The sequence below is a fragment of the Lissotriton helveticus genome, chromosome 12, assembly GCF_964261635.1.
Source record: "Lissotriton helveticus chromosome 12, aLisHel1.1, whole genome shotgun sequence".
Classification (NCBI taxonomy): domain Eukaryota; kingdom Metazoa; phylum Chordata; class Amphibia; order Caudata; family Salamandridae; genus Lissotriton; species Lissotriton helveticus.
The window spans coordinates 825,963,123-826,251,480 of NC_136073.1; the positions used below are offsets into that span (position 1 = coordinate 825,963,123).

A 288,358-nucleotide genomic window follows, 5' to 3' on the forward strand; every position below is an offset into this window, starting at 1 on the left:
TGGTTACACCCACTTCCTTGGCGGGCTTTTCCCCAGCACAGGGTCTGGAGTGACCCTGGAACTGGTTCAAGCCGGCCTATGCATAGTGAGCACCGGGGTGCTACTTGCAGTCACCTTCCTCTAAAGCCCTGCCTACCTACAATACACAAAACCCTGTCTGGGACGGTGCTGGCACCGCCCCTGGCAGGAAACCCTTTGTCCTTATCTCCTGCTCTGGGAGGACTCCCAGCAGCAGGAGGGCAGACTTGTGTCTCGGTGGCAGCATCCATTTTGTGGATGCTAAGGCTCTGTCTGACTTTTAACCGGGTTATAGGTTACAGGCATGTCGTGTCCCTCTAGAAGGGTGGAATGCTAACCCCGTCGCCAGAATTGGCGAGGGGTTAGTATTCCAATTCGTATGACACCTTACTCGACATGTTTTGATAAAGCGATACCAGAGTTGGCACATAACCGCGAGGATTATAATGCACTTAAGAGTATATGGTATGCGATATCATGGAAACGGCTAAGGGATGGATCCCGAAAGCCGCAGACAGGCTCAGCTCATGCCAGAGCACCATCTCACACGATTCCAAGCACTCTGCCTTCAGGATTGTCAAGGCCTGCCATAGGAGTGACTGATAGGAGATCTGTGTGTCCATTTTAGGGTTAGATATAGGTATACTATATCTAAAGCAAAGGGTGTGTACACCACCTTGCCCCAGCTGTCGTGCAGCCAGTTGTGTCAGTTTTAGTTAGTCAATCCAGGGGTGGCATAATACATGCTTCAGCCCCTGGGAGACTTCTGGGTGCACCTCAGCCCTGAGTACAGGGACTTGGAGAGGGCCCAGTGCCAATTCAGTACCTGGGTACAATTTGGATAGAGAGAACAGCTAGGCTGTGGGTCTGATTAGCAGGCCCACAGCCAGGGAAAGTCGTAAACCAGTGCAGCAAAAAGCAAAAATCTGGGTGATCATAGGATTGCAGACCCTACTCTCCTACATGACCCCCCCCCAAACTTTGGGACAATAAGCTAACCTTGACCAGGTGAGTCTTCTTGCTCTAAGTGGAAATACCTGGAGAGCCCATCAGCATTGCTGTGATCAGTCCCAGGTCTATGCTCCACTGTAAAATCCATCCCCTGTAGGGAAATGGACCACCTAAGCAGTTTGGGGTTTTCACCCTTCATCTGATTTAGCCACAAGAGGGGCTTATGGTCTGTCTGAATGGTGAAGTGAGTGCCAAACAAGTAGGCCCTCAGCTTCTTCAGGGCCCAGACCACAGCAAAGGCCTCCCTCTCAATAGCTGACCAATTTTTCTCTCTGGGTGTCAACCTTCTACTAATGAAAGCAATAGGCTGATCATTACCATCAAAATTCAGTTGAGACAGAACAGCTCCCACACCCAACTCAGAAGCATCTGTTTGGACAATGAATGGCTTGGAGTAATCTGGACTCTTGAGGATAGGTGCTGTGCACATGGCCTGCTTTAGGTCATTGAATGCTTTCTGACAGCTTGCTGTCCACTGAACTTTCTTTGGCATCTTTTTGCTTGTCAGGTCATTAAGGGGGGTCACTATGGACCCATAATTTCTGACAAACTTCCTATAGTACCCAGTCAGGCCCAAGAAAGCTCGAACCTGAGTCTGGGTGATTGGAGGAGTCCAGTCCTTGATGGCCTGTATCTTACTCTCCAGTGGCTGAACCTGGCCTCCACCTACAAGGTGGCCCAGGTATACAACCTGTGTCTGCCCTATCTGGCACTTTGTGGCCTTGATAGTGAGGCCTGCCTTTTGCAGGGCCTCTAACACTTTCCTCAGGTGGACCAGGTGATCCTCCCAGGTGGAGCTAAAGACAGCAATATCGTCAAGATAAGCTGCACAGAAGTCATCCAGCCCAGTGAGGACTTGATTCACCAACCTTTGGAAGGTGGCAGGTGCATTTTTCAGTCCAAAGGGCATTACCACAAATTGATAATGCCCTCCAGGGGTAGAAAATGCTGTCTTAGGTTTGGCTTCCTCAGCTAACCTGATTTGCCAATACCCAGCTGTCAAATCAAATGTGCTTAAGAAGTTGGCAGAAGCCAATCTATCTATAAGCTCATCTGCTCTTGGTATTGGGTGGGCATCAGTCTTAGTGACTGCATTGAGGCCTCTGTAGTCTACGCAAAACCTCATCTCTCTCTTACCACCCTGGGTGTGAGGCTTTGGCACTAGAACTACTGGGCTAGCCCAAGGGCTATCTGAGGGCTCAATGACTCCCAGTTCCAACATTTTCTGCACTTCAGTTTTGATGCAGTCTCTAACATGATCAGGCTGCCTGTAGATTTTACTCTTGACAGGCAGACTGTCTCCAGTGTCAACATCATGGGTGCACCAATCAGTTTGGCTGGGGGTCAGAGAGAACATATGTCGAAAGGATTGCAGAACTTGCCTGCAATCCTGTTGCTGATGTTCAGTGAGGCTGCCACAAAAGACAACACCATCAACTGACCCATCATCAGGATTCTGAGTGAGCAGGTCTGGGAGAGGGTCACTCTCTTCCTCCTGTCCCTCATCTGTGGCCATGAGCAAGCTCATGTCCTTCCTGTCAACATATGCTTTGAGCCTGTTAACATGGAGCACTCTAAGAGGGCTCCTGGGAGTTCCAAGGTCCACCAAGTAGGTAACCTCTCCCTTTTGCTCAATGATGGTGTGGGGCCCAGACCATTTGTCTTTCAGAGCTGCTGGGGCCACTGGCTCCAGCACCCACACCTTCTGTCCTGGCTGGTACACAGTCAGTACAGCCTTTTGGTCATGCCAAGCTTTTTGAAGTTCCTGGCTGGCCTCAAGGTTTTTAGATGCCTTCTCCATATACTCAGCCATCCTGGAGCGGAGACCAAGTACATAGTCCACTATGTTGGTTGCAGGCTTTTTGAGAGGTCTCTCCCATCCTTCCTTCACCAAACACAGGGGTCCTCTTACAGGATGCCCATACAGAAGCTCAAAAGGGCTGTAGCCAACCCCCTTCTGTGGGACCTCTCTGTAAGCAAACAGGAGGCAGGGGATCAGGACATCCCATCTCCTCCTAAGAGGTTCAGGTAGTCCATGAATCATCCCTTTCAGGGTCCTGTTGAATCTCTCAACAAGCCCATTGCATTGTGGATGATAGGGTGTGGTGAACTTGTAGTTCACACCACACTCTTTCCACATGGCAGTCAGATATCCTGACATGAAGTTTGTACCTCTGTCAGAAACGACCTCCTTAGGGAAACCCACTCTGGAGAACACTCCAACTAGGGCTCTTGCCACTACAGGGGCTGTAGTGGTCCTAAGGGGAATAGCCTCAGGATACCTGGTGGCATGGTCCACCACCACCAGTATAAACTTGTGTCCTGATGCTGTCTGGGGTTCCATTGGACCAACAATGTCAATCCCCACTCTTTCAAAGGGAACCCCCACCACAGGTAGTGGTATGAGGGGGGCCTTTGTTGTGCCACCTGACTTGCCACTGGCTTGGCAAGTGACACATGAGCGACAAAACTCCTTGGTATTCTCATTCATATGGGGCCAGTGAAAGTGTGAGACAAGCCTGTCCCAAGTCTTTGTCTGACCTAAATGACCTGCAAGGGGAATCTCATGGGCCAAGGTGAGAAGGAAACCTCTCAGAGACAAGGGGATGACCAGCCTCCTGGTTGCACCAGGCTTGGGGTCTCTTGACTCAGAGTACAGGAGTCCATCTTCCCAGTATACCCTGTGGGCACCTGTGGCATTCCCTGCAGCCTCAGCAGCAGCCTGCTGTCTGAGGGGTTCAAGGGAAGGGCAGCTCAACTGTTCCTTCCCCAGGTCTGCTCTGGAGGGTCCCCCTGAGCCCAGAAACTCAACTTGATCAAGTTCAAGCTCTTTAGGCTCAGTTTCCCTCAGCTCTGCTAGATCAGCCTCCTCAGAGACTTGATCCTCAACCTGGGGCAAGGGGGAAGGCAAAGCCTTACCCTTACTGCTCTTCTTCTTGGGAGGTGTCTGGTCCATAATTTCAGGATCCAGCACCTGTTCAGTGGGGCATCTTCTGGCCTGTGACCTAGTCACAGCAAGCACATGTGCTGGCAAGCCTAACATCTCCATGTGAGTCCTCTGCTCCACTTCTGACCATTGTGATGACTCCAAATCATTGCCCAACAAACAATCAACTGGGAGGTCTGAACTGACTACAACTTTCTTTTGTCCCTTCACTCCACCCCAGGAGAAAGCTACAATTGCCACACTATGACTAGTAGTGACATTGCTGGCATTGGTCACCAGGAAATCAGTACCTGGCATGATCTGTCCAGGGTCCACAAAGTTAGGTGTCACCATGGTGACACTGGCACAAGTGTCCCTATAGGCCTGAGCCATTTTGCCATTAATCAAAGGTGTCTGCCTGTATTTGCCCAAAGTATTGGGACTTATTTCAGGGGACATATCCATATCCCCTGTACAGACAAGGACAGCCTGAGTGAGTGTGCCAACTAAGTTGTCAGACCCCTCAGTACCCAAGGTTAACCCAACTAATGCCTTGGGAGTGACACTACCACTACTGACTGTACTAGGGGGTGCAGTTGCTTTAGGAGCTGTAGTGGCAGGAGTTTGTCCTCCTCCTCTTTTGGTGCACTCACTAAACCAGTGAGATTTACTTTTGCAGTACTGGCACCACCTTTTGGACTGGCCTTCTTGAGTCTTCTTCTTCTGGGAAGCCTGACCCCCACCCTCTTTGGTTTGTTGGGGACCTGGTGAAGACTTCTGGTCATTTTGCTCATTCTTAACATTACCCTTCTGGTCTGCTTTCTTCTGACCACCCTGGTTCTGGTTCTGGTTCTGCTTGATCCTTGTCCTGACCCATTTGTCTGCCTTCTTTCCCAATTCTTGGGGAGAGGTCAGATCTGAATCAACAAGGTGCTGGTGCAGCAACTGGTTCTGACAATTGTTCAAAATTTGTTCTCTCATCATTAGATTATACAATCCTGTGTAATCTGTAACCTTGCTACCCAGCAACCAGCCCTCCAAAGCCTTAGTGGCACAATCCACAAAATCAGACCAGTCCTGAGACTGAGTTTTCTGGGTGTCTCTGAACAGCAACCTGTACTGCTCAGTGGTTAAACCAAACCCATCAACCAGTGTATTCTTCAGGACCTGGTAATTGTTAGCATCCTCCACTCTTGTAGTGAGGAGCTTATCTCTACCTTTACCATCAAAGGAGAGCCACAGTATAGCTGCCCACTGACTCTGGGGAATGTTCTGCACAGTGCAGGCCCTCTCCAGAGCAGCCATCCATTTCTGGATGTCATCCCCTTGCTTAAAGGGGGGCACTATTTTAGTCAGGTGTTTAGTATCTAAACCCTTCTCTCTATCTCTTGGGAGATTGCTGCCACCAGTGGGAGCTAGCCCACTCATCTGCTGCTCTCTTGCCAGGGCAAGCTTCTCTTTGGCCAGGGCAATTTCTTCCCTTTCAATCCTCAGTTCAGCTTGTCTCATCCTAGCTTCATGCTCCTTTCTCTGAGGGGAAGTAAATCTCCTCTGTGGAGGATTCCTTCTCCCCTGAGAAGAGGCATTAGAGTGCAGAGATCTATTGGAGTCCCTAGAAAGAGATCTATCTCTCCTAACTCCAAGGTTAGGCCCACTTCGGGTTAGTACTGGGGGGCCCCCAGATCCTAGCCCAAGTAAGTCTAAGTTGGTCCTAGTTAGCCTTCTGACTACCTCAAGACCCTTGTCTACCTCATCCCCAGAGAGTACCTCCTCATCCTCCTCCTCAACTGCTGAATCAGTGTTGGGGAGGTCTGGATCCCCAGAGGTTCCCTCTAAGGCTGGCATGCTCTCATGTAACTGAGAGAGCTTTCTGGCATCATATGTCTCTAAGAGACCTATCAGAAAGGGTAGGGTGGGGTTAGACCCCTGTTTCAGTTTTCTGGAGACACAGAGTTGCCTCATCTCCTGAAAATTGAGAGCTGCATATCTTGAAGTGACCTGTGGAGGGTCAACACTGACCAGGGGAGTCTCAGCAGAGTCCCCCTGAGTCGACATGCTTTTCTAGTGAGGTGTAAGTGGTGCACTTACCTACACTATATGTTTGCCTACTGATCCCTTGCTAGAGTTGTAGTTTAGGGTGTGCTAGGCCCTAGGAGCTACAACAGCTGGTTCAGTAGAACTCAGAGTATTCTAAGCTAAGTTATATGTACCTTTAGTACTTATGTGATCTTTCACAAGATATTCTTAGGGCATGTGTGGTAAAACAACAGCAAGCTCAAATCCCAACCGCTGCTCACCAATGTGAGAAGTTGGCCTGATGTGCAGTGTTCACTATTCTAGTGATCACTATATATCAGTCCAAACAACCCTTATTGATGATTGGTTGTAAGTCAACCTTATAGACCAGCTATCCTAGTAGCATGGATACGAGCAGTCTAAGGCTAAGACTCTAGAGGGCGTGTTAAGCCAGCTGTTTTACCATCACATTACCCCTTGAACACCCAGTGAAAGGACACCACACAAGTGTTATGAAAATAAACAATGTATTTATTAGAATCACAACAACCCTGTACTCTTTATGAGGACAGGGTGCTAAGCACACAACAAAACTCTTACGAAAATACTTTTAAGTTAGCACGTTACACAAATGCCCGAGGGGCACGAAAAACCATATACGCTAAAAGTGGAATGCGAATTACTAGCAGGTAAGTAACGATTCTCAGAGGCTTTGGGATCGCTAGGACTGGACTACTGAACCTTTAGATTACTAGCAGGAGGCCTAGGGAACTCGGGTGCAGAGTGTGCACTCTCACGCGGGATGCGGGACAAAGTCTATGGAAGCTAGAATTCACAAAGTTAGTGTTCACGGGCGAACCCGACCTGGTGGGAAGAAAACGACAGTGGATCCTGACCCTAGGGTAGTGAGGCTATGCTGGGACACCGAAGTGCCGAAGTTACCTAGCCCAGGGGCTGCAGCTGCATAGGTCTGAAAAGACGTCGGGGATCTCGTTGCCGGACCAGGAGCCTGGAAGAAAGAAGTTGCTGGCAGGCGACCAGTGAAGGAAAGTTCGATGGATCCAAGCCTGGATCAAGGAAGAAGAAAACCTGAAAGCAGAGGGGACCAAGTTCTTGAATCACTAGCCAGTGATTAAGTGGGCACCAGGATGGCACCGGGCGAAGTCACCGCAGTCAGGTGAGTGGGCGCTGCTGGGCTCTGCAGTCTCTCGGACCAGGAGGCGTTGTCGGCGACCAGGATGGAGGTGCGAGCTGTCCCACGAAGGATGAAGTCTTTGGCGTCGAAGTTACCCAGGATTGGGCAACAAGCCTTGGCTAATTCAAGCCCACGCGGTGGACTCAAAATGGCGTCTTGAGTGGACCAGGAGGGTCCGGGGTGCTCCTCTTCTGGAAGGGAGCAAGGGCCAGTCTGGAGCAACCAGACCAGCAGCAGAAATGTCGTCGGGCGTCGTCAGGAAGGCCACAAGCCAACGGGCTAGTAGCCAAACAACGCGGTGAGCAGCGGAAAGCAGAAGGGCCCCACGCAGATCGTGGAGATGCTGGGGGGCTGCACTTCGGAGCTGGAGCTGCTCAGAGTCGGGGCTTCTCGGACCCCAAAGCACTCACCAGTGGAATACTCGGCGGGCTTGCTGTGCAGAAGTCGTGCAGTCTTGGCGATGGCCGGTCCCTCGAGGTCTCGTCGCACCCACGGTTCTCAGCTGTGCTGTAGAGGTGGGTAGAGGTCAGAGGTGCCAGGGAAGCCGGGTCTCGTCGAGCTGGGCAGTCGGATTCCGGAGGAAGGACGTGCAGCAGACCGCAGTGTTCTGTAGATGGTGCCTGCGGGTGCAGGGTGACTACTCCTTAGTCACAAGGGAGAAATCTTAGGAAGAAGTCTTGAGTTCCTTTCGCAGAAAGTAGTTTCAGGATTCAAAGATGATCTGATTTGGAAGGGGGCCAGTCTCTACCTTTATCCTGTAAAAAGGGGCTGGCACGCGACTAAGTCCTGCCCTATGGGTGGGACTAGGAGGGGGGTGGTTACACCCACTTCCTTGGCGGGCTTTTCCCCAGCACAGGGTCTGGAGTGACCCTGGAACTGGTTCAAGCCGGCCTATGCATAGTGAGCACCGGGGTGCTACTTGCAGTCACCTTCCTCTAAAGCCCTGCCTACCTACAATACACAAAACCCTGTCTGGGACGGTGCTGGCACCGCCCCTGGCAGGAAACCCTTTGTCCTTATCTCCTGCTCTGGGAGGACTCCCAGCAGCAGGAGGGCAGACTTGTGTCTCGGTGGCAGCATCCATTTTGTGGATGCTAAGGCTCTGTCTGACTTTTAACCGGGTTATAGGTTACAGGCATGTCGTGTCCCTCTAGAAGGGTGGAATGCTAACCCCGTCGCCAGAATTGGCGAGGGGTTAGTATTCCAATTCGTATGACACCTTACTCGACATGTTTTGATAAAGCGATACCAGAGTTGGCACATAACCGCGAGGATTATAATGCACTTAAGAGTATATGGTATGCGATATCATGGAAACGGCTAAGGGATGGATCCCGAAAGCCGCAGACAGGCTCAGCTCATGCCAGAGCACCATCTCACACGATTCCAAGCACTCTGCCTTCAGGATTGTCAAGGCCTGCCATAGGAGTGACTGATAGGAGATCTGTGTGTCCATTTTAGGGTTAGATATAGGTATACTATATCTAAAGCAAAGGGTGTGTACACCACCTTGCCCCAGCTGTCGTGCAGCCAGTTGTGTCAGTTTTAGTTAGTCAATCCAGGGGTGGCATAATACATGCTTCAGCCCCTGGGAGACTTCTGGGTGCACCTCAGCCCTGAGTACAGGGACTTGGAGAGGGCCCAGTGCCAATTCAGTACCTGGGTACAATTTGGATAGAGAGAACAGCTAGGCTGTGGGTCTGATTAGCAGGCCCACAGCCAGGGAAAGTCGTAAACCAGTGCAGCAAAAAGCAAAAATCTGGGTGATCATAGGATTGCAGACCCTACTCTCCTACACCAACTCTGGTATCGCTTTATCAAAACATGTCGAGTAAGGTGTCATACGAATTGGAATACTAACCCCTCGCCAATTCTGGCGACGGGGTTAGTATTCCACCCTTCTAGAGGGACACGACATGTATGTAACCCCTAACCCAGGTTAAAGTCAGACATAGCCTCAGCTCCACAAAATGGATGCTGCCACCGAGACACAAGTCTGCCCTCCCGCTGCTGGGAGTCCTCCCAGAGCAGGAGGCAAGGACAAAGGGTTTCCTGCCAGGGGCGGTGCCAGCACCGTCCCAGACAGGGTTTTGTGTATTCCAGGTAGGCAGGGCTACAGAGGAAGGTGACTGCAAGTGGCACCCCGGTGCTCACTGTGCATAGGCCGGCTGAAACCAGTTCCAGGGGCACTCCAGCCCCTGGCCTGGGGAAAGCCCGCCAAAGGAGAGGGGTGTAACCACCCCCCTCCTGGTCCCACCCATAGGGCAGGACTTAGTCGCGTGCCAGCCCCCTTTTCCCAGATAAAGGTAGGGACTGGCCCCCTTCCAAATCAGATCATCTTTGGAATCAAGATACCACTTTCCACGAAAGGACTTCACGATTTCTTCCTCAAGATTCTCCCTTGTGGCTAAGGAGTAGTCACCCTGCATCCGCAGGCACCATCCAAGAACACTGCGGTCTGCTGCACGTCCTTCCTCCGGAATCCGACTGCCCAGCTCGACGAGACCCGGCTTCCCTGGCACCTCTGACCTCTACCCACCTCTACAGCACAGCTGAGAACCGTGGGTGCGACGAGACCTCGAGGGACCGGCCATCGCCAAGACTGCACGACTTCTGCACAGCAAGCCCACCGAGTAAATTCCTGGTGAGTGCTTTGGGGTCCGAGAAGCCCCCACCCTGAGCAGCTCCAGCACCGAAGAGCAGCCCCCCAGCATCTCCACGATCGGCGTGGGGCCCTTCTGCTTTTTGCTGCTCACCGCGTTGTTTGGCTACTAGCCCGCTGGCTTGTGGCCTTCCGAACGACGCCCGACGACAACACTGCTGCTAGTCTGGTTGCTCCAGACTGGCCCTTGCTTCCCTCCATCGGAGAAGTACCCTGGACCCTCCTGGTCCGGCTAAGACGCCATTTTAGGTCCACCGCGTGGGCCTTGCATTTGCCAAGACTTGTTGCCCAATCCTGGGTCCAGCGACGTCGACAGCAAGAACCTTCGTGGGACAGCTCGCACCTCCATCCTGGTCGCCGACAACGCCTCCTGGTCCGAGAGACTGCAGAGCCCAGCAGCGCCCACTCACCTGACTGCGGTGACTTCGCCCGGTGCCATCCTGGTGCCCACTTAATCACTGGCTAGTGATTCAAGAACTTGGTCCCCTCTGCTTTCAGGTTTTCTTCTTCCTTGATCCAGGCTTGGATCCATCGAACTTTTCTTCACTGGTCGCCTGCCAGCAACTTCCTTCTTCCAGGCTCCTGGTCCGGCACGAGGATTCCCGACGTCTTTTCAGACCTATGCAGCTGCAGCCCCTGGGCTAGGTAACTTCGGCATTTCGGTGCCCCAGCATAGCCTCACTATCCAAGGGTCAGGATCCACTGTCGTTTTCTCCCTATCAGGTCGGGTTCGCCCGTGAACACTAACTTTGTGAATTCTAGCTTCCATAGACTTTGTCCCGCATCCCGCGTGAGAGTGCACACTCTGCACCCGAGTTCCCTAGGCCTCCTGCTAGTAATCTAAAGGTTCAGTAGTCCAGCCCTAGCGATCCCAAAGCCTCTGAGAATCGTTACTTACCTGCTAGTAATTCGCATTCCACTTTTAGAGTATATGGTTTTTCGTGCCCCTCGGGCATTTGTGTATAACGTGCTAACTTAAGTATTTTCATAAGAGTTTTGTTGTGTGCTTAGCACCCTGTCCTCATAAAGAGTACAGGGTTGTTGTGATTCTAATAAATACATTGTTTATTTTCATAACACTTGTGTGGTGTCCTTTCACTGGGTGTTCAAGGGGTAATGTGATGGTAAAACAGCTGGCTTAACACGCCCTCTAGAGTCTTAGCCTTAGACTGCTCGTATCCATGCTACTAGGATAGCTGGTCTATAAGGTTGACTTACAACCAATCATCAATAAGGGTTGTTTGGACTGATATATAGTGATCACTAGAATAGTGAACACTGCACATCAGGCCAACTTCTCACATTGGTGAGCAGCGGTTGGGATTTGAGCTTGCTGTTGTTTTACCACACATGCCCTAAGAATATCTTGTGAAAGATCACATAAGTACTAAAGGTACATATAACTTAGCTTAGAATACTCTGAGTTCTACTGAACCAGCTGTTGTAGCTCCTAGGGCCTAGCACACCCTAAACTACAACTCTAGCAAGGGATCAGTAGGCAAACATATAGTGTAGGTAAGTGCACCACTTACACCTCACTAGAAAAGCATGTCTACCCAGGGAGAATCTACTGAGACTCCCCTGGTCAGTGTTGACCCTCCACAGGTCACTTCAAGATATGCAGCTCTCAGTTTTCAGGAGATGAGACAAATCTGTGTCTCCAGGAAACTGAAGCAGGGGTCTAACCCCACCACTCCCTTTCTGATAGGTCTCTTAGAGACATATGATGCCAGAAAGCTTTCTCAGTTACATGAGAACATGCCAGCCTTAGAAGGAACCTCTGAGGATCCAGATCTCCCCAACATTGCTACTGCAGTTGAGGAGGAGGATCAAGGGGAACTCTCTGGGGACGAGGTAGACAAAGGTCTTGAGGTAGTCAGAAGGCTAACTAGGGCCAACTTAGACTTGCTTGGGCTAGGATCTGGGGGACCCCCAGTACTGACCCTAAGTAGGCCTAACCTTGGAGTTAGGAGAGATAGATCTCTTTCTAGGGACTCCAATAGATCTCTGCACTCTAATGCCTCTTCTCAGAGGAGAAGGAACTCTCCCCAGAGGAGATTGACTTCCCCTCAGAGAATGGAGCATGAAGCTAGGATGAGACAGGCTACTCTGAGGATTGAAAGGGAAGAAATTGCCCTGGCCAAAGAGAAGCTTGCCCTGGCAAGAGAGCAGCAGATGAGTGGGTTAGCTCCCACTGGTGGCAGCAATCTCCCAAGAGATAGAGAGAAGGGTTTAGATACTAAACACCTGACTAAGATAGTGCCCCCCTTTAAGCAAGGGGATGATATCCAGAAATGGATGGCTGCTTTGGAGAGGGCCTGCGCCTGTGCAGTGCATTCCCCGAAGTCAGTGGGCAGCTATACTGTGGCTCTCCTTTGATGGCAAAGGTAGAGATAAGCTCCTCACTACAAGAGTGGAGGATGCTAATGATTACCAGGTCCTGAAAAATGCACTGATTGATGGGTTTGGTTTAACCACTGAGCAGTACAGGTTGCTGTTCAGAGACACCCAGAAAACTCAGTCTCAGGACTGGTCTGACTTTGTGGATAGTGCCACTAAGGCTTTGGAGGGCTGGTTGCTGGGTAGCAAGGTTACAGATTACACAGGATTGTATAATCTTATGATGAGAGAACAAATGTTAAACAATTGTCAGAACCAGTTGTTGCACCAGCACCTTGTTGATTCAGATCTGACCTCTCCCCAAGAATTGGGAAAGAAGGCAGACAAATGGGTCAGGACAAGGATCAAGCAGAACCAGAACCAGAACCAGGGTGGTCAGAAGAAAGCAGACCAGAAGGGTAATGCAAAGAGTGAACAAAATGACCAGAAGTCTTCACCAGGTCCCCAACAAACCAAAGAGGGTGGGGGTCAGGCTTCCCAGAAGAAGAAGACTCAAGAAGGCCAGTCAAAAAGGTGGTGCCAGTACTGCAAAAGTAAATCTCACTGGTTTAGTGAGTGCACCAAAAGAGGAGGACAAACTCCTGCCACTACAGCCCCTAAGGCAACTGCACCCCCTAGTACAGTCAGTAGTGGTAGTGTACCTCCCAAGGCATTAGTTGGGTTAACCTTGGGAACTGAGGGGTCTGACAACTTAGTTGGCACACTCACTCAGGCTGTCCTTGTCTGTACAGGGGATATGGATATAACCCCTGAGATAAGTCCCAATACTTTGGGCAAATACAGGCAGACGCCTTTGATTAATGGCAAAATGGCTCAGGCCTATAGGGACACTTGTGCCAGTGTCACCATGGTGACACCTAACTTTGTGGACCCTGGACAGATCATGCCAGGTACTGATTTCCTGGTGACCAATGCCAGCAATGTCACTACTAGTCATAGTGTGGCAATTGTGGCTTTCTCCTGGGGTGGAGTGAAGGGACAAAAGAAAGTTGTAGTCAGTTCAGACCTCCCAGTTGATTGTTTGTTGGGCAATGATTTGGAGTCATCACAATGGTCAGAAGTGGAGCAGAGGACTCACATGGAGATGTTAGGCTTGCCAGCACATGTGCTTGCTGTGACTAGGTCACAGGCCAGAAGATGCCCCACTGAACAGGTGCTGGATCCTGAAATTATGGACCAGACCCCTTCCAAGAAGAAGAGCAGAAAGGGTAAGGCTTTGCCTTCCCCCTTGCCCCAGGTTGAGGATCAAGTCTCTGAGGAGGCTGATCTGGAAGAGCTGAGGGAAACTGAGCCTAAAGAGCTTGAACTTGATCAAGTTGAGTTTCTGGGCTCAGGGGGACCCTCCAGAGCAGACCTGGGGAAGGAACAGTTGAGCTGCCCTTCCCTTGAACCCCTCAGACAGCAGGCTGCTGCTGAGGCTGCAGGGAATGCCACAGGTGCCCACAGGGTATACTGGGAAGATGGACTCCTGTACTCTGAGTCAAGAGACCCCAAGCCTGGTGCAACCAGGAGGCTGGTCATCCCCTTGTCTCTGAGAGGTTTCCTTCTCACCTTGGCCCATGAGATTCCCCTTGCAGGTCATTTAGGTCAGACAAAGACTTGGGACAGGCTTGTCTCACACTTTCACTGGCCCCATATGAATGAGAATACCAAGGAGTTTTGTCGCTCCTGTGTCACTTGCCAAGCCAGTGGTAAGTCAGGTGGCACAACAAAGGCCCCCCTCATACCACTACCTGTGGTGGGGGTTCCCTTTGAAAGGGTGGGGATTGACATTGTTGGTCCAATGGAACCCCAGACAGCATCAGGGCACAAGTTTATACTGGTGGTAGTGGATCATGCCACCAGGTATCCTGAAGCTATTCCACTTAGGACCACTACAGCACCTGTAGTGGCAAGGGCCCTAGTTGGAGTGTTCTCCAGAGTGGGCTTCCCTAAGGAGGTTGTTTCTGACAGAGGTACAAACTTCATGTCAGGATATCTGACTGCAATGTGGAAGGAGTGTGGTGTGAACTACAAGTTCACCACACCCTACCACCCACAATGCAATGGGCTTGTTGAGAGATTCAACAGGACCCTCAAAGGGATGATTCATGGGCTACCTGAAACTCTTAGGAGAAGATGGGATGTCCTGATCCCCTGCCTCTTGTTTGCTTACAGAGAGGTCCCACAGAAGGGGGTTGGCTACAGCCCTTTTGAGCTTCTGTATGGGCATCCTGTAAGAGGACCCCTGTGTTTGGTGAAGGAAGGATGGGAGAGACCTCTCAAAAAGCCTGCAACCAACATAGTGGACTATGTACTTGGTCTCCGCTCCAGGATGGCTGAGTATATGGAAAAGGCATCTAAAAACCTGGAGGCCAGCCAAGAACTTCAAAAAGCTTGGCATGACCAAAAGGCTGTTCTGACTGTGTACCAGCCAGGACAGAAGGTGTGGGTGCTGGAGCCAGTGGCCCCAGCAGCTCTGAAAGACAAATGGTCTGGGCCCCACACCATCATTGAGCAAAAGGGAGAGGTTACCTACTTGGTGGACCTTGGAACTCCCAGGAGCCCTCTCAGAGTGCTCCATGTTAACAGGCTCAAGGCATATGTTGACAGGAAGGACATGAGCTTGCTCATGGCCACAGATGAGGGACAGGAGGAAGAGAGTGACCCTCTCCCAGACCTGCTCACTCAGAATCCTGATGATGGATCAGTTGATGGTGTTGTCTTTTGTGGCAGCCTCACTGAACATCAACAACAGGATTGCAGGCAAGTCCTGCAATCCTTCAGACATATGTTCTCTTTGACACCCAGCCAAACTGATTGGTGTACCCATGATGTTGACACTGGGGACAGTCTGCCTGTCAAGAGTAAAATCTACAGACAGCCTGATCATGCTAGAGACTGCATCAAAACTGAAGTGCAGAAAATGTTGGAGCTGGGAGTCATTGAGCCCTCAGATAGCCCTTGGGCTAGCCCAGTAGTTCTAGTGCCAAAGCCTCACACCCAGGGTGGTAAGAAAGAGATGAGGTTTTGCGTAGACTACAGAGGCCTCAATGCAGTCACTAAGACTGATGCCCACCCAATACCAAGAGCAGATGAACTTATAGATAAATTGGCTTCTGCCAACTTCTTAAGTACATTTGATTTGACAGCTGGGTATTGGCAAATCAGGTTAGCTGAGGAGGCCAAGCCCAAGACAGCATTTTCTACCCCTGGAGGGCATTATCAATTTGTGGTAATGCCCTTTGGACTGAAAAATGCACCTGCCACCTTCCAAAGGTTGGTGAATCAAGTCCTCACTGGGCTGGATGACTTCTGTGCAGCATATCTAGACGATATTGCTGTCTTTAGCTCCACCTGGGAGGATCACCTGGTCCACCTGAGGAAAGTGTTAGAGGCCCTGCAAAAGGCAGGCCTAACTATCAAGGCCACAAAGTGCCAGATAGGGCAGACACAGGTTGTATACCTGGCCCACCTTGTAGGTGGAGGCCAGGTTCAGCCACTGGAGAGTAAGATACAGGCCATCAAGGACTGGACTCCTCCAATCACCCAGACTCAGGTTCAAGCTTTCTTGGGCCTGACTGGGTACTATAGGAAGTTTGTCAGAAATTATGGGTCCATAGTGACCCCTCTTAATGACCTGACAAGCAAAAAGATGCCAAAGAAAGTTCAGTGGACAGCAAGCTGTCAGAAAGCATTCAATGACCTAAAGCAGGCCATGTGCACAGCACCTATCCTAAAGAGTCCAGATTACTCCAAGTGTAGGAAGGTAGATCCCTGACTATGGTTGCCCCCAACTTTTTGCCTGGTGTTTTGCTGGTTTTCTGACTTAGTTGACCTGGGGCCCTGCTATTCAGGACCCCAGGCCTACTGCTCTCTCTGTAAAATGGATTCCATGTACCTTAGGTACATATCTAAATTGGATACTGAGTCACCTTATCAGTCCCTGTACAGTGTACCTTAGGTACCCAGGGCATAGGTGTACCCAGGGCCTACCAGGGGCTGCAGCATGTATTATGCCACCCCTGGCTGGCCATCCAAATCTGACACAACTGGCTGCTTGACAGCTGGGGCAAGGTGGTGTAATCACCCTTTGCTTTAGATATAGTATACCTATATCTAACCCTAAAATGGACACACAGATCTCCTATCAGTCACTCCTATGGCAGGCCTTAACAATCCTGAAGGCAGAGTGCTTGGAATCGTGTGAGATGGTGCTCTGGCATGAGCTGAGCCTGTCTGCGGCTTTCGGGATCTATCCCTTAGCCGTTTCCATGATATCGCATACCATATACTCTTAAGTGCATTATAATCCTCGCGGTTATATGCCAACTCTGGTATCGCTTTATCAAAACATGTCGAGTAAGGTGTCATACGAATTGGAATACTAACCCCTCGCCAATTCTGGCGACGGGGTTAGCATTCCACCCTTCTAGAGGGACACGACATGTATGTAACCCCTAACCCCGGTTAAAGTCAGACAGAGCCTTAGCATCCACAAAATGGATGCTGCCACCGAGACACAAGTCTGCCCTCCTGCTGCTGGGAGTCCTCCCAGAGCAGGAGATAAGGACAAAGGGTTTCCTGCCAGGGGCGGTGCCAGCACCGTCCCAGACAGGGTTTTGTGTATTGTAGGTAGGCAGGGCTTTAGAGGAAGGTGACTGCACGTGGCACCCCGGTGCTCACTGTGCATAGGCTGGCTGGAACCAGTTCCAGGGTCACTCCAGACCCTGTGCTGGGGAAAAGCCCGCCAAGGAAGTGGGTGTAACCAGCCCCCTCCTAGTCCCACCCATAGGGCAGGACTTAGTCGCGTGCCAGCCCCTTTTTACAGGATAAAGGTAGGAACTGGCCCCCTTCCAAATCAGATCATCTTTGAATCCTGAAACTACTTTCCACGAAAGGAACTCAAGACTTCTTCCTAAGATTTCTCCCTTGTGACTAAGGAGTAGTCACCCTGCATCCACAGGCACCACCTTAAGAACACTGCGGTCTGCTGCAAGTCTCTCCTCCGGATCAAGACTGCCCAGCTCGACGAGAACCGGCTTCCCTGGCACCTCTGACCTCTACCTGCATCATCAGTCACGCTGAGATTCGTGGGTGTGACGAGACCTCGAGGGACCGGCCATCTTCAAGACTGCACGACTTCTTTCCAGCAAGCCCGCCGAGTAATTTCCTGGTGAGTGCTTTGGGGTCCGAGAAGCCCCGACCCTGAGCAGCTCCAGCACCGAAGTGCAGCCTCCCAGCATCTCCACGATCTGCGTGGGGCCCTTCTGCTTTTTGCTGCTCACCGCGTTGTTTGGCTACTAGCCCGCTGGCTTGTGGCCTTCTGAACGACGCCCGACGACATTTCTGCTGCTGGTCTGGTTGCTCCAGGCTGGCCCTTGCTCCCTTCCAAAAGAGGAGCCCCCCGGACCCTCCTGGTCCACTCAAGACGCCATTTTGAGTCCACCGCTTGGGCTTGAATTAGCCAAGGCTTGTTGCCCAATCCGGGGTAACTTCGACGCCGACAGCTTCATCCATCGTGGGACAGCTCGCCTCTCCATCCTGGTCGCCGACAACGCCTCCTGGTCCGTGAGATCTGCAGAGCCAGCGTCGCCCACTCACCTAGTCGAGGTGACTTCGCCCGGTGCCATCCTGGTGCCCACTTAATCACTGGCTAGTGATTCAAGAACTTGGTCCCCTCTGCTTTCAGGTTTTCTTCTTCCTTGATCCAGGCTTGGATCCATCGAACTTTTCTTCACTGGTCGCCTGCCAGCAACTTCCTTCTTCCAGGCTCCTGGTCCGGCAACGAGATTCCCGACGTCTTTTCAGACCTATGCAGCTGCAGCCCCTGGGCTAGGTAACTTCGGCACTTCGGTGTCCCAGCATAGCCTCACTATCCTAGGGTCAGGATCCACTGTCGTTTTCTTCCTACCAGGTCGGGTTCGCCCGTGAACACTAACTTTGCCTTTACTAGCTCCCATAGACTTTGTCCCGCATCCCGCGTGAGAGTGCACACTCTGCACCCGAGTCCCCTAGGTCTCCTAGAAGTAATCTAACGATTCTATAGTCAAGTCCTAGCGATTCCAAAGCCTATTAGTACTGTACTTACCTGCTAGTAATTTCGCATTCCACTTTTAGAGTATATGGTTTTTCGTGCCCCTCGGGCATTTGTGTATAACGTGCTAACTTAAGTATTTTCGTAAGAGTTTTTGTTGTGTGCCTAGCACCCTGTCCTCATAAAGAGTACAGGGTTGTTGTGATTCTAATAAATACACTGTTTATTTTCATAACACTTGTGTGGTGTCCTTTCACTGGGTGTTCAAGGGGTAATGTGATGGTAAAACAGCTGGCTTAACACGCCCTCTAGAGTCTTAGCCTTAGACTGCTCGTATCCATGCTACTAGGATAGCTGGTCTATAAGGTTGACTTACAACCAATCATCAATAAGGGTTGTTTGGACTGATATATAGTGATCACTAGAATAGTGAACACTGCACATCAGGCCAACTTCTCACATTGGTGAGCAGCGGTTGGGATTTGAGCTTGCTGTTGTTTTACCACACATGCCCTAAGAATATCTTGTGAAAGATCACATAAGTACTAAAGGTACATATAACTTAGCTTAGAATACTCTGAGTTCTACTGAACCAGCTGTTGTAGCTCCTAGGGCCTAGCACACCCTAAACTACAACTCTAGCAAGGGATCAGTAGGCAAACATATAGTGTAGGTAAGTGCACCACTTACACCTCACTAGAAAAGCATGTCTACCCAGGGAGAATCTACTGAGACTCCCCTGGTCAGTGTTGACCCTCCACAGGTCACTTCAAGATATGCAGCTCTCAGTTTCCAGGAGATGAGACAGATCTGTGTCTCCAGGAAACTGAAGCAGGGGTCTAACCCCACCATTCCCTTTCTGATAGGTCTCTTAGAGACATATGATGCCAGAAAGCTTTCTCAGTTACATGAGAACATGCCAGCCTTAGAGGGAACCTCTGAGGATCCAGATCTCCCCAACATTGCTACTGCAGTTGAGGAGGAGGATCAAGAGGAACTCTCTGGGGATGAGGTAGACAAAGGTCTTGAGGTGGTCAGAAGGCTAACCAGGGCCAACTTAGACTTACTTGGGCTAGGATCTGGGGGACCCCCAGTACTAACCCGAAGTGGGCCTAACCTTGGAGTTAGGAGAGATAGATCTCTTTCTAGGGACTCCAATAGATCTCTGCACTCTAATGCCTCTTCTCAGGGGAGAAGGAATCCTCCACAGAGGAGATTTACTTCCCCTCAGAGAAGGGAGCATGAAGCTAGGATGAGACAAGCTGAACTGAGGATTGAAAGGGAAGAACTTGCCCTGGCCAAAGAGAAGCTTGCCTTTGCTAGAGAGCAGCAGATGAGTGGGCTAGCTCCCACTGGTGGCAGCAATCTCCCAAGAGATAGAGAGAAGGGTTTAGATACTAAACACCTGACAAAGATAGTGCCCCCCTTTAAACAAGGGGATGACATCCAGAAATGGATGGCTGCTTTGGAGAGGGCCTGCACTGTGCAGTGCATTCCCCAGAGTCAGTGGGCAGCTATACTGTGGCTCTCCTTTGATGGCAAAGGTAGAGATAAGCTCCTCACTACAAGAGTGGAGGATGCTAATGATTACCAGGTCCTGAAAATGCACTGGTTGATGGGTTTGGCTTAACCACTGAGCAGTACAGGTTGCTGTTCAGAGACACCCAGAAAACTCAGTCTCAGGACTGGTCTGACTTTGTTGATTGTGCCACTAAGGCTTTGGAAGGCTGGCTACTGGGTAGTAAGGTTACTGATTTCAAGGGATTGTATAATCTAATTATGAGAGAGCAAGTCTTAAATAATTGTCAGAACCAGTTATTACACCAGCACCTGGTAGACTCTGATCTGACCTCTCCACAAGAATTGGGTAAGAGGGCAGACAAATGGGTCAGAACCAGGATTAGGCCCAAGAACCAAGGTGGTGACCAGAAAAAGGAATCAACCAAGCCTCAAGAGAAGGGTGGGAATAAATCTCCAGATCAAACCACATCAGGGCCCCAAAAATCCTCTGAGGGGGGTGGGTCCCAGAATCCTTCCAACAACCAGAAGACACCTTATTGTTATCCCTGTAAACAGGTGGGTCATTTAAAAACTGACAGCAGTTGCCCAACGAATAACAATAAGGAAAACATACCCCCAAGTAACATTCCCAAACCTCCTGTTACTACTAGTAGTAATCCCCCAGGTGGTGGGAGTGCCCCCAAGAATTTGGGTGCATTTACTTTGGGAGTTCCTGGGGATTCTGGCCTAACCAGGTCCCCAAACTTAGATACTCTTGTCTGTGAGACTGGCATGGGGTTTGCCAACTTCACAACTTGTCCCAACACTTTGGGCAAGTACAGACAGGAGCCCCTCATCAATGGTATAAAAGTTGAGGCCTATAGAGATACAGGGGCTAGCATCACTATGGTGACTGAGAGTCTAGTCCCCTCAAGGCAACTTTTACCTGGTGCCACATACCAGGTGACCAATATTGATGGAGTACAGAGAGATCATCCCATGGCAGTGGTCAATCTCAGCTGGGGAGGTGTCACTGGCCACAAGAGAGTGGCAGTGTCACCAAACTTGCCTGTAGATTGCCTACTGGGGAATGATTTAGAGCTCTCAGCCTGGGCTGAAGTAGAGCAAGAACCCCATTCTAAAATGGTAAACATCCATGGTAAGGTTAGTGGGGCAGTGATAGCCACAGCCCCAGTCCAAGATGTCCTCCCTGAACAGGTCAGGAGGGTTGTGCCAGTCACAACCCAATCTCAGACAACTTCCTTCCCAGAACAGGTTGTCAAGGCTGTCATGGTAACAGCCCACACCCAAACTGAGCCCCCTCCTGAAAAGGTTGGGAGAGTTGTGATGGCCACAGCTCAAACTCAGAGAGATGATAGTGTTGTGAAGCCTGAAACTATGGATCACTCCACTCAGACAGAGAGCATTGAGGAGGAAGAGAAATCTCCCTCCCACCAGACTTTAGGAAAAGATCAGCCTCCTCAGGGAACTGATCTGACCCCTTGTGAAGAAACTGCCACAGAGGTAGTCAGGCCTAGCCTGGCAGAACCCCTGATGTCAGTGGACCCTTCCAAGGTGGGACCCAGTCTGGAGCAGGTAACCTGCCCCTCTCTACCCTGCCTCAGTCAGCCCAGGGCTGTAGAGGTCAGGGAGGCTAGTGGTGGACCCCAAGGGGCCCCCTGTCCAAAAGAATTTCCCAATCAGCAGATTAAGGGCACTGAAGCTAGTAGTCCTAGCCCAGTGAAAATAAAACATACTCCTGAGGGATCCCCCTTAAAATTAGTTAGGGACCTCCCACAGATGGACACTGTTGGGCACAGCCAAACTTGGGACCTGAGGGCCCCAGACCTGACCTGTCCCTCCAGTAAGCCAAACAGAGGGACCCAACCTCCAGCTGTAGGTAGCCAGAGGTTGACCCTGAGAGCCCAAAACCACTCAGTCTTGGAAAGAAAGGCCTCTATGGTGGAAAATGATTGGAGGAAGCTGAGCCCAAAATTAGTGGAGCCTCACTTCAGTACTCCATTTCAGCACCAGCCTTTTCCTTTGCCAAAACACACCACAGGTAGAGATTCCCTATGGTGGAGACCCTCAGATACCCTTAGGGTGAGGGATTGCTTAGTGGACCATGAGATAGGGGGTAACCATGCCAGTGCTGGTACTTCCTTATATGGCCACTCAGGCAATATAGGCTTACCTGGCAAGGCTAGCCTTATCTCCTTTCGTTTGGGGGGGGGGTTATGTAGGAAGGTAGATCCCTGACTATGGTTGCCCCCAACTTTTTTGCCTGGTGTTTTGCTGGTTTTCTGACTTAGTTGACCTGGGGCCCTGCTATTCAGGACCCCAGGCCTACTGCTCTCTCTGTAAAATGGATTCCATGTACCTTAGGTACATATCTAAATTGGATACTGAGTCACCTTATCAGTCCCTGTACAGTGTACCTTAGGTACCCAGGGCATAGGTGTACCCAGGGCCTACCAGGGGCTGCAGCATGTATTATGCCACCCCTGGCTGGCCATCCAAATCTGACACAACTGGCTGCTTGACAGCTGGGGCAAGGTGGTGTAATCACCCTTTGCTTTAGATATAGTATACCTATATCTAACCCTAAAATGGACACACAGATCTCCTATCAGTCACTCCTATGGCAGGCCTTAACAATCCTGAAGGCAGAGTGCTTGGAATCGTGTGAGATGGTGCTCTGGCATGAGCTGAGCCTGTCTGCGGCTTTCGGGATCTATCCCTTAGCCGTTTCCATGATATCGCATACCATATACTCTTAAGTGCATTATAATCCTCACGGTTATATGCCAACTCTGGTATCGCTTTATCAAAACATGTCGAGTAAGGTGTCATACGAATTGGAATACTAACCCCTCGCCAATTCTGGCGACGGGGTTAGCATTCCACCCTTCTAGAGGGACACGACATGTATGTAACCCCTAACCCCGGTTAAAGTCAGACAGAGCCTTAGCATCCACAAAATGGATGCTGCCACCGAGACACAAGTCTGCCCTCCTGCTGCTGGGAGTCCTCCCAGAGCAGGAGATAAGGACAAAGGGTTTCCTGCCAGGGGCGGTGCCAGCACCGTCCCAGACAGGGTTTTGTGTATTGTAGGTAGGCAGGGCTTTAGAGGAAGGTGACTGCACGTGGCACCCCGGTGCTCACTGTGCATAGGCTGGCTGGAACCAGTTCCAGGGTCACTCCAGACCCTGTGCTGGGGAAAAGCCCGCCAAGGAAGTGGGTGTAACCACCCCCCTCCTAGTCCCACCCATAGGGCAGGACTTAGTCGCGTGCCAGCCCCTTTTTACAGGATAAAGGTAGGAACTGGCCCCCTTCCAAATCAGATCATCTTTGAATCCTGAAACTACTTTCCACGAAAGGAACTCAAGACTTCTTCCTAAGATTTCTCCCTTGTGACTAAGGAGTAGTCACCCTGCATCCGCAGGCACCACCTTAAGAACACTGCGGTCTGCTGCAAGTCTCTCCTCCGGATCAAGACTGCCCAGCTCGACGAGAACCGGCTTCCCTGGCACCTCTGACCTCTACCTGCATCATCAGTCACGCTGAGATTCGTGGGTGTGACGAGACCTCGAGGGACCGGCCATCTTCAAGACTGCACGACTTCTTTCCAGCAAGCCCGCCGAGTAATTTCCTGGTGAGTGCTTTGGGGTCCGAGAAGCCCCGACCCTGAGCAGCTCCAGCACCGAAGTGCAGCCTCCCAGCATCTCCACGATCTGCGTGGGGCCCTTCTGCTTTTTGCTGCTCACCGCGTTGTTTGGCTACTAGCCCGCTGGCTTGTGGCCTTCTGAACGACGCCCGACGACATTTCTGCTGCTGGTCTGGTTGCTCCAGGCTGGCCCTTGCTCCCTTCCAAAAGAGGAGCCCCCCGGACCCTCCTGGTCCACTCAAGACGCCATTTTGAGTCCACCGCGTGGGCTTGAATTAGCCAAGGCTTGTTGCCCAATCCGGGGTAACTTCGACGCCGACAGCTTCATCCATCGTGGGACAGCTCGCCTCTCCATCCTGGTCGCCGACAACGCCTCCTGGTCCGTGAGATCTGCAGAGCCAGCGTCGCCCACTCACCTAGTCGAGGTGACTTCGCCCGGTGCCATCCTGGTGCCCACTTAATCACTGGCTAGTGATTCAAGAACTTGGTCCCCTCTGCTTTCAGGTTTTCTTCTTCCTTGATCCAGGCTTGGATCCATCGAACTTTTCTTCACTGGTCGCCTGCCAGCAACTTCCTTCTTCCAGGCTCCTGGTCCGGCAACGAGATTCCCGACGTCTTTTCAGACCTATGCAGCTGCAGCCCCTGGGCTAGGTAACTTCGGCACTTCGGTGTCCCAGCATAGCCTCACTATCCTAGGGCCAGGATCCACTGTCGTTTTCTTCCTACCAGGTCGGGTTCGCCCGTGAACACTAACTTTGCCTTTACTAGCTCCCATAGACTTTGTCCCGCATCCCGCGTGAGAGTGCACACTCTGCACCCGAGTCCCCTAGGTCTCCTAGAAGTAATCTAACGATTCTATAGTCAAGTCCTAGCGATTCCAAAGCCTATTAGTACTGTACTTACCTGCTAGTAATTTCGCATTCCACTTTTAGAGTATATGGTTTTTCGTGCCCCTCGGGCATTTGTGTATAACGTGCTAACTTAAGTATTTTCGTAAGAGTTTTTGTTGTGTGCCTAGCACCCTGTCCTCATAAAGAGTACAGGGTTGTTGTGATTCTAATAAATACACTGTTTATTTTCATAACACTTGTGTGGTGTCCTTTCACTGGGTGTTCAAGGGGTAATGTGATGGTAAAACAGCTGGCTTAACACGCCCTCTAGAGTCTTAGCCTTAGACTGCTCGTATCCATGCTACTAGGATAGCTGGTCTATAAGGTTGACTTACAACCAATCATCAATAAGGGTTGTTTGGACTGATATATAGTGATCACTAGAATAGTGAACACTGCACATCAGGCCAACTTCTCACACCAAGCCATTCATTGTCCAAACAGATGCTTCTGAGTTGGGTGTGGGGGCTGTTCTGTCTCAACTGAATTTTGATGGTAATGATCAGCCTATTGCTTTCATTAGTAGGAGGTTGACACCCCGAGAGAAAAATTGGTCAGCTATTGAGAGGGAGGCCTTTGCTGTGGTCTGGGCCCTGAAGAAGCTGAGGGCCTACTTGTTTGGCACTCACTTCACCATTCAGACAGACCATAAGCCCCTCTTGTGGCTAAATCAGATGAAGGGTGAAAACCCCAAACTGCTTAGGTGGTCCATTTCCCTACAGGGGATGGATTTTACAGTGGAGCATAGACCTGGTACTGATCACAGCAATGCTGATGGGCTCTCCAGGTATTTCCACTTAGAGCAAGAAGACTCACCTGGTCAAGGTTAGTTTATTGTCCCAAAGTTTGGGGGGGGGTCATGTAGGAGAATAGGGTCTGCAATCCTATGATCACCCAGATTTTTGCTTTTTGCTGCACTGGTTTACGACTTTCCCTGGCTGTGGGCCTGCTAATCAGACCCACAGCCTAGCTGTTCTCTCTATCCAAATTGTACTCAAGTACTGAATTGGCACTGGGCCCTCTCCAAGTCCCTGTACCCAGGGCTGAGGTGTACCCAGAAGTCTCCCAGGGGCTGAAGCATGTATTATGCCACCCCTGGGCTGACTAACTAAACTGACACAACTGGCTGCACGACAGCTGGGGCAAGGTGGTGTACTCACCCTTTGCTTTAGATATAGTATACCTATATCTAACCCTAAAATGGACACACAGATCTCCTATCAGTCACTCCTATGGCAGGCCTTAACAATCCTGAAGGCAGAGTGCTTGGAATCGTGTGAGATGGTGCTCTGGCATGAGCTGAGCCTGTCTGCGGCTTTCGGGATCCATCCCTTAGCCGTTTCCACGATATCGCATACCATATACTCTTAAGTGCATTATAATCCTCGCGGTTATATGCCAACTCTGGTATCGCTTTATCAAAACATGTCGAGTAAGGTGTCATACGAATTGGAATACTAACCCCTCGCCAATTCTGGCGACGGGGTTAGCATTCCACCCTTCTAGAGGGACACGACATGTATGTAACCCCTAACCCCGGTTAAAGTCAGACATAGCCTCAGCTCCACAAAATGGATGCTGCCACCGAGACACAAGTCTGCCCTCCCGCTGCTGGGAGTCCTCCCAGAGCAGGAGGCAAGGACAAAGGGTTTCCTGCCAGGGGCGGTGCCAGCACCGTCCCAGACAGGGTTTTGTGTATTCCAGGTAGGCAGGGCTACAGAGGAAGGTGACTGCAAGTGGCACCCCGGTGCTCACTGTGCATAGGCCGGCTGAAACCAGTTCCAGGGGCACTCCAGCCCCTGGCCTGGGGAAAGCCCGCCAAAGGAGAGGGGTGTAACCACCCCCCTCCTGGTCCCACCCATAGGGCAGGACTTAGTCGCGTGCCAGCCCCCTTTTCCCAGATAAAGGTAGGGACTGGCCCCCTTCCAAATCAGATCATCTTTGGAATCAAGATACCACTTTCCACGAAAGGACTTCACGATTTCTTCCTCAAGATTCTCCCTTGTGGCTAAGGAGTAGTCACCCTGCATCCGCAGGCACCATCCAAGAACACTGCGGTCTGCTGCACGTCCTTCCTCCGGAATCCGACTGCCCAGCTCGACGAGACCCGGCTTCCCTGGCACCTCTGACCTCTACCCACCTCTACAGCACAGCTGAGAACCGTGGGTGCGACGAGACCTCGAGGGACCGGCCATCGCCAAGACTGCACGACTTCTGCACAGCAAGCCCACCGAGTAAATTCCTGGTGAGTGCTTTGGGGTCCGAGAAGCCCCCACCCTGAGCAGCTCCAGCACCGAAGAGCAGCCCCCCAGCATCTCCACGATCGGCGTGGGGCCCTTCTGCTTTTTGCTGCTCACCGCGTTGTTTGGCTACTAGCCCGCTGGCTTGTGGCCTTCCGAACGACGCCCGACGACAACACTGCTGCTAGTCTGGTTGCTCCAGACTGGCCCTTGCTTCCCTCCATCGGAGAAGTACCCTGGACCCTCCTGGTCCGGCTAAGACGCCATTTTAGGTCCACCGCGTGGGCCTTGCATTTGCCAAGACTTGTTGCCCAATCCTGGGTCCAGCGACGTCGACAGCAAGAACCTTCGTGGGACAGCTCGCACCTCCATCCTGGTCGCCGACAACGCCTCCTGGTCCGAGAGACTGCAGAGCCCAGCAGCGCCCACTCACCTGACTGCGGTGACTTCGCCCGGTGCCATCCTGGTGCCCACTTAATCACTGGCTAGTGATTCAAGAACTTGGTCCCCTCTGCTTTCAGGTTTTCTTCTTCCTTGATCCAGGCTTGGATCCATCGAACTTTTCTTCACTGGTCGCCTGCCAGCAACTTCCTTCTTCCAGGCTCCTGGTCCGGCACGAGGATTCCCGACGTCTTTTCAGACCTATGCAGCTGCAGCCCCTGGGCTAGGTAACTTCGGCATTTCGGTGCCCCAGCATAGCCTCACTATCCAAGGGTCAGGATCCACTGTCGTTTTCTCCCTATCAGGTCGGGTTCGCCCGTGAACACTAACTTTGTGAATTCTAGCTTCCATAGACTTTGTCCCGCATCCCGCGTGAGAGTGCACACTCTGCACCCGAGTTCCCTAGGCCTCCTGCTAGTAATCTAAAGGTTCAGTAGTCCAGCCCTAGCGATCCCAAAGCCTCTGAGAATCGTTACTTACCTGCTAGTAATTCGCATTCCACTTTTAGAGTATATGGTTTTTCGTGCCCCTCGGGCATTTGTGTATAACGTGCTAACTTAAGTATTTTCATAAGAGTTTTGTTGTGTGCTTAGCACCCTGTCCTCATAAAGAGTACAGGGTTGTTGTGATTCTAATAAATACATTGTTTATTTTCATAACACTTGTGTGGTGTCCTTTCACTGGGTGTTCAAGGGGTAATGTGATGGTAAAACAGCTGGCTTAACACGCCCTCTAGAGTCTTAGCCTTAGACTGCTCGTATCCATGCTACTAGGATAGCTGGTCTATAAGGTTGACTTACAACCAATCATCAATAAGGGTTGTTTGGACTGATATATAGTGATCACTAGAATAGTGAACACTGCACATCAGGCCAACTTCTCACACTCTGGAACGAGAATCTTGTTACCTACAATCTTGTCACAGTTGGAGCACAATAATTTCTGGTTACAATAGATCTCTTACTATCAATAGTTAGCTGTCCCTACAGGAATACGCCATAAAAGGTTTTTCAATTAGCAGTCCAAAAAGTGTCAAATCAATTTAAGACATCATTTTATATGAACCAATGAAATCAATTGGTCATTAGGCCGCAGTGTATCCTATTTCTAAAAAAGAAATAAACCACCATCCACAAACCTTTCATCACAGAAAAAATGTGAAAAGGAAAGAAGGCACCTCACGGTAGCAACACCAAGGGGGAAAACTGACTGGTACTTGCCAGTGGCCCGCTTCTCATCATCGGTTACCTTCTTTCCAGTGGAAAAATGTGCATGTATAGTGCAACAGATCCACAACCCAGTGAAAACAAAAACAGAAATAAGAAATAAAGAAATAAGAAGCAACAACCTAAATGTGAAGTGAGGGCATTACCTTGGATGCCTGCATCGCTAAGGTGATGGAGTAGATTTAATGTAAGACAGTACTGAACAGTGCCGAAAGGTCCAAGAGAACTGGGGCAGCACAGCCCCTCTGATTCACCTGGGGCCTATGATCGTCCTATATGGACAGAAATAAGTCTCTGTGCTGCGCACTGGCCCAAAACCAAATGGCAGTTGTCAACAATGTGATTTTCCTCAAGATGGAAAGAGCTCCGAAAATAGAGCTCCTCCTCTAAAGTCTTTCCACGGAGTAGTAATAATTAAATCAGGTGAGAGGTGTTCAGGATATTACGGTCAGGGGAGGGTTTATTAAGCCCTAGAGACACAATGTCCTTCCTGCAGGCAGGCAGAAAGTAAAACACTGTAAAGTTCCATCATCGCCGGCAAAACTGTTTGCGGAACTTGATGAAACCATGAGACTGGTCACAAAAGGATCGAGATTTAATAGCTAAAAGATGCTTCTGAATAGCATTTAGGGAAAGGGGGCTGAAATCGGTGAAAGAAGGGTGTTTAGCAACGGCCAGAGGGTGTTAGGGGGCCAGTGAAGTTGAAGTCAACACTTTATTGCATACGAAAAATAACACTTGAACCAAAATTTCTGTTTTAGATTTGTTATTTTTATCTTTTTAATATGGAAACACTCCTAATTCAATTGGTAAAAATGGTCAAGTGAAGGTTAGTGAGCCCACCTGTGAGATCTGTCTGTTCAGGACAGGTGGTGCCCAGTGGAGTACCTGTGCCATATCAATATGACAGAAATGAGGGCAGTTCCCATAGATCTGAAGGTCTTCTATCTGTCAATGTCAGTGACAAATATACTGTTACAATTGGAGAACCCAACAGCCAGTGCCTCACCAGGTCCATACCGGTTCACCAGTACAAATGTATGCCCTTAGGTGACAACTGACTTGCATAGAGCAGACAAGAAAAACAAAAGTACCAGAGAGAAGAGGAGGACCCCATGTATGGGATACCAGCAGATCTTGCTCAACTCTGAATACCATTGAGACTATCCACATCCGGCCACATATCATGAGCAAATCCACTACAGATCACTGCACATGCGCCATAGTGAAGAGCTTTGCTGCCCTTGAGTCTTCAGCGAAGGTGCCAGTTAGAGCTCAAGGATGAAGACTTGCAATCCAACCTGAATGTCTGTCACTTCAAACCTGGAATTTGTTGAGGAAGAACTAGAACTATTGAACCTGTAGTCAGGAGCACAGAATGGAAGACCAGGAGTTTTAAGGGTACCAGGTTTCATTTTGGTTGCGTTCAGCATTCAAATCCAGTCTGCTGAAGCAGATAATAAAAAAAACAATAAAGTGATGTCTTGGATTAATGAAGAGAAGGTGGTAGCCCTCTAGTTTGTGAATTGCATGATGTGAAATCAGAAAAACTTGGTACAGTTCTGGATTCATGTAGTAAGTTGATTTCAAGTTAATAGGTTTAACAGAAGTAGTTTATTGGGAGAAAGAACAGCAGTCAACCCAACGCTTGCTGGCCAGGAACAAACTGACTCTCACAGAGTTCTACATGAGTCAGAGGCCACAGCGTTCTGGAACATAAGTAAAAGACATAGAGAAACAGAACCATAGAGTTGTAGAAACATATAATATACAACAATTCACCCTTGACCAAAGTGTGTGATCCTAGGCAAATATTTTACTCTACATACCCGTGTTTTTCTTCATTACCACATATAAGAGAACCTTTCAATACGTGTGCTCAGAGTGTGCACTGTGCCAAAATAATCTAGTGTTAATGTGGAACGCTTCTACATGTTAAATAAATATATATTTTGTAATCATTAATAGGTTATCATACTTTTATATGATGATTGTTGCATAATTTAATTGCCAACTATTTCCAGGGCTCGGCTCACGCACGGGCCCCATAAGATGCATACTTCTCCAACCTAAGTTTACTTTAAACAAGACTCACAGGCTTCGGGGACACTTCTGGAACAGCTAAAACACTCCTTTAATCTACAAGCCGTCCCTTCTCTGAAACCAAAGTCCTGCCTGACTCTTAGAACGGTTGAGGGCGATTTCCGCGTCGTGCGCACGCGCGAGCCGGCGAATTGTCACGTGACCTGTTATCGTTTCCTGGCTAACGAGCAGTGTGACTGCGCGCCGAAGGTCACTTCTGCCTTTACCAAGATGGCGGCGGCCGTGTGCCAGTGCTACCGGGTAAGAGATGGAAACGGGGGCCTCCTTACCCATGAGTGAGGGTCGCTGGGGTTTGGCAGATGACAGGACTGGAGCACAGGGCTTGGGAGATGACAGCAGCAACCCAGTGGCAGTGAGGACGGCAGCAGCAGAAACCGGTGGAACGTTGGTCCCAAAACATAGGGGTGAAAAGGGAATAGTAGATGACAGGGGACTGGAGGAAAGACATGAGGACGGAGTAGACAGATGACAGACACTGGGGGTAGCATTACGACCTGAAGGGGGGCAGTCGTAAATAAGGGTAAGACCTGGATCTATTATGGCAGACTTGTGAGGAAGACAAGGTTTTGGGTGGGAGGGAGAGCTGTTTGAGTGTGGGGTATAGGCATACGGATGACCAACCGGTGGGGTGTGGCGGTGGAAGATATGGTGTTATAATATCACCTTTATATGGCTCTTACCACTCCTGATTTGGGTGGTGAAGTACTTGCCCACACGCATAGCTGCTAGATTGGCTATATGTGACATCATCATAGCTGCTAGATTGGCTATATATGACATCATCATGGTTTAAGTGTGCTCATGTGTGACATTCTGCGCCTTATGTGTGACACTGTGAGAAAAATCTAATTGCTATTTAGCTGATCAGAAAGAGTCTCCTGTGGACCAACATAAAGCACTTTAAGTACTGCTTACTTTTTGATAAACGTACTTGCACTGAGGTGATGCTGCTCACTGTGCCAGTGAATTTAAACTTACCTGCTTCTGCTCGTAGCAGAGACCACCCACCATCAGCCTCGTAAAACAGTGCACACCATGACAGCTGTCAACCTTTCCCCCTTATCCTGTAGCCGAGATGCAGACACGGGTGGCATCTAAATGCTGGTTGTCCACTTGTCCTATTCTTCTTCTTGACCCCTTTTTTTTAAGCTTGATGACTTACAAAGAACAACTGCTACTGAGTTTACAGCTGCTCTCAAAATGGGGTGAAATTGTTGCAAAGTGGGAATATGCGGAAAGACGAATGATTTGTGTTAATCTGAACTGGTATGTGTGGCGCTTGGCAGGGCTGTTACAATGTATAAGGCGCTGAATAACCTCTTGGTGCAAGTTTATGCCATGCATGCAGTTTATTCAAGACACCAGAGCATTTTCAAGGCTCTCCATTCTAGTGGTACTTTAATTAAAAATATATATATATATATTTATTTATGAAATGTGTATGTAATCTATAACTTTGCGGGAGATATATTCATACACACATACCTACATACCTACATAATTACATATATATATATATATATATATATATATATATATATATATATATATATATATATATATGTACACCCACTGGTAGGCACATTAGTGTAACTCCATCATTCATTTTGCTACAGAATTTAATTCGAGGTTACATGTTAGGCTTTTAAGTTTGTTTATATATATATCTATATGACAACAGACTTAATGACCTACTATGTAACCTCGAATCTATACTTGACCCCTTTAATGCTGCGCACGTTCAGCGGACGTCGCGTGCACTACCTCGGTAGTGCTGCGCACGTCACGGCCCCGCCCGCGCAATAGAATGTTCCGCACCAGCGCGGAACGTTCAGCGCAGCGGAGGGGTTAAAAGAAAAATGACGTAGCAAAATGAATGATGGCAATTTGCTACAAAATGTTTGACAAGTACAAATTTGAGGTTACATGGTAGGCCTTTAATTTGTACTTTTTAAAAAATTCTGTGGCAAAATGAATGATTCAGTCAATATGAAGCAATGTGGTAACCCGGTTATGTGCAGAACCTGGGGATTCGTACATTAAGTGAACAGTGGTTCTGCCACCTATTAGCTTTAGAAAGCGTCAAACCTATTTTTACACTTGGTCCCTCTACTAACATGAGACTATCATTTAATGAAAAAAGTCCAAATTTAAGTCCAAACAAAAGAAACTCATGTAATTCTGAGTCAGTATATGATTTTATACCAAATTGGTGAAGGGTATGTACTCAAAAATGAGTACAAAACATATATATGCACACACAGATATATACTGTACAATTACACTTATTAGCAAATTTGTGACGTGAAGTGAAAGCAAAGAAATATATTTACATATCACAGCACAATATATATATATCACAAATTAACATATATATTCAAGACACATTTAAATACAGTGTGAGGTAAGTGAAATTATGTTTCAACCCTACTAGCAATTGGTCTAGTTATTCCTGATTGTTCTGGGTGGACATTAACACTCAATAGTTATGCGTCGACGTTTCGACCCCTGGACATTAACGCGATTGTGTGATCGTCAGGGGGGGTCTTCTTCAGGACTATATAAAGAGTCTGTTTGTGGCCTTCAATCCTTCAATAAGGTTCCACCTTGATACCAGATTTAATGGTATTGACAGCATGGCAGCTTGTACAAAATAAGCAGTTGACCTGAAACAAAAGCAGCTCTCCTTGTCAGCTAGTGGTTTAAAGGTCTGTGGCACAACGTGCCTTCAACTCTCCCGCGTTTGACGCTCGGGGTGTTCTAGTTATTATTTCAACTTCTCTTTGGGGCAGTGGTTTGTCGGGCCGGCCACCTCTAGACTAAACGTCCTCGTCAGATTCAGGGCTAACTAATGCCTCAGAATTCACTTGGGCATTGAATGTCCTCAAGTGATTATCTCGGAGCTGCCTTTGTGAACGATGGCAATCGTTTCATGTCTGAAAGGTTTTGATGGCGTTATGATATTTATGAACTAGGAGAAGGGAAATTGAGTTACACTAATGTGTCTTTAACAGTTTACAACATGGGCTCCTTTAGTTATAAACCAGTATGTAGATTTAAGAGCATATAGTCCACAAGCTCTCTCTGGAGACTTGAGTACACAGGGCTGTACTGTTGACACTGGTACGTCCTGTGCTGTGATTAGAACTCTGCTGTTCTGTGTGTCAATATCTGCAAGACATGGAGAAATCCCAAGCTCTTGGCAAATGGTCATGAAGTTTGATTAAAAGTGGACTTTTGGTCTTTCTATTCTGGGAAGTATCTGTGTGTTTTATTTTACTCTTATGGCTCCCTTCAGCTGTCTTGGTGTCTAGCTTTGTTGACTTTGTATTATCTTCAGTCTGGTCCTTAGGAGGAAGTTGTTGTGATGCTCACTGCTAGCGGTGTCGTTCTCACATAGGCAGTCAGAGTTGTCTCAGGGCTCAGTGTACAACTGCTGTAAGTCCGTCGACCTGGACAAGAGTGGATGTAAAACAAAGTTGCTGCCTGAGCTGCTCTGGGGGCCAGTCAGACCCTGCGTGGTCACAGTGGCTAGGCGACTTGCTGGAAAACAACAACATGCAAGGCTCTACACCCTGATCCATCTCAGGGCACTGCTGGGTTCAAATTGTATAATGTTTATGTTCATGACCTCGCTGTGCTGACAAGAAAACATGGTTTGTTCAGAGCCGGACTTGGCTTGATTGTGAGTGATGATGATCCCCCGTGCCCCTAACAGAGTTTGATTGATGTGGGAAGACACAGCAGTATGCTCAGTGTCAGCGTAGCTCATTGTACCTCCTTGTAGAGCACTTGCACGCCTCGTGGGGTTAGTCCAAGTGCACTATAATATGCTCGACTAATGCATTTTAGTATAGTGATGCGGACACCATTAGTAAAATGCATTGGTCTCACCCCTAATGCTTGGTACCTGGCAGGACAGCTCACGTATATCTTACTGTAATAATCGTGTTGGGAGACGCAGATTTTACAAGTGTGGCGCATTGAAGGCGTTGTGAGGGATATATCCCGATTTACATTTAAGATATGGTGGCAGAATGAGCTGTTCATGAACCTTTGTGGTAGTTATAGTTATTATAAAAGATATTCCAGCCTTGTTTCAGTATTGGTTCCACCGTTAAGGTGGACCACTTACAATATTATGAGGCTGGACAGGAATGTGTCATAAATGTCCCTGGATTTACTGTCAGACCGTCGTCCTACTATGTGTGACCAGCATGGTAGGCTGATAATTGAAGGTCAAACTATATAGGTAATGCGACCTGCAGTCTCTGGTTAAGTTGGAATCATCCGTTGTCTTGCATTGTTTGTTAGACTTTCTATAGTATGCCTCTTTTAGTACTGTTTCTCCATTTGCTGTATGGAGGTCAGTTGAAGTTGACTGAGGTAGCACACTGCTTGTAGCTCTATTCTGATGTCATTCAATCTTGTATCTATTAATCTGTACAAAAACAGAAGGGAGTATTTGTCATGTAGCTTTTTTGGGTTATAGGTGGATCTGAGCCAATGATGACCATTGAGAACAATGTACTAGGGGAGGAAGTGGTCTGTGGAGAACACCATGATGGCGTCAACGCCTAGAGGACCATTGTTGGTTATTGGAGATCAAGGATTAAAGTGCTTGGATTTAATTTGTATACAAGTGGCAATCCTACCAAAGCATCACTCCTGCCAGTTAGGGAAAGGCGCAGTCAGTTGGCCTTATCCTGGTTTAAGAATTTATGTGGTGTAGCTCTAAATTTTACTGATCTTACTGTTATACTGCAACTTTTTAATACGAGAGAGTTGACAGGGAGAGTGTTCCATGAATTAGACGAGGCGGTAGTTTCGCAGTGTATTTGTGTTTAGGCCTATTGTAAGTAATTATGAGAGCATAGTCCCCATTCATAACACATCATGCAGAAGCAGTTGTCTGCCCATCAGATTTTTCAGGAAATAAATGGTATGAGAGGATAATATTTTAAAGCACAGAAGGCATTTTGCTATGTCCTGTACCAAGAAATGTTTGAGAAATTAGAGAGATTAGTAGAAAATGTAGCTATTAATGTGCATTTAACAGGGAATTTGGTTAATACTGCATAGAATTTCACACAGTGTTGCAGGGATTTCTATCTCTGAATTTATGAGAAAAAGTGTGGCAAATAGTCAATGTTAAAGCACACTTGGCAAAAGTATTTGAGATTTACTAGACACTTCTATTCGCAGTTGTTGTATGGGGCATTTGAACTCCCTCTATCTGATTTTACTGAAGACACCACCTTACAGATGCAATATTTGCACCCATCTTTCTGTGAATTACACCCAGAGACACTTTGTTAACCCTCGTTTGCTAAACCATTTGATATTAAGATGTAAGACTAGTAAGATTGTTCAGACATTTAAGTACTCTCTTCTAGGATTTCTCCCTGATCTGAAGGTTGCATCTTCATCCTTTAAATGCCTATCCCGTCTTTTATCCTTCTCCAGTTGACAGAAAGAATATTAATTTCGGTGGGTGATGAAAATTGTGAATACATATATCCTGTGTGAAGCACAACAGCGCAATGGCAATCTTACTGATGATATTTGCATCATACTCTGTGGATGGGGGCATTTTTTATGTTGTGGAAATGTTTGTTTACCTGTGCTGGTTTTTCCGTTTAGCTCCAAGATGAATGCCATATACTTAAATCCAGTTTTTACATGTCAGCTGTGTGTTGAGAATGATGCACATATGGTCGGGTTAATCGGTTGTGCCAAATTTAGTGTCTGCTGGTAAGGTTAACACACACTCCATGTCACCAAGGAAGCAGTGCTACAATACTGGGTATTTGTTTAACATCTTAAAGCATTCTTGGAGGTTTAGTCCTTTTTCACTTCAGGTGATACAATTTAATTAACACACCTGAAATCAATTGTTAAATAACAGCCTAGTAGTCTAGCATTGCTTGCTTGTTGATTTGGATCCATCAAATACTCTACCTACAATTAGCTTGGAGGCATACTTCTTCCTGGATTGAAGTAAAAGATTACAGAATAGACACAATAGACAAGTGAGTTAAACAATTTGTGTAGAGGCGTAGGTGGGTCTTGCCGTTGTTTTACTGGAAGGTTTGTCTTTAGGCCACATTTGATTATTTTGTTTGTTTGATGTATTGCTGTCCTTTTTAGGTCGAGCCTAGCGGCAGCGCACATACGCTGCTCACTCTGTGAGACTGCTGTAGTAATTCAGTAGTAATGTATGGGAGAGAAGGCGTACCCACTCTTATCTCATATTTTTCATTGGCTTTTGTCCTTGTCTTTCGTAAATGCTGCCTTCGGATTCATTAATAGTCTTGTTAGTCTTCCTTAGTACGCCTTGTCTTCGTTTGCACTTCCCATGGCGACTGGCCCTTTTACTTCAGTTGTTACATGGGACCTGTTATTTAGTCTGTAAGCACTATTTACTTTATTGAGTTTCTCTTACTGCAGGCCGGACATGCACTGCTTCAGCTGAAACCGCTTGTGTTTTTTAAAGCAGCACTGCTGCCCCTGTTATACGGGTGCCTGCGTTCAATCACTTTAACCCAGCATTATCGCGTGTCTGTTTAAACCCCCCCCCCATCCCCAAGGAAAATGGATTTAGAAATAATTAGCGAATCAAGTCATGAGAACTCCAGGTAGCACATCATCTTGTGCTAATGGGCTGAAGCTATCAACAGCACACCTGTGTTGCATGTCACCTGACGGGTTGTTTTCAAAAGCCTGTTTTATTAACAATACCACCACCACCAATACCACCACCACCTCCAATACCACCACCACCACCACCAATACCACCACCATCAATATCATCACCTCCGCCAATACCAATATCAACACCACCAATACCACCACCACCACCAATACCACTAACACCACCATCAATACCACAACCAATACCAGTACCACCACCACCACCACCAATACCACCACCAATACCACCACAGATACCACCACAACCAATACCACCACCACCACCACCACCTCCAGTACTACCACCAATACCACCACCAATACTAATACCACCACCACCAATACCAGTACCACCACCAATACCACCACTAACAGTACCACCAACACCAATACCACCACCAATATCAATACTGCCACCACCAATTCCACCACTACCACCAATACCATCACCAATACCACCACCACCACAAATATTAATACCACCATCTCAGCGCCTCTTGCTCACTAGTAATAGCAGGGGCACTGTACGAGGCCGGAACTGCAGCCGATACCATCCCTCCCTCTATGCCTGCCATAAAGCACTGCCCACCCTGCACCAGGAGGTGAAGCAAGGGCCCTACCACACCTGGAGTGTTTTTTATTAGGCCAAATATAGCAATGACATTACACAACGCCACACTGCACACTTAAATCACGGAGAGGGCAGGAAATAGCCCACCCCGCACTTCCTCCTGAGCCGCAACAGTGTAATCACTGAGCGAAAGGTGCTGGAGCACTTTGTTAGTGTTTATAGCTCGGATCATATGTAACTCTCACTTCACTCTTTGTGTCTGTAATTTACAACACTTACACATCTTCACTGCACTATTTATCACTACTTTGAAGACGTCGCAGGCCGGTCTTTTCCTCTGTTGTTTACAATCTAACAAGCGGTTGAGAAGGCCCTTTATTGCAATGCAATAGGTCTCGCATTTGCGAGAGATTAAGCTATTAGAATTGTAAATGACAATGCCTTTTATTGATGTTTTAAAACCTAAAACATAAATAAAAGGCATTGTCATTTACAATGCCAATAGCTCAAACTCGTGTGAATGCTAGACCTATTGCATTGCAAATGCTTGTTATGTTTGTAATCAACACCGCATTAAAAAACATTCATAAATAAAAACATGTAGTGGCGTGGCCAATAGGTCTCACCTATGAAAGCTATTAGCTTTGCCAATGTTTTGTAGCCATGTTGGACAGGAGAGCCGATACTTTGCAGTGTGGCTAAAACTCATAAAAAAAAGCACTATGATGCAGCCATGGTTATTGTACTTTTTTTGTAAGTGCATTAGCCCTATATGCATCGTAGTCCTTTTGTAGGTCTCGCCTATGCAGCGCGCATGGGTTGCTCTAGGAGATGACCTTTAGAAATTGGTCAGCTCTTTTGCACACACTCGTGCATGTGTCGGCATCCACCTTCCGGGAGCAAGCAGCGGTGCGGGCAGGGGCCATCTGTTTTTTTCTAATGAGCTTTCACGCGTGGTTTTTTACATTTCCTGCTTGCGGCCACTTTCACTTTCTAGCTGGCTCTGGCGTTTGGAAGCAGCGGCGCGCGCAGGGCCCATTTTCACACACGTGTTTGTTTAAATTTCCCTGCTTGCGGTCATTTTCACTTTCCAGCCGGCTCGGGCATTTGGAAGCAGCAGCGTGCGCAGGGGCCATCTGTTTTACTATTGTTTTGACTCTCACCCATCTGTCTGAGGGTCAGGGGTCTCTGGCAAGGCCCTGTTTTCTCACTCTCTTTGGGCTAGATGTCGTTTTCTTTCTCTCCACTTAATTCTATCTGAGGAACACATTTATAATCCCTGACTCAAAAATCTTAAAAAACATTTGCATATCTTGTGTGATCCTGAGCGAATCATAGCCAAATAGTGACAGGATTCATGCTGGTCCGATTAACTTCATGGGCTTGGCGCCTTCAGGTTATTTGCTCGGAACGGATCTGGCTTCCTTGTAGTATGTCTGATGTATGAATCGACCCCTCAAGAGCAAGAGGCCGGTTTTGTAACTGCTCAACAGACACATGCACCTCACGCAGGCAGTCCTTTAGTGAGCCGTGTGTCGAACAAGCGCGTTAAGATAAGATACCTTGTGACTTACGCATTTGGCTCCCCGAGTCCGTTCAGTCACAAGCTCCTACGAGGAATGCAGCTCATTTAAGGCTGCAGAGGAACTTGCATAAGTGAATTCAGAAATAAACGAGCTCCGAGGTCGCAGGAAGGTTGCCACAAAGTTTGTTTTAGGGAGCACCAGATCTCCCTTACATGTTACTGGTTACTGCCTTTGTTTCCTTCCTAATAAAGTTGTAACCGACTAGAGAAATTGACTATAACACACCCAGCAGGTTCGCACGTCATTGCACTCACATCCTGATCCATTCAGTGGAGCTTCCCAGATGAAGTAGCTGTGTTAAGTGAAGAGTGTCGGCTCTTGTTCTGTGCCCCTGAACAGGTGCGCAACACCCATTGGGCTCACCGGAATTCAGCCCCCCGTTGTGTGTGTCAGCCCGGGCTGAGACCGATTCGCGGGCTGGCAGCCGCACCCGAGTACCTCACAGGTTTTTAAAAAACCATTTACTTGTTAACGAGGCTTTTGTTGTGTTTTCACCCCTTCTTGGAGCTACTCTGCCTATTGCTGGAAAAATTACCCCCCCCCCCCGAAATTTGGCTCTAGTTGCCCGCCTGCCCCTGACTATAAGGCCGGATCACAAAACATTTCTGCTAGATCTATTACATAGTGTGGCGGTGGATAATATAAGGCAATGCTTGGCACAAATATATTTTTTTATAATGAAAGCAGATTTGTTATGGTGGCTATGTGAGGCTAGCAAGAACATTTGTGATGCATTTTGTTGTGGTTATTTTGTAGTGCGATTTGTGTGGCATTAATTTTTGACTATTATTTGTGTTTTGCACTGTTGGGTTTTTGTTGTGATTTTTAGGTCTCGGCTAGCGTAGGCTGCGCACATGCGCAGTCTCGCTGGCGAGATTTTATGTTTCTTAGTAGTGAGGCTTAAACCCGCCCCTCTTCTCCATTGGCTGGCTTCCTAAACGGCGGCCAGCCATTGGAGAAGAGGTTTTAGTGATGTCATTTTTTCCAGCTAAGCCCTGTCTTTTTCGGATTGATGGGTGTGTTTTTTCGTTTTTCTCATTCTTCTCCATTGGCTGAAATGTAACAGTCAAAAACACACCCGTTGTTTACATTTCAGCCAATGGAGAAGAGGGGAGAAAGAAAAAACACGCCCCCCAGTCTGAAAAGGACGTGGCGTTTCTCAGTCTCTTTTGTGCTTGACCTCGGAGAAACATGGTGTGTTGCCTCCTCTCCCCCACTCCTCTTCTCACCTCTCTTCTCGGCTCTCCCGGGCTCTCCCATCCCGGCCAATGTGCTCCCTGGCTGCCGCTGCTGCTGGGCTCTGTGTGTGCCCGCCTTCTGCCGGCTCCCCCCCCTTCCCCGGCCGAGACAGAGAAGGCTTCACCCAGTGAACGAGTGTCGGTCCATGTCTAGGCGGCTGTGAGCGCGGGCTTCCTCAGGTTGTAGTATGAGAGAGCTCAAGTCGGTATCAGTGGCGGTGGGCTGCCTAGCACTGCAGTACTGGAGAAAGTTCTGCCTGTAAAAAAAATTTGGGACTGCAGTACTGGGGTGAGCAGAGCCTGGTGTCAGTGGAGGTAGGTTGGATGCTGGACTGGGGAGGGCTCAGGTTGTGCGATCAGCGTGAGGCCCAATGATATATTACGCTAGGGAATGCCCGCCTTGTGTGTCTGTGAACGTGGAGCTCACTATTCTGCACCACCGGAAGTGCTCACACCGGAAGCGCTCACTCTGGTGTCAGACAGTGAATGTGGGACCAGTCAGCATGCCATAGTGGGCAGAGGGCTCAGCCTGACGTCAACCTGTGTGATTCCAAGACTGTAGTGATGGTGATATCCCTCTCGGGTTTCAGGCGAAGTCCAAATGTGTTACCTTTGCTGGATTGTGTAGAAAAGAAGGAAACGTGGGGGGTGTGTGTTTTTTAAACAGATGCGTAATCATAGCGCTCCTCCGCTGTCAATATCACCCCCCCCAGGAGATGCGCTGAGGTAGCTTCCCTTCCTCCCTCACTCGCCTCGGATGGGACGTCATCAACTCCAGCTTCAGATCACTAGACAGGCTAGGGCTATACACACTGTCTGTGTGCGTGGCTCTGTGTGCGTGGCTCTGTGTGCGTCTGTGTGTGTGGGGCTCGGAGTGTGGCTCTGTATGTGTGTGTGTGTGTGGGTGCAAATGCAATAGGTCTCACATTTGCAAGAGATTAAGCTATTTGCATTGTAAATGACAATGCCATTTGTTTATATGTTTTAAAACATAAATTAATGTCATGAGCAATGCCAATAGCTCTAACTTTAACAAAGACGAGACCATTGCATTGTAAATGCTTGTTTTGTTATGTTATTGTGTGGTGTTTTTTAATTACATTAGAAAGGTCGACAAATACTGCTAAGTTTTCTCCAAAAAGCAGCGTATTAAACAAAAAAGTCAGTCAGCTAAAAAATGCGACAGGCAGTATGTCTTAGTACCTCAATACAGAAGTACTGGCACTCACCATATAGAGTACCCGTTTGCTCCTGAGAATTGCCAGTACTGTCCCGTTAGATGAATTGCTGTAGGGCAGGTGTGAGAAGTTGGCCTGATATATGATGCTCACTAGTTCTAGTGATCACCTTGTATCAGTCCAAACAACCCTTATGGTGATTGGTTATAAGTCAACCTTATAGACCAGCTATCCTAATGGTAGCATGGACAAAGCAGTCTTAGGCTAAACTCTTTTGGCATGTGAAGCCAGCTGTTTTACCACAATATAACCCCTTGAATACCAGATGAAAGGACACCACACAGGTTGTTATGAAAATAAACAGTCTATTTATTAATAACAACACCTCTGAACTCTTTATGAGGTCAGAGGGCTAAGCACATGACAATCTCTTACGAAAAATACGACAAGTTGCACAAAATTACAATGGTGCCCTAGGGGCACGACAAACTATATACTAAGTAAGTGGAATGTGAAAGTCGATAAAAGGAATGGAGCTGTCCAGAGGCTGTAGGATCGATGGGATCACGCTACACTAACTCAAGGTAAGTAATAGGAGGCCCACGGAACGCGTGTGCAGAGTGTGAACTCACACGCGAGATGCGTAACAACGTCTATGGACAGTACAGTTCAAGTAAAAGGTAAGTACGGACAATCCTGACTAGTTAGGACTAAAACGACTGTGGAACTGGACCCTAGGACAGTTAAACTACCCTTGAGCACCGAAATGCTCTTGTTACCTCACCCACGGACTGCGGGTGCACAGGTGTCAAAGTGCGTCGGGTTCTCGCGTTGAAGTCTATGGAGCCTGAAAGAAAAGATGCTGCAGGCGACCAGGAGGAAGATGTCCGGTGCGATCCAAGGGTGGACCGGTGAAGAAGAGGACCTGAAAGCAGAGGGGACAGTGTTCAAAGTCACCAGCCAGTGACCGGTGTGGAACCAGGAAGGAACCAGGTGCTGTTGTCGCGATCAGGTGAAGAGTGGACGCTTGACTCTGCAGCCACGTGGACCAGGAGGTGTCTTCGACCAGGATGGAGGCAAGAGCTGTCCCACGCAGGCTCTCGCTGTCGGCGGTGTCGGATCCGGGATTGGACTCAACAGGCCTTGGCAAAGGCAACCCACGCGGTGAGTGGAAAAGACGTCTGGTGCGGACTAGGAGAGTCCAGGGTGCCCCTCTTTTGGAAGGGAGCAAGGGCCAGTCTGGAGCAACCAGACCAGCAGCAAAGATTCAAAGGTTCGTCGTCTAGGAGGCCACTAGCCAGCCGGCAAGTGACCAGACAACGCGTCGAGCAGCAGACAAGCAGAAGGGCCCCACGCAGATCTCGTGGAGGCTGGAGGGCTGATCTTCGGTGCAAGGGCTGCTCGGGGTTGGGGCTTCTCAGTCCCCAAAGCACTTGGTCGAGTTTACCTCAGGAGTCGTGCTGGAAGCGAAGTGCAGGTTCTTCCAAGATGGCCGGTCCCACGTGTCTCGTCGCACCCACGGGTCTCAGCTTTGCTGAAGATGTGAGTTGAGGTCGGAGAGGTCTGGGAATCCGGGCCTCGTCGGGCTCTGAAGTCTGGATCCTCGAGGGAAGACGACAAAGTGAAGCCGCTGGACGCTTGATGGTGCCTGCAGTTGCAGGGTGGACACTCCTTGCCCACAAGGGAGATTCTTCAGTCTTCTGTGGAGCAGAACGTCGAAGGTCAGAGTTTCTTCTTGTTGAATAGTTCAGGATAATCCTATTTGGAATGGGACCAGCTCCTACCTTTATTCTCCTAAAGGGGGCTGCACTACTGACTAGGTCCCTCCCCTGGGTGGGACCAGGAAAGGGGTGGCTACACCCCCTATCCTTTGTCCGGTTTCGCGCCAGAGCTGGGGCAGGGATGCCCCAGCAACTGGTTTGAACCGGTATATGCACAGGACACCTTGTGTGCCCCAGGCATGTCTCATTCCTTTCAGGCCTCCCTACCTCAATACACAAAACCCTGTCTGGGGTGGTGCTAGCACCTCACAAGGCAGGAAACCCTTTGTCCAAGCCCCCCTCGCTGGAAGGACTCCCAGCAGCAGGAGGTCAGACTTGTGTCTGTGGTGGCAGCATCCATTTTGTGATGCTGAGGCTCGAGTTAACTTTAACCGGGGTTCACAGTTACATACATGTTGTGTCCCTCTAGAAGGGTGGAATGCTACCCCCGTCGCCAGAATTGGCGAGGGGGTAGTATTCCAAATCGTATGACACCTTACTCGACATGTTTTGATAATGTTATACCAGAGGTAGCATTTAACCGCGAGGTTGATAAGGCACTTAAGAGTATATGGTATAGCGTTATCATGGAACAGCTATTAGGACTTGGTTCCGCAAGCTGCAAACGGGCTCAGCTCATGCCAGAGCACCATCTCACATAATTCCAAGCACTCTGCCTTCAGGATTGATAAGGCCTTCCATAGGAGTGACTGATAGGAATGTATGTGTCCATTTTAGGGTTAGATATAGGTATACTATATCTATAGCAAAGGGTGATTACACCACCTTGCCCCAGCTGTCATGCAGTCAGTTGTGTCAGTTTTAGATGGCCAGCCAGGGGTGGCATAATACATGCTTCAGCCCCTGGTAGGCCCTGGGTACACCTATGCCCTGGATACCTAAGGTATACTGTGCAGGGACTGATAAGGTGGCCCAGTACCAATTGGTAAATGCACCTAAAGTACATGGTTGTCAATTAAGAGAGAGAACAGCTAGGCTGTGGGTCTGATTAGCAGGCCCACAGCCAGGGAAAGTCGTAAACCAGTGAAGCAAAAAGCAAAAATCTGGGGTGACCATAGGATTGCAGACCCCACTCTCCTACATAACCCCCCCCCCCAAACTTAGGGACATTAAACTAACCTTGACCAGGTGAGTCTTCCTGTTCTAAGTGGAAATACCTGGAGAGACCATCTGCATTGCCATGGTCAGTCCCTAGTCTGTGCTCCACTGTAAAGTCCATCCCCTGTAGGGAAATGGACCACCTAAGAAGTTTGGAATTTTCACCCTTCATCTGATTTAGCCATAAGAGGGGCTTATGGTCGGTCTGAATCTTGAAGTGAGTTCCAAACAAGTATGTCCTCAACTTCTTCAGGGCCCAAACCACAGCAAAGGCCTCCCTCTCAATAGCTGACCAACGTTTCTCTCTAGGGGTCAGCCTTCTGCTTATAAAAGCAATGGGCTGGTCATGACCATCAATATTCAGTTGAGAAAGAACAGCTCCCACACCCAACTCAGATGCATCTGTTTGGACAATTAAGATTTTGGAGTAGTCAGGACTCTTGAGAATAGGTGCAGTACACGTGGCCTGCTTTAGGTCATCAAATGCCTTCTGACAACTAACTGTCCACTGAACTTTCTTTGGCATTTTCTTGCTTGTCAAGTCATTAAGTGGTGTCACAATGGACCCATAATTTTTGACAAACTTCCTATAGTAACCAGAGAGGCCCAAGAAAGCTCTGACCTGTGTCTGGGTGGTTGGAGGAGCCCAGTCCTTTATGGCCTGTATCTTGCTCTCCAGTGGTTGAACCTGGCCTCCACCCACAAGGTGGCCCAGGTACACAACCTGACTCTGCCCTATCTGGCACTTAGTAGCCTTGATAGTGAGGCCTGCCTTTTGCAGGGCCTCCAAAACTTTCCTCAGGTGGATCAGGTGATCCTCCCAGGTGGAGCTAAAGACAGCAATATCATCTAGATATGCTGCACAGAAGTCATCCAACCCAGTGAGAACTTGGTTCACCAACCTTTGAAAAGTGGCAGGTGCATTTTTCAAACCAAAGGGCATCACCACAAATTGGTAATGACCTCCTGGGGTAGAAAATGCTGTCTTGGCCTTGGCATCCTCAGCTAACCTGATCTGCCAATAACCAGCTGTTAGGTCAAATGTACTTAAGAACGTTGCAGAAGCCAACTTGTCTATCAGTTCATCTGCCCTAGGTATTGGATGGGCATCTGTCTTAGTGACAGCATTGAGACCCCTGTAGTCTACACAAAACCTCATCTCTCTCTTACCATAATGGGTGTGAGGTTTAGGCACTAGAACTACAGGACTAGCCCAAGGGCTCTCTGAGGGTTCAATGACTCCCAATTCCAACATCTTTTGTACTTCTTTCTTTATGCAGTCCCTGACGTGGTCATGTTGCCTGTAGATTTTACTCTTTATAGGCAGACTGTCTCCAGTGTCCACCTCATGTGTGCACCAGTTTGTCTGACTGGGGGTCAGAGAAAACATTTGTCTGAAGGATTGAAGAACCTGTTTACAATCCTCTTGGTGATGCTCAGAGAGGCTGTCAGAAAAGACTACACCATCTACTGACCCATAATCAGGGTTCTGAGCGAGCAGGTCTGGGAGAGGGTCACTCTCTTCCTCCTGCCCCTCATCTGTGGCCATGAGCAAGCCCATGTCCTCCCTGTCAACAAATGCTTTGAGCCTATTCACATGAAGTACTCTGTGAGGGCTCCTGGGAGTTCCCATGTCCACCAAGTAGGTGACTTCTCCCTTTTGCTCGATGATGGTATGGGGTCCAGACCATTTGTCTTGGAGAGCTGCTGGGGCCACTGGCTCCAACACCCACACCTTCTGTCCTGCATGGTAAACAGTTAGGACAGCCTTTTGGTCATGCCAAGCTTTTTGAAGTTCTTGGCTGGCCTCAAGGTTTTTAGATGCCTTCTCCATGTACTCTGCCATCCTGGAGCAGAGACCAAGTACATAGTCCACCATGTCAAGCTTAGGCTTTTTGAGAGGTAACTCCCATCCTTCCTTCACAAGACATAGGGGTCCTCTTACAGGATGCCCAAACAGAAGCTCAAAAGGACTGTAGCCAACCCCCTTCTGTGGGACCTCTCTGTAAGCAAACAGGAGGCAGGGTAAAAGGATGTCCCATCTTCGCCTAAGCTTTTCAGGTAACCCTTTTATCATCCCTTTGAGGGTCTTGTTGAATCTTTCAACAAGCCCATTGCATTGTGGGTGATAGGGTGTGGTACATTTGTAATTTACTCCACACTCCTTCCACATAGCAGTCAAGTATCCTGACATGAAGTTTGCACTTCTGTCAGAGACAACCTCCTTAGGAAACCCCACTCTGGAGAAAACTCCAAGTAGGGCCCTGGCCACAACCGGAGCTGTAGTGGTCCTAAGGGGAATAGCTTCTGGATACCTGGTGGCATGATCCACTACCACCAGTATAAATCTGTGCCCAGATGCTGTTGGGGGGTCCATTGGTCCAACAATGTCAATCCCCACTCTTTCAAAGGGAACCCCCACCACAGGTAGTGGTATAAGGGGGGCCTTTGTTGTGCCACCTGATTTGCCACTGGCTTGGCAGGTGACACATGAGCGTCAAAACTCTTTAGTGTCTTCAGACATATGAGGGCAGTGAAAGTGTGGGGCAAGCCTGTCCCAAGTCTTGTTCTGGCCTAAGTGACCTGCAAGGGGAATCTCATGGGCTAAGGTGAGAAGGAAACCTCTAAGAGACAAGGGGATGACCAGCCTCCTGGTAACACCAGGCTTGGGGTCTCTTGCCTCAGAGTATAGGAGTCCATCTTCCCAATAAACCTTATGGGCACCTGTAGCATTCCCGGCAGCCTCAGCAGCAGCCTGCTGTCTGAGGGGTTCAAGGGAGGAACAGTCTAATTGGGCCTGTCTCAAGTCTGCCCTGGAAGGTCCCCCTGTCCCAAGAAACTCAACCTGTTCAGGCTCAAGCTCTTCTAGGACAGTACCTTCTGGGGTCTTGGGGTCAGCCTCCTGTGTGGGCTGATCCTCAACCTGAGACAGGGGGGGGAAGGCTCAGCCTTACCCCTACTGCTCTTCCTCTTGGGTAGTGTCTGGTCCATTCTTCCAGGATCCAGCACTAGTTCAGCTGGTCATTTCTTGGCCTGTGACCTAGTCACAGCAAGGACATGTGAGGAGAGACCTAGCATTTCTACATGAGTCCTGTACTCCACATCTGACCACAGTGAGGATTCCAAATCATTGCCCAAAAGACAATCTACTGGGGGGTCTGAACTAACTACAACCCTTTTGAGGCCAGTTACCCCTCCCCAGGAGAAATTAACAACTGCCATACTATGATTGGTAGTGACATTGCTAGCATTGGTCACTAGGTAATCTGAACCTAGCATGATCTGGTCAGGGTCCACAAATGTTGGTGTCACCATAGTGACACTGGCACATGTGTCCCTGTAGGCCTGAGCCATTTTTCCATTGATTAAAGGCGTTTGCCTGTATTTGCCCAGAGTACTAGGTCATATCCATGTCCCCAGTACAAACAAGAACTGCCTGAGTAGGAATTCTGACTAAGTCAGAACCCACCTCAGTTCCCAGGGTTAACCCAACTATAGCCTTGGGAGGTACACTACCACTACTAACTGTACTAGGGGGTGCAGGTGTCTTAGGGACAGTAGTGGTAGGAGTTTGGCCTTTCTTGGTGCACTCACTAAACCAGTGAGTCTTACTTTTACAGTATTGGCACCATGGTTTCTTAGGACCATCATTCTTCTTCTTTTGGGAAGTTTGGGACCCACCCTCCTTAGGTTGTTGGGGCCCTGTTGAAGACATCTGGTCATTTTGCTTATTCTCATTACCCTTCTGGTCTGCTTTCTTCTGGCCATCACCCTGGTTCTGGTTCTGCTGCTTGACCCTTGTCCTGACCCATCTGTCTGCCTTCTTTCCCAATCAAGTGCTGATGCAACAACTGGTTCGGACAATTATTTAAGATTTGCTCTCTCATAATTAGATTATACAATCCTGTGTAATCAGTAACTTTACTTCCCAGTAACCAGCCTTCCAAAGCCTTAGTGGCACAATCAACAAAGTCAGTCCAATCTTGAGCCTGAGTTTTCTGGGTATCCCTGAACATCAACCTGTACTGTTCAGTGGTTAAGCCAAACCCATCAATCAGTGCAGTTTTCAAGACTTGGTAATCATTAGCATCCTCATCTCTAACAGTGAGGAGCTTGTCTCTGCCTTTACCTTCAAAGGAGAGCCACAATATAGCTGCCCACTGACTCTGGGGTACCTGCTGTACTTTGCAGGCTCTCTCCAAAGCAGTTATCCACTTGTGGATATCATCTCCTGTCTTATAGGAGGGCACTATTTTACTCAGGTGTCTATTATCAAAACTCCTGTCTCTATCCCTAGGGATATTGCTGCCACCAGTGGGGACTACCCCACTCAACTGTTGCTCCCTAGCAAAGGCGAGCTTTTCTTTGGCAAGGGCAAGTTCTTCCCTCTGGATCCTCAGATTAGCCTGCTTCATCCTTGCTTCATGCTCTCTCCCCTGAGGGGAACTCATTCTCCTTTGAGCAGAAGCATGAGAGTGCACAGATCTATTGGAGTCCCTAGAATGAGATCTATCTCTCCTAGCCCCAAAGTTAGGCCTGCTTAGGGTCAGTACTGGGGGTCCCCCAGATCCTTCCCTATGTAGGTCTAAGTTGGCCCTTGTGAGTCTGCTGACTATCACAGAACCATTGTCTGCCTCATCCCCAGATTGTTCTTCTTTTTCCTCCTCCTCTTCTACATTCTCTGTTTCAGGGAGGTCTGGATCTCCAAGACTACCTTCTAAGGGGGGCATGCTCCTATCTGGATTAGAGGGGTCTGTGTTGGCAGCCCTTCTGGCATCATATGTCTCTAAGAGACCTAACAGAAAATGAGTGGTAGGGTTAGAACCCTGTTTCAATTTCCTGGAGGTACACAATTGTCTCATCTCCTGGAAACTGAGAGCTGCATATCTGGAAAGGACCTGTGGAGGGTCACTAACCACTAGGGGAGTCTCTGAAGACTCTCCATGGGTAGTTGATTAATACAGTATCCAGGCAAAAGACAGTGTAGATATCTGGCACAAAAATAGTATAACAATAAAAACACAAGTAAAAAAGATGATCTAAACAATAATCATGATGACATATGAAATTTAATAACATTGATAAAAATTGATATAAACATGTTCAATCATATACAAGAAATGTAAAAAGACAATATAAAAGAGAGTACACTATTCAATTATGGTAGTCTCTGGAATTTGAGGGAAAATTGAGAATTATGATGATTCCCAGAGCTGATTGTCGAAATTGGTATCTGTCTGTCAACGCGTTTCGACACAGCTATGTGTCTTCATCAGGACAATATCAGCATGTTTCTAAAATTAAAAAGATATCATTTTTAGAGTTGCTTTTACTTGTGTTTAATCAAATACAACTTTTTTTCTTTTATACTTTGATGGTAATACTTTAACAAATTGCCAGATAATTCTTACAACAACAACCGATAGTACCGCAAAGAGAAGACATACAGATAGGAGCTCATATATAATTGTGACATAGTTCAATACATATCGGAATCTCTATTAAACAGAAACATTCTATATAAACAGTTATTTTGAGAATCAAGACAAAGGAAAATTTCTAAATCATATACAGAAGTTATTCAAAACAAGAATGGCGCTTTTGTTTCCCAAAATGCAGACTTCTAATGGTTCAAAATATGGGCATGAAAGAAGTTAAAGATAGAGATAGAAAGCAAAAAAGTTTTTTTGGTGCTGGTATCCAGCCTAATTTCGAATATGGAGAACTAAATAATGCTGCATTTTCAGGCCTAATTAATACCTGAGTGGAGAAAATTATTCTTGAAAAAGATTGATTGTTTTTAATATCAAGAAAATCCCCATTGTTTTTGAGATCCTGCAACTCTATAGTTATCAGTGCTGTCACCTGCTCTATCTAACATATTAGTATCCACCCTTAGTGGGGGAATACTTTCCTTAAAGAAGTTGGAGCATCAAAATTATTTGTTCTTTCAGAGCAACAAGGTTAGATGTTATTTATAGGGATCAAAGTATTTACAAGATGATAAATAAACTATATTCTACTATTGTCAGAACATCTTTTTAATTTCGCTAATTCAGATCGGAAAATTCCTGTGGGTAACGTTTTTCACTGAGGCAGCTATAATTGCCTGTATTTATTATGCAATAAGTATTATTTTGGCCAACAAAGAGTGCCCAATCCAGTCGGGAACATACCATTGATCGATTTTTCGTACGTTTTTCATACGTTTTTCTAGAATTCGTTGATTCCAAATGTAGGATGTTTGATGCACAGTATTTTCAAAGCTTCCCTGTCTGTGGAAAAAATAGCCACAAAAGATAATCCTATAACACGTTTATATGGCTTATTCGTCTCTCAGGCTCTTTCTAGAGCATTATCAGAATTACCTTTAATTGGTCATAAAGACGATCATTTGAGAGACGATAATGTGTAGCTTCACCGTTCTTAGGCACTCTTCATGATAGATAGCATTCTAAAATAAGTTCTAAAAAGAACGAGATATTGAGGGTGGATATCGATTTTATCCTTACAAAGGCTAAATCATTCCAGAGGGAACGGTCTTACCTTTAAAAATTGTAACGTTCTAAATGACGATGGAATCCCAGATACTCGACACAGGTGGCGCAACCGTATTTCAAACAAGCTTGATCAAAGATATATTCGGCTGCAAATAATAGTCAAGAAGAAGGAAATGTTAACGAGTGGATATATATTTTTATATGGTCGATAAATTCTAAAGTCAAAAAATATGATAGCTAAATTCTACCTGACATATACATGATAATAACGGATGTATAAGCGCTGCTCATAAGAGGAATTGTAAGGTTGAGACCGATTGGAAAATATATAGCGATTTCCAATAGGCACCGCCTTGATATTAAAAACAATCAATCTTTTTCAAGAATAATTTTCTCCACTCAGGTATTAATTAGGCCTGAAAATGCAGCATTATTTAGTTCTCCATATTCGAAATTAGGCAGGATACCAGCACCCAAAAACGTTTTTGCTTTCTATCTCTATCTTTAACTTCTTTCATGCCCATATTTTGAACCATTAGAAGTCTGCATTTTGGGAAACAAAAGCGCCATTCTTGTTTTGAATAACTTCTGTATATGATTTAGAAATTTTCCTTTGTCTTGATTCTCAAAATAACTGTTTATATAGAATGTTTCTGTTAAATAGAGATTCCGATATGTATTTAACTATGTCACAATTATATATGAGCTCCTATCTGTATGTCTTCTCTTTGCGGTACTATCTGTTGTTGTTGTAAGAATTATCTGGCAATTTGTTAAAGTATTACCATCAAAGTATAAAAGAAAAAAGTTGTATTTGATTAAACACAAGTAAAAGCAACTCTAAAAATGATATCTTTTTAATTTTAGAAACATGCTGATATTGTCCTGATGAAGACACATAGTTGTGTCGAAACGCGTTGACAGACAGGTACCAATTTCGACAATCAGCTCTGGGAATCATCATAATTCTCAATTTTCCCTCAAATTCCAGAGACTACCATAATTGAATAGTGTACTCTCTTTTATATTGTCTTTTTACATTTCTTGTATATGATTGAACATGTTTATATCAATTTTTATCAATGTTATTAAATTTCATATGTCATCATGATTATTGTTTAGATCATCTTTTTCACTTGTGTTTTTATTGTTATACTATTTTTGTGCCAGATATCTACACTGTCTTTTGCCTGGATACTGTATTAATCAACTGTTTTGCCCTGATCCTGGATTCTGATCTCATTCAGGGGGTCCTTGTTTAACGCGACTCTCCATGGGTAGACATGCTTTCTAGTGAGGTGTAAGTGATGCACCTACCTACACTATGGGTTTTCCTACTGATCCCTTGCTAAGATTTGTAGTTAGGGTGTGCTAGGCCCTTTCTACTACAACAGCTGGTTCAGAGAGTATTTCTAAGCTTGTTATATGTACCTAGAGTACCTTATGTGATCTTTCAAATGATATTTCAAGATTATATTTGGTAAAAACAACAGCAAGCTCAAATCCCAACCGCTGCACACCAATGTGAGAAGTTGGCCTGATATATGATGCTCACTAGTTCTAGTGATCACCTTGTATCAGTCCAAACAACCCTTATGGTGATTGGTTGTAAGCCAACCTTATAGACCAGCTATCCTAATGGTAGCATGGACAAAGTAGTCTTAGGCTAAACTCTTTTGGCATGTGAAGCCAGCTGTTTTACCACAATATAACCCCTTGAATACCAAATGAAAGGACACCACACAGGTTGGTATGAAAATAAACAGTCTATTTATTAATAACAACACCTCTGAACTCTTTATGAGGTCAGAGGGCTAAGCACATGATAATCTCTTACGAAAAATACGACAATTTGCACAAAATTACAATGGTGCCCTAGGGGCACGACAAACCATATACTAAGTAAGTGGAATTTGAAAGTCGATAAAAGGAATGGAGCTGTCCAGAGGCTGTAGGATCGATGGGACCACGCTACACTAACTCAAGGTAAGTAATAGGAGGCCCACGGAACGCGTGTGCAGAGTGTGAACTCACACGCGAGATGCGTAACAACGTCTATGGACAGTACAGTTCAAGTAAAAGGTAAGTACGGACAATCCTGACTAGTTAGGACTAAAACGACTGTGGAACTGGACACTAGGACAGTTAAACTACCCTTGAGCACCGAAATGCTCTTGTTACCTCACCCATGGACTGCGGGTGCACAGGTGTCAAAGTGCATCGGGTTCTCGCGTTGAAGTCTATGGAGCCTGAAAGAAAAGATGCTGCAGGCGACCAGGAGGAAGATGTCCGGAGCGATCCAAGGGTGGATCGGTGAAGAAGAGAACCTGAAAGCAGAGGGGACAGTGTTCAAAGTCACTAGCCAGTGACCGGTGTGGAACCAGGAAGGAACCAGGTGCTGTTGTCGCGATCAGGTGAACAGTGGAAGCTTGACTCTGCAGCCACGTGGACCAGGAGGTGTCTTCGACGACCAGGATGGAGGCACAAGCTGTCCCACGCAGGCTCTCGCTGTCGGCGGTGTCGGATCCGGGATTGGACTCAACAGGCCTTGGCAAAGGCAACCCACGCGGTGAGTGGAAAAGACGTCTGGTGCGGACTAGGAGAGTCCGGGGTGCCCCTCTTTTGGAAGGGAGCAAGGGCCAGTCTGGAGCAACCAGACCAGCAGCAAAGATTCAAAGGTTCGTCGTCTAGGAGGCCACTAGCCAGCCGGCAAGTGACCAGACAACGCGTCGAGCAGCAGACAAGCAGAAGGGCCCCACGCAGATCTCGTGGAGGCTGGAGGGCTGATCTTCGGTGCAGGGGCTGCTCGGGGTTGGGGCTTCTCAGTCCCCAAAGCCCTTGGTCGAGTTTACCTCGGGAGTCGTGCTGGAAGCGAAGTGCAGGTTCTTCCAAGATGCCGGTCCCACGTGTCTCGTCGCACCCACGGGTCTCAGCTTTGCTGAAGAGGTGAGTTGAGGTCGGAGAGGTCTGGGAATCCGGGTCTCGTCGGGCTCTGAAGTCTGGATCCTCGAGGGAAGACGACAAAGTGAAGCCGCTGGACGCTTGATGGTGCCTGCAGTTGCAGGGTGGACACTCCTTGCCCACAAGGGAGATTCTTCAGTCTTCTATGGAGCAGAATGTCGAAGGCCAGAGTTTCTTCTTGTTGAATAGTTCAGGATAATCCAATTTGGAATGGGACCAGCTCCTACCTTTGTTCTCCTAAAGGGGGCTGCACTACTGACTAGGTCCCTCCCCTGGGTGGGACCAGGAAGGGGGGTGGCTACACCCCCTATCCTTTGTCCGGTTTCGCGCCAGAGCTGGGGCAGGGATGCCCCAGCAACTGGTTTAAACCGGTGTATGCACAGGACAACTTGTGTGCCCCAGGCATGTCTCATTCCTTTCAGGCCTCCCTACCTCAATACACAAAACCCTGTCTGGGGTGGTGCTAGCACCTCCCAAGGCAGGAAACCCTTTGTCCAAGCCCCCCTCGCTGGAAGGACTCCCAGCAGCAGGAGGTCAGACTTGTGTCTGTGGTGGCAGCATCCATTTTGTGATGCTGAGGCTCGAGTTAACTTTAACCGGGGTTCACAGTTACATACATGTCGTGTCCCTCTAGAAGGGTGGAATGCTACCCCCGTCGCCAGAATTGGCGAGGGGGTAGTATTCCAAATCGTATGACACCTTACTCGACATGTTTTGATAATGTTATACCAGAGTTAGCATTTAACCGCGAGGTTGATCAGGCACTTAAGAGTATATGGTATAGCGTTATCATGGAACAGCTATTAGGACTTGGTTTCGCAAGCTGCAAACGGGCTCAGCTCATGCCAGAGCACCATCTCACATAATTCCAAGCACTCTGCCTTCAGGATTGATAAAGCCTTCCATAGGAGTGACTGATAGGAATGTATGTGTCCATTTTAGGGTTAGATATAGGTATACTATATCTATAGTAAAGGGTGATTACACCACCTTGCCCCAGCTGTCATGCAGCCAGTTTTGTCAGTTTTAGATGGCCAGCCAGGGGTGGCATAATACATGCTTCAGCCCCTGGTAGGCCCTGGGTACACCTATGCCCTGGATAGCTAAGGTATACTGTACAGGGACTGATAAGGTGGCCCTGTACCAATTGGTAAATGCACCTAAAGTACATGGTTGTCAATTTAGAGAGAGAACAGCTAGGCTGTGGGTATGATTAGCAGGCCCACAGCCAGGGAAAGTCGTAAACCAGTGAAGCAAAAAGCAAAAATCTGGGGTGACCATAGGATTGCAGACCCCACTCTCCTACAGCAGGTACTCACCCTTTCACAGTAAACAATAATTGGCATAGCCAATAGGTCTCGCCTTTGGGACCTTATAAGTATTTAGCTATGCAGCACAATTTCCTTTATGCAACAACATCTACTGTTGCATGGGTAAACACATATAAGGTCCCAAAGGCGAGACCTATTGGCTATGCCAATGCTTGTTTAATTTTTTTTTTAGCCTTGCTGCTATCCAGCATGCTCACAAATCATTGCCAATGTCCATGCTGCGCATCATGAGCAATAGGCAATGGCACAGCCACTAGTCTCAAAGGCAAGACCTATTCGCCCTGCCAATGCTTGTTAGGTCTCAGCACAGCACCCTTATGATTTTGATTAATATTTCAGTTAATCTCCTCGTATGAAAAAGAAAAAAATATGACCTGTGGCAAAAATCCTATCACATAAAGAAAGCAATTGCTCTCTTTTCCATGTTTTAGTGAAAATTCATTTAGAAGCAGATAACATATAGTCACAATAAAAGCAGATAACATCTGTTGTAACAATAAACATCCATTTCAAAGAAGATGAGGGCTTCTTTGAAGTGCATGTGGCATAGTAAAACATAGCTACAAATGACAAGAGGTTTAACAAGGACGACAAGGAAGAAGTAAAAGTAGTTTCTCAATCACAGCGTGATTGGCAGAAGGACAGCAATCAAGCTGAAGCAATCAGTACTTGGTAAAAGCTCCAGTTGAAAGAAGAGGAAGGGAAGGCAGCAGGCGCTAGGTCAATTAGAAGGCAGCAAATAAGAGTGACAATGAAGCCAACCAATGGTAAGCAATGGGCAGGCTGCAATCCACTTGTATACAATATCTCTCACAAGCTGTCACTGTTTCATGGAAGACCTAAATGCATACTTACATGTATGGAGGGGCTTTTATTCACCCCTCTTCATCCGTTGGCTATTCAGCGTTCATTCATCTTTACTCTTGTCGACGGCAGTATGCAGCAAGTGGCAGTGGTCCAGGCCAGTCAAGTCATTGGCTCTCTTGCACTGTGAATGATGTAATTTTGCCTAGTCACATGGACATCGGTCTAAAAAGAAATTCACTTCAGTGCATGTATGTCAATAACTTTGCCAGTGTTTTTTTGTTTTTATTCTTTAGCCTTTTATTTTTTTCAGTTTCTATTTTATCTTTATACTATGTCTTTAGCTTACTGTACTTTAACACTGTTAGTACCTTTTTTCTTTGTGCCAATATCAAATCTTTCTGTGATGTGCATTTAACTAAAAGAGATTTCCTTAGTTTTTTTAAACACATAACCCTGCTAGGAAATATCGCTTCTATTCTATTAAAATCATATGGCAGTATTATTTTTGAACTTTAAATATGTATTGCAGGTTTATGGCCATCATGTTTAGGCAGCATTTGTTCATTTTTTTTTTTTTGCATTATACTAGTCAGACCATTTGACTTAGCACATGATTGTTTGTATTACTTTTAGGCTTGATTCGTTTTGCTTTTAAAACTCTTAATGCTTTTGATTTGGAGCTTAAACCCGGCTTTGCTGCCCTTGTGTCACTTGACTTCAGCGTTGGGCAGAGGCCCCATGTCATTTCCCCTGTGGCATTGAAACTAGGAGATGTGTGTTAGTCCCTCCTCGTCATGTCTTTCAGGCTCTTGCATCACCCTGGTGGCTGTGAGTAGTAATTCATTTATCTCAGACACTGGAAATATGAATTGCCTCAAGTCACTGTATGCTGCCTTTCTCGTGGTTACATCACGTTAGCACAGTTCAGTTCGAAGATCACACTTGCTTTTCAGATGAAGAAAGTTGTCGGGTAATCGGTGCCACAGTTCACCTGTGCGTCACTATATCAGTGCATCGTGGCAGTTCACTCGTATCTTGTGTTTGGAAGATTGCGAGTGCCTAACTCAAAATGATTTCAGAGAACGACCTGATTTCAATTGGTGCATGTCCAAAACACGCATCAGACTCACGATTTTTTTTTTTTCACAACTGTCAGACTCACGATTTTTAAACTGCAAATTATGCTTTTTCCCCCCAAATCCCACACCAGGTGTTTTAAATTGTTTCCATGTAGGTCATGAACTCTTTGTTAAATCTAAAAGATGTAACCTTCAGTGTCTGTCTGCAGTCCCTGATTCATATAGGTTGATGTTCCGTAAGTGCTGTAAATATGTACAAGCTCAATTATTGCCCTCTTTTTCTCTCCATTATGTCCTAATTTTTGCTAAACTGTATCAGCCTGACCCCAGCCCTCGCCCAACCCATCTTTGAAGTATATATATTTAGTACTTGAAATCCTTACTGCAAATAAATGTTGTACATGACATTTCATTTTGTAGTAAAACACAATAAGTAGAAAGAGCTGTGTGCTTAAGATGTTAATTAAAAAAAATAAGTTATATTTGTTTTCATAATAGCTCAATCTGAAAAATAAGACATTTAAAAAAGTTGTGGCACGAAAAAAAATATTATAATAATCTGACACCATGACCAGGTCAAGTAGGCCAATTCATACTCAGGCTGTGCTTACCTATCTAGGGTATTGAACACGTCATGGAAAGGTATGTTGCACATGGCCATGATCACTGCAACAGATATGCAAGCAAAGGGGCTTCTACTGTTGGTTTCATTGTGATGATGACTCTGAAAATATATCACGCGGCTCAGTGACACCCTGGGACTTAAAAGGAAATTAGGCAGAATTTTGGGGTTAGTTTGAAACATAAAACAAAATACTCTGCACTGGTTACAACATTCCTATAACTTTAATACACCCCTTGTTTCATGCAAACTCAAATTAAGGTAAATGCAAGAGCCCAAGGATTTCCTATTTTAAATCTAATTTTTAATCTACAATATTTTTTCCAGTACTGTTTTCTCTAGTGTTTTAGGCTGGTTCATTTCTGCCCTGTTTTTTAGCTAATTTTTGCTGTCGCAACCTCGCAATGCCTGAAATCCTCACCTTGTGTCTTTTTGAGAGCAGCGTTTGAACACAGACATGGATGTGTCCAACTGGTCGCCACTTTCCATCTGTCATACTTCGGTATAGACCTCTAAGCTGGGCCACTTGACAGTAGCAAGCGTGTATCTTCTGCACCTTCTCTCTTTACTAGTATGTGCAGCTGAAGTTTTATTTATTTAATTTATTTTTGGGGCTTTAGACAGCACAAACTGGACCAGCTGGGTGTCCGAGCACTACAATCCAAAAACAATGTAGTTCTATTACATTAGATTTTGTTACCATAGATTACAAATTGGAAGTTCCAAACGGGAAGAGTCATTATTTAATTAAGGCACTTGCTGTGCTGGGTGCCATGTCTTCCCTTCCATTCTTGTGACTCTCATTGTTGGACCAGGCCCTGAGCCAGATTATAAAGGGGCCTAAGAATAATAGAACAAAAACTGTAGGAGTTATTTCTACTGTATTCCCAGAAATTAGAACCCAGAATTGTTAAAGAGCAGCATATCAGCAATGTCACACGACTGTGGAGCCCATTGTTGGCCACCTTGATTCATCTCTTGGAAGCACACATTTGAAAAAGAGCCTTTTCCTTCACTCCCCCCCCCCCCCGCCTAAAGAGCCTTTCAGTGATGAAAGCGTTATCCACATCCTAAGACTCTCCTGGAGTGGGTAAGTCTAGTGGACAGGCGATCTCTCCTCCTGACTCCATCCCGTTGGTCAATACAAAACTTTGCCATGCACCAGAAGTTTTTGGCTAAGTAGACAATCTAGACTGAAAACAGTGAAGGGGAAGTTGTTGGGTGGACGATAGTTAAGGAAGGGATTGTGGGAAGCGAATGATGGTAGAGTTTCATAATTAAAGGTCTGTTGTAAATAGTGTCACATGGTGGACAGATAAAGAGTGAGAGGTTTTTGGTCTTGCGTTAGGCAAGCTTCACAAGTTGAGTGTATGCTCAATGATGCCTGTGCCACCGAGATGGACCTATCAAGCATTTTCAACAGGCACATCTGAAGTGGGAGGATGTGTGGGCAATTTTCATCTTTGACTGGTGCGGCGTCAGCGGTCACCAGATGGTTGAAATATGGGTTGCTGGGTAGTACTGAGTATCCTTAGGATATAGCTGGCAGGTTTACAAGTAGTGATGAGAGTGAGGCCCTATATGTCGATCTTGCAAAAGAGATAGAGACGTGCCTTTGGGGAAGGTGCTCGCCTGTTATGAAATAGCAGCCAACCAGGCTGGCTTCACGTGTTGTTTTGGGGCTCGTTTACGCAACTGTGCACACAAGAACCTCTTACACTGACGTGGTACTATATTCAAAATTAGGCAGTAGAACATGTATGTAGGCCAGGGTTGTCCACACATACTCTTCTTCAATCTCAAAACGTTCTTCTTCTCATCTCCCCCAACCCAGAAGGAAGACTTCTGTAGAAGGTATTTCATATTAAGTAAATAATATTGTCATGAGATGTCAGCCCCTAAAAGGAGAGCGACATGTCTATGACTGCTGAGCATCTTTAATAGATGTTGACCTGTAGCTGTAAAGTGAGTTGTTGATTGATGCAGTCTTGGTCTTTTAATATCCGCAGCCTTTGTTTGGAGTCTCTGAAGCTAAAGAAACCTACTGTGGGGCAATTTGCACGTAAATACTTATTAGGGTGGAAGCACATTCTATGCTTGCATTAATATACGTTTTGCAAATTCGTTTTTTATTTAGATTTCTTGCTGCAGAATGTTTTGTACCACTTTGTTCGCCATAAGTTGCGAGGGTATGCTCAGACGTGAGTCCCTTGCTCACTTTGCCACTGGATTCAAGCAAGCCGGGCTGAAGACGGCTCAAATGCCAGAAACCGGTCCTCGGAAGCTTGTTTCCGGTCCAGGGAAGGCATGGCTTGGCAGTTCGGGCTGGACTGTTCCCATGAGGCACAGGGTCAGACTGATTTGCATATGACCATGTCTGAACTGGGGTGGCAAAGTGGGCTAAAGAACGGTGATGGATTAAACCCAGATCTGTTGACTGGGTGTGAGTGTTTGATTGGTTCAGATGCTCCGTCCATCACCACCCCCTTTTGTACCACTTTGTTCGCCATAAGTTGGGAGGGTATGCTCAGACGTGAGTCCCTTGCTCACTTTGCCACTGGATTCAAGCAAGTCGGGCTGAAGACAGCTGAAATGCCAGAAACCGGTCCTCGGAAGTTTGTTTCCGGTCCAGGGAAGGCATTGCTTGGCAGTTCGGGCTGGACTGTTCCCATGAGGCACAGGGTCAGACTGATTTGCATATGGCCATATCTGAACTTGGGTGGCAGAGTGGGCTAAAGAATGGTGATGGATTAAACCCAGATCTGTTGACTGGGTGTGAGTGTTTGATTGGTTCAGATGCTCTGTCCATCACCACCACCCCCTTTTGTACCGCAGAATGTTTCCCAGCATCATAGTGCTGTATATGTCACGTTTTTCTCTCTGTACAACTCATTGATACTCAGTTATCAACCTAAGAGGCATGAAAAATGGGGATGACACTGCATGGTTGAATTTGTAACCTGCAAGTAACACATAAATACCTCAGCAATAAGGCTTTTCTCACTGTGAAAGACATTGTAGTTTTTTTCCCTAAATGTATTTATTACATTTTGTACATGTAAACATGTGGTCACATCATAGCAACTATAATGGCATGGTTATAAAAGAGTTCCACTTTCAATGGATGACTGAGTCGTCAGTGTCCACAGGATGACAATATCTATATGGTACTCGGGGCTCTGTAGGATGGCCCGCCAATCATCGTCCTGTTGTGTATAGTATAATATTAACACAACTGGTGTTAAACCGTTAAAAGAAAACAATGAACCGATCTGGCCCGTGAATGAGTAATGGCTGAATGTCTCTGGCGTCAATGTCCTCTCACACGGGTGCACTATTATTGCATAGGAGTCTCAGTGGGTGGCGTTTCAGCATCCACGCCATCATTTCAATACCTCAGTAGTCTCCCTAAGGTATTATGCATCTGGGGGAAGGGGGTGGGGTAGAGTCGAAAAGCGGGCCATCCCCATCCTGTGTCTCAAGAAAGGCTGAAAGCACCTCAAGCCCATGCCCAGATGTTGGAGTTTATATAGCTTGATGGGCATTTCATTAATGTCCGACATATACAGTGCCAATCCAGGTGGATTAGTACAGGTGTATTTTTTGGTATTATACAAAATAAACCTCATCTGAATTGAATAAGCAGAGTGAACCAGTGGCTTGAGCAGATGTGAACCAAGGTTCGACTAATTAGTTCAGGTTTCATCTTTTACTCATGTAAATTCAGATAATTGGGTCAAGAGGAATTTTCCATTTGCAAAGTAATACAAATTTTCACAATTAAGTTGTAGCACTGGCTGGATTATGAGTACTTCTGGATGAATGGACATTTTTTGTGAACACTAATTAACTCAGATTTTTGTGGCAATTTGTAAGCAGTTTATCAAGACATGCATATTTAGTTTTGTCAAAGGAAGGAAGGACTGAGTATGTATGAAGGACTGGTAAGGAGGTTAGTGAACATCCTCATATTCTAATTGTGGAAAAAAGATTCTTATTCTCGATTAATATTTTTAGTCAGTCAGTCAAAAAGCTTTTATTGGTTAATAACCATAAAAAGACATATTTACATATATACAAGTAAAATAAGAGTATTTACAATGCTAAAAATCCTCAAGGGATACTAAGTCATACAAATGTTAAAAGGATTAAAATAGAACAGACATAAATGGCTCAATATGCAATACAATGAGACTCACAGTGGGGCACCCCAAACAGTTTGTTAATGTGAAGCCTCCCAACAACAGTCAACATACAATCCCAGGGGCAGTAGTCAATGGTTTTACATTTTTTAATATTGCACACCTAGAATACCACATATTTTCTTCGTGTGTAGAAACTAAAAGAAAAAGTATAGGTGCTAATGGGCTTTGTGTTGTTTTTCAATTTATGGATATCTTCTACAAGGGGGACTGCACATGTGGAAATGTTACAAATGTGGCTACTCCTGGAACTCCTTTGAAAATTCAAAAGAAGTTGGAAATCTGCGGCAATCATACGAGTTTTTCTGTGGCCCCATATTTCACATTTTTTCTTCTGATGTTGCAATGCTGGCCCAGTGATGGAGGAAAGCCACATTTAATGGAAGGTTTCTGCTACATTTGGGGGCTCTGTAGTATTGTCAAGGTTCAGTTGCATGCTGAAAGTCCAGTGATTTCTTTTGGAACAACCTCCACCACTGGTAGAAGAATTCAATATGTTGGCTCATGTACTCCGTGCTGGTGAATTGTTAATCTAAGTTAGTCAGATAGAGGCCTGTTTGTGATAGTGTGTAATTTCAAAATCTTTGTTTTTTCCTAGAAATGCCTGGCGAATAATATCCGACTTTTTGCCGCAAGATATGCTGTATCCAATGTTAACATCAACCGTGTTTATCGAATATGTAGGCCGCCAGTAGAATTACACCAGGTAACATTACCAAGAGTATTGTGGTTTTGCTATTCGAGGAAATCTACACTTAGGTTACTGTATGATCGATCATTCATTCAAGCTACAAGTGGTTTGCATTTACTTTTCTGTTTCCTATATGTGCACTTCTGCTACTATCGCAAAGGTAGATTATTTGTGTCCAGTTGCTGCACTGCATGGAGGTCCTTTAATTGTTATATGTTGTTTTATGGGCTATCATCAGATGGGTCTGCTTCTTCTTCCATCATTAACTAGTCCTTGCTATTTGTTAGATTCTTTTTTTCCCTTAATTGATTTACCTACTCATTTCAACTCACTTTGACATCGGGGTGTTTTCTTCCATTTTAAAATATTTTTGGAAGACTTTTTATAGTATATCCTCCTGAGTCCACTTTAGCAGTAAATGCTCCTGCTCTTGTTATTGTTTTTCCTTGAGCAGGTGTAGGAAGGTAGATCCCTGACTATGGTTGCCCCCAACTTTTTGCCTGGTGTTTTGCTGGTTTTCTGACTTAGTTGACCTGAGGCCCTGCTATTCAGGACCTCAGGCCCACTGCTCTCTCTGTAAAATGGATTCCATGTACCTTAGGTACATATCTAAATTGGATACTGAGCCACCTTATCAGTCCCTGTACAGTGTACCTTAGGTACCCAGGGCATAGGTGTACCCAGGGCCTACCAGGGGCTGCAGCATGTATTATGCCACCCCTGGCTGGCCATCCAAATCTGACACAACTGGCTGCACGACAGCTGGGGCAAGGTGGTGTAATCACCCTTTGCTTTAGATATAGTATACCTATATCTAACCCTAAAATGGACACACAGATCTCCTATCAGTCACTCCTATGGCAGGCCTTAACAATCCTGAAGGCAGAGTGCTTGGAATCGTGTGAGATGGTGCTCTGGCATGAGCTGAGCCTGTCTGCGGCTTTCGGGATCCATCCCTTAGCCGTTTCCATGATATCGCATACCATATACTCTTAAGTGCATTATAATCCTCGCGGTTATGTGCCAACTCTGGTATCGCTTTATCAAAACATGTCGAGTAAGGTGTCATACGAATTGGAATACTAACCCCTCGCCAATTCTGGCGACGGGGTTAGCATTCCACCCTTCTAGAGGGACACGACATGTATGTAACCCCTAACCCCGGTTAAAGTCAGACAGAGCCTTAGCATCCACAAAATGGATGCTGCCACCGAGACACAAGTCTGCCCTCCTGCTGCTGGGAGTCCTCCCAGAGCAGGAGATAAGGACAAAGGGTTTCCTGCCAGGGGCGGTGCCAGCACCGTCCCAGACAGGGTTTTGTGTATTGTAGATAGGCAGGGCTTTAGAGGAAGGTGACTGCACGTGGCACCCCGGTGCTCACTGTGCATAGGCTGGCTGGAACCAGTTCCAGGGTCACTCCAGACCCTGTGCTGGGGAAAAGCCCGCCAAGGAAGTGGGTGTAACCACCCCCCTCCCAGTCCCACCCATAGGGCAGGACTTAGTCGCGTGCCAGCCCCTTTTTACAGGATAAAGGTAGGAACTGGCCCCCTTCCAAATCAGATCATCTTTGAATCCTGAAACTACTTTCCACGAAAGGAACTCAAGACTTCTTCCTAAGATTTCTCCCTTGTGACTAAGGAGTAGTCACCCTGCATCCGCAGGCACCATCTACAGAACACTGCGGTCTGCTGCAAGTCCTTCCTCCGGAATCCGACTGCCCAGCTCGACGAGAACCGGCTTCCCTGGCACCTCTGACCTCTACCTACATCATCAGTCACGCTGAGATTCGTGGGTGTGACGAGACCTCGAGGGACCGGCCATCTTCAAGACTACACGACTTCTGAACAACAAGCCCGCCGAGTGAATTCCTGGTGAGTGCTTTGGGGTCCGAGAAGCCCCCACCCTGAGCAGCTCCAGCACCGAAGAGCAGCCCCCCAGCACCTCCACGAACTGCGTGGGGCCCTTCTGCTTTTTACTGCTCACCGCGTTGTTTGGCTACTAGCCCGCTGGCTTGTGGCCTTCCTGACGACGCCCGACGACATTTCTGCTGCTGGTCTGGTTGCTCCAGACTGGCCCTTGCTTCCCTCCATCGGAGAAGTACCCTGGACCCTCCTGGTCCACCCAAGACGCCATTTTAGGTCCACCGCGTGGGCCTTGCATTTGCCAAGACTTGTTGCCCAATCCTGGGTCCAGCGACGTCGACAGCAAGAACCTTCGTGGGACAGCTCGCACCTCCATCCTGGTCGCCGACAACGCCTCCTGGTCCGAGAGACTGCAGAGCCCAGCAGCGCCCACTCACCTGACTGCGGTGACTTCGCCCGGTGCCATCCTGGTGCCCACTTAATCACTGGCTAGTGATTCAAGAACTTGGTCCCCTCTGCTTTCAGGTTTCCTTCTTCCTTGATCCAGGCTTGGATCCATCGAACTTTTCTTCACTGGTCGCCTGCCAGCAACTTCTTCCTTCCAGGCTCCTGGTCCGGCAACGAGATCCCCGACGTCTTTTCAGACCTATGCAGCTGCAGCCCCTGGGCTAGGTAACTTCGGCACTTCGGTGTCCCAGCATAGCCTCACTATCCTAGGGTCAGGATCCACTGTCGTTTTCTTCCTACCAGGTCGGGTTCGCCCGTGAACACTAACTTTGCCTTTACTAGCCTCCATAGACTTTGTCCCGCATCCCGCGTGAGAGTGCACACTCTGCACCCGAGCCCCCTAGGTCTCCTAGTAGTAATCTAACGATTCCCTAGTCAAGTCCTAGCGATTCCAAAGCCTATTAGAACTGTTACTTACCTGCTAGTAATTCGCATTCCACTTTTTAAGTATATGGTTTTTCGTGCCCCTCGGGCATTTGTGTATAACGTGCTAACTTAAGTATTTTCGTAAGAGTTTTGTTGTGTGCCTAGCACCCTGTCCTCATAAAGAGTACAGGGTTGTTGTGATTCTAATAAATACATTGTTTATTTTCATAACACTTGTGTGGTGTCCTTTCACTGGGTGTTCAAGGGGTAATGTGATGGTAAAACAGCTGGCTTAACACGCCCTCTAGAGTCTTAGCCTTAGACTGCTCGTATCCATGCTACTAGGATAGCTGGTCTATAAGGTTGACTTACAACCAATCATCAATAAGGGTTGTTTGGACTGATATATAGTGATCACTAGAATAGTGAACACTGCACATCAGGCCAACTTCTCACATTGGTGAGCAGCGGTTGGGATTTGAGCTTGCTGTTGTTTTACCACACATGCCCTAAGAATATCTTGTGAAAGATCACATAAGTACTAAAGGTACATATAACTTAGCTTAGAATACTCTGAGTTCTACTGAACCAGCTGTTGTAGCTCCTAGGGCCTAGCACACCCTAAACTACAACTCTAGCAAGGGATCAGTAGGCAAACATATAGTGTAGGTAAGTGCACCACTTACACCTCACTAGAAAAGCATGTCTACCCAGGGAGAATCTACTGAGACTCCCCTGGTCAGTGTTGACCCTCCACAGGTCACTTCAAGATATGCAGCTCTCAGTTTTCAGGAGATGAGACAAATCTGTGTCTCCAGGAAACTGAAGCAGGGGTCTAACCCCACCATTCCCTTTCTGATAGGTCTCTTAGAGACATATGATGCCAGAAAGCTTTCTCAGTTACATGAGAACATGCCAGCCTTAGAGGGAACCTCTGGGGATCCAGATCTCCCCAACACTGATTCAGCAGTTGAGGAGGAGGATCAAGAGGAACTCTCTGGGGATGAGGTAGACAAAGGTCTTGAGGTAGTCAGAAGGCTAACCAGGGCCAACTTAGACTTACTTGGGCTAGGATCTGGGGGACCCCCAGTACTAACCCGAAGTGGGCCTAACCTTGGAGTTAGGAGAGATAGATCTCTTTCTAGGGACTCCAATAGATCTCTGCACTCTAATGCCTCTTCTCAGGGGAGAAGGAATCCTCCACAGAGGAGATTTACTTCCCCTCAGAGAAGGGAGCATGAAGCTAGGATGAGACAAGCTGAACTGAGGATTGAAAGGGAAGAAATTGCCCTGGCCAAAGAGAAGCTTGCCCTGGCAAGAGAGCAGCAGATGAGTGGGTTAGCTCCCACTGGTGGCAGCAATCTCCCAAGAGATAGAGAGAAGGGTTTAGATACTAAACACCTGACTAAAATAGTGCCCCCCTTTAAGCAAGGGGATGACATCCAGAAATGGATGGCTGCTCTGGAGAGGGCCTGCACTGTGCAGTGCATTCCCCAGAGTCAGTGGGCAGCTATACTGTGGCTCTCCTTTGATGGTAAAGGTAGAGATAAGCTCCTCACTACTAGAGTTGAGGATGCTAACAATTACCAGGTCCTGAAAAATGCACTGGTTGATGGGTTTGGTTTAACCACTGAGCAGTACAGGTTGCTGTTCAGAGACACCCAGAAAACTCAGTCTCAGGACTGGTCTGACTTTGTTGATTGTGCCACTAAGGCTTTGGAAGGCTGGCTACTGGGTAGTAAGGTTACTGATTTCAAGGGATTGTATAATCTAATTATGAGAGAACAAGTCTTAAATAATTGTCAGAACCAGTTATTACACCAGCACCTGGTAGACTCTGATCTGACCTCTCCACAAGAATTGGGTAAGAGGGCAGACAAATGGGTCAGAACCAGGATTAGGCCCAAGAACCAAGGTGGTGACCAGAAAAAGGAATCAACCAAGCCTCAAGAGAAGGGTGGGAATAAATCTACAGATCAAACCACATCAGGGCCCCAAAAATCCTCTGAGGGGGGTGGGTCCCAGAATCCTTCCAATAACCAGAAGAAACCGTATTGTTATCCCTGTAAACAGGTGGGTCATTTAAAAACTGACAGCAGTTGCCCAAAGAATAACAATAAGGAAAACATACCCCCAAGTAACATTCCCAAACCTCCTGTTACTACTAGTAGTAATCCCCCAGGTGGTGGGAATGCCCCCAAGAATTTGGGTGCATTTACTTTGGGAGTTCCTGGGGACTCTGGCCTAACCAGGTCCCCTGACTTAGATACTCTTGTCTGTGAGACTGGCATGGGGTTTGCCAACTTCACAACTTGTCCCAACACTTTGAGCAAGTACAGACAGGAGCCCCTCATCAATGGTATAAAAGTTGAGGCCTATAGAGATACAGGGGCTAGCATCACTATGGTGACTGAGAGTCTAGTCCCCTCCAGGCAACTTTTACCTGGTGCCACATACCAGGTGACCAATATTGATGGAGTACAGAGAGATCATCCCATGGCAGTGGTCAATCTCAGCTGGGGAGGTGTCACTGGCCACAAGAGAGTGGCAGTGTCACCAAACTTGCCTGTAGATTGCCTACTGGGGAATGATTTAGAGCTCTCAGCCTGGGCTGAAGTAGAGCAAGAAACCCATTCTAGAATGGTGAACATCCATGGTAAGGGTAGTGGGGCAGTGGTAGCCACAGCTCCAGTCCAAGATATCCTCCCTGAACAGGTCAGGAGGGTTGTGCCAGTCACAACCCAATCTCAGACAACTTCCTTCCCAGAACAGGTTGTCAAGGCTGTGATGGTCACAGCCCACACCCAAACTGAGCCCCCTCCTGAAAAGGTTGGGAGAGTTGTGATGGCCACAGCTCAAACTCAGACAGATGACAGTGTTGTGAAGCCTGAAACTATGGATCACTCCACTCAGACAGAGAGTATTGAGGAGGAAGAGAAATCTCCCTCCCACCAGACTTTAGGAAAGGATCAGCCTCCTCAGGGAACTGATCTGACCCCTTGTGAAGAAACTGCCACAGAGGTAGTCAGGCCTAGCCTGGCAGAACCCCTGATGTCAGTGGACCCTTCCAAGGTGGGACCCAGTCTGGAGCAGGTAACCTGCCCCTCTCTACCCTGCCTCAGTCAGCCCCGGGCTGTAGAGGTCAGGGAGGCCAGTGTTGGACCCCAAAGGGCCCCCTGTCCAAAAGAATTCCCCAATCAGCAGATTAAGGGCACTGAAGCTAGTAGACCTAGCCAAGTGAAAATAAGACAAACTCCTGAGGGATCCCCCTTAAAATTAGTTAGGGACCTCCCACAGATGGACACTGTTGGGCACAGCCAAACTTGGGACCTGAGGGCCCCAGACCTGAACTGTCCCTCCAGTAAGCCAAACAGAGGGACCCAACCTCCAGCTGTAGGTAGCCAGAGGTTGACCCTGAGAGCCCAAAACAACTCAGTCTTGGAAAGAAAGGCCTCTATGGTGGATAATGATTGGAGGAAGCTGAGCCCAAAGTTAGTGGAGCCTCACTTCAGTACTCCATTTCAGCACCAGCCTTTTTCTTTGACAAAACACACCACAGGTAGAGATTCCCTATGGTGGAGACCCTCAGACACCCTTAGGGTGAGGGATTGCTTAGTGGACCATGACATAGGGGGTAACCATGCCAGTGCTGGTACTTCCTTAAATGGCCACTTAGGCAATATTGGCTTACCTGGACAAGGATAGCCTTATCTCCTTTCGTTTGGGGGGGGGTTATGTAGGAAGGTAGATCCCTGACTATGGTTGCCCCCAACTTTTTGCCTGGTGTTTTGCTGGTTTTCTGACTTAGTTGACCTGAGGCCCTGCTATTCAGGACCTCAGGCCCACTGCTCTCTCTGTAAAATGGATTCCATGTACCTTAGGTACATATCTAAATTGGATACTGAGCCACCTTATCAGTCCCTGTACAGTGTACCTTAGGTACCCAGGGCATAGGTGTACCCAGGGCCTACCAGGGGCTGCAGCATGTATTATGCCACCCCAGGCTGGCCATCCAAATCTGACACAACTGGCTGCACGACAGCTGGGGCAAGGTGGTGTAATCACCCTTTGCTTTAGATATAGTATACCTATATCTAACCCTAAAATGGACACACAGATCTCCTATCAGTCACTCCTATGGCAGGCCTTAACAATCCTGAAGGCAGAGTGCTTGGAATCGTGTGAGATGGTGCTCTGGCATGAGCTGAGCCTGTCTGCGGCTTTCGGGATCCATCCCTTAGCCGTTTCCATGATATCGCATACCATATACTCTTAAATGCATTATAATCCTCGCGGTTATGTGCCAACTCTGGTATCGCTTTATCAAAACATGTCGAGTAAGGTGTCATACGAATTGGAATACTAACCCCTCGCCAATTCTGGCGACGGGGTTAGCATTCCACCCTTCTAGAGGGACACGACATGTATGTAACCCCTAACCCCGGTTAAAGTCAGACAGAGCCTTAGCATCCACAAAATGGATGCTGCCACCGAGACACAAGTCTGCCCTCCTGCTGCTGGGAGTCCTCCCAGAGCAGGAGATAAGGACAAAGGGTTTCCTGCCAGGGGCGGTGCCAGCACCGTCCCAGACAGGGTTTTGTGTATTGTAGATAGGCAGGGCTTTAGATGAAGGTGACTGCACGTGGCACCCCGGTGCTCACTGTGCATAGGCTGGCTGGAACCAGTTCCAGGGTCACTCCAGACCCTGTGCTGGGGAAAAGCCCGCCAAGGAAGTGGGTGTAACCACCCCCCTCCCAGTCCCACCCATAGGGCAGGACATAGTCGCGTGCCAGCCCCTTTTTACAGGATAAAGGTAGGAACTGGCCCCCTTCCAAATCAGATCATCTTTGAATCCTGAAACTACTTTCCACGAAAGGAACTCAAGACTTCTTCCTAAGATTTCTCCCTTGTGACTAAGGAGTAGTCACCCTGCATCCGCAGGCACCATCTACAGAACACTGCGGTCTGCTGCAAGTCCTTCCTCCGGAATCCGACTGCCCAGCTCGACGAGAACCGGCTTCCCTGGCACCTCTGACCTCTACCTACATCATCAGTCACGCTGAGATTCGTGGGTGTGACGAGACCTCGAGGGACCGGCCATCTTCAAGACTACACGACTTCTGAACAACAAGCCCGCCGAGTGAATTCCTGGTGAGTGCTTTGGGGTCCGAGAAGCCCCCACCCTGAGCAGCTCCAGCACCGAAGAGCAGCCCCCCAGCACCTCCACGAACTGCGTGGGGCCCTTCTGCTTTTTACTGCTCACCGCGTTGTTTGGCTACTAGCCCGCTGGCTTGTGGCCTTCCTGACGACGCCCGACGACATTTCTGCTGCTGGTCTGGTTGCTCCAGACTGGCCCTTGCTTCCCTCCATCGGAGAAGTACCCTGGACCCTCCTGGTCCACCCAAGACGCCATTTTAGGTCCACCGCGTGGGCCTTGCATTTGCCAAGACTTGTTGCCCAATCCTGGGTCCAGCGACGTCGACAGCAAGAACCTTCGTGGGACAGCTCGCACCTCCATCCTGGTCGCCGACAACGCCTCCTGGTCCGAGAGACTGCAGAGCCCAGCAGCGCCCACTCACCTGACTGCGGTGACTTCGCCCGGTGCCATCCTGGTGCCCACTTAATCACTGGCTAGTGATTCAAGAACTTGGTCCCCTCTGCTTTCAGGTTTCCTTCTTCCTTGATCCAGGCTTGGATCCATCGAACTTTTCTTCACTGGTCGCCTGCCAGCAACTTCTTCCTTCCAGGCTCCTGGTCCGGCAACGAGATTCCCGACGTCTTTTCAGACCTATGCAGCTGCAGCCCCTGGGCTAGGTAACTTCGGCACTTCGGTGTCCCAGCATAGCCTCACTATCCTAGGGTCAGGATCCACTGTCGTTTTCTTCCTACCAGGTCGGGTTCGCCCGTGAACACTAACTTTGCCTTTACTAGCCTCCATAGACTTTGTCCCGCATCCCGCGTGAGAGTGCACACTCTGCACCCGAGCCCCCTAGGTCTCCTAGTAGTAATCTAACGATTCCCTAGTCAAGTCCTAGCGATTCCAAAGCCTATTAGAACTGTTACTTACCTGCTAGTAATTCGCATTCCACTTTTTAAGTATATGGTTTTTCGTGCCCCTCGGGCATTTGTGTATAACGTGCTAACTTAAGTATTTTCGTAAGAGTTTTGTTGTGTGCCTAGCACCCTGTCCTCATAAAGAGTACAGGGTTGTTGTGATTCTAATAAATACATTGTTTATTTTCATAACACTTGTGTGGTGTCCTTTCACTGGGTGTTCAAGGGGTAATGTGATGGTAAAACAGCTGGCTTAACACGCCCTCTAGAGTCTTAGCCTTAGACTGCTCGTATCCATGCTACTAGGATAGCTGGTCTATAAGGTTGACTTACAACCAATCATCAATAAGGGTTGTTTGGACTGATATATAGTGATCACTAGAATAGTGAACACTGCACATCAGGCCAACTTCTCACAGCAGGTCTTCTGTTTACTCCATCAGGGAACTGCATTTGCTGTTTTTGGTGTTTTTTTTAAGTCAAGCCTTTCTAATCATGCATGTTTCTTATGTGAGTTATCAACATTTCTTGCAGTGTGACTTCAATATCTATGTGGACATTTTTGGACCACTGATAGAAAATTTCACTTTTTTAAATGTTAAGACAAACAGTATCTTCAGTCCAACCTACCCATTTAGTTTGCAGGCCTACTCACAGTGCCAATCAAAGTATGCCTACTCAAATGTACCCTTGCTTGTCGTATAGTAAAATGGTCAATGGAATAAAACGTATTCTCGATTTACATTGTTTTCAGTAGGTATACACCAACCCCTTACTCCCCCACACACGGACGCCTTTTCGCCATATTGTTTGAATAGTCATTTTGCATCATCAGTTTTTCATGCGAATTCTCTAATCTCATTTTTCTTATTTTGAAGGTTGTAGCTGTTTGGTATGAGATCTCGTGCCACAAACGAGAAATTGAAACACACCAATAACCTTTGAACTCCTGCATCATCTTTGATATCTATTCACGCTCTCGGTACCTCTCTTTAAATTTCCTTGCAGGTCAGGTACTATGCATCTGATGGCAGGAAAGGTTTCTTATCAGGACTCCTTGAAAACATCCAACAGGAGCTAGCAAAAAATAAAGACATGAAAGAAAGCATAAAGAAATTCAGAGAAGAAGCCAAAAAGTTGGAAGAATCCGATGCTCTGCAGCAAGCAAGGCAAAAATATGTAAGTTTCCTATTCTATTTTCGTAGCATCTCTGTTTTGTTTGCACTAAATGCTGTCCAATTCTGTGAAAATAGCTGCTAAAATAAGCAGAGCACTGTCACGGAGTATAGGTAAGATGTGTGATAAGACTACTAACTATAGTTTAGCAGTGTGTGTCCTGGGTTCACATAGGCGCCGTCTTTAAAACCTGGTTTATTAGGGCTCGCCTGGCGTTGGAGCGCGAAGCGCTCCCGCCTGCGAGTTCTATAGCCGCCTTCCTCCCTGTCAAGGGAGTAGCAGCTGTGAACGAGCCCGACACAGAGCTGGGAACGAGCCGACTCAGGTCCGTGAACGCGCGGGAACGTCAACGTGCACGTTCACGCGCGTCACGCTCCTGTCCTCCCGCTTCTCTGCCGAGGCGCGCTCCAGGCCGACTTGCGGTTGCGGTGTGCGTCACAGCGGCCGGAGGTAGGTAAGTGAGGGACGGGGGGTGGCGGGATTTGTTTGCTTTGTTGCTTTGTTGCTAGCTTGTTTAATGTTGCTCTTAGCAGGCCGAGAGTGATCGCGGCTTATTTATGTCAGGGCCCCCAGCCGGTGTTAAAGCTGTGTGTCTCACCGCCCGTTAGCCGCGTCTCCCGATCTGTTGTTTTCTGCCCGTTGTCAATTCTGGGCCCCCGGGGGGTGATCAGCTCGCCGTATGTCGCGCTGCTGCTTTGGCCGCGTCTCAGCCCGCCTGATCACTTTTGCCACGGTCCGCCACTTTCCTGCCGCAGGAGCCGGTCTCTATTTACGCGAGGCCCTGGTCTCTGGAGAGTCAGCAGGCCTCCGTGGACTGCGCACGTTTACCGCTGCTTCCCGATATCAAACCGGAGTTTCGCCGATCTGTGCCGCCCGGCCCCAGACCGCAGCTCAGGCCCCCGAAGTGACTTGGAATGACGGATTATGATTATGGATTAGTGTGAAGGGCCACACCGACCCTGGAGCTCTTCAACTAGTCAGCCATCACGATCGGCTGTTAGCCATGCCCCCGTTGCTGCATTTTTAGTACATTTTGAAATGTAAGCGCCAGAAGCATTTTTTGGTAAAATCAGAAAATGATGTAGCAGATGATAAATTATGTGGCAAATGCGGCAAATCCTTAATTATGCAAAGAAAAGTGGCAGCATCACGTAATCCCAGTAGCCTTGGTTGTACGAGTCCTGCTCCACATGCCGTGCTTGATATACTGTCACTGTGCACATATTTTTAGTCACCATGTATAACATAACTGCATGTTATGTTGATAGTACTACTACAATTGTGTGGTGCATGCAAGTGCATTGTGTTAAAAGAGATGGTAGGTTGTGCATTGTGCTGGGCTCCTGTCAGTATGTGCTCATCTCATGTTTGCCCCTTTTCAGTAACAGGACTTCTTCATGTGGCAGAAGGGCTGCCACTTTGCACGTAAATGAAAAGGAGCTTTAAAGCAGCGGGTCACAGCTCCGTGTGTGTTATCTTCCTTCTCCATCCAGTGTCTGCTACACTACAAATTGGCAACTCCACCCGAACTTTTGTCCGAACCTAAACCTCCAACTGATTGACTCAGGCATACATCTAAACATGCATTATTTTGATATTTGGCTGCTGGACGACCTGGGAAACACTAGAAGCAATTAGTCACATTAAGAACTTTCTGATGGCTTATTTACACTACTGCAGAGAACCATTGTAGAAAACAACTCTTCTCCATTCTGCCCGACGAAACGTTGTATTTGTTTTGTGTCAGGCTACTTGGAGGTACACAAATCCAATGAAAATATTTTTAAAATGTCTGTACTGGACTGGGGTGCTAACCAATACTCTTCCATGCATTGAACTTGACTCATTTTGGGCTGGAGTGGTAAATTGAACCAAAGTAAACTCTAGTCATTTTTCTACTTGCTATGATTTTATTGGTGGTTTTCCCAGCCCTGCACGTTTATAATATAATGGTTCCTACTCTTGTAGCTGTCAAGGATCAGACGTTCACACCTCAAACAATCACTTGCAGTGCCATAGGTCTCGCATTTGCCAGTTAGATCTATTGACATTGTAAATGATAATGCCTTTTATTTATTTTTTTTACAAAACCTGTAAGCGGTGCTCAACCGCCGCTTGCAGGTTTTATAAACACATAAATAAAAGGCATTATCCGTAACAATGCCAATAGCTCAAACTCTCGCAAATGCGAGACCTATGGCACTGCAAGTGCTTGTTTAACTTTTCGTGACGATTTCCATTAACTCCCCAGTTTTTGTTTCATGTCTACAAGCCCCATTTCCTCACATTTACCCTTCCTTCTTCCCATCATATTCCATGAAAGCTATTTTCACTGCTCTCACTCTGGCATTCAGTCCTGTTTTCTTGCTTTTTCATGTCCTTGTCCCATACGTTGTATTGAGCTTCCTTGTGTGCACCTTCTATACTCCACTCTCCTAATCTCACTTTTACTTCTCACTTTGGTGTCTCTCTCTTTTCTATTTTATTTTTGTTCTGCCCCCTGAAGTTTCCCTTTATTCTTACCTTCTTACCTTTTATTTTCATTTTACTATCTCTGCTTTTCCTTGACTTCTCTTCATCTATTTTATCAGACCTAATGACCCTATCTTATTTTTGTTCCGTTTGAACTCTTCAGTTTTTCTCTGTCATTTGGCACACACTTTTAAATTCTGTTTTTTGATAATTCTTGGAAGTTAATACCCTGTCCTTTGGCAATTATTATTCCATTTAAATTGATACTGCTGCTGTGACCTTTGGGATTTTTTGCATTAATTTGGATGTTCCAGCTTTTTTCTCAGAACTGACTTTGGCTGTCTGCATTTAACCTGGTTTCTTTTAGTTGTAATGTTGTATACACAGCTGTCCAACTCGGTTACTTACATGGCTATTTAAACATTGCAGTTACCTACTGCAGTTGTTAAACGTGCATTATTTAATGACTAATTTAGCTTTTATAGGTATCACTGTGTATTTTAGCATGATAGTATATGGGTGCTAATCTCTGCCATCTGAAAAGAGAAGCATTACAGTGTGAAACTCTTCAGGTCACTGTTGATGGTGTAAAAATAGATCTGTAGTATCTGCACTCCACCCCTGCCTAGGCCAAGGTTCTACATTATCCTGCACAGGGGCATTCTAGTGATTGATAATGTATATAAGACCCAGTATATCACTATTTCCAGAAGAATTTGTCAGTGATGGCCTGCTATTTCAGAATTTCTAATTAGACTAAAATGTTGACTTTGGAAGAAGTCTAATGTGATCAGAAGTTTGTTTCATTCTTATTGTTTAAGATCGATCGGACTAATGGTGAAAATGTTGTTAGTACTTAACACAACCAAAGCATTCTCTAAACCAGGACATTTTAAGTTACAAGTAATGTACCAGCCTCACTTACAAAGTCCTGGTGAAAATCCTCACTTTGATGGAAGTTTTCGTAGACCTCATACATGATTAGGATTCCAACTTAGTTTTTTTATAACACACTCCCTTACGACATTGCTTATTATGTTAAACACTACGATTGTTGAAATAAGGATATATATTTTTATAACATAATCTTTTACATCTTTGCAGAAAAATATTGAGTCTGAAACAGTGAAGACGTCCGAAGTATTTAGGAAGAAGTTTGGTGAAATAACAGATACAGTGAAAGAGGTACATTTTATTCCTGGTCTATTATTGGTCCCAGGTGTTCGCACTGGAGTGGCGAATCTCTGAATTCTTTACATTGATTACGTCACAGTTTGCATGTTCTTTGTCCTTTATCTATTCTCAATGGTGTACACATGCCACAGTTTCTGTAATGTATTCCGCTTTAGTCTATTTTTCTTTCAAAGTTTTCCATCAGAGGGAAAATGGAAAGGCCGCTACTGGAAAGCCTCAGTGCTCAGGAGCAATATCTTTTCAAATTGCTCTAGAATATCGGGGACTAACAGTAGCCGGATTTAGAGAAACAGTAGCCTAATTGTGTGAATAGAAGTCAAGCTTACCATGAACTCAGAACTTTTCTTTGACACACAGATTGTGGATACTTCTTGTGTGATTGCAGGATTGGAATGTGAAAGAAGGCATCCTTCAAGTCAGAATATACTATCCAGTCTTTTGCATTCAGTTCTAGAAGGACTTGAGCTAGAGGCAGCATCTTTAATTCCTCCTTGCATAAGAAGAGATTCAAGAGCCTGAGGTCTAGGATTAGACAAATACTTTTTGGGGGGATCAGAAGTACTGGGAGTAGCACCCCTGACCTTTTTCGTGTTCTGGCACCAGCTTCATTGTTCCGTTCCGCAGCAGGGCTTCCACTTTCTGCTGCAGGGCTCTCAGATGTTCTTCTGATTGAAGAGTTTGTTGGGGAGGAATTCTGTGGGCTGCTGGTAGAAGAGTTGATATACCCTTTTTGTATCATTTGTAAGACCCAGTTGTCTGGTTTGTTGTCTGTTCCCTTATACTGTGCTTGGGCGACATGTCCTGCCTTGTCCAAGAACTTGAAAGCTTGCTTGTTACTCGGTGGGCGTATTTCGCCTTTCTTTGAGAGTACTTATCTAAAGCCAGCTTCACGTACCTATTTACTCCCATCATCTCCCTCCTGCCCTCTCACTCATTGGGGGCCCTGTAATCTTTCCCCTATTTAGTGCAGGTGGGAGCATGTGATTCAGCTCATATTACTTTGAGACTGGCAATAGAGACACATTCAAATCTTGAATTCATGCAGGAGATCCCTTTTCCCTGGGGCCATAGCAGGAATTTCCCTTCTCACCTTGAACTTCTACCTGTCTGTTCTTATCAACCAAGAGAATTCTCCCTCACCACCATCATCTATGTACGATTGGCAGTGGTGTAACACAGGCGCCCGCAGCACCCGCGGTGCGGTGGCCCAAGCTGCAGGGGGCCCCTTCAGCACAGTACTCTGGCCTGAGAGCTCCTGATTAAGTTCAGAGCGGGGGCCTCTCTATGTACCTTGCAGGGGGCCCCCCTCAAGTTTCATTATGCCACTGCCCATTGGTATAGGTTGTACAAAGTATTGCAGGTCAGTTATAGACCAACTTCATGTTCATCATGTTTGTTGGACTTCTACCACCCTAACCCCCCTCTTCGAAGCAAAAGGGAAGGCCCAAGCCAAAAAAACTATTTTGACACCCTCTGCTGTCAACTGTTAGGTCATTTTAGGGGATGTCAGGCTAGGAACAAGTTCTAGACATGGCGTGGATCATTTGTTATTTATAAATTGCCTCTCCATTTGGAGAGGTGGAGCTTTGAAGTGGCATCCTATTTGGTCGCACTAGTACAGGGACCCATAGAATTGTAGGATGAGCTGTCAGGGGATTTCTTTTGAGAGTTGAGTTTGCTCGAGTGGGATGCAGTAAGCAGATGGAAGAGAAGGAGCTAACCCCGCAAAACATTCTACGTCTTCCGAAGTCCCCTCATGATGCATACAGGGTTATTTAAGGTGTGATACAATCGACAGTATATCTAACTGTCAAGGTTTGGTCATTTTTCCTCTTCACCAAGTCATCAATCAAGCCTCTGTTACATTTTTTTAATTCCTTCCTGTGATCTTTTAACTATTCCTGTGAATCTTTATTACTCTGCACTCAGGACCCATGGAGTCACTTAGACGTCTCTACGTACCAATCAAGATATGCTCATTAATAATCTTTGGGGCCCTCTTTCTTTGCCCCCAATGCCCCCCTCAGGTACACCATTTTATCTGAATCAAGCTTTTCTTCTATCATTAGTCGTTCAGAGGAGGATCATCTGCTCTGCAGACCTCGAAAATGTCTTAGTCTGGTCCTCCAAGTTTCCAGCACCAAATTTTGGAGAAAAAACCCACTGTTTTTGATGTTCTTCAGGTAAACCACGAGGCACGTTTATTTAGGCATGCACAGTGCTGTGTTTACCCACATGGGGATTCCCATCACCTAACAGACCCCCGCTGAGGGCGAAAAACAGCCAATCTTTATTCAAATATCCTGAGATCATCTGGTTCCCTGTAAGTTAAGAACAGCTAAATTGTAGCAATACTTCCTGCAATTACAGACCGCTTCGGCTTCCATAAAGTACAGTAATTCGTAAAATGCTTCGCTGTAGTCTTGTACAATGACATACAGCAAGCAATGTGCAGGAACAACAGATGTCACATGGAAGGAGAAAAAGTCTGGCATGCAGTTTCCAGCACACGAGGAAGGTGATGTGCACAGATATTCTTGGAGTTGGGAACTGGGTCAGGAGGTTACAGTGCCCCAGTTTAGACAGACAGACACACTCTTGTGTTTTTTGTTTTAACTTCTACCAGAATCCACAGTGGAGCCTCAGATCTCTCTTTAATAAAGACCTGTCTTCGCTCTGCCTCAGTGGACCTGCCTCGGTCCTCCATCACTAATGGCATCCTGGTTTCTAGGAGACCGTTTGCTACTTGAATTACTGGTCAAATTTGATCAACATTAAGTCAACCATCCATCATTTGAGCGGTTTGGCGCGGTCTGTGTCTGACAGTTGATCAGGAGGCACCAGAGGTATTGGAAAAATTGTCCTTGACTAGTTTGAGGTTTGAAAATTTTGACCAGATAAACTGGGGTTTGTTCTTTATGTCTCCTAATTACACGTAGCTCCTTACGTGGATGTGGACTGTCAAGATCGTCAACAGGGACTGTACCACGAAGAGCTTGTCTGGCTCAGAGTAGAGCTGCATACCTGTGCTTTGCATTTGAGATGTCTAAAATATATACATATACTTTAATAAAAAAAATTATTACATGAAATGAAGATAAGTGAAAAACAGCAAGCAGTAATTCCCTCTCTCTGTTTCCCACTTTTACTGTCTAAAGTTGATGCATTAACTCGCAAAATTCAAGAGTGATTTGTGCTAACTTTCAAAACATTTAAACCAAAAAAAGGCGCTCATCAGGATAAGGCCCAACATTGCCTACATATGCTAAGGACACAAGCACATTTTGGGGGTTGAGCTGGCTTAACTCTAATTCATCTAAAACAGAGGTCATGGTGTGGCTGCTCATGCAAACCTTTGGCCTCACGTTGTGGGAAGAATGTATGTGTATTTATTTGGTCTTTAGATCTGAAAGTCTACCTTATTCCCTTTTAGGCACTAGAGAACTTTTTTTGTGGAGTTTTTTACAGCACTAACTCGATCTAAAAGTATCCGAGCGCTTTACATGAGCACCTGTTGCATTACAGACGGACACGTTCATTTTTTTAGGCACGGGGAGATTAAGGACCCGGTTACGATGACATTGGAACCGCCACTGACAGTTCATCAATGTCGGTCCAACCGCAACCATGTTTTCCGCACGCCACATTTTGATGGCGGGCGGATGTGTGGTGGTCAGAAAGACTGACTGCCACAGGTCCGACAGTTGGAATGATTGACTGCCCATCGGATCTCACGCATACCACAGAATGGCGGGGGTGCCTGCCAGGCACTGTCGTAGGGATAATGATATCCCTTTCTACCTGTCTGTCAGTGGTGGGTAACCCGCTTTGTGTCCAGGCAGGCGGAAACAGATTTGGCGGCCTGTTGCGGGCTCCTCTTGCCCCCTGGGCCTCGGAAATGGGCCCTGGGTGCCCCCTACATATCCTAGCACCATGTGGCAGGCACCGCATGGTTCCTGCAACATAGTGCATGTTATGTTGTGCAACATAGTGCAACAGTGCAGGGATATGTAACACTTCATACTGTGGCGGGTGCTGCAGACCGCAGCACTCGCCGCAATACAATAAATAGACATTGCAACTCCTATTGTGGCGGTCGCATCGTAATTTGATGTGTGAGACCGCTGCCTTGTAGGTGGGCGGTCCCTATTCCGAATGGATGGCAGCCGGACGGAAGTTTGTCCGCCATCCTAATTAGGCCCATAGTGATTTTCCCACAATCACAGGTTGTTAAGCGTCCCTGACGAAAATCGTAGCCTGTTCCCCAGCTTCGAGGTCGACCACTCTATCTGTTGAGTTTAAAGTTTTGTTCAGAGCTCTCTGGTACCTCGGGTGGCAACTGTAGGAGAGTAGGGTCTGCAATCCTATGATCACCCAGATTTTTGCTTTTTGCTGCACTGGTTTACGACTTTCCCTGGCTGTGGGCCTGCTAATCAGACCCACAGCCTAGCTGTTCTCTCTATCCAAATTGTACTTAGGTACTGAATTGGCACTGGGCCCTCTCCAAGTCCATGTACCCAGGGCTGAGGTGCACCCAGAAGTCTCCCAGGGGCTGAAGCATGTATTGTGCCACCCCTGGATTGACTAACTAAAACTGACACAACTGGCTGCACGACAGCTGGGGCAAGGTGGTGTACTCACCCTTTGCTTTAGATATAGTATACCTATATCTAACCCTAAAATGGACACACAGATCTCCTATCAGTCACTCCTATAGCAGGCCTTAACAATCCTGAAGGCAGAGTGCTTGGAATCGTGTGAGATGGTGCTCTAGCATGAGCTGAGCCTGTCTGCGGCGTTCGGGATCCATCCCTTAGCCGTTTCCATGATATCGCATACCATATACTCTTAAGTGCATTATAATCCTCGCGGTTAGGTGCCAACTCTGGTATCGCTTTATCAAAACATGTCGAGTAAGGTGTCATACGAATTGGAATACTAACCCCTCGCCAATTCTGGCGACGGGGTTAGCATTCCACCCTTCTAGAGGGACACGACATGCATGTAACCTATAACCCGGTTAAAAGTCAGACAGAGCCTTAGCATTCACAAAATGGATGCTGCCACCGAGACACAAGTCTGCCCTCCTGCTGCTGGGAGTCCTCCCAGAGCAGGAGATAAGGACAAAGGGTTTCCTGCCAGGGGCGGTGCCAGCACCGTCCCAGACAGGGTTTTGTGTATTGTAGGTAGGCAGGGCTTTAGAGGAAGGTGACTGCAAGTAGCACCCCGGTGCTCACTGTGCATAGGCCGGCTGGAACCAGTTCCAGGGTCACTCCAGACCCTGTGCTGGGGAAAAGCCCGCCAAGGAAGTGGGTGTAACCACCCCCCTCCTAGTCCCACCCATAGGGCAGGACTTAGTCGCGTGCCAGCCCCTTTTTACAGGATAAAGGTAGAGACTGGCCCCCTTCCAAATCAGATCATCTTTGAATCCTGAAACTACTTTCTGCGAAAGGAACTCAGGACTTCTTCCCAAGATTTCTCCCTTGTGACTAAGGAGTAGTCACCCTGCATCCGCAGGCACCATCTAAGAACACTGCGGTCTGCTGTAAGTCCTTCCTCCGGAATCCGACTGCCCAGCTCGACGAGAACCGGCTTCCCTGGCACCTCTGACCTCTACCCACCTCTACAGCCCAGCTGAGAACCGTGGGTGCGACGAGACCTCAAGGGACCGGCCATCTTCAAGACTGCACGACTTCTTTCCAGCAAGCCCGCCGAGTAATTTCCTGGTGAGTGCTTTGGGGTCCGAGAAGCCCCCACCCTGAGCAGCTCCAGCTCCGAAGTGCAGCCCCCCAGCATCTCCACGATCTGCGTGGGGCCCTTCTGCTTTCCGCTGCTCACCGCGTTGTTTGGCTACTAGCCCGTTGGCTTGTGGCCTTCCTGACGACGCCCGACGACATTTCTGCTGCTGGTCTGGTTGCTCCAGACTGGCCCTTGCTCCCTTCCCGAAGAGGAGCACCCTGGACCCTCCTGGTCCACTCAAGACGCCATTTTGAGTCCACCGCGTGGGCTTGAATTAGCCAAGGCTTGTTGCCCAATCCTGGGTAACTTCGACGCCAACGACTTCATCCTTCGTGGGACAGCTCGCACCTCCATCCTGGTCGCCGACAACGCCTCCTGGTCCGAGAGACTGCAGAGCCCAGCAGCGCCCACTCACCTGACTGCGGTGACTTCGCCCGGTGCCATCCTGGTGCCCACTTAATCACTGGCTAGTGATTCAAGAACTTGGTCCCCTCTGCTTTCAGGTTTTCTTCTTCCTTGATCCAGGCTTGGATCCATCGAACTTTTCTTCACTGGTCGCCTGCCAGCAACTTCTTCCTTCCAGGCTCCTGGTCCGGCAACGAGATCCCCGACGTCTTTTCAGACCTATGCAGCTGCAGCCCCTGGGCTAGGTAACTTCGGCACTCCGGTGTCCCAGCATAGCCTCACTATCCAAGGGTCAGGATCCACTGTCATTTTCTCCCTACCAGGTCGGGTTCGCCCGTGAACACTAACTTTGTGAATTCTAGCTTCCATAGACTTTGTCCCGCATCCCGCGTGAGAGTGCACACTCTGCACCCGAGTCCCCTAGGCCTCCTAGTAGTAATCTAACGATTCCCTAGTCCAGTCCTAGCGATTCCAAAGCCTATTAGAACTGTTACTTACCTGCTAGTAATTCGCATTCCACTTTTAGCGTATATGGTTTTTCGTGCCCCTCGGGCATTTGTGTAACGTGCTAACTTAAAAGTATTTTCGTAAGAGTTTTGTTGTGTGCTTAGCACCCTGTCCTCATAAAGAGTACAGGGTTGTTGTGATTCGAATAAATACATTGTTTATTTTCATAACACTTGTGTGGTGTCCTTTCACTGGGTGTTCAAGGGGTAATGTGATGGTAAAACAGCTGGCTTAACACGCCCTCTAGAGTCTTAGCCTTAGACTGCTCGTATCCATGCTACTAGGATAGCTGGTCTATAAGGTTGACTTACAACCAATCATCAATAAGGGTTGTTTGGACTGATATATAGTGATCACTAGAATAGTGAGCACTGCACATCAGGCCAACTTCTCACAGCAACCCTATCTATAATCTTCATGCTTCCATCAGCTTAGACTATTGAAATTAATAGTATAACTCCTAAAGGTGCTGCACTTCAGTGATGGCTCTAATGAGCTTCCCTATCGATTACGACACAGTACACTGTCTTGAACTCGCCAAGAGCCGACTGGGCTCGATCTATATCAGGGATACTCAAAGTACGGCTCAGGGGCCTCATGCGGCCCTCCAGACCTTTAAATGTGGATCCCTGGTGAACATCAGCACTGAGCTGCTGTTTACTTGGCAGAGCGCGAAACATTCATAAAGCTGTGAAGCGGACAAGCATTTATTTATACGTTAACTAAAGTAGCAGTAAATAATAAAAAGTTGTCCTGCACATCTTATCATTGGAACACCTTCATTTTTAAAGACATCTAGGGCACTAAACATAAAAGTATGAGAAACTCTCCAAAATTAAAAATGTATATTTCATTAACAAGCCGAAGTATTTCGCCCTAGTACATCAGATTATATCAGTGCATTGAAAGGCGTTTATTTGACATGCTAATTACTAAACATGAATTTAGAACCATTCATGCGCCCCTGTCCTGTCCTACAATGGCATTGGTAAACCAAAAGGCAAGTCTTTTGTGAGGCGCATAAGTGGAACAACATTATTGTTTATTAAATCAAACACTAGAGAAGGTTTTGTACAGCATGCATCCTGAACTCGTATTTCAAGGTTCTGTTGTATGTGGTAATGAAGAAAAAAGAGGCAAACAAAGTGAAATAAAACAATTGCCTAGAGTCAACCCATTTGGTCAAGTGAGGGATGCCTTGATAGATCTTTCATTCTTGGAGCATAAGGTTAGAGCGTAGGTGGCAGACAGAAGCCACATGAATGACCGGTTTGTTGTCCGCCTACAATACATACTTTGCTTCTCCCTACGCCCCATCTTACACCACTCGACCCTCACCTCCTGGCATCAGTGCAGCTCTTTGGCATGACTTGGACCGTACTTTTTGGGGGAAATGTTTGCAATTACCCATGATCTATATAATTCAAAACAGAATTGCGTTGCTGATCCCACAAAATATCAAAATTCTTGGTTACTCTTCGCCCGAAGGTGTCTCATTCACCCTTAGGTGCTGTGCATTACCCAACGGGCAGTTCATGGGGTGCCTCAAATATTCTGTAAATGCAAAATCAGCAGATGTATCCTTCATCATCCATTTTGTTCATCCATCCTGTACTTGCTTTCTGAAATTAAAGGAAGCCTGAGCTCTTGATTTGCCTGATTGGTGAAAGAAATGCATGGCAAAGAAAGAATCATTGTTTCAATCTGTGTAAATTATATTTATATATTATGGGATTATGTTTCCCGATTGAGGTAAAAGCTCTCCCAGGTCCATCAATTGAGAATGTTTATATTCTAGACAAATTTGTCTTCTCTGTAAGTTGCTGAGTACAGCTTTCAATAGCTGAAATCTGAAGATGTAGGTGTGTACTTGTTTAAACAACTTAAAACACTTTTCAACAGCTTGCCCTAACATTTTTCAAATCTGCAAAGTATGCATCGGCATGTGGATTACTTGACAGGTGTGGTAGTTTCAGATTGGTGCAGGATTTTGTGTGGCAACACTTCCAGTGGCTGGTATTATGAGAATTGTTTACATACGAAAGTTTACCTAGCGAGCCAGTATCTGATGGCGAAGTGCAGTTTTGCTGTCAATAAATGCCTTTTCGGTCTGAAGAAATGAAGAGCATTATTCATTGTAATAGAGCAGCATTCTTCTGCTTCTATGCCAATGTTGTAGTGTTTTCAAAATGTGCAAATATTGAGTGAAAAATCATTTTTAATAATAAGTGTTTTTATTGATGCACATAGTTGTAACAGGTAAACTAATGATTTGCACCTGAAACAAGTTACCTAGGTCAATTAGAAGTGTGAATAATGATTGAATAGTTATGCCACATTTTCATGTGATACACCAATATTTTTCAAATGGATGCAGTTTCTGGTGTTTTGTTGAGCTTGCTCTTGCTCTTGCTCTTCCCGCTTCCCAATCAGTGGCCTGCGGCAAAGCCATCTCTCCTTTGTTTCTGCAGAGCATCAAGTGAATGACGTAAATGTATTCGCGATATACAGCATTGTTAGATAGTATCTATTGTGGATGGAACTTCCATCGTGTGCTCAAAGCATCCTTTTCAAGAACTTCAAATGGAATCTTTAGGACAGTAGTGTTTATTATATGAGCTACTGTTTAAGAAACGTTTCATTTGTATTATACATCACCAGAGGGCAGTTGCTGAGGAAGCAAGCGGAGGATTTCTTTAACCTTAAGAAATGGGTTAGTGTTAAATATTTGAGTAGCTTTTAAGAATTACGTTGTTGTTTCTGATTTGCTAATGCGACCTTAACCACGACCATACCATGCTGATTTTGCAGAATATGTTAATGGCGTGTGATTTGTCTATAAAACCTTTGGGGTTACATTTTCTTTTTTCCTTCATAATTTCTGGGGGTCGATGCTGTCAGTCCTTTTTATGTATTTGACACTCAGAATGTTTATCTAGATTCTGCCTAACTAGGGATTGCAGTAGTTTTATGAATTTTGCACTTAACTGTACTTCAGTAATTGGGCCTTCATGGCAATTTGTGTATTTTTCTCTGTACCGCATTTTGATTTTTCTGTAAAAACTCTGTTCTTTAAGCTTCCAATATATTATTTCTGTTTACCTCTGCAACATCATGAGGTTTTCCTGATGCATGTAGTCTCTAACCACTAGATCAACTGCAGACAAATTATTTTGCTAAAAACTGTGATGATCAAATATTGGGGTTCAGGTGATTAATGGGGTTCGGCTCCCACTCCAGTGACCAGATGGAATAATTCAATAGGTTAATCAAGGAGTCTAATAATAGACAATTAAGAGCCTAATTTAGATCTTGGCTGTTGGGCTACTCCATCACAACGTTGATGAATAGCCCATCCGAAATATAAATCCCATTATATCCAATGAGATTTATATTTCGGCGGACGGGATATCTGTCACTGTTGTGACGGAGAAACCCATCCACTAAAATCTAAATCCGGCCCTAAGTAAAGTATGCCTTAGAATCAGGCATGCCATTCCTTGATCATGCAAAGAACTGCGGCACATCTGGTGATGGGAAGGGCTTTTTGTGAGTTAATAAGGGGACATGCTCTAATGACTGTTATGTCCTGACTGGTTGTGGAAAATGTCAGCTTATGTGAGAAAATGGAGCTTGGTGGAATGAGTCAGGGGTTAAAATAATAGCATAAAAACATTAAAGCTGATGCTTCTTCAAAGACCCATGGCAGCAGGAATTATAGCTTGCATGTTAATAATCTGATTGCTGTGGAAATGCAAGTGGTAATACTGTGCGCTTGAGGATGGGAGGATTGGAATGAGGAGCGAGCATGGTTGCTTGAATTTAGTATATAGTTTTGTAGAATTTATATAGTGCCTGCCAATGACGATGTTGCAAATGCTACGATAGTCCTGCGGTTCCATGGAGGCTCTTTCGGCATCCTTGAAAGGGTGTAGAGTAGTGGTCTGGTATATATTAGAAAGGTCGCTTGTGGTGGGTAAAGATTGGAGACTTACTCCGGTCTTACAGCTGCTCTTTAGTGGATGTGTTGCAGAAATTAGTCATTATAGACTCAATCGCACGTTTGAGTACTATAGTTTTTTGGCAGTGATCATAGAATCATGCGTTTGGTAATAGATTTTTATGGCTTTAAGAAATGCAAGATGTTGCCGTATTATTCTTATTTTGGTAAGAATCTGTTTCCGGAACTCGGCTTGGCTGGCTTTCCAATTTGAGCCTTTTGAAAGGTGATGGTCAAGAGTGGGGTGAACTTAGAATATAGCGGTCCAGTTAGTCCATACCTGTAGAGTGTCTTCTGAAGGGAAAGTGGGCATTTACTATGAATGGTTCAGTGTGATTTGCTATTTTTGGTATGTCTTGTCACTTTTCTCTTCTGTAGAGACTGGAGAGCTGGTTTAGGGTTTTTTGAGACTTTTCCCAAACATCGATATTAGAGTCCTGATGGGTCGTTAAAATATCCCCAGCGCTACCTGTGACACATGTATCGAATGGTTCCTTAAGTGCCATTTACATATTTTCTCCTATGGAAAAGCTCTGATATGCTATTTCATGATTGTATTCTTGTCTATTCTCTTTCTAGAGTTTGGATGAAGTAAGTAAGAGTGACATCGGGAGGAAATTTAAAGAAGGGGTTGAAGAAGCGGCAAAAACAGCTAAGCATTCAGCAGAATCTGTGACCAAAGGAGGCGAAAAACTAGGAAAGACTGCTGCCTTTAAGGCCATCTCCCAGGTACAGTGTTAATGCTTGTAGGCCCCTTTTCTATTCACTGTAAGTGTCCTGCAGCATCAATCCACATGGTATTTCATACACAAATATATTTTTAGCAATCACACTTGTCTTTGATAAGCACCAAATAATCCTTTACCAGTCAAGTATATCAAGTATATCATTGTAACTTATGTTAAAGAACCCTTTCAGCAATCTTACATTTCTTCCTTTTCTCCAAGAGACACCTCTTCTTCGATCTTATGAAAATGTCCTTGTTAGTTCTCTTCCCTCAGATATTGCTATGTGGAGCTGTAGGTTGCCTCTTCCTTTTTTTTGTCACTGTATGAGGTCCTGGTGTTTGCATGTGCAAATAGGGTACAAATCTTGTGCTTTGTAGGTTACTTTGTGAGGCAGTTGTATGTGTGCCTCAACATTTAGAAGGCACAGTGTGATGCAAAAAGATGCAAGCCCATTCTGTTCCTCAATCTTTATTTTGGGAGGCAGTAATCAAGGTGCAGAAAGAAAACGGTCTAAAACCCAGTTTTATCCTAAAAAAAAGTCCTTTGCCTAGGGACGGCCTTGTTCAAAGTTGTCACCATATGAATGACCAGATTCCTATGTTTTGGAAGAAGTTGACTGTATATGTTCACAACTCACCATGCTGGGACACCGTACCACAGCACGCAAGGTTCAAAGTAGAAGATTCTGCGGAGGATTAAACTCGCCTCTTCCATGCTGCCTGTGTGTTTCAGGTAGTTTAATGTTAATGCAGTGTTAATCCTCTAGTTTACATATTGAGAACATCCAGCTGTCCACTGGCTGTTAAGAAGCATAAGACAGTCTGCTACCGATTGCACACAAACCAGGCATTTGCACTGCTCAAGTGCAACTTTCTATTTCCAGCAAAATGTTTCCAAGCTGTCAGTGTAAAGTGAACCTCCAGGACATAGGGCAGACCGGCCTTACAGGTGCTTTATAAAATATCTTGATTACCTGGAACTGCATGAATCCGTATCTGTCCACTTATCACTCCCTGCACTTACTAAGGTCCTTGGATTCACCTTAAAAAAATATTACGAATAATTACAGAAGTGCACACAACCGGTTTAAGTTACTGTGGGTGCCTATAGTATATATTAATAACTCCTGTTTCTTCACTTATAAGTAGGTAAGGGTGTTTGGGAACAGTGGGAGATTTGTTCTTTGTGGGTTGAAGGCCAATTTGGGCAATCCTCTGGTACGTTTACTCCTACAATAGTTTGTTCCTGGTGCCAATTCAAATGTGTCTGTGGTTTACGGACACCTCCAAGGGAAGGCCGTTTGTGGTTCATGGAAGCGTTTATGATAGTTAACCAGCACTTTCACTGCCTTCCCCGGATGCCCTCTAAGATTGGTGGAAGCCAAATATTGTTTCCCCCCTTTGACACGGATACATTTGAGTGACACATTGCGTGGCTTCAGTTTTGTGTTCTTCAATTATAGGGTGTAGAATCTGTGAAAAAGGAGATTGATGAAAGCGTCCTTGGACAGGCAGGAGCGTATCGTCCCCCTGCAAGACTGAGGAAAAGAACCGACTACTCCGGGGATGGAGCAAGAGAAGACAAAATATTTGAAGCAAATGAGTAGGTGACCAAGGAATTTACTATTACATGTTTGTTGCTGCTACTGTCTTGTGTAAATGAGCTTGAATTTCCAAATGAAAAAGATTTGTATTTATAAAATATATTCCCAGTAAATACTCATCCTGCATGGCATCATGGGCGGAGCTCCACTGAAGGAGACGTTTTTTTGTTACTTTTTTACCCTGCTCATAGTTACAGCCTGACAGAGAGATATTGTATTGCAAAGCAGTACGCAGACAGTGCTTGAAAGAGCAATGGGCACCTTGACTTTTTGCCACAACTCAAATGCTCACAGTTTGTCTCTTAGGGTGAGAGCTTGAGGCACTGAAAAAAACAGCAGATTTGCCTGCTTTTTGGAGCAATTAAATGTCTTGTTTCAACTGCTGAAAAAGTCCCAACCCCAGTTCCTGTTTCATCCCACACATTGAAAATAGCCGTGGCCCTGCAAGTGAAGTAATGGAGCAGAGACCTAGAACAATTGAGACCAGGGCAGGGTGGGTCTGACCTTTCTCTAGCAACCTCCTCAGTGACCTCACAATTTGTGTTCTTGCTGCTTAGTAGCTTTTAGTCCCCATTTGTGCTTGAGATGGTGATGCTAAGGTTTTCCACACGTGCGTACGATACCATGCAGGATTATTCCTGATAGCTAATATGATCCACAATAATAAAGGATGTAGACTTGGGGAGGCTTCACATGCAAAAGCCACATGACATCATTCTCACGCCGCAGTGAATTACGGCTTGCCTCTAGGCGATAAAGTTATAAGTGCATTTTTATTGCCGGCACTAAGTGTTCTTCCTTTCCTCTGCTGCAGGGATGCAATGGGAGTTGTGCTTCACAAAGACTCCAAGTGGTACCAGCAGTGGAAAGATTTCAAGGACAACAACGTGGTTTTTAACAGTAAGTCATTTGATTGAGCAGCTCTGGAACAATCAACCATTTCTGTTACCTCTCTGTTCTAACCACGAAATATAGAAGCCCTTCCTGGTGCTCTAGTCCACTTGATCCCTAAGACAAAACACAGTTCGATCAGGCCGGGTTGTCGTGATTCCTAAGTAGCTCAGGTGGTTAACCACCCCAGCTTGGATCTTTTCCTTGTTTCAGCGCTTATACTGATATCAATTTATTTTTAATGATATCTCTTTATCAAATTAACAAGTTCTGACAGTAGGCGGCTGATGGCCAATGCCATGATTCTCTCAAAAGTTAACAAATCATCCATAATGAAGTTAATTTTATGATTCTCACATCCTACAGATAGCCCCATTGCGCTCTTGTTCTCCTGCATCCTGGTCGCTAGCGATTCTGTTGCCAACACAAAGAAGAACAGTATTACATAGGGCACATCAGCCTTGTTACCCTCTGTTGTTGAAATGAGTCTGTAAGGTCTAGGTCTCAATTGACAAGCATCCTAGCACTGGATGCTACCTAGTTGGCTTCACCCTTGTGGACATATTTACGCCGTACCAACACTTTCTCAAAACCTTTGCATATAGTTTGTTTATTCTATCAAATGTGTTTTCTGCATGGAAGCAAACCAGCACTGCCTACTTTCTTCCACTTCATCTGATAGAGGAGATGCACTATTTTTCTGGTGTTGCTACATGCCTATTGCGTATACATGAACACTTCATTTTCACGTAAATGTTTAGCGCAGAATAGGACTTAGAATTAGTCTAAATTCAGTAACTCATACCCCATATTTATTAGTAATCTGCACTGCTACATGTAATTCTGTATAGCATGGCGGTTAAACATCAGACATTACATTCATTGCTTTCACACAACACATTTTGTTCCAATGGGAAAATTCTTTGCTGAGCCAGACACGCGTGGCTTCTCTTTCTTTTTAAGTGCAAAGAAAATTTTATTTGATATTAAAAAGGAAAGAACAAGGTGTCAGCACAGGATACAGTAAAAGTATAAAGCAGTAAAAACTGTGATAAATAAAGCAAGCATAAAATTGTAAGTAATAGCAAACGGAAAATCTGGACAATAAGATAAACATTAACCATGAAAGCATGAAAATACCTGAAAGAAATTTAAAATTAATACAATGAGGAAAAGAAAAAGAAAAATGGAATGCATTGAGCAATTAAGGAGGTTTAAGGACTTCTTGTTGTGAAGGCAGTAGAGCAGATTTGCGAGCAGCACAAGTATCCAAGTAAAGCGTAATGGGAAGCCATAAGTCCATACGTTTTGTAGCCATGTTAGCCGGGAAAACAAAGGCAGTGTCGAGTCTGTGGTTGTGGCAAACATTAAACCACCACGCCTTAAAGGAAATGTTGGAAAAATCTTTCCAGTTTACCGTTATCTGCTGGAATGCAGCGGTCAACAGCAGATCAATAATTTGAGGTTTCAGTTCAACATTGTCCCAACAGGGGAGAGGCTTCCTAAGAAAATGTTAACATTAGAAAAAGGAATACATGTGTGATAAATTACATTAATTTGAGCCCAAACCTTTAACCAAAAGTCATGAACAGATGTACATGAGAATAACATGTGAAACAATGTTGCCTGCGGGGATGAGCAAGACCAGCATGTATGAGAAGTATTCGGAAAGCGTTTATGAAGGTCAAAGGGTGTATAAAGAAGTCTGTTATAAATAAAGAACAAAGACTGTGTCAAAGAGGCTGCCCTCGATGATTTGCGAACTTTGTTCCATATCTTATCCCATACGGAGATGGGCCAGGAGGCGGAGAGATCGCGTTCCCAGCATTCCTTCACTTTGGATTTAGGCCTAATAGAATCAGTGGTATGAAGATATTTATAAATGGAAGACGCCTTAGGAGTAGTACGTAACAAAGAATGAAACAAGGTGGTGGGATTAGGAGTAGTGGGGGAGGAGGGTAGCTGAGACAGTCGTGTGTAGACTGTCATAACAGCCTCTCTAAGTAGGTGGTAGTTACGGGAAAAGGAGGCAGGTAAATCATAAAGGGAACGGAGATTAGCAAAAGGTAAGAAAGAGGATTGAGAAAAGAGTTGAGAGACCCATAGCAACCCTTTGTGGTGCCACGTTTTCCAAAAGAAGGGTTTATTGCGGATAAGGAGGGTGGTGTTATGCCAAATAGTAGAGGAGAGAAAGTCAGCAAGCGCTAAGGGGGGAGGGTGAGAGGAAGAAAGGAGCAGTTTAGTAGTAAATTTGTGAATGGGGTAGATATGGAGGAGGGTTTGCGTGAGAAAGAGAGATATTCAGCAAAAGAAAAGGGAGAAAGGAGAAGGCGTTCGAATTTAGTCCAAAGAGGGCAGGGATCACTGGGATCTTGCAACCAGAAGGAAGCTTGCCTTAACAAAAACGCCTTATGGTAAGCAGGAAAATCTGGGAAATTAACTCCACCCTCCACCTTAGGACGGATCAGCCGAGCAAGGGACATTCTGGATTTTTTCTTATTCCAAAGAAAAGATGTCAAAATAGGGTTGATTTTTAAAAAACATTTAGAGGGAATGGACACTGGGATATTAGAAATGGTATAGAGAACTATGGGAGATAACATCATTTTAATAGTATCAAGACCTCCCCACCAGGATAAGTAAAGGGGGTGCCACTTGGAGGATAAATCCACCAATTTTTGAGTGCATTTAGCCAAACAAAGGGAGACAGTACCTGGTATAGAAGAAGTAATGTGGAGGCCAAGGTATTTAATATGGGAGGATTTCCATGTAAAGGGTGAGGCGGCAAAGTCAGGTTTAAATGTGAATTTCGTCAAGGGTAGGATCTCACATTTATCATTGTTAAGTTTATAACCCGATATTGGGGAATAATCATGTACTTCGGCAAGGAAAGCGGGGATCGAATCAGTGGGATAAGAAATAAAAAGAAGAATGTCGTCCGCATAAGCAGCCAATTTAACCTGGGAATCTGAATTTTGAAATCCCTGAATATTAGGATTCTGACGAAGCTTGGAAAGGAAGGGTTCTAAAGCTAAATTAAATAGAAAAGGAGATAAGGGGCAACCTTGACGGACACCTCTTTTCAGATCAAAAAAGGAGGAGATTTGACCATTGGCACAGACTGCTGCACACGGATTAGAATAAAGTAGGGAAATCAAGGAGATACATTTAGGACCAAAGCCAAACCATTGAAGTGTATGGAATAAATAAGTCCATTCAACCCTGTCAAACGCCTTCTCAGCGTCCAGGGCTATGGCTGCGAGTGAATGAGGCGAATGACGGGACTGAGTTAAAACATTAAATAATAGTCTGGTGTTGTCAGTGATGAAACGACCCTTGACGAAGCCTGACTGTTCCTCACCCAAAAGATCCGGGAGAAGAAGGTCAAGACGTGCCGCGAGAGACTTCGCAAATATTTTATAATCAATGTTAACCAAAGAAATTGATCTATAATTTTTACAGTATTGAATATCCTTCCCCTCCTTGGGTATCAGACAGATATGTGCGTCAGAAAAGGAACCAGAGGAGGCACCCAAAGTGAGGAAAGTATCAATAAGGGAGTGCAATTTTGGAATAAGGAGTTTCGAAAAGTGCAGGAAAAATTCAACAGTAAAGCCATCCGGACCAGGGGCCTTATCCTTTTGGAGATTCTGAAGTGCTGTGAGTAACTCCTGTTGGGAGATACTAATCTCCAAGTGAGAGAGATCAAGGGGAAAGTGAGATGGCTTCTGTATGGTGGAGAAAAAACGGTCTAAAGATAGAGAAGAGGGTTGAGTTTCGGAGGTATATAAAGTTTTGTAAAAGGCAGAAAATTCAGCAAGAATATCTGCATCGTTATGTTTGAGAACAGAGTGTGTGTCATAAATTGATTCAATGTTTAATTTGTTATGCTTTACTTTCAAATAATTAGCTATAATTTTCCCAGCCTTATTTTTGCCTCCATAAAACTTTGCACTTGATTTCAGTAGATATAAAGACGCGTCTTCCGTAGATTTCTTATTAAATTTCATTTTAGCATTGACCAGGGCTGTCAAACTGTCTTGCGAACGAGAGGTGAAATAAGAATGCTCCAGTTTCTTAATGTCCAGAAGGAGATCGGTTGTGAATCTACGGGCAATTCTCCGCTTCTTTGCCACAAAGCCAATTATAAAATCTCTTGCCGCAGCCTTAAAGGCATCCCAGATGGTGTGCTTGGGAATGGATGGAGTGTCATTAAGCGAGAACAATTCGTCTGAGAATGCAGTAAAAGAAGCAGTGAACTTGGGGTCCAAAAGAAGAGCATTATTAAAGCGCCATTGTTTGGGTCCAGCTGATTTAGGAATAATGTCAAGCTGAACTGAAGTGAGGGCATGATCCGAAAGTAGAATCGGACCGATCTCTGCATGAGTGAGGGTTTGGGCAATGTTGTGGGTAACAAAAATGTAATCAATTCGGGATTGGGAATGGTGGCAGGGAGAATAAAAGGTGAATTCCCGTGTCTCTGGATTGCATAGCCGCCAGGCATCAGTGAGCTTGTGTTGAGAAATAGCCTGGGAGAAAAATTTATGGGATTTATTAGGAATAAAGTGGGCCTTAGAGTGTCTGTCCAGAAAGGGGTCAAGAGGCTGATTGCAATCTCCCGCTAGGATAAAATTATCGTCAATAAATCTGGTGATATGATGAGAAAAAGTATGCCAGAAGGCAGGATCACCAGCAGTAGGGGCATAAATATTCAAAAGTGAAACTGGAACATTCTTAATAGACAGTTTAACATATGCCCAGCGACCAATATCATCTGACTCCTGAGCAAGCAATGAATGTGATACGTTTTTGTGACATAAAATAGCTACTCCATTGCGTTTACCATCCCCCTGAGAATAATAAACATCACCCACCCAACCTCTTTTTAGTTTAACAGATTCTTCAGCAGACAAATGGGTTTCTTGCAAAAAAGCAACATCAACATTTAAACGAGCCAGATGCGATAAAATTCTCTGCCGTTTGATGGGAGAATTTATGCCCTTAACATTCCAAGTTACTATTTTTAACGACATGTTAGAAGAGATAAAGAGAAAATATCAATAGAGAAAAAAACAGAATAATAGTCCAGAAAAGAAAAGAAGCAAGAAAAACATAAAAAAGTTGGAGAAACAGAATGAAGGAATAAAATATGAGATCTAGAGCAAATAAAAAGAGAGTACAAGAAAATCTGCAAAAAGAGTAGTAGAGATGCAAAAAAGAATAAATAAGAAGGAGTTAGGAGAACAAAAAACCAAGTCAAGAATGAGTGAAAAGTGGTAATCAGAAGAACAAGGGAGAAAAGGAAAGAAAAGAAGAAAAGGAATGAGTATAAATAGAGAGTACAAATAAAGAAGAAAAAAGTGATGATGAAAGCCAGTTGAGTAAGGAAATAAAGTAGAAGAATACAAGTGATCAAAAAATAGGTATGATAAAGACAAAAACAAGAAAATTGATGATAATAAGAGAAAAAAGACACCTTTGAACAAGGGAGAACCAGGAAAAAAACCAAGAGTAAGGATATGAGGAAAGTATCAAACAACAAGGGGAGGAAGGAAAACATACTTACAAAGGATGGGACTGGGGAAGGGTGGTCAAACGGGAGAGGAGACGAGGAGAAAAAACTGAGGGGGGAGCGCCAACTGGAGGAGGCAGGACAACCGATGCAAACGAACCGTCCAACCGAGGGGGAGACCTACAATGAACTGTAAAACCTGTAGGGGAGAAGAGAGAATAATAAAAATAACATGAAGAGAACAGGAAATGTCATAATAACGAAACGTGGAACAATAACGTAAAACATATGAACAGAATATGGAACTATGTGGGAGCAAATAGAAGCAGAAAGGATTACATGAGGAAGGGGTATATCAACAGAACAAACACGAGTAAAGGTAAGATCAGCACTGGACGTGCTGACACATTAATGCATCACATCAAGTTGTGAGAGTCATGGAGGGAAAGCTGATGAGGAGCTGGAGAGGTCCATATCCGGCGCTTGACATGAGTTTAGAAAGCTCCGGAGACGAACAGGATCATCGTAGGTCGTTGTTTTGTTATTATAGGTGACTCTGAAAAGACAAGGATGGAAGAGGCCATATCTAGCACCAATGGAGCGAAGCTCCGGTCGCATGTCCAGGAAAGCTTTGCGACGACTGGCTGTAGCTTTGGCGTAATCCTGCGCAAAGAAGAGGGTAGATCCAGACCACGTGAGGCGAGGGGAGGCACGGGCTGCTGCGAGGACTTTTAGAAGATCAGTGTATTCCAGGAAGTACATGATGACCCCTCTCGGTTTTGGTGAAGCAGAAGTAGAGGAAGATATGCGACCAAGCCTGTGCGCTCGCTGAATGTTGAGCGTAGTACCTTCAGGTAGATATAGAAGCTTGGGCAGGAAAGATTTAAAGAAAGCAACAGGATCATTCCCCTCACAATTCTCCGCCAAGCCGTAGATTCGCAGGTTATTACGTCGATTACGATTTTCAAGCTCCTCAACTTGCTTCTGGAGAGAGGAAATCTGTGATTGCATGTGCGTCACCTTGGAGGATGATTCTTGGAGGGAAGAAATAGTGCGCTCCACAGTCGTCACTCTTGTATCCATCTGCAACCAATTATCAGTTAGGACCTGTAACTTGGAATTAGTTTCCTCCATGAAAGGTCGTAGATCGCGTATCTCCTCCAACAATAGCTCCATGGATACAGCTGAGGTGGAGCCCGTCGGTGATGGAGGGTCCTTTTTAAGACGTTTTGTTGTGATTTTCCCTGAAGGTTGAGCAGGGCGTTCCGCACTGGACTGCGACATTTGAATAGCAACTTTCGGGGAAGCTTCCAAGCGCGCCAATGCAGAGAAGACTTTCGAGTTTTTGATGAAAATGTGCCGTGGAGTTTTAGAGACACGACCAATTGTACCTCCTTCCATGTGATGGGGACCACCACTGAATAAAAAGCAGAGGAAAGTCCAGCAGCCTGGGTATTGTGTGCTTAAAATGTAAATAGTAGTGTCCCTGAGCCACATACAGTCACAAATGAAAGGCCATACACCTATATCAAAAAGCCATCATGTCAGAAAACAAAGCGCAGGATGACCATAATGGCGAAAGGTAAAAAAGGGACATATTTCAGAAAATTGGAAGTCCAGTAGGAGAAGCACAACATTCAGGTAGGTGAAGAATTACTGAGACGAATGTCCATTGAAGCAAATGCGCAATTGGCGCAAAAAAAAAAAAAAAAATAAAGAAGCGAATTAATCCCCAAACCAGGGAGGTACAGAAGAGGTAAGTGAGGCCTGATAGTGGAGAAACACAGATTCCTTCCGTAGGTGAGCAGTGTGAGGGGAAAGCTCACGAAATACAAAATGGCCGCCAAATTTGCATTATTTATAAATAAGGCTCATAGAAGCAAAAACAGGCAGATTAAGGGCAGTCAAAGCGGAAGGAGAACGAAATTAGCTCACCATGAGCGAATTCGGAGGTGCAAGACATCCCATAAAGTCAACAGGCTCGAGAGGAAACAGCGCGTCAGACGCGCGAAGAGTAAACAAAATGGCGGTCGCGGCCGTCAGGGAGCCGCGTCCGCACTGCAGCTTACTGGAAATGCGGGGAAAATGCCAAAATGCACCTTGAAACAGCGCTAGCACACGTCCCTCATGCTCCGGTCCAAGAATCTTCTCCCGTAGAACGGCTACATGAAGAAATGACGGACGAATCTCCCGCTCGGCACGGAGCGCTCACATCAGAGCTGCCGTCTGCGCCGGGCGCTAAGCCACGCCCACGTGGCTTCTTTCTTCACATTCTTCCTTTACATTATTGTCTTAAAGTAAATTAGGCACCTTGGGGTGGCCTGGATCCAGGGAGATCTGACAGCCTTTGATTCATCATTGCCCAATCTACAAATTCTCTGTGAGCTTGTCATCCATTCTTGTGCATTTAAATTCCTTGGTTACGGTTCACTCTGGCATATCTTTCATATAGCTGTTCAATTGCGACTCGCTTGTTTTTACCCAATACCGTGCTCGACACTCCTTTGTGAATACAGTGCCCAAAGCAGCAAATTTGTACCTTGTTTTTTCTTTTGTTTTGGTTTTGGACCAAGGAAGTCATGTTTAGGTGTTAGTGCTCGCATCCAACCCTTGGGTGTAGCATGGCTAGAAATCAAGACCATATCATGGGAGGAAGCCGGCATAAATGTTTTTCCTAACAGGCAGTACTTTTGGAATTTAGGATCACAGAATTATTCACTCTACATTTAGGGCATTGAGGGGGTTTCTCTGGATATAACCTTTGCAATTCCACCTGTGTCCATTAAGTTCTACTAAACTGAGCTTACTTAAATGTAGCATTGCTTGAGATATGCTTAATCCGCGACAGGCCCTCTCACGCTCTATATTTGAAGTTGGATCCAGACTCTTAGCCTCCCACTAATCCCAAACAGGGAAAATAGTCTTTGCTCCTGTCCTTACTTAGTGAACCATACAGGTTGTCAACCAGCTGAGTTCTGATGTCAAAGTTCGCATTGACATCAGGTCTCTGTTACCCATCGATCCTTTGGGAAACCCATCCATAATTCTTTAGCAGATTTCCATAGTTTTTCCTATTGTGCAATTATTCCTGCTTGGCACGAATGGTGTCCAGAGCTTCCTCAAAGGTTATTAACACATTGCTAGGATGGAAATCTCCTGCCTCACAGCTACCTTCTTTACACTGTTCCAGTTCTATGTCATGATTGATCCTCTTACAACGTAGTAAACGCCACATAGGTCTAACAAGTGTACTTGGTGATTTCTTTAAAAACATTTGCACCGCACTTTCCCATGCCTTGCTCATCTGTCTTACTGCGTAAACATATTTCTTGGGGAAAAGTTTCCTGATCACCAGTAGCTCTTGCCACTCAATCCGGTCTTGTTAGGCTGGCTTGCAATCTTTTCTCTCTCACTTAACTTCATCATATAACCACCCAGTAGTATCAACAGTATGTTGAAACCGGTTTCAGACATGGCTGTCCTAAACCACCCTTCTTCCCGGTCAACTTCATTGTTTCCAGGTTAACCCTAAGACACTCCCCACACTAGCAATATCAGTAGTGGCTCCGTTGCCCTCCATCCAAATAATTTGGAGTCCGTATTCGGGCTGCTTCAGTCCTAAATGATAAAACCACTTCTCCTTCTCCCTCAAAAGACAACCAGTCATATTTTTTGGATGCTTTGCTTAGTCACTCTGGAACTATGAAAGTTATCTTGTGCTTATCAACTTTCAGTTTGACTTGCCTACTCCTTTGGGACATTATGAGCTGGTTTGGGAGCCTGCAAAGCCTTGGAACTTAAGAACTGCTTACCTAACAACATCCGCTGCTTCTAGGTGACTATTGAGATCTTCCATAAATACTGATAAGTGCAAGTGAAAAGGCATAGCAAGGGCTGGGGTGAACCCCAGCTAAAATGGTGAAATGTCCAATTTTTGTGACCTTTTAGGTAGTGGAAACCCAGTCTTTCATTTTGGATTTTATACTTACTGAGATGGATCTGGCATAAAACGTCTCACAGTTGATTCAGCAGAGAGACGTCAATCTGTTCACTTCCCTTCTTGTTCCAATGGACCCTTGCCACCATAACTCTTCACACCTAGAGAACACTTTATTTATACTCCCACCCACAATCCCAAAGTGAGAAACAGTCATTCAGCAGTCATTCTATCAAAGTACAGGATGTATATGATATATTTTAACTGCTGATTCTCTCCCTCGTCACCCTTTGATTTGCACTATAAGTAGTTATCGAGTGGTAAGGAGAGTACTTTACGAAGCTTAAACATTGCCAATAACTCAGGATGGCTAGTTTAGATCCAAGGCGGGTTGCTCTCGACTCAAGTTACTGATCAGCTTAAACCGCTCAAGCGTAACTCATGCGCTACTACACTAAACACCCCAGTTCTGCTCCTATGAGAACATTTTCTCTTTGTTTCCTTTTCAGGATTCTTTGAAATTAAAATGAAGTACGATGAAAGTGATAATGCACTTGTCCGGGCATCGAGGACTGTTACAGATAAAGTCTCTGACTTGATAGGTAAGCTCTTGTGCCTTGTTACACTACTACACTACTCTGCTCTTTGTTTGGGGGGTGTACTGGAAAGCAGCTCCAAATCATAAATTATATATATATATATATATATATATATATATATATATATATATATCTATCTATCTATATATATATATATCTATCTATCTATATATATATATATCTATATATATATATATATATATCCTGCTCCTCGCCCTCCTGTCCTTTCAAGAAGACACAGCACTCGCGGGGGGGAAGTCAATAGTTTTTATTTAAACTTCCAAACGCAAACGCACCAGACGCGTTTCGGCTATCGCCTTCCTCTGTGGTACAGGGGTATCGCGGCCATTGCAATTTTTTATACACATGTGCTCATTTACAAATAATAAACATAGAAAGAGGACAAATCACTTTTCTTTCCACATATTGTGTAGGCGCCATCTTGTAGTGGTGTAAATTCATATGCACTACATCACAGTCTTTGTCGCTGTCATTTACTCTCATACTCTTGCCCTGTATGGGCTTAAGCCTATACTCAATCATGCCCTGTATGGGCCTATTATTGCATGTGTCCTCCGTTACTTAAACAACCAAACGTGCTACCCAAAACATAAATCAAAATTACAAATATTATCCTTTCGTTTAAAATACAATTACATTGTGTGTTCCTTATTCAGCAAACATGATATTAGCAATTAAGTTACTCTTACATCTTGGAATGCAACCCAACCTCTTTCATTCAAGATTATTGATCCCAGGTCAAAGAGCCCTTTAACCTAGGTGTACTGCTAGCTCCTCATGGCTATTCAACCCATTTGGCGCCTTAGTGCAGAGATCTACTATGTACCTGGATTCCAGCCTACGCAATTTCTGTAGCCTGTCACCCCCTCTTACGCTCATGGGTACTTGGTCCAGTGCAAAATAAGAAATCAATTCATTGTTGCTACCATGATATTTCTGATAATGTCGCGCTACTGGATAATTCGCATCCCCCTTATTGATGGCTCTTAAATGCTCTAAGATGCGAATTTTCGCTTGGTGAATGGTGCTGCCTATGTATCTAAGTCCGCAGGGACAGGTTAAACAGTAAACTGCATATGGTGTCGTGCACGTAAGGAATTTTTTTATTTTCATTTCCCTGTCTCCTACTCTATATGTTAATGTCTTTCTGCTGTTCCTGCACGCTTTGCACCTCCCACATGGGAAAAAGCCTGGGGGATGGTCTCCAAAAGGTTTGACTACTGGTTTTACAAAATGACTGCTGGTCAATGTGTCTTTCAATGCCCTAGCCCTCCTGTATGTTATCATGGGTCGTGATGGTAGGTCTGCTCCTATAACTGGATCCGTTTTTAAAAGGTTCCAGTTCTTTCTCATGATCCCACGTAATCTATCTGCCCCCTTAGAGTAAGTTGTTATCATTCTTAGTGCCATTCCATTATTCTCCTTGTCTCCATCCTTCTCCTTAAGCAGATCTTTTCTGTCGATCTTTTGTACTTTATGTAAGGCCTCTTCAAGAATCTTTTTACTATAGCCCCTGGCCTTGAATCTGGCTATGCTGGCATCCGCACTAACAAGAAAATCTTCCTCTTTGGAGCAGTTCCTTTTAATCCTCAGTAATTCCCCGTAGGGAATACTGTGGATTAACCTAGGGGGATGGCTGCTTGTAAAGTGTAGAACTGAGTTCCCTGCCGTGCTTTTGCGGTACAGTCTCGTGGCAATTCTCCCATCCCTTACCATTACTTCCAAGTCCAAGTAGTTTACTTTAGTGCAACTGATTTCTGCTGTGAATTTAAGATTATACTCATTTGCATTCAACCTTTCTACATAGTCGGTTGCTGTGTCCATTGGTCCCCTCCAAATAAGGAAGAGATCATCAATATACCTATACCAGGCTACGATATTCTCTGTCCATTTCCCATTCTCTTGCGCCCAGGCTACATGCTCCTCCCACCATCCCACAAAGAGATTTGCAAAACTCGGGGAGTAACATGTGCCCATGGCTACTCCAGTTATCTGCTGGTAATGCTGTTCTTCATAAAGGAAAATGTTATTTTTTAGACTGAATGATAACAATTCTAGTAGCATTCTGTTGTGTTCTGTGAACTTCGCTGATCTCATTCCTAAGAAACTTTCTATGGCCACTAGGCCATCTGTGTGGACAATACTTGTGTACAGACTAGCTATATCCATAACTACCATACAATCTCCCTCCTTCCACACTACATTTTCTATATGTTTTAGGAAGTCCTTGGTGTCTTTTATATAGCTACGTAGATTTTTTACATAATCAGTGAGAAAATAGTCAATATAAACTGACAAATGTTCCAAAAGACTTCCTTGTGCACTCACGATTGGACGTCCTGGCGGTGTCTCGCTGTTCTTATGAACTTTTGGTAAGTGGTAGAAACTCGGCGTCACCGGATTCATGCACCGCAGATATAAATATTCCTCAGTTACCAATTGTCCTTTGTCATACCATTCACGTAGCAGTTGATGACAATCTGTGATACTTTTCAGGTAGATTTCCTTCCCGATCTTTTTATAGCTGGTATTATATTTGTAAATGAGCACATGTGTATAAAAAATTGCAATGGCCGCGATACCCCTGTACCACAGAGGAAGGCGATAGCCGAAACGCGTCTGGTGCGTTTGCGTTTGGAAGTCTAAATAAAAACTATTGACTTCCCCCCGCGAGTGCTGTGTCTTCTTGAAAGGACAGGAGGGCGAGGAGCAGGATATTTTGCGGCGGCACTTTCCGCATTAACAGCACCCGTGTAGGAAAGAGTGCGTGAACGAAGTGTACCAGGAGCTAACATATATATATATATATATATATATATATAAATCTCTCTCTCTCCCTCTCTACACACACACACACACCACATACATGTGTGTGCGTGTGTATATATATATATATATATGCACACAGATCACACACACACATATATATATATATATATATATATATATATATATATATATATATATATATATATAGTGGGTACAGTGTGTTTAAGTAATATCTTGCACAGAAATTATGCATTGTGTTTAGTTCTTACTCTCTTCTCAAAGAGCTTTCAAATGCCTGTGGTTGCTTAAGTATTCATTTATTAATCGCATGGTTATTTTTTACAACCAATTCAGATTTACAGAATTATGGTACGATTTCAAGCTACCTGTTTGAAGTTGAAGGCTACTATCTTTGGGGTATGCAACTGCAAGGCTTGTATGCTTCACTGGAACAGTATACAAAGATTAAGCTCATGTGACGCACAGGATCCTGTTCAAACACTCCAATGTTGCAATACACATGGAACATCACAAAACACACAGACTAAAATCCAGTGTCCCCTTTCCCAGCACTGCATTTCAACAGAAGAATGGAAGAATGTATATACTAGCAGAACTACTTATGTCTGTAAGGAAACGTTAATAAAAGGGTTTTTTATGTTCTTTTTTCAGTAATCGATAATCTCTAGATACAGTGCCCTTCACTGTTAAGTCTTGTCTGTCATAACCGTGTTTGTTTTGTGACTCTATGCGTGACGACTCATACCTTTGTAGTCTGAGAGTGACGTAAATGTTGTACCTTCCCTCTTTGAATGACTTGAGTCCTTTTAGACAAAGGTCTTCTCCGGCTTCTAATGACCTCCTCCTACCTGGAGCTTCCACAGAACACCTGAGCTTTCTCAGCCTTCCATTTAATGCTGAGAAATTCTTTTATCTGATGGGCAAAATATTTAATTCTACAATATTCTTCCACTGCCAAAGGTGTGTAGGCACTTCTTATTGTGCGGAAAACGTGAGCACCCATGTTTTCCACCGTATACTCATTTATTTAGCCCCGCATTCCAGAAAATGTTACTAGAACTCCTACCGAAGTTGCAGAGACATCTACTCCAGAAAAGTATATGTATCCTCCTAGAGGCTCTTTGAGAAGGTATTTAAAACCTACTCTTTCACTTAGACAAAGACACTATTGCTATGTCCTTTTGAAGACTTGTAAATTGTTCACCATGGAGAACTACTCCAGCTTCTGGCCCAGTCCCAGTGGCAGGCCAGCGGGTAGGTTGCTCTTCTCCAAGAACCGTCAGTACCTTTAAGTCCCATCCCTTTTGTTAGAATGTAGGACTTTTGCTTTTAGGCTGTGCAGTGGTTGGCAGCCAAACCCCAGCACGGGCGCCATGCCTTCGGCTTGAAGGCAGTGACAAAAGATTTTGTGAAATTTGTGAAACTCCTTATTTCAGGTTCATATTTTCTTTGCTCTAAAGGGTTGGGTGTCTGTGTCCACCCTCACGGTGTCTGTATTTGTGCATTCTGGTGGATGGTATAGAAGAAGCTAGCTTTGAGGAATGGAATGTCAATAGAATTGATTTACAAATGTCCAAGAGCAACAGTAAGAGGATCTCTGCTAGACACTGGCAGATGTTCTGTCCTTCTACCCTGTGGAGTCTCAGAGTGCAAGGCATATCGGGTTTTCTAAAGGCCGAGCCACACACCCCTCTACCATTAGGAAACCCTCCAGGGGAGGTGCCCCAGTCCTACAAGGGGCCACCCTTGTTTGGAAGCAGATCCAACCAGACTCAATGCACATAAGTATTCTCATCTCCACATTGGAAGCTCTGAGGACCCCTATCCTGCTTGGAAGTTGGGAATTGTTTGCTTGTGTTGAACTGGAAGTTCAGCATGCAAATGTAACCTTAGTTCAGTCGATGAAGAAAGAGCATTACTGAAGTTTGCTGTGTTAGTATAATGGTGTGCTTGCGTTCATCTTTTTCGGTTCTCTATACCCTGCGGCATGATGCTCGCTTTCTTCACAAAGTAAAATTAGCATTGTGTTGGCTTCTCTATGAAATTGCACAAAGCAGCTGCAAGCTAGTTTTATAGGTAAGTAACATTTCCAGTCTTGGGTGGAGGAACATTTGCCTTCCTAACCACTTGTAATTGCCATTTTGTTTTTTTCCTACAGGTGGTTTATTTTCCAAGACCGAAATGTCAGAGGTTTTGACTGAAATTCTGAAAGCGGATCCAAATTTTGACAAGGACACTTTTCTGAAGCAATGTGAGAGGGATATCATTCCAAACATTCTGGAGGTATGCAAACTCACTGTGCAGACATCTGTCTTTGTTGGTGTGCTAGCCGCAGCTCTATGCATTTAATGTTGTCCTCCACCTTTGTTCCGTTCACGTAGAGGTGGGCGAGCCAACTAATTAACAAGCAGAGCCGTGTTAACGGTCTGGCTTGGATCTTAGAAGTGTGAGCACGCGCCAAGCTGTGAAAATATTGCTACGTAAATCATACAACAAAGATCAAATAAAATATGATGAACCTTATTCCCAAAAATTGTTTCTTTAACATGTGGAAGCTTTGACATTAATGGGGCACATTATAGCACTGCACTAAGAAGTACTTTTAAAAATTGATAGTTTTGTAGAACTGGTTGTCTGAGCTTGCATATTTGAAAGTACTTTCGTTCAATAATGAAATAAAAATTGTTGGGGAAATAAAATATTTGCCTAAGGCCACACAGTTTAAGCGGGGAAGCCGCGATTTATCCAGGCTTTCTGGTTTCATTTTGTACAAATCAGCCAGTAAATGGGTATCCATTTGTCTTTCCTTATTTCAAGGCTTTGTTTTGACCTCTTAGTGAATTTTTCTGCAGTTTTTAAAAATGCAGGGTGAACCCCACTCTCTTTACACCAATTGTACGCTATCACTCTCCACTATTGTTCTTTCTAATCTTCTCTCCGTGTCTTTCTCTCCATCTCTTACTCTTTCCTTAGCCAGCTTGATCTCTTCCCCATTCATGTCCAGGCCTCTCTGTCCAGCTCTGTCCTGTCTCTCTATTGCTTCTCCTTTAGATTCTCCTCTAGTCCATCTATCTCTACCCCCTCACTCTTCACCTTCTCTCACCACATTCTGGCACCTTCTCTCCTTGCCAAGAGGCTCCAGGAATGGAGAGCTCGCAGTGGCAGAGAATGAGCACTGTAGGGCCTGAGTATGTGCAGAGTATACAGCAGGGTGGAGGTCAGAGGAAGAGCACTGCTGGGCTCTAATGGAGATGTGAGGGGGTGAAATTGGCCAATCTCACCTGGGATGAAGGGAGGCCACTCAGGCCATCTCCCTTGCTTTTCCCCACCCATCACCAGCTCAGTGTCCCAGTCTGGTGAGGGGAGGACTAAGGGAAAAGACACTATCAGACAGCGGCGGCCGGTAAGGTTCTTAGGGTGGCGGGGAGGGAGGGGCGGTTTTGAATAAACCTCCCAAAAAATCATTTACCTGATCCCGCCTCCGTCTCTCCATCTTTGCATCTCTCCCACGTCGAGTGAGTCTCTTCTGGGGACTGAGAAGTGCATTGCAGCTTTGTGATTGGTAATCACCTAGGCTCCCCAGAGCCAATCACACCGCTGCAATGCAGTGTTATGATTGGTCCGAGCGCCGTGGTTCGGCGCCCAGCCAGGGAAGGGGGACCTGGACATGTTCTCCTTGCAGGCTGTAATGCAGCCTGCATGGAGACCATGCGAAGTGCGCATGAATGACTGGATGGCCTGGCCACTCCTCCCCCCTGACGTCAGGGGAGCCAAGCCCCGCCCCTCCCTACCCTGACCATACAAAAAATAAAATAATAACTTCACTTATCATTTTATTTTTTCATTTACACTGCTTCTTGAGCAGTGGGGCAATGCTTCTCCGCTTTAGCGGGAGAGCCGCCACTGCTATTAGACCACAATGGGGGTGTCTAAAAGTAAAAATGGCCGTTCTCAGCTAAGCTCCAGCGAGGCCGCTCCTGCTCAGGCCCACAAACCCACCTTGAATCTGAATGACCCTCAGGGGCCACTGTCTCATAACCTAACCAGCTGGCCTGGGGCGGGGGAAGGACCGTGAGAGCCCACATCTGGGTGAGGAAGCGGGGCAGCAAAGGCCCACTTGCCCCTGCTGCAGGCTCCAGTGAGGCCGCTCAAGCCCCATTGGGCCGCCCGCGACAGCCGAATGAGAGCGACAGACACCCACAGAGCCAAGAGACATGCCCAAAAACCAGCCCAAAGGTGGCCAGGATACCGGCCGTTCCCACTTTATCAATCTGACCCTGATGCTGTTTTCACAGCCTTTGAAAAGCAACATTTTGTTAACTATATGACATACCAACATAGACACATTTTCTTTTGGTCGGACGTGCCAGAAGGCAATGTGTTAGCATTTTTTAAAGTTTTAAAGCACTGCTGATTTTCCCAGCCAGTGTAAGAACTATGAAACATAAGCAAGATCGCATTGTCTACTGGTGAGAGATGGTAAGAGACAACGCGTCCGTTTAACCAGAATGTTGGGTCTTTCACAGCCTCTGACAGCGGACCCCCTCTGAGAAGGAGTGACTGGGCTCGGCTCGTGTTAGGCTCGGGGGTCCGAAATGAGCCAGAGCTGGGCATCTGTCTCGAGCCAGTCTCTAGCTTTCAAGGGCTCGCCCACCTCTAAGTTCATGTTGTAATTGACTTGAGATGACGATTTCCACGCCTGTTTAATACAGCTGAATTTGGGTGATTCCTGGGGCTACAAAAAGTTAAATGAAACATGTTTTATTGTTAAATACCTGATTTATTTCTTGATGTGGATCTTTATCAACCTCCTATATATTACATCGTATTGACCTTTTTAAATCTTTCTCAATACCATGAAATTAAAGTAAAGTAAAGAAAAAAGAGGTTTCGGTCACTACCTCCCTGTTCATTCTTGTGTCTCTGAGGCTCAGTATCTGTTTCAGAGATATTACCCCCCTTCTTTGGTCTCTGTCAGGATCCAAGTACAACAGGGTGTTTGTGCAATGTGTCTTCTTTATGTGGACTATGTGAATTTGTGCTTCTTCAGACCCAGCTTCATAGAATGCATTCTGCTTTCATTTTGTTTAGTGTTTTTTTCTTACTATCTTTTTCTAGTTTTTTTTAGTTTTGCTGGAGATTGTTCCTGAATTAAAACACCAAGGAACGCAAAATAATGAATGAAAAGTGGTTATGTTTCAACTATTATTTCTCATACCCAAGGAAGTTCAAAGGGGCTCTTTTCCACTTTTGAATACGTATTTTGTGAAACAAGAGACGCTAATAGTGGAGAGTTAGGGTAAACTCATTTTTTTAGAAATATACTGAGAGGAGAATTGGTCGAGCCATTATAACATTGTGACTCCTGCCTCGTTGTCAGAGGGCAACCAATGGGATACAAATCCAGTCACTTTTCAACTACTGCGTGTGTTTTTTCCAGTAGCATGGCTCGTCCTTGCATGCATAGGCGCGCATCTCCTGCCATCTAGTGGTCCGGTGAAGAATTGTCATTGTAAAATAAAAATAAAAAATTCTTCAACATTGCCCTGGCGTTGACTACGGTAACCAGTTTAAAGGCCCTGTTTACTGGCCACTCGTAATAAAAACTTGATATCCAAATGTTTTCATCAACGGTGCTAATAATGTTCTTCTGTGACATGTTTTGGGCAGTTTGCTCATGAATTCGTTTACTTTGCATTTAGAGGGGTCCGAGCTGGAAATAGAAAAAAAAATATTCCGAAATCCTTTAAATGTGATGACGTCAAAATGTGGTGCAGAAAACGGGTGGTGTCACGAGCATTACTTTATTGGCCACAGTCGGCATTTTAAAATGTCTTAAAGTGTCAAGGACCCCTCCCCCCACGACGTCTTAGTGTATCCAGTATTGTTAAGGGTATAACAAGAGTAAAATATTCCTGGTGGTTAGTTCACTTGCTGGATAATTCTGTGTGTAATCTATTCAATAATTTGACTCGTAATAAAACAGCATAGTGGATTAATGTGCCTGCTGCTCATGTAAAATGCAGGTCACTGAAATATATTGCACTCAGATAGCTCAGTGGGTGACTGTTTTTGCCACAAATATCTGTTACTTTCCGATCATATGTATATGGGGTATAATACCTGTAATATAGCACGGTGAGTTCGACACCCGCATCAAGAAGCCTTTTGCAATCTGCAAGAACCTTATCAAGTTTTTTCAATCTTTTTTTATTCCTAGATTGATAGAAACATTTCCCTGGGTAGTAATAAAGATTTCTTTGTTCAGACAGCCTCGACCACTGCATTCTGTAGGCTCCAAACACGTTTGAAACCTGCCTTTCAGTTTGTGCTGAGATGTGATAGTGACATATCACTATGATCATATGGAAGGCTCTCTGTTTTCCGTTTTTACTGATTTTTTTTACAGACAAATACAGACAGAAAACATTTATTTTCTCCTCTGTATTTATTTTTAAATGTGGATAAAAATGAAATTGGGTTACTTTTTGAGCAATTCTGAATACTGTCTGCCATGACTGCCAGGCAATTGCTGTGTGGATTGATAGGTAAGGGGGCTAAAAAAGTAAGGAATTTTAGTAAAGAGGGTTTAACAGCAGTAGATATGCACAAAATTGATACGGAAAAATATGCATAGTTTCTTATCAGTGCATTGATTTATCTTCTGTGGGGATTCACAACATTTAAACCCAGTAGGCAATCAAGCATGAGTGCATATTTACCCGTTAAATAAATGTTGAAACGTACTAATTTCAGCTTCATTTTTCCACAAAACGCAAAATAAATATGGATAAATACAGATAATATTGGCAAAAAGAAATATAGATAAATACAATTGGAAATATCCCAAAAATAAATACCATAAAACCGGGATTCATATGCAACTCCCACACCATGTAACCTTAATTAACTTATTTAACATAACCGGTATAGTGATTTACACACTTGAAAGATGCATTGCTTAGGTATAGCATGAGTTTATTTATTTATTAAGCGCACAAATCATCCAAGGGGATCTCTCGGCGCCTGAGCAGCACACACAGGTCGCACTTCAAGGAGGTGTTCGAGATCAAATAGCCAGGTTTTCTGGAGTTTCTTAAGAGGATAGGTCTGAACAGGAACATAACTGAGGGGAAGTTGATTGCAATATTTGGGGGCAAAAAAAAAAGAGTGGCCCCTGTACCTAACTGTACGAATATGCTTTGGACAAAAATGTAGTAGCTCACTAGATCTAAGAGTGCGAGCCGGAATGTTTAGCTGCAAAGTATTTCTGAGATACTATGGTCCATTTCCATGCAAAGATTTAAAACCAGACTAAGAAGTTTAAAGTGTGATGTAAAGTGCTCTGACACAATACATTGGGCTGTATAAAAGAAACTAAATAAAGAAAAATAAATTAGTAAGGGCTGTATAAATGATTATTGGGGTAATTACTTGTGCAGACACACACACAACTGACATTCTTACATTGCATGTATATCATTTACACCTTAGGCTGGAAAAGTTAAAAACCTGCCTCCCAATCAAATAGTTTATCGCTTGAGTTCTTGTAGGTGTTTAGCCGCGGGTCTGTGGCAGCAGGTTGTTAAGCTCCTAATAGCCTCCACCCTGGACTGAACAAAAGGAGCCACTCATAAATATTTCAGGGAGGCATTTGTTTTGAGCTAGGGCTGGAGCTAAAAAAGTAAGAGGCTGTTATTACCCTGTAGGTTGCTGCTCTCAAGGTAAGTATACAAACTGCAGGCGCATCTGAATGTGTCCCGGTGTCCGCAAATTAAACATGAATAAATTGAGCACATTTCACTGGGTCCAGACAAGATCCAAGATCCAGTTTCTATAGTAGCTGCCAGATCTGTGCAATTCAAGTTTGCAGTGGCATGCCTTCACATGCAGTGACTGTGCATTACCTGCCATGAATGAGAACACTTACATAGCTCACTCCAAGACAAGCCTCTCTTGGTGCTGAAGTTGCAGTAGCATGCCAGAGAAAGAGTGAAAGCAAAGGGCGAACAATTAACAGTTAAGAAGCAACAAGAGAAGACGAAATGTAAGCCCGGAGGATGCCCATTTTGAATGTGGGAGCAAAAATGTCAGAAGACTCATTTTAGCACGTGCTAATGCGATGTATATTCCAAGTGATCCGAGAAGTGAGTCCCATTTCTTAGCTGCTAGATTGAGAAATCATTTATCCCCAGGGTTGGGTGATAAAAGGGCAAAAGTCTAGGGAAACCCTGAGATTGGAAGGGAGACCGCTTTTTAAGCTCTTTGTCATTCGTTGTTGATTTTGAACACCTCCCTGGGACTTTCCTTTTTTTTTTTCTCAATTTTTTATTCAGATTTTTACAACATATTATTTATAGCCCCTGGTTCCCACCCCCCACCCCCCATGAGGACAGGTATTTCTATTATTACATACATAGATATTTACATTACACAAATGCAAATTCCTTAAGGAGGGAATAAATGAGAGCAGAAAGAAAACAAATTAGCATCAAAACTCAATACACTCTTAATCATACATTTCCTTCTGTGATGATTTAATGAGACAAAATTTAGTATTATCAATACGGTTGAGTTGCGTTATTTGGTGATTAGAAAATTTAGCATTTATCCAAGGCTTTTTCAATTCCTATATTCCATGCGCCTGTATCCAATCTAGCAAAGGTGCCCAAATTTTCATGCCTCTCTGCCGAATATTACGCCCCTTTTGTTTATAAATGGCTACCTCGAGACTACATGTCGCAAGTAATCTACCCTTCCATTCGGAGAAGGATGGTGGAGTGGGATCGAGCCAGGCTGATGCGACACATAGTCGAAAGATTGCCATTGTCACGAAGATTACCCCTTGAACCTGTCTAGGACGTTCTTTATTAGTGATGCCCAGCTTAATCTCTTCAGTTGTTATGTTAATCCCAGCACAGGTAATGTCCGAAAGAAACCTATATATTTCATTTATAACGTTTGTTAGGGTATTACATGTGGCGAACATATGCACACTGTCTGCAGCGGGAAGTGCACATCGCGGGCAAGTAGTGCCCTTACCTGTCCCCCATTTAGCAATTTTATACGGTGTATAATACAGCGAAAAATATGTTTTATAGAACTGTGCCTGTAGTTTAATGGACATTAAGTAAGTAAGTGACAAATCATATGCAATAAGGGGAATGCTGGGTGGAACTTCTAGTTTAATTTGCCATGCCGCCCCATGTTTGTCCATATCATCTGGGAGTAAGGTGTTAAAGCTTTCATAGATCTCGCCAATTCTTGGGGGCGTATTGTTGCATATATTTTCTATGATTTGGCATTTTTGAAATTTAATACGGCCACCCCCCTTTTTTAGTAGGAAGTCTCTCACTTGAAGGTATTTAAAAAAATCCCTGTTGGGGATGGTATAGTCTTTTTTTAATTCATCAAATGATTTCATTCCCTGAGTAGAGAAAAAACAACCGAGTTGCTCTATCCCTAATGTGCACCAGCTCCGTACATAGGAGTCATGAAATATTTCTGGGAGATCTGAATTCTGAAAAACCGGTGTGTAATGTGAAAATCGCCCAAGACCAAGTAGTTTTTTAACCTACTTGGTCTTGGGCGATTTTCACATCCCTGGGACTTTCCAAAGGAAAATATGTAGGTGGCGTATCGACAAGGTATATACTATTTTTTGTGCATTGTGGAGTCAAAGATATCAGTGGTTCATGCTTTCAGCCTAAATGTCAGTGATCACATGTGTTTCCCACTTGTCTTTTTTGGGTCTGTTTTTATATAGCTGGTTTTATTATTGTGTTTTTCTTCTCTGGTTGCAGGCGATGATCCGAGGTGAGACGGAGATCCTCAAAGACTGGTGTTACGAAGCAGTAAGTACAGAGAGCAGCTTTGTAATGACTTTCCGCAGCCTTTTTATATCGGCTGCAGGTTCAAGTGACATGAGGTTCCTTTTTATCGAAGCCTTTGGATGTTTGGGGTCTCAGTGGATTGGTATCCAAGTGTTTTCATCCTCGTTTGCAGTACAGTTGCAGAGACCAATGTGTCAATGAGCGAAGAGAGTGCATGTTTGATAATCGCCTGGCCATCAGCCAGACTCAAAACAGGACTCAGAATAAGGGTAATATAAACCTATCCCCACCATTCATGTTCCTTTTATAAGAACATGATGGGCGATGTAGAACACATTCACCTCCAGCAGGGTACCATCATAAAATCATACACCGGTGGAAGAACTTCCTTTTGGAACCCAATGCCTTATGAATACACTTACGTCTTGAAAAATAGCAATAGCAAACGAGATGCGTAAAAATGCAAAACAATGGCTAAAAGGCAACATTTTCTGTATATTAGTGATTATGATTGAGCAAATGGACCTTTTGGGAGATCCATTAAGGACAAAGCAATATCAACCATTAAGAAGATCCCAAACTCGGCTCCTAATGCAAACATTCAGATTAAGACCGGGTCTGATGGCTCAGTGGACTAATGCGCCCACTGTAGGGGTCTGTGTTTGACCTCATGGTCACAGGTTCAAATCCGAGCCGGTCTGCTCAGCCTTTCCTTCTTCTGAGGTCGATAACATGAGTACCATTTGAGTTGGGTAACAATAATCATCTGTAATTCATCGCCTAGATACCCTTCTGGATGAACGTGATCTTTACAAATACACATATTATGTTATTAACTATGGAGGGCTACTGTGCGGTGGACATGCCTCTAATCATCCTTATTTCGAGTTTGTTTCCGTGCCTATGAAGTGGTTAAAACGTGAGCACAATATAGGTCAAAGTAATGTTCTGTACAGTAAAAAGATTATTTACTGAAGGCTCAGAGATAAGGCATTGTGGACCTTTGTAATTCACAGTAACACAAGGGCTTCGTTTTGAGGAAAATTAAATACAAAATAAACTCTGGCTGGCTGATTCTATTTAAACACACTGAATCTACAACATATGCATAAACACATCCGTCTACAGCATTACGCACATCCAGTACACTTTGGGGAGCATTTCTCCTTCCAATTAGATATGCATTTTCTTTCCTAAACTGTAATGATTCCTGCAAGTTGCAGGATCTTATATGCCCTCAGTCAGTCAGTAAAAGGCCGCACGGAATAACATAGTTTTCCATTCCATTTCTTTTTTTCCCCACCATTAGCTTTTTAAAAACAGAGGAGTGATTCTTTGATCTTTTTAGCATTTTGATTCTTGGGATCTTGGGGGGAATTTGTTTCTAACACAGGCTATTTCGAAGATTGACTATAGCTTTAATAGTTAAAAAAATATGTATAAAGGAAGTCAAAAGTGTGAAATTGTTGTCAAGGTACCAGATTTACAGAAATCTCTGATGTGTTTTGGCTTTGTTAGATCTAGTTGTTAAAGTCACTCTCTGTAGTATGCAGGATTCAGACCGGGCAAGGTAGGTCATGCTACGTGGAGGAATTGCAGACCCCAAATCTCAGATTTTTAGTAGCTTTTGAAGTTTTTTGTTTCCATCTCAAGCTGGCAGCTGTTCCCAATAAAGACAGGTTTGTGATTAAGAGCCGCCAATTACTTTGTGGCTAATAGTTGCCAACATAATCCTGTCATTCTTTTGCTTTATGTATGTGGGTGTTTTGCCAGTGTAACCCATTGAGTTCAGAATAATAGGTAAGAGGTACAGTGCCTACGCAGCACAATGTAAAAAAAAAAACGCAAACTCCAAAAGAGGGTACAGACATGTTTAAGTAAATCGTAAGTAAATTTAAAAAGTACGTTTTTCAATTCTTTACTGTAACATATTACTGAAGAAGCGAGACGTAGGCCTAAAGGAGGGATCACTCATTCAGTCAATACATTCATCTGAGCTTCCACAGCATCCACTTGCATCTAGTGTACGAAAAACAAATCTGTCAAGGCACTCCACATGTGATCCGCGGCAGCAGCAATACTAACCCCATATGCCATATCGCAAGGTATATATGTTGCAGAGGTGATGACGACAGTAACAATACGCCATATATCTGGTAGTTGTGCTATAAAGCTCAGTTCTGCATGGAAAGACAACAGAGAATATATCTACCTTGGATTGCCAACCAAACGTATAAAAAATAATACAATTGGTGCAAAATGCAGCAGATCAACTTGCTTCTTGCTGTAGATGTTGTGACTGTGGCCACATAACCCCATCCTCAGAGCCTCCATTGGTATTCCTTCAAGAAAAGAGTGCTATTCAAGGCTTCTGTTATAGTGTACAGGGTGACCTATGACTCCTCACCTTCCTTTTTGGCTAATACATTTCAATTGCACCTCCCAGGGTGTACATTAATCTCTTCTGGCCAACACATGTTGGACATTTACAAGTCCAAATAGGTTTTCTTTGGTGAAGGCCTTCTCCATATCAGTCCCGAAAGAGTGGAGCAAACACCATTTGGAGAGCTGCTTTCTGTCTTTTATTATAGCCTTTTGAAAAACGAAAAACTTGTTTCAAATGAGGAAAGTTGTTTAAGAGAAATTAGGTTGGCTGAGAGCAGGCTCTTATTGGTCTCTATAGCGGCATTAAGCTTCGGTATACAGGCCGTTTACAAATACCAGTAACGTAAGATGCCTCGCTTTCATTATTGAGATCCTGAATATAAACTTGCATTTGATGACCCAGTGGTTGTATGTGGGACTCCAGATGAGTTTTCTAGACCCTGTACGAACCAGCTTTCATCACTAGAATGCAAAAGGAATTTGCCTGAAATGTAATCTTTGGATCACAGGTTGTCAAACACATGAACCATATTGGCCATGGAGAGAATTGTCATGACTGTGGGTAAAACCAACCTACCTGGAATACACAAATGTTTTAACTCATTTTATTGATTAACCTGATTCCTCCATTAGTGTAGACAATTTAGGCTCAAGAAATGTTTGCTGACTTTGACCCCTAACCAGGAAAGTGGTGCAGTCTTGTATATCTAACACAAGCAATCGAGATGGATGGGTTTGACGCATGTCCACAGTATCCCCAGTGGAAATATTTTGTTACATATGTGTGTGTGTGTGAGACTCTGAATTTATGCAGAAGTCTTCCGTTTCCAGTCACTGACCCTCATTCATTTATTTTAGTCTGTGACCAAGTTCAAGAAATGGCTGCTGGCCTTTAGGTTCATGCTCAAGGTTCTTTTGATCATTTTAACCTTTAAATTGAGTATGTCATTCTTTTTTTACATGGATAACAATTCGAATACATTTACTCACTTGCCTAAGTGCATGTAGTTTAATATTCTCTCTTAATAAACAGACTTGTTAAAAGGATTTTTCATTCCACCTACCAATAGATACATTGTACTGCCATCACTTTCATTGTTTACAGTCTTCATTGCCCTGAAAACTATGACTCACAACACTGTGAATTTCTGTGCTGGGATTGCAAACATTAGCTGGCAATGTTGACAAGTGATTTCGGCAGTCATTGTTGTCAATGTATTTATCTTTTAATTTTAATGTGTGATTATATGATCGATAGCATACTTTTGCCTTTTTATTGGGTCAACTGTTTCTCTCCACACATTCCAGTAGACATTTGTTTGCCTTTTTACTTTCAGTAAAATTGATCAACACTGTTGGGGTTCTCATATTTGAGGAAAACTGAGTGAAGGGAACATTTTAAAATTAGCAAAGGTTTTCCTTATCATCAGTCTACAATTTTAGTTTGTCTGTTGAGGTTGTCAATAATGACTTCTTATTGTTTCAGACATATAGTCAACTTGCTCATCCAATCCAACAAGCCAAAGCGATGGCCTTGCAGTTCCATTCCAAGATTCTTGACATCGACAACCTTGATGTAAGTTAACCATTTATACTTCTTACTACTGGGATGTGTTTCTATATATTTTAAAATGAGCAGTAAACTCCATGTACAACTATTAATCTCGGAGCATGTTCAATCTCCAATGTTTATGTGTCTAATATATAAGTAATGCCCAAAGAGTGGTTCTCCATAGCAGCTGAATTAAGTAGTGTAGGAGATTTTGAAGTGACACGGTCTTAAAAACTACTTTTAGATGCTCTTCAATACTTTTTTAAGGAGGCCTTTGTGATTGCAGCCCAGCCTCAAGGCCACAGCTTGGTAAGATCTACTGACTGTCCCTACTTTTAACCTGTGAAAGAGCAGGGGCTCTTGGGTAATGCTGGGTTAATCACGTAAGGCTTCAACTTGAGAGAACATTACTTAGCGACAACCACAGGCTGCATCAATTATCAAAGATCCTTTTATTTGGAAAGGTCTTAATAATCACAGTCCTGCTATACAAACCCATGCCCATATCTGATTTCAGGGAGTTAAGATTTTGAAATCCAGTGAAGGAAAAGATTTACTTTCAATGTTACTGTCACACAAAGATGTCCAGCTTCCACGTTTTGCCCCTCAAGCCCACTTGCTGTCCTCTCACATTAGGGAGCAGTTGGCTCTTTATACATTCCTGATGCTGTCATACCCTATGGCTGTGGTGTGCACACCATTGCATACCATCTCCTTCATTGAAGTACCCTCCATTCTCCTAAAGGGAGTTATAGAGGAGCACTTTGGGCCTGTTTGGTGAATGGGTTGCTCCATCACAATCTTTACGGATAGCCCGTCCATTGTATTATGAGTTCCATTATATCCCATTGGAACTTGTAATATGGGGGATGGGATATCCATCAAGTTTGTGATGGAGTATGCCGACCGCCAAACTCGTAATCAGGTCCTTTGTGTCTAAGAATGGGATCAGATGCTGTCAACTTTTATTGTGTGATAAATATATTCTAATATTTGAAATTGAATATTTTTAAGTTGGGAAAGAAGTGTTTTAATTACTGTATTTCCACCTCCGTGCTCCATTTCAAATTAGGCAGCAAAATGTTATGACTCCTTGTGGCATGTCACAGGTTTGTACAAATCAATAGGACATTGTCGGTCGGAACTTATTTAGACTCCTGTGCTTCTATACACCGTATTTTGTCTGTTTGGCGAACACAAGGGATCCACCACATCACGATCAGAGTCTTGGCTATCCCTTCAAAAATGCCACCTGCCGGCCAACCAGGAAGAGCAGTGGAGGGCTAATGGTGAGGTTTGTTAATGAAAAGCATAAAAAATAGCTACACAGCCATCACCAGTAAGTAAATAAAATGGAGAAGAACAGTGTGCAGACCCAGGCAGAGCAGTGTTGCAGAGCTCTTTAGTGTAGCACTGCCTTGATTCAAAGTGTCACACTCATTACTGTGCCAAGGTTACAGGCAAGTAACCTTCCGAGAGCGCGCAGTCTCATTTTGCACACTTTCGTTTTTAATTGTAAAATGTAGTGCTGCACTAGATTACTCAATAGTAGATTTACAGCTTTTAAGAATTCAGTGCGTTATCAGTTCTAGACTCAGCCGATGGCAGCGTCTACTGCGGTATTGATGTTGGTAGTGGCCATTTACCTAGAGATTTTATATGGTACTTAGTAGTATACTTTACTCTTACTCAACTCAGTGGGCCTCCTTTTAATGGCTAGAAAGGATGGTATCCGGAGTTGGTCCTGCAGATGAGTTACGAGGGACGTGTATGCATTCCGAACTGGGCTCTCTACCCACTGCGATGTGATTACAGGCTTGAGATAGAGCTGCCTAAGAGGTTACAATATGCATAAATAGGAGTGAAGGAGCCATCTTGCCTTTGAGCCCTCTGTATGTTTTGTACAGTCTGTCCTCTGGCAGGAACATTTGGCTTCACACCAGTGTCACCTGAAAAGCCTCTCCCTGAAAGTCGCAGAGAGGACACCGGCATTTACAACTCTGCATTCTGATTTACCAGGGCTGTCTAGAACAACTGGGAGGATATCATATTGCTGCCAGCAATCAGACAGCTCCTGACCTTTGTTTCAATATTATTAATTACTTTCTGGCATCAAATAACAAGGACGTACTTCAAAGGTGGTTTACTGTGGGATTAAACCTGCTCCCAGTATTTCTTTTAATCTCCACTGTAGTATAGTCAAGAATTTACTTCAACTACACCATCCCACATATAAAACTAGCTTCTCGGCTAACCTGCTGACCAGTTCTGAACAAATAAGATAGTCTTTGTGATAGTAATTCCATCTGTCTGTATCTTCCAAGGCTCAAAACCTCCTATGCCCTACAAAAGTCACACAAAGATGCTTTAGTAAACTTAAATAGCTCTTGCCTATGCACCCATACAACGTATCCTCAATTCACTTTATTGGCGACTGTTTCATCTTTGATAGTCCCTCGTCTTTTGTTTCTTTGCTTCTGCAGAGCTGGAAATCTTACTACTTCTGTTCACGACTGCATCCTTTCTTTATTTTCTCTAGGTTTCTGTCTAGCCATCTCAAAACATCTTGGCATACATGCTGAAGTAATTTTAGGTCTACAACACTTGTTGCTGCTCTGTGGTTTCACATTGATTCCATATGTGTTGTTTAGAGGTACGCGCAAGGTGTAGAATTTTACTAATCAAGTGCTGCTGGGGATATACTCTCTAAAAAACATGTGAACCATTTGTGCCTAGGCGATGCTTGAAACTTTAAATCTCTTTTGTTAATTGTCCTGCTTCCAGGGTTTTTCAGTAACCCTACTTCTGCTATTGACCTTAAACCAACAGCTTGTGACAGACATATTTTGGGCCTTTTGTAAGTTTAAGTGGAGACAGGGGAACATTTAAATTTCTAACAAACATTTGCATCATTCCAAAAGTTAACTTCTGTGTAACAGGCATAGCAGGAAAGAATTTTGAAGTTGTTCAAAAAAAATTATTGGCTCATTCAGTTGACTGTAGGTGTATATTCTGTCGAGTACATAATGCAGAAGAAACCTTTACATTTCCTTATGAAAAATGTTCGTTTTGATGTCCTGCTCTCTGCACCGTTACTGAGTTATGTTAAAATGAGAAGTATTTGGACTCAGATGGGCTATAGAAGAGGTTCTGGAATAATAAAGGGCTTGGCGCGCCATCCTCACATTTAGGGAATTCTGCCAAGCCGATCCTTTTACAAGCATTTGTTTACTTGAAAGTTGACTGTGGCCTTGCATCTTCTAGTGCTACCCACTTTTTAATGTATTCTTAGTCGTTGAAGAAAAATAGACGAAATAGAAGCAAGGACTAATTAAATCCCTGATAACTCCAATGTTCCTTCCCAATTGGTGCTCTACTTTTTACTGCCTCAAAGCTTAGTTTGAGTCTCATAACAGGGTAGCCATGTGCACAGCTGAAATGCAGTGACTAACTATGGTGACGCCATGATGCAGGATTCAGATGTTGATACTCTAAGGAAATAATTAAGAGGGTCAGTGTGCAAAATCAGGACTCTGAGTATTTGTAAGTCCCCTTGTGAGTTTTTGGAAAACCAACACTAGGCTAACAAACCTGTGCGACACAAGGATTCTAGTTTAAAGCCTAATGCGTTTATTCAAATTGTTATCTTTACAGAATGCAAAAAGCAATTTGTTAGTCATTGGGCATTAACTTCAATCCAAATAGTCAAAACATTGTTCTGCAAGAGGATTAGCATAGATCATTCTCTGGAATAAAAACAAGGAAAGAATTGGTATTAAAGCAACTGGACAGACTGACCTAGTCTGCTCTCAAAGAAGTAAGCTAAAGACTGAGTAGTAAATCAATAACCACACCAGTGCTGGGTCTGCCCAGTTAGGAAGCCCAAAAAGAACTTGCTCTTCTCCAAAATAACAGTTTTATAAGGTTTCTTGGTCCAGAAGCCACACACTTGACATGGCATGTCATGACCTCACTAGCAATGTTGCAAATATATAACCAATCACAACTAAACACAATACTCATTCACTACTGACTGTACTGTATTGTATTGTATTGCAGCATTTATATAGCACTTACCTCTATGTGGGGGGCTGAAGGGCTTGCCTGCATGAGTAGCACACTACACCATGTAAGGTGTGGGGCTAGAAAAATGTTGTCTTTGATTTGAGCCTGTGTGGGAAGTGTTTCCATGTCATGCGTGATGACCACTGAGGTGCAGTTATTGTGTTATAGGACACAGCACATTTGACGATAAACTGTAAGAGACCGATGAACAGTTTTAGGGTTTTAAGCATGCTCGTAGCTTTTAACAGCTCTGCAGGTCCCTTTATGGTATTTCATGTGACATAATCTGCTTATCTGATTACTGCACTGTGTTGTCCAGTCCGAGATGTTGTGTATCGTTGTGGTGGAGAGATTTATTGAGATGGACATTTTTTTATTATCAATCCATATCTGAGTGTCTATGTGAGATGTATAGAAGTGGTCAGATTGTATAGATATTTGGGAGCTGCAGTGAATGGACAGATCACTTCAGTTACTCCATGCCTGTTCGTTTTGGGATGTTTGGCTGTATGTCTTCTGTGAATGTAAAAGTAACAATTTGTTGCTGACCGCTGCGTATTATGCTTCTAGTATTATTGTGGGCCACAACTCTTATATATGTAAGTGCATAACTATATAGAATGCCTAAACGTAACTAGCCCTTTTTTGCTTACCTTTATAATAAAAGCTGTTTCCTGGTTGAGTTGTTTGCAGTTTGTCGGTTACGAGCGGAGTATTGCACTTAAGGGTGTGACTGTTTTCTTGGCTGTGTTCTCTAGATGCTGGCATCGAGGAAATAGCTATGTTTTCAATTGTCTTCAAAAGTGTACATTCTCCTGGGTGATTCTAATACTGGCTGGTATGAGTTCCAGAGCTTGGTTGCTTGTACTGAGAAAGCAGTGCTTCCTACGGATTTCTTATGGTAAGGTGGAATGATACGTTGTGCAAGTCTGGAGCGGTGTGTTCTGTTTGGTTTATATTGTTTGAATTTAACTTGTAGGTATACCGGCCCTTTTCCTTGGGAGGTTCTATCGACATTGCATAGTGCCCTGAACATTGCCGTTCTAACCGTTGCTATCCCGTGGAGTGATTGCAGGACTGGAGTCATTAGTTCCCTTGGGTGAGGGTGGAGAAAGAAGCCTTGCGGCAGTATTTTGGATGAGTTATCATTTGCGTATATTGGATGTGGGTGCTCCAAGACATTGGATGTTGACATAGCCAAGCTTGGAGATTACGCGAGTGAGGATGGCTTACAGTTTATATTGATATGCAAGGTATGGGAATATGCAACCTAGTGTTTTCATTGTGTAGAAAGTACTTTGTGACATTGTTAGCATTGGGGTATCGAGGCTAAGCCTGAATCCATGGTCAGTCTTAGGTTTCTAACTTCCCTCGATGTTGTCGGAGGGTTCAACACTTAAGCAAAATTCTTTGTTATAATCAAATTGTGAAAAACGTTGTGTCAAGAATGAAACATACACCATTCTCTTCTGCTGACAACAATATAAAATTTTGAAAACATCACAACAAGCTTTTGCTCTGTTAGAGAGCAGAGCGAAACATTAGTCTGCATTTGCTGTGACTCCATCAAATAGTACGTCCACGGAAACAAGGGCAGTACATTAAAATGACAAGGCAACTATTTAGATCCTGGTGGAACTTGTTGCAACAAAGCATTACCACTGCTCACAAAGGCAAACACAATGGATGCTTCAAAGTGTCCATAATTAACTCAGATACTGAAGTTGGTATAGGAATGTGCCAGCTTAGCCAACCGCACATACTTGTATTCAAGGAGTGCCCCGCTGGTGGTTCCACAGTTGTGAACATAAAGACCGTCAAACAACATGATACACAGTCTGATTAAAGACTGTTACACAAAACATGTTCTGGAACTTGTAATGCTCAGCTGTCCCATAACCAGGGCCACTAGAATTATGTGATTGTTCTGCCACAGTAATTTTCTCATAATTATACATTTGCGGCATTTGCCACATAAGCCATCATCTGCTGCATATTCTGCACATTAAAAAAAAAAAAAATTGTTTCTAGCTCAAACAGTTCAAAAGTTACTAAAACCGCAGCAACATGTTGCCGTTTAGTGGAAGGCCATTTGCAAAAGTTGACTGGTCACTTTTCTGTTGCTTATTGCTATATTTGGGTATTAAACTGGTACTAATGTGGTGGAGCCAAAGCCCAGGCTGTGTTAACAAGTGTAAAAAGTACAAAATATTGAAGTAATGCTATAAAAGAAAGTGCCGCAATATGCTGCATATTTGGCCTTTTCTTGCTGAATAATTTAACCCTCTCTTGCCGCATAATTTCAGTGGCCCTGCCTATAACATATCCACTGTTGATTAAAATTCACGATTAGCAGGTTTTACATGCAGAAGAAAAACAATAGCTAGAAACACACTAAAGGGGGGAAACGTTCAAAAAACACTCCAATCAAAGTTGAGAAGTCAAAGAAGCCTTTGCTAAATTGCTAGTCTTTGCACAAACCAACTCAAGCAAACACAAATATTACATTCTAGCAATCTTAGTTTGCTATTCTTGCAATCACAATTTGGCATTATGTGGCATATGTACAAAAAGTGTACATATATACAGGCTGCTTGACTCTTCGCCACAGCTCTTTTCATTTGTATGAAATGTCAAGCTCTGCGGGACCTTTTCATTCCTGTGCAGATCACACTACTTTAACACTGGAGTGTTCAGCACTTGTCACCATCTTTGGCATCCTTCTTTTTATTTTCCATAGTTTGAGTCTTCATCTGAGGTCCTATGAGGACAGATTGCCTTTGATTACTTCCAACAGTATTTTCTTGGGAATTTCAGTTGCATTCGGTTGTTTAAACTATGCATCACTAATTAAGGAAAGAAACTAACATTTTATATAACTCAGGGATACAATGATGTGTTCTGCTAATGAATGACATATGCAGAGTCACAGCAGGATATTTTCAGAAGTTACAAAAGTGAAATAACGTTCTGAACATTGCTTCCCCGACAGAGCACACACATTACATTTATGGACCGCAGAGAATGAGGCGTCTTCTCAGTGATTTTCCTGAAATTAATATATATAGATATAGATATAGATATAGATAGAGAGAGAGAGAGAATATGAATTTCTCTCATTAGATAAAACGTGCACCATTATTTTTGCAAATGTCTAGATTAGGCATTATTTCTAATTAGTAAAATCTCGTCTACCTATCTGTGCGAGTATAGATGCTTGTGAAGCAGTTTCTAGTCCAGCCTCATGGTGGCATTGGTTACTAAAGTTTGGTTTTAAAAAGTAGCCTGTTGGTGGAGTACCAAGAAAGGACACTCCATCTGTGTGAAGTCAAGCTGACATTCTCCTTAAGTGGAAATGCGCATTATGTATTAATATCTGCTATTAGTTTTTTCTGCTGTTCGTGCACTTCCAAAAGAAAGCTTTTATCGAGCTATGTTCTTGGTTGATGTTACGATTTAAGGCTCAGTTATGATGTATGGTATGGTATCTTTATCACCAGATTTTATTTTTTGTTTGCTTTTGGCTTTTTTTTTCTAGACTCAAATATGTTGTTGCCACCTGCATGGTCTTCTATTCTGTTGGCTGTATCGGTTTCATACATCACTATTATGAAGTGCTAATAATAAAGAATTGCTGTTATCTCTTGTTTTCTGATGCATGTGGTGTAAGGGACAAAAATATGTAGGAGTGAGGCAGGCGCTAAAAATGAGAATGTTCTTCACATTTTGCTGAAATATTGTGGATCGCAGACACTAAAGACAAGCACATGCTTGACAAAGAAAACTGACTGAGAGTAGGCTTATCAACACCATTTACACCAACTCCAGTACATCCAGTGACCCTGATGACGTTAACTACTTTTTGCACGTTTTTGGCCCTCCTTTCTGCGCTACTGCTACAAAAGTCTTAATTCTTACGAAAATCGTTTGAACAAATTCTCATTAGATCCAGACTGCAATAGACCTGAAAGAGCCATTCGGCAAATTTTTGATGTTTTACTCCTTGGTAATGGCGATTCGTACCTTCTGATTCTACTGGTTATGTTGGCGGCATTTAATAGAGGCGACAACTGGATTCTTGTGCGAACATTGTAAGAGATCATGGTGATACAAGACTAGATCTGAAGGGGTTTGTATCCAACCACACAAACCCCTTACGGCAGATCGGGATAGCCTGCTAGTTCTCAAACCTGTTTTTTCTTCTAATAAGAGGCTCTGAAGGCTCCATTCTCCCACCCTAAAGCCACAACCTATATCGCAAACCCTCTGGTGTCGTGGTAGAGGATTATGGCATTTTGTTTCCTCACAAGCATGCAGTTGGTACTTGGCTGTGGATATTACTCACTTAGCTAGTTCTGAACATCTAATCAATCCTGTTGGCCTCTTAAAGATGTCACTTAAGATTCAATTGTAGCAGAATTGGAATTTTTCTCAGAACAGCCTACCGCGCCGATTCGAAAGGCCTGGTATCTACGAACATCTTGGAACTCTGAACCGACCATTATGGATGGCTCAATATGTCCTGGTTGTATTCTACTTAATCTCCTTAAAATTGCCAGTTGCCTGGGCAAATTTACTTGTGACGTTAAACACTCAGTTCCTGAACAATACAGGGTTCTTCTCTCTCGATTATGGCAAAACTATTCTTTCTGGAATTCCAGCATCCACCATTCTTCCATCAAAGTTACTCTTCCCGAAGGGGCCTGTCACATCACCCAAATACGCTTTTCTCAGAAGTTGCTTTTTTTTAATGAGCAGCTGCCCATTCAGATTAATTTTTCTTGGGGGCGTGACCTAAAAGGCAGTGGTGGCGGCTGTGCTCCTGCCGTCTGAAAGACCCGTATAACCTGAAGCCCACATTGAGATACCTGCAGCGCCAGAGGAAGTGGCAAACATTGCCTAAATTGCCGCAGCCATGCTGAGGGCTATTTGTTGCCCCACAAAGCAAAATTGCCTTTGGATAGAGGTCCGGACGATGTGGCCCGGGACCCGCGCAAGATGTCGCCCGGACTGCCGACTTAAGGGAGTCGCCACCTCAGCGGCAGTGTAGGCCGTTTGAGACTCTGCCATCATGGGGAAAGGCACCCTGGAGCCCGTGGACCCTTTTGGACAGATTAACTTGTCTTATTTTCAAAATTGTATGCTCAGACTTCTCTCATTACCTGGCATTTAAACTTAATATTTCAGGGTGGTGTCTAACTTCGTAGAGGTGACGCACTTCTTCTGGTGATCTCGTTTTTCTACATTTTTTGATTTGAAAAAGACACTTCAGAAGAAGCGTGTGAAATGCTAAATCATTCTTTTTCACGAAAGGCACCCAAATTCTGAAACTCCATTTTCCCACTTTATGTCGCCATAGTCCGTCCTTTTCCTCCTTAGAAAGAGTTATAAAGTGACACTTTAGTTAAATTACAATAAAGCTTTAATGTCAGTGTCTCCGGCCAGACAGACAGTGTAAAAATCAAGTCACAGAACATAATTAAAAAATACTGTTTACCGTATTTTCCGGCGTATAAGACGACTTTTTAACCCCTTAAAATGTTCTGGAAAGTCGGGGGTCGTCTTATACGCCGGGTACAAAATTTAAAGGTATGTTTTCAGGCGTTTTTTACATAGCGCGGACTTTACCCGAAGGTGTCAGAGCGCTTTACAGTAGGAACAGTATTGATACAAGAGGAACAACTACAAATGAACAAATTACAAAAGCAAACGTTAAGTTACATGGATCAAAAGTGACAATAGTGAGCAACCAAAATACATGACGTAGCAATCAGTACATTCCTGGAGAAAAAAGTGATAAGTGTGCAGGTTACAAAAGCGTACAAAGTACGAGCCAACTATGCAGGACTGCGTTGGACTGCGCTGGAAGTGGGGGTAGTCTTATACGGCGGGTATAGCACGAAACCTACATTTTATCAAGCAAAGTAGGGGGTCGTCTTATACGCCGGGTCGTCTTATACGCCGGAAAATACGGTAACAATGAAATTGGTAGGTAGGTTTTTAGATCTTTCTTAATAACTGCTTTGTCCCAAATGTATCATCTTTAGCTGGTATGGAGACATTTATGGCACACGCGTGTTTGTTCAAGTGCCGGAATCCTTACAGGAACTTGGGAATCTAGGCAGGTTATAAGCAGTCTGTACTACAGCAGCTTTTGGAAGTGGCATTTTAAACTATTTAAAATTATTTTGAAAAGACTTACAAGGTTCACTATGGTATTTTTATTTTTATAGTACATATTCCACAATGTCTTTATACTTGCAACAATAGTGTCGTTCATAAAAAAAGACAGTGAAATGTAGGTTTCAAATTAGGGTTGTGGAGGAATGATTGTTTCACTCCATCTTAAAAAGACAAAGATACTCTTACTGCGGAGTATAAGAATATCAAAGCCGCCTCGGAATTCCATGACTTAATAAAGGAATTCCTCGGTTACTTGCAATATCCGCATTTTGTGTGGTAGGCAGTACCTTATTTCCAGTTTGTAGGTTGGTAGGCCTTAGTATGGATATACTTGTTGTATAGGGTGACTGGACTTGTTAGGCTCCTTAACAGGAGGAATTGTCCTAATTGTTTGGCATACAGTATACCCTCCTAGCTGTACATACATTTAGTTTGACACTAACAACAAGGTACCCCCTATGACTTCTTTTAGGTCTATGAGTGGGGGGGGGGACCATATATAACTAAAGTAACTCCCACACGACCTGGATTGCTTCTATGTGGGCCTACGAGGGCTCCATGGGCTAACCAGAAATAACTAGATCATAGACATGTACATTTTTATATGTCTTTTATTTATATATAAACATATTAGCATGCTTATTCAAAAATGATTTATTTTTTCATATTTCATTTGATATAAAATTTCATAACATGTTTTCAATCATGTAATTTTGTATGTACCAAGGATACTATCATGTAATGTCTTCACCTAGTGACATATATAGTAATACAAATATGTCAGCTTAACAAAGAAACATTTAACAAAAAAACTGAAAATAAAAAGACGTGTCTGTTAATAAAGACAAAGACCTAACCCTATATACTCAACCACCCATGACCATTCTCACCTTGTGCACACTAAACTACTGTCATGCTCTTATCTCCTATATAACCTTCCCAATAAACCACATACACTGGTGGTATGAACGGTGACAATATGACTAGAAACTCTTTGTTGTCTTGTTGTGGGTTGGGAAAAGTTCAATCAACGCACGTCTCTGCAGGATTTTTAATTTGTATCCACCTTCATCAGGACCACCCCTTTATTTGTTTTGAGGTGAGTGTGGGGGGTATCATCAAGCTTCCCAAGCTACATAATACTAGCCGTGTGGAATGTAAATGTATCCACCACACAGTCGAGAATCCGTCTCAGTATTTCTAAATATATACGTATGGTAAGTGGCACTGGATTCCAATGTTGTAATGGTGGAAAAATACTCCAATATGTATGCATTCAAAGCAGCATATACTGCAATCCCCAAAACGTCAACTTCAAAATATTAAATGGAAGAGGCTGGCATACCGCGAACACCTGTTCACAGATGATGCCGTAATCCAACTATGTCGCAACCGCTGCTGGGCGCGTGTGAGGAAAGATGTGACTTGTTAGGCTCCTTAACAGGAGGAATTATATTAATTATTTGACATACAATATACACTCCTATCTGTACATACTTTTAGTTTGGTAATCTGCTGAATTGCATCCCATGTGGGGTCCATATTACTGCACTAATTCATATCCTCCAGTTCCCGCTGGATGCTGCTCTGCCATCTGGCCTCTTACGGACTATCTAAAACTAATGAGAAAAATAAATGAAATGACTCTTGTTGTGAGAACTGACGGTGTTGTCCCTAGGGTGGAAGGTGTAACTGGATGCATCATTTCTATTGCTTCCCTGTCTAGTTGGCGATGGGGAAGATGATGGAGCAGGGCCCTGTGCTGATCATCACCTTCCAGGCCCAGGTCGTGATGGTGATTAGGAATCAGAAAGGCGAAGTGGTGGAAGGGGATCCGGTAAGTGAACCTCTTGTGTCATTGATACACTGTGCCGCGTGAAAACAGCTGAAATAAATCCTGGAGCTTGCTTGGCATTAAGAGCATTATTGGCATTTTTTAAATTAATAGTTTGAAATTTGATTTGTGTAATGTAATCATTCAGTGCTCAATAAATGTATGTATCATTTTGTTTACTAATAAAGAAAACAGTCTTCTGGATGTTGCTTTTTTCCTCTTTGGATTCAAAGGCACAATAATCAACTTTACCTTAAGGAATTGTTCCAACCGGTCATATAACTTTTGGGAAGTCCGCTTATGATTTCATAGTGGTCAGGGGTGCAGTGCTATCACCTGTTCAGTGTGTATGTGTGCATGCTTTTGGAGTAATGTGTGGCCACCTGTTTTTTGTGTTGCTGGGGGATGCCATCCATTCTGGTTGGAGTGTCGCCTATTCCGCGAGGTATGCATTGTTTCCACTGGGGCTGACGTCTCTTCTGCTAACAGAGGTGGGCGGTTGTCCTCGGAGAATGATCTCACAATATTAGTAGAGGTTCTCTGGGTTGAGAACTGTCATCCAAGGGAGTAGGAGGTTGCCACTTGGGCTGCTTGGTCCTTTTTCGGTGACGGTGAAATCTGGCGCTGGTGTCACAAGAAGTACTGTCTGTTTTCTGAGGCACTCCCCATTTTCCTGAGGACGGACTGTCCTTTTGTGGTCCTTTGTTCTGCAGGTAGCTGTGGCTACTGTTCCTGCCGGGTCTGACCCATACTTCACTGGGCGTGAAGCCTTCTCTCACGGGTATCAGTTGGTGCTGGACCGTGGATAGACATAACAGGTATCTTTAGGGTGAGAACCCCTTTCCTATTGGGCCGGTAGCTGACCTTTGCGCACAGAAACATAACCTGCATCAGGTGCTTTCCTCTAGTGGGCGTCAAACCCATTCTTTACACGTGGTTTGGCAGCTTCTTCGACCAATCAAAGTTCTTCCCCATCTGATCTGTAGCCGCTCGCCAGTATCATACACCTAACTCTGGTATTTGTAAGACAACCAACGTTAGCTTGTCAATAAATCTTTTAGCATTTGAGGGTGTTTCAATTTTTACTGTAGTCATAATACTTCTTCCTTCTTGGTGTTACGTGCCACCTAGCCTGAAATTCAGCATGGTTACCTGGATTTGGAGCATGGAGTGTGTTTTGTTCACTGCATTGCGACCGCGCGGACATTCAGATTTATGCTTCTTCCATTTAGGGCTACAACTTTTGTTGGCTCCCTTATAGAGGAGGCCCAAGATCCCTTTTAATTCAGATTTTATTTACAGCAGCATTTTAAAATAATTCTCTAAAGCGGGAGGGTGGCTTTCATTTTGATTTCTCTGCAGTGCTACGAAGGATAAACGCGGATAAATCAAATAGCGTTTCTGTCTCCATATGGTTCTTTCTAGCAGAAGTGTTTTCACTGCCAAGTGTTGTTTTCAGTTGTTTGCAGTCCCTGGGTGTTTGCTTCTGCTGTTACTTGCCAACCTGATGTCTACTTGCAGTAGCCAGCTAATGCATCTGTCTCTGCCGGCATTTAAATCCTGAGTCACTAGTAGATCATTGGAAACTCGTCCCACCCTTAGCACCTCAATAGATTCGATTTGCTGATGAGTGGCTAATAGACAAGAAATGGAATCTCCTAAGCCTGTTTTCTATTCACATCAGGACAGATGGCAATAGACAGAGCTGGTGCACCAAAGAACAAAGCAGGAATAGCCTTTACAACCCCTGATTGACACAACGGATGCTGTCATATTGGGCGAGCGGGCCACTTCAGTCTTTGTGTCTCTTTGTGTCTGGTTCTGTACCCAAGCCTGGCATTCTGGTTTACCATTTCAGGATTATGATATGGGTGGGTGGGAATATATGGGAGCCCTTTCAGTGGGTTTGTAGATTTATTCAGTGTGGCTCTGCATCAGTGAGGGTATCCAGTACATGGGTAGATTAAGTGATTTTCCCAGAGTCACAGGATGTTAAGCAGAGATTCGAACCCGGATCCCCAACTCCTGAGTCAGTGGCTCTGGCCACTGCACCACATCCTCTCCCTAGGGTGGGAGTTTTGGGAACCCGCTTGGCACCTATTGTCTTTCCCATTGGAATACACATACAAGAGATGTTCTGTCATTTCATATCCTACATGATTTTGGAGTGGCGATCTGTGAATTATTTCAGGCAAAAGAGAACCGGCTGTCTCTCCTGGTCGGATGCCTCTATACCTTAGGTGTCCCGTCACTTGTGTTACAGGCCTGCAACAGCAAAGTCAGCCTCATGCTCACATTTTGAAGGTACCACAATGTGAAAAACAACTTTTAAAAATACTTGTCAACTAGCTTTGAGCACCTTTTAACAAGTCCAGCTTTAGAGGGATACTGCGGTAACATTTCCTGTTGTTCCTATACTCACATCAGTGGGGACCGGTACTCGCACAGCTACCCCCAGACATAGGCTTCACTTGATGCTGTGCTGGCTTTGATGGTGCAGACATTCTCCAGTTGTGAGCGACAGACAACATTGTCTGTTCATTCTCTGTGTGATCTTGGGCTGACTTGGCGGTGACTGTAGTCCAACCCCAGATCTGAGACAACACTTTCTATACCTACCTTGGTATGTTAAATCTGAAATCCTGTTTTGGTGCTAATATAAAAGGGTTTACCTCCAGGCTGGCAGACCTAGGATTTGAAGCTGCCATTTATGTAGGTGATGTATCAATGACACTGGCAAAGAAACAAATATGTAGTATAACTCTTTTGATACTGAATGTTTATATATATATATATATATATATATATATATATATATATATATATATATATATATATATATATATAATGTGTAGTTTCTGTGACCTGTACTAGTTGCAGAAGCACTTTTCCAAACAATGTAACTGTAAATGAGGAAGTGAAATATAGAATTGAAACAAAATAGAGAAACCCAAATGACCTCGCTGCGGGTGCAGAAAAGCGATGAATTAAACCGCAACATGGATTCAAAAGCTTCTTGCTTCCAATGCTTGCCCTTATTGCTTTGGTTTGAATCCTCATTTCTAGAGCAGATTATGACTTTGTCTTTTGATCAGACCCCTTTTCTGAAGGACACTGGATAGTGCATAGCTGGTGTTTTTCTTCTGGTTCTCTCACTGGATTTAACTCTTACATGAAGATAGCTACAGTTTAATCTCATAAAAGCCACTTCAGGGAATAGGTACGGCAGTGGGTTATTCACAAGAAAGATGCTCCTTGCTGCTCTTAACCCCAAACGCTTTTAACCTTGAAAATCATAGAATAAACATTTTTTTAAAGCAGCTTTTGCCTGCAGTATAGGTATTTATTTTAGAGTCACCTTTGGCCTCTTTTTAAGTTTTCTATTTTACTTTGTGTGAAACATATTTATCCACATTTGGCATTTTATTTTTACATTTGTTACGCTTGACTAAAACATGCAGATCGTTCAGTTATCCTTAAAAGAACAAATAGCCAAACAGAAAGGGCTGTGAATCTGATTTAATCAGAAATGCCTTAAGAAATGAGAGCCTTGATTGTTTTGCATAATGCATTTGCATTTTGTGCAGTTAGGAAGAATATGTGGCCAAATATGTATTCAGAAAAACAGATGACTATAAGCTTAATTCTTCGTGTGGTTGATTGCACGACTAGCACTCAACAACCCTCAATAGGATTGATAAAAGCAGCGTCAAGCTTTTAGCGCTGACGCTCACTTAGTGGAAGCCATAACTGTCAATTCCTCGGAGGACCGGCTCAAGAGTGACACTTGGCACTTCTTTACTTTCAGCTCATATAGATTAATTTCCTAAAACAACTCGTCATTGCGCTTTGAATCGACACTTGATCACCCACTTATTGACAGCCCTAGCTGCATTTTGAAAGTTGGGATGTCCTTGATCATCTTCCTTTGTGTTAATTTCATCAATTTTGGCGTGGATTCACTTGCTTGTCTGGTCCATTTTCACTGGTGTAATAAGAGTTCCAATTCCCACAATCATTACTATACCCTGAGTTGACGTGAAAAGGCAAAAATCAAGTGGTGACTATGACATGTCTTGACCAGCACAGTTCTAGCATAGTTTTGCTGCTAGACGTAGATAGGGTTCTCGCCGTGACTGCTTTAGAGAAGATGTTCCCGCAAACAATGATTAGGCAATTGCTGCTGTTCTCTAAGAAGGATTTTTCCCTAGATTTGACACCACCTGTCGTTAGTAGGGGTCCTGATACTTAAAAATGAGCTCTTTTATTAATTTTTATTTTTAACATTTTTTTATAACTCAAACATGACCCTGGCGGGTATCGGAGCGCTTTTCACACATACAGAGAGCAGAGCCGAGAAGTAATAACAATGATAACCTATTTCAGAAGAAATACAGGGTAAAGTAGTACCAAAAAAAGGGAGGGTAAGCTTACAATGCGCAGACAGCAGCGGAGATAAACAAATGAAAAACGAAAATATCATAGTGTAGAAAACGCTTGATCAGGCAATACTGATAAGTCAAAAGCACAAAAGTGGCCGGTGAGAAGTAGTCATAAGTGTGATTGAGGAATCTGGATGGGTATCTTAGGGTCTGGGGAAGAAATTTGTTCATAACGAGTACTTTGACTTTTTTCTTGATAGTTGAAGGAATTATTATGACTTTCAGGGAGCAACGAGTTCCAAATTCTCGGGGCAGTCCCAGAGAAAGATCGGTTGTCAGTTTTCTTCTCATGGAATTGCTGTGGCTTCAGAAGTAAGGAGTTGGCGCTTCTGGATGATCTGGAGCCACCAAGTCAAGAGAACAATAAATTAACAGGATCCATGCGTTGTCATACTCTTTATTTTGTTTTCACACAAACACCCCTCTTATTGACTTTGAAGTCACCGCGTGGACTGCTTGACCGTTTCCTACTGTCATTTCATATAGTTAGATTGCCACTGCAGTGCTTCCAAGGATCATTGCTAAAAGGCGATCAAAGCATTTTTCTGAGAATGTCTTCTTCAGTGTCACTAAAGGTTAATTTGCATCCATTCAGACTAGAGAGCATCCAACATCCTAGTGATCATCTAGCCCCTTCATCTCTAACATGAAGGCATACCATCAGTCACTTTTATTCCCTTAAGATAATCAGGACACAAAAAGACAAGCCTGCTAAGCTCGGAGGCCCTGGCGAAAGTATTATTGTTCGCAGGCAAAAATTATTTTCTAGTGCTCCATCGGTTAGATAGAATGAGGCCATATTTATGGTAGGAGAGCCCTTGGGGCACCGAACAGCCTTTAATGGCAAATCCCATTGCTGAAAATAATTCTGTGGTGGGCAGGACTCCACTAATCCCCTGTGATGCAAGAATACTTCAGTTTCTTCTCTAGTGCTGCGGCGAAATCGTGACTTTTTCACTTAACTGGAATCAGCCAAGACCAATGCTTATGACAGGCACAATTTTCCCTTTTATTAAGGTTCTCATTTTTTCATGTATGTAAAGGATGGGAGAAACATTAGCCTTTTCCTACTTTGTCGACGAGCTTCCTTCAGGGATCATGCAACTTTGCCCACAGACCTGTGTTGTATACAGCCTACCCCACACCAGAAAGCTCGCTTGTGCAAGCATCCGCTTTGAAACGGAGACATAGCAACTTCGTTCCGCTCTCACCAGAGAGGGATATAAAGTGGCTTAAATCTTCGTGCCCAGATCTGTACAGCAAGCGGCCACTAACACCATATGTATCCTAGAGAGCTACAGATATGCCTTATGGATAGGAGTAGTAGTATGAATTTATTTGTTGATTACTTAAAATCATTACAAGCAGCAAAGTACATATCCAAAACAAAATCTGATTAAAAATATACAGATACAGTGGTTTTTTTGTATCCAAGATGAGATCCACAGCTAGACCCTAACATGATTTGTTGAACTGCAAATAATCAATTTACTAATAAACCATTAGCAGCAATAATTAAAGTTCCTTGTGCTAGCAGAAAAAGCTGCAAGTAAACTTTTTAAATTAATAAGGGTACATAAGGTACAACACACCAATTAGCAGCAAAAATTAAAGTGCCTTGTGCTAGCAGCAAAAATTGCAGGTAAACTTTTTAAATTGGTACGGGTACATAATATACAACAAACCAACAATAACTAAAGTGCCTTGTGCTAGCAGCTTAGAATCATCAGGTAACCTTTTGACTTATAAAAGTGTACATAATATACCATCCCCCATTATGGAATTACATTTAAAACAGTACGATACATGGAGTACACCCCAACGAATAGCAGCAGAAAATAAAGTGCGTAGTGCTAGCAGCTAAAGTTATTAAGAACATTTTCAATAAAATGTATACAGTGGCCCACACTTCCCTAGGAACATTTAAAATCTCATTATCAATTTTTAGGTCTTCGCTTAAAATATCTATGTTACAGAGTTTCTTTTCAGCTATAAAAATACAATAATTGCAGTCCTGCAAGTTCTTACTCCCAATTCATTAAAAATAGGCTTTAAGATGGCCTTCCGCTCTTCTAGCAATTTTGGGCATAGGGTTACTATGTGCAGTAGGGTTTCATCGCGCAGCCCACATAACCTACAAAGGTTGGACGGCCACTTTTTCTCCCAGTTTGGAGTTCCGTCTTTGGTTGGATATTTCCCAAACCTAAATAACATGAATTTATTCTTAATCAAAGGTTTTAAATGAAATAACAAATAAGGTTGGGGAGCCAGTTTGCCGAAAGAGTTAACTATTGACCATAGATGTTTTTTTTCCTTAATTCTTCTTTATCCATTATAGTAGACAATTGTTGGACAGGCCCCACGAAGGGCTCGCTCCCTCCCCGCATGACAGGGCCCAGACACCGGCTCTCCGGGGGCTACCCGCAGAAGCAACCCGCAACCCGTCCCCTCCGGGACGCCTGCTCCCGGATATCTCTGTCTCACGGGCCCGGGCCCCCGGCAGCCCCATTGCCCGGCCCAGCCGCCATCTTGGACACTGCACCACGCGGCCGCGTGGCCTCAGCTCGACCCCAACCCTGGGCCCGGCCAGGCCCCGCCATCCCGGCACCACCATCCATCCAGGAGGTGAACGGACCACTTGGCAGGCTAATGGGAGAAAGAAGTGTCGATGGCTCTCCCCCGCCAGGTGCCGATCGCCCCCAGCCTCCCCGGGTGCTGGCTCCACCCCCCTGCTGGGTGTCTGGACTCCCTCATCCCGGACCTCCCGACCTCCCAGTGCGAGGGTCCGGACATCAAAGGGCGCCAGACCTATAACCGAGGAGCCCCAGAGCAGGAAGGCAGTTGTATCCTGGAGTCGAGAGACACCGAGAAGAACTCATCCTTGACGGACTGCTGGCGCTGCCGCAGCCCTGCCTTGTGAACTATCGTCCTGCCTGCTGGCGCTGCCGCGGCCTTCTGCAACCTTCATCCTCGTGGGACCTGCTGGCGCTGCCGCGGCCCGTTGTAACTTCCATCTTCGTTGGGACCTGCTGGCGCTGCCGCGGCCCGTTGCCACCTACGATCTCTTCGGGACTTGCTGGCGCTGCCGCGGTCCGACCCGTCCGACCGCCGAGCTCGAGGATTGTGAGCTACCGCCGTTTCACCTCAGTACCCGTAGGTACCAAGACTGTCCCGCTACCCCCTTTCCCTACTAGAGACTAGAATTGAGAGGATCATCGTGTCCTGATCTCCTTGTATCGTACTACCTTACTTCAAGAACTGCCTATAAAAGGTGTTACTCTGACCTTCGTGTGGTGTCCATCTGTGGGGGGGGGGGAAGTTACTTGTCTGTACGATCGCTGGAGACGGCCCTCACCGGAGGCCTCTCCCCTTGTGCTCGGCCGACCGTCCAGGTCCCCGTCTAACATTGGTGGCAGCGGTGGGATCCGAACCAATGCGTAACCGTACAGAGAGTAACTCACCCTACGACTAATCCACAATGACGACCAGAGAGAGCGGATCTGCAGAGAAATTCCAGATGGAAAAACTGGAAGAGTACAACCACCGAGAGCTAAAACAATTTTGCATAGAACTAGGCATTGCCACCACCGGTCTGAGCACGAAAGAGGACTTCAAACACGCCCTAGAATCCTGGGCAGAGACAAATATCGCCGGACCCCGGGACCCCGAAGCCCCGGAGACAAACACCACTCTGACGGAAGAAAGGAGAACGGATCTCTCCCGGGAAGAGATCCGAGAACGAGAGAAAAATAGACTACACGAGTTAGAGTTGGCACGGCTCAAATTAGACGGAGAATTGAAACTGGCAGAACAAAAGATGAACTTAGAACACTTACGGCTCCAAGAAGAGCGAGAGGAAAAGCAGAGACAGAGAGAACTCGAAGAAAAAAGACTGGCATACGAACACGAGTGCAAGCTAGCGGAGATAGAAATGCGCAAACAGAACAAAGACCTAGGGGTGCCCGAGCAACCGCGCCCCCCAGGTACTACCGAACAGAAGGTCCACATCCCCAAGGATGTGGTCCGTGAATACTATCGGAACGACGACATACAGCAGTGGTTCAAGGCCTACGAGATCGCCATGACTGCCCACCGGATCGCTCGAAGTGACTGGGGAGCCGGTCTATGGGGGAGATTCGTCAATGAAGGCCGGGATGCCCTGCTGCAGCTTCCGGACCATCAAATGACGTCCTATGACCACATGAAGGCCGCCCTCCTCAGTCGATATGGTCTGACGCCCGAGATGTACCGCCAGAGGTTCCGCAACTGCACCCGGATCCCGGGTACAACCTGGATAGAATATGTGAACTATTTCAGCCGAGCCTTCGAGGGATGGATCAAGGGTAGCAACGTAACAACCTACGAACAGCTCTTCAACCTCATTGTGTGGGAGCACCTCTCCAACAACTGCTTCGTCGAGCTCAGGCAGCACCTCCTCGACAGTAAATTGACTGACCCACGGCAGCTCGCCGCCGAGGCTGACCGATGGGAGAGCACCCGAGTGACCCGGAGTGGGCCAAACGAGCAGAACAGAACCAACCAAGGTCATCATCGTCCCCGAGGAGGAGGAGGAGGAGGACAGGGCCGGGGCAGAGACGCCGTCCCGGCCGCTCCCGCCAACAACACCCCGCCCCCGGCCGGCCGGGGCAACCCCCCGATGCGCCCAGGGTTCCGAGCCAACGTTACGTGTCATCGATGCCAGCGAGTCGGCCACTATGCCAGTGACCCGACCTGCCCAAAGAACCAGACCCCCGGACCCCGCCAGGTGGCTGCCGCCGCCCTAGGAGAAGAGCAAGTCTCCGAAGAGCCTGAAGAGTATGAGCAGGAGCAGCCCGAGTGGGAACCTGCCGCCATGACCCTGGCCTGCCTAGGGGGAAGAGACCTGATCCCGCGGGCTCCCCTACCAGCCAACACCAGGAAATACAGCCAGTGGGTGAACATAAATGGGCGTAAGGCCGAAGCCCTGCGTGACACAGGGGCCAGTGTGACGGCCGTCCGTTGTCACCTGGTGACCCCAGAACAAATTCTGCCAAGCGTTCCTTGCCCCGTCCGATCGGCCGACAATTCGGAGAGCCTGTGTCGGATGGCCTGCGTCCCCTTCGAATGGGGAGCAGTCTCCGGTATGTTAAAAGTGACTGTCCGCGACGATGCCCCCGTGGACTGCCTCCTGGGGAACGATCTCGAGAGTTCCCCGTGGGCAGCCGTTGAAAGAAGAGAGCACCTGGGGATGTTAGGCCTCCCGGGCTGGGCGTGCGTAACAACCCGGTCCATGGCCGCCGACACCATCCCTAGATCTGAAGAACCCGAATGGCCAGCACCTCCTCCCCCGATCGCTCCAGAGGGAGACTCCATCCCTACCGACACCCCGGAACAAACCCACGAAGAGCCCGCTCAGCCCCAAGACCTTCCGGACCTGGCTCAGTGGCGTCAGGAAGGGGGGCCCACCCAAGAACAATTCCGGCAAGAGCAAAAGACATGTCCCTCCCTCGAGGGACTGCGACAGCAAACGCTCGCCCAGGGCGCAGGAGACACCGCAGGGGCCCACTGGATCTATTGGGACAATGACCTACTGTACAGCGAACAAAGAATAGCGGAGCTGGGGGCCAGTCGAGTGCTGGTGGTGCCCCTCCGTTTCAGAGACTTCCTTCTGAACTTGGCCCATGATGTCCCCCTGGCTGGACACTTGGGGCAAGACAAAACATACAACCGCCTGGTGACTCACTTTTACTGGCCGAAAATGAGAAATGACGTCTCCACCCACTGCCGGTCCTGCCCGACCTGCCAGGCAAGCGGGAAGAGCGGCCGCAAACTCAAGGCACCTCTGCAACCATTCCCCGTTGTGACCACCCCGTTCGAAAGGGTGGGAATAGACATTGTGGGGCCCCTGGACCCCCGAACAGCACAAGGGCATCGATTCATCCTGGTCCTGGTGGACCATGCCACCCGCTATCCTGAGGCGGTTCCCCTTCGAACTGTAACAGCACCAGTGTTAGGTCGAGCCTTAATGGGGGTCTTCTCTCGAGTGGGATTCCCCAGGGAAGTCGTCAGCGACAGGGGCACGAACTTTATTTCAAAATATATGAAATCCCTATGGCAACAGTGCGGAGTCACCTACCAATTCACAACCCCCTATCACCCGCAAGGAAACGGACTGGTCGAGCGATTCAACCGCACTCTCAAGGGGATGATCATGGGGCTGGAAGAACCCCTACGCCGCCAGTGGGACGTGCTACTACCGTGCCTCCTCTTCGCCTACCGAGAAGTCCCCCAGAAGTCCCTCGGCTTCAGCCCTTTCGAACTCCTGTACGGACACCCTGTTCGCGGGCCTCTCAGCCTAGTTAAAGAAGAGTGGGAAATGGCCCCCCTGAAGACCCCTCCAGACGTCTACAAGTACCTCCTGACCCTCCGTAATCAGACCCGGCGATTCAGAGAGCTCGCCAAAGCCAATCTTGAAGCCAGTCAGGAGGACATGAAGAAGTGGTACGATCAACATGCCTCCTCCATCGAATTCGAGCCTGGCCAGCAGGTATGGGTGATGTCCCCCATCGAACCTTGTGCCTTACAGGACAAATGGACGGGGCCCTTCAAGGTGATCGAGCGTAAGAGCCCCGTCACCTACCTCATCGACATGGAATCCCCCCGGAACCCCCTCCGGGTCCTCCACGCCAACAGACTCAAACCCCACTTCGTGCGCTCGGAGCTCAGCCTGCTGATGGCTACAGACAGTGGGGCGGAAGAGGACTCCGAGCCCCTCCCTGACCTACTGGGGGCCGGGGAAAAAGATGGTTCAGTGGACGGGGTCCAACTCTCCGAGGCTCTGACCCCGGAGCATCGCCAAGACTGTCGGGCCCTCCTGCTGCAATTTGCAAACCTATTCTCCCTCACACCCGGGGTCACCCCCTGGTGTCTGCACGACGTGGCCACTGGCGACAGTCCTCCTATCCGACACCGGCCGTACCGAGTACCAGATCGGGTACGCACCTGCATCCAAGAAGAAGTCTCCAAGATGCTCGCACTCGGAGTCATCGAACCCTCGGACAGCCCCTGGGCCAGCCCGGTTGTACTGGTCCCCAAAGCTGCGGCCCCGGGCACCACACCCGAGCTCCGGTTCTGCGTCGACTATCGGGGTCTGAACGCTGTCACCCGAACCGACGCTCACCCCATCCCCCGAGCCGACGAACTAGTTGACCGCATGGGGGTGGCCCGCTACCTAAGCATCTTCGACCTGACGGCGGGCTACTGGCAGATCGGCCTCACCCCCAGGGCACAAGAACGATCCGCTTTCTCCACCCCGGATGGACACTACCATTTCAGAGTGATGCCATTCGGCATGAAAAACGCTCCAGCCACGTTTCAACGACTTGTGAACCAGGTATTGGCGGGCCTCGAAGAGTTCAGCACCGCATACCTGGACGACATCGCGGTGTATAGCCGCCACTGGTCAGACCACCTCCGCCACCTCCGAGGGGTCCTGCAGGCCCTCCAACGGGCCGGCCTCACAATCAAGGCCAGCAAGTGCCAAATCGGCCAGGGGTCCGTGACCTACCTCGGACACCAAGTGGGGAGCGGTCTGGTGGCCCCCCTCCAGCTCAAGATCGCTGCCATCCAGTCCTGGCACCCCCCCCGTAACCCAAACCGAGGTCCGAGCCTTCTTGGGGCTCACCGGATACTATCGGCGGTTCGTAAAGGTCTATGGCAGCATTGTGGGGCCCCTCACGGAACTCACATCCAAGACCAACCCAAAAACAGTCAACTGGACTCCCAACTGTCAAGCGGCCTTCGAGAGGCTGAAGGCCGCCATGTGCACCGCTCCTGTGCTCCAGGCCCCCGACTACAGCCGTGAGTTCATCGTCCAGACTGATGCCTCAGACCATGGCATCGGGGCCGTCCTCTCCCAACTGAACCCCGAGGGAGTCGACCAACCAGTGGCCTTCATCAGCAGACGCCTCCTGCCCCGAGAACAGCGCTGGAGCACCATTGAGCGAGAGGCCTTCGCAGTAGTATGGGCCCTCAAGAAGCTCCGGCCTTACCTCTTCGGAACCCACTTCCGGGTACAAACAGATCATCGGCCCCTGCAATGGCTAATGCAAATGCGGGGGGAGAACCCCAAACTATTGCGATGGTCCATCTCCCTGCAGGGGATGGACTTCACTGTGGAGCATCGCCCTGGCCAAGACCACGCCAACGCGGATGGCCTGTCCCGCTTTTTCCGCCTCGACGAGGAGAGTCCCCAAGAGGATGGGTGACTCTCCCCGCCTTCAGCTGGGGGGGACGCATGTTGGACAGGCCCCACGAAGGGCTCGCTCCCTCCCTGCATGACAGGGCCCAGACACCGGCTCTCCGGGGGCTACCCGCAGAAGCAACCCGCAACCCGTCCCCTCCGGGACGCCTGCTCCCGGATATCTCTGTGTCACGGGCCCGGGCCCCCGGCAGCCCCATTGCCCGGCCCAGCCGCCATCTTGGACACTGCACCACGCGGCCGCGTGGCCTCAGCTCGACCCCAACCCTGGGCCCGGCCAGGCCCCGCCATCCCGGCACCACCATCCATCCAGGAGGTGAACGGACCACTTGGCAGGCTAATGGGAGAAAGAAGTGTCGATGGCTCTCCCCCGCCAGGTGCCGATCGCCCCCAGCCTCCCCGGGTGCTGGCTCCACCCCCCTGCTGGGTGTCTGGACTCCCTCATCCCGGACCTCCCGACCTCCCAGTGCGAGGGTCCGGACATCAAAGGGCGCCAGACCTATAACCGAGGAGCCCCAGAGCAGGAAGGCAGTTGTATCCTGGAGTCGAGAGACACCGAGAAGAACTCATCCTTGACGGACTGCTGGCGCTGCCGCAGCCCTGCCTTGTGAACTATCGTCCTGCCTGCTGGCGCTGCCGTGGCCTTCTGCAACCTTCATCCTCGTGGGACCTGCTGGCGCTGCCGCGGCCCGTTGTAACTTCCATCTTCGTTGGGACCTGCTGGCGCTGCCGCGGCCCGTTGCCACCTACGATCTCTTCGGGACCTGCTGGCGCTGCCGCGGTCCGACCCGTCCGACCGCCGAGCTCGAGGATTGTGAGCTACCGCCGTTTCACCTCAGTACCCGTAGGTACCAAGACTGTCCCGCTACCCCCTTTCCCTACTAGAGACTAGAATTGAGAGGATCATCGTGTCCTGATCTCCTTGTATCGTACTACCTTACTTCAAGAACTGCCTATAAAAGGTGTTACTCTGACCTTCGTGTGGTGTCCATCTGTGGGGGGGGGGGAAGTTACTTGTCTGTACGATCGCTGGAGACGGCCTTCACCGGAGGCCTCTCCCCTTGTGCTCGGCCGACCCTCCAGGTCCCCGTCTAACAACAATGAAGCAGCTAATTGATTAATTGATTTTTTGAAAACCATTTTACTCCTCACTTCATCTGCTAAGTTTGGACATTCGAAATCACATAAGCACTCATTTAAATAAGTTTGCCAACTGCTCGCTTATTCACTTTTTGTTATCTCAAGCCAACACAGATTTGCTAGAGAACCCTCCTCAGCTCGAGACAGTGTCAATAAGGATCTTTAAAAATGTAGATTGTCGGGCCAAAATCTGCTTCTTCCGACCAAATTCCAGTCTTATATTGGCACGACTAATGTATCTGGGAATCCTAACAACTGATTTATATGTCCTTAATTCAATATCATCAAGTATTTTCGCATCTTTGCCACGGAAGATCAAAGAACCATAATCCAAAGATGGAATTAACTTCGCTTTCATAACCTTCAGCAAGTGATCGTAGTTTGGGCATAATTATGAATATGATATGGATTCTGTGGGATTTTCAAGGCTCCCAAACAGCGGTAAAGTCCTTGTTAAGTGTATTGTTCTCTTCAATTAGCACTGGCGAAATAAGCCAAACAAGTGGACGTGGACATAGTGGGTGTAGATGTGGTTCACTCAAGACATGCATGATTGAGAACAGATGGACTCATAGTGTGATGCCCTGGCCTAGTTGTTGGTTATGCCACTTGATGGCAAAGTCTTCAAATGGCCGAGGCAGATCACTCTCTGGGAGGTTTAGTGAGGGATGTGCTACCTACCACCAGTGGACTGGGTTTGATATTCTCCCAAAAAAATCTTCCACAATCAATATCGCAAATTCAAAGGGTGTAGTCACCAATTCAGCAGTCAGTGATTGAATAACAATCTTTTTTTCCCCAGGTGTAGAAGAGCACCAGGCTTCTCCAGCCATCCGAACCACTGCCATACGTTTCTGAAACATTGGACTGTGTGCAGAAATCCCATCGGGCACTGGTGTTGGCCTTCCTTCAAAGACAGTGGGAGATAACTTCAGACCATTGGTCCTCCTGATCATAGCTTGAGGCTGTTCGCTCTGTCTTTAAAGAGGTCTCCCCCTGTCGCCTCATAAACATCCTTTCCACACAAATATCTTGACGATTGAGAGTGGCTCCTTCCAGGTTGAAGAAACATTAAAACTAGCCTTCTGTTAAAAATGGGGACCACATGTTATTTTGGATTTTCAAACCATTGTCCTTTGTCTGCTTCAATGAGCCCAGCTCACAGGAATCACCCTTTTGTGAGAGGTTGGATTCTCAGTGTACGAGGAGAAGTCTTTTCTTACTCTGCTTCAGTGGATTCAGTTTATTTGCGTAATTCTAGAAGCGTGCCAGCATTGGGCTTTTTTTGCCTAGGACAGACTAGTCTGCATCCAAACAATGTAATGTAAGGTGGATTTGTAGTGCGCTGCCTGTCACCCCTGCCGGTGTCCAGGTGCAGGCATTGAAGCTTTCACATAACCCATATCAGCCTTAAAAATAAATCTTGAGACTCCTGGGACTTTTGCCATCCTACATAGCTGCAATCCTACATTCGCGGTTGTGAATGAGATATCTTGAACGGGCACGCATCCTCAGTGAAATGCGTTGAAGGATGGAAAATTTGCTAACATTCGTGCCAAGAATTTTCAATTCTATTAAGGACAGGAGGCGAGGATTATGCTTACTCAATTTCTTTACTGACAAACAGCAGCCAATCAAAATGCAGTAAAGAAACAACTACAATACCCAGAAACACAGGGTAACCATAGAGTATGATAAGGTATAAATAGGGTCATAGAGGTGAACACTTCCTCTTTCTTTGTCCATAGTCAATAATAAGTATAGCAACATAAAGGTAAACAATCCATCAAAGGGATCCCCCGGAGAGGTCTTCATCCTGCTGACGTGGAGAAGGAACTTCAAAGAACCAGAGGAACAGCAAGAGACCAATCAGGAGAAGAAAATCCCGGCACACCTCATTTAAGGTCGGAGCCTGAAGGAAGAGACAAAGGCCGTAAAACTGTTCCCCAAAAATTGAACATAGTAATCATTACAGGGAGGGAAAACATTTCATAAAGAAGAACCAGAGGTATACAGTATAAAAGCAATATGCATATATAAAGACAATCATGAAATAAGGGTGGGATAATCCTCGCCTCCTGTCCTTAATAGAAATGAAAATTCTTGGCACGAATGTTAGCAAATTTTCCATTCTATGGCAGGACGGAGGCTCCGATTATGCTTGTTTAAAGCTTCGCCACCACAACAGATGCAACATCAAGAATAGGCTTAAAGTAATAAGTTTTAAACACAGTTTCAGATGACCAATCCGCAGCCTTCATGATGTCCTGAAGGCTGGCACCCATGGAAAAAGCTTTAGAAGCCATGGCTCCTCTAGCAGAATGAGCACCAAACAGAGAAATGTCAATGCCCGCTTCATGCATGAGCCAACGTAAACAACGTGCCAAAGTAGCCGGAGTTACCGGTTTGAAAGGTTTCTGCAATGCAATAAGCAATTGGCCCTGTAAATCATGCCGAAAAGGCGCCGTACTTACCTCATAATCTTTAATACACTGAACCACACACAACTGAGGATTGTGGGGAAAAGAAGTGTAAGAGACTGAGGGCGTATTACACTTAGTCCTCTTTGAAATAATAAAGGTAACACCTTCAGGAGAGAAAGACCAACCAGCGAGATCCAAGGCCCGCACATCAGAAACTCGTTTGCAAGAGACCAAGCACAAAAGCATAGTGAGCTTGGCTGACAGTTGTTTGCGTGTAAAAAGAGAATTAGAAGGCCAGGCCGACAAGAAACGCAAAACAACTGAGACATCCCAAAGGGCTACATACTTGGGACAAGGAGGTTTTACCATCCGGATGCCCCTCAACAATTTAGAGATCAGGGGATGTTCTCCCGCTGGTTTACCATCAAGAGGCACATGGCCTGCAGAAATTGCAGAACAAAAGTTATTAACTGTTCTGTAGGCTAGCCCCGAGGATGCGAGGGACGCCAGAAAATTAAGAATTAAAGAAAGATCCGCTGAAACGGGATCCACCGACCGCTGTGAGCACCAATCACACCAGCGCTTCCAGCTTGATGCATAACGCTTGTGTGTGTTGGGTGCCCAAGCCTCGTTGATAAATCTGGTAGCGTCGCCCGATAAGCCCTGGATTTGCCAGCGTCCCCCGAAATTCTCCATGCTACCAGAAGGAGTTGACCGGACAGTACCAGTGGGTGAGGCTCGCAGAGCGGATCTAACAGGAGGTTCCACATGTGAGGAAGTAGAAGGGGCGTCGAGCAGCTCATCTCCAGAAGAACTGGAAACCACGCTTGAGCCCTCCAAAGAGGGGAGATTAGAATCAATTCCGACAATAAAAGACGTTCTCGGGCCAGCACCCGGGGAATCATGAGGAACGGCGGGAATGCATAGCACAGATGGCGAGGCCACGTCTGGAGAAATGCGTACGTGGCCAGCGCCTCCGGATCCGGACGCCAGCTGTAGAATTGGGGAAGCTGGGTGTTGAGCCGGGAGGCAAAAAGATCCAGATGACAAGTCCCCCAAATGCGGGACAGCTTGCGGAACACACGAGGATGGAGCCTCCAAACGCTGAAATCTCTCAGGTGACGAGAGTTCCAGTCCGCGATCAGATTGCGAGAACCCGGCAGGTATTCCGCAATAATCGTGATCTTGCGCTCCAGACAAAGGTGCCAAAAATCCTTCGCAATCTCCGAGAGAAGCTTGGATCTGGTACCCCCCAGTTTGTTCACATAACGAACCGCCGATACATTGTCCATTCGGAGAAGAATGCAACAATTCGTTTTCTGAGGGGTGAGACACCGAATCGCGAAGGAGCCCGTCCGTTCCAGGAATCCATGTGGTCTAACCACCATCTCATTTCCGTCCTGGCATCCTCCGAGAGGAGGATGTGATCTGAATAACGAAGACCCTTCTGCAAATGACGAATTTTGAGGCGCTGAAGAGCCCGATAGTGCAGAGGTCCTGGAAAGATCGCTTGGATGGAAGACGATAAGAGACCTACAATCCTGGCTATTGACCGGAGCGAGACAGTCTGTTGAGCAAGAAACGATCTCAAGTCCCTCTTGATGGATCTCATCTTCTGACCTGGAAGAAGAAGCTGACAAGAGACCGAGTCTATCTGAAAACCCAGGAAAGATATCGATTGGGATGGAGAAAAATCTGACTTCAGGGGATTGATAAGAAAACCCAAGGATTGCAAAAGGTCTATGGACCAGTGCAAGTGAGACTGTAGAAGAACAGGGCATTGAGCCAAAAGGAGAATGTCGTCTAGATAGACTATAAGACGCACTCCGCGTGACCGCAAAGACTCCATCACTGGACGGAGGAGCTTCGTGAAGCACCACGGAGCGGAGGACAGGCCGAAAGGAAGAACCTTGTACTCGTACCACCTGCCCAACCATTGGAACTGAAGGAATCTGCGATGAGGAGCATAAATCGGTACTGACAGATAAGCATCCTTTAGGTCGAGACGAACCATCCAATCCCCTTCTTGAAGAAGGTCTCGTAGAAGATGAATGCCCTCCATCTTGAAATGGCGATAAACCACATTGCCGTTGAAGTCCTTTAAATTGAGGACTAAACGAGATCCTCCCCCTTTTTTCTCCACGAGAAAAACATTGCTGACGAACCCTTGTGGATGAGGAGAAGTAAGAATGATGGCTCCCTTTGTCAAAAGAGAGGAGACTTCCTCGGTTATGAAGTTCTGATCTTGTTGGGAAAAAACAAGGGGGCGAGGCCGAAGATCTTGGTGAGGGCGAGAGTAAAATTCTATCTTGTACCCTTTCACCGTCTCCAGAATCCAGGCATCGTTTGAGATCAAACGCCAATTGTCGTGAAAAAATTGAATCCTGCCCCCCAGAATTACATTTGAAGCTGAAAACAAGCTCACCTGATGGGGAAGAGTCTTGACGTCCTCCATGACCTCCGGAATATCCACCTTTGCCAGGCTGTCCTCTATTCCTTTTAGAGGGGTAGAAGGAAGATTTGTTTGAAGAATATTGCTGTTGACCACCACGTTGGGACTTGTTCCCTCGCTGGGGAGCATTGTCGGAACCACGGCCGAACGAACGCCCCCTTCGTCCGGCCCTGCCAAAAACCGGACAGAAAGCCCGCTTCAAATTAGACTGGGCCTTGTCAAGGCCACTAAAGGTGGAAACAAAGTTTGACAGTTCTTTCAGGAAGGGGGTACCAAAAAGTAAACCTTGGGCCATAGGGCCCGACTCCAAAGAGGCCAAATCCGTCAGACGTGGACGTGGATCTAGTTTCATCAGGATGGAGCGCCGGCGCTCAGTGGACAAGGCACAGTTAGCGTTGCCCAGCATACAGATAGCCCGCTGAGACCAACCGACCAGGTCATCCGGGTCAATTATGGAACCAGATTCTTTGGCTTGGTATCCCAAATTCAGTATTTTTGTAAGTGGGCCCAAGAGATCCAAAAGTTTGTCTTGGCACAAACGCCACGATCTATCCAAGCCTTTGGTAGGGTCTTTTGAATATTTCCTCATGTAAGTGATCATCGTAGGATCTACATCAGGAGTAGCGGCCAACTTATTTGGTAAATCAGGACGTGGGCACTCGGAGCGCAAACGCGCCCTCACATCCTTGTCAAAGGATTGACGGATGTGGGATTGAATGTATTGAGCCACCTCGGGGGCAGGCAACCAAGAAGAAGAATGTGGGTGGATAATATCAGAGGGATTGAAGGTTAACAATTGAGGTGAAGAAGGCGCGTCAACAAAATGCTCCTTACGCGATTTTTTGGAGGGAGGAGGCTTAGAAGGCTCGGAGGAAGAAGACGAGGACGTGTCGTCATCCGTGTCAGATGGAGGATCAGAACGAGAGGACTTCTTGCGCTTCTTTGCAGAAGGAGCAGACAGGGTCTTTGCAAGTTTTTCAAAATGGCTGGAATGTGGATTTTTTGGGGACTTTTTGGAACGCCCAGAGGAAGGAGGCACCCAGCCATGTTGCGCAGCATAATCTGCCAGATGTTTCTTCAAAGGCGCAATTGCTTGACAAAGCGCCTGGCCCATAAAATCATCAAATGAAGTAGAGGATTCCTCCTCCTCATAATATCCATAACCTTCTTCATCACAGTAGTCTGCCATGGCTATAATGACAGCCGATAATGCCCAGTGAAGGTTAGCACTTAAAGAGGCAAAGCCTGATAATTTGGGGGAGTGGTACCCCTTGCGCAAGTCTGATAACACAGAGAAAATGTGTAGAAACTACTGAATTAAATGTGGAGGGAGCAGACCTGCACAAACAAAATACGAAAAAATAGTAATTTTTCCCACTCTAGGCAAAGCCTAATCCAAATTTTACAACCCACAAACTGTAATTGTTTGTGGGCGTCAAGGAGCTCAAACGGCAGCAAGCAGGGCGCTGTGGAGAAAGTCCTCCGTTTCTGACAGGCTGAGGCACAGGCGGCGTGTAAAGAAGAACACGCTCGAAGAGACGTGTAAATAAACCGTCGCGCATGCGCGAACTGCCGCTGCCGCCGAGAAAGGGTGCGCGAGGGACGCGCGTCCTTTCAGCTCCGCTCCCGCTCCACAAATGAAGACCGGGTTAAGAAAACCCTGGTAGGAGGTGTCGCACACGCTCCTAAGGCACCGGCACAGAAGCCGGTTCCGTGACAAAGACGCGTCATACAACGTTCAAGCACTCTGACAAAGCGGCAATGCAAGCGCTGAAACGCGCACACAGCGTTAGCAATAAGGTACAAGGCATAAAAGCGGTAAGGCTACGCAGTTATAATAAAAGCGAGTAATGTAAAAGCACTTAACTGGCTGCGAAGCAGCAAAGAAAGAGGAAGTGTTCACCTCTATGACCCTATTTATACCTTATCATACTCTATGGTTACCCTGTGTTTCTGGGTATTGTAGTTGTTTCTTTACTGCATTTTGATTGGCTGCTGTTTGTCAGTAAAGAAATTGAGTAAGCATAATCGGAGCCTCCGTCCTGCCATAGAATTTAATCTCCCCTCACTAAGATCTCCTTTCTTCCCTGCAGCGGTCGGCTTCACCTCAGATTCTTCTAACGGAGGTCTTCAGACTAAGGAGACCCCGGCTAAAGGTTGGGAACAGATGCTTCTTCCTGTAGCTAGGCAGCCCATCTTGAAGATCCAACATTCAAGACTTTATACCCTTCTTCAGAAAGGGCTTTTCACATCAGGTTCTGGGCATTGTTTTTCTATGAAGATAATCCCACCTTCCTGGAGAGGAAACAGTTGTGCTTCTGACAGACAACAACACAGCCATGTTTTATGTGAATAAGCAGGGAGGAGTAGGACCCAAACTACTTTGCGAAGATATGTTGATTAACTAACCTTCTTTCAGATGAATATTCCCTAACTTATGCAGATCCCTAAGCCTTCCCACTTGAGGGTGAATGAGTTATTTTTGTTATCATTTGACTCCGCCCTCTGCTTTTCTATTCTCTGTGGCTCTTGTTACAATTTGGGTGATAATTCAAGTTAAAAAATTTGTATAGCGCACTACTCACCCAGTGGGTCTCAAGGCGCTTGTGGGAGGGAGACGAATTTACTTATCGAATATCCAGGTTTTAAGTAGCTTCCTGAAAGCGAGGTGGTTCTGAGTGAGGCGGAGGTGGGAGGGGAGAGAGTTCCAGGTCTTAGCCGCTAAGTAGGAGAAGGATCTCCCCCCATAGTGGATCTGTGGATTCGCGGAATTGCGGCGAGGGCTTGATTGGACGATCGTAGTTGGCGGGAGGGGGTGTAGAAGGATAGACGCGTGTTGAGGCATTCGGGTCCAAGGTCGTAGAGGGCTTTGTGTGCGTGGGTGAGGAGACGGAACGTAATTCTCTTGTTGACAGGGAGCCAATGGAGGTCTTTCAGGTGGTCGGAAATGTGGGCTTGCCGAGGGATGTCCAAGATGAGTCTGTGTTGGCGCGCGATGGGTGCGAGGGGACTCATGTATACGTTGAAGAGGGTGGGACTGAGTGATGATCCTTGTGGAACGCCACAGATGACTTCGGTGGCCTCTGATTTGAAAGGGGGGAGGCGGACTCTCTGTGTTCTTCCGTTGAGGAACGATATGATCCAGTCCAATGCCTTTCCTTGTACTCCGATGTTGCTGAGGCGTTGTATGAGGGTGCTGTGGCAGACTGTGTCGAAGGCTGCTGAGAAGTCAAGTAAGATGAGAGCAACTGTTTCTCCGTTGTCCAGTAGTGTTCGGATGTCATCTGTTGCTGCGATGAGGGAGGTTTCGGTGCTGTGTTTGGCTGAGGGATTTGTTGGATTCGAGAAAGGCGGCAAGCTGACTGTTGATGGCTTTCTCGATGACTTTGGCGGGGAATGGGAGGAGCGAGATGGGGCGGTAGTTCTTAAGTTCGGTTGGGTCAGCTGTGGGTTTCTTCAGAGGGGCGCTGAGTTCGGCATGTTTCCAGTTTTCCGGGAAGGTGGCGGAGTTGAGGGAGCAGTTGATGACGTCTCGAAGCTGGGGTGCAATGATGGAGTTTGCTTTGTTGAAGATGTGGTGGGGACAAGGGTCGGTTGGTGATCCTGAGTGGATGGAATTCATCAGGCGGGTGGTGTCTTCAGTGGTGATTGGGTTCCATGCATAAAGGTTGTTAGAGGGGGGTTTAGGTTCGGAGGTGGGTGGAGAATGCTGGTCATCGGAATGGTTTTGAAAGCTATGTATTTCGGCGATTTTGTTGTGGAAGAAAGATGATAGAGAGCCGCAGAGGTCTTGGGAGGGGGTGATGTCGTTAGTGCCTGCGGAGGGGTTAGTGAATTCTTTGACGATGTTGAATAATTCCTTGCTGTTTTGGGCATTGTTGTTAAGTCGATCCTTAAATGTTGATTTCTTGGTGGATCGGATGAGTTGGTGGTGTTTGCGGATGGCGTTCTTGAAGGAGGCCAGGTTGTCAGTGGTAGGGTTTTTTCTCCAGGTTTTCTCGAGAGTCCGACAGAACTTCTTGGATTTCTTAAGGTCATCGTTGAACCAGGGGGCTTTTTTGTTACCTTGCTTGATTAGATGGTTTTTCAAGGGTGCTAGTTCGTTTGCGCTGTGGGTGATCCATTGTGTGAGGTTGGTGGCTGCTTGGTTTGGGTCCGATGAATAGGCAGGGGGGTTTTGTTGAAGAGAAGAGTTGGTTAGTGGTGATTTTGTTCCAATTTCTTCGGGGGATAGGTTGTGGGGCGTTATGGGTTGAGGGTTTTCTGTAGTGGAAGTGAACGCAGCTGTGGTCCGTCCAATGGAGAGCTGTAGTGTGGTCGAAGGTGATGTGCTTGCTGGAGGTGAAGATAGGGTCGAGCGTGTGTCCGGCAGCGTGGGTGGGGGTGTCAACGAGTTGTTTGAGTCCGAGATTGGCCATGTTGTCCAAGAGGGTGGTGGTATTGTTGTCGTTTTTATTGTCCAGGTGGAAGTTGAGGTCTCCCAGTAGAATGTAGTTCACGAATGGGATGGCATGTGGGCTGATGAAGTCAGTGATGTCTTCTCTGAATTGTGAGCTGGGTCCTGGGGGTCTGTAGATGAGGGTGCCTCTGAGTGTGGTTTTGGGGTTGGTTTGAATCTGGAAGTGAAGGTGTTCGGCGGTAGCGAGGTTATTGTCGGAACTGGTCGTGATGCGGATGTTGTTCTTATGGACGATGGCGATGCCTCCTCCTGTTTGGTCGATGCGGTCCTTACGGATGATCTTGTATCCGTCCGGGATGGCAATGGCGATGTCGGGGGCTGATGAGGCGTTCTTCCAGGTTTCTGTAAGGAAGGTGACGTCCGGCGATGTGGTGTCGAGTAGGTTCCAGAGTTCGATGGAGTGTCTGTGGACTGAGCGGGTGTTTAGCAGTAAGCACTTTAGGTGGTTAGTGTCCGAGATTTGTTTGGAATTTGTGGATTTGGTGTGGGTCTTGATGCAGTCGAACTTGCAGGAGTGGCAGGTGAAGGGTCCATGGGTGTGTCCTGGAGCGGCTCGGTAGCAGTTTAGGAGTGGGCCGGGGTTAAGTGCTGAGAGCGTAGCGGCGTCGTATATAATGCGGGAGGAGAGGGTTTTGCGAGGACCAGAGGGACTGGCGCTGGGCGCGGTCCAGGCGCGGACGGGCTTACCTTTGGCGCACTTTCGGCGCGCATGGGGCGCGACCGCTGCGCGCGTAGGCATCTGTCATATGTGGATAGTGGAAAGGGAGGGGCGAGGGAGGATCAGCTGGGAGGCGGGTGCGGGGTGGAGATCCGGTGAGTGGGTCACCACAACAACAACAAAATGGCAGCGAGCCAAAAGCGCTACAGTATTGGGGCACAAACAGCGTGAGCGTGAAGCAAATGGCAGTGGCACCGGCACAATCAGGCAGAAATCAATATTACAGGCAGCGCAGCAATATTTAAAATAAAAATCAATCAATCAATCAATCATGCCATTTGTATAGCGCACTACTCACCCGGGAGGGTCTCAAGGCGCTTGGGGGGAGGGGTATGCTACTGCTCGAACAGCCAGGTCTTGAGTTGTTTCCTGAAGGCGAGATGGTCCTGGGTCAGCCGAAGGTGGATGGGGAGGGAGTTCCAAGTCTTGGCAGCCAGGTAAGAGAAGGATCTTCCTCCGGCGGTGGCTCTTCGGATGCGTGGTACGGCTGCGAGGGCGAGGCTGGTGGACCTTAGCTGGCGGGTGGGCGTGTAGAAGGTCAGGCGGTCGTTGAGGTACTTGGGGCCCAGGTCGTGGAGAGACTTGTGTGCGTGGGTGAGGAGCCGGAACGTGATCCTCTTGTCGACGGGGAGCCAGTGCAGGTTCCTCAGGAGTCTTTTCAGTAGCTTGGCTGTGGTTCCGGCGTAAAGGGCGTTTCCGTAGTCCAGTCGGCTGGTGACGAGTGCCTGGGTGACAGTCTTCCTGGTCTCGGTCGGGATCCAGCGGAAGATCTTGCGAAGCATACGCAGGGTGTTGAAGCACGATGAGGAGACGGCGTTGACTTGTCTGGTCATCGAGAGGGAGGGGTCCAGGATGAAGCCCAGGTTGCGTGCGTGGTCGGTTGGCTTGGGTGCGGTGCCCAGGGCTGGGGGCCACCAGGAGTCGTCCCAGGCGGAGGGCGAAGATCCCAGGATGAGGACTTCCGTCTTGTCCGAGTTCAGTTTCAGGCGGCTGTCCTTCATCCACTCGGCGACGTCTTTCATCCCTTCGTGTAGGCGGGTTCTGGCGGTGTCGGGGTCTCTGATGAGGGAGAGGATCAGCTGGGTGTCGTCGGCGTAAGAGATGATGTTGAGGTTGTGCTGGCATGCGATGGCTGCGAGAGGTTTCATGTAGATGTTGAAGAGGGTGGGGCTGAGTGAAGATCCTTGCGGGACGCCGCAGATGACTTCGGTGGCCTCGGAGCGAAACGGGGGGAGGCGGACTCTGTGTTCTTCCGGCGAGGAACGAGATGATCCACTCCAGTGCCTTCTCTTGGATACCGATGTTGCTGAGGCGCTGGACTAGGGTGCGGTGGCAGACCGTGTCGAACGCAGGGGAGAGTTCCAGGAGGATGAGGGCCACTGTTTCCCCCTTGTCGAGCAGGGTCCGGATGTCGTCGGTGGCTGCGATGAGGGCGGTCTCGGTGCTGTGGTTGGCTCTGAAGCCGGACTGCGAGGGGTCGAGGGATCCGTTCGTCTCGAGGAAGGCGGTCAGCTGTCTGTTGACGATCTTCTCGATGACTTTAGCAGGAAAAGGGAGGAGCGAGATGGGGCGGAAGTTTTTGAGATCGGTGGGGTCCGCTGTAGGTTTCTTCAGGAGGGCGCTGATCTCGGCGTGCTTCCAGCTCTCCGGGAAGGTGGCGGTGTTGAAGGAGGCGTTGATGATGTTCCGGAGTTGGGGTGCGATGGTGGAGTCGGCCTTGTTGAAGACGTGGTGTGGGCAGGGGTCGGTCGGTGATCCGGAGTGGATGGTGTTCATCGTGCGGGCTGTGTCTTCGGTGGTCACCGTGGTCCAGGTGCGAAGGGTGGCGGTGGGGGGCATTGGTTCGACGGTTGGGTGCGTGGGTGGGGCGCCGAAGCTGTTGTGGATGTCGGCGATATTGCGGTGGAAGAACGAGGCGAGGGAGTCGCAGAGGTCTTGTGACGGAGTGATGTCATTGGTGCCGGTGCTGGGGTTGGAGAACTCCTTGACGATAGTGAAGAGCTCTTTGCTGTCGTGGGCGTTGTTGTCCAGTCGTTACTTCAGGGATTTCTTCTTGGTGGTGCGGATGAGCTGGTGGTGCTTGCGGGTAGCGTGTTTGAGGGCGGTCATGTTGTCGGTGGTCCGGTCGAGGAGCCAGGCTTTCTCGAGGGTGCGGCAGGTCTTCTTGGAGTCCTTGAGGTCGTCGGTGAACCAGGATGCCTTCTTGCTTCTGGGTCTGCTGGGAGGGTTCTTTAGTGGTGCGAGGTCGTCGGCGCAGGCGGTCAGCCACTGTGTGAAGTTGCGGGCTGCTTCGTTGGGGTCCGTTGTGTTGGCGGGTGGGCTCTGGCTGAGGGAGGTGGTGAGCTGGTCTGCGGTGATCTTGCTCCAATTCCTGTGAGGTACCTGATGCGGGTGGTGGTGGTTCGTGGATCTTTTGAAGCTGAAGTGGACGCAGCTGTGGTCGGTCCAGTGGAGTCCGGTGGCGTGGCTGAAGGTGATGTACTTGCTGGAAGAGAAGACGGGATCAAGCGTGTGGCGGGCGTAGTGGGTGGGGGTGTTGACCAGTTGCTTGAGTCCGAGGTTGGCGAGGTTTTCCAGCAGGGCGGTGGTGTTGTGGTCCTTGTTGTTCTCCAGGTGGAAGTTGAGGTCCCCGAGGAGGATGTAGTCGGTGGAGGGGAGGGCGTGCGGGCTGATGAAGTCTGTGATGTCTTCGCTGAATTGTGTGCGTGGTCCCGGGGGTCTGTAGACGAGGGTGCCTCTGAGGGTCGTCTTAGGGTCGGTGTGAATCTGGAAGTGGAGATGTTCGGCTGCGGCGAAGGAGTCGTTGGCGTCGGTCGTGATGCGGATGGTGTTCCTGTGGACGATGGCGATGCCACCTCCGGTCTGGTTGATGCGGTCCCTCCTGATGATCTTGTACCCGTCCGGGATGGCGATGTCGGGTGCAGAGGAGGAGTTCATCCAGGTTTCCGTGAGGAAGGCGACGTCCGGTGATGTAGCGTCGAGGGGCGACGTCCGGTGATGTAGCGTCGAGGAGGCTCCAGAGTTCCACGGCGTGTCTGTGGACGGAGCGGGTGTTGATCAGGATGCACTTGAGGTGGTTGCTGCTGGTGTTTGTCTTGGCGGGTGCGGGGCAGGTTCGGAGGCAGGTGAACTTGCAGGTGCAGCAGGTGAAGGGTCCGTGGGTGCGTCTCGGGGTGGCTCGGCAGCAGGCGTGGGTCCGGCCGGCATTGAGTGCGTTGAGAGTGGCGGCGTCGTAGGTCAGTCGGGTCGTCTTGCCTCGGCGGGGAGGGCCAGGAGTCCTGGCGCTGGGCGCGGGCCAAGCGCGGACGGGCGCAGACGGGCTTACCTTTGGCGCACCTTCGGCGCTCAATCGGTGCTCCCGCTGCGCGCGTCCGCTGCGCGGTCGCTCTGTGGGCGTCATAAGTAAGGAGCCGGGAGGGAGGAGCAGCTGGGTGGCGGGAGCGGGGCGGCGAATGGAATCACAGGGGGGCGGGGCCGCAGGGAGGCAGCGGCGGGAAATTCCAAGAAGCAGCGGGCAGCGGGAAATTCCCAGGAGCAGCGGGAAATTCCCAGGAGCAGCGGGAAATTCCCAGGAGCAGCGGGCAGCGAGCGAAGGAATCTGCAGGCAGGAGGCGGCAAAGGCAGGCAGGAGCGGCAGCATACTTCGGCAATCAAAGCGCTACGATTTTAAATGATCAAACTAATTAGCAAACTAGCAAACTAGCAGTCTAGCGCTACAGTGTACTTGCGATATTCGATCAGGCAGAGGTGAATGTGGGAGCGAGGCGGGGTATCAGACATCAGTCCAGGTGGCAGGCAGAGCGGGGAGCAGCGTGAGGAGCGACCGCTTCTGTTAGGAACAGGACGGTCACAGCGCTACAGCGGGGGGAGTGGGCCTAACTGTATTAGTGGGAGGGAGGATCAGCTGGGAGGCAGGTGCGGGGTGGAGATTCGGTGATTCAATGTCCTACCACTCGTGCTCTGGGCCTCCAGGAGCTGGACTTTCGCGCAGAGACACTTCTTCCGAAGTAGTCATGCACTTTATAAGTCGTAGTATTATTATTATTCGACCAGAGACTGAAGTTGTTGCACTAATCAGCTTTACGTCTCCTTAAGTAAAACTGCACTCCTGGTGTTTCCTTCCTCACTTTCAATAGACATTTCACCTGCTGAAAGCTGCAAAATTTCCTACGAGGAAATTGGGGGTCCCTTTATGAAGGTGCTCCATCATTTCCGGTGAAATAAGAGGTTTTATTTGAAACATCACAAAGTTAACTAAAACATATCGACTAAATATATAATCGCCTTCAATCAATCAATCAATCAATCAAAGCATTTATATAGCGCACTACTCACCCGGAGGGTCTCAAGGCGCTGGGGGGTACGGGGGTCCGCTACCGCTCGAACAGCCAGGTCTTGAGCTGCTTCCTGAAGGCGAGGTGGTCTTGGGTCAGGCGGAGGTGGGCCGGGAGGGAATACCAAGTCTTGGCGGCCAGGTAGGAGAAGGACCTTCCTCCTGTGGTGGCTCTTCGGATGCGTGGGTGAGGAGCCGGAAGGTGATTCTTTTGTTGACCGGGAGCCAGTGCAGATCTCTCAGGTGTCCGGATATGTGGCTGCGGCGGGGGATGTCCAGGATGAGTCGTGCTGAGGTGTTCTGGATCCGCTGGAGTCTCTTCTGGAGTTTGGCGGTGGTTCCGGCGTAGAGGGAGTTGCCGTAGTCCAGTCGGCTGGTGACGAGGGCCTGGGTGACCGTCTTCCTGGTCTCGGTGGGGATCCACCGGAAGATCTTACGTAGCATGCGCAGGATGTTGAAGCACGACGAGGAGACGGCGTTGACTTTTCTGGTCATGGAGAGGGAGGAGTCCAGGATGAAGCCCAGGTTGCGTGCGTGGTCTGTTGGTTTGGGTGCGCTCCCCAGGGCGGGGGGCCACCAGGAGTCGTCCCAGGCGGAGGGTGAGGATCCCAGGATGAGGACTTCCGTCTTGTCCGAGTTCAGTTTCAGGCGGCTGTTCGACATCCATTTGGCTACGTCTGTCATCCCTTCGTGCAGGTTGGCTCTGGCGGTGGCGGGGTCGTTGGTGAGGGAGAGGATCAGCTGGGTGTCGTCGGCGTAGGAGATGATGTTGAGGTTGTGCTGGCGTGCGATGGCTGCGAGGGGGCTCATGTAGACGTTGAAGAGTGTTGGGCTGAGCGAGGAGCCTTGGGGAACGCCGCAGATGACTTCGGTGGCCTCCGATCTGAACGGGGGGAGGCGGACTCTCTGTGTCCTTCCGGCGAGGAAGGAGATGATCCAGTCCCGTACCTTCTCCTGGATGCCGACGTTGCTGAGGCGCTGTACTAGGGTACGGTGGCAGACAGTGTCGAAGGCCGCGGAGAGGTCCAGGAGGATGAGGGCCGCTGTTTCTCCGTTGTCGAGCAGGGCTCGGATGTCATCGGTAGCTGCGATCAGGGCGGCCTTCAATATACCAAAAGGAAATTAGACCCTGATCTTCAAGCAGCCGCGTCAGACCACAGGCCAAGTCCATTATGCCGTCATTTCTATGTACACTGCATTATAGGGACATGACCTGTGTGCCCATTTACCCAACATTAATAATAATGTGACAAGGAATCTTATAAACAGCTTTCTTCATTTGAACACCATGTTGTAATCAAAATGTTTACAAGAAATACATTTATTAGATGTAATTTTTGTATTCATAATATAACGTGCACTTGTAAAGCGCACGTTCAACCATGGGTATCTTGGTGCTGAATAACAGATGTTTATTGTTACCCAACTCAATGGCACTCATTTTATCGACCTCAAAAGGATGAAAGGCTTAGTGGATCTACCGGGTTTTGAACCTGTGACCATGAGGTTTCATGGAGCTTTTCACATGAAACTTTAAACAATACAAAGTAAGAAGGCTTGGCGTGGGTGAGGAGATGAGTAAGGGACATGCAGGTCAAACGTAAAGATACATTCTTGAGTGTGCGTTGAGCCTTCAGCAGGATTGCATTAAGGCCCATTCTGAACAGGTCTCACCGTAAGGATAGCGAGTAGTGGTTGAATCTCTGGAAGATGTTTGTAGGGCTTTGGTGCTTGGCTTGGAAAATCACTGTTTCATTGACTTGAATCTTTTCCTTCGCATAAATTCCTGAATTAGATGGGATTGACTTCTAGTTTTTCTTTGAGCTCTCTGTAGGACATCATTTAAGCAGCTGAGAGGCCATAATGTAAGGCTTAGTGCATCAATAATGCCACTTTGAAGTCAATTTCGAGCTTCCAAGGGTAGCCAGCTGTAGTCTCTTAGGATGGATTTGATGTGATGAATGGTTTATAAAACCAAGGCATTTGTATTCTCTTACTTTGGACAGTTGAGGGTTGAGGGTGTTGCTTTATGCTATCAACAGGCAGTCTGTGGGGCTCAAAACATGTTAACGCGTGGTTAACATGAAGCCATATGGGTCAATTGGAAACGTGCCTTGGCATGCGCATTGAAGCTTGGTGGCGTTGAACTGCTTGGTAAATGTTATTTAAATGGAGGACGGTTTAGTGAGCAGGTAATAAATCGCCCCCCCCTTCCCCAGGCAGCCTCCTCGGTGAGTAAGACTTTTGGATGTATCTATTGGCGACATCGTGAGCAGTCCTGGGGCTGGCGCGTTCGAGCACCTTTCCATTATAAGAGTAGTCGCGTTTATTAAACATTAACTTCAGGGCAGTGGTTGAGAAGTTAAGCATTGTGATTCACGGGGACAGTGGTCACTGCTTTGCATCCTGTCCCATCAGACGCGGTCTGTGCTGCTGCCTGCCCCCGGCTGAGGGCAGCAAATCAAAGGCATTAAGATGCAATAAAACAGGGAATAGAATGTTAATGAGGACTGGGCTAAGTAGGACGGAAGAATTGGCAAGACTGCAAGACAACGTCTCTAATCCTTCATGAGGCAGCATTTTCTATCGAAGGTGGAAGGGGAAAAGAGCCTGGAAGAGTAAATGACGAAAATAAGACGGGAGTGGAAAGAGTGAGAGGGGAATAAGTAGCGGTGGGGATAAATTAGATTGCCGAACATACTATTCTGGACAGTCAGGCCTTACTAACGTGTAAAAGTATCCACAGTGTGATTATTGGAAATGGAGGTGGGGGGTTTGAAGAATATTTGGGGTCCCCTCCTTTTCGACACCTTCTCCCAGCCAGGATATAAATGACAAAAGATGTTAGTGATGGACCATTACATTTTATTCTGCTGAAAACACAGCACTGTTATCATCATAATGCTTCTTTTGACCAGAGCCTGGTGACCCAGCCCATCCTGGGATCACTTGAGACTCCCCACCCCCCGTTTGAAGACCCCAGATATAGAAGGATATGTAGGGAAGAGGAACGAGATTGGTCCAACTGTCCTTCTGCTTTACTTGTGGTTGTGGTAGTTGGAAGGTGCATCAGTGACACACTTTATTCTTTGAATGTTGCTTTGTTTGTAGGCCAGGCGGACATCTAACCCTTTGACTTACCCATCTAATCCCTCAGAGTGATCCTATTAGTGAGTGTTGCATGCTCAGGAATATGGGCAGGACACCAAAGCTGGCACCAATTGGACCGGCTTTGTGGCTTGTGGGCCAGAGGAAGAGCAGCGGAGTTTAAAATCCATATAGAGTGACCCAATGAAGGGTACCTCACCCAGAATGCCCTCGTTTGTCTGGCATTTTACTGTACATAGAGCACTCTGGCGGGATCTTGCGCCTGTACTCTCGTTTGCTCTTGTTCGTTCCTGTAATTTCCATTTTAATGATGCTGTAAATACAACCAGTTCCACATTCTAGGTGTTTCTGTAAACCTTAACGCGGATAAAGACTTTTCTTCTGGATTTTATCAACTGTGGAAAGCTCAAACTCTGAATCCAAGCGCTTTATCTGGAGACAAACTTCAACTACTTTGAAGGCCTCTTCACTTTGACCGGTAATGGTATCCAGGTCAAAGAATGTAGTAATCTCTGTTTTATCTTTTTTTTTAAATGTTGCCAGTAGTTTGAGGGGGCAATTTAAGCCGAACGGTGGGCTTCTATATATTGATGAAAGTATATTTTTTTTGCACATTAATAAAGAAAGAGGAATCACTGTGCTTTTTTGTATCTGTTGAAATACATTAACCGGACTAAGGAGAGAAACATATGGCTCAATGCACCAAATCGTATGCACAGCCAAGTTTTTCTTGCTTGAACAAATAATAACTGCATTTTTCATAGTGCTACAATCCAATTTCTGTGATTCCTAAGTGCTGTAAATAACAGAAGTTAACATGTGCAATTCACAGATACTGCAACAAGTATTTACAGAGGCTCAGTTTATATATACAATTAAACGTTTTGTATTAACAAAACATTTAAATTGCTCCCATAAATATATTTAATCACATACAAAATAGAGCTGTATTGTGTAGTATTATGTGTGAGTAGATCTGCATCCACTACAGACTTCGGGCCTGATTAAGACTTTGGCAGTGTGGGAGTGGGCTGTTACGCCAGCACCCCGCTTCCACACCACCCAAGTCAACTGCCGCCCGGCTGCTTACGAGTTTCCTTATGGTCTGGTGCTTTGGTGGTCCCACGGTGGTGCCGTTCTAAGACTCCTAAGTGAGCCTTTGAACTGCAGCACCGAGGAAGCGCAAAGTATTTCCTGCACGGCATTGACTGTGCAGTCCATGCCATGGAGGAACTGGGGTGCATGCACACAGGGGGGACATGTACACCCCTAAATGCACAGGGGCACTAGGGGATCCCGTAGGGCACCCTTACTTTCCTGCCCGCCACACTTTTCACGGCAGTATCACCGCCATGAAAAGTGTAGAGGTCAGAAAAGTCATAAATGCGGCACCGCCCAGTGTATTGCTGTCCCAGACCGCCGCTATAACACGAAGGGATTGCGGATCCCCGGTGGTTACGGAAGTCTGAATGCCGTAGTCTTAATACGCACCACTGCGAGTTTGTTGGTCTGATGGATGCTCCAGAAAGTATGCGCACATCGACTGAGTTTTGGGATTTTCTGAAACTTTTCCTTGGCATAGCCTGAAAAAGTTCTATTCTTTCCAGGCCAGGGAAAGAGTACGTTTCCCCCTGCCCGCTAATGGAAAGGGAACGCCCACAAAATGTGTTGTACAGACTAGGCTTGTTGCAATGCACAAAGCATTTCCCACATTGGCTGAAAACCCGATCTGATTCCAACTGCCGCTTATGTGGGACAATGCAAGAAGATATGCTGCATCTCCTCTGCACATGTAAAGAATTAACTGAGGAAAGGAGACGGTTTTTAAAACCACTTTTTAACCAGAAAGGCATTTGTACACGGAGACAAGCTGTGTTGGCATGTTTTGCACCCGAGGACACGCAGCTTAACTGTTGCTTTGTAAAATTTTTAATACAAGTAGAGAAAAAAATGCCAAAGCCTGAATTACCACACAGCAGATAGGTATAAGGACAAATGCTGCTACAATAATTGCTTGTTTTAATGCGTTGCAAATATCATTAGGTTATGATGTCTTTTATTTGGTCTTAAATCTGCAATGAGATATTTTGTAGCAACGGTTTTAGGTAACTATGCTAAATAAACTTTGTGTTGTAGGAGTAAAAGTTGCTCTCCCCCCCCCATATTTTATTTGTGTATTACTAATGGTACACAATGTGCAGTTATACTTGGGACAATCTCTTTGAATTAATGTAAAGGGAATTCTCTGTGGGTTTCTGAATACTCTTACGACCCTGCGACTGCTTCAACTTCTGAGGTTTACTCCTGGAAACATTTGAGAATAACAGAAATTCTATTTAAATTTCTTTGTGTTGGGCTCATCGAGATAGTGATGGCAAGAAATCCTGATTCCATCCATTCTTTAGAAAGTACCGTGGATCCTATGTCGTATTCCCCACCTTTTATCTCTTTCTTATTAACTTTAAATATCTTCGTTCCTTAATATCTTGGCCGATCAATTCTCACCCCGAGCAAGGGCCCAACAATGAACCTATCCATTCAATACATCTCGTCTTTAAACAGGATTTCTCTATTCACCCTTTTCAGGATTGAAGTTTGGAAGGAGGAGACATGTTTTTTTTGTGTCGCGGGCGCTTTTTCACGTAAGCGAGGGAGCCGGTGTAGGAGATAGGCTTTCGAAGTGATGCGGCTTTGATGTTTCAGGAATCAGGAGAGACTGCATTGCATTATATGGTTAACTTGGTTTCCAAGGGAGCCTCAAACTGTCAATCAACTTTTAGGATGGTTTCTGGGACAAGATTTGAATGTTCTTTTCAGAAAGACTTGGATGCATCTTAGAACTGGGGAAAAATTCAGATGCTCGTTAGTGGTCAGAGGAACTCATTGCATAAATAGGTTGCCAATTAGGCATAGTGTTGGTTCCGCACAATGCCCTCTAGTAATTTCAGTTTTTGACAAGTGTTTTCATGCTCACTGTTTTTTTTTTTTCCATATTGGGAGGGGGATGCTAGAATTTACCTTTCTTGTCTACATGAAAGGCGTTTCGGATGCCAATGCAGGTCTTGTTATTTCTGAACCGATAAAAGTTGTTGCTAGGTTACTGTCTCCAGGAGAACCCGCTCTCTGCTGCCATCCTCGTGGTGTAGAGATGTTCGTGTGCATACAAAGGCCTCGGACGAAGTTGCCTGCTGGATTGACGTAATATCTGTGAAAATAACTCCTTTTTATGATTTTTCGGACAAGGTTCTGCATCGATTTTTTTTCAGACTGAGCTCTCCATCAGTTCATTTTGTCTTGTCATTTTTAGCTAATGCCAAACCATTGGTAGTAAACACTAAGGGGGTCATTCAAAAAAGAGAACAAAGGACATGATTCTGTCTGTTGAAACCTACTTTGGTGGGAGAAATACTTTTACATTTTAGCTAATGTTGTAGATTGAATTGAAAATATTTACGAAGATGTTGTTATGGGGTGAGCTGGAGATTGGTATTCTTGTTTCCAACATACAGTTTATGTATATTGTACGAATATAATCGAGTTTCAGGCTTAATATGTTTAAGGCACATCAGATATGACTTAGTCGAATGTGAATTTGAAGACCTGTCTGGAAAATATGTGTCTCGGCATATTTCGAGAAAAATATTAAATAGATGGCAAGTATCAAGAAAAATCATTGTTTTCTTCTGAGGTTTCCTTCTCAGGAGCTCACTTTTTTCTGGATTATAAAAAGTTCTAAAAACATGGGGGCTGATTAGGATGGCATCCCTTCGTAAATGGCACCACCCAACTTGGGGGGTCATTAGTATGGCGGGCCGACTTTGTCCACCCACCATTCCCCCGGGTAACGGGACCGCCCGCTGAGGGTGCGAGGGTCCCGCACTCACAATTACGATGCACCCGCCACACTGGCGGGCGCATGCGCATTTATGACATTCAATGCACAACGTGACAGGCACCGCGCGGTGCCTGCCACGTTCTACATTGAAAGGCAGGGGGGTACCATAGGTACCCCCATGTGAACTCCCCCAGAGTCCCTGAGGACCCGCAACAGGCCCCCGCATGCCTTTCCGTGGCGGCATTGTCACCACAGAAAGGCATGTTCCCGCTCACATCGTAATATGGCTGGCGGTGTCTAACAGACACTGCCACCATATTGAACCCTTTTCCGCCCTGTCGACTTGTCAACCGGACGGAAAAGCGGCGGACGGTCTTTTTGTCCGCCGCGGACCCCCCAGCCATAGTAATATGGCGGGGGTTCTTTGCTGCAAGGATGGCGGGCGGATCACCCCCGCCGGGCCGGCGGTGGCCACCGCCGGCCCGGCAGGGGCGATCCGCTTGCCATCCTAATGGGGCCCTAGGTGTCAGCGGTCCCCCATAAGAATTACAATACGACCACCTTCAAGGATGTTGCAAAGTGTATTCTTTGTATTGCTGCGTGTGCTGCGGTCTGCAGCAAACGCTAAAGTACAAAAAATTCAACTTTTGCATATCCAGGCACCATGTGGTTGGCATCATGCGGTGCTTGCCAAATGGTGCAGGGATATGTAGGGGGTGCCCCCCGGGGGGCCATGTTATAGGGCCAGTGGGAAAGGGCGGCCCGCTACGAGCCCCCAAAGTCCTTTTCCGACGGCCTTTTCATGGCGGGTTAACCACCATGAAACGGCTGGCACAAAGGGACATTGTAATACCAACGCCGGTGCCTTAGCAAGCACCAAAACTCTTTTAGGGATACAACTTCCACCGACTGGTTCCTTGAGCCCGTCTGATGTGTGGCGGTCAGTCTCTCTGACCGCCAGACATCCGCCTGCCATCCTAATGTTTAACAACAAGGGGTGGTGATGGACAGAGTTTCTGAATTAAGCAGAATACTCTCACCCAGTCAAGAGATCAGGGCTAGATCCAACACCGTTTTTTAGCTCACTGCACCATCCCAGTTCAGAACCTGGCTATATGCAAATTAGTCTGTTCCTGTCCCAGTGCATGATGGGAACAGGGCAAACCAAACTACCAAGCCAATTCTTACACTGGGAAGGAAACAAGCTTCCGGGGACCGGTTTCTGGCATTTCAGCCGTCGTCGGCCCGGCTTGCTTGAATCCTGATGGTGCAATGAGCAAGGGACTCACACCTGAGTATACCCTTCCACGCTTAGGGTGGACAAAATATTTAACAACAAGGGGTGGTGATGGACAGAGTTTCTGAATTAAGCAGAATACTCTCACCCAGTCAAGAGATCAGGGCTAGATCCAACACCGTTTTTTAGCTCAGCCGACGAGGCTGAAATGCCAGAAACCGGTCCCCGGTAGCTTGTATCCTTTCTGGTGAAGAATTGGCTTGGTAGTTTGGTCTGCCCTGTTCCCATGATGCACTGGGCCAGGGACAGACTAATTTGCATATAGCCAGGTTCTGAGCTGGGATGGGGCAGTGAGCTAAATAACGGTGATGGATCAAGCCCTGATCTTTGGACTGGGTAAGAGTGGTCTGCTTAATTCAGACACTCTGTTCATCACCACCCCCTTTTCTGAATCGTTTTTGGCCACTATAGGTGTGGCAGGGTATACTCAGACATGAGTCCCTTGCTCACTGCTCCATCAGGATTCAAGCAAGCCGGGCCGACGAGGCTGAAATGCCAGAAACCGGTCCCCGGTAGCTTGTATCCTTTCTGGTGAAGAATTGGCTTGGTAGTTTGGTCTGCCCTGTTCCCATGATGCACTGGGCCAGGGACAGACTAATTTGCATATAGCCAGGTTCTGAGCTGGGATGGGGCAGTGAGCTAAATAACGGTGATGGATCAAGCCCTGATCTTTGGACTGGGTAAGAGTGGTCTGCTTAATTCAGACACACTGTTCATCACCACCCCCTTTTCTGAATCGTTTTTGGCCACTATAGGTGTGGCAGGGTATACTCAGACATGAGTCCCTTGCTCACTGCTCCATCAGGATTCAAGCAAGCCGGGCCGACGAGGCTGAAATGCCAGAAACCGGTCCCCGGTAGCTTGTATCCTTTCTGGTGAAGAATTGGCTTGGTAGTTTGGTCTGCCCTGTTCCCATGATGCACTGGGCCAGGGACAGACTAATTTGCATATAGCCAGGTTCTGAGCTGGGATGGGGCAGTGAGCTAAATAACGGTGATGGATCAAGCCCTGATCTTTGGACTGGGTAAGAGTGGTCTGCTTAATTCAGACACTCTGTTCATCACCACCCCCTTTTCTGAATCGTTTTTAGCCACTATAGGTGTGGCAGGGTATACTCAGACATGAGTCCCTTGCTCACTGCTCCATCAGGATTCAAGCAAGCCGGGCCGACGAGGCTGAAATGCCAGAAACCGGTCCCCGGTAGCTTGTATCCTTTCTGGTGAAGAATTGGCTTGGTAGTTTGGTCTGCCCTGTTCCCATGATGCACTGGGCCAGGCACAGACTAATTTGCATATAGCCAGGTTCTGAGCTGGGATGGGGCAGTGAGCTAAATAACGGTGATGGATCAAGCCCTGATCTTTGGACTGGGTAAGAGTGGTCTGCTTAATTCAGACACTCTGTTCATCACCAACCCCTTTTCGGAATTGCCATCCTAATGTGGCGGACGGTAAACAGTATTACGATGGCGGTGGGACTGCCACAGACGGGCTATCGGTGGCAGTCCCATCTTCATCTTAATAGTGAAAAGGGTAATTTATTTTCTGTCACAGCATACCATAATACTTTTCATTCTTTTTTCCTGAAATATTTCTTTAGAATTGAAAGTGTGGTCATAATATGTGTTCTCGTGTTCATTTTCATGGGAGTTCGATGAACTGCACTGAAGTTACCAAAATTGTCTGTCAAAAATGGGCCATTTTACCAAAGAGCTGCTTATACCATATACTGGCTTGTTTGCTGGATAGCTGGATAAAAGTGTCATAATTAGTGATTAAACGACTTTCACTGGGCTGCCCCTTTTCCAGTGCTGATCTATACAAGCCAAGATATTTAGAGTTCTTTCTAGAGAAACCCATTTTGTAGTAGTCCTGGTCACAGATGGACACTTTATAGGGATTTAAAGCAATTACTCAATTCCTTCCAGCACTTGTGTGGTCAGTTTTGATAGTTTAGGAATTGACTGAGTCTATTAAAGCTTTGTGGGCATTTTTCTGTAAACATACAATGTGATATAATAGGGTTTTTGTATATTTGCTGCATACCTATGACTCTTTGTCTACAGGCTTTGGCGATGAGTTCGTCTCAGGTTTGTTGGTTTGACTACAGGGCTGTGAGCTTTGTGATGTAATGCCTGCGGACATGTCACCACCCAAGGAGTAAATTTGATGTGAATGAGTGAGTGATTTTCCTGCACTTATGAGTCTGCAATGTTGAATGCTCTGGTGAAGTAGCATACAAAGAGGTGATCAGTAAACGCGTATTTGGCTTCGGTCTGCAATGTATATCGCAGTGCATGTGCAGATCTTCTTGTTCTTCTCCAAACCGACTTAGACACGGTCTGTAACCCATGGCTTGCAGCCTCACTAGACCCAGTAATTCCGGATTGGTTAGTACCTTTCATGATTATTGAAGGGCATTTGTGCTGGTGATGGATGAGCGGTTGAGTGTTTGTTAGCTATTGTGTTGTTGCTGGGTCGCGTATAGCTCTGGCTTATTAGCAGAGTGATCTGATCTTTAGGTATGGAGTAGGTCTTCTGTCCCGTTTAGTTGTGGTACTGAAATCTCTCCACGGCAAAGGTCCGCTTGACCACCTGGTTCTGATGTTTCTCTGTACGTACATTCTACCTGTGAACCCCATGGCTCTCTTCTATTATATTTTGTATAGCGGTTGCAATATGGTCCGTGTGGATAAGGGTAAGTAATCATGCTGATAAGTTTCCCCATCTCTTTTCTGTTTGATTTGTTCTTACTGCAGGCGCTTTTCTCTGTACGTTGGGGTTCTCTCCCATGAGGCCGAAGTGGTACTTAAAGTACTCATAACGATGCATGGCTTTAATTAACTGTACTTGCTAATTGAAGACAATTGTCATTTCCTGCTGCTTTTAGGAAATTTTATACAAGATATTGATTTTTTTTATTTGATTTTTTTTTAGGATAAGGTGCTGCGTATGCTGTACGTTTGGGCATTGTGCAGAGATCAAGATGAACTCAATCCTTATGCTGCTTGGAGGTTATTGGACATTTCAGCTTCCAGCTCAGAACAGATTCTCTGAAAGTGACCACGGGGAAAGACTTTTTTTTTACCTCTTGATCTTAACAATGTCTTCTCTGCTGCATGGGAAGACCGTCTGTGGAGGGCAACACTCTACACAGGACCATGCAAGACGAGTCACGCGTATGGTGCAGAAAGGAGGAACAACTTGCGGTTCCATCGTTCGCCTCCATGCATTGCTCCTGGGGTCGAGTGAAGTGTCCGGTAGTCTAAACCAAGGGCCATCTCCAGCACTGCACCTGTGGTAGCAGTCCTGAACTTACGACTATCGATGCGATGAAAGACTGTGGTAATGCAGAGTTAAACCTATGTGCTGCTCACGTCCGATCACCCCATTCACTCTTTTAAAATAAACTACAAACCATTCGTCTAAATATAGCTTTGTAGCTGAAAAATCTTATTTTATTCTTCTTCCATTTGTACATTGTATAATTGTATGTCACAATCTGCTTTAATCCTTTTGGAATTGGGCACATTTCTGCAACGTTCACTGGTACCGATTGTATTTCCTGCACGTGGGAGTCGGCTGTCCAAGCTTCCTGTGGTGAGTTCTACATGTCCCTTTTTTCAGCGATTTCTTGGATTAGGCCAACCAGTAACAGCGGAGCTCATTTTACACAAGTAGCCGTTGTAAGCACTGGAACACCTGGGTTGTGTCCATGGAAATGCTAGCATTCAGATTGTAAATCTCAACAAGTCCGTATGTCTGTCCATGTAATTTATGGAGCTAGAATTGGAAGCCATTTTCACCATTGGCCTTTTGACAATTTTTTATGACAAATCCCTCTAGTAACAAAGTACTGTAAGCTTCACCCTCAAGTAATGCTGAAATGTTTACATTAATACTTGGTTTCAGGGTAACTTGGTATTTTTGGCCTCGTCTTCATGGCATCCAACATGGCCCAATGACCTTGAAAGTATCTGCTACCCTAGGATGTGGCTCCTTCAGTCGATTGCTGTATAGCAGATCCTGCGTTGAGGCACTAGCCCTTCAGGTGGAGAGGGAACGTACATTTAATTTTGAAATAGGACCTAACTAAACACTTGTTGTGGTGCGCAAGCGCGCTGGCTGTTTCAGATGCTTGAGGTGGACATGAACTGAATCCAGTATGAGATTTCTGAAAACGGTAATGTTGGCCATACAGGGTGACTACAATACTCTTCATGGCGTCTGAAAAATGTCCCACCGGTGTCTAATTTCAACCCCTTATTGCATGTCCACCACATCCAGATTGTGAGTTTATGGATCGGCTTTTGGTCCATTTTCACATAAAAAATCTGGTAAATTGCCAAAGCTTAGATTTTTGTTATTCATTTTCCAGATATATATTAAACGTTCCTTGGCGTATTGTGCGAAAAACATATTAAAACTGAAAGTGACCATTAAGGTAAAGTTGGTGCTTTATTTGTCTTTTTTTTTTCTTCGTCTGCATTGACGTTCTAGGGAATAAGAGAAAATGGGTCAACTGCATTGTGATTCTGCAATTGCATTTAACAAGTCTTGGCACACTTTACCAAGCCTTTTTCCCTATAGTCTTGAGAATCTGAATTGAGAACCCGAAACATCCGTCTCAAGTAGTGTTGGTAAGCCGTAGTGATAAAACAATGCTGCAGAAGAAAAAAAAAACACTGTTACGAAGGAAATTGTAATTTCAAGGATGGGTACTTATTTGCACTCTCTTGTGCTGTTTCTCCGATAAACACGGAAATCACAAAAGATCCAAGTCTATTCAAATTTATTGTAAGTTTTGCAATATATGTACATTAATTTATTGATTTCTGTTGTGCACATAGTTTTCAAACCTTACTTTTGTCCAGAATTCTCAAGGATATATTCCTCATTCGTAAAGTTTGTAATTGTAGTTAGATTTGACAAACGTCATGTATATTTCCTCTTTCGTTGTTTGGAAAATGTTTCTGTAAAATGTATTTATTTCCTTACACCACCCTGTGAAAATGGATAATTGTGATTCCCCTTCCCAGATTTTTTGCACCGCTTATAATGTACTTGTTTAAAAGTGCAGTTAATGTGGAAAACTCTGACACACCCCAGGTAACGCCCACTTCCACTAAGCTAAGAGTCACAAATAGAAAAGGTAACCATACTGTATGCAAGCTTCTCAGACATCTTAAACACCACTGCAGGAGTCCTTTAAATGCTTCTGGGTTTACAGATCTCATTTAAGACTTTACTTATCACTTTTTTACATGCATAGGTCACATTTGTTGCATCTGAAATACTTTGGGAATAGGGTTGTCCACTTTTGGGGCAGATGCTTCTCTAGTTTTATTAAATTGGTCATAAATACAGTTTCTAATATTGCAAGGGCAATTTGGTCATAAATTAAGTTTCTAATAATGCAGGGGCAATTTAAGCATCCACACTTGTCTTGAGTCATTTATTATTGATTGCCTCCAGCTGAATAGTCAATTCTGTTGTATGTCTTCTTTGAAGTAAAAGTGTTCAGGATGAAATACTTCGCTTGCTACCAATCTTCAGTTTCTGTGGGTGACTGGCTAATTCCCTTCATTGTCAGACTGACACTATTTCTCTTTGATGGTCAACTAATTCAGCAATAGTCTTTAGCCCACTTCGATCCATGGTTCGAAAGGAATACATGTTTCGTTGCGAAAGACAATTTCACTTAAGCAGAAATCAATTTTCATTTAGAAGATGAAAGCTGAGCAGTCATTTCTTTGTTCCTCGCTCTGCGAGAACATCTTGAGATTAAAGTAAATGAGCTTTTCTCCTTTGCTTTGTAAATAATCCCTCTAGTGCCTTCATCTATTTGTAGTTTACGATGAATCGTCTTTAGTGAGCTCAAACAGTAGGAGGTGTTTGTACTGGGACACCCGTAACACTGACTACTCTTGTAGCTTTTACGAAAGATTTCGATATTTGATGTATGAAGAGCCAATTGCTTTGGTCTGTTAATTCCTACAGAGATGTCAATAGTTTACCTGGTTTGAAAAAAAAACAATGCACCAAAGAAGTTTCTTTAGGACTAAAAGATTTGAAGTTGGACATCTTTTCAATTAAATTTCTTCTATGCTGTGAATCTGAAAATCATCAGTCAGGTTGGAGATGGAGGATCACAAGACATTCCCGACTGAATGCCCAGACGTTGGCCCTCTGAAGAGCGTGTTGATGTGGAGTATCTGCATCTGAAGGTGCTGCAAAGACCATCTACTCCGCTCCAGCCCCTAAGCCTGCCCAAGTATTGGGTACTTTTAACGAAGCACTGAATACTTGACTTGTACCTTCAGAGGACCTGCTGTTCCTGTGTGTCTTGGAAAGTGCACTCTGCTGCTGCCGCCTAATGTTAACCCTCAGGCCCATGAGACTCCTAGTCTCACAATTAGTAGTCTCTGCCCCGAAACTATTTGGTTGTGATTAGTGCACAGCACAAGAAAATGTAACCACTTAACCCAGGCGGGAGGGCTTTTCTGATGGTAGAAATAACTATTTGTTAGTATGAGTTATTTGGTTAGGTTTGGTTACACTACATTTGTTTTCCAAAGCAGGGGTTAGAGTTTGTGGGTGGATTAATATAAGACGGTTCTCACCTGCCCCACCTACGTTAAGTATTTCACTTTTTTCCCCATTAAACTTGGAATTATTACTCTTTTAAATTTCAATTTTTGTGCACATTTGCCACTTCGTGGCAGGCTGGAAGACCTTTCTTTACGCAGGTTACCGGAAAGAGATTGAACATGGCCATTGCCAAGCATTGTGTAACTTTAAATGACCAGCCCTTGCACCTCACTAGCTTATCTGGTGCAAGCCCTCACGTCTTCCTCTTTTGCTTATGTGTATGGACTGGAATCTCGCGTTTTCCTCTTTTGCTTATGTGTATGGACTGGAATCTCGCGTTTTCCTCTTTTGCTTATGTGTATGGACTGGAATCTCGCGTTTTCCTCTTTTGCTTATGTGTATGGACTGGAATCGGATTTGTAGTCTTCAACTGCTTTTTTGGGGTTCGGGTCTAAGCACTTCCTGCCTTTAATTTCCAGGCTTTACTGGGAAGTGCAATACGTTTTTATTTTCATTTATAACTTAATTCTTGTTTACATTTCAGTGCACATTTTCCTTGGTAGCGACTATCCGTTGTTCATTGCTGGGATCTCTGGAGGTAAAAAACGTCTTGGAGGGTCTATCTATTGGGAGGGATAATTGATTAACCACTATCATTAATAGCTGTTAGGGAGTTGCACTTATTATTATTATTATTATTAGAACTATTAGTAGTAGTACTAGTAATAATACATTTCTAAAGCTTTACTAATACTCTTACACGCTGTCCTTGCAATGAGGACTGTCCTGGAACCATTCAAACTGGTTTTGTTTATCCCTACAGGAAATTTTCAGGTCTATAGCCGCTCTTGAGGTTAAAAAAGGATTGTTTTGCAATCGGGTGAAAGAGGAAGGTTGCTCAAATGCTAGACAGTGAAAAAGAAAAAAGCGTGGCCAACCTGCAGAGATTTACATGTTTTAGGCAGAACTGATAGACCAACCACTATTGAGCAGAAACAATGTGCTTGTGTACAGTATTTAAAATACTGTTCAAGTTAAACAAGTCCCATAACCTACAAGGCTCCGTGACAAGAGCAAAGACCTCAAAACATTGCCAGTTTGACAACTGGAGTCCACTGAAGTCGTTTTTAAGTGTCTTTAGTAAGAGAGAGAGAGGCATTCCAGTTGTCTCAAAGGCATTTTGGATCATTTTCAACACTGAAGATAGGCACTTTCAAGAATTGCCTTAATTCTGAAACGAAGAAATGATAGACCTGTCAGCCGACATGGTTTGTGCAAGAGCAGAGTTATTATGGGTTTTCAAAATGAGAAATCAAGTGGATGCAAAGTGGTGCCTTGAGAAATAGGTGTGAAAGGACCATATCAAAGATCCTATATTGCGACTGAGTGAGCCAAGGTGAGTGACCGCAGCAATTCGTCAGTGCTCCGCAGATTGCCGGTATATGGGCCTCCAGCAACCAAAAACGTCTGTTTGGGCAAAGCGAACATTTAGAAGGTTTGCGTTGGTAACCATCCATCCATTTGATTAAAAGGAATGACTGTCATCAACATAGTGGGTAATATGAAAAGCCTAAAGATTGAAGTATATTAGAAGAGGAGTGATGCAATATTAAATGAGGTGGGACCTAGAAAGTTGGAACAGCACAAGGAAGGTCTTAAAGGACGAACAAAATGACCCCACCGGTATAACATAGGAGAAGATGAAAACTGAGGGATACCATGCATATGCTGGCGAGGACGCAACAGAAAATTAGGTCCCCGAAGCAATTTCAAATGTGATGCACCAGGCGTTCTGCAGACAAAATTAAACTATGAGGCTTAAATCGGTCTGTACTCTAAAAACGTGTATTCCAGAATGGTTTACTGATTCTGCTGAGGTGCAGCCCAATATTCCATGTCAAATGCTGGTCAAAATGTGACAGGTTATTAAACAAATCCAACAAAAAGGCCAATAATGTGCGTGGGTTGATTCTGCTGCAATATGCATCAACAATAGTTGCAGGGTTTCAACCTAAGTTGTTAGGTGTCCTCCTATCATAAAACATCATGAACAGTTGCCATCAAAAGGAAAGCAGTTGCCACACCCACTTTGAAAAGGGAAAAACTTGCAAGACAAAGCATGGAGTCATTTTATGTTACATTTTACATTACAAAATCATAAGTATGTGCATTTAATATGTGTAATTAACAATATTACGCTGTACAGTAAGCATTATGACTTTTTAAAATTACATTTGAAAAATGTAACTTAAAAATAATATACGTACAATAATTAGGTATAAAAACATTTTGAAAAATACATAATTAAAAAATAAGCACGAGATAAAAATGTTACAATTAAATTATAAATTACAATAAACATATTGTACACAATTCTTGAAAACAAGTTTATATTAAAAAATAAACATACAATTTATTGATTTTATAAAATATATAAAAACAGTTTGCATGCATTCAATTATAACTTAACATACTTAATATAATTGAAATACTACAACAGTCACCAGAACTGTAAATCATTTTAAAAATTAGGACAATAATTAAAATAATTTAAAAGAAATTCATAATTATAAATTAAATTAGCTTAAAATGTAGTAAAAAACTTCCAATGTAAAATAATATGTACTAACCTCTAATCCAAAATCATTAAAAAAATAATTTGAAATACTCTGTTCTGATCCTTCAAACACTGACGAAATTCATGGCTTCTGTAGGGGTGAAGGGGAGGGAAAATATACTAATCTATGTCAGTCAAACAAACATTGTGGCAATGCATACATGGTGCATGGTCAGATTTACTATACTAACTCCAGTCTGACAGACATTGAGGAATATGCACACCTTCAAGGTGTTCAGATAACATACACCCAAATAATATAAATTCACATAAAAAATATTTTTTATTGTAAGAGATTTCTTTATTTAGTTATAATTTAGCAATCTTTTTTTAAAAGCTACCAACTCTTTATTCTGATATGCTCCACATCCCACAAATAAATAATTAAAAAATAAAACAAGTAAATAAATAAATAGGAATGTCAAATATTACAAATACATATTGAACAATGGACAGTAATTAAAATACATTTTAAAATCAACTCACCCAAACCTCAGCAGACCCTTAGTCCACAAAAAATAAATACGTTTAAGGAACAAAGGCATACATTTTTTATGATTTGTTTTGTAGATTAAAGTTAAACATTTAGACAAAACATCTGCATCATTTATACATTCATCTATTAATATTATAAATAATATGTATTCTATGTAAAGACTGGACCTTTACCTATTGAACCTGGTAAGCCTAAAATAAAATCTTTAAATAAAAAGAAATTAAATATGTAAACAAATAATTAAAAATCGAAAAGCGAAAAACGAATCAATTAACAAATATTGTATCATTAAAAAATACCTGCCCAATCCACACATGAACCTACAACCAGAATTGAAAAACTTTAATAAACAATGTAAAACATTTATACATGCAAACAAATATAAACAAAATGAATTAATCAATTACAACTATGTATAATTAAAACACACTACTCACAAATAAACCCAACATTCTGAAAAAAGTGTACTGTGCCATATTTAAAAGTAACTAAACATAAATTTACAATTACAACCATAATGACGTAAAAGCAAAATATAACTACATAATATAATATTATGCTTATATTTTAAGATTGGGTGTTTTTGTGAAAACTTCAATAAAAAATACAATTACAGTTGATATTTTTGTCCACAATACTTTTGTAACCACAATATTTCACCAATGATATGGTCACACAATCTTTTTGTGTTGACAAGTGGAACAGCCATGTTGCTATTGTTGAAAGCTGAACCACAAAGTTATTTCAATAGACAAGGGTAGTTGGTGTGTACTGGAATGTGGAATGAAAACCGTTCACAGATACTCTTTATTTGCTATGCAGTTATGTTGCGTTTTCGCAAAATCCTGCAAGCTAACTCATGGGTGTCCTACAGTCAATTTATAGTCGACAGTCAATTTATAGTTCCAAGTGAAAACATGGAGCCTGCACTGACATATTAATAAATAATAATAATCTTAAAGGGGGCTTAAAATCCACCCATTACTTACCTGTACTTCTCATTGGTTGGCTCCCACGTCACTCTTGTTTCTTTGCTGGTGAGCACCTCCTCCTCACCTTCATTATCATGCTGTGAAGCCTAAACCGAGTACTGCTTCTGGTGGCCTTCTGCCGACCATTTGTGGAGGTACTTTTTTTTTTTTTTTACTTTCTTCCAAGAATTCTCTCTCTTCCCATCATTGTTTGCCCTGACCTTTCTGGACCTTCGTTGTCTTGCTGTTCCCCCTCGTTGTTTGTTATTCCATCCTTGCTTCCCCAATTGTTTGCTCCCGTGCCCCCGTTGTTACTTGCTCAGTACCAACTAGCTGTTCTTGCTTGCTTCCCCTCTCTTTGTTGTTGTTTGCCCCCCCCTTCTTACCCTCCATTGTCTTGCTGCCCCCATCCACTGTTCTTAGATTTCCCTCCTTTTTTGCCCATTTTTTGCAAAGCCCAATCATCTGACCCGGGATTCTGCAAGTGTGCCAGGTCCCTGCCGGGACATACCACTGTGAATGTAGCTGAGGGGACGGCTCTAAGCTTGAGGTCATAAGCCACCGATCATACTAACATAGACCCAGCCCTCATGGTATTTTTAAGTCATTAGCCTTTCTGCACGTTTTAGTTTACCTTATCAAAATCTATGGCGCAAGATAGAACAAGCATTGGCAAAACTAATAGGTTTCACCTGTTGGCTTTGTCAATTTTTATTTTACATTCTGCACAGCAGTTGACTGGCACAACATATTTTAAAGTAAAAGAAAATCAAAAAATGCTGTGACGTGACTAGCCTTTTTTAAATTAACTTTAAGCCATGTTAGGTTGCAAATTACGTAACTTGGATATCTCACGGTGTACAGAAGACAAGGAATCACCCCTGCTCTAAACTGTGGGCATAATAATAGGCAAAACGTTAAGAAATGCCATACAATGACAAGATAATATGGAATTGTAAAGATGTGCATGGTAATACGGATGCTGTAAAAGGATACTATACTACAACTGTGTAAGAAAAGAAACCTGTAAGAAAATATGTAATGCAAATTAAACCATATGTGGAGAAAAAAAAGCCTATAAAGATATATCCCAATTTTTTTTGCTGATCACCTTAAGTGCTGTACAAAATATTTAAAAAAATTGTCAAAGTCAATGGAGTTCAGGTGGGCAAAACCTATTGGCTTTGCCAATGCTTGTTTATCGTTGGAAAGTTTCTCGGACTTTAGTTTATTCCACACCTAACTGGCGCTCAGACAGCGTGTGCCTAAAGAGGGCCCCCGGCGCCTCGGTTTAATTGCATATTGCATCTTAAACGTTTACGCCCAATAAGTTGCTCCGACTTGTGACGCCGCTCGCAGTGACTCATCCCTGCCACAAGTCAGCCAGCCATGGCCCCCGGCTCCTCTCAGGGGGCCCCAGGGTACCGAGCATCCGGCCCCCGCCTCAGTTACCATGGAGACGTTCACCGCGGGTTTTATCTGTCTGAATCGATCCGGCCCTTCAAGGAGGGTTTTTTTCCACCCTCAGACAAACAACAAACATTATTATGAAGACCGAAGAACACGGAGGCGGCGTGCGTCACACGGGTGCCTAGAGGACAGCATATCGGCGCTCGCATCTTTGAGCAGAAGAATAGCAGAGGTGTTGTACGCACCACGCACGGAGAGAGGCCCTGGACGTGCAGCTGCCCCCCTGGGTTTATTGCTAGAGACGGATTCCATCAGCAGACAGACATGGGCGTCCTTCGTCTGGCCATCACTGGCCAGTGCTTTACTTTATTTGCTTGTATTTGTTTATTTTTTCTTTCAGATTTATATAGCGCGCCGCGAACTCGACCCGAAGGTATTTGAGCGCTTTACATGAGCACCCCTTACATTACACAAGGACACATTCACTATATTCCTATTTCTACGTCAAGGCAGGGAAAATCATTGATTCCCCTTTGAAAATATATAAACTGAAAACAACACATGTTAAAGTAGTATTAGCCAGTTGTAGGTGATTATTAAACTAAAAAGCGTATGAATCTTTTGTTGAAAAAAAAAATATGTTTTACACAAAATGTGATCTATTAGCTCCATGGCCTTTGCAGAATTTCCTCCTTGAATAAATGGCCGTGTTTTTTATGAGAAAGTTGATAACCGCAGCACAAACAGATGCAGTGTCGGGTGAGGCTGGGAAATGGAAAATGTAATATTATATTGGATGTAAGCTGCAGGTGAGGGAGGGTTCTTCTTGTATCTGCCAGCACCTGCAACAAGAAGTTACAAGACCCAGGGAGGCCTTATCTCTGTCTGTCTGTTAGAGGAAACCGTCTGAACTTGGGGGCTTATTTACAAGTCCTGTTCGCTGCCGGAACGTCACGGTGGCGTACAGAGCTTAGCCATATCTACAAGGCCGCGTTAAGCTCCCCTGTATGGCTTTTCATGGTCTTGCAGCTATGTAGTAAAGCAGCATGGGTGTAGAGTTGGAACACCCACAGCACCACCCATGGAACGCCTCTTTCACGCAGAGTAAGGGCAAGGCCTAGACTTAGGCCTTGCCCTTACTCTGCGTGAAAGAGGCGTTCCATGGGTGGTGCTGTGGGTGTTCCAACTCTACACCCATGGAAGTTGACGGTGCCCCAGATTTACGACACCAGGTAGACCTGTGGCAGTGCCAAAACCTTGCACCTTCCTAGGGCAGGCGTAATTAGGAGAAATATTTACATTTCAAATTTTTTCCTCTTTCCACGTTTGCTGCCGCACACATTGAAAGAGGAAACGTCTCTCGTGATTGTTTTTGTGCAGGAAGGTCCCCATTACTGCACAAAAGCAATTGTGCCAACAACAAAAACACCCTTGCACCATGTTGGTGCAAGGCTTCCAATTGTGCGCCAGCACTGACTGAAAGGACAGAAATGCCCCATATCTTATAAATACGGTGCATTCCTGCCCTTTCGAATTGGCGTAGGGCCGCACAACAAGAAGCCATGTGGTGCTGCCCTATGCCAATTTCTTGTAAATCTAGTCCTTGGTTTCCAATAAAAGAGAAAGTTCTGTAATTGTTAAAAAAAAAAATTAAATACAGAAGCTTGTTGATTCACCTTCTTCTCTTAGGCTATCTGTTCAATGTATGTGCTTCTCAGTAAGATTCCAAATGTACACTCCAAGGTTTTGGTGTTCTGCCTGCCTTTCTGTTTCCTGTATGAGATGCATGTGACAAGCATTCTAGCCTTGAAATAGGATAGAAAAAAATAAAATTATATATATTCTCCAGCAAAACGCCCTCATTTTGAAAACTCACTCCACAGAAGATTAGGTAAGATCAGCCAGCTTTTTTTCGTGTCTGTTTAGTCTGGCCTGACGCGTTTTTCAAAATGAGGGAATTTTGGTTGAAAAACAAAAAAAAAGTTAATTAAAAAAAATAATATATATATATGTGTGATCAAGGCCGCAGGGACAGCCGAAACGCGTCGTGGCAAGCTGTTTGGGAACTAAAATAAATAATTGAATGCTGCAACAGGTTGGTCCATGCCTCGTATTTCCATTTGATGGGTGGAGTGCTGCTGCTGCGAGGTATTGCAGATATATATATATATATATATATATATATATATATATATATATATATATATTCAGGTTCATGAAATATGATGACTGTCCAGCGTCCGCACCCGAGAAGTTTCACTATGAGTTCAAAAACAAGCAGGTCTATAAATATGAATACATATGCGTGATGGAGTTGCCTGTTAAGTTTTTCAATAAAGTTTTGCAAATCTGGATTTCCCTTTAACCTACCCAAACTTGTGTCTTTGGTCTGAGTCCGGGCCAGTGGTGGGGCCATCTGCAGCCTGTAAATTGACCTGCAGCAGCAACAGGGATATCCTACGTCTTACAAGAGTATCTCATTGGTTTGTACTTTTTAAAATGATTTATGTTTATATGTACGTAGCTGTATTCACTAAGAAGACCACGAGGATCTATCTAGTATTCTTTCTTAGAAAAGTATCCACCGAATAACAGAGATATTAAACCTAGGTGAATACATTAGTTACTACATAAGCAAATATATAAGTCAAATTCAGGGACAGCACAGAAAAAAACATAAATCCTGGTGAGTAAAAAAGAATCGTAGGACCACATAAGGGTAAGGGCAACCAGTGTGAGCCGGCCAGAGATGTTGGCACATAGGGGGCAGGGTGCAATCTAAGACATCAGCGGTCTTGCACTTCAGGTCAAAATATATATGTAACGGAAGGGAGGGTGTTCAGAGCCTTTTTGAAATTTGTAAGACAAGGGGTTAGTAGAGGTACATCTAGTGTAAGTGAATTCCAAATTAATGTGGCACTAACACAGAGAAAGATTGCCTTTGAAAGTGTTCTTCTTTAAATATAGTAGGTTCAATGAGAAGGAATCGTCCATTTCTTGACCATAGTTGGCCGCCAGAGATTTTTTATTTCTCAGGTATAGGAGAGAGTAGACTTTCAATACGGTGGAAGAGTTTATAACACAATTGAACTTGACAGAACTAGAGAAAATACATACTTTCCATGAAGGGTTTTAAATTGTAAGTCCTTCAAGAACTTGTATGCGCATCTAAAAACCGAAGCTGATGCAACCATATTTGCTATTAGAGTAATCACTATTACTTTTACTGAAAGACCGTATGCTGCATAGGTTTGTAATAAATCTGACGATGAATGGAATTCCCTGGTACTGTAATTTTGCCAAATGTTACTCTCGAAATAGTCAGAATTGCCTTTGTTAAATGCAGTTTTGCCCCACCAGACCCTAAGCATATATTATTAGTTTATCCAATTTTATTACATTTGATGTCACTAATTGTGAATTATCTTCATTGCTAATAATATAATTGCTGTGCACCAAGTTATCACTCTTCATTGCTGCCTCTTAATTGGCCATTGTTAGCTGGCGTCACTTCCTTTTCTTTCTCTGTGGCATGGACCAAGCACAGACTGATTTATCTTACTTAGTGTTCGTCTGCTGCTCGCATTGTGACTGAGGTACTATTGCTTCTTCCCCTCCCCAATCCTTCTCTTGATGCTTCTTCCCCTCCACCACCCCGTCCTAAACATCTAGCTCCAAAACACTGCTGCTAACTCTCCATCTCCTTTATCCTCAACCAGTACGATATATGTTGCTCCCTCGTCCACTAGCTCCTCCCGGTCTAATATGCATTTATTTGTAAACAAGCCACTTCTTGGATCAAAGACATCAGAAGTTTTCGTGGATCGCAGGTCGAGATAATTGGTAACATTAGGCATTATTATTGCATTTATATAGCACAAGGCTTTGAAGTACTTTAGGGCAATTCAGTGGCAACTCAGGCAACTTTCCTCACCACCACACTCAGTGCCACTCCACTCTATACCACTTCACTCAATGCCACTCCACTCTATACCACTCTACTCTACTCCACTCTCCTTCCACCCAATGCCACTCCACTCAACTCCACTCCACGCCAGTCCACTCCGTGCCAGTCCACTCAACTAAGTGCCACTCCACTCAATATCACTCCACTCAGTGTTACCCCAGTCCACTCTACTTCACTCCATGTGATTCTACCCAGTGCCACACAACTCCACCCAGTGCCACGCCACTCAGCCCCACTCCACTCAATGCCACTGCACTCCGTGATACTCCACTCCTCTCCACTCAGTGCCACTCCGCTCAGTGCCACTCCGCTCCGCTCAGTGCCACTCCACTCCGCTCAGTGCCACTCCACTTCACACACCACCACTTCACATTACTCAATGCGACTTCACATTACTCAATGCCATTTCACTCTGCAACTCAACTCCACGTCACTCCACACAATGCCACTCCACTCCTCTCAGTGCCATTCCACTCCCTTCCACACCACAAAACTCTGTGCCACTCCACCCCACTCAATACCACTCCACTCAGTGCCACTCCACTTAATGTCACTCCACACCACTCCACTCAGTGCCACTCCACTTAATGTCACTCCACACCACTCCACTCAGTGCCACTCAACTCCACTCAATGCTACTCTACTCACTGCCACTCTACTCACTGCGACTCCACTCAATGCCAGTCCTCTCAATGCAACTCAACTCCAATCAATGCACTCCACTCACTCAATGCCACTCTACTCAATGCCACTGCACTTCACTCAATGCCACTTTGCTGCCTTTCAACCCAACCAGTGCCATTCAACTCCATGCCATGCCACAACACTTAATGCCACTTCACTCAGTGCCACTCCACTCCAAGCTACACCACTCAATGCCACTCCAGTGGTCTGACGCTGAGATCTCAGATCCTCGGTCTTACGGGCACATGTTTCGGCATTCTCAAGATGCTCCGGAAGTTTCTTCCTCTGCTCTCGGAAGAGCACAGGAGGATTACGGTGCAAGCCTTAATTGGCTCCAGATTGGACTACTCCAACGTCCTCTATCTGGGCCTTCCGGAATATCTTGTACAGCGGCTGCAGGTGGTGCAGAATTCCGCTGCACGTGCCATTTTTGGCCTTCATAGGCGAGCCAGAGCGTCCGGCCTTCTACAGTCGCTCCATTGGCTGCCTATCCGGAAGCGGATAATTTTCAAGGCGTTGACTCTGGCTCATAAAGCGCTCTTTGGTTCGGGAGCAAAATACCTTCAACGCAGGCTTGTCTTCTACCGCCCGGCCCGATCTATGCGATCTGAATCCTTGTTTCTTGCGGTGGTCCCCCGAGTAAAGAAAGCCCGTATTGGGGGTCGTTCCTTTAGACTGAGGGCACCACAGCTTTGGAACGCTCTGCCATTGGCCTTACGTCGTACCCCTAACCTGCTGTCCTTCAGGAGGGGCCTTAAAACCTGGCTTTTTACCCGTTAGTATGTTGCCTTTGCTGTCTTTGGATGTTTTTATTTTTCCCTGTGTTATGTTTTTCTTCTTATGAGCTGCCAATAAAAAGCGCCGGGACACTCCAAGTGGAGTAGCCGTGCGCTATAGAAATCGAAATTAACATAACATAACATAACAGTGCAATCAATGCCGCTCCACTCCACTCCATACCACGCTACGCCACATCACTCCACGCCACTAGAACTTAACTCAGTGCCACTCCACTCCGTACTACGCCCCCCGGATTCACTCAGTGACACTCCACTTCAAACAAGCCAATAGATCTCATATGGGCGAGACCTATTGGCTATGCCAATACTTGCTTTCTTTTATGTATTGGTTCCTATTATATTTTTATTAATTATAAATAGTTTGTAATGTCATTGTTTATTTACTCAACTGTATTAAATTTGACTTTACTTGATCTTTTAGTTTATGTAAGATTAATATAGTTTTTTTAGGTCGAGCCTGGGCACCACATGTGCTGCTCATCGAGGCATGCTGTATTAATGTATGGAATAGAACCTCTGCCCATTTTCTGGCCGTCTTTTCAATTGGATCCTATTACTGTCCTTTCACAATCGTTGCTTTTCATTCGTGAATAGCTTTAGTAGTCCCTCCTGGTACCACCATGTCTGCATTTGTAACCTCCCATATGGACTGGACTTTTTACTTGTGTTGTTACACTTTTAAAGCAAAGGATGGTGCACCAAAATTTAGTAGTCCAAACAGGCTGTTGAATTTTTCAAAAAAGTCCTTTATTATTTTCAATCTTTAAAAAGGCCATCAGCCAACGCGTTTCGTTCCCATACGAACTTCGTCAGGGCTAGAGAAAACAAACCTGGTGACAAATGAGGCTACCAAGCGTAGTTTGTATGGATTAAGACCTCCACGTCAAGATCTCCCAATACAATGAAGAGACGTATTATGAAAAATTCCTTAACGCTATTGAGCGTCACCGGGCAGGAGACTTTTTATTCCGGACACGAAAGTACCATGTGTCTAGTTGAGTTCGGATGTCATCCCTCATCAACTTTTAGAATAGCACATAAAGAGCTGGCATAAATAGGGGGTAGAAACTGTAGATTTTTAACTCTCGCAGTGGTCACAAACATGTATAAGGACCTGAACCACTAATAATGATCTCCCCAAGAAAACGGATCGTAATCTCCGTAAATGCCGAGTCCGTATCTCCAAACCCGTTTTCTTCAAGCCATTAAATTTGACTTTACTTGATCTTTTAGTTTATGTAAGATTAATATAGTTTTTTTAGGTCGAGCCTGGGCACCACATGTGCTGCTCATCGAGGCATGCTGTATTAATGTATGGAATAGAACCTCTGCCCATTTTCTGGCCGTCTTTTCAATTGGATCCTATTACTGTCCTTTCACAATCGTTGCTTTTCATTCGTGAATAGGTTTAGTAGTCCCTCCTGGTACCACCATGTCTGCATTTGTAACCTCCCATATAGACTGGACTTTTTACTTGTGTTTTTACACTGTCTGCTTTATGTTGTCGGGGAGCACTATTTTCTTTAATGATCTTCCCTTATTTCACCCATGACGGCGCAGCACGCCGCCCACTTTTATATTGTTATTAGTAATGTATTTATTTAATTTACAGCGCGGTCCACTTTAACTATAGCGACAACGCTTATTTATTTAATTTATGACACAGTCCACTTTCACATCAGCGGCCGCGTTTATTTATTTAATTTACAGCGCGGTCCGCTTTCACTTTAGCGGCCGCGCTACAGAACATTTATTTCTTTTTTCTTTTTGGGTGAATGGGCCCATACCACGCTTTCACTTTAATGTTGGCCATACCCCTTTCTTTCAACACTGCTCACTGTAACTTGAATACGGCAAGCAGCGTCTAAAGAAAGAGGCGCAGCCACCATTAAAGTGGTCTTGCATTTGTGAGAGTTTGACCTATTGGCATTATAAGTGAAAATGCCTTTTATATGTGTTACTTTTAAAACACATAAATAAAAGTCATTGCCATTTACAATGCTAATAGCTTAAAATTTCGCAAATGAGAGACCTATTGCACAGGAGATTAAGTGGAATGGGAAAACTGCGGGAGGGGTCTTTCAAAGTGGAGTGGTCGATGTAATTAAGGGCTTGGCTTAAAACATTTAAACTAAAAATCTGTGCTTAGCATAGTGTGCTGCCCGACTGGTATTTTGCCTCTTCTGTCATTGTATCCAGATATGTAAAACAACATGTAATATTACACTTACAACAAGCCAGGACTATTGGCTTTGCCAATGGTTGTTAGTTGCATAAGATAAATAAGCAACAGCTGTGGCTTCAGTGCATATAACATTAAAAATGCTTCAGTTCTGAAATGATGAGACTGTGAAAGAACTATAACGAGTCTCTTTGATGTTACATCAAAGGCATTGAAGGGTGGCACTGCTGCAGAGTTTGCGGGGCATATTAGCAAGAAATAGCGATATTTATCGCTAAATGCGCTTAGCGCATTTTTTTTATTGCTGTCTATCGCTGGATATGTTAGCGGAGAAAACCTGCTATTAGCAACGTTTTTCTCCATTGTGCTAAAATATCCAGGGATAGCGGCGAAATGCGTGAATATCGCTGGAAATCCTGCGATATTCACGCATTAACGCCAATGGAGACTTAACCTGAAGATCCACCTCCCATTGGATAAATTGGTACGTCATGTTTTTAGCAGGCTTTAGATTATAGTCATAATCGCGCTTAGCGTGATTTTTTTATCGCTATACCTGCCTTGCTAATAGGCGATAGCTGTGTTAGCGACTGCTTTCAGTCGCTAACAGGTTGGGTACGCCCACTTTGCATGTCATTAGCGATAAATATCGCTGACATGCAAAGCGGGCCCCAAACCGGTCGCTATCGCTTAAATGCTGTCGCTAACTGCTGTTAGCGACAGCTTGCTAATAGGGCGATAAAAATATCGCCGCTCTAGCGGCAAAAAGTGCCGCTAAAGCGTCGATATGGCCCTTGCTAATATGCCCCAAGATTTGTTTTCACCCTGAGGGTGAGGGTGAAAATGGAGAGCCCGATGGGGACCTGTCTCATCACCTGCTTTGTAGAACTGCCACTTAAAGCCCTGCTATTGCATTCAAAATGCTGGTTTTACACAGCTACATTCCTTGTCTTATTACCAGGCGGGAACAACTGCGGCGTTGGAGAGGGGCACGCCTTCCTGAAACATCAGATAGTGCAGGAAGGCCACGTGGACATTATAAACGGAAGGATTTATAAAGGTCAGTTTGAACACGGGTTGCGTGTGTGTGTGTGTGTGGGGGGCGTGGGACAACAGGAGTCTCCCTCCCGCGCGCCGACATAACTCCAAAATGACACAGCTATAAAATGGCCGTTAACAGGACAGACAGAATTTGTCTGCGAGGGCGCACACGCCGGGACACTGTGTCCAGGAAGAGACATTATTACCTTAAGTTTGCCAAAAAAGAAATTTCACATTTAGAGGACACACATAAATTAAAGATGACGCAAAAGCATAGAGCAGAGTGTTAGCAATAGGAAGCAGCAAGCCACTCTTTGCATGACAATTTGTATTGCTTATGAGACATAGGAATGCCACTTTGGAGGAACAGTGGATGTGTGCGGAAATAATAGCTGCCAGTAATGTGTTGGCTTCCAAGCGCTGCACGCAGACAAATTCAAAGTTATGCGGGCTTCTAGCAGCTAGCTGCTCGCGTTTTTGTGGATGCTGAGCAGGGCTTTAAGTAGGATGAAAATACTGAAGGGTCTCTCACAGGGGCGTGGCCAATGTAATTAAGAACAATGGTCCTTGACAAGAGAGAATGTAACAACTAATGAATAATTATAGGCCACAATATAACACGTATATAATACGTAAGGTGTCCAGCTGGACCCTAGAATTTAATCAATGAAAATAATGCAAGGCAGTATCAAACACAACAAATATGAAGTGGGACACAAGCCTGTATCAACAGCATACAACAGGGCTAGACAAACAAAAGGGGTAAAAGGTTCATCAGGCAATATTTCTTTTGTGAGAAGCTAGTACATATGGAACCTAATATCCTAGCTTTTCTCATGTAGTAAAAACATAATTATGTCACACAATGGAGAGCTGGTGTTTTAACTACATCTACTGTCGACGGCGTTTCGATCCTATAAGAATAAGGGATCATCATCAGGACAATCCATGTACTGCCTGAAAGTGCGAGCCTAGAAGGGGAGTACCAAGGCAATTGGCCGCAATGTAGACTGCAATTGGGGTGAGGATCAGGGTGGAGGTAACCATGTATTAAGATCGTAATTGGCCCAGAGAGCTGAGGATATGTGGAATGGTAATGGTCCACGGGAGGTCGGAACCTAGTGCTCAGGTGGAGAGATTGGAGCCAAAGAAGGTGGAAGCCTGTGGTAAAACTGTAGGGGCCGGACCTGTAGATCGTACTTGGTCCAGAGGGCTGAGGATATGTGGAACGGGATTGGTCCACTGGAGGTTGAAACCTAGTGCTCTGTTGGAGAGATTTGGACCGGAGGGAGTGGAAGCCTGTGGTAAGACTGTCAGGGCCGGACCTTAGTGCTCTCTGTGGAACCTAATAATGGGGTTAAGTGGTCCGATTCGCAAGGGAAGTTGTCCGAACTAGTCTGACTAGTGCTACCGTGCCCAGCAGACGCCTTTGGATGTTCCACTGAGAACACTAAGGTTCTGGCCTTATTACAGGCTTACAACAGATCGATACCGACAACTTCCCTTGCGAATCCGACCCGTGACATAATTATGTTTTTACTACATGAGAAAAGCTAGGATATTAGGTTCCATATAAGCATGGGCGGATTTTGCGGATTCGCAATCCGCGAATTTGCGAATTTGCGGATTGCGAAAATCCGCAAAATTGGCGGATTTTGCGGATTTTTTTTGGGTGTGTGTTCGCACGGGTTTCTGCAAGTTCGCGAGGGTTTTGTACAATTTCGCAAATTGCGAACTTACTTGTCGGGTCGCCAGTTTTGCGAACTTGTTGTTTCTACGTGCCCAGCCTGTTTGCAAGGCTTTCTTCATCACTGCCACCCTCTGTCACCACTGGCACTCTCTTTGTTCACCCATGCCACCCTCTGGCTCACCCATGTCACCCTCTGTGTCATCACAGCACCCTCTGGTTCACCAGTGTACATTATTGGGGCAAAGCAAAGCACTGCCATTCTCTGTCAACACTGCCACTCTGGTTCACCCATGCCACCCTCTGGCTGGCACACCCATGCCACCCTCGGTGTCATCACAGCACCCTCTGGTTGACCAGTGAGTGTACATTATTGTGGCAAAGCAAAGCACACCTGCTAAGTGCTTTAAGTTTTGCAAACAACAACACCTGCCCTGCCCCAACTGACATTAATGAAGGCTAGCACCTGCTTGTCTGCTCCCTTTCCTTTTTGTTGCAATGTAATTTTTTTTTAACAGGATGCAATGGCATACTTCTAACTATTCTGTGACTGTCAGAGCAGGGTCACACAATAGTTGCAAGTAGGCAACCGGATTCTGGAGGGCCCCTTCAGGAAGCACTACAGGGAAATGGTTACAAATGATGAGCTCGAACTTTTGCACCTGCTCGTTGGTTTTGCTTTTGCAAAACTCGTTTTTCGGTAATTTCGCGCTATTCGCGAGGCGCGGCGTCGTGCGAAATCGACCGTGGAAGCCGCAAACTCGTGCGAGTTACCCCAAGGTTGAGTATGGGCGCCACCATTTTGTTTGCGTGACGTATTTCCGTTTCCGCCCGCTATGTGTAATCTCGCGGAATGAGCGCCTTGCGAATGCAAGTTCGCACGAGTTCGCGAGAGAAATCGCGTGCAAACTTACTTACGCGCACGTGATCGGGCGGCCATCTTGTTTTTCATTCATTCCTATGTGTCTGGGCATGGTGTTTCTATCCTCTCTATATCTCTGCCATCCTTTGCTTGTTTTAATATTTTTTTGATCTATTTAACTTTTTTTCTATCCCTCTAGTTTTCTAGGTCTATATTTTTGTGTTTTAGGCTACTTTTGTTTACTTTTCAACTACTTTTTTAAACTTTTATTTTCTTCTTCTCTAGTCTTATTCTTTTTCATTTTGTCTCCTTGTTGCTAACACCTGCCCAGACCATGGTGAAGCCAGCTGTGAAGCTGCCCAAGACGGGCCCCGCAGCCCGTGCCCGGCTCCCGTGTGGCCGTTTGAGGGCGGAAATGGTGGTGCCCAGGGACATCTTCAGCCCTGAGGAGGTGGGCACACTCGTTTTCTATGTACAGCGCCGCCTCCCCAGGACCATCGCGGCAGGCGGCAGGATCGCTGGTGGCTACAACCTCCAGGAGCGACAGAAGCGGTGGGAGCAGGTGTGCCGGGCCCTGTTTCACATCTCGGGGGTCCAGTGCACCTACAACCAGGTGACCCACCGCTGGACCGATATCCTGGACCGGGAGCGTGACCTGCTCGACCTGCTGGGAGTGGAGGTCCCCGGGCTTGGTGAGTAGTAGTAGCAATTTTTTCATCACTCACTACTCTGTTTTTTCTCCTGCTCTGTGTGTTATATTGCAAATGTTTGTTTTAACTTTTTTACAAAGAGCAATAATGCTGCCGATTACATTGATATGAGAGGTAAATTAATATTTCAAAATCTTCTGTGCATTTCAGGTGCACTTCTCTCCTTCTCTGTGGCGGTGCCACTGCTTATTTGTTTTCTATTTTGTGTTCATTTAATTGGGCTGAGTAATGTATGAGTGTACTTTACAGAACTGCGTAATGCTAGACACAAAGGGGCAGATTTACAAGCCCCTTGCGCCACGTTTACGCTGCCTTACCTGACGCACAGCGACGTAAACGTGGCGCATCCCTGCGAGTCATGTACAACGTGATGCATCTAGGGAGATGCGCCACGTTAAGGCCTGGGCCTGTGCCACAATGGGTGCGTGCGTTCCCACGCAGGGGGGGGGGGTGGGGGGTGGCGGTCAGGCAACTGTGCGCCTCGCAAAATGGTTGGTTCTTGTTCTTTCTAAATATTTGATTTGGTTGACAAGGACATCGACAAGCAGCAATCATCAATGTTTTTTTCTGTTCTTTCTTTCATGTTGTACGTCAGGTCCGCCCAGGGGCAAGCGGACGGAAAAGGAGGATGCTGTGGCTCCAAAAGAGGAGGATGCAGGCCAGGGCGGCGAGTGCTCGTTTGCTGGCCCCAGTAAGTTTTCATTTAAATATAGAGGACCTATTGTTATTGTCATCCAAGCGTTCCTAATTTAATTTTTTTGAAATAGTGTTTAGATAGGAGCAAAATCCATAATACTACTGTTGCAGGGACAATTCTCCACAAACCGAACTATGGACACCAAAGACCAGAGTAATAATATTTCAGAGTGGCGTGTTTGGCACACTGTATAAACCTGGTAGTGTCAGCGGCACGGACTCCTCCTTGCAAAAATTGCAAAACCTTTCGCTCAGTCACTCTAGTCTGGAGGACCAAAAACCACAGAGTCTATTCAAGTTTAAAAGCTTTATTAAAAGTAAAAGTAAACACATATATTAAAATAAAGTTAGCTGGAAATGGAAAAGTGCTTGGTGCTGAGTTGATGAGTAATGGAACACATTTCTTGTGGTCGAGCCGAGCTTTCACCTGGTTTGAAGTTGATGTTGCTCTTGTCCTTAGAAGTCCAGCTTCTGTCTGTTCAGAGAAAAATGGTGTGTGTTAAAATTAAGCAAGCATTCATCAATTGTGATAAAAAAGTGCAGCAAGACAACAGCCTTCCCTGGAAGGAGGGACATTTTTACTTTAGACTAGAGTAGACAGTCAATTACTTTTTCTGTTGTTTTCACATTTCTTCATTCCTTGACCAAATACTAGTGAGTGGTGTAATCTAACATTCTTAAATCTACTTTGTAGGTGGAACATCTGGTGGCGGGGCCAGCTCGGATGTGGTGGTGGTGATCGACTCCGAGGACAACTCTGGGGAGGAGGCGACGCAAGTGGCCCAAGAACAGACTGTGAGGAAGCAGACAGTGGTGGTGGCGGGTACAGGTAAGCTGGATCATGGTACTATCTGACTCTTAGATAGCATATGATGTGTATCTACAGAGAGTAGACGGTCACTGGATGAACTACGAAAATACTATGAAATGTTTCCAGGGGGGGGGTGCAACATCATCACCATCTCCTGAGTCCTACTCCTGACATGATTGAGCACAAGTATTAAATACATTTTTTTTAAATCTAACACGACATAGAGCTTAAATAAACAAAGAACCCCATAGGGGGAAGAGAAAAATCTTGTGCGGCACCACAGCAGGCGACCTGGCAACTACATTAAAACAGAGGGAAAAACAAAAAATGCCAGAAAAAAACAATTCAATCTAAATCAGGAGGATGTGGTTATAGAGCATGGGTCCTCACAAACTTTCTCTCGGGGCCAAATTGACAGTGTGGTTTGTGGCCAAGGGCCGCACCGAAGGGGGCAGGGTCAGTGGGGGAGGGGGGTGGATCTAGAGCAACAAAAAAAACTATGACCATGAGGTTGAACTCATGCCCCTGCAGCGGATGCCTTCGTCCACTGAGCCACCAGACCTGGCATACACATTACACACATCTTTCTTTCTCTCTCTCTCTCTCTGTCTCTCTCCCTCCCTCTCTCTCTGTCTCCCTCCATCTCTCTCTGTCTCCCTCCCTCTCTCTGTTTCCCTCTCTCTCTCTCTCTCTGTCTCCCTCTTTCTGTCTCCCTCTACCTCGCTGTCTCTCTCTCTCTGTCTCCCTCCCTCACCCTCCCTCTGTCACCCTCTGGCTCCCTCCCTCTCTCTCTCTCCTTCTGTCTTCCTCTCTCTCTGTCCCTGTCTCTGCCTCTATCTGTCTGTCGGTCCCAGTCTGCTGTAATTACCATATTGTAATTTGTCACTGGGCCAGCACTAGATGGACCTGCGATCCAGGGGGGGGCAAGCGCCCCCCCTTGCCCCTCCCTGCGGACGCCCATGATACTGGCCTGAATAGTTTTGTACTGCGCTGGCTAGTTGCTAGTTGTACTGTGACACAACTTCCTGCTGAATCATTTTGTGTTAATCATATTCTTAAAGAGCATTGGTTACAGATTATGTCTTTCTTTCTTCATATAGTTGGTCATACTAAAACATCAAAACCAACAAGGAGTATGCAGGCTCTACTGGCCCGGCAACGGAGGCTGGATGCTACTGTTGCCCAATATCGGCGGCTGGTGGAACTGGAGGGGGAGGACACGCAGTCCAGTACATCGAATGGGACATCTGCATCCTCCTCCGTGACCCCACGTTCTGCCGGTCAACGCAGTGCTCCGGCGAAACGGAGCCGTGCTGGCAGACGCCACCGCCGAGCAGCAAAGGCTGCCCCTCACAGTACTCTAAAGGCTCGCTTGCGCCGTGCAATCCACAGAGTGTCCGACCTGGAGGCGGAGGTCCGGAAATTGAAAGAATATCAAACTTTGTTGGAGGGCCTCCGCTTAGACCACGCCACCCTCCAGGAGCAGTACGATGCCCTGGCCCTAAGGCATGATGCCCTGGAGGCCAAAGTCAACACCATGCATCCCTAGAGTGTCCCTTGCCCCTTTTTTAGAGACTTTTGGGGGGTGGGAATTGGGAGTTGGGGTTTTTGGGGACTTTTGAAGGACTATTTATTTGTTGGGGTTAGGGAGGGTCTTGCGGGAGTTTATTTTGTTAGGGATATAAAAATGTACTTTTTCAAACTTTATCTGAGCATACCTGTTTTTTACTACTTTTGAGCCTGGTGGGTGGTGGTTTTGCAGTAAGTTCGTTTTATTGAACACTGTCATCGTGTTGGTTCACGTGTAATTGGCCAAATGTTTTCCAAAGTAAATGCCTGTCACAGAGTTTGTTAATTCAAGAGTCCTAGGACTTTACTACTAGTACCACTGTCACTCTCTCGCCTCTCCTAATACTCCATTATACTACCTCCCATCCAAACGCTTATCTTACCTGTAATTTGTGTTTGAGGGCTGGCTCCACCTGGAATTCACAGTGTCCTCCTAAAGCGTTCTGCAGCAGGGCCCCAACTGGAGTTTCCCGGCGTGGATTTTCTGCAAAACAAAAGCAATCAACATTAGAAATGTGGCAGCGGTGCTCACAGACCCCAAAAACCTAGAAGCCCCACAGACAGCACCCCTAAGACAGGCAAGCGAGCAATAATAACGCCTAAACGTTCACGTGTAATTGGCCAAATGTTTTCCAAAGTAAATGCCTAACCAATTTCATCCCTTAATAGACCTTGCCAGCAATGGCCCAGCCAAGACCCGCAAACCCAAGCGCAAACAAGTTTGACACCCCCCAAACAGCCAAAAAGCAAATCGGGGAAAAAAAGTCACACTTAGCAAAATGTATTTAAATGAGGACTCACTACTTCCAGTCCCTCTTTAGGGGACTCGTCAACGTAAGTTTCTTCATTGGGCAGAATCCAGGCATCAGCATTACGGGAAATGGATAGGGTGAGTCTGGAGGAGGAGGATAGACGACCAGGACTGAGTTCTTGTCAACTAACTGTTGTGAACCTGAGGAATGCTGCGGCATCAAAATCAAGACAGTTCTGCTGATGGGCTTGTTGTTTGATTGGGTGATTACAGTTTTGTTGTGAATGTGATGAAGCACTTGCTAAACAAAGAAAGACAGACACACAGGAATAAAAGTGAATAAGGAAGAATAATAAAGTTAATGATTCATTGACTCATTTTCAGAACTCGCTGTCAGGGAAGCAGAACTCGTCCTCATACTCTGCAAATTCAGTCGGTAGTACTTCTGGTAACTGAGGAGAACTTTCCGAACTTTCGCGAACGTGGCGAAAAACCAGCAACATCCGCGAACAGACCGATTCTGGGCCCCCTGGGCATGATAAAATCACAGCACACTGGGTGCAGGCCTATGGCACAAAGCACACAAACTGGCTTAAAAATGGCCCCTAGACCCCCACCCACACGGGACCAGGCAATAAAATGACCCCCACCCACATAGCAAGCCCCCAACACCACCCCAAAAAGACGTAAAACACACAAAAATCACCACAATCCAATGCCATCCATGCCCTGGCCAGAATCATGTTAAAATTCAACAAAACAGTTGTATCATGCATGCACCCATAACTAAGCCTGGTAGTTTTCAATTCATGTGCAGAATTGTAATTTTTACAATTTCGCGAGTGCGAGATTGTTGCTGCGCGGGACGCGAGCAGTGCGAACAAAGGCAAATTGTTTTTTTTAAAAATCCGATTTTCGGGTAATCCGCGGGAGTTCTAGGCCCCCTGGGCATAATGAAAGAAATCAGAGCAGACTGGGTGGGCCTAGGGCACAAAGCACACTGCCTGACTTCAAAATGGCCGCTTGACCCCATCCACATGGCCAGGACCTGCAGGACCATGCCTCAAAATGGCCTCCCACCAACATAGCCAGCCCCCAACCCCACCCCAAAAAGTCGAAAAACACACACAAAAATCACCACAAACAAACAACATCAACTTATCAACTTACTTGTGAAATCAAATTTCGAATCCAAAAGTAATCCAAAAGGCCTCAAAACCAAATCTCCAGCAGCATCCACAAAAAGTAATCCTTCCCAGTCAAGATCGAATTCAAAGTGGCCAGGAAATGGACTAAGCAATGGGAGGAGCTTTCTGGACAGGAACAGGAAGTTGGAGACTGGGCCACTTCCTTCACTCCTCCCCAATTGTAATTTTTGTAATTTCGCGAATGCGAGATTGTTGCTGCCCGCGCCGCGGACCGCGAGCAGTGCGAACACAAGCAAAAAATCCGCAGCGCGTGGATTTGCGTATTTTTGCTACATCCGCGAGAGTTCGCGGATTGCGGATTTACCGAAAATCCAACAAATCCGCGAGCGGAACGGATTTTACGCCCATGCTTAGTTCCATATGTACTAGCTTCTCACAAAAGAAATATTGCCTGATGAACCTTTTACCCCTTTTGTTTGTCTAGCCCTGTTGTATGCTGTGGATACAGGCTTGTGTCCCACTTCATATTTGTTGTGTTTGATACTGCCTTGCATTATTTTCATTGATTAAATTCTAGGGTCCGGCTGGACACCTTACGTATTATAGTGCAAATTTTGGCCTATAAATATTCATTAGTTGTTACATTCTCTCTTGTCAAGGACCATTGTTCTATGATAATACTAATACCCTTGGTCCTTGCCTACCGAGCGGGTTCCCTTGTTTCTCCAAATACAATGTAATTAAGGGCGTGGCTTAAAATATGTTAGCAAAAAATCTGTGCTTAGCATAGTGTGCCGCCCGACTTGTATTTTGCTGTTACTGTCATTTCATCCAGATATATGATCAGGGCCGGACTGGGAACCAAAACCGGCCCTGGCAAAGTGCTCGGCCGGCCCCCCCTCCCCCTTCGGGGGTTGCAGGTGCCGCCGAGCGCTTTGCTAGGGCCGGTTTTCGGGCGATTTTGTTGCAGGGCCAATTTTGCAGCTATGCTGCAAAAACGGCCCCTGTAACAAAATCGGCCCCCAGGTGCTCAAAACCGGCCCCCACCCGTGCGGCGCACCGGGGGATTACCCGGTGCCCGCTATGGCCAGTCCGGGCCTGTATATGATGCAACAAGTAACATCATACCCACAGCAAGTCAGGACTATTGACTTTGTCAATGGTTGTTAGTTGCATAAGATAAATAAGCAGCAACTATGGCTTGTTGTATATAATATTGAAAAAGCTTTCACTTAAAGCCCTGCTGACACCAGGACAATGTTTCTGCTCTCGAGTTTCAAAAAAAGAAGGGAAATCCAGAGAGAAAATGACTCTTTAAAGGATTTCCCTTTCTCTACAACGCTCACCTGGCATGACGTCATGCCTTAGCTTCTCCGCTAGTGAGAAGTGAGCACCGCACACTAGTGAGAAGTGACCAGTGTGGGCAGCGCACATCCATGTGCCTGCTGTCACTGCAGTCCGGAAAAAAACAGACCGCATGTGCCAGGGCACAAAAGAGAGCCCAATAGAGACCCATTTTGAGGCCCCCTTTAAAAAACTGCTGGTGCTCGGCACCGGTGAGACCCAGCCCACTTAACCCCTTGCATGCTGATGACGGCCCCCAGCAATCATGCACTACGGCGCTCGTGTGCTGATGACGGCTGGGGGCCGTCATGAACCCGCCCACTTGCGATTTTGCCGCGCAGGCGCAGAATCGCGGCCGCATGCGAGGGGTTAAAGCCCCGATGCGGAGTGTGAAGTTGTATCAGGTATTTTAATGCCAATGACTGTTTATATAACCGCTTTGAATGCTCCCTTTATCTTACCCTCGCTGTGTCGTTTGTACTCTGTCCTGTCAAATTGACCGGCAAAAAATTCAGAGTTTGGTGATAACTAGACATCTACTGAGAAACAGTGGTTGGTCCGGTCCATGCGATTTAGGGACGTGTAGACATCTTTACACTCTGTGCAAGTTAGACGTGCTGGCTTTGCCAATGCTTGTTATGAGTTAACATGACAAAAAAAGTTCCCACTGGTCAAAGAGAGAGTAATTGTCTTCAAAAGAAAGATCACTATTCTGAATCTTATACTGGTGTCCCAAGCTAGACCCCCGGATAACCGTCAACCACCGGGTTATGGGTTTTTATTAGTTTGGTTTTATTCATAGACATCCCTTTAGAATAGCTGTGGCAGTAATTGTCACCCATGGACCTGCTTTTAGGGTAAACATTTGGGTCGTCATAATTTAACAACATAAACCGGGGAAAATCCTTTACAACGCAACCTTTACCACGCACTACCATTACGACGCAACTTTTGCAACGCTAGTTATTACAATGCATTGCGCTGGGGGGCGCTCTAGGATAGGGAATAGTTTAATTTACTATCCAACACCTTCCCTACTATCCACGGGGAATGGAGTTGAAATAGTAAATTAAACTATTCACTATCCAGCACCCCCTAACGCAAGTCGTTGTAACGACTTGCGTTGTAAAACCTGCGTTGTAAAGGCATGCGTGGTAAAAGCATGCGTGGTAACATCATACATCCACATAAACCTCCCAAAGCATTTGACTAAGATCACACAATTTGGGCAAACATGGAAGCCAGGATTTAGCCAAAGTGTACTGGCTTCACACTGGCAGTTCATCCATCCGATGAAGGGCCAGAGGGTCTTGGTGATTGAAATAAGTGGGTGGGCTGAAGATAGGATGACCAGACGTCCCCGATTTCCCAGGACAGTCCCGGTTCTCAAAGGACTGTCACTCGACGCTTTCCTTAATTTTAAGTTTATGTCCCGTATTTAGGGACGAAGGTCAAGTCATCCTGAAAGGTGTGCTCTCCTTAAGGAAGTTGTTTCTTTCTTTCAGGCAGCGCAGCAGGTCGGCTGCGGCAGATGGGGAGACAGAGTGAAGATGGAGGGTAGGGGGGCTCTGGGTATAGGTTGTGACATATCTATCTGTCTGTCTGTCTGTCTGTCTATCTATCTATCGCCCTCACTCTGTCTGTCTGTCTGTCTGTCTATCTATCTATCTATCTATCTATCTATCTATCTATCTATCTATCTATCTATCTATCTATCTATCTATCTATCTATCTATCTATCTATCTATCTATCTATCTATCTATCTATCTATCTATCTATCTATCTATCTATCTATCCCAGAGCCGGCCTTTCCTAAGATAGCGCCCTGGGCTTGGGTGGGGAGAAATGTGGGCCCCTTGCTGATGGTAGTACATTAAATGAGGCAGCAGGGGTCTTTTTGTGTTTACTGGTCAGTTCCTGAATGAGCAGGGACTGCCTCCGCACACAAAAATCCCCTGACCTCCCTAAAGCACCTAAAGCACCGATAGCTTGGCTGCCTCAAGCCGATGATGATTTGTTGATGTGTGCCAGCAGGGGTCAGAGGGTGAAGGGACGGCAAGGAAGGGGGCTAAAGATCACCCGTTGTATGATAATGAAGGACTCAAACCACTTTAAATTGGCAAATCAGACAGAAACTACAGGCAGGGACAAGGACATGGCAGGAGTAAGATGAGAAGGGCGCTGCTGTTGGCATAAACTGACTGCACACAGCTCAATGGGCCACTAAAAGAAATTGGCACCCTGGGCCCAACTCGCTCATGCTAAGGGCTGGCATTGATATATATATATATAGAGAGAGAGAGCGAGAGAGAGACAGACAGACAGACAGACAGTGGGGGGGGCGAGTGTGTGTGTGTGTATATATATATATATATATATATATATATCTATACTACTATTATAAAGGAAGAACTTTGAACCTTTGAGGCGGGTAAACTCGGGAACCACAGCGCCAATCCACACACCCGATACATCGTTGTAATCGTCAGGGTGTGCAGATGGACATAGGCTATATAAACGTAATAAATATACGTTATTTAAAAAATTTACCGAAAAAAAGTAGTCCCTTGGAAGAAGCGCCAGCCGCGACGTGCGTGCCCGACGTGAAGAGCGCGGGGAGGAGCGGCGTCCAGGAGCGCGAGGAGGACCGGCGGACATGCCGCGGGGAGGAGCGGTGAGGAGTGGCGGCCGGGCGTGAGGAGCGGCGGACAGGCGGGGAGGAGCGGTGAGCGGCGGATGAGGTAGGGTATTTATTTATTTATTTAGGAGCGGCAAGCGGCGGAAAAATGAAACAAAAATGAAAATCGTGAGCAAGAGGAAGCAAACGGAGCATTACAAAAGTGAGCCAAACGGTGCATTATTGGAGGAAAAAGTTACGTGTACAGGTTACAAAAGCGTACATCGTGAGCAAGAGGAAGCAAACGGAGCATTACAAAAGTCAGCCAAACGGTGCATTACAGGAGGAAAAAGTTACGTGAAAAAGTTACGTGTGCAGGTTACAAAGGCGTAGAAAGTAAACATAGAGGTATAGGAGGAAAAAGTGACGTGTGCAGGTAGCAAAAGGAAGCAAACGGAGCATTAAAAAAGTGAGCCAAACAGTGCATTACAGGAGGAAAAAGTTACGTGTGCAGGTTACAAAAGCGTACAAAGTAAACATAGAGGTATAATACTGCAATATATGGAGGAAGGCTCCGGGGGACCCACGGACAAATCTTTACGATTTGATTGTATATGGTTTTGCCTAAATTGCACACTCAAAGATGGCGCTCAAGAATTTTCATTGAGTAGTCCTACCTCACTTTCTGTTTCGAGATTGTATGCTGCATTTAAAAATGGCTTCAGTGCAACACTCGTGTTGACACATTGATAAAGGGCTTGACCCGAAACGCGTCTGTGAGAAGCGCTTAATAAATTTGGAAACAACTGACGAAACACCCCGCGAGTGCTGCCTTTTTCCTTCCCGGCTGGGGGGGAGACTTGGAGCGGTATCTATACACGGTGCACCACCGTGCTAGCGGCACCCACCGCCAGCGCCCCGTTGTTGTTGGTGCAAACTGGAGCAGGATATATATATATATATCCACACATTTACAAGGCTATGCAAAATCGCTACAAGCAAGACATAAAGGAAAGGCTTTAGTCCTACTTTTATGTCTGGCTTGTCCTTGTTATCTGAAAGAGACACGTTAGTATTAGATTCCTTACCTTAGAATATCCCCAAGCATCAGACTGGATCCGGAAATTTTTGCGTAGCAGTACCCTTGCGTGTCGGTAGGCGTCGTCAGCGGCCCCGCGTCCGTCGTCGGCGTCGTGGGCACCGTGATGACGTCGTCGGAGTACTTAGACGCCGCCTCCGCGTGCTGACGTCAGTTCTTCTTTTTTCCGCGCCAGCAGCGCAGATCCGGAAAAAGTGGTACCTTTAGTAACTTTTTGACTAACTCTTTTTGATCCTTTTGATCTACTTTTTCGAGTCTTCCACTCCTCATCGGTACCGGTAGGGATGCCTGGTTTAAAACCCTGTGAGGATTGCGACCGACTGATGTCGGTAACGGACCCTCACCGTCGGTGTCTCCACTGTCTCGGCGTCGATCACGACGACAAGGCCTGTTCCGACTGCCGGGCTCTGACTTCAAAAGCTAGACGGGAGCCGTCCCGTAAGCGACTCGAACTCCGGCAGTTGGCCCCGCGCCAGGAGAGGTCCCGATCCGGATGAAGGTCGAGGGACCGGTCGCGGGGACGGAGCGATCATAGCTCCGGGAGTCGACATCACTCCTCAGGGTCGAAGTTGTCGTCAGGTAAGCACAAGAAGTCGAAGAGACGTCATCGCTCTTCCGACTCCCCCCCCCGACGCTCGCGCGACGCGGCCGGGGGTTCGGGTGGCACCACCGACGCGGCTCTGTCGGAGTCGCAGGCGCCGCGTCCGGCTCCATACCCTTTAGTCCCTGGGCCTCACGCGACGCCGGAGGAGATCGAGCGGTTCCTCATGGCCATGAGGGCCCTCTCTCCTCCGACGGGTTCCGCGGCGCCTCCGGGACCGGCGGACCCGTCTGGGGGTCCTAGCGGGTCGGGGGCTTTGGCCCCGATGCCGACGGGTGCTTCGGCTCCGTCGCCGCCGGCGCCGCAGGGCCCGGCGCCGCAGGGCCCCACTGGATCCGGTTCCGGATCCGGGTCATCGCCGGTGGATTTGACGACTTCCCCGGCGCCGGCCCCTCAGGTGTCACCACCGGCGCCGTCCTCGGGTGGCGCCGTCCCCGACGCCTCCCTCGACCCGGTTCCGGCGCCGCTAGGCACCGCTCCAGACGCCGTTCGGAGAATTCGTTTTCCATGAACCGGCCCCATCTTTTCCCAACCCTGAGTACCAGGAGATGGGTGATGAGGAGGATTGGGAGGGGTCTGAGGACACTCTGGCACGTGAATGCCAGTCTCAAGAGGACTGGGCAGGTGAACTTGGGGAGGCCAGTGGTATTGACACTTCGCCTGACACTGGCTTTGTCTCACCTCCTACCGTGGCTACGGAGGAGGGGGCAACCTATAGCGTGGTGTTGATGAGGGCAGCCAAGGCCTTGGGCCTTGAGCTAGCCGTCGCGGCCGTGAGGACTAAGCTCCTTACCGAGGTCCTTAAGCCGCAGTCATGCTCGGCCGAGCCTCTGCTGCCGTTTAATTAGGCCTTAACCGACATTCTTTTGGGCACTTGGTCCAGGCACGCTACGGGTTCGCCCGTAGATAGGAACGTGGCCAGACGCCATCGCCCGGCCCCGGGCGACCCCTGTTTCCTGTCCACCCACCCCACTCCCCAGAGCCTGGTCATCCAGGCCTCCAATTCCCAGAACGCATTCCCTCGGCTCCGCCGGACAGGGAATCCAAGAGGTATGAGCAGTATGGTAAAAAGATCTTCTCATCCCTTAGTCTGGGACTGCGGTCTTCCAACACCGCGTGCCTCTTGGGCCGTTACACCCACTCTCTGTGGGATACGGTTGCGGAAGTGCTGCCAGAGTGTCCGTTGGAGGTACAGGCCAAACTCGGCCAAGCCCTAGTGGAGGGCCGGGATGCAGCCAAATATTCCTTCCGGTGTGGGCTGGATACCACCGACTCGCTAGGTAGAGCGATGGCAACGACGGTGGCGGTCAAACGCCACGCCTGGCTGAGGTCCGCCAACTTTTCGGCAGATGTCCAGAACACGTTGATGGACATGCCTTTGATGGCCGTCGCCTCTTTGGCGACAAAGCAGACCATGCGCTTGAGCGCTTTAAGGACTCCAGGGCTACGGCCAAGTCCTTGGGCCTCTCGGCCCCGCGCCAGCAATCGGCTGCTGTTCACTCCTTTCGTGGCCACGGAAGGGGTGCACCCACACGTGCTGCCAGCCACGCTCCACAGGGCAATACCCAACGCGGTGGCGGCCGCGGGAACCGCCGTCCTGGCGGTAGGGGTCAACAGCGAGGTCAGTCCACACCTTCCCCCGCAGCATCCACCTCAAAACCCTCCTAGTCCGTGCTTTCAAGCCCATGTGACGCCAGTGGGGGGCAGGGTTCGCCATCACCTCCTCCACTGGCGCACCATCACATCGGACAGGTGGGTGCTGCAGATCGTCCGAAGGGGCTACTCCCTCCCCATCGAGGCGACTCCTCCAGCCATGCCACCTCAGAACCACCGTGTATCGGGGGATCATTTGCAACTTCTGCAGGAGGAAGTTACGGCCCTCTTGGCCAAGGGGGCCATCGAGCGCGTTCCTGGACCAGAAGAAGGGTGTGGTTGCTATTCCCACTACTTTCTGGTACCCAAGAAGGGCAAAGGGGGCCTACGCCCTATCTTGGACCTCAGGAATGTCAACGGCTTCCTCCGGAAGGAGAAGTTCAAAATGCTGACACTGGCTCAGGTCTTAGCTGCCCTGGACCCAGGAGACTGGATGGTAGCGTTGGACTTGCAGGACGCGTATTTCCACATCCCCGTCCTGCCGGCCCACCAGCGCTACCTGCGGTTCATGGTTGGCCACGAGCACTTTCAGTTTACCGTGCTCCCCTTTGGCCTTACCAGCGCCCCACGGGTGTTCACAAAGGTGATGGCGGTGGTCGCAGCTCATCTGCGCAGGTTAGGGGTTTCAGTCTTCCCCTACCTCGACGACTGGTTGTTGAAGGCAGGCTCACCCCAGACAGTCAGCAGCCACCTCCAGATTACGGCAGATTTCCTGCACCAGCTGGGGTTCTCCATCAATGTGCCGAAGTCACACCTGTGCCCCTCTCAGAAGCTCCTCTTCATCGGAGCGGTTCTCGACTCAGCGCGGTTTCGGGTTTATCCGCCCGAACAGCGGGTCCGGGATATTCAGGCTCTGATTCCCATCTTTCAGCCGTTAACCCGGGTCTCGGTCAGGTTGACGCTGCGGCTTCTGGGGCTGATGGCCTCCTGCATCCTACCGGTGCATCACGCCAGGTGGCGGATGCGGGCTGTGCAGTGGGACCTGAAGTTTCAGTGGGCCCAGCATCAGGGCAACCTGTCCGATCACGTCCTGATCTCGGAGGGCACTGCGAGACAGCTGCAGTGGTGGCTCACGGACCGCGATTGGGTCAGCGGCAGATCCCTCTCCCTTCCCCAACCGGAGCACGTAGTTGTGACGGACGCGTCCCTCCAGGGCTGGGGAGGCCACATGGGAGAGGCGGAGATCAGAGGCCTCTGGTCTCCGGCGGAGGCCCGGCTCCACATCAACCTGTTGGAGCTACGGGCGATTCGTCTAGCACTGAAGGCATTCCTCCCCTCTGTCCGGGGGAGTGTAGTGCAGGTGGTCACGGACAACACCACCGCCATGTGGTACTGCAACAAACAGGGCGGGGCGGGGTCGTGGACCCTTTGCCAGGAGGCTCTGCGCCTCTGGCAGTGGCTGGAACGCCAGGGCGTGCACCTGGTGGCTCAACACCTGGCAGGTTCTCTGAACGCCAGAGCGGACAAGCTCAGCCGTCGGTACATGATGGATCACGAATGGCGTCTGAACTCAGACATGGCGCAAGGCCTCTTTCAGAGATGGGGAGAGCCTTGGTTAGATCTATTCGCCACCGAAGAGAACGCGCAATGTCATCAGTTCTGCGCGTTGGAATTTCCAAGGCGGCACTCGCTCGGCGACACTTTTCGTCGCGAGTGGGGTTGCGGTCTGTTGTACGCCTTTCCGCCTATACCACTTCTGCCCAGAGTGCTGAAGAAGATCAAGCGCGACCGGGCCCAAGTCATCCTTGTGGCTCCGGACTGGGCACAAAGGTACTGGTATCCAGAGCTACTCAGTATGTCAGTCGATCCCCCGGTTCGTCTGCCTCTTCAGGAGGACCTTCTGTCGCAGCAGGGGACGGTCCTCCACCCGAACCTGTCCAGTCTCCACCTCCATGCTTGGAGATTGAGCGGCGACAGTTGAGGCCATTTGACTTGCCTCCTGAAGTCTGTAATATCATTCTGGCAGCCAGGCGTCCCTCCACGAAAACGGTATACGCTTGCAGGTGGAACAAATTTGTGGCATGGTGCACAGCAAAGGTTGTGGATCCTCTTGCTGCCCCTCTCTCTGAGGTTCTTCTCTTCCTTCTTTCTCTTGCCCAGCAGGGCTCTGCTCTGGGCACTATCAAGGGCTACCTTTCTGCCCTTTCAGCCTTTCTGAGGCTGCCTGATCAACCTTCCTTGTTCAAGTCCCCCATTGTAAATAGATTTCTTAAGGGCATCACACACACGTTCCCTCCTGTTCCGTTTGTGATGCCTCAGTGGGACTTGAACCTTGTTCTTACTTTTCTGATGTGCGCTCCCTTTGAGCCACTTCACAACTGTCCTCTTCGTCTTCTTACTCTAAACACTGCTTTTCTGGTTGCCTTCACCTCTGCCAGGAGGGTGAGTGAGCTCCAGGCTCTTTCTTGTACTCCACCTTTCCTTTCTGTCCATCCGGACAAAGTGGTGTTGCGTACTAAGCCATCTTTCCTGCCCAAGGTTGTTACGGCCTTCCACATCGGGCAGTCCATCACCTTGCCAACCTTCTTCCCGCCTCCGCATCCCTCTAAAGAGGAAGAGCGGCTCCACCGTCTGGACCCAAAACGTGCGCTCTCATTCTATTTGGATCGCACAAGCCAGTTCCGGGTGGATGACCAACTCTTTGTTGGTTACGTGGGAAAGCGGTGCACAAGAGGACCATCTCCCGGTGGATCATCTTGTGTATCCAGACATGTTACTCCTTGGCTAAGAAGGAGCCCCCTGTTGGATTGCGGGCTCATTCCACCCGAGCCACGACAACTACAACTGCCCTGGGCCGGGGAGTGCCCTTACAAGACATCTGTCAGGCAGCTACGTGGGCATCGCTGCACACGTTTGCAAGACACTATGTGCCTGAACAGCCAAGTCCGGAGGGATGGCTTCTTTGGCCGTTCTGTCCTCCAGGACTTTCTGGTGTGATTATTGGTTCGCAGACCCACCACCGGGGTTGGTATTGCTGGGGTATCTATTCTAAGGTAAGGAATCTAATACTAACTTGTCTCTTTCAGATGCACAAGTTACTACTTGTGTAACGATATATCTGTAAGAGACATTAGTTAGTATTAGATTCCTTACCGACCCACCCATCCTCCCCGTTCTGCGAACCGATATCTAGGGTTAGGGTTATCCCTTTCAGGGCCCTAGTTTCAATGGCACCAGTGTTGGTTTTTAACATGGCTCAGCGCTTCTGGCGCGGAAAAGCTGTGTCTAAGAACTGACGTCAGCACGCGGAGGCGGCGTCTAAGTACTTCGACGACGTCATCATGGCGCCCACGACGCCGACGACTGACGCGGAGCCGGAGCCGGAGACGTTTCCGGATCCAGTCTGACGCCTGGGGATATTCTAAGGTAAGGAATCTAATACTAACTAATGTCTCTTACAGATATATCGTTACACAAGTAGTAACTTGTGCTTCCCGTCTCAAAATCTAGTTACCCTAGCTGAAGAAGGATGCGACATGAAGTTTCAACTCGTTTGTGACTGTAATTTCGAGAGCACCTTGAGCTGAGCCACAATCATCGGGCTCGAGCCTGGCTCTAGCCCTCAGTGGTTTTGCCCTCCTCCAGGCAGCACGAGGACCTGCAAGCATGCAGGTAGTTGACAGCTCTCTCTTTTTTTTACAATTCAATTCAATTTATTAAAGTTTTGTAACTCCAATAAGGTCCACTTTAAAAATTACACACCAATTAATACATAAAATGCAATAAAACCATGTGGTAATACAGTGGAAACAGTTTCAAGGAATACAAGTTTCGGATTTAGCAGCCAGCAATGAGGAAACGGGGCATATCCAGAATTGTGCAAATAGCAATTAGAAAGTAACCGAGACAAGGTAAAGCACTTTCAAAGAGCAGAGTTTAGAATTAGCAGCAAACAATGAGAGAACAGAGCATTTCCTGAACTGTGCAAATAACAAGTAAAAGCAGCCTAATCATGTGCAAGTTTACAATTTGGGATAAAAAATTAAATAGACACAGCCTATAAAATAAGGACCAAATAGTGCAAGATACATTCGTAATCAAGAGAGGATACTATGACTAAAAAGATCAGCTGTTCAAAAATTAAATCCTACTTGGAAAATATACAGTTAAAATATGTACATAAATTCCTTAAAGAAGTTAAACAATTTTGCACACACAGCTTCATTTTTGGGGTTAAAAATAAATTTGCGAGCTGAGGCTACGTCCTTAACACCATTTTGTAAAAACATTGGCCTAAGCCAAAGACGACGATAAAAGGCCAGTGCCGGACAAACAAACAAAACATGATCCAGGTTCAGGATACTCAGCTTACAAAAATTGCCATTTTTTCCATTTTTTAAATTCTGGGACCAATATGCTGTTAAATCATTTAGAGGTAGGAGATTAAATCTAAATAGGGCAAACCAGCGTCTTATTCCATAGTCTAGATTCCAGGTTAAATATTTCTGAGGCAGTTTCGGGGAAGTAGTCCTTGTTATTATTTTTAATCTCTCCTTAGTATTACATAGCACAATATCTCTATTGAAGCTGATCCTCCCACTTGAATTTTTTATGAAGGATTTAAATTCTGATAGCGGGAGGGAAATCATAGATACTTCCACAACACAAAAAATGTTTAAAGCCAAAGAGAAATCTCCACCTAAAGAGTACTTCCCCCCATACCACCGAAAATTTCCTTACACATGAAACCTCTTAGGGAATAAAGTTCACTGTTTTTTAACTGGTATCCTCAGCGTAAAACTCAGGAAATACCTTGAATATAAGTGCTTATTAGTCCAAATTCCAATCTAATAGCAGCTGAAGGAACTAACGTATTAAAATTACACAGTTTACGTAGTATCTGGCATTCTATCTTCTCTAAAAAAAAACTCCACTCCTTTACAGGGATTGATTCAATAGCATATAATAAGGTTGATGGAATTTTTGCTGTCAGCACCGTCAGTAGATGTGAAAAATGCCTTCTTCCCATTGTGCTATAAAACCTGCCCAGACCATTACCGTGAGACAGCTCTCTTTATTTTCATTAGTTGCCAGTGCTTGTTTTACCCCACTGTCTCAGCATCAAGTAGGAGCCTGTTGAAGGTCAAATGGTGGGGCTGAGAATCATCCCTATGATGTTACACCAGGTTCTAAGTATTATATTGTATTGTAAGTGCATTTATATAGCGCTTACTACCTCATACGAGGTGTCGAATCGCTTTTTTGGTGAGTATCAGGCTACTCCGGAACCCATATAGGATTAGTGGTGAATTAGTTATAGTGAAAATATGAAAGTAATTTGAGTGGTGGATAAGTGTGCGTGATTTCCGCTAGCCTTTGTATTTTGATGATGCCATTTCCGTTAGCCTGGTATTCTGATGAATCGACGCCTATCATATGCTGGCAGTCACTTTGTTTATTTAAGTCGACTTTAGTATGTCACTAATTTTCCTATCTGAATCTGTATTAAACTCTTTCCCTGTCATCCTTCCACTTCGGTTCCCGCTCTCCAGACATAGTAATCACCTCAGACAAAACATTGGAAAGGTCGGACGTTTGGTGACACGGCCACTCAAGCGCCGAGGAGCCGTTTATCTTTTTATTTCTTCTCCAGTCCCGCCACTTATATTAGGAACATGGCGACCCAAGGCCAGTTAAGAAGATCAATTACTACGTTAGGGGAACAGAGCCAACAAGCGAGCCTGGCCTGTCAGCCGGTGCCCTTCAAAGCTGAACTGGTGTATAAAAGTAGCAGTGATCAGCCAAGCCCGTTAAAACCTGGGCCAGGACTGATGGTGCGAGAAGGCAGTGCTGGGCTGTGATAATGGAGTGCAGTTCCTGGGACTATAAACAAGCATTGGCATAGCCAATCGGTCTCAGCAATGGGAGGGCCTAATTACATAGAGGGTGAAAGGGGCTGTCTCTGTAGGGCAGAGGTCTTCAAACTTTTTTACTCTGAGCCCCCCCTAAGCAGAATGTTTTGAGGTCGGGCCCCCCTCCAAAACTTTATGGGAAGGATTGGGGGAGCGGGAGGGACATAGCTGCGTGCAGGGATCGGGCTTATGAGATGATTTCAGGAATACTTTTTCTATAGCTTATGAACTGCCCCAAATATGAGACTTATAAAACAGCAAATGCATCAAACAAAAACAGATATCCCAAACAAACTACTGCCTATAATTGGGGTGTTGTGAGACCCTCATACTCTTTGACCCCAATGCAACAATACCTGCTGCACTAATGATAACTGCAGTCCTGAGTAGCAGGCTATCTCCTCTGCCTCTTTTACCTTGTCCCCACCATGATGGATCATCACCTCTGTCCTAATGCTTGAAAGAACAATAGGCTCTGATGCCCCTTTTTTTAAAGGTAGACAGTCATACTTGTGATGCAGTGGGCCACCCAAATTCCTGCCCCCCAGTCCTGCTGCATCTGCTGCTTTATGATAACCAGCAGTGGCCACTTACACACTTGCCAGCAGTACCAGCTTCACTAATGATTGACCCTTTAAAAAAACAAAAAACACTTATATTGTCACCTTCTTTGGGGTATCTCTCTGAAGAAGCAGACTCTGGCCATTTGTAAACATAAAAATGAGTCTGAATACAGTGCATACAGTGCTCCCTCCTGGCCTTCTACCTGCCACCCCATGGACTGTGCTTTCACAAAAAAACTTCCCCTGAATGGTTAATACTGACTTTGAGATGCCTGTGCCTGAAAGTGTGTGGCGGTAGTGTAGAAATTTAAAAAAGAAACCGGCCTTCTTACCAGCCATTAATTGATTAAGACACTTAAAGACAGCGCCACTGGAATTATGAGTTTCTGCAGTAGCTGCTTTTTCCACATAATTATCAGTTTAGTGCATTTGCAACATGTTCCGGAGCAGTGGAAGGCCCTTTGCAAAGATTGACTGGTAATCTTGTAGTTGCTTTCTGCTGTATTTGGGTGTTAAACTGGTACTAATGAGGTGAAATATTTCCCCTGACAGCGTTACCGTGAGTTAAAATGACAAAATAATGAAGTAATGCTAACCACACAATGTGGCGCATTGTGCCACATAATTTACCTTTTCTTGCCGCATAATTTAGTCAAACCTGCCACATAATGTTGTCCTCTTCTGCTGAATAATTCGAGTGGATCTGCTTAAAGCTTTATGGTGGCAAAGATCTATTCTTTTTAAGATGTAATGTAAAGGAGTTATCAGCTGGGATCTGGAATAGTGGAGACACAAAAATATCTGCATTAGATACAGTTTGATTACTTATTACTAAAAAGTATATTTTGTAAGAACTTGTTTTATCTCAATCACTGCATCATTTTGCAGCAGCCTAGCTTAGAGTATGTAAATACTGTTTTAAAATAATGGCTTACATATTCACAGTGCTCTCTGCTACAGTCTGGGACCTCATAGCACTATAAACAGGGCCATTGGAATTATGCGGCTGGAGAAGGCCAAGTTATGCAGCATGGTTGACAATTCTGCAGCAAGCAAAGGCGAATTATGCTGCATGTTTTGTGATAGCATACCTGCACTATTTTGCTATTTTTACACTTGTTAACATTGTCCTGGCCTTTATTGCCTCTCATAAGTACCACATTAACACCCACATATAGCAATAAGCAACAGAAAGGTGACTAGTCTGTCGTGTATTTCTATAGGTTCTGAATCGATCCCCCTATTCCTGACCCTATTCTGGTTAAACTAACTAGCTAGTTAACTGACAGTCAGCCCATGAGGCAAGAAAACCCCCATGATGCAGATACCGTTATCTGACGCAGTCACACTACGGCACAGGAACGTGTTATCTGATTAGGTCATAACGCTTGAGATCTAATTAGACAAGCGACATTCCTCCAGCCCCTGATAAGGCATACGACGTTCTCATAACAAATCAAACCTATGACAACCTGGATAATCCGTGCGGCCATTGTTTTGATTTCACAGAGAACTTTTGCAAAAGAATGTGCTAACGAGCAAGTCGTATGACATCTTTATTGACGTACCTATGTCCATCCTTACGTCAATCTCGGCACCTTTAAGGTATAAATATTGCCGACCTTGCCCTATGCAAACACACGCGTGGTGACAAGACGGAGCAGCCACACTTGCCGAAGCCGAGAGCAGAAGCAGACCCCGCTGGCAGCAGCCCCGCCTTCCTGACGCGCTGAGAGACGCGCTGCTATCTCAAGCCGAGAGACCCAGCACCGGCGCTTCTGGGCAGCCCTCGCAGGCAGCCTGGAATATCGAGAGCAGAGAAAGAGATACTATTCCTCATCCATCCTAAATTCCAGGTACAGAACTGAATAACCCCTCACAGAGAATTCTTTAGTTATTCACTTGGCAAAAACAAACTTAACTTAAACTGCAACTTTCTATTCCCGCCCACGCATTAGACTTAGGTCAGGTACACGGGGTAGGCGTATTTAGAAACACCAGTTGAGTACGTTTAGTCAAATGTATATGTGTATGTAAATATATTTTAATCATTTTAAACATCATATGGCTCAGAAACCATATCAATGTTTTTACAGTATTATTTTATACTATTGCTTTTAATGTATGCACTTGACTTAACTATAAGTATTGCAATAATATCGATCCATTTCTCTTGTACGAGAAAAGAGACTGATCAATAAATAACACCTTTTTATTGAACACGCCCGTCTCTTCCTTTTCTCTACATTCTGATGAGACTAAGAATGCACGTACTGACTGAGTAAAATAATTGCCTTGTGCTCACACGACTCTTGAGATTGACTCTTGATTAGGGGAGAGCAAAGTTGTCATGTTCTATGGTTGTCAGAAACTAAATCCCTTCTTGTCTAATCAGGAGAGGTAATTCTTTCCTGAACATTCGAGAAAGTTTCTAGCGAACTCTGAGCTTAGCTGGCAAACCCAAAAATTAAGTCTAGTATCGACAGTAGTAGACCTAGTTAACGTCTGGTCTAGGCCTTTACTGCCGTAGGTACTATTCCAATGCGCAGAGCCTATTGGGAAGATAGGAACTACACTACATGGCGCCCAACGTGTTTGGAAAGGGCGATAAAACTAACGTAAGACATTTAGAGTAACTCAGTCGTGCTTTCTCACTCAGACCCCTTTTCCCAAATACTCCAAAGACGTCTGGAGTGGGTGAAAGGTTATATCCTCCAAAACCTCGCAGGAGGGAACTCCTATGTATGGTTCTTGGTCTAGTCAACGTTGAAGGATAAACAGTTCCAAAATATTGTGCATCTAATCTTTGTTCCACAAAGAAACCTGATCTGCAAATAGACATAATACCATCCTGTCTGTAAAATGGGAGACAGTGATGAAGAAAGAGAGGCAGTTAGATTAGCTACTGAACTCACAGATGCTGATGCTACCATGCAAGCAGCAGACCCGAATATAACACTCATTCCGGTCATTAAAAGGAGATCTATAACCTTAAAACTTATAGAAAATGGACTGACACCTAGAGGTGGCACAGTCATATTCGTAATTGAGGCACACGAATATCGGCAGACAGAGGTATACTATACATGGATACATTTTCCAGCAGCAAATGCTGTAACAAAGTACTTCCACTATTACAAAATAGAGGTTCCACCCGACATTTACACTCCTTTCGAGGAGGTGGAAGTACCACTCAAATTCCAAGAGCATTTGCTCTTATTTGATGGCGCCCTAATACATAACAATCACATTACAAGGCTCGGTCCTTTAGGAAGACCAGGAGCAACGTGGCCGGTCTTAGCCGGATACACACCACATCCAGACATCGAAAGAATGCCTGCAGCAGAGCTGTTAATACAGCTAAAACAACTACTAAAAATTCATAGACAATTAGTTCAGTATGTAATGCGGACTTCAACAATTCAGCCAGCGATTAAACTTCCACAGCTGACCCCTCACCAGGGGAACACAAATAAAATTACACCACAGAACATCCAATCCTGCCTAGGTAAAGTTCCAGCTAAACGGGAACAAATACCATTCTGGTTGGCACAGAAAATCACCCAAATAGAGGCGGTGTTTCCTGACACCACCCCATTAGAAAAACACAGGATTCTGACTATATGTCTCCCAATGGGAATCGCACCACACATTGAGGACTGTGACACTTGGGGTACAGTCTTTGCTTCCATCTATACAAAAACGCACGGTGTCCCATCCATTTCGGTGATACCAGATGTGCTAAAACAAATTCAAGATGAATACGGTCCAGAACCTGCTTTAACTCTTGGTATGAAATTACTGAAAGACTTCAAGCAGGTCTCAGCTATATTACTAGCCAACATAAAAGGTGAAGCAGCAAACGTGGCGATCCGCCAGAGGTTAAAAGAGACAGATATAGCAGACCAACCAGCTGAAATTGCCAGGATCATAGAAAAATCCTATGAAGAACTAGGCAGAGATAGTCTAGGTGGAATACCAGTAAAACCGCAACTGACTACAAGTCCAGAAAAAATATTTTTTAATAATAATAATTCACCAAAAAAGAACTGGGATGGAAACAAACAATCCAATCCTAAAGAAAAGAAATTCCAGTCCCGAGGAAGGTCTCCTAGGCGAAGAGAGAAATCTCCAAACCAAAGACAGAGGTCACAGCAGAGTGACCCCTCTGGGAATAGATATAACCTTAGAAATAGGGATAATATTAAAAAACCTGATAGATATCAAGACATTGATACACGTCCCTCTCAATCTTTTCAGAATTCCTCGCAGAAATCGGAAAGAAGAGGACGATCAGAAGAGCACGCCAAGTCCAAAGACAAGGAACCTGCTCAGCTAAAAAAGAAATTACAATTTCCAAAAAAGAAGGTAGCCAGTATCAAGGTAGTTAACAATGCCGAGAATACTGAGGACACAACTAAAAAACGGAGAGTGGGCTCAGACAATGCTAGACAGCGCAGCAGAGGTGAGCATAGCTCGCAAAGTCCTTATGAATCATCTGGAGACAGTGGACACGAATGAATATCTTCAAGTGGAAACTGCAGACACCAGAGTTAGCAAGCCCCACAAGATATACGAGATAACATTACGTATAGAGGGAGATAAGACTAGGAAAATAAGGGGACTATTTTGGGATAACCTCTCCAAAGGCTATGACATCCTTCTAGCTGAAAAAGACTGGCCACCAGAGTTTGTCAGGGAGTGCCCTCATGGCGAAGAAGTAATTATGCCTGCCTTCTCGAATCAAATTCCGATTCATAAAAAATATACACTTGCTAGAAAGTGGGCAGTGGCCTTAGCACCTGCTTTATATAAAAATCATGTAGGATGGGATGAGGATTCTCCTCCTCACAAAATCCAGTTAAAATCACAACCTACTGCACAAAGGCAGTACCCAATTAAGCAAGAAGCTAAAAAACAAGTAAATGAAATACTAGACCAGCTAGAATACCAGGGGGTGATTGAAACTTGCACCTCACAAATGAACAATCCTTTGTTTCCGGTCGCCAAACCAGACAACTCATATCGTCTAGTTTTGGATTACCGACACCTTAACACATGTTGCAAAACTTTTGCAGTGCAAAACTCACACAGTGCTGCACTAATGAATAACATAGTGCGCAAAAAATACAAAACAACCTTGGACATCTCCAATGGATTCTTTTGTCAAAACATAGCACCAGAGAGCAGATATTTAACTGCATTCTCAGTAAATGGCACTCAAAAACAATTCTGTCGGTTAGCCCAGGGGTACAAGAACAGCCCGGGGTATTCTCAGCGAGAGTAACAGAATTACTACAACTATATGATGATGAAGCATTATCTTATGTCGATGACATTTACTTAACAGATGATGACTTGGAGACTCACTTGAAAAGAGTGAACACCATAATACTTGGTTTCGCTGCAGAGGGTTACAAATTTAACTTTAAAAAATCCAGAATTGCCCATCTGACAGTCTTGTACGTAGGATATGAATTATCAAGTATAGCCTGGTTGACAATTTTCTAAGAACTAGAAGAATTAAAAAATCTAAAATATGAAAAGACGTATCCTCTGCCAATCGACATTCTGCCTCTACGACATTACGCCTGTGTAATCTATACAGACGGACATGCTCAACCCTCCGTTTGGGGGAGAACAAGCATACAACCCCACATGTGAGATTACAAAAGAAGTGTGGCGCGGAGGTATATTAAAACCTCTATTAACAAAATCACACTCAGTAGAAACTAATTCAGAACAACAAACTGAAATAATAGCATTGAAAATGGCGCTAGATAATGCGGATCGCGAATTCCCGACACTTATAGTGTCAGATTCATATTACTGCGTCAAATCATATAACAGCGATTTGCAGACATGGATTCAGAACGGTTACAAAGATGACACAGATGCACCAATAAAGCAGAGACTGCTCTGGGAACAAGTAGCTCTTTTGAAAAAAGAACTACCAAAGACTCACGTGACTCACTCACTGAGTCATCAACGTGATGGCGTTCACGTTGTAGGGAATTCATTGGCTGAAACAGCCGCAGCGGCAGCCACTAAATCGGCTCCCGTAGTTCGAAAAAAGCGTACATTAAAATACATTGACGGTGAAACATTGCTGGCGGTAAAAACGTCATTAAAAGGCGACTGCTCAGCGTTACCGATCAACTATCCACTCAATTATACATACATAATCGATGCAAACTCCGTCCCTTTTGCTCGAATCCCTGGAGTGGGGGATAGAGTGATTCCAAACATGGACAGGAGAAACTTGTTAATCGCAGACGCACACATGGGCGAGGGTCTCAGACACCTTAAATTAAAAGATTCTCTGGAAGAATTACAATCACGGTACTGGTGGCCAGGCATGAGCCTGCACTACACCATGTTTGTAAAAAACTGCCCAAACTGCAACAGAGATCGCAGTGGGGAGAGAAGCAGTTTAATACCTCGTCGTATCAAGGCAGATAATATTACCAGCAAAAAGAATGGCTTGCGATTAACATATACAGGCTAGTTTCCACTTATAATGTAGATCCACAGCACTCGGCTGACGTCCGGACTATTATACAAGATTTGCGAGTCTAAATGGCATATACGCTAAGAGCATGCTACGTTCGACCATTGTTTTCACTCAGGCAATCCAGCCTGGGGGGGAAACATGGCCAAATGAGCACAGCCCAGCGGGAATCTTCTCACTTCCTTCCTGAGGGTACGGGATGGTGTAAAGAAAAAACCAAGGCAGAAAGCAATCTATAATGGAAAGGATATTAGGTTCGGGAGCTGGGTGGGTCAAACATCTAATAAGTGTCCAACGTAGTCTAAATAACTTGCCAAGAAATTCTCTGAAGGGATTCAGTCCGTACGAATTATTATTCGGAACTAGGATGTTGATCTCTGACCTTGATAGTCAGACTTCAGTGGTAATAGAAAAAACCTTTGATGTCAAAGACCGTTTGGCTATTTTGCAGGACTTAAACAAAACAAGAAAAGACCTGAGCAACATACAGTTGAAACAACAGCCAACGACCACTGAAGAATCACCACCTGTCCCAGCAAGACCTGTCTGGATTCCAAAAGTCGGGGATCTAGTCAGGGAGAAGATCGCGGTAAAGAAGGAATTTGGGCCTTCTTACAGAAAAGCAGTTCCTGTCTTGTCTGTCAACGGGACAAGATCAGTTGTACTACCGCCACTTGCTGGAAAAAAGGAGAACCGAGTTGTATCCATCGACCTGGTAAAACCACAACATGTGGCCGATAACAAACAGTAGGCCAAGTGGACTCCCAATAAGTAGCAGAACACCAAGGTTTGCTACCAGTACAGAGGTCCTAACAAAGAGGCTCATCACATTCCAAACGCCTACAGAACAACAACAAGGACTATGCAACAATGCAATAGAACTCAGACCTCTGAAAACCCAAATAAAGACATTTAGCAGAGACACACCAATCTATACTGAAGTACCAAGTGAAAATGCAAGAAACAAAAATCCTGAACCAATTGGAACAATTGACAGAACTGCATCTGGTTACTTCATCAACTTCGATGATTCCTCTGACGGCTTCAGTGAATCAAAGACACAGCCATCATCAAAATCCTTTAAAGACAAAGCGAAGGAACTTTTGAAACAACTGAAAGAAACATATCTGATTTCTCCATGGATTGAATTTTGGGTGGGTTTTGGTGCATTTATCCTCATACTTTGGCTCATCATGGTATTTACTTTGGGACGCTTCATTGAGGGAAAATATGCTAAAATGGACACAGCAAGTCAGAACATCAACTTGGTCCTTAAACCACACACATCTTCACACGTCGAGAAAAGAGAACTTTCTCCAGAACTTTCTTCAGCCAACTTCACAGCCAATCCGATACCTGGTGGGGTAGCCTGGGACAACACTGACTATGAAATTTATGGTCCGGTCGAGATCCTGAAATATCCACACCAAATCAAGATCTCTTTGAGTGACTTTGCAAAACCAAACTCATTTGCTGATGATTGGGACTTCGAAAGTATTAACAACATGATGTCTGACTTAGTAATGTCTGCTAAATTTACAAAACATGATTATTTGCAAGGTTCTACAAATTATGATAGTATGTATTGCTATAACCATTATGGTAACCATTTCTTGCATAAATCTGCATAACCTAGAAATGTTTTAAATTATAATCAATGGGAACATTGTGCTACACCTCCAAAAGGGAGCTCAAGAACCATTTATGACAAATATTCATATTTTTCAGGTTTTAACACAAGTAATGCTGAAACTTTTTATTTTAAATTGTCAAACAAGACAGGGATGAAAACCATGATAACCAACACAAAATTGATATATTCAGATTCATTCTTTGAAAAAATGAATACCTTTGGATTTGATTATTGGGACAAAAATGTTGATTTGAAAAGTGTTTGGGGTACAAAAGAATGGCACGTACAGGGTTTAGAAGCTTTGTTTAGAGCCTGCATGATCCCAGAACAAATGATATTTTTAAATGACACTGTTCAACAAACCACCTGTCTTGGCCTAGCCAAAATCAAAGATTTAAATAACCCGTCTATTCCAAAGCCAACAATGTTTAGCAATAGCTCTGATACAGATGAAGAAATAGACGTAAACCATATACTTAACCAAAACAGAACACACCCTGATTGGAAACAATGGTTGATCTGGCCCACAGATACAAATAACTGTCAAGATAGATTCCTGAATAAAACACAGGGTTTCAAAATGACCAGGCCAGACCCAAGATATCCCCAAAGACATCACCCAGGGATAATAACAACCTACAGTGTGGGCAAATTATGCCTTCAATGGCTACAGACTTCCACACTGCCTGAAATTAAGCAACACCTAACTTTACTTACTGATGGTGCTGACTTGCGTGATTTCATACTGGGACCACGCAAACAGCGTCAAAAGCGTTTCATAGCAGCCTCTGTATATGCAGCATACAATGAGGCCTGGAAGGTAACTCAAATTGAGACAGCAGAAAGAATACGGGAAATTGACCGTATCAATTTGGAAAAATCACTTTCTGTAGTGGACAATGGGTTAATGACTCTGTCCTCCAGAATTTTTTCATTGGACAGCATTGTGTCTTCAGCAATCGATATATTATCGCAAGACTTACTGTTATTACAACATGGTCAGTCACAATTGCGTTCTATTGTACAGCTTGGCTGGACGTTACAAAATCTGCGTTCAGGCTATGTGCCTTGGCGTTTAATCAACACAACGTCACTATTCCAAATCTTTAACCTTACTGATAGACAAATCGGTATGGCGCAAAAGGGTGCTGATTATACAATCTTGAGCATTGAAAAACTAGAAAGATTACCGTTGACAATGTCAGAACGACCTGTCAGTGAATGGATAATACACGGAATCATAAATATTCCAATCTCAACCTTCAGGTTTCAATACTGCCAAAAATATATACAGGCTGGCATGTACGAGAAATTGGGAAAGGGGTACCTTAAAACAACTTGGAACCTGCCCTATTCACATGCATGTGTCAGTAATAAAGGACAGAAAGTGTTTCTTAGTGGCAACAATTGTGCTATGTCACTAAGCGGCACGCTTCTGTGTGACGGTATTAGTTTACATGGAGCCTGTGAAGGGAATTCATACAACCTTTCATGTCACCAGCAAGGCGCACCTGCAACTGAAATAGAACCATTCTTTCAAAGACTCTATAATGGGAGTTACATTCTTATTGTAGACCGCAGATGTTGTAGTCTTATGCCCGGGACTCCTTATCTAGTAACTACAACAGCGAAGGTCAAGTGCTGTGGACGTTCTTTGTTCCCCAGCTCCTTTCCAGACAGGGAGGCAAGGGCATGGCCCAGTTTGAAAATTACTTCTATTCGAATAGACACTTTAAGCAGAATGAAAACAGTGCTTCTTCAGACGCCTACAAGGCTCACGTCATCTAAAGAAACGTATGATCTACAAGTCGCAAGGACGACTGCAGAGATACATACATTATTATCAACTAATTCCCCCGTACATTTCGCGGAAATCCTGAGCGAAATCTTAAATATTTCTGATACCACTGGGGTCTCAAAGGTATTTAAGACAGTATTTTCGATGGCATTAACACCATTCAAAGCCATACTGGGTATTTTTCCAGATTTCGTCCATTCGATTTTTGGCGGACTTCCCCTGATCCTGGGACTAATTGCAGGAATCCTATTCCTAGTCCTTATTTTTCGTTATGGCAACCCATGTCACAGATCAAACTCTCGCGACAATGGAAGATACGATCCTAGCCATTGGATACCGGGACCGGATATCAAAAATCCTGGGACTATCCCGGCTTAGAGACCTGAACATGACTTGGTTTCTATCATTTCGACCAATGTGGCAAAGGTGTGTTTTACCTGTACTAAGGTGTCTGCTATGCGGAGAAGAATGCGTGTTAGACACCTGTCTGACGCTACAATCGGATGCGCCAGTGGATGCAGATACACTGTTGGTTCCTACCAAGGTTCACGCTTTGTGCTGCCCTCAAAGGCTGCCAATCCTGATGACGGCATTCCTGGAATCTTCACCACTACGATTGAAGAGTAGTGAAGTTCAAGATGAAAGCAGCATCGAACAGGTACGACCTTCTGTCAGCAATGCAAATCAGAATGTCAATGGAGACAATCATGCGCACGAATGCATGGTTACCCCTATTCCCGACTTAGTGGAACTTTCCCATGAAGCTGTTGACAGTTTTTTCGAAAGCCTGAATGATATGATGTTCTCTCCAGAACAGAAATAGAGACTTTTGAGTAAACTCGCACACGGCGTTCCCTGAATTCGGCCTTCAACTTTAAAAATAAGTCACATGAACAATTTCACTCCAGCTCACGGACAGCAGTTTTTTCAGCAAACCCCTAAAATATTTTTCTATATATTTTTTTCCGGGACCCTGATCTTCTGCTTAAAGTAAGAAACTATTCCTAGAGAACTAAAATTTCTATTTTTAGATACTTTATAGACTTTAGCTGCCCGCTGGTATGTTCACAAATATTTTATTATGTGATGAAATGGTCTCGACCTTCCTTTCTGTATAGCCATATTAAGAGCCATTTCATGTGTATTTCTCATATACCAATAAGCAATAATGCATAAAAATGCGTGTTTACTTTTGCATTTAATTCATAGCTTAAGTGCATACAATATATATGACTGCAATTTTTCAGTATATGTGAAAATTTCAAAATGCATTTATGTATTTTGGGGTGGTAAGGTATACACTATACTCTATAGTATGTTGTACTATGTTATACTATGCATAGATTAGTAAATATGACCATAGTTAGCGTGGAGTGGTTGTCGTGTATTTCTATAGGTTCTGAATCGATCCCCCTATTCCTGACCCTATTCTGGTTAAACTAACTAGCTAGTTAACTGACAGTCAGCCCATGAGGCAAGAAAACCCCCATGATGCAGATACCGTTATCTGACGCAGTCACACTACGGCACAGGAACGTGTTATCTGATTAGGTCATAACGCTTGAGATCTAATTAGACAAGCGACATTCCTCCAGCCCCTGATAAGGCATACGACGTTCTCATAACAAATCAAACCTATGACAACCTGGATAATCCGTGCGGCCATTGTTTTGATTTCACAGAGAACTTTTGCAAAAGAATGTGCTAACGAGCAAGTCGTATGACATCTTTATTGACGTACCTATGTCCATCCTTACGTCAATCTCGGCACCTTTAAGGTATAAATATTGCCGACCTTGCCCTATGCAAACACACGCGTGGTGACAAGACGGAGCAGCCACACTTGCCGAAGCCGAGAGCAGAAGCAGACCCCGCTGGCAGCAGCCCCGCCTTCCTGACGCGCTGAGAGACGCGCTGCTATCTCAAGCCGAGAGACCCAGCACCGGCGCTTCTGGGCAGCCCTCGCAGGCAGCCTGGAATATCGAGAGCAGAGAAAGAGATACTATTCCTCATCCATCCTAAATTCCAGGTACAGAACTGAATAACCCCTCACAGAGAATTCTTTAGTTATTCACTTGGCAAAAACAAACTTAACTTAAACTGTAACTTTCTATTCCCGCCCACGCATTAGACTTAGGTCAGGTACACGGGGTAGGCGTACTTAGAAACACCAGTTGAGTACGTTTAGTCAAATGTATATGTGTATGTAAATATATTTTAATCATTTTAAACATCATATGGCTCAGAAACCATATCAATGTTTTTACAGTATTATTTTATACTATTGCTTTTAATGTATGCACTTTACTTAACTACAAGTATTGCAATAATATCGATCCATTTCTCTTGTACGAGAAAAGAGACTGATCAATAAATAACACCTTTTTATTGAACACGCCCGTCTCTTCCTTTTCTTTACATTCTGATGAGACTAAGAATGCACGTACTGACTGAGTAAAATAATTGCCTTGTGCTCACACGACTCTTGAGATTGACTCTTGATTAGGGGAGAGCAAAGTTGTCATGTTCTATGGTTGTCAGAAACTAAATCCCTTCTTGTCTAATCAGGAGAGGTAATTCTTTCCTGAACATTCGAGAAAGTTTCTAGCGAACTCTGAGCTTAGCTGGCAAACCCAAAAATTAAGTCTAGTATCGACAGTAGTAGACCTAGTTAACGTCTGGTCTAGGCCTTTACTGCCGTAGGTACTATTCCAATGCGCAGAGCCTATTGGGAAGATAGGAACTACACTACAAGTCTACCTTTAGAAAGGGCCTTCCACTGCGAGGTAACATGTGTTGCTGCATTTTTAAATCTGCAAATGATGCTGCAGATGATGGATTATGTGGCAAATGCGGGGAAAACCCTAACTATGTGCTGAGAGTGCAGGGTGAGTGTGAAAGTGAAGGGTGAGAATGAGCACTGAGTTGTCTGAATGCAGGGTGAATTCCCAGACACTTGAAGTTAATCATCATGTTATTGATGTGGTGTAGGGTTTCAGATATAAGTTAAACTATTGCTATTATGGAATTAATCAGGGAATCAAGGGTGAAATAAATAATGTGCTGACCCCGCAACAAACTTCCAGTCTTCTGATTAGGGTTGCCAGCTCATTATTTTGATGTTGCAGACATTACAAAAATAAACATTCACCTAAAGCCCTATTTTCAGCACTTATCTGTGCGCTCTTTTAAAAGCAAATATAAAACACTTTTAAATGTGTTCTAGGGCTGCCTGAATGATTCATGACTGAAAATGAAAGGAACAGACAGAAAGTCACTTTACAAATGAATACAATTTTATTTATTTAAGACCATATTTAGTGTCAAAGCAGGGTCTTTGCAGGCTCTTTAAACATACAAGGCTGGCGTTTTTTGTATTGGCAACACTTTTTTGTACTCCTTTTCATGAAATGCATTTCCTCCCTAGAGCAGTAAATTTATAATACAATTGTAAGGAATAGGCAGAGTCGGGGCCCAGGAAAAAGAAAAAAAAACTAAGCTTTGGTAACCAGTTCCTGAAGGTATTTAAATGGTCTTTAAAGACCTGTGAAATACTCGGTTGTGCTGGAGTCTTAATAAGACTCCAGACACTGCGCTGAGCCCCCATTCACCTCTGGCCCCATGGCAACTCTGAGGAGTAAAAGAAGACAGCCTGGAAATACAGCAGATAAACAAAGCTGCACTTCCAGGCGTCTTCATTTACATGTGCTTGCAGAGGACTTTGCGCCCCCTTGGGAACCCATCCACGCCCCCCCCAGGGGGGCACGCCCCACAGTTTGAAGAACTGTGCTGTAGGGTGACCAGAATTTTAAAGCCAAAAACCGGGACATTTAACAGAAATAGAAGAAGGACTGCAATTTTACTTCAAGCGATGAGAGAGCTCCTCAGCAGAGAATTACAGAACTGGCAGTAAGAACATACATACAATGAAATGTTTAAACCCAGTAGTTTGCCTGTTAATTAAATTGCTTTCTTGAAACAACTGCTTTGTAAAACATAAAAAACACCTCCCACCGTTTTCAGTCGACCCTCTTTAAAAGCCAGGACATAAGCTACATTTCTTGAAAATTGCTGGGACAGCTGGTTAAAAACTGGGACCGTCCAAGCAAAACGGGGATGCCTGGTCACTCTAAGTGTTTGTGACGAGGAGAAATCAACCAATTATCATGCAAGCTCTCCAGTGTTTAGAGTTGAGTGGATTTATGGAAGATTCAATCTGCTGCAAGTCTTCATCTTGTGTAACCCCTCCCAGACGTGCAAGTGAGCCCTCTTGGTTCCCGGCCGTACTCATCCACCATTACATAACCCATCTGGGCAATCAAAGTCTGAGTCATAGCTGATGATTAACCCTTCCATGCTGATGACGAACCCCAGCCGTCACGCTCCACGGTGCTCGTGTACTGATGACGGCTGGGGTTCGTCACGGCCCCGCCCTGTTCTTTTGTTTACCGCACAGCGGCGGAATCGGCCCAGCATGGAAGGGGTTAACGGCCGCAGTTCATTTTAGACATGAAACACAAACATCGCATTTCTTTTATGGTCATTTGTATGCTCCATGGTTCAGTACTGCATCACATTTATAAAAATTATCAACAGTCTGATTAGTTGGTCTATACATTTCTTACAGAACTTCCTGTGCAGCCCCCTGAGTTACGGACCCCCTTTTTAGGTGTCTAGTGTCACGGCCTCCAGGCTTCCCTTGCTACCGATATCTGAGTGGGTGGCCGTCAGGCCTCATCCGGGCTGCAAGTGCTGTGACCAGCTGCTGCTGACCCCTTGCTGGCCATTCGCTTGCTCCCCCAGTGACCCTGCCGTAAGGCATCCCAAGGACACTGTTTTGCATGGCTCATCATCCTAGGCTAGTGTGCTTTCTTGTTTGTCTACTTTTTGCTGTTTCTGTGGCTTCCTTGCCTGCTCCCAACTTGCGGCTGCGACGCCGGAGATTCGGTGGAGTGGGTGGGCCAATGTGGAGAGATCAAGGTATACCGGGTGCTGCCTATGCCCCCTTTTTTAACCTCTGATTCTAGAGAGCACTTCGCTCGGATTAGGGAGGGGGGGGGGGGTTCAAAACATGCCGCCCAATCGCCTGCCCCCGTTTTTGCAGGGTTACAGCACCTTTTTGAGGGCTTCCTGCCTCTGGACCCAAGAGGGTTCAGCCCTCGGGAGGCCTTCTTCATTGGATCCTCATGGGTCGGGCTCTGACTTCCCAGCCCGTGCCATTTCTTTTCTTATATTAACTATTTTATTATGTATTATCCATTACCTATCTAAGCGATGTATACACTACTGGGTTAGTATCTTCTCACTCAGTTCTCAAACGCCCAAAAAAACATACCAACAACAGTTCATTCCCCTGCCACTCAATTCAAAACCCAACAGGACACAATGACAGCTCATACTCCAGTCTGTGATGGAAATCCAGAAATTGCGCACTGAAGCCCCCCAGAACGCCAGCAATATAATACACAACCAGCAGACAAGCAGCTTCCAACAGGTACCATATACTGACAGTTATTTGGTACACTGTTATTTAGGCAAAAGCAGTCAGCTGCTGATATAATAAATGTGAAAGATGAAACTACAATTCCCAGAATCCAAAGCACAGCTGCTTAAAATGTCCGGACTGGTTCAATGCGACCCTGGAGATATAGGGCCTGTTCAGTCATGCCTATGAAAACAACGATACCACACTTTTCAGATTTAACATGCTGGTGTTAGCGAATGATTCGCGTTGCTGTGTCATGTGAATTCAGGGAGGCCTGTAAAGCGGGAGATGATTTGTCATGGAAAAAGCTCTGCTATGGCGTCTCCCTGGAGTAGAGGTGGGAAAGTCGGGGCAGCTATCTGTTCTTCCGGCACTTTCTCCGCTTTTCAGGAGTAAAGACGCGAGAGATGTCGTGCAGCAGGGCTATGCGTCTCTAGCAAAAAGGAAAGGGGAAAGCTGACCATTTATAAAGCAAATCCTAACTAAATTCAGAAGGCATCAACACAATTGGAATATTCTGAAAACATATTGGTGATTATCCAAACCGCATAAGAGCTTCGAGACCTCCATATGCACGGTCTGTAGCGCTCCTGAGGAGGAATCATAAACGAAGACAAAAGAAGTTCCTTAATTGAACATAAAATGAGGGATAGTGTACTTGGTCACTGCTCTTGGGGAGTGGTAAACACAGGAAGAGTCATGATAAATTCATGCTATGGACAAATGGGGAGAAAGAATGGGGGAGCGACGATGGATCCAGCAAATCAGAAGCCTATGGGCGGGCTGTAAGCCCACAAAGAGATGCAGCATATCTCTTCTTGAGACAGCACACACGTGCTGTCTAGACCTAAAAATTACATTATTGTCAGTGCTTTAAATAGGGAGAAAAAAGTGCATGTACTCACTAAATTGAGCTATGACCCAGGGTGTGGGGCAAGAAGATGGGTTTAGGGGTCGGGGCTACTGCCAAAAATTTACTGGGAATCGGTAAATAGGGGACAACACATTTTACCTTGCCATGACCACTAAATTTGCACAGACCTTTAGTTTTATTGACAAAAACTATACAGCGCGTCGTGGATAATGTGCGGAATTGGGGACCACCCACTCAGTGGCGTAAAGAAACTTGAGGACGTTTTCAGTATGCTGTCAGCTTTAAGCTGCTCTGCAGGTCCCTTTATAGTATTTCATATGATATAGTCTGCTTAGATGGTTACGGCACTGGGTTGTTTGAGCTGAGATTTTGTGTATTGTTCTGGTCCTGAGCTGGCATGGTTGGAGGGAAAGAGAAATGCCATCTGGGTGAGCTGCTCTTCCGCTTCTGTCATGGCTCCATCATGACACCAGCTCTACCCTAGCCTATCGTGGGGTTGCCAAGTTTCCCCCTAATGGTATTGTGCATACACATGGCCGCATCTCCCCATACTGGAGCATGGTCTTCCTCGAGCTTGCTGGGCCTCGTGGCACTCTACCTTTACTAATTCCTAGTTGCAAGACATCACTGTAGGGACACCTACTACCAAGATGTCTGCCATGCAAGCCTTCAGTCCCAGTCGGTGTAATCAGGGTTGGACTGGGACAGAATAAAAAGACCGGGGGACCAAAATAGTGTCCCCCATTAGCAAATCAGATAGCTAAAGAAGTGGCACACATTTACAAATCAAGGCGATTTTGAACTTGTAAAGGCAAGCTGTGTATTTGTTTTTCAAGTTATGGACAACTGCATGCATTTGTGTTGTTGCAGACAGTGTTTGTGGTAATATCTAAGGAAAAAAATTAACCCATCAGGCCAGCGGTAAGACCTGTGGATCCCAACTGAATCATTATTGGAATCCAGGGATCTCCCTCCTAATCAGTTTATATGATTTGAACTTCAGAACAATCACAAAAGTACAAAAACAAGTATACCTTAAAAAGTTTTCTGATATTGAAATATTTAGTTTATTTCAAATCAAAAAATAGAAAACGTTTTCATATTTCAAATTCTACTTTATTTGTTTATTTGTTATTCATTCAAATAAGCTTTATTCGGTAGCAAGTATCATAAAAGCAATTCACAATAACAAGAACATTATCAATTCATCCTAATATTAAGATTGAAAAGAATATTACAAAAAAATATAGAAAGATAAAAACCTTTCTACCGATAAATGACAGGGATAAAAATAACAATATAGACAGTACATCCGGGACGGCACTACTCCAGCAAGTGCAGAATTAAGACTTTGCTAATACAAATGTCTCCACGATGACAATTTACAACAATAGTTTTGTTTAACATTTAATGAGAGCATTCCTGTGTCTAAATATGCACTCTGGGGCCTCAATGGCTAGTTTTGCCCTACTTCCTTATTTATTGCTTTGGTACGGATAATCCATGCGCAACCCAAAAACTTGGCGACACCACAAACAATCAAGGGCCTAGAGGAATCTGTTTTTTTGTTATTCATTTTAATGTATTCATTTTAATCTTATTTAATTCTGTAACATAGTTGCAGACTCCGTGAGTAGGCCCTTCGGACCTCCAGAGGTCCTCCGACCACAGGTTAAGAACCACTACTCCAGACCATAAAACAAGCCCACAAACATTAAAAAAAATACCCCCCGCATTGACCTGTCTTCGGGCAATGCCAGCTTGTCCTAAAGGCCAATCCTGTCTCAGTCGTGGGTGTGGGTCGCTGCGAGATGTTGCAATGGGATGTCGCAAATGCACTGCCGCTCAAGAGTGTGAAACATAGACGAATACACATCGAAAGACATACACTCTTAGATTTACTAAAAGTAGGAGCAGCGATGCAGGAAAATTTGCAGCACTGCATTGTGCGAATGGTAAAAAAAGATATTTATGAAAGCTGCAAGCCAATGATATCAGATGCACTAGCGCCAAAAAGCCATTTTATCACGTCACCAAGGATTGTAGATGGGTGCAAGCACCAGTCAGTGCTGCCTTGCATGAGATTTGTACTGGAGGTCCACCATTTAGTTCAGATTTCAAACGGAGGACACCGTCTATGCGTAAACTATGTACAAATGTGTGATGTCACAGAAATTTCACCCTGCATGTAGGAATATTAGATGACATTCTTCTTGTCCCTTGTGTGTACCTTGTTTCATTTTGCACTAGGATTTTACGAAAAGCCAAGTCACACTATTTAAGTGGATCTGACTTTTCATGAAAACCATAGGGTCTTTGCACTGTTCCTGAACCATCACGCCCCGTTTACATAGATAATAGGGTGAGGTTGGCGATCTAAGATGTAAAACAATTTTGGCACTGCGATCACGTCAACTTTCAACGCAAAAGAAGTTTAGTTCGCAAAAGTCGATTGACACAATATCCTTGAGCACATGTCTAATCTCAATAACATTCCAATAGGAACAAATATACTTTAATTCACAACATAAATAGAAAAAACATGAAAAGTGGGATAGTGTTCAAGAAGAATGTTTCAAAACCTCAGGCCAGTGCCTGGTCAACAATTTGATCAACAATTGGACCAGAGGCATATGCACACCGCGCCCAACTGTCCTGGGTCCTCTCTACATGGGGATTATGCTGATTTACAGATATATGTACTACATCCAGAACTGGCCCTTCATTTGCTGTGATTTCCACGCTGCCCAGGCCATCTAAACGTAATCTTCTTATCCTGGACACAGCTACGTCCCTAAGGTCGCATGAGCTGCATCCGGTTCTGACCTAATCCTCACCACCTTGTCAGGGCTAATCCTCACAATTTTTTCATTTTGGACACACAACATGTCCTTCAGGCCCTTGATGCAATTTGCCATTATATCATGAGGTATCCTTCTCGGGCCTTCTTTACTATGTCCTGATGTTGATCCCATTATTATGTTAGGGATCGAAAAGCCATCGACTTAGCACCTTGACACGGATGTATACAACTGATTATTATAAACATGTGCATTGGTGCTTTTCATATCCTTGTGGTCCAATTGTTTTTTTTTATTGTTTTTTAAAAGTTTGTGTTCATTGTTGTACACATCAAACAAACATTTGGCACATAGAAAGTCACTCTGCATTGCACCTCTCTCCATTGTCTACACATTACTTGCGATTCTAGGCACATCAATATACACACCATTAAGCACACCATTGAGAACATGGCAGTGCCTGTGGTACAATTGTTTTTTGTTTTAATAAAAAACAAAAAAAACTTTTTATTGAATTGAAAATCGGGGCAAACATTACAATTAGAAGATATTCATGATTGGCTGCGATTCAAGCTGTGAATCAAACAACGCTACTCATTCCCACATCAACAATATGGCATGAACAGTACATTTGGCCCACTCCTCAATTCCCGGACAGTACGACCACGTTATGTGGACACATCATCTGTTACAAGCTCAGGTGGATCACAAATATACCCTTGATACTTGTTCAATGCTCCCCATACCTTCTCCCATTTACGGGGACAACCACGATGGATAAAGACTGCCTTCTCGGTCACCATTGCCTCGTCCATGTCCTTACACCATTTCCAGAGCGTAGGTATTTCACCTGACCCCCATAACACAGCAATGTTGCGCTTAGCAAGTGCCATACCCAACATCGCCCAATCCTGCGCTTGGTGAGTGGGGTCATTGGGCTCCCATACATTTAACAGACAGCGTCTTGGTTCTGGTAGTACCGAAACTTCCACAGTCTGCGATATAGTGCGCAACACCTTGGCCCAGTACGCTGCGATATGGGACAGTCCCAAAAGGTGTGAAAAAAAGTACCCTCCTCCCCACAGTTCCTTAAACAGTATTGGTGGTGGGCTTTCCCTATGACGTAGAGTGTTGTTCTAGTGTAATATGTGCGGTGCAATACTTTAAGGTGGACCAGTCTGAGCCGCACGGGTATGGCCGTCTCACATGGCGACGACAGTGCCTCTTGCCATTCCGATTCATCGAAGTCACCCACATCTCGGGACCATTTGTGTTGCAGTTTGGTTGTTGGATCTGGCAGGTTGGTGACTAATTTACGGTATGTAAAGGATGTCGCTTTCTTAGCCATGTGTTCCGTAAGGAGTCTATCCTCCAATGGATTGGCCTCTGGTATGGTCGTGCGAGATGTCAGGACTGCCTGAAGCGCATGCCGGATTTGTAGATACCTAAACTTCTCTGTCTGCGCCATGCCATATTGTGTCTCTAAGTGGGAGAACTCGACCACCGTACCCTTCTTCCAGAGATCACCCACTGTGGAAATACCAATACTGTCCCAGTGTATGAAACCTCTACTGTTCCGAAGTCGCCCAAGCCTCTGTGAGTCCCAGAGTGGAGTCATTTGTGTGATATCTCTTAAGCACTTTAAGCGAGCCTGCGCCTGATACCATATATGAATCGTATGTGCGGTAGGGCCAATCAGAGAGAGGGGCCTGCTCTTGCTATATAAGGCTGACATCATTCCATCCTCCTCTAGTTCCCGTCTGTCCGCTTGGTACGCAGGTTCGTCCTGCGGGGCATGCAGCCAATAGTTGATTATTTTAAGATGTGCCGCCCAGTAGTACAGCTGCACGTTCGGAAGGGCTATCCCCCCATCGTACCAGCTATGCACTAGCCTATCCTGTGCGATTCGTGCCGGTTTATTCCCCCATAATAAACTGGAGGCTTCAGCCGCTATTGCTTTAAAATAAGCCTGAGGGACTGGAAATGGGGTGTTTTCGAGAACATATAGAAACCGGGGGAGCGTCATCATTTTGTAAAGCGCTGCTTTGCCCAACAGCATGAGGGGAAGGCTACGCCAGACCGTTGCATCACGCTTAAATCGCCCTAGTGGGGGTTTTTCAATTTTTCCCATAAAAGTCATCAGGGTCCGGTGTTGCGTAGATGCCGAGGTATTTGAAGGCTTCGTCTGTAACCCGTAGCGGGCAATCCGAGGGTAGTAATGGTGGCGGGCCTTTCAGTATATAGAGTACGGACTTAGACCAATTAATAGTGTATCCGGACACCCGGACACATTTTTCACATACATTCAGGAGCTCTAAAATGGATTTTCTCGGGGAGGTAAAGTATAGTAGCTGCGATATGCGATCTTCCCATGTGTCGGTCCAGCGAAGCCCACGGATAGAAGGTTCCCATCTGATCCACGCTGCTAGTGGTTCTACAGCCAGCGCAAATAGTAATGGGGACAGTGGGCATCCCTGTCGTGTCCCTCGGGACAATGGGAAATCCCTCGATATGTGCCCGTTAGCCACAACATGCGCCAATGGATTAGTATATAGCAGACAAATCCAGGCACAGAACTTTGGACCGAAGCCCAAGTATCGCAGGGCTGCAAATAAGTATGGCCATTCTACCACATCAAACGCCATGCTCGCGTCTAAGGATAGAATTACTGCGGGTTCCTGAATAGAGGACCTCCGGGCCATCACCGCTTGTAATTGCCTGAGATTAAGGGCTGTGCTTCGCTGGGGCATGAACCCAGACTGATAGGGTGTATTACTGATGATAGATGGGGAGTCAATCGCAACGCCAATAGTTTGGCCAGTATTTTGGCTTCAGCATTGATTAAGGATATTGGGCGGTATGAACTGCAATTCTCCGGGGGTTTGCCCGGTTTAGCGATCGTAACAATACTGGCCAACCGTTGATCTCGCGGCAGTTCTCCAGCCTCAAGACTGTCCTGAAACATGTTTAAGAGATAGGGGGCCGTCAAGTCTGCAGTTTTTTAATAAAGTTTGATGGGGATCCCGTTAGGCCCCACCGCCTTACCGGATGCAAGGGAGCCAATAGCCGCTTGCAGCTCCTCAACCGAAAGGTCGGCGTCTAAGAGCAGAGCCGCTTCTGGTGTGAGTTTTGGCATAGCAATATCTTTAATATATTCGCGGGCTTCTTCTATTGTGAACGCGAGCGCGAGGCATATATGTGCTCAAAATGGTCGGCCAGCGTATTTACTATGTCACTTGGGGCGGTCACTATGGAGTCTGCGGGTGTACGCAGCTGCGCGATCGTTCTGTCTGCTTTCTCCTTTTTATCAAGCCAGGCTAATAACTTGCCCTCCTTATCCCCAAGGTGCAAAAATTGAGGCCCGCCTCTCTATGCCACACCAGGCCCCACAGCCGCGCTCGGCGTCAGCAGGTCCGGAGAGCGCTCCTCGCACTCCGGGACCGGATCATTCAGACTCTCACTTCTTCCGCTGTCGCCGCTCATGGTCGGCGGTGAGGAAAGCTGCCGGATTAGTGTGCGGATCATCGGGGTTGGCTTGGGGAGCACAGAGGCTCCCTAAGCTGCGGCCATCTTCGTCGGCTACTAGCCACGCCCCCCTGTGGTCCAATTGTTGATCAAGTTGTTGGCCACGCACTGTAATGCCTGAGGTTTTGAAATGTTCCTCTTCAACACTGTCCCACTTTTAATGTTTTTTCTATTCATGTTGTAAATTAAAGTATGTTTTTTCCTATTTAGGACGCCTATAACAAAGTCTTCATTGTATCTCTGTGTGAATCATTATCTTTTACCTACACTGTAAGGGGCAACTGTTCCTATAGAATTACTTGTACCCAAGGTCCCTCTCAGATTACCTGGGCTCCCTTGTATTATTTTGCAATCTATAATCACAATAATAAACATTCAACCACTGGATTAACCACTAACTGTGGGTTCCGGACTAGCATGCTACTCACCATTAAGTGCTTCAACTCCCCGTCAGTAGTAGTAAGCCCTATATAAATGCAATTACAATTACAGCCATTTGAGCCAATTAGCATTGCATGAATGCCTGCACAAAAGGGTGGCACACCTGGATCACAGTCCTACATGGAGAGGTGTGTTGCAGCGGCCAGGGCAGCTGACTCCGGAGCACAGGGGTCACGGTTTGATCCCCGGCTCTGGCGGCAGATCAGCTCAGCACCATGTGACTCTGGGCAATATCTCACTTAATTTCCACGACGGCCCACAGCGCCTTGAGACCTGTAAGGGTCAGTAGTTTGTGCTTTACAAATACTGGATTTTTGATTTCTTTTATTTTATGGATAGCCTGGGGTGTACCATACAGCCAAGTGGCTGATGCACACCAGGAGAGACTGAACGCCGGCGGTGGTATGGACGAATAGGTGTAGCTGCAGCTTGTGTTGACATGATGTGCAAATAATTGATGGAAGCCGCTGCTAACACGAAAGTTAATTTTAAAGCCACTTCATCATCATTAGAGGAATGTATATGGGATGTGGAGGCCTCTTATTGTCTAAGGAAGAATGCCTGCGCCTATTGATTTATGTTCAGAGATTAAATGCCAGCTCGAAGAAAAGCTTAAATCATGCCTGCGTGGGCTGTAATCACAAGTTGTGCAATTAATTTTCAAATCCTTCCTTCCATCTATAGAAGTGTTGTGCAACGCTAGAGGAAAGAGGCCTATTAGCAAGAAAATGTAAGCTAATAAATCGCTATAATTAAATCTAACTATGCTGTCAAATTAGCAGCCAGAAGCCCATCTCCATGTGATTAGCTGCTGCTGGAGGTTGTGGAGCTTGGAGGTCGGGGTTCTTTCTGCACTCTGATGCTCTGATGCTGTGTGATTTCATTAAAGACTATGGAGGCTATCATTATGCAGAATCCTTTATTGCTGCCCCCACATGCAGCCCTTTAAAGAACTTAAATACATCACAAAGTAAAAAGTTCCATTCAGGAATCATAACACAGTATATATGTGCTTGTCACACAGCTATATACCTCGTTTATTGGCTGCTCCGTCTCAGATAAGTATATTCTTACTTCTTGGTAACTTGATAGTGTGCTTTGTACTGTCAAGTATTTGGGTAAACTGCACCTTCCTTTACTGTCACTTTTATTGGATCAACATTTGCCATCAATCCTACATCTTTTCCAGTAAAATCCCATACATTAGGTTTTACAATAGTATACCATATGGCTGGTTGCTAAACTGGCATGGTTTATTGTTAAACTAGTCATTCAAATCTATGGAGTAACTGTTAGTGTGTTATACCATTTTTTACTTAAGGAAGTAATACGTTAGGATGGCTTGTTTATTCCTGCTTTAACAAGGCACATTGAGGGAAGTTTAAAACATTACTTTTACATTATGAAGGTTGATTGAGAGACGTTTAAAACCTTACTTTTACTTACAGCACACTTTTACCAAGGATTTAGATTTGAAACAACGAGAGCAAGATTATGCCTTGACAATACTTTACAAAGAAGTAACTGAGCAGAAAGAATACCGGCCGACTGCGTTTGTTGGAATGTGATGATTGCTGCGAGATCATCGCTCGTGCGGTAAATCCTGCCAGTACAAGATTCCTTTGAAGCACACTGCACTTTGAAGTGTGATCACAAGGGGAGACGTGGCTTCAGGGCAACCTAGCCTTGCACTCTGTTGTAATCAAGACAGAGTCCTGTTCCTTGGTAAACTTAGGATGGTATTTATTAAGATAGTAAGTTCAAGATAAAGGTACAGTGAGAGCCCCACCAGGAGCAGCCCACTGCTGCTCAGCCCATACTCCCAACTCACAAACACACTCGCCCAACATTCCACAGCATCATCCACCCCAACATTCCAAACCACACTCACACTGGGAGAGCAGCAGGTACAACACTTCTCCCTTCCTCATATTAAACAAAACCCACGACACCCACGCCCACGAAAGAGGTAGGAGACCAAAGAAGCATAGCCCCAACAACATTCTCACACGTAAGCCCCCAACAGAAAGGGAACAGGCAACACCCATAACCACGCAAAGGTGGTAACCCAGGGCATCAAAATGTCAACAGAAACAACATACCAACAGTAAAAGAAGCCTCCCACACACAAAATGCAACACTGAGAGGCAATGTGCCTACTAGTTCAAATGAATTAACATTTTTGAAAGTGCCTGACACCCTTGCATGAAGTTAACCTACCTCTGGTAGGTCGCTCCCCCTCCGCTGCAGCGCCACCAATGCTAGTGCTAGCCTTGTGCTCCTCTGCTGCCTCCTCCTGATCCTGGTGCCTCGCACTCGATCTCCGTCCCTGCCGCCTCCTGCTACCGTGTGCCTGTGCCCCTTCCATTGCCTTCTGTACCCTGTGTGCCTGTGCCCCTACCCATTCTGCCTTCTGTACCCTGTATGCCTGGGCCCCCGCCCGTTTCCCTTCTGTAATCCGTGTGCCTGGGTTTCCTCCCTTAGTTCTGCCCGCCGATTTTTCCGCCGCTGCCCCCCCTGCGGCCCCGCCCCCCTGCCCATTCGCTGCCCAGTCTTCCCACCTCCCAGCTGACCCTCCCTCCCCACCTCCCCTTCATCGGCCGCGCCGCTGGCGCGCAGAATGCGCGCCTAAGTCAAGTCCGTCTGCCCCCGTCCGCGCCTGGACCACGCCCAGCACCAGAACCCCTGGCCCCCATGCCATCGACAAAGCCCGACTCACTGCGACGCCAACACCCTCATCGCTCTCAACCACGGACGGACCACCTACTGCTACAAAGCCACCCCCAAGCGCACCCACGGCCCATTCACCTGCCGGAACTGCAACTTCGCCTGCACCAACGACGCTGAGGCACCCACTACAACGGAACCCAACCGACTGCAATGCATCCTGCTCAACACCCGCTCCGCACGCAAGCACGCCGTCGAGCTCTGGGACCTACTCACCACCACTTCACCTGATGTCGCCTTCCTGACCGAGACCTGGATGAACGAAGCCTCCGCCCCAGACATCGCAGTGGCCATCCCTGACGGATACAAAATCTCCCGCAGAGATCGCACCAACGGAGTCGGAGGAGGAATTGCTATCATCCACAAGAAAACCATCAAGGTCTCCACTAACACCAACAACACCCTCACCACCACCGAACACATGCACTTCAAGATCCACACGGACCCCAAGACCACCCTCAGAGGCACCCTCGTCTACAGACCACCCGGCCCACGTCCCCAATTCTGCAACTCCATCGCCGACTTCATCAGCTCGCACGCACTGACCTCCACCAACTACATCCTGCTTGGCGACCTAAAGTACCACCTGGAGAACAACAACGACAGCAATTCCTCCACCCTGATCGACAACCTCGCCACCCTCGGAATGAAACAGATCGTCACCACCCGACCCACATCGCCGGCCACACGCTCGATGCCATCTTCTCCTCCAGCCCCCACGTTGCCTTCAGCCACCCTTCCGAGCTCACCTGGACCGACCACCACTGCTTCCACTTCACCTTCCAGAAACCCATCACCCACCGCTGCACCCCACAGATCCCCCACCGACGCTGGGGAAAAGTCACCAAAGAACTACTAGAAACGCACCTCGCACGCAACCCACCGAGCTGCCCCACCGACCCCGATGAAAGAGCCTGCGCCATCAGACTCTGGTTGGAAGACTGCGCGAACACCATAGCACCACTGAGACAACCCACCGACAGAGACACCAGCCAGAGAGCCAGCTGGTTCACCCCGGACCTCCTGGCATCCAAACGCACCTGCCGAAAACTCGAAAACACCTGGCTCAGGGATAGAACGCCCGCCAACCGCGCAGCCCACATAGACGCCATCCGCAACCATCACCACCTCATCAGGACCACCAAAAGAGCCTCGTTCAAAGACCGCCTCGACAACAACGCCCACAACAGCAAAGAGCTCTTCAACATCGTGAAAGTACTCTCCAACCCCAGCTCCGGCACCAACGACATCCCGCCGTCGCAAGCCCTGTGCGACACCCTCGCTGCCTTCTTCCACCGCAAGATCACCGACATCCACAACAGCTTCAACCCCCGGCGGCACCCTACGGACCTCGCCGCGTTGAACACTCCGAACCCCACCCACCACGACCCTCCGACCACATGGACCAACGTGACCACCGAAGACATAATCAAGACCATGAACACCATCCACTCAGGCTCCCCGTCCGACCCTCTACCTCACCACATCACCAACAAAGATGACAGCCTCATCGCACCCCACCTACGCAACATCATCAACCTCTCCTTCGGAACCGCCACCTTCCCTGAGAGCTGGAAACACGCTGAGATCAACGCCCTACTAAAGAAACCCAAGGCGGACCCGAGCGACCTCAATCTCCCTGCTTCCATTCCCAGCGAAAGTCATCGAAAAGATCGTCAACACCCAGCTCACCCGCTACCTAGAAGACAACAGCATCCTGGACCCCTCCCAGTCAGGCTTCCGCAGCAACCACAGCACCGAGACCGCCCTCATCGCCGCCACAGACGACATCAGAATCCTACTCGACAATGGCGAGACAGCAGCCCTCATCCTCCTGGACCTCTCCGCCGCCTTCGACACCGTCTGCCACCACACACTATGCACACGCCTCTACGACGCAGGGATCCGAGACAGGGCCCTGGACTGGACCACCTCCTTCCTCACCGACAGAACCCAGAGAGTCCGCCTCCCCCATTCCATTCAGTAACCACCAAAACCATCTCCGGCGTCCCGCAGGGATCCTCACTCAGCCCGACGCTGTTCAACGTGTACATCGCTCCCCTCGCCCGCATCGCCAGACTATACAACCTCAACATAATCTCCTACTCCGTCGACACCCTGCTGATCCTCTCTCTCACCAAGGACCCCCTCATCGCTAAATCCAACTTGCACCAAGGTATGAAAGCCGCCGCCGATTGGATGTAGGCAAGCAGGCTGAAGCTGAACGCGGACAAGACAGAGATCCTCATCCTTGGGCCCAACCCCTCAGCATGGGACAACTCCTGGTGGCCAACATCACTGGGAACCCCCCCCCGGCACCTACAAACCACGCACGCAACCTAGGGGTCATCCTCGATTCCAAGCTCAGCATGTCCAACCAACTCAACGCAGTCTCCTCCTCCTGCTTCCACACCCTTTGCATGCTCCGCAAGATCAACAGGTGGATCCCGACGGACACACGGAAAACCGTCACCCACGCCCTCGTCAGCAGCCGACTCGACTACGGAAACGCCCTCTACGCTGGAGCCCCGTCCAAACTCATCAACAGACTCCAAAGAATCCAGAACGCCTCCGCATGCCTAATCCTAGACGTCTCGCGCCGAGACCACATCACCCCCCACCTGAGAGACCTGCACTGGCTCCCCGTCGACAAAAGAATCACATTCAAACTCATGATCCACGCACACAAGGCACTCCACAACACCGGCCCAGCCTACCTCAACGACAGGCTCTCCTTCTACACATCCAACAGAAAACTCTGCTCCGCCGACCTGTCCCTGGCCGCCATCCCACTGCGCCGCCAAGACATGGAACTCCCTCCCTCTCTTCCTACGACAGACCGCAGACCTCCCGGCCCTCAGAAGACTGCTCAAGACCTGGCTCTTCGACCACTAACTAAGCCCCCCCCCCCCCAGTGCCTTGAGACCCTAGCGGGTAAGTAGAGCACTTTACAAATCCCTTGATTGATTGATTGACTGATTGATTGAACAACACAGTTTTAAGAAGTGACTCAAAGTTTGCATTAATCAAAATCAAACATTTCCCCCAAGAGTTGCTTGAATAGATATAGAAGCCTCTTTCATCAAAAGTCATCATGGGCAGTATAACAGTGAGTCACATAAAATGAGCAGGAAACTCTGGAAAGCTTCCAACCACAATGTAGACAGAGTTGAGGAACACGGCTCAAAGTACTTCTACAAAACGAAGGGGCGCCGACCGGCAACAGGAAACACTAAAAATAAACGTCCTCATATGTGTAGGATACCCAGAACTCTTGGCTGAACAAGAATGCTGCTTCAAGAACACGACACAGGGGCACATGAACACGCAAGCCAAAAAGGATCACCGCAGGCACTGAGTTAAGCTAACTGACACTTGCCGGTTTCAACCTTACAGCGAATGCAATGGCGGTACGTAGATCGACATAGGGCCGGGTGGCTCCAGGCATGTCTGTGCAGCACAGCGTGACAGCTGCAGGACACTGCGCGAGAAGAAGACCGGGCTCGCGCTGGCACCAGGGTCGGATTGGGACCACAATTTGGCCCGGGCACTGACGAAAAAAGTGGCCCACATTTGCGGGGCGTGCCCACATTCGCGGGGCATGGCCCACATTCGCGGGGCATGGCCCACATTCGCGGGGCATGGGTGGCCCACTTTCGCGGGGCATGGCCCACATTCGCGGCCATGCCCTTTCAATGTAAGTGGGAGGATATTGTTCTTAGGAAGGACACAAGGCCAAGGTGACAATGTCCTACAAGCTGAGCACCTGAAAATCAGACAGGACCCTTTCTATTACCAAATTATTCCCAGCCCCTCCGGGGCAGGAGCACCTGAAAAACAGCGAGGTCCCTTTCTATTACACAATTATTCCTCAGCCCTCCAGCGCAGGAGCACCTGAAAACAGTGAGGCCCCTTTATACTATAAAATTATTCCCCAGCCCTCCAGCCAGGGGCATCTGAAAACAGCAAGGCCCCTTTCTATTAAAATGTTATTCCCCAGCCCTCCAGCCTAGAAGCACCTGAAAACTCAGCCCTCCCCAGTCCTTCACTGCCTCAGGGCAATGGCTTGGCAGGAGAGGGGCTAAAGCAAAAACATTGCTTCTGGGCCATCCATGGGGCTGGGCGCTAAGGTGAAGATGGTGCAGTTCCCCACATCACCGGCCCCCATAGTGAGATCCATTCTTCCCCGCCCACTATGCCCTGAATGAAGGGCTGTGGGCGAGGTGTTAAATCAAACACTGTTTCTGGGCTGCACGGGCCCCAGGGGGCAGAGGTGAAAATGGCTCATAGGCCTGAGCAACACCTGGCTCCCTGGGAGGCCGAATCTGGCACACAATCACCCCTCCCCAGCCCACCATCAGTGATTGCTTGGCAGGGCAGGGGGTCAAGGAGAGGCCACAGCTGATCATCACTGAACTGGCCCACGTTCTATCTAGATGATCTCCCCCATCAGTTTGGTCTCCCCAGTACTCAGAGGAGAGCTTACAAATACAGCTGTACCCTAACTAGATGCTCTCCCCCATCGGTTTGGTCTCCCCCTGGGGCTTATGGGAAGGGGAGATCATCCCGATGGGGAGATTAAAATGACGGAACACTGGAAGCTGCCTTCCTCTCCCTGTCAGTGCTCTCTGTGGACTGGTAAAGGGGGAAAAACCGGCCCACAGAGTGCACTGAGGCGGCCCTTCGGCCCATGCCCGAGTGCCCGCAGTGCCAATCCGCCCCTGGCTGGCACCACCAGGGAACGGCGGTTAAGAACAGGTAAACCAACGGATTCCAACTTTTTTTTTTTTTTTTTTAAAAGGCACAGAGTTAGAATGTTAGGCAGAAGCAAAGAAATTACCTCAGGAGCGCCAAACATCACACTAAAAGTTCTCCAGCCAGTTAAAAAAAACACATGAAGGCCGTAGAAAAACTCCGCTTTGGGCGACGGATGTTTGTGGTCACTGGTGAGGCTCAGGGTGCCAGGTAGCTGTGGCAAACTTCGTTACATGAGTTTCTTCTTTTCTTCAAGTCACACTTCTTCAGTTACAGACCAGTCTCTTCAAGTTGCACGCCTAGGTCCTTTCCAGGAAAAGTCGCCAAAATGTTGTAATCAAGACAACGTCCTGTTCCTTGGTAAGCTTAGGATGGTATTTATTAAGATAGTAAGTTTAAGATAAAGATACAGTGAGAGCCCCACCAGGAGCAGCCTTCTGCTGCTCAACCAGTTCTCCCAACTCACAAACACACTAACCCAACATTCCACAGCATCACCCACCCCAACATTCCAAACCACACACACACTGGCTGAGCAGCAGGTACAACACACTCCCAGATCGTGAGGGCAGACGCGGCTTCAGGGCAACCTAGCCTTGCACTCCCAGATCCCACCGCACCTCATTGGGGGGGTCGTGGTACGAACCGCGACTGAGATAAGCCTTGCACACTGACCTAGCACTCCTGAAGTGCCCAGTCAGTGCACAGTCACTTCAAGATGGAGGGAATCCATCTTTTATGAGTCATTTTGCTCGAAAAGGATTGGCTAGTAAAGCTAGATTTGAAGGATGTGTATTTTACGAATCCTTGGAGGAAAATGGGCAGAAATATTTCTGATTCAGATGGAGAGGTGTATTGTACCAGTGTTTGTTGTCTCCCTTTCGGGTTATCTTCTTCTCCATGGTATTTCACCAATGTTTTATGGCCAGTTGTGGCCTTCTTGAGAGAGAGAGAGGTGTTCGTTTAATAATTTATTTAGACAACATTTTGTTAATGGGCCAGGAGAGAGCAGAGTTACTGGGACATTTACAGATGACATGGGATCTTCTGTAAGATCTATGTTTCATTCTCAATTTAGAGAAGTCTGTGTAGGTCGCCACCTTATGAACTCAGTTACTTCTCCCTCAAAAGAAAATAAGGAAAATAAGGAAGGAAGATATATTTTAGGAAAATAAGTCATCTAATAAGGCAATCTCTCCAGGATCCCTGCAATACAGGTCTCTTTAGAGGTTACAAACACTAGGTTTAAGGGAAAGTTTATGGTATGCACACTCAATGATGTTATCCCCAGATACATGGACAGATTTGGGATGTTAGCTAAACAGTCTAGAGATATGGAATGGCAAAGCTACATCTTGAAATGTGCTAGAGTTTCCCTTAGAAACAGATACCAGCATTTTAGGCTGGGGAGCTCATCTGAACAACCTGGAAACAGGGTGGAAATGGGCAAAGGAAGCAAGGCTATTACATTTACATTCTGTGAAGTTAATGACATGATTGAACGACTTGAGGAGTTTCAAGAAATACCTAGAGAACAGTGAGTTTTAATACATGTGGACAATGTTTTAATTTCTTATCAATCGCTTGGGAGGGTCAAGGCCAAAGCATCTAGAAGATTTAGCGAAAGAAATATGGTATTTCTGCTGGGAATACAAGAATTGACATCAGGTCATATTCCAAGCACTCAGAATCTGAGGGCAGACTGGAAATCGCAATATCTCAATGATTACAGCGATTGGCAATTGTACCCAGTAATTGTGAGGAAAATAGAAACTTTATGGAGGCCTGTAGGGGTAGATTTGTTTGCGGGCAGACTCACATGCCAAGTGGCAAGGTATTTCAGTTGGAGATTAAACCCAGAGGCCACAGCAGTGGATGCCTTTATACAGGATTGGTTGACGTGGAAGGCTTACACTTTCCCCCATTTGCAATGATTCAAGGACTGTTGTAGAAGAAACTAAAGGAGAAGTGTCCTAGTGCCTCCATTTTGGACTTCATTGCCAGGGTCGATGGAGCTTGCTGTAGAGCTACCTCCTTTTATAGCAGTACATCAGGGTTTACTGGTGAGCCCATAAGAAACATTCTTTGGTAGTAGAAGGAAAGTTGAACCTTCTTGATTGGAGGATCTCAGGGGTTCTAAAAGATACTCTGGCATTTCAGGAAAGGCTAAAGATGTCCTTGATGAATCCTGGGCCCCAGGTACCAGAAGAGATATAAAGAAGTTTGGTGTAAGTGGAGTAGTTGGTGCATGGTAAGGAATCTGGATCCCATGGAGGCTCCTGGGACAGATTTGGCAAATTATTTAGCCACATTATTTCAATCAGGCCTATCTTACAGGACCGTGTATATATAGGGGGTTTACCCAAACATAGTCACTGGGACCTGGGTTGTATAGGTACTGAGAAGAAGGGGTCCCAGCGTGCGTGTAACAAAGTATAAGCAATTCAAAATAATTTTTACAGAGACAATGAATGCGTCCACATTGTTTTATTCACAATGGGACTAGGTATATTGAATATACTGAACATTGATTACATATCATAATCGGTTGTACAGTGCCCCAGGAGGGAGGAGGAAGTGATTGGGTGAGGATAGTGTGATGGAAGGGAATTAGTGACAGTAAAATCAGCGAATTATCAAAAATGCATTGGTGAGTTAATTTCTATACAAAAAACATAGGACCGTTGGTTAAATGCATAAATCAAAGAATATCATACTCCACAAAGTACATTAAATGTAAAAATATTGGCGTGAAGTTGACGACCAAAAGGCTATTGTCGACGTTTCGACCCTCAGAAAATTGCAGGGATTAGTTGTGCCCTTGCTGTGGGGTCTTCATCAGGACAGGGTGCGGGGCAGACAACCTAGTTAGTATATATAAAATAAAGGAGAATTGTTTTAATCGATCGTGAGACACACCACAATTTAATTTAATTAAGAGTCAAGCGCATATAGAGCACACAGAACTAAAGAAAGGGAGCATGTCATGCTAATTAATTATCGTATAGTAAATACTGGACAGGACTGGCGTCTCAGTATGATTGTTCAATACTTTAAAAATGAGGAAAGAGACATGATTGAGGATTGACTGAGATTAATAAGGACCGAAAAGGTCCAGGGGAAGGGGAACAAACCAGTGTGTTGTTCCTTTACAATGGCGTCACAGTATCCGAAAGCTCAAAAAATCAAATTACAACGGAATAGTAATGTAGAGCGGATGGAGCTTACTCCAGGCCCGGGGACGGTGAATATGGCAGAATCTAGAACAAGATATTGACATTATCAACGATAAGGGATTATTACATTTTGCATCTCTCTCAATTTAAACACAGTTTACCTGAGGTGTCAGATAGATTTGCACAGGGTCTGAGAGTATTGTATTGTTAGCACAAGGGATCACTCCGAGGTGTCTGTGGAGAAACACGTAGAACTGGTCATACATGTTAATGGGCCTCTGTGAATTTAGGAATGAATATTCCGAACAGTTAAAACCAGGAGTATAACAGGGCTTACCCGGATCGTAGATTACATTGGCACAAGGTCCGACAGTGTTAGTCATTGCACAGAGGGTCGTTCAGTGGTATCTGCGAACGAACACGAAGAACCAGTCACCCTAACAGGATTAGGATCAAGAATAGCAGTTGGGAACAATGTAATCCGTGTCATCGGCATGTTGGAGAAAGCTTACCCGGAATTGAGGTTAGGTAACCACCAGGTCCACGGGTATTTTTGGATCTCTCCGTGGTACCTGGAGAGTAACACGGAAAGGGGGGTCGTTAGTACAGACCGCTATTACGAGTTGCCTGCGGCTGGACTCGTAACGGAGACAGACTCACCTTCAGCCGATTAGATCTAGCATGGAACGCCGCTCGTGTTTGCAATGGCGAACCGAGCTTCCTGGTTGCACTTTTGCTATGGTAACCGCACCACGTGATTCGGGGCTGATATGTAGACATAGAGGAAAGACCCAGCAATTTAGGTTGAGTACCGAACCTGTCGGTGAATGTCTATTGTAACAAATTCTATATTATTGTCCCAGGGGAATTGTAAAAATTCGGTTGATATATACACTGTGAGACATTGTAAAGTGACCTCTAAGGTGCAAGTTCGTAATCAATATTCATTCACATAATTCCACAGAATGCATTGATTATCAAGATTAGACTTACATAATATCGGTATGGCGTATTTAACAAAAGATGGTAAAGCCATTTCTTGTCATATCATTCAACATGACCAATTACAATAAAGAGTAGTCAGAATACAAGTATGGCGTACCTAACACATGTTGGTAAAGCCATTGCTTGCCATAATGAACCACATACCAGTCAGTGATTGTAATGATGACATCATATAATTATGGATATGAACACATACATAAACATTAGACTGCTATTATGGCGTACCTCTCACAAGAGGGTATAGGCCAATTCAGTTGATGGTAGTAGTGACCATATCACTTAATTGTAAATGTGGAACTATTGTTATGGCGTAACTCGCATAGGAGGGTATAGGCCAATTCGGAAACAGTATATACTGTATGTTCCTATCAGATGTTGAAGGGGACTCAAGACAGGGTTGCTAGTTGAGAAAAAGAGCTGTCTTGCTCGTTAAGGCCTGTCACGATAGAATCAAAAAAGAACATCTACTTCAATTCCCGTGTATTCAGGATACCTGTGATGTTGCCACCACGGGGTCCCAATGTTGCCTTTTCTATCACTACCCATCGAAGACTTTCTGGAGGGTGTGCAGCCAGTTTGAAATGGTCTACAAGGGGTGCACCCTGGACCTCGCACCTGATCCTGCTCATGTGCTGGAGAATTCTTGCTTTTGCTTTTTGTTGTGTTTGACCAATATAGATCATTTGACAAGGGCATATTATTGCGTAAATGATGTTAGAGCTATTGCAATTGCTATGTGCTTTGAGCTGGATTTTATGTTGGCGATGTTCAAATTCCTTTGTTTGGATTGTAGTGTCAGAGGCCTTGCAGTGGCCACATCTGAAATGGCCCACCACAGGGGGCAGATTCCATAGCGAAGTAATAGTAGGATCATCTGGAGTAGGTAGGAAGGACCGTACCACATAGTTTTTTACGCTTTTGGCTTTCTTGAAAGCGTGTAACGGTGTTCCAACCTGATTAACATTGTCCGATATTAATTGCCAATGTTGATTGACAATGCGTTTGATCTTATTACTTTTAGTGGTGAATGTAGTTACGCACACAATTCTATTTTCTTGTTGGTCCGCCTTATCCTTAGGCGAGAGTAGTTCCTCTCGTGGGTAGAACCAAGCACGTTTCCTTGATTTCTTGACCAAACGTCTAGGATATCCCCGTTGTTGTAGACGATTCGCAAGATCCTCAGATTCTATGAAGTAATGGTCTTTGTTGGAGCAATTCCTCCGGATCCGTAGGAATTGCCCAAAAGGCAGATTGTCCCGGAGTGCTCGTGGATGGTGGCTGTTGTATTGTAACAACGCATTTCTTTCAGCCGGTTTGCGGTAAAGTGTAGTCAATAGTTTCCCTGATTGCTCATATATGGTAATGTCCAGAAAATGTATGGTCTGATTATGTGATTGGATCGTGAACTTAAGATATGGAGATTGCTGATTAAGCCATATGAAAAAGGAGGACAATCCATCCTTGTCACCATTCCAAATTAGTAGAATATCGTCAATGTATCTCATCCAGAGACCGAGTTGGTCTCTGAATGGATTTACTTCATTGAGGACAGTGTCATCCTCAAAAGCCGCCATATAGAGAATCGCCACATCTGGAGCAAAAGGAGCCCCCATAGCTACTCCAGATGTCTGAAGATAGAATTGATTTTTGAACAGAAAAAAATTCTTGGTCATGGCTATCTTTAAAAGGGCCACGATGAATTCTGAGGGAACTTGTACTGGAGCGGGTCGTCGTTGCAGGCATCTCGTTATCACCGCCAAGGCTTCTTGCTGCGGAATACAAGTGTATAATGATACCACATCACATGTAGCTAGTACTTGATGTTGAGGGTCAAAGGATGAGTTCTCAATGATATTTATTGTATGCATGGTGTCACGTAGATACGATTGAGTGGACTCAGCAAGGGGTCTCAGGAAAAAGTCAATATATTTGCCAAGAGGCTCGAGTATAGAGCGACACCCTGAGACAATGGGACGTCCCGGTGGGTTTATCATGCTTTTGTGAATTTTGGGTATGGTGTATATGGTGGCTAATCGAGGATGTTTGTGACACTACAATCCAAACAAAGGAATTTGAACATCGCCAACATAAAATCCAGCTCAAAGCACATAGCAATTGCAATAGCTCTAACATCATTTACGCAATAATATGCCCTTGTCAAATGATCTATATTGGTCAAACACAACAAAAAGCAAAAGCAAGAATTCTCCAGCACATGAGCAGGATCAGGTGCGAGGTCCAGGGTGCACCCCTTGTAGACCATTTCAAACTGGCTGCACACCCTCCAGAAAGTCTTCGATGGGTAGTGATAGAAAAGGCAACATTGGGACCCCGTGGTGGCAACATCACAGGTATCCTGAATACACGGGAATTGAAGTGGATGTTCTTTTTTGATTCTATCGTGACAGGCCTTAAGGAGCAGGACAGCTCTTTTTCTCAACTAGCAACCCTGTCTTGAGTCCCCTTCAACATCTGATAGGAACATACAGTATATACTGTTTCCGAATTGGCCTATACCCTCCTATGCGAGTTACGCCATAACAATAGTCCCACATTTAAAATTAAGTGATATGGTCACTACTACCATCAACTGAATTGGCCTATACCCTCTTGTGAGAGGTACGCCATAATATCAGTCTAATGTTTATGTATGTGTTCATATCCATAATTATATGATGTCATCATTACAATCACTGACTGGTATGTGGTTCATTATGGCAAGCAATGGCTTTACCAACATGTGTTAGGTACACCATACTTGTATTCTGACTACTCTTTATTGTAATTGGTCATGTTGAATGATATGACAAGAAATGGCTTTACCATCTTTTGTTAAATACGCCATACCGATATTATGTAAGCCTAATCTTGATAATCAATGCATTCTGTGGAATTATGTGAATGAATATTGATTACGAACTTGCACCTTAGAGGTCACTTTACAATGTCTCACAGTGTATATATCAACCGAATTTGACAATTCCCCTGGGACAATAATATAGAATTTGTTACAATAGACATTCACCGACAGGTTCGGTACTCAACCTAAATTGCTGGGTCTTTCCCCTATGTCTACATATCAGCCCCGAATCACGTGGTGCGGTTACCATAGCAAAAGTGCAACCAGGAAGCTCGGTTTGCCATTGCAAACACGAGCGGCGTTCCATGCTAGATCTAATCGGCTGAAGGTGAGTCTGTCTCCGTTACGAGTCCAGCCGCAGGCAACTCGTAATAGCGGTCTGTACTAACGACCCCCCTTTCCGTGTTACTCTCCAGGTACCACGGAGAGATCCAAAAATACCCGTGGACCTGGTGGTTACCTAACCTCAATTCCGGGTAAGCTTTCTCCAACGTGCAGATGACACGGATTACATTGTTCCCAACTGCTATTCTTGATCCTAATCCTGTTAGGGTGACTGGTTCTTCGTGTTCGTTCGCAGATACCACTGAACGACCCTCTGTGCAATGACTAACACTGTCGGACCTTGTGCCAATGTAATCTACGATCCGGGTAAGCCCTGTTATACTCCTGGTTTTAATTGTTCGGAATATTCATTCCTAAATTCACAGAGGCCCATTAACATGTATGACCAGTTCTACGTGTTTCTCCACAGACACCTCGGAGTGATCCCTTGTGCTAACAATACAATACTCTCAGACCCTGTGCAAATCTATCTGACACCTCAGGTAAACTGTGTTTAAATTGAGAGAGATGCAAAATGTAATAATCCCTTATGGTTGATAATGTCAATATCTTGTTCTAGATTCTGCCATATTTACCGTCCCCGGGCCTGGAGTAAGCTCCATCCGCTCTACATTACTATTCCTTTGTAATTTGATTTTTTGAGCTTTCGGATACTGTGACGCCATTGTAAAGGAACAACACACTGGTTTGTTCCCCTTCCCCTGGACCTTTTCGGTCCTTATTAATCTCAGTCAATCCTCAATCATGTCTCTTTCCTCATTTTTAAAGTATTGAACAATCATACTGAGACGCCAGTCCTGTCCAGTATTTACAATACGATAATTAATTAGCATGACAGGCTCCCTTTCTTTAGTTCTGTGTGCTCTATATGCGCTTGACTCTTAATTAAATTAAATTGTGGTGTGTCTCACGATCGATTAAAACAATTCTCCTTTATTTTATATATACTAACTAGGTTGTCTGCCCCGCACCCTGTCCTGATGAAGACCCCACAGCAAGACCACAACTAATCCCTGCAATTTTCCGAGGGTCGAAACGTCGACAATAGCCTTTTGGTCGTCAACTTCACGCCAATATTTTTACATTTAATGTACTTTGTGGAGTATGATATTCTTTGATTTATGCATTTAACCAACAGTCCTATGTTTTTTGTATAGAAATTAACTCACCAATGCATTTTTGATAATTCGCTGATTTTACTGTCACTAATTCCCTTCCATCACACTATCCTCACCCAATCACTTCCTCCTCCCTCCTGGGGCACTGTACAACCGATTATGATATGTAATCAATGTTCAGTATATTCAATATACCTAGTCCCATTGTGAATAAAACAATGTGGACGCATTCATTGTCTCTGTAAAAATTATTTTGAATTGCTTATACTTTGTTACACACACGCTGGGACCCCTTCTTCTCAGTATCTTACAGGACCATCAATAATTGTATGTCATGTGTGTCAGCCGATCATGCAATGGTAAGTGACAACGCTATTGGATGCAATCCTCTAATATATAGAATGATGAAAGGAATAAGGCCTAAGAGGCCACGTAAGGCTCATTATGTTTCTATGGGACGTACATTCGGAGTTCAAACTATTTATTTTATGGGCAGGGAATAATTACATCTCACTGAAAGAGAAGCTAGCAACCCTTCTATGCTTAATATGTTTCAAAAGGATATTGGATGTTAAAACTCTAGACACTAGTAGCATACTTTACTCATCAGTTGGTGTACATATTGATATTTAGAAGAGAACAAAGACTATGACTGGAAATGTTTTCTATCCTTCAATTCAGGATTGTCCAGAACTATGCGTGGTAAGTTGTATGAAGGTATACGAACAAAGAATGCTAGACTGCAGACCCTATGGTGAAGTTAATTTGTTAATGTCCTATATGAAACCATATAACGCGGTATCCACTGCTAACATATCTTGGTGGATTAGATCATTAATGAGTGTGCAGGCATAGATTTATTAAAATTTGGTGTCCATTCAGCAAGAGGAGCAATGGCTAGAAAAGTGATAAACAGTCTAGTTATGGAAAGATTTGAACATGCATACTGATAGCCTCCAGTCTTGTAACGAAATGGCGATTCTCCAATTAACATGAAGAGAAATTCTTTGTGTCATTAAAGACTACAGAGGCTATCATTATCCCACCCATAACGCCCTATGATTATATGTACTAAGGTCAAATGGGAAATGTTATGTTTAAAAAAAAGACACGATTATCATAATAACAGAGAAAAAGAAGAAATTGATAGTTTTTTTGTTATCAAATTGTTCACTGGATATGAATTATTCATCTTTAATTCTATTCACATTGATTGGATACTATTGACGTTTTTTTCTATTCTGTAGGAAGCAACCCTTAATTTGATTTCTTCTGTCGAAGGAAAGACGGAGAAGTTGGAGATGCTCCATGTTTAATAAGATGTTTGTTATGTTTCAAGTTTATTTCCAAGTTTTCTTTGTGTCGCACCCTAAGGAGGAATATAGCTGGGCATATATATTGTGTTATGATTCAAGAATGGAACTTTTTACTTTGTGATATGTTTAAGTTCTTTAAAGGGCTGCATGTGAGGGGGCAGCAATAAAGGTTTATGCATAATGATAGCCTAACTTATAACACTTAGTATAAGTGGGCAGTTAATTATGATTCATGCTGTTACTGGGGCTACTGTGCATATTGCAATTATGAGTTTTGTGATAAATATCAGTGGAAAAATGTTCGGTATTGATCTGAGCATGCAGATTGTTGCACCATACGCACCAAAAAGCTGCTTGTAATTCCCCCAAAACTTGTAATGGGGTGGTGGTGAGTATGACACTATGTGGAGGTCATTATCGACCAATGATTCTAGTGCGTCCACCACATCAACCACCGTTACATCCTCATGGTACGTAAATAAATACGGGTTGTTCCATTTGTGCAATCATGGTGTCTGAACTCAATAGCTGCACAAAGTGCATGTCTTGCAGCTGCACTGGAAGAAAGCTTTTTAGATTTTAAGGAGGGGGATGTGCCATAAATGATGTTCCAGATAAAACAAACTGGACTATTATACATGGGAATCTGTCTAATTTGCTTATTAGAGGGGAGTTTTGATGTTTATAGACACTGTATTAATAAAATGTCGTAGCTGCTTAACTTTAACAAGTTCTTACCGTTGAGGTGTGACGTCATTATGCTTGCTGCCTGGGTCAATAGCTGAGTAGAAAGGCAGGTTATGAAGCATCATTGCAGCTGCAGTTTAAACAGAGCAGCAATAATGTAAGCTGGCTTTTCATTCTTCTTATCTTTTTTGTCAGAGTGATGGGCAGAATGGATGTATTTCTTGGAACTTGTACAACCAACATTATCATTCAATCTGACTTCTTACATTTACAGATTTCAATATCTTTTTACAACAAATTATGAACTGTTTTTCAGTGTGTTTAATGTCGCACTGGATTCTACTTTTATTCTTCATGTCTGTAGTAATACTATCTTTTTCATTTGAAAGAGCAACATACACATGATTTATGCAGGTTGGGGGAAGGCAATGATGTGAACATGTATTATAAGGAATAAGATACCCTTTGCAGTACACTGTGAGGATATTGCAACTTTGCTGTAAGCCTCATTGCTGAATATGATCGTGGAATTCCTTGGTGACTTGCAATAGCCTTCTAACATACAACCTAAAGAAGTGTACCATATATAAACTCACTATTCCAGCCAAAAAAGCCATAGCAACAATAGGTCTTCACTGTGCGGTTCATAATACGTATCCAAAGAAAGTAGCCTTTAGCAATATGTGCGGTGGCGTCCGCATGGCGAGGCAGGAGACAGACACATTTGCATTCATCTGAGCCACAACATAATTGGCCCTTGCATACTGTCCTGAAAAAAAAAGAATTGTGAATTGTTTTGCGAAAACTCACCAACAACTTCATACTTCATTAAGTCTTATATTGTGAAAAAGGACTGCAAATAATTAATAAGGAAAAAACAAAAAAGGTAAGGAAAAACAAAGAACTTTGTTGAACAAATCGCTTCTGATTCCCAAAGTATACACCCAAGTAGAAGTGCCCTGCTTCAAAATGATAACTAAGAGTCATATAAATATACAATAGAACATTGTTTTTAATTGTATTATTCACTGTTATATAAATAAATAAAAAATAAAGTTTTGGTGAATTTCAGTTGCAATTGTCAAACTAAGGGGGTCATTAGGATGGCGGAAGGCCCGCCACCGCCAGCCGTGCAGTGGCGGGCCCTCCGCCATCCGATTGCCCGTTTCTCCCACCACATTACGATGGCAGGGGGAATCGTTCCGCAAGCGTGGTGGGCACAAAGACCGCCCGCCACGCTCCCACCACAGGCAATTGTTAGGATTGCCTGGCGGAACGGACAGGACCGGGCAAATGGTGGCGGTGCCAGGCACCGCCTGCCAGATGACAATGCTGGTGTCAGCAATCCTTTGCATGGCGGTGAAACTGACATGGAGAGGCTGGCGGGAATTGGGTTTGGGGGCCCGTTGCGGGCCCCCCTTGTCTTGGGGGAGGTGTGGCTGCACTGGGGGGGTACCCATGGTACCCCCTGCATTTCCCTGCACTGCATGGCAGGCACTGCGTGGTGCCTGCCACGTAGTGTAGGGAAATGCACAGCATAACATTTAGACATTGCGTATGGTGCTACAGCCAGCAGCACAGTCCGCAGTGTCAAATCCCCTGGATGCGCCCACCATACTGGCGGGTGCATCGTGATAGCAGTGGTGGGACCCCGCATGACTGGCGGGCGGTCCCAAACACTGCAACGATGACGGGCAGACTCATGTCCGCACACCATCGTAATGAGCCACTAAGTATTTACACCCATGAAGTCTCCACTCAATTAGCCAAGGGTTACGAATCCCTTCTAGCCCCTACCTTGTTGTTTTCTGGGGTCGGTGACCACCAGGTGAAAACGAATATGGTAAAGGTTTTTTTGAGGAATCTGAAAAAGTGCATAATAGCACAGCTGTGGAAAACAGCTCTGAACTTTCTTTCTGTTACTGCTTACTGTACAATTCAATGGTCAGGAGTTTTATGTCCTGTGTTGTGGTGGAGAAATTTTCGGACGTTTCTCTATTTTTAGTAGTTCACACCTCATTCTTCTGTGTTTAGGGCCAAAGTTCATTGTTGTAGTGCAGGGTGCCAGCTCATAGTCCAGGGTTTATTGTCAAGGCTTGGGCTTAGGTGTTTATGGTCATGTTAGATTCACCTGATGGTTAGGGTAAAAAAGAAGAATTCTACAGCTGTTCATGGTCACAGCTCTTCGTTTGGGTATTTATGGACACAGTTCATTATTACTGAAGTATTTATAGTCACATGTTTTTTACATATTTAGGATCACAGTTCATTCTATTGGTATTTTCACTTGTAGCTCATCCTTCAGACGTCTATGGTCACTGCTCATTCTGCATTTATTTATGTTCTCAGCTCATTCTTGTGGAGTTTGTTTATTTGTAGTACCTATATGGGTAATTTTTTTTTATAACCAACTGTGTTGAAATTTTTGCGGCAAAAACATGGCTTATCACAGTCCAGGATTTGATCAATGTACAAGAACAGCATCATAGCAATCTCAGATATCAAAAGTATACACCAGTGCATTGTCATATTGATAAACTATAATAGTCACACCATTTCCCCCACATATGTTCATGATTCTTTGGACAGCCACGGGCCTATACAATCGGCTTCTCCTGCTGTGCGCACCAGTCTACCCCTGCGCGCCAACTTCTAACAGTTGGTGGCTTTTGCTGGTTTCAGACCCGGGCTATTATAACTAAGCAAGCCGTCCCCAGAAAGGCACACTCAGCCCAGGGCCCTCTACCTCCTCCATAAGCCCTAGTAACACAGCAGGGGGCATTAACTCCAGGGGGCGGTCCAGGACAGTGGTTAATACTTGACTCACCTCATCCCAAAAAGGACTCAGCACCGGGCACTCCCAAGCAACATGGAAAAAGTCTGCTGCGGGAAGTGTGCAGTGCTAGCACACCACTTGCGAATCGGAGCATATATGTTATAAGCGCCTCGGAGTGAGGTCCGTCGCATGCAGGTAGTTGAATTGTACCGTATGCAGCCCCACCAATATTGTCAGCTCCCTGGGTGCCTTGGGCATTTCTCTCCAGTCATCTTCATCCAGATTTTTCACCCAGGATGCCCACCTCTGCCTGACCCCCTCGAGAACACCGGTGGTGTGGATTATTAAGGATCGATAAACCACGAAATGGTCTCTTTACCTAGCTGCCCCAAGAAGAGTTTCGTATCCAGCGGATTGTATTCCGGCAGGAACTCACTTGGGAGTTTGTGAGCTTGCAAGGCATGGCGTTGTTGGATGTACCAAAATAACTGTGAATTAGGCAGTGAGTACTTAACTTTTAGTTCCTGAAAGGACATAATGTTTCCACCCTTCTAGACACCTCCCAGGTACGAGATCCTAATGCGATCCCATGGCAGAAAACCTTCCAGCGTCGAAAGTTGACCAAGACATGTTCCTCGCCACAGAGGAGCAATCTTGGTGAGGCACTGGTCCCAACCAATAAAGCGAAGGGCTGCCCTCCAACAGGTGAGGGATACCCATGTGTACAAAGACAATGTACTTGGTAAATGTGCCCCATAGAGGAGATCGAGCAAGACATCCATACCCAGCGAATATATTTCCATCCGCTATGCCGGATCAACCCATCCCCCATGAACCAGTAGTTAATCGACTCCATGTATGCTGCCAGATAGTAAAGGTATAGATCTGATAAACCCAGGCCGCCTACATGGGTAAATTAACCCAAAAGTCAACAGGAAAACTTACAATCTTGGCAAGTACATTAAAGAAATTGTAGCGATGGAAAAAGGTTGCGGTGTGATTACTGTCATGTTATGATACGTGGCCCACACTCCCCTCTATATTATGGAAGGACTAAGGCGTGTGCTCCTCTGAACTTCAAAGGTGCTCGAGGTCTTCCATTTCAGAGATGGTAAGTGGTCCATGCAGAGTGTGGGCACCTGTTTGGTGTCCGGCTTCGATAATACGATGCTTGCAGTACGTGAAATTCACAAGTGGATTTGAGACAGAGTACAGTCCCAGAGCCTCATGAGACTCACAGAAGACTTGTAATGGTGGCTGCTGTCTTGGATTGATCGATTGATTTCAAGTTACTTGTGTGTTAGAGCTTTCCTATCTTGTCCATTGAGATACTCAGTTGCAGAAGCCTGACTCTTGTTGCGAGCAAATTGGAACTCATTGTTCGTTCATCTGAAGTTCTCAAAGACTTATCAATACAGGCAAATATCTGGGATACACTAGAGATCAAGAACATAGACTTTGATTTGCATGTTAGTACTAGAGTTATCCTTTCCACGGATTACAAACTCATTTGTATTTATTGTTTCAAAAGTGAACCTAGAGGAATTCTCAACTTGGATGCATGGTAATAAGGTATTACCGGTGCTAGGGAACTGGATGTATATTGTTGTTATGTTGCTTCTGGTGAACTTGTTACATTGAGAATCATTCAGATCAGTGACTTGATTTACAAATCAGTGAAGTTATTTAACTATTGAGAAAAGTGTAATACCGTTCAGCTATCCTAAAGGTATCAATTATATTTCATCTCTAGGATGTCACAGAGTTTCAACCAACCACAGTTTAGTCAGTTATACAGACATTATCACAAGGCATATTTTGCGTCATAGTAGAAACAGTGATTTAAAATACAATGATAATACTGGAGCCCTCTTTATGAGTGGCGCCACTAAGTGACTTACCAACCCCACTGGAAGTATGAGATCCATATGAACACCAGAGATCACTTTTCTTGCACCCAGGGATTTCGACAGCTGAAAACAGTTGAAATCGCTACGCGAAAGTTCTGTGGAAAATGAGGAGTTGCCAGAGGAATCAGACCTGAAATTATCAATTCCCTATCAATTCATAATTTCTTAGGCCCAACTTGAAATGGACCATTTTCACCACTCACAGACTTATGATTAGGCCCCTGGTATTGGTAGCTATGGGGAATGGGAAAATCAAGACCATTTCCACCCCACTCATATTGAGGGACTAAGAGTTATTTCTTTTTGTAGCTACCAACATTTCTGACACGCAGTTTGAGCCCAGCTGTAAGAACACCCAGAGTAAAGATAGCCTGTGTCTCTCTTTCTATCCCTCTTGTCCCATTTGCCTTAATCCGAGTGTACAGCTGACCAACATAAATATCCTTTTCATGGCGGTCATTGGGTTCCGGAAAGTGTGGACATCAGCATTGCTCCTGTTAGATCTGTATTACCAGGTTAGTGTAAACATGACATGTCATCATTGTCTGAGAGTTGCAGGTAGAGGTGTCTGTTATTGACATAATGGCCAATGACGATTGCTAATTGTGAGATCAGGATATTCAAGTGTCCCTCTACAAGGTAAGCAGCATTGATGATTGATTGAACACCATGGATCTCTGTAGGATAGCGAGAAAGGGACCCGCTGGTGACAAAGTAAGATCTTTCTGGTAGGAATGATGAAACACATTGCAGATATTAACACTCCATCTGTCGTCTCTTCCCTCCCTGATGGTCAAGGTAAGCAGAAATGTTTTGTGGTCGACATATCGAATACAACGAAAAGTCGAAAAGACGGCTGTTCTTTCTTTTCTTGCTTGTAGTCGCTGCATAACTTTTGATTGAGTTGTGTCTGCAGGCCATTTCTAAGTGTTCGGGGCTACAGCTCAGTCTTCCAGCGCTTATAATTTAAAGTCATTCATCTGGCATGTGCAGTCACAGCTAACATGTTGGTTGTGTAGGTCCACGGCTCACTATTTATGTCCAGGCCCATATTTTGGTCGGTTAGGCCTGGGTTATTATTGAAGAATTTAAGGCAAGAGTTCATCCTTTGATAGTTTAACCCTGCAACATATAGTTGTACAATTTATGGCCAGAGCTAATACTTTTCTTGTTTATCCCCACTGATCATTGTTGGATATTTATGGCTGTGAGTCATTCTTGGGTTGTTTATTCCTTAGGTTCTTCATGTCTACAGATCAATGTTGGACAATGTATGGCCATGGCTCATTTTTCTGTTGTTTGGGTCTACAGCCCATCAGCGGCAGCTCCTCCATTATGGCGGAGTAGCGCCGCCCCACCTACTGTTAGTGCAGCAGGCACACACATTAATAAAATGGTAATAAATGCCATCTTATTAATGTGTCCAAGGCTCACGCTGTTACAGCGCGATGGCAGGGGGTGGGGCTAATCAGTGAGATTGCACTAGTAATGCAACCCCCTGCCAGTGCGCATGTCAGATTGGTTGGCTGGCTACAGCCGACTAATCTGACCTGCGCACTTCAGAGCCTGCAGTCCCAAGGCTGAGAAACAGCCGAGGGATTGCAGCCGCAGGCCCCAAGCCTCGAAATGAGCACGGTGCAGCTTCAGGATTGGCTGGTTTCGTGTTGTCTTAGGGCGGAAGTCCTTCTGTTTCTGCCAAGCCAGCCCAGGAGAGCGCCCGGAGGACGGAGTGGGAGATCGCATCCAGAGCCTGGTAGGACACGGAAAGGAGCGCTGGTCGGTAGGTAAGTTCTTTGTATTGTTTTACACTTTTTATGTTTATTGTCTGTTTTCCTCCCCGTCTCCCCCACCCCTGACCCGCCACTCCGTCCCAACACCAGCCGCTACTGCAGCCCATTGCTGGAAAATTAATGGACATAGCTCATGCTTCAGGTATTTTAGTTCTCAATATATTCCTTTGGGCCTAAGGGCCAGACCGCATTCCTTGTTTGTTTACGCTTATTCTGCATTTGTTTACGTCCAAAACTGACCCTTAATGCAGCTATGACATTCTTTGTTTTTTGTTGTAGGTCATTCTTATGGTATTTAGGGGTGCGGCTCGTGGTACCATAGAGTTCCGGGCTGCCCCAGCGTTGCTGTCTCCACAGGAAGTGACCTCACAGTGACGTGTTACGCCAGAGTTGTTGATAGAGAGGGGTCTGAACAACAAGCTCTCCTACGTGGCTTCCCTGCCCTGGTGGCCTAGGACAGAGATGGTATGCTCCATTTATAGCATTTGCCTTTCACTAGTAATTTACATGAGGCTTAATGTCGAGTTTCTTAAAGCCTTCCTGTTAGTGCTGCTGAAATAAAATATTAACTTAGTGGGAAGCTGACATTTTATGGAGCCCAGGAGTCTTTTTTGTTTAAATGACTTTTAACAGCACAAAGACGTTTTTAATTTTACAGCTGTTTTAATTAAGGACAAAAAGTCCGAAAACTATTTCATCTTGTTTTCCAAATGTCTCTGAAGCCATCTAATCAGAAAATGGGCCCCATAAATCCAATGCAAATGGCATCAGCGGGTTTATGTGTGGAGAAAGCATTGCTGAGCCAGGGCTGAGGCTCCAGGGCTTTTCCAGGATACTGGGTCTGAAAGGACTGTAAACAGCAAGGCCCGTGTTTATCACAGGGATGCACTACCCTTGTGCTAAGCAAGGGGGCGCAAGGGTGACGCAACACTAAAGTCAGATCGATCGAGCCAATCAATGCTACTGTGCGTGCCCCTCCATGGCTTGATAAATCTAGAGTGACGTAAGGCGGTGCAAATGGCTGTGTTGCGTTACTCTGCCCCAGGGAAGCGTTCCATGGGTGGGGCGTGGGTGTTCCCATGGATTTTGGCGCGTTTATTTATTTATTTATTTGCGGGTTTATATCGCGCTTGAATCGACTCCCGAAGGAGTATCTCTGCATTCCCAGATTTACTATTAGTGGTACACCTTGGAATGGATGAAAAGGCTACACCTGCCAAGGGTTCCATAACGAGGAGAAATATATTTATTTCGAATCCCCCCCCCCCACCCTTTCTATGTGTGTTGCATTCTGCAGAACACATAGGAAGAGGAAAATGCCTCTCAGGATTATATCTGTGCAGGAAGGTGTCCCTTCCTGCAAAACAAAAATAATTCTGCTTACAACGCAGGCACAAGGATGCGCCGTATGATGTTAAATACAGCCTAGTCCTGCCTAACACGCAGCTGAGTGAAAGTAAATAGAAGCAGGTGTGCCCTATACAGTTAGACTGTTATAAGGGATGGAAGCAGTTTAATGTTATGAAAAGGACTGCAAACCCATTGTGTCATACCCACAAGCCTGAGCTGAAACACAACTTATACATTCAGAAAAATTAGGGTGAAAATTCTTCGGACATCTATTCGTGAAGTCAGAAAATTTCGCCCATGGCGAAAATGTAGAAAGTGCCCTAACCTTGCTTGATTCATGAAATGAAGCTGCCCCAAAGAAAATCCACATTAAGGCAATTTCCTTCTCCAGGGTCATGGGCAGGAGAACGGCTGCGACCAGTGGTGGTTAGTGGTGCGCCGGGGAGTCCGATCATCTTCTTACTTGTATTTGGGCACCAAACAGGAGCTGTTGGCTTGTGCTTGAGGGGAAACTTTACATTAACATAATATACTAAACGAATACTATACCATACTAATACTATACTATACTAAACTATGCTATACTATACTCCAAATTACTTTTAATGCTCCCTACTTACTTAGTTCTAGATATAAATGTTAGGCTAAGTGTTCCTTTATTGTTAGATAGGTAAGGATATAATTGTTGAACATAAGAGGCTCAGTGCGATGCAATAAAACGATTGCCCTCACCCTTTTATTTTGGTTTATAGCATTCTCTTGTTTATTAACTACAAAACAAGCAACAAGCAACAACAACCCTAGTCTCTCCTGGACCTAAACTATGTTTACAGAACTCCATTTCTCCTCCTACATTCCTGTAAGGTAATCGCAACACTTATCGGTACATCACAGCATAAGTAAATGCCTGGGAACCTATGTTGTAAATTTAAAGAAAACAACCAAGAGGATTTAGAACAAGGATTTGCAATGCAATAGGTCTCGCATTAGGAAAGTTTGAGCTATTGGTATTGTAAATGACAATTTTTTAATTATTGTGTTGGTTTTGAAAATAGCTAAATTAATAGCTTTGTCATTGACAATGCCAATTGTTTTAACTTTCGCAAATGTGACACCTATAGCATTTGTACTGCAATATGTGTTGTATTGACGTGACTTAGATGTATTGATAAAAACTGAGGCGAGCACCAAGAAGAGAGAATGTACAAAGAAATGCGAGTCACGGCCCATGAGAGTGAGGGGGGGGGGGGTGGAATAAAAAACGTGCAGCTGACTGACAGAGAAGCTGTAGTCGGCGTGTTTGCGCGCAGTAAAGCTAAATAATTAAAATTAACAAAAGCATCAAACTTGTCTCATATATATTACATGCAATAACGGATACAGATGAGAGTCACAGACCATGAGAGTGAGGGGAGGGGGTGGAATAAAAAACGTGCAGCTGACTGACAGAGAAGTTGTAGTCGGCGTGTTTGCGTGTTTGCGCGCAGTAGAGCTAAAAAATAATTAAAATTAACAAAAGCATCAAACTTGTCTCATATATATTACATGCAAGAGAGGGACAGAGGGGGAAAGGTGGGAGGGAACTCGGCCTGGGGGAAAATGGCTGGGTGGTTAGTGGTGCGCCGGGGAGTCAGATCATCTTCTTACTTGTATTTGGGCACCAAACAGGAGCTGTTGGCTTGTGGACCTTTGCCTGAGGAAATATAACCGATTCACAATGGATTCCTAAATCTCTTTAATACACCACTCACTCTGCACAATGATTAGCATTTTACGTATAATGCTTGGAATAAGACCCTTCTCTCGTTTATCGGTTTTGGTAAAGCATTTAATAATCTGGCTGTGTTTAAGTTGACCAGAATTATCTGGAAAACTCCACGAGAATAGACAGTGCTTGAGGGGAAACTTTACATTAACATAATATACTAAACGAATACTATACCATACTAATACTATACTATACTAAACTATGCTATACTATACTCCAAATTACTTTTAATGCTCCCTACTTACTTAGTTCTAGATATAAATGTTAGGCTAAGTGTTCCTTTATTGTTAGATAGGTAAGGATATAATTGTTGAACATAAGAGGCTCAGTGCGATGCAATAAAACGATTGCCCTCACCCTTTTATTTTGGTTTATAGCATTCTCTTGTTTATTAACTACAAAACAAGCAACAAGCAACAACAACCCTAGTCTCTCCTGGACCTAAACTATGTTTACAGAACTCCATTTCTCCTCCTACATTCCTGTAAGGTAATCGCAACACTTATCGGTACATCACAGCATAAGTAAATGCCTGGGAACCTATGTTGTAAATTTAAAGAAAACAACCAAGAGGATTTAGAACAAGGATTTGCAATGCAATAGGTCTCGCATTAGGAAAGTTTGAGCTATTGGTATTGTAAATGACAATTTTTTAATTATTGTGTTGGTTTTGAAAATAGCTAAATTAATAGCTTTGTCATTGACAATGCCAATTGTTTTAACTTTCGCAAATGTGACACCTATAGCATTTGTACTGCAATATGTGTTGTATTGACGTGACTTAGATGTATTGATATTACAAATAACAATGGCTTTTAATTTTTTTAAATAATTAATACTTAAATGAAAATTATTGTAATTTATAATGGCAATAGCTTAAACTTTTGTAAATGGCTTTTGTGAAGATTATGTTCAGTGTATTTTATTGTGACAAAAATCCAAGAACAGAAGTTAAATATTAACATCTTTTTGTGACATTTGTAATAAAGCTTGAAACATTGAGAGAACATATTTGAACCAGTTGTTGTTGAATGGTTGCACAGATTGATGCTGTGGTGGTGCTGAGTGATGCGATAGATAGAGTGAGTGCAATAGATAGAGGGAGGGTGATAGATAGAGGGAGGCCGATAGTGGTGGTCCCGAGTGATGCTGTGGAGGCCCTGAGTGATGCTGTGGAGGCCCTGAGTGATGCTGTGGAGGCCCTGAGTGATGCTGTGGTGATGCTGAGTGATGCTGCGGTGGTGCTGAGTGATGCTGTGGTGGTGCTGAGTGATGCTGTGGTGGTGCTGAGTGATGCTGTGGTGGTGCTGAGTGATGCTGTGGTGGTGCTGAGTGATGCTGTGGTGGTGCTGAGTGATGCTCTGGTGGTGGTCGAGAAGAAAAGAAAATCGTGGATAAGAGGGAATGAAAGAGGCCGTAGGAAAACAGGGGGACAGGGAGTGACGCGAGAGTGTCTGGTAAAAACTGAGGCGAGCACCAAGAAGAGAGAATGTACAAAGAAATGCGAGTCACGGCCCATGAGAGTGAGGGGGGGGGGGTGGAATAAAAAACGTGCAGCTGACTGACAGAGAAGCTGTAGTCGGCGTGTTTGCGCGCAGTAAAGCTAAATAATTAAAATTAACAAAAGCATCAAACTTGTCTCATATATATTACATGCAATAACGGATACAGATGAGAGTCACAGACCATGAGAGTGAGGGGAGGGGGTGGAATAAAAAACGTGCAGCTGACTGACAGAGAAGTTGTAGTCGGCGTGTTTGCGTGTTTGCGCGCAGTAGAGCTAAAAAATAATTAAAATTAACAAAAGCATCAAACTTGTCTCATATATATTACATGCAAGAGAGGGACAGAGGGGGAAAGGTGGGAGGGAACTCGGCCTGGGGGAAAATGGCTGGGGAGGGGGAGGAGAAATCCGAGTAAGGCTGTGGAACAGATGGCTGGTGCTCATGTGAAGCGCTCCAATACCTGCGGGTCGAGTTCGCTTTATATAAAATCTGCACACAAAAGAAGCTATGAGCAGAACGGGCTGCAAGGCGATTCAGGGTAATCGCTGAAGAGTAAAGGGATCAATATACGCACATCCGTTTTAGTTGGAGAGCAAAGGTCACTAGTCTGAGTTTGGGAAGATCCAGAACAGATAGAAAGAGCGCATAGCTCTATTTTAGCAGGACTGGCTGGCTGGCTCAATCGAGGGCAATCTACCAAAATGAGCGGTGACATGTTTCCAAGTATCTCTAATGACAGGCATCGCAGAGTGCATGCATTCTTTATAGCAGACGGAGCATAAACGCAACTCAGGACCAGAGAAAGAGGAACATTTACCAAACAAGCACTGGGGGAAGAGAGCAGGGGAAGTAGAAGGGAGGCACGGCCTGCGGCCGTGAATAAGTGACGGCGGGGGGCGGGCATCCTGTGATTCTGATCAAATCACTTTATCTCCCTGCGCCTACCACACAATGAAAGTATCCTTGTGTAACATAACTGGTGCTCATGTGAAGCGCTCCAATACCTGGCAGAAATTGCAAATGATTTCAAGTGAGTGGTATGTGGCATGGCATCAAAACATGACATCTTGAAAGCTATGAAAATAACTATGGGTACTCCTTTCATCATCCTCATGAGGGTGAACGGCTGAGTTGAGTCTGTGACACTTCTCTGTTGTCAACGTTCCTCTTCTGAGCTATCTTTCCTTCTGTACTAATTTTCACGATGAGAGGTTGGACTCCGTTGCTTGTGCTACCCAAGGGCCGATATAACAGCAAGTTTAAACATATGCAACAGAAGCAATGAGTGAGAGTTACCACGGACAGCAGGACGATGGCGGGGTTGAACGGAACTACAGACAGCAAGAGGAGGGCAGGCCTGCGGCCGTGAATAAGTGACGGCGGGGGGCGGGACAGCGAAGCCTTTGATGTGCCAAATGCTGATGGGGAACCGAGTTGGAGCCTCGGCGTGGGCTCAGCATCCTGTGATTCTGATCAAATCACTTTATCTCCCTGCGCCTACCACACAATGAAAGTGTCCTTGTGTAACATAACTGGTGCTCATGTGAAGCGCTCCAATACCTGCGGGTCGAGTTCGCGTTATATAAAATCTGCACACAAAAGAAGCTATGAGCAGAACGGGCTGCAAGGCGATTCAGGGTAATCGCTGAAGAGTAAAGGGATCAATATACGCACATCCGTTTTAGTTGGAGAGCAAAGGTTAATAGTCTGAGTTTGGGAAGATCCAGAACAGATAGAAAGAGCGCATAGCTCTATTTTAGCAGGACTGGCTGGCTGGCTCAATCGAGGGCAATCTACCGAAATGAGCGGTGACATGTTTCCAAGTATCTCTAATGACAGGCATCGCAGAGTGCATGCATTCTTTATAGCAGACGGAGCATAAACGCAACTCAGGACCAGAGCAAGAGGAACATTTACCAAACAAGCACTGGGGGAAGAGAGCAGGGGAAGTAGATGGGAGGCACGGCCTGCGGCCGTGAATAAGTGACGCACAGGGAGGCACGGCCTGCGGCCGTGAATAAGTGACGGCGGGGGCGGGGCAGCGAAGCCTTTGATGTGCCAAATGCTGCTGGCAGGGGGAAGGATCGGGCAAGCTCGTCCACGAGCTCGTGAACTGTTGGGAATCCTCCTTGAAGACAGCCAATCAGCTGCCTGAAGAGGGTCCCGGCCATGAAGCAAATGGTAAGGGGAGCCTTTGAAGAGCAAGGCAGGGGGATAGAAGCGCGGTCACGAGCACGTGCACTTCTACAAATCCGGATCGTAAAAGTCAGCTTTGTGGATGGGTGGCAATAGGTCTCTCTGCGAGACCTTAAAAGCATGAACAGTGTTATTTAATCATACCATCGCAATGACACATGTATGCACAACATATCAGGAAAAAATTGCATGTTGTGCCCTGAAAGGGGGGGGGGGAGAGGAATGGGAAAGGCAAGAGGAATTAGTGACATAAAAACATGTTCGTATCACACAACAGCGATGGCATATTATTTAGCCACAACTGAAATTGAATTAAACAAAGTAGATGAAAGCCAAGCTGTAGAAATAAGACACAGCAGTAGAAGCTCCGTTGATTACAAGCTGGCCTGAAATGGAAAGTTCCAGACGAAGCAGGTGTAGATGCTAGGGTGGAGTGGCATCATACCGTGACCGGAAACGACACCTTTATATTACAGGTGGAGTTTTTTTTTTCTCTCTGGGATTTGGAACCTTCGCGCCCTCTCCCTCACTCCTACCCTCCGTGCTGGGTTTCTCATGGTACATTTTAGGACCCCTGGCCTTGTATATCTTGAATATTTTCATTCCCCTAGACAGTTTTTAATTTCGTTTCACTTGTATTCTAGGTGCCCCTCCCCTTCACAGTCCTGAGGAAGACCCCTATGTAAGGTAGCCAATTACCTACAAGTTCCTGGGGTGAGAAACATCAACACTTTCCATTTCAAGCCAGCATGCAATCAACAGAGACTCTACTGCTGTACCTTATTTCTATAGCTTGGCTTTCATCTACTTTGTTTAATTAAATTTCAGTAGTGGCTAAATAATATGCTGTCGCTGTTGTGCGATACAAACATGTTTTCATGTCACTAATTCCTTTTGCCTATCCTACACGCCTCCATCCTCACAAATCATCACCCATTCCTCTTGCCCCTTCCCCCTTTTCAGGGCAAAACATGCAATTTTTTCCTGATTTGTTGTGCATACATGTGTTATTGTGATGGTGTGATTAAATAACACTGTTCATGCTTTTACTAAATGCTCTTGATTGTTTTCTTTAAATTTATAATTATGTATATTAGATTGCCTTTCTGAAAGATTTTTACTGGGACCACCCTACACTGTACTGCATTCTACCCAGGTCCCAGTACCATTGGGTTTACCCTTTATGTAATGTGAGAACCTATGTTGAGCTTACACCTTTCACACTTCTTATCGATAAATTAGAATCCAGCTACCAGGTTATGCCCCATACCTATCCTCATGTTAAACAAATATTACTTTGCAATGAGTGTGGCGGGTTTACGTATAAATGGGCTAACAAACTGGTCTCTGCTGGGTCGCGTTTGCTGCCTTTACACACTCACCGACACCATAATTTCCATCAAACCTAATCAGTCATCTGATTTAATGTAGGCGAAGATGTGAGTATTTCTGTTACTTTTTACTTAAAATATGGTTTGAATATTTCTAAGATAAATTATGAATGCTTTTTATAACTCGGTGACTCCAACCTCTCCTGCAAGACTCGCAAAGTTTGCACACAAGTGGAAGGACCCTTCAGGGTTGAATTGATTTATTGGATCTACACCAGTACTTTATTGATTTTATCTGTTTGTAAGTCCCGTTTGTAAAAATAATCTTTGTATGTTTTAGTAGATACAATATTTCAAAACTCGCTAGGTATGCATTAATTGTAACGAAGTAAGTGAGATTTTATTTGAATTTTTTTGTAACAATTTTTATTAATTGACACAATAAACTACTCATTCTGTTATCTCAGTGCTGCTCAAACTGGTGGAATCCTGTACGTTCATCTGAGATACTATTTATCTCAGGGTCTCCCTCCCACTTATCAACAGTGCTTCTGATGCGGAAGGGGGTACGTTCATTGAAACACATCTAGGATTTCACTGGGTCATTAATGGAATCCAAGGACCACCACTGAATCAGTCTTGGAATCTGGGGACCCCAATTGAGTCATTATTGGAAGTCGGGATACCCGCCTAAGCAAGTTTTACCATTTTAGCCTCAAACAGTACACAAAAATACAGAAACAAGTATACATCAAACAAATACACAAATTATCAAATATTGTAGTTAATTCACAAAAAACGAAAAATAGAAATTCAAATTTTAATGGGAAGAGTGGAGCTTTTCTAAATTCGTTTTTTAATTCCGAAAGAAGAAGTGATGCACTCATCTCTAGCTTAGTGCTTCTCAAATGTTTTAGAACCATGACCCAACTTTTGCGACCCACCTAGCTTTAATGGGCATCAGGAGGGCGATCTTTTAATGTAACTAAAGCATCGTGTGGTAGCACACTGTCATTTACAGACAGCACATTTTCCATTGCAATGGCCACTAAATGTGCACAGACATACTGTTTTACTCCTAAAACTATATTGCTCACAAATGTGCAAAAACCATAACATGTGAATATCGGGCCCGATTTATCAAAGGATTGCATTGCCCTTGCATAACGCACGGTGAGGCAAAGGGAAACGCAAACCTTAAGTCAGATTTACCGACCCACACCTTGCAAGCGTACTCTGCACGGGGAAGGCGTTACATGGGTGGAGAGTGGGTGTTCTCATGCATCTACCCATGGTTTTTGGCACATTTCCCAGATTTACTAAGAGTAGTAAACATGGGAATGCATCAAAGTTGTATGCCTTCATGATGGAGGCGCAACAAGAAGAAATAGCTTTATTTCTTCTGGTTTCCTCTTTATAGAAGGGTTGTTTTTATGCAGAAAGGTGTTCTTTCCTGCACAAAAACAATCTTGCCTGCAGCGTAGGCACCCTTCAACCATGGTGCAAGGGTGCCTGTGTTGGCGCTAGGCAGCACATAGCGCGCCAGCGCCGTGAGAGAGCAGGAATGCGCCATATCTCAATAAATATGACACATTCCTGCCCTCTCCATTTGATGCGAAGCAGTGAGTTTTTTGCTGCTCTGCACTGTGTCAAATACTGATAAATCTGGCCCAGGGTTTCGGTGCATATTTATTGTTGGTGAATCACCAAGTAAAGTTTCTTGATTTGTTTTGATCCTATTAAAATCTTTGTTTCCGTCACAGAATTACAAAAGCAACGTGCTTCATTTCTACTTTCCTAACTGCTGAATGTGTGCAAGTACACATGCAAGGTGTGGGTCGGTAAATCTGACTTAAGGATTGCTTTGCCCTTTGCCTCACCATATGTATGCAAGGGCAACACAATCCTTTGATAAATCGGGCCCGATATTCACATATTATGATTTTTGCACATTTGTAAGCAACATAGTTGTGGAGAAGTGTGGCTCAATGGTTAGAGCGGCAGACCCTGATGCAGAGGTCCGGCCCTGGACCAGGGTTCAATTCCCACCTCGGCGGGTCTTGGGCTCAATTTCCTCGGACCTGATAATTCTCGCCTCGGTGCCTATTCCAATCATGGGCCCCATGCTGCAACTCTGGGCAATAGCTTGCTTAATCTCCACCACGGCCCCAGCAGCGCTTGGATGCCTGGCTTCACCTTGGGGGTGCCCAGGAGTGGACATTTCACAGGGAAAAGCCAGGAAGGGCTCCACAGCGGTATGCGTTACAGCGCCAGGACACCCCAGTAGGGGTATAAGTGCGCTTTACAAGTACAAAATTTAATTTCAAGTTCATTGACCGGTATTTACATTTTGTCGTATGATATTATACAGCCTTTCTTTCCACACTCTCTGTACCCAAGATTGATTGTCTCATGATTCACTTTAGTTTTCTTTCTCTGACTGCAATGTGAGAGGAGTTTGTAAACACCAATCCCCATGTTGGAAAATATGCAGCAATTTGTCGGAAGACAGAACCTGACATTTGACCTCTGTCTTTTTGAAGTGCAGCAAATGTGACAAGATAAATACAGAATTTAAATGATGTATCTTTATTTATTGCTCAGCATTCATGTCTCACCAAAAATCGGCTTGTGAGCCACAGTTTGGGAATTCCTGTTCTAGATTATTACTTTGTTTTTTTTGCTTCTAATGAATGCTGATTTTTTTGGCAGCACTTCAGTTCAGGCCACCCATCACCCATACTATCCTTTGTTGGCTGTACTTTTGCTCCTTAGACAATTCAAGCTAAGGACACCAGATGAATTGTTAGCCTCCAGATTCAAATTCCTCCACACCTGTAGAACAATTTTAAATTTCCAATTTTACATTTTGTTTCTTTATGTACACAATATTAATCTGAGACTAATGTTTATTTTTCCACACAGTTGTGGACCTTCTTAGTAGGTGTTGTAGACCAAGAGTGGGAGGGGGTCATGAACTGTAGAACACATGTTGAAACTCTACGGTGTATCCATGAAACTCTACGGTGTATCCATGAAACTCTACGGTGTATCCATGAGTTTTACTCAGTCTTTAGCATACTGTAGCTCCTTCTAATGCAGGTGCAATGTACTCTAACTGACTGGGAAAGCACTATCTTTGATTTAGCCGGCTAGTTATGTGAAGGGCCGCCTTCTGGTGTTAATACAGTGGCTGTCGGCCATCTCTGAATGCTGTTTAACCACTCCAAGATGGCTCCCCATGCATGCACATGAACTGTGCCCATCCTAGAACGCTTTGTTTTTCACTACGCATGAGTAGTGGCCATAAAAGAATATCGTTTCTTAAAGCTTGAGAAAAAACACTCCAAGATTGCCTTGGTGCAGTGGTCCTCTCAAAATGCATTTTCGTATTCTTTAAATGAAAAAAAAGCATTGGCAAAGACAGTACATCTTTTCACAGGTATGGTCTATTGGCTTTGCCAATGTTCGTGAGATATATGTATTTGGACTAAACCATGGATAATTCTGTTAAATATAACTCATGTCAAATATCGACTGACTACATTTTTTTGGTATCATTCAGGTGCAGTTTTTTCTACCAAGTCGAAATATCTCCTGAAATATAATAAAAATGTAAGTTGCGACAGCTCACATTGGTACTCTTATAATAGCAGAAAAACCCTGTGCGAAGTGAAGAACGCGTAAAGTAAGCGATAAAATTGCCAGTCAGCGCTTTACCTATAACACCGTATTAGGGACACCTCATTTGTGTCATTTGTGAAATAAGTGATCATCAAATTTAGTGACACAGGATCATCAATTTATTAAAATTCTTGAGATGTCCTTCAAAAAAGGAGGCGTTTTCATCCTGGATTCTGCGTTACTTCCACAATTTCATGCTACCATGCACCGCAGCGAGGAAAGCTGGTCTCCTAACTGCATTTGATGGACGCCGAGAGCAGAGGACACACTGCCAAATGCCCTTGGGCTCTCTGCCCTCTAAAATAGCCAAGTAAATTACTAATCTATTTTACTCATCCGCTAAAAGGGCAGCTCGCACCCTAATCTAGAAATGCGTAAAGGTTGCACCTCAATTTAAAAGGGTGAATTAAAATGAAATGGACCTATCAACAGGCCTGCCTTTTATTAGATTTACAAGCTACCATTATGGAAGTGGCCTGGACTGGTCTAGAGGAAACCCTGGTAGTTCTGTAACATTTTGCTGACTTTAAAAAAGAAGGATTAGCTGCTGGGACGTCCTCTCAAAGGCAGCTGGCTTTACCCCAGCTTCATCGACCATTCTTGGTCACTGGATTCACACAACATCCTTCAGTTTCCCAGTTAGGGAGCCAGTTGCTAAAATTGGCAAGGTGCATAGCTCAAATTGCAGCATCAGCCATGCTTTAAAGATTGTGTATTAAAGTGAAATAGTGAACACTCTGTGCTTGTGAAAATAGTTAAGCGGCGCAAGTGAAACGACTGCTAGGTCTGCCTGCGCGTGCCTGCAGACTGAGCAGTCGTGCTTCGGGGTAGATCGTTTTCACCTCGTTAGCTTGATTGAATGAGGCCCCCCCTACTTCAAAGCCGAGGCATTCGCAATCCAGTTGGAATGGGAGACCCGTGACACATACATCTGATCTGGTTGTCCTCTTTTGACAGTGTTACAGCAATAAATCATGCTCTTGGGACTGTTCTTGTTATCGTTTAATGTATATTATAACTAAGGGCCATATTATCAAGAAAGGTCGCTTCCCATAGAAGCCCAGGTTTTGGTGTTAACTCGGGCTTCAGTTTCCTGCCGATAAACGCGGCGATAATGTATAGCCCTTTCTTGATAATATGGCCCCAAATTCTTTCTTTAAGTTTATCCCCTCATTGAGTCCCATTGAGACATTGTTACATGTTACCACATTTACCCAGGTCTATAGTGGGGCATTGGGTGTCTCCTGCAGTTGGTAACACACACTCCCAAACTCTGTCATGCCTGTGTACCACGGCCAGGCACGCAACGCCCATTGGGCTCAAAGGGCTTCAGCCTCCCGTTGTGTGTGGCAGCCCCGGCTGAGACAGCTACCCGGGCACACACACAGCCGCACCCGAGCACTTCACAGGTCTTTAACCCCTTGGGCGCGGCCGCGATTCTGCGCCTGTGCGGCGTTTTTCAAAGTGGGCGGGTTTATGACGTCCCCCAGCCCTCACCAGCACACGAGCCCCGTGATGCATGACGGCTGGGGGCCGTCATCAGCATCAAAGGGGTTAAAAGACCATTTGCTTGTTAATGAGGCTTTGTCGTTGTTTCACCTCTTCTTAGAGCCCCTGCCGCTCCACTCTGCTTATTGCTGGAAGAATTACCCCCCCCCACCCAAATAAAAATAATACATCTTTACCTTCTTCTGTGCACTTACTTATTCGATATTGTGTCTCTCGAAATTCTGGTCACATTAGTGTGACAGATTGCAATTTGTTCACGATATTCCCTACCACAATCCATTTCACATACTTTAATATTTATTTATAGGTTTTATATAGCGCAAGCTAGACCCGAAAGTATCAGTGCGCTTTACATAAAAAGAAATAGCATAACATAGCTTTACAGAGGATGCATAAAACAGCAAGCATAAAAAAAGAGAATCAGTAGGGGAACAAAAGTCATTTGTTTATTGATACAGTATTAAAATAACATATGCATTACGAGAAACTGTAAAAAAAAGTATTACTCAGCAGTTATTTTTATGTGGTGGGATGCAAAACCGCATGTTTCCCACGTGCAATACAACTTGTCTTCAGCAGTCCCTGGCAGACACCAGGACAAGGGCAATGCTATTTCCTTTGGCTGTGTGAGTTGGAAAGGCCTGGGCTGCCAGCCAGAGAAAGTGTCCTCCATGAATGGGTTAAATAGTTTTTGGCCATTGTTTATAAGAGCGACTTTATGTAATGTCTAAATGTTCTATCCTTCCCTGATTCCTGTATTCATGGGCTCGTCATATATCACAGAGGCCATACTGCTAATGAATTGGCAAGAACAGAGGAGCTCAGACAGAGGAGGCCCAACATCCGGGGCTTCAGGGCAGCCATATTCTGAAATCAATAAAAGGGACATCAGGGAGAAAAGACATGAATTACTGTCGCCTCACGACTATAATCTGGGCATAGGTAAAATGACTAATAAATTGTGGGCTGTCAAAAAGTGGGACACACTGTCGTCGTGCTTCTGTAAACAAGCAAGTCCTTCCCTCTGCTGTTCACGCGCCAGAGATGTGCAGTTATGTGCTGGGCGGTGTGTGGATATTGGGACACGTCATCACCACAGTCCACTCCTGCTCAATGCCCCATTCCACTCGACTCCCAGGAAGCTCAAGGAGAAAGATCGTATTGGATGAATTATGCGGTGATAGAGGACCAAATTATGCGGCAAGAAATACCAAATTATGTGGAATAATGGGGGTGTTGCAGTGTTATGTCGCCATTTTGTCATCGCTGCAACACTTCTCAGTGCACCCTCCTTGTGACACCATCGAACCGATATATTGACTTCATGACGCATCATGTCGCAAGGAGTGATAGATACGTCAGTATTACTGACGCATTGCTGGAGTTGTGTCGGAAGTGTGACGCAACTCCAGCAATGCAGGGGAGGGCTATGAATATAGCACTGCGTCACCCTTACGCCTGCTATGAGGCAGGCATAAGGATTTGAGGCGATGGCGCCTTAGAAGTGGCGCACTGAAATCTCATGGATTTTAATGCGCCACTTCTACGGGGCTTTGATGAGGGGGAGCGCCCACCCTGCACACATTATACCTGGCGCAAGTATAATGTAGCGCAGGTGTTTACGAAGTGACGCATCTGCCTGGATGCATCCCTTCGTAAATATGGTGCAACGTGGTGCATTATTTACGCCACCGCAGCGTCACAAAAAGTGATGCAACGGCGTCGTAAATGTGAAGCAAGGGCTCATAAATAAGCTCCGTAGGGGCTTATTTATGAGCCACTTGCTCCGCCCGTGCGTCACTTTAATATGGGAAAAAGTGATGGGGCGGCGGCGTAAGAGGCTTGTAAATAAGCCCCTAATTGTGTTAGAAGCTATTTTTTTTTTACATCTGCAAAATCCGAAGCAGGTGGTGTATTATGGGGTGCAGTAAATCTACAACTATTAAGTAAATTGCCCAATTCTAATTGATCTGCCTATATGTACCCTCACTACCAAGACAATTTCTTGTTTAGTAACATAATTAGAGAATATTTTACGTTTTTTATCGATTCTCTTAAAGAATATTATCACCATAGGAAAAATATCTGTTCCTTGTTCCTCCACTTCAAACATGCTTTGACAAAGTAAATAGGTCTGTTATTTTTTATACTTAAGTTGTTGGCTCCTATGCCAGCAACATATTCGTAGAGCACATCATTTATTCCCAAAGAGGTCTCTTGGCTCTACAGAGAGATAAGAGATGTTTATTGTTACCCAACTCAATGATGCTCATACATATTCACCTCAAGAATAGATGAAAAGTCTTAGTAAACCCAGCATGATTTGTACCTGTGACCATGGGGTGACGCTAAGGTGTCTAGAGGGGCCGCAACTCACCATCATAGGATTTTTTTTGGTTAGTCCCACAAAGGTGTAAAAAAGTAGAATTGTATCAGTACATTTTTTATGATTTCTCATTTTTTGCAAGCTCGTGCCGCTGAGGAACGCCCCTTCAAAGTGGGTGCGAGGGGTAGATTAGGTAGAGAGTTCATAGAACAGATGGGGGCATATTATCAAGACAGGCGATACAATTATCGCCGTTTTAGCGGCAGAAAACTGCCGCTAAAACAGCGATTATGGGCTTGATTATATGCTCTATGGAATTCCAATTGAAGCCCAGGTTAAATATGAAGAACATCTAACATGGGCTACAATTGGAATTCCTTAGAGCATATTATCAAGCCCATTATCGGCGTTTTAGCTGCAGTTTTCTGCCGCTAAAACGGCGATAATTGTATCGCCTGTCTTGATAATATGCCCCATGGATCTTGAGGTGTTTCTGATTAGTTCCGGATCATCGTGAAGGGCGGCAGGGAAGAGGTCCACACTATTGGGGTCAAATATGTAAATATTCAACCATTGCTTCTTACGCAGAAGAATCCTTTTGCAACCACCTAGAGAACAGATCTGAATTATCTAGAATTGTGGGTTCAGTGATCCTGCCTTGAGAAGTACACAACCCCTGTGACGAAGGACTCTATGGGAGAACCATATGGATTTGATGTTAATACCAGTTAATACCATACTCCACATCCAGCCGCGGTAGATCTTTCGATGCTCTTCTAAAAGGACACATGATGTCAGAATGACAAAGAGCATTGCTGCTCTGTGTTGGATGGTCTAGAACATGCTGGTCTAGATAACAGGTAGACCATGGTATAGTAGGTGGGATGGTTGAGCCTCGAGTGAATGACAGCAGTGATCAAGGAGACTTCAAGGTGAAAAGGAACGAATGATGCAACGACTCATCAAGAGAAGATGGCGGTCGCCATACTTAACAGAATGGTTTGTCATTAAAAAAATCCAACATTTTGAGGGACGAGACTTAACCCCTTCCGTGCGTGCAAAATTTCCGCGCTGTGTGGGCGTTTTCATTAGTGGGTGGGGATTCGAAAGGCCGGGGGGCATCCTGTGCACACGCCCACCGTGGCGCGTGACGGCTCCCGGCCGTCACGAGCATGGAAGAGGAGCCTGAAGGCCAAAGAGATGGCAATTTAGATAGCTAAAGAAGACTGAAATATAGGAGGATTTCAGTGTTATAGCTACACTTACCTCAGTTTGACACATCCAGCGATGAGTGAAGATGACAGATCGGCTCTACCTCCATCTGCTGCCCTTAGAGTTCCTTAACATAGAAACATACCTCAAGAGCCCAAACACATCAACTTTTACCTTAAATTTCTTTCAGTCACTAAAACTAATCGTTGATGCGTTTCTGCCCTTAAAGGAGAATTTACAAAACATTAGAGCAAAACTCTTGCATCCAGGCCGAAAACGTTTTGTGTTTCGTCTTAACACGAGTCTACCGTCAGTGTGCACCACCAGCCTACCTGAAACCTTACTTATGTCTGGTTGAGGGATTCATTTTTCATTAATGACATCATTCAAATCTCATTCATGCCTAGTCATGTGGAATATCGATGACGCGGCCGATGATGAAGAATTGATCTCAGGTTAATGCTACGTCTGGGTTTTTACCAGCAGACAATTTTTAAGAACTAATAAATGATTCAAGCATTAATGGATTCTGAATCAGCCCACGTGCCCTGCACATTAACAATGATTTACGTGGAAATGACACAGCAGGAAAATTGGCTTTCCCGATAACGTGCTCCTAAGGAGCCGTAATGCTAATTGGTGATGTCTCAAGTTAATATTTTTAAGCCTTTCTTTCAGATATGGATAATAACTGAAATGGAAACGGGAGCAACGCTTGTAAGGGAGCCCTGGCAAACTAACATACTGTGATGGAGAGAAACAGTAAACCTACACAACCTTACGGGTCTGCCACCAGTCTCATTGACACTTCTTAAACGGTGGGATGTCATAATGTTGATGTCAATAACATCAAATTTACATATATCAACTTTGGACATGTATCAAAGTAAGTATATATAGGGAAGTATGTATTTGCTATCCTTAAACCCAAATAACTGTTCAAGTGCTTATATTAACAACACCGCCATTTTAAAAATTTAACACATAACTCTTAGTAGACACAGTTTAATAATAGTTGTTTACAAAATTGGGACGTCAATATTAAGAAGTATACAAGTTATCTAGGAGTTTACCAAGAAACACACATTCTTGTTGAAAAGTTATAATTCACTTTACTTTGTGTTTTAAATGTTGGGATTGTTTTTGAAAAAGTTATGCCCCTATACGAGGTTTTAGACGTAATACATTTGTTTTTCAAATTTACAAATATTATTTAAAAGGTTTTAAGACAAATAGTGAGAATGTTTATGAAACAATCTTTTTAAACTATTTATCATGGGCAGCTCCTCCATAATGGTGGAGGAACGTCGCCCCACTGAGCCAGTCAGTGGAAAATAAAATGATGATATAACAATATTAGCATTTTTTCCCTACTGACTGAGTCAGGGAGTCTTGGGCGGAGCTGGGCCGGGTATGGCAGGGAGGTGGGGGTAGTGTGTGCTGTAAAGTGCGCATGTCGGTTTGGCTGGCCATCTCAAGCCGGCCAAACAGACATGCACACCTACGTTTCTCCAACCTGGCTGTGTTGCGCAACCGGGTTGGAGAAACGCAACAGGCACTAAGTCACTGTCTGAGCGGCAAACAAGTCCACTCAGACCAATCCTGGTGCTGCTTTCATAGAGCAGCGTCAGGATTGGGTGTGCTGGTGTCCCAGAGACTGCTGAGACACTCTGGAGTGGAGAGAGAAGCACTGACACGTCAACCTCAGGAAAGGTACATTTCAAAAAAATTCTATCTCCCTTAACACCCCTCCCCCCTCCCCCCCAACAGGAGTTTAGTGGCGGCCTCCACTGCTATCTATGTTATTTAGATGTTTGGAGAAGGCTGGACTTGTTTCTAAAATACAAAAAACAATTGTTATAACTTTTCACAAATAATCTCACTTTTTTAATATTGTGTAACGTTATCAAGTAACTTTCATGATAACTTTTAGTTTAATTTGACTTTTGTCTCCCAACACAACCCTCCCTCGTTGCATAACTGGGAAATTTCTCTTCAAGATCCTTTTAGCCATAAAATCCAATTTCCGTACAAACCAACGTTCCCTCCGTGTCACTTTTCAGTCTAGTGCATTTTAATTTTCTCCAGATAATTTGACATGCCTTGTGGAAGTCATTACTCATATAAAGCCTTTTCATTCTTTAGCTGTCTCCAGACATCTATATTTTAATAAAAAGCAATGACCTGCTAATTATCTAGATCATGGGTACTCACAAACATTTGCCCAGGGGGTGCACAATTTGGTCTGTGATGTGGCCAAGGGCCCCAGACGGCACTCTTTTTGGGGGGAGGGGCGGAGGTGAGCAAGTCGTGGACATTGAGCCCAAGACCCTGCCGCGTCTGTCGACTACCATCCCAACCCCTGAGAACAAGTCGCCTGTCGACTGCCACCCCCCCCAGGAACAAATCGTCTGTCGACCGCCATCCCCCGGCTCTTACCCGCACCGGGCGGCAATAGGTCTAGCTACGCCACTGCATGGAGCCCGCCCCCCCCCAGAGTCAATCAAGAGCTCACAGGCCGGGTTACAGTGCTGAGGGGACCCCCTGGAGCTCGGGCCCCATACATACTTTGCCTGTAAAATGCACGTGTGATGTGTACAGACACACCAGCAACCATTTTGGGTGTTTTTGTACTTTGAATCAGTGCTCCAAGATGGCCGACAGCCATATCAGAATGGAAAAATAAAGTTTATGTTGATAGCCATGCAGTGTAAGGGCAAAAGCCACACGGTTGCACGCAACAACCCCCGGGCCCTCGCTAAACATAATTACCATTATTATTTTTTTAAATAATTGTTGTGTTGGGCAGGTAAGGGATGATGAAGTCATGGGCGAGCAGTGACGCGAATGGCTCACTTGGAGCACGCAGCTTCTGTTCTTTGGAAAACCAATACTTATAAACAGAAATTACTAAAAAACAAACAAACAACGAAGCAGGGAGTGGGAAGGACAGTAGATCATTGGACAAGCGGAAGGATAGAGTAAGCAGAAGGGTAGGAGATATGGTGGCGAAAGTGAGGAAAGCCATATACTCTCACAGAGCAGTAGATCAGAAATGAAACTATTGCACCCAGATTACAGCATATAAGAAGGCAAGCCATCCTGGCTAAACACTCTTAGAAAGCTATGCTCCAAAGGCGGTAGAAAAGCAAGAATAGGGAAGAAAGCTATTTAATCAGGACCGTCTAACTGAGATTGATAAGAACACCATTTAATCATGAGCAAAGAGCAGACACATTGCCAGGTCCACCTGAATTATGTAACAAGGGAAGGCCAAATTAGGTGGCATTGTTGACTAAATTATGCGGCAAGAAATTGCAAATTATGTGGCATAATGCAGCACATTTTGTGATAGTGTTACATCATTATTTTGTCAGTTTTACTCATATTAAATCTGCCTGGTCAAACATTTCACCTCATTAGAACAATTTAACTCCCCCATCTCCCCCTAAAAAATACAACAATTAGTATCTGAAAGGTGACCAGTCAACCTTTGCAAAGGGCCTCCCACTCCCCGGCAATATGAGTCACTGCCGTTTTTGCACATTATGATCCGTGTGAGTTAGAAACAATATTTATTATTAAAAGTGACTAAAGCTTCCTGTAGAGACAGTGAAAGGTTTTTCTATACTACAGAACTGTGCAAGGGAGATGGGATGTGTTCTCTCCCTCCAAAGCTTTTTGTTGCACAGACTCTGATCTTCAGGCTAGACTGACTCATAAATTGAGTTCTGTTTGATCAAGTTAGATGTCTCAGAATCTCCTCTGTTGGGAGGGAGTTTTTTCATGATGTCAATGAGCCCTTGCATTAGGGTGACCAGAATTTTAAAGCAAAAAACCGGGACATTTCCCAAAAATAGAAGAAGGACTACAATTTTACTGCAACACAGTGCACAGAATGTCAGTGCTCCTAAGCAGAAAATTACAGAGAAGGCAGTAGGAACATACATAAAATGCCATTTTTAACGCTGGTTGCATGCCTGTTAATTTAACTGCTTTCCTAAAACAGCTGCTAACTATCCCTGCTTTGCGAAACATGAAAAAATACCTCCCACCCTTTTCAGCTGACCCTCGCTAAAAAAAATGGGACATGAGCTTAATTTCCTGAAATATGCCGGGACAGCTGTCGAAAAACCCGGACTGTCCTTGCAAATCCGGGACGCCTGGTCACCCTACCTTGTATGAAAGAATGCTAATATATCTAGGGCCAGATGTAGGTAATCCCAATTTACCTATCCTTAAATACCGAATTTTACCGATTCGATATTTAAAGAATAGGTAAATGGGATGTAGATACATTTTCAGTAAAAACTACCAAATTGGTAAGATTCGGTAATTAAGAATCGGTATTCACAGATTCGGTAATTCCTATTCATTCCTATGGGCCTGGAGGCCCATAGGAATGAATGGGAAGCCATTCAATATTACCGATTCGGTAAATATCGAATCGGTAATAGGGGGAACTCATGCAAGGGTGGCAGGGTGTCACATTGACACCCTGTTGCATCCCTGAATAGTGCATGGGTGCACATGTGGCACACATACATGCCCTAAGGGGTATGCGACGTTTACGACGCAACCATTACAACGCGGTCATAACAACGACGAAAGTTGTTACAACGAATTGCGCTGGGGGCGCTCAAGGATAGTAAATCATTTAATTTACTATCCCAACACCTTCCTTACTATCCACGGGGACTGTTGTTGGAATAGTAAATTTTAAAAAAATTATTTGCGCCCCCCAACGCAAGTCGTTGTAACGACTTGCGTTGTTACAACCGCGTTGTAATGGAACGCGTTGTAAAAGTGTGCGTCGTAATGACGTACATCCGCCCTAAGGGCATGTATGTCTGCCACATGGCACAGTAAAAAAAACACAAAATCGCTTTTTTTTTAAGGTTTTCGAAATTTACCATCAACCTTTATTTGGTGGTAAATACCGAATCCTCAACTGTGCAATGCACTCATTTGAGTTCCCCCTACATTTCAGATTCGGTAATTTACCGATTCGGTATTTTAAGGAGTCGGTAATTTACAGATTCCTTAAATTACCGATTCGGTAAATTACCAAATTTGAAATGTAGCCACCTACATCCCAAATGCCCAATACCGGTCGGTAACGGCCGAAATTCGGTAATTTCAGCCGTTACCGACCGGTATTGGGACCTACATCTGGTCCTTAGTCTTTCTACAATTTCTATAGTGGCAGCCTGGGCCAGTCAACGCAGCCTCTGTATATACTGCTAGAACCTCAGCACAAGGTTGAAATACACACTTCCATGAATTAAATATGACATTCAAGCATCATTTGGAAGGTGTGTACAGCGAAACACTGATGTTCAATCACATGATAATCAGTCTCAAGTTGCTCTCGAAAGAGATAAGTCAAAATGATAGGTGATGTTCCCTCTGAGTAGGAACAGGAGCGCGCCCAGGCATTTTTCAGCTTCGCTGGGATCTATCTTTGAATTTCCTGCGTCCCTATGGAATCGGTAGCTCAGGGGCGGCTCTAGGCTCATGGCGGCCCTGGGCAGGGAGCGTAGGTAGGGGGCCCTGGAAGAGGGAGTCCGGACGGGGTGGAGCGCCGAGGTCAATTAAGAGGGGGGGTCAGGGTGTTTGGAAGTGGAACAGAGTAGGAGGCCGCCAAATCCCTGCCAGGGGCCGCCACGCAAATATGTATTGATCCTCAGAGGATTATTATATTAAGGATATATATTGTTGTGGCGGCCCCTGGGGTTTGGCGGCCCTGTGCAGGTGCACAGCTTGCACATGCCTAAGGCCGCCCCGGGTAGCTTGGGTCAGCCTATTTGGACCTCACTCAGTAGAAGTAGCTCAAGTCTTTTTTTTTTTTGTTTGAAGAGTTTTATATAGCGCAAACTTGACCCGAATCGGGTATCAGAGCGCTTTACATAGCACCAGTTACTTTACATGAGGACACACATTCATTTTCGCAAGGCACGGGGAGATGAAGTGATTTGCCCAGAATCACAGGATGTTTTGACATCATTACCGAGACTTGAACCCACTTCCCCAGGTCCGAGGTCGAGCGCCCTACCCGTTAGGCCAACTCCTCTCCCCAACTCTGTACAGCAAAGAGACCTAGGGGCATATTTACAAGTCCCTAGCACCGCCAGATTATCACTTTTTTGACGCTCCCGTGGCGCTGTGTGCTGGTCCATATTAACAAGGCCATGCAAAGCCACTTTACGTGGCATTACACAGCCATGTATAAATGGCTCCTTTTCCTACAGTAGTCTGGGTATAAGGGGCGTGTCATGGTTGGTGCTGTGGGTGTTACCACGCAACACCCATGGCTTTTTGACACTACCCCAGATTTACAAGGATCACTAAATCTGAGGCAGCGCCAAAAACTAACGCCTTTCAAAAGAAGGCGTTAATGTGGCGCAACGAGGAGATATACTTTTATTTCTCCTTGTGTTCTGCTCTTTCTATGCATGCTGCATTCTGCAACCCACATAGAAGGAGCAAAATACCATTAATGACTGTTTTTGTGCAGGGAGGTGTCCCTTCCTGCACAAACACAATCAATCCCTGCAACTCAGGCACTCTTGCACCATAGTGCAAGGGGGCCTTCCTTGGTGCAAGGCAGCTTTTTTAGTGCAAGTGCAGGGCACAGAGCACATTCATACGCCGTATTCTAGTTAATACTGATGTATTCTTGTTAATACATATTCTTGTTAATATCGCGCATCCCTGCGTTTTGAAAATGATGCAGCTTGGTGCAGCGAAATTGCTTTCGCCACTGCGCTGCTCCATTTTCATGTAAATATGCCCCCTAGTAACCAAATTCTGTGGTTATGCATGTTCATCGAAGCAACTCACTTAGCACAAAAGTGATGGAGATAATTACTTCAATCAACCTCAAATACTGGTAATTAAATTACTCGATGTAGTTCCCATTGGAAGTAGGAGTGCTGTAAATCCATTCGAGATAGTCATCATACATTGATGGTTGTCAGTACACAGGTTTCTTGCTCAACTCTTGAGTAACCGTTCTCTTTCCATTGTACGGGGTATTTTCATGGTCATTTTGGGGCATATCATCAACAAACTGCGATAAATATCGCAAAGCACGCTTAGTGCGTTTTTTTCTATCTCTGGATTGCATCGCACTATTAGCAATGCTTAGTGCCTTGGCGATTTGAAATCCAACAACAGCGGTGAAAACCCCCAACATTGCTGCAAATCCAGCGATAATTTTGTGAGATAAAGCATAAACTCGCTAATACGGCCCTGTGGCCTTAACCATGCAATCCATCTCCCATAATACTTATGGCTAAGTCAGAAATTTAGCAGACGTTAAATACCTGCGATAAGAGGTGCATAGCACGATTTTTCATGTCACTTCGCGGGTCTGCTGCAGGCTTGTTAATATGGCGAAGCCCTGTTAGCGACTATTTCCATGTTGTTTCGCTCCGGAACGCCTACTTTGCATGTCATTAGCGACGGCATGCAGGGTGATAAAAAAACGGCAGCTAACTCGCGGAAATTAGCGCTAACACGTTTTAGCGCAAGCTTGTAAATAAGGTGATAAAAAATTGCCACGTTAGCGGCACGAAAGTGCCGCTAGCGGCGATATTGTCCTTGATAATATGCCTCTTAGTTTCCTTACTTATGCATTATAGCCAGATTGGCTTGTCACTCTGAGGTCGCCGCTGTTCCTAATGTTTGCATCTGATCTTCTGTGGAGGATGGGTGGGTGTAGCTGACGGATTTTATTTTTGACATTTTGGGGGCTTTTTTCCGACAGACCGAGGCAGGAAAATGTGATGCTGGGAAAAACATGACATTAAAATTCGGAATGTAAGGGACAACTAAATCGGCGGAAGGACCGGATATCCACCATTTTTTGCCAGGGGTCAAAGCATTGGCGACGAGGCCTTCACTTCAGGGAGCAGTCCTACATGTTGCTAAATTTTCCAAAGCCGCTTCGTTATTTCCACCGGTTTTCCAGTAAAATATTTCACAAATAAAGAAAGCCCACGAAGGAGTGTGCTCCTGTTATTTTACGCCTTTCATGTGGAACAGCACTATTTGTCTTCGATCAAAAGAAATAGAGGACACAGGGCTCCTTATTTCATAGCCCGCTGGGCTCTGCAGGGGGTACGCCTGGTGCTGTGGGCTGGATGGCATCTTTATGGCAGATCTCATTTCAGAATGCATTGATCAGAGAGGGGCTGAGCCATGGCAAGTTCTTTGTCATCTAGGAAACCACAGCTGAGCTAAAAATATCTCACCTTTTCGCCCTGTAGCCCAGTTGTCGCTTTGGATGGGCAATGGCGTGAAATCACACCCACCAGGAACGAGAAATTGGATCCCACTGGTGGCTGTGATGTCTTTTCATCAGTTTCAATGAGGAAAACTAAAAGTCTGGAGCATGACCAATGATGATATGTATATGGGTTGTACTTGTATGTAAGGGCAAAGAAGAGCTATAATACAATGGATTGGAATGTGGGTCATAATGATTACCTGTGGCTCAAACTGTGTCACCGTTTGTGATGAAAGAGCATTTAGTCAGTCCCACCAAGTAGCTGAAAAGCTTTACATAGCTCCTCGTTGTTCACTTTTAGCGCTTATATGTGACACACACACCTAACCATGCACACATCCACATTTTCTCATCACAAACAGGAGGCCCTGAAACACAAGATATTCTCCTTAGGCCCTCTTATTGACTACAGGGAAAGAATTCTCTGAAATCGACATATAAGTATATATTAGGTACATAATCCAACTAAAGTTGAAAAGGGGATAAGGTTGACTAAGTGGTTTATAGTCTCAGGTTAAGGTGCTGTTGTGATCTTGTGTTCTGATCTCAACTTGGACTCCCACCCACTTTCAACTGGAAAATAAAAAATGTATGTAGGAACTATGGGGCATATTAGCAAGAACTTCGTAAAATTATCACTGTTTTAGCAGCAGGAAACTGCAGCTAAAACGGCTATAATGGGCGTGCTAATATGTGTTATAGAATTCCAATAGAAGCCCAGGTTAGATGTCCTGCACATCTAACCTGGGCTTCTATTGGAATTCTATAACGCATATTAGCAAGCCCATTATCGCCGTTTTAGAGGCAGTTTCCTGCCGCTAAAACAGTGATAATTTTAACGAGGTTCTTGCTAATATGCCCCTATATTTTAGGGAGAACGGGGCAATGTTGTGTGGCAAGGAGATTGTCAAAGGTGGAACAGATCTATACTGCCTAGAAGCTACTTCTAAGGGGAAAGGAGCTATTCTGTGGTTACAGAATCACCTCCACTGAGGAGGAAAGAGCCCTGCAGGCGAAAGGCTTCCTGTACTGTGGAAAGGCCCTTCTCCTGACATTGATGAGTGGAGACAGCAAGCTGGCAGCCAGACCTAAAGCAAAGTGAAGCCATTCATAACGTCTGATCGAAAGCCTCTGACAAAAATATTGCTGTGAAGTAGCATTTACCGTCACTGGGAAGTCGAGCATTACTGGCTGTGCTAATAATATTGTGAGGGACATCTCAGAAAGGCATTGGATGCTGGGACTGCAGCGCCTTTCCGTTTATTTACGTACTTTCCCCTCAAAGTGCTGCGAGGCTAAGGCACTATAAGGCTTATTTACAAGTCCTTTGCGTTGCCGGTACGTCACTTTTTCCCATATTAAAAGAAACGCACCAGCAAGACCATTTCATGACTCAGTGACTACAATACATGGACAGACTGCATGTGTGCTGCAGATGTGTAAAACATATGTCAGATCTGGAAAAGGTTTCTGCTCATGCACTTGAAGAGCACCCAGGAAACTGAGAAGCTTCTGAGCGCTTAGTGGCCTAGTTAGGGCTATGAAGCGCTATATAAATATCTCTGTCTCTTTCTCAATGCTTTCTCCTCTTTCTGGATACCATCCACTTCCCCCTTCAAATCCATCAAGTCGGGATCATCTTTTGACCTTGCCCTACCCAGGTCCTGGTGAGGACGACTGATACGGTCAGCCTACGTTACTACTTCTCGCTCACTAGTGCCAAGGTTCCTGATTTATGGAAATCAATGTTAGTTATCAATTTAATCCAAAACCCACAGCTGGTCCTGCCCTTCTCTGCAACTTTTGATGCATTGCTCTGCTCCACTCCCAGCAAAGATTCTTGAGAAGGAAGTCTACAGACACATTGCTTCCTGTGCCGAGAATAACAATCATTGTGCAGCTAGTCAATCAGGATTTCAGACATCTCAAAGTAAGGACTGCCCTTCTTGTCATCTCGGGTGAAGTCAGAGCCACATAGATCAAGGTGACAATGCGCCTTTATCTTTTTAGATCAATCAGTGACTTTCAATACCATCTCCAAATATATTTGTATTCCTTCCCTTTACTTGATTGAAATTTGCGAGAACGTCCTCACGTGAATCTCTCCTCCTCAGTCAAAAGATCTTAATCTGTTTTCCCTCCTTATCTTATTTCTTCCTGCGTTTTTCCAGTCTCCACTGGTGCTCACGAGGGCACTTCACACAGCTCTGCTCTCTCCAATATCTACATCACCCCACTTCCTCGCTGATTTGCTCTTTTGGATTTATCCAAATCTCTTCGACAGATGGTGCACAAATTATTGGGTCCATCATTGATGACCTCAACATCACCCTTCCAATAACTATCGTCCATTCTATCATATTGTCTCACCAAGACTACAGAAATTCCCTCCAACCTGAACTGCCTCTCAGTCTTCCCCACCTCCTTCAGGTGGTGCAGAGTGCTGCGGCCGACTTGATTCCTGGGCTATCTCCGCTCCTGAAAGTGCTCCATTCACTGACTACGGCTAATCATTCTGGCTTCAAGACCCCATGTTTGTTCTATTGAGTCCTTCACTTTTCAGCTCCAAACAGCCAAACTTCTTATCTTTTTGCCTTTCAAGAGAGTCCGACTGGGAAGTCCTTCTTTCTCCTTCCATGCAGAAATCATAGGAACTCCCTGCAGCCTGAACAAAATATACAACTATCTTGATTCTGTAAAAACCCTAAATCCTGGCTCTCCCAGCTTCGTTTATTCTTTTGATCTCACGCAGCCATTTTCCCTCGGTGGCAGGATCGGCTCTGGGGTATATGCTCATCCTCAACAAATCTCTTGAATTTATTCATACTAAATAGCAATTTACTAGACAACAGGGAAAAAGAAGTTGAGACGCAAAGGGATTATCTAAAGAGCTACATAAATACAACTACAATACAACTTAATTCAGTGCCTCAGATTTGTATGTATAGTGACTGGCTATCACTCGGAGTCGCTATAACAATCGTCTCGAGCCCGGTTGGACGGCTTGATACTCAGTCTTCCGAAGGCCTATCTATCAACCCCTTTGAAGACTTTTTAATCACCTGCTCATTTTCCTATCTCTCACCACTGGCACCGCACCAGTGTAACAGTTGCCACCTAGAGAAGCCAATGCGAACTCTTCGCAACTTATTTTCCTTCCTTGCAGACACTCTCTTTCTCTAGCCTCTCGATCAATCTTCAAATTTTCGAATCCTTACCTTCTAACCGTACCACAATCTGTCCACGCTCCAAATGGTTTCTGATCACAACCTCTTTGCGCTCCCATTTGATCTAAGGACCACTCCCTGCCTAGCAGTGTTAAAGATTGAGTCAAAATACATTCTCTTTAAATTTGTAACTAACTAACCCTAGCTTAGATCACCTAAAAAACCTACAGATTGAGCATAATGTATACATTTTTGTCTAGGCCCACCATCGGTGCTCCAAAAATGTAGTGGCCATGTTACAATACTCCCTACTCTTGACTCCACCTCATGCCGCTTTTATCCACCAGCCTGCTCTTTTTGTCTCTATATCTGACTTGTGCAGAGGATTTTTTCATCCCAGCTTTAATTTGATTTTAGGTTTTATAGAGCGCTCTTATGTCCAGAGGTGTCTTGGTGCTTTTACCTTTTGTATCGGTGCTCCTATCTTCCTCCTCTCTTCTCTCTCTCTTTTGTTCTGGGTGAAAGTCAGATGAAGAAAAACAAGTCCAGGTCTCCAAAAATGAGTGGTGGTGCCCACGACCTGCAACCTCCGGCACAAATTAAGGGGCCGATTAGGATGGCGGACGGATCCCCACCGCCATGCAGGCGGTGGCGATCCGTCCGTCACCGTCTGCCAGCAATTTACCCCCGCCATATTACAATGGCGGGGGGGGACCGCGGCGGACGGTAAGACCGTCCGCCGTGGTCGCAAGGCGGAAAAGGTCTAATATGGTGGCAGTGTCTATCAGACACCGCCAGCCATATTAGGATGGGCTTCGGGGTATGCCTTTCCGTGGCAAGGCATATGGTCTTTGCTTTGGGGCCCGTTGCGGGGGGGGGGTGCACATGGGGTGTACCTATTGTACCCCCCAGCATTTCAATGTACAACATGATAGGCACCGCACGGTGCCTGTCATGTTGTGCATTGGAATGTACAATGTGCATTTTTAGCATTGCGGCAGGCGGTGCTGAGAGCACCGCCCGCCACAATGTAAAAAATGCTGGATGCGCCCGCCACTGTGGCGGGCGCATCATAATTGCTATGGCGGGACCGCCGCACACGTGGCGGACGGTCCCGTTTCCACCGGGATGGGGGACGGACAAAGTCCGTCCGCCATCCTAATGGAGCCCTAAGTACTGGACTCTTAACAGCCTATTCCCTCTAGGTGGCATTGTCTGTTGGTATGCAGAATTTCTGGTTGAAATGATCCTTCATATGATCAAATACATACATCCTCTGTGCTTCTTGTGTTCTTTCACTGCCATTCTTCCTCTGCTTATAGATTCAATGTTACCATGGTGTTTCCCCAAGGGTTTTCATAGATTTGCACTCTGATTCGATGAGAGGACACATGTTGGACGCGTGGCGTTTTGTACAAGTGAAATATTTATATATGTCACCTGCCTGACTGCCTATCTCATTTCCATGCTTACATTACCATGAGGATTCCCATCCGTCATCAGGTGGAAGAACTGCCTGGGGGCTTTGTACATAGCCCCCGGATGGAGGCAAAAGCTTGAAAATGACATGGCTGCAATTCTAAGATAGCAGGGTGGGGTGAGATATTAACCGCACAAAATAAATACAATTACCCTCGGTTGAGGTATTTACCGGGTATGCTCAATCGCTCCTATTCCAGGTTGTGTACTCGGAAATGAGGCATAACATGAGGAATCAGTACCGGTATTTAAAGCATCAAATCATAAATAATTTGAAATTTTTTCGGAGCCTTTTCCCATCACATCATTTTTGGCGGGGTTGAGCTGACCATTAGTCAGGGTAAAATAACTGGTATATTAATTTTCAAGCAATTAATAATTCTAATCAGTGATGGGTATTCACATTCCTCCTCATAATCTGGGCCTTAATGAGAGTTTGGTGAATGCCTGCAAAGTTTGCACCAGGCACAAACGCGTGTTCAGTGCTATTGCAAAGGCTTCCTTTGATGAAGGGATGCCTTCTGATTGTGATGTATTTCTGATTACATTTTGGGAACACTTGCACCAACTATCAAGGGTAAATAAGACGTTTGCATCGATTGCAGAAAGTAAATACTGAATTTTTGCCTTAGCGGGTCAGTGGAAATGTAGTTTTTGCACCGGTCCAACAATGCAAATGTTGTGCAGAATAGTACGGCACCAATGCAGGTTTTTGTCAAAAAAATCTTTGTTAGTCTCAGGCTCCATTACATGTTAGGTTGGATAGGGTGGGGAATTTTCCATAGGTAGCAAATATCATTACCCCTAGCAAGGTATATACCGCATGTGGTAAATAACCCTTATTCTGATTTTTCAACTTGAAAATGAGACATGCAGAATTGTTTTTAACACACCGAATTCTGAATCTTTTGCATGGACAGAATTTACCAAAATACCAGTGGTAGCGGAAGTGACTTCACATCCGTCTTGGCCTTCACTTTCACTCACACATACATCTGCTTATACATGCACACACATTCACAAACACACACACACACACTGCCTACACATGCACATATTTTCCCACATGCACTATCTTATATAAACACACTAAAAACTGCCAGCATGCACACAACATACATACATTTAAAGCCATTTATTTTTAATTAAAGCCATTTTTTTTAATTCACCTCAGCTGCCAGGGAAAGTCATATTCCAGCTATATGTACTCCATTATTTATGAACCTAATAGCTAATAATAATGTAATATTATCCACTATTAGCATAATAAAAAATTGACAAAAAATGAGGTGCGCGAACACCCCACCGACGTCCATAAGGACGAGCTGCTTCTGTTCCTGCTACTGATTTTGCCACTGCTGACGCTAGGGGGCGCAGAAGCAGTGCCAGGGGTCACAAGGGGCATGAAGGGTCGCTGCAGCGACCCCAAAATGATGTCCATGTTTTTTCGGGTCACTTTCCACCTGATAAATTTCAGGAGGTCTGGCCTACTGGAATCAATCCAGGGATAGCTAGGAGGGTGGGCTAATGCTACTCGTAATTCCCAAATGTTGTTTGTACAGAGCTCGGAATTTAACCCTTGCAATGGTGGATGAACAGTTTTGAGGGATGTATGTCGTTACAACGCATGCTTTTACCACGCATGCCTTTACAACGCAGGTATTAAAACGCAAGTCGTTACAACGACTGCGTTGGGGGGCGCTGGATAGTGGATAGTTTAATTTACTATTCCAACTCCAGTCCCCGTGGATAGTAGGGAAGGTTTTGGATTGTAAATTAAACTATTCGCTATCCTACAGCGCCCTCCAGCGCAAGTCATTGTAAAGACTTGCGTTGTAATACCTGCGTTGTAAAGGTACTGCGTGGTAAAAGTTTCGTTGCAAAGGATGTTTCCCATTTTGAGAAACACCTCTTCAAATTAAATAAACTGAAAGGAAATTAGAAATCCCCCCAGCTTATGTCCCCAGGAGAGAGATCCGCTGAGCACCCTCTGTGCATCAAGGCCCGCTTCAGAAAGATGCCTCGTCTTCCACACCGTCACCACCACGCGGCATCTTTTCTCCAAGAAAGCCTCCATCGCTTTGATGTGTTGTCACCGATGCAACTCCCTGCTGCCAAATCAAAGAGCTCTTCAGCTTTATCATCTGCTGGGGAAAAGATATCTCCTCCATTGGTGACAAGATGCATCTCTGCTGCCAGGCTTTCAGAGAGGGGGTAGGCTCTGGAAGGCTGATAATGGAAGACTTGGACCGTGGGTCTGTCAGAACCCTGCTGCAAATGACCATATCCAGCTCTGGGCTGAGACAGCGGCAATGTTTATCAAAATGGCTGCCGGGAAGATGGAATGGTGGGCCGCGAGCTGTGTCCGCTGGGTGTTCATTAAAGGCGCATGAAGGAAAGCGCACCTGCTCCGTATGCCCGCTTACATGAAGACATTCTTAAGCACACAGTAGCCCTATTGGTAAGAAGCGTTACTAAACATGTATGGAAAGTCTCACGACTTACCTTCTCTCATGGACAAAGATAGGCCTACCCGCCAACAGACACCTGTTTCAACAGGCATCAATGCAAAAGTAACCAGGGCCTTATTAACCAGGTGTGACCGGCACAGGTAGGAGCAGTCGGGCGGTGTGGGGGGAGACAGAAGTCAGCAGATGACGGGATAGGTAATATAAAATACATTTTAAAAAACACTTATCTTGCGTTCACCTCATCGCCGACTCAGCGATGCAGTGAGCACAAGTAAGTGGCTTTATTTCTTTTTGATTTACTTTTACCTATCCCGTCGTCTGTCGACTTTCCCCCCACCCCGCACGCTTCACCACCCACCGTTCTTACCTGTGCCGGCCGCGCCTGTCATTAACATTGCTTCTGAGCGATATACAGAATATATTGAACCTGACGTAATGTAATTCCCCTGGGTTCGGAATTTATAAGGTGAGAAAAATCTCACGTATCTAGTTTTACAGCCATGAA

The 288,358-nt window shown here is 45.5% G+C and overlaps 1 protein-coding gene across 1 annotated transcript; it reads left to right on the forward strand.

The window, feature by feature from the left end:
• Positions 1–30,433: 30,433 nt before the first annotated feature.
• TIMM44 (translocase of inner mitochondrial membrane 44) lies at positions 30,434–168,736 on the forward strand. Its single transcript, XM_078670910.1, has 13 exons — positions 30,434–30,551; positions 62,557–62,664; positions 72,447–72,617; positions 76,191–76,271; positions 87,511–87,660; positions 89,122–89,261; positions 90,077–90,162; positions 100,112–100,204; positions 105,171–105,295; positions 112,816–112,866; positions 116,717–116,806; positions 128,757–128,867; positions 168,244–168,736. Exons 1-13 carry the CDS (start codon positions 30,522–30,524, stop codon positions 168,361–168,363), a joined length of 1,356 nt encoding a protein of 451 aa, XP_078527036.1. The 5' UTR covers positions 30,434–30,521; the 3' UTR covers positions 168,364–168,736.
• The last annotated feature ends 119,622 nt before the right edge of the window (positions 168,737–288,358 follow it).

Excerpts from the sequence above, each read along its gene's own strand:
- TIMM44 (XM_078670910.1), top strand. The coding sequence starts at position 30,522 with ATGGCGGCGGCCGTGTGCCAGTGCTACCGG. Across the intron at positions 105,296-112,815 it reads TCATTCCAAACATTCTGGAG|GCGATGATCCGAGGTGAGAC; the intron begins GTATGCAAACTC and ends CTCTGGTTGCAG. Across the intron at positions 112,867-116,716 it reads AAGACTGGTGTTACGAAGCA|ACATATAGTCAACTTGCTCA; the intron begins GTAAGTACAGAG and ends TTATTGTTTCAG.